The 288,358-nt window shown below is 37.4% G+C and overlaps 1 protein-coding gene across 5 annotated transcripts; it reads right to left on the bottom strand.

Annotated features, from left to right (window-relative positions):
• Positions 1–92,970: 92,970 nt before the first annotated feature.
• GULP1 (GULP PTB domain containing engulfment adaptor 1) lies at positions 92,971–258,405 on the bottom strand. Of its 5 annotated transcripts, none has more exons than XM_074872678.1 (13): positions 258,292–258,405; positions 197,695–197,808; positions 176,406–176,513; positions 163,585–163,646; positions 138,274–138,345; positions 128,522–128,620; positions 125,715–125,852; positions 123,138–123,254; positions 122,677–122,769; positions 112,829–113,053; positions 109,862–110,000; positions 102,882–102,987; positions 92,971–95,061 (listed from the first exon to the last, which is right to left on the bottom strand). In XM_074872678.1, the coding sequence occupies exons 3-13, from the start codon at positions 176,431–176,433 to the stop codon at positions 95,040–95,042; spliced, it is 1,101 nt and encodes a 366-aa protein (XP_074728779.1). In that variant the 5' UTR covers positions 176,434–176,513; positions 197,695–197,808; positions 258,292–258,405; the 3' UTR covers positions 92,971–95,039. The 5 variants fall into 5 exon arrangements, with proteins under 5 accessions (XP_074728779.1, XP_074728776.1, XP_074728780.1 ...); XM_074872675.1 differs by having other exon boundaries at positions 102,893–102,987; XM_074872679.1 differs by lacking the exon at positions 112,829–113,053 and having other exon boundaries at positions 102,893–102,987.
• Positions 258,406–288,358: the final 29,953 nt, after the last annotated feature.

Below are 288,358 nucleotides of genomic sequence, written 5' to 3'. Positions count from 1 at the left end.
TATCAGCAACCAAAAATCATACCCATCTACCCTAAACATCACCCTTCCAACAAGTGAACTACAAGAGGATAACTATGTTGTTTACTTTTTGAACCTTACCTTTTGAAGAAATGAAAACTGCATACCAGAGCTTTGCCACAGATTATCTTTGTAAATTTACAGCAACATCACTTTCAGGCATATTAAAACAGAATTGGCATTTTTTTACTCTAGTTTTTCCGAGTAATATATGCAATCTGTGACTTAATTATGGCATTCTTCTCTTTTTCATGCAACTAACTTGGCCAGAATGTGAACACAGTATTTTAAATTTAATTTCTCTTAACTAAAGAAACTATGTCTTTTTCTGCAAGTTCCTTCTTTTTTGGCTGCATTATTCACCTTATACCTAAGAATACTTCATTACTTGGATTGCCTACATATAACCTTCTGTCCCTTGGCTATTTTCCTTACTTGGAAATACCCTGCTAAGACATCTGGGCTCATGGCAGTTGCTTTCACCATCCAATCCATAAGGATAAGTTAAGATTTTGTAACTTCATAATGGCTGAGGATAACAGCCTTATCTTTTATTTCTTTATTGCAGCAGACAATTAAAAGTATTATTGTTTTAGCATTGCAGCCAGCAGATAGAAGAAATGCAGCTCCTGAAGATGTGAATGCAGAATTGTTTCAAATGGAAAATAAGTCTATTTTTCATTCTTTGGTATTTTTCTTTGCTATATTTCTGCAGTGTGGAAACTGGAAATCTTTCTTTGTAAAGGAGAACAGAGTAACGTTTATAAAACTTGCTTGCCAACAAGACAGCTGTCAATGTGATGTTTAACTGATGACTAAACACCAACAGCTGAAAACAGTTTTTGCAACAGAGTTTACCATGAGCTACATATAACATATACCCTACAGTGATTTTTTCCCTGGCTGAAGAAACAAAAACAGGCAGAGCTAGAGTCACAGTATTGCTACACAGAGCATGTCACCACCTTTCTTGAGCACAAATACATGTCTGGAATAAAATTTTGCTGAAAGTCACCTAAAAAAATCATGTCATGTCCCCCTCCCATACTTTTTTTTTTTTTTTTTTTTTAAGTGTTGCATGAAATAAATGCAAATGGATAGAGTATGCTTTTAATTAATAGTATTTCACTGCCAGTTTCTCAACTGACAAAATAAGTGTTTTTCACTAAAAGGTGAACAGCAAATGACAGTGCATGTAAGGATGTTTATTAAATATGACCAATTTGTAAAGAATTATGTAAGACAGACTTAGCATGATACAGAAGAAAAAATGAAGTGTATCTTTATATCACTCATTATTGTATATGATAAAGAAGAGGGAGATTTTATTTAAAAATACAGATTATACCAGTGAACATTACTTAATACTATGAAACTGTCAAATGAATGATTTACAGAAAATGGAAGTCTAATTAATTTGGTAATTTGTTAATAGAATATTGCAGGAAAATAAGTTCAGTGTCATCTACAGATACCAAATTACCCAAACTCCTCGAGTATTTAATGCAAGAGAAGATAATTCATGCATTTGGACATATTCATACATTAATCTACTCTCATCTGGCCTGGAACTTGAATTACCTCACTTCTCAGAGATCCACAACATTCTTGAGGTCAAGGACAGTACATCAGTTTTGACCTGGTTTGTTGCAAGGTTATGTAAAAGATTGACATTAGGTTTAGACTCAGCTGAAAAATATATTTACCCAGGAAATTTTAAGTATTGGAAGGGACCCCAAAATACAGAACTACAAAGCAGCAAGCTTTAGGCACTAAAGAGGACCACCTAAACACTGCCTTAAATCTACAATAAAATTTCTTTTTCAGAATACTGTTGCTTAAAATGCAACATTAATTTTATTTAACATAGCTTAACAGACAAAACCAGCTGGGAGTTAGCCTCACGCTCTGTTTCCTAACTGTGCTGGGAAACAGATACTTAAACTGATAAATGCAGTAGTGCCATTTGCATTATGGGTTAAACAACAACTTGAGTTACTGGTAAACTGGTCATTGTTACTGCAGGTTTATCCTCCTGCTAGTGAAGGATGCAGCAAGAAAAGGGGAATTTCATCAGAACGAATTACCAGGTAAAGGTCTTCCAAACTGCAATGGTAACTTGGCTGACTCGTAAAAAGTTAGCCACAGAAATCTCAAGCAACAAGATTTTGCTTTGAAACTCCCTAAGGAATTTGTCTTTTGAACTCCACATACAACTCCATTAAAAACATCTTTGAAATGCTTCTTTCATGGGCTTCTCGTTTTCAGATTAGATTGACTGAATTTATCTGATATTTGTTATATCTAAAAACCAAACAGACTAAACTTCTGCTGTCTGTTTGGGAGGGAGCTGCTGCAGCAGAGTGGTTTGTACATAAAATAGAACAAATCTCACTGTATGGTCAAATTCTGCTGTAACGAGGACACAAACTAAAACTCTGGATTCCAATAGTGGGTATAATGTGCAGCGTGTCCATAATATTAACAAGTCAGCGCCACACCAGACCTGGGTGGGAAGCACATTCCTCTTGAAAGGCCTGTTGACAGCCACATGGGTTTGTATGCAGGATGTCTCCCTTTGAATGAGAGAGCAAAGCACCCTGTTCAAAGAACAAACTATGTAACAAAGAAGAGTGGCGAGTCAGATAAGCCAGAACCAAATCATTCATGGCTGAAACATGAAAAATAAATTTAATTCCTCTTTGCAAATACAGCAGACCATAATGCAAAGGCACTCAATTCTCCCAAAGAACCCAAATGACTCCAGAAACTCACGCTGAAGATGCAAATAAGATTATTTCCAGCACACCACACAAGCCCAACGGCTGACATGAGGAAAGAGAAAGCCACTGAACAAGAATTTCTAGGAATGTCCCATCTGTGTCTTCTCTGGTTTACAGGATAATACTTTTCTAACACTCGGCTATGCCAGTTTATTCTCTCCAAGGATTTTCAAAATAGATAATGTATTTCTTTGAATCTGTGCTTCAAAGCATACTGATTTGTTGCCTTCATTTGTAAGCCAGTGTGAATAACCAGAAGAAGGTAAGCTCTGGAGGAATATAGAGAAGCTTAAAGAAATATTTGCAAAGACTTGAAGCATAAGTGTTAACATGAATATAGATTACACAGACAGTATTCCCATGAAAACACACAGTTCAAGTGATGCTCACAGTTTGGGCTCACAGATTAAAAGCAGGGTGTGAACCACTTTATGTTCCTGGACTTCCAAACTCTGTCCTTCCCTCCCCACCCAAGCCTTTCAAATTTATCTGAAAAGCAGATATTTTTCAACAGTTAGTGTCCTGTGAAGAAAAAGGGATCTTGAGGCTGGAGAAAATACATATACCATAAAGAGAATTTAGCAATTCCTCTACTGACTGGGTCTTGTTAAACTCCCACTGACACTCATGCTTGCATTGTACAATGGAACAGAAACACTCAGGTGCATTCTTAAGCAAAAGCAACACCAAAGTTTCTTTTAGATATATTTATGGCCAACAGTTTACGCATATAATTAATATGTTGAGCTTTTCCTCAGAATTGTTGGAATTAGATGTCAGTTATATAAATTATGCAAAAAACCCCTATGTTCTGCCTCTTCCGTTCAGACCTTGCCTAAACAGGAGCACTTGCAAACTAAGTGAACTGCCAAGTGGTCAAAGTTAAACAAGTGTGGTTTAAGTCAGTTCAGCACTACTGTGGAGACACTTGTTCAGAAGGTGAGCAGCCCTTAGTTAACTGAAGGATGTTAAGCTACAGCAAATTTAAGTCAGCATGTACTTTTGGTCATGGCCCATGTGTTTAAAAGTAAAGGGAAAAAAATAAAAAGTACTATTTAAAATAAAAATAAAAATAATCCATCTCTTGGGGTGTCTGCTTAGCTCTAACTTAGAACAGACTTTTGATTCAAGTGATTACCCTAAACAGCCTTGTAAGACATTTGCTTCTCAAAAATAAAAATGTGTCAAATCTGTTTGTGTGAAGAACAAGATTTGACATTTTTTTCCTTCCAGAAGTGAGATGTTTTCAACCAACAGCTTTTCAGAACTGATATGCCATCAGACAATATGGATCTCTAAAGAATTTTATTCCAAAATATTTCCTTTTGATATAACTAAAACCACGATAAAATGTTGAATGAAAAAAAGATACCTAAAATTCAAAACATAACATTTTGGTGGGAAATTTCTCAAATTTTGTTACAAATTTTGTCTAACATGTTTATGAATAAAAGCTTCTCTTTTATTGTGTATGTCAGGGCTTTTCTGTATTTGGCAAAACTGTTTAGTTAGAATTTTGTTGATGTTCTGACTCTGAAGCCAAAAGCAGAATTAAGCAGGATTCAAACATTTTTCTGCTTCCCAAACTAGTACAAAAGTCAAAAAGCCCTCAAGAGTTTGAACCTATTTTTTCTCTGCAAATTCATGCCTCCCATTTCAAGTCTTGGACAGAAGAGCATGTCACAGTAGTTTTTTGGACATTTACCTGGTGGAAAGCCAAGGACAATAAAAGTTTGTGAAACTTGAGTTGCAACAGAGGGCAGGGGTGTAGGACTCCACATGAGCAGAAAAACCTGACAATAGTGTCTTCCATTGAATAGAATTGTTTCCAAGGATGTATTTAAGAATAATACTTCCTGTTTGGATGCTTCACTGTTCTCCAAAGGAGGGAGGCTCATTAAGAAGCCCGCTGCAGTTCTAATTTGTAGCATATTCATATCTCTGATATTTAATTTCAAGTACAGAGCTTGTTCAAAGAGACAATAAATGAAAAAGCAGTCTTTTTGTATGCTACAAAACCAGATGGCATCTTGGGTGATAATGGTCACAAGTTGCAAAGTTCAAAAAGGGAAAAGGACAAAGAGAAGCACCAAAACAAGTATCATGGATCTCTAGGAGGCAGGCTTCAATAAGCCCAGAGAATTGGCATGTGAGCTGTCATAGCAAGTAAATACAAAAACAGAAAAAAAACAGAACTGGATATTTCTCAGTGGCAAGGCAGATAAGAAAATAGAAGGTTGAGATAACTGAGAAGCCATGTAACAAACTGGGGTAAAACCTCCCAGGAGTCAGGTACAGAAAGACCATTTGAGCCTGGTCCGATGTTTCACCTCCCTCTGTTAATATTCTCTTAAAAAAAAAAAAAAAAAAAAAAAAAAAAAAAGGCAAAAGCAAGCAGGTAGCTCAAAATAAGTCCTGGTAGTGAGGAGGTACTATATTGAGCTAAGTAGGGAAATAACAGTTTAAAGAATACTTAGCTACAAGAGGTATTTTCAAAATGGAAGTCTCATGTATTTAGAAAATTGGCTGTTATTGCAAAGCCATTAACAGTTATCTTTGAGAACTGGTAGAAATTATTGAAGACTGGAAAAGGGAAATATAGTGCCAAGCATTTAACAGGATGCATGAGAGAACTCAGTTCCAGGAAAAACGGGGGAGTCTTTTAAACCTATAAGGACAAAAGGATCTGAGTAATATCCAATCCGAATTTGCTGAGAACAAATGGGATATAGCCAATCTAGTATCTTTTCTGGACAGTGTTATAAGCCGTGTGGATGATGGAGAAATCTTGATTTTTAATAAGGCTTGTCTTTATTTCACATGACAGTCTGATCAACAGGGGAAAAAAGTATTTAACAAAACTAGTAAATGGTAGGTGGAAAACTCAAGAGTTTTTATTACTGATCCTCTGTCAAGACAAAAACAAGGCTGTGTGTAGGACACCAGGTTCTTCTGTCTGCTCTGGAGCCAGCACTTCTTTTCATTTCAGTTAGAGATCTAGATAACAGAACTGAGACTGTACTTATCAGATTTTCAGGATTCTACTGTGTTGGAGAACAAGGTAAGAATTAAAAATTATCAGAGAATTTGGAGGTAAGGACTGGAAACCAGAATCCCATTCAACAGGAAGAAATGCAAAGTACTACACCTAGGAAGTCACACTTGTTCCAGTCATGTATGAGCTCTGTCCTCTGAAGAAGGGATGCATGGCTGTTTGCATCATAATCAGTGTGACTCATTGATGCCATACTACTAGGAAAAGACTAGTACTATGCTTGTAGAGAAACAAAAGGCTAGCTTATAAAACACAGTGGAAGAATTATTTTACCAAAGACTGAGAGCATTATTTGAATTTTTAGCACTGTACTTTAAGAAATTTGTAGATTGTTTGGCAAAAAAATTCAAGGGGAAGCAGTATAAATTATTTGAGATGAAGTACAAGTAGATTTTTTTAATCAATAGCTTAAGAGCATCAGGACAGGATCTACACTTCGCACAGTACTCCACAACTTAGAAAATAAAGCTGAAAGAAATTGAGACGTTTAAAGGAGAGAAAATTTGTTTGAAGGGCAGAACATATAAAAAGGGTCTTCAAATAGATGAAGACAAAGTAGAATCACACACTCTCCATGTTCGCTGTGGACAGAGCAAGAAATGGCAGGCCTAAAGTAGAAAAAGGTGGGGAAAACTTGGACTAAGACAACATTTCCTTATAATAAAGAAACCAAGTCATGGAAGAGTTTGCTTGGAAAGATGGTATAGTCTTCAACACCAGAAGTCTTTGCAAAGAAGCAGGGAAAAAAGAAAGCCAAAACCAAACCTTTCCAGAATGATATAGATATGCTTTGGCTTAGGAAAGTTAAGTGATCTATAAAGTGTCTTTCATTTCTTTTTCTAGGATTCTGAGAAAGGTGTGCTAGAGACTAGCTAATCACACTTTATAAGGTAATTAAGCTGGATGAGAACATAAACCTATAATACTGAAAGTGCTTCAGAATGAAAAGTAATTTTCCTATTGGATTTATTTAGCCACTAAAACAGAGCCAACAGAAATATTGCAGCAACAACAAAATATAACAGAACCTCGGTGTACTAAAAGAATATACATGCCAACAAACGTGCAAGGGTTTTCTTTTTCCCCTTTAAATGTGTTGAAAAATATGTCAAATGCTAGCAAACTGTAAGCAGATTCTAGAAGCACACCACTAAGTAATTTACAATAAATTGTATTCACTCAACGTATAGAAAAACTTCTACTCTCCTTAGAGCTAGAGTCTTCCAACCATAAATTCATTGAGCCTGTAGGATATCAAGAGCTAAATATTTTCTGTAGTCTCTTCAACACTGTTTGGAACTAGCCCCATTTTGGAGAAAGGCACTGGAAAAAAATCTTTTTTAGTGAGGTCCTGGGAACCTCCTTCTTACTCTTGGACTCTTCGTCTAGCCAGTTCTAAATGTGCTGAAAGCTAAAAATATCGCACTGACAACAGTGAATGTCAAAATGGAATTAGGTGGTGGGATTTGGCTGCACCCAGAAAGAGAATTACCTATCACCAAATGACTTTAAGGGGATTACAGAAAAGCAGGAAAATCTCACAGCACTCCTGCAAAACAGGCACTGTTTTTAAGTGTTGTGCAAGAAAAATACTGCTTTGAGATTAGGAGAGGCTACAAGCAATTCCATGTGTTTTTAAGAATGAAATCTAGAAGAAAAATCATGCTGAATTTTAAATTTGAAAGTCATTAGGCCTTTTGAAAAATCATTAAATTATGGCTTCTAAACAAGCTATACAGACTGTTTAGAAACAGCAGTTTTGGTCTGATACCAGATTAGGATTTCTTTGGTATATTTTTAGGATAACTCATATTGATTGGGTTTAGTTCTCTTATAAATATGTCAAGATTTAATTTTACTGTAGATATCTGTGATGAGGACATAGGATTGCAAACACTGTGTCCAAGAAAATAAAATATTGAACTTCTAGCCAGCAAGTCAGATATCAATCTGGAGCTACACATCATATGAGTAGCAAAGACATTGACCTTAAGATGTTGTTTTTTCTTGAACCAGAGATGTTCTTTGTCCTCTAAGTCCCAAAAGGGGGTAAAGCACAAAATTCACCCCACACACCATTGGGAAAAATGGAAAACATAGGTAAAAGAAATGCATTTTGACCTAAAAGTCCTAATATTTAATGTAAGCAGGGCATAGTGTCTAGAAATTTTTAGTGCAAACCTATGTCTGATAAAGCTATTTATCTGTATTTCCCTCTGTCCTATTACAGTCTATCAGTCATTTTTACCCTGATGATAGGGTTGAGAAAGAACTATTAGATTTTACAATGCAAGTTACACAAAAGCAACCCAATGCAGGTGCAAAGGTATGGGAGAGAGGTAAGAAAAGTCAATACCTCAAGACTGCAACCATTTTAAACTGATGACTCAAACACCATTCTGGTATTTTATCTCCCTGCAACAGAAAGTACTTTAACATTAGCCTGTAATATTAACCTCCCAGTGCTGCAACTGGTCCAAATCCTTAAGCTGGCATCATAGAAAAACAAAAGGTCTCAGGCTATTTCAATGTCAGCATTATGCAATGCTATTCTTTCATTATCTTAGAAGAGCAAAATTGTTGATTTTTATACCCATTTCAAACTCCATTATGTGTACTTTGGCTGCAGTAATAAACATATTAAGAAGCATTCAATTTTCTATTGTTTTCAGAAAGAGAAATTATTTGTTCTTAACAGAGAACCCCAAGATCACAACGAGAATGAAAGAAAATGTTGCGTTACTTTTATAGTTGGCATACAATGACACAAAAATTTTTTGTTTCCCCAGTTCATTTTTTTAATGGTGAATTGTTATGTAGACTACATCATCTATCACTCTATCCCCTCCGAAATCTATCAAAGGATTTCTATCTTTGATCAAATTAAGGAAGTAGTTTTTGAATCATATGACTGAACAAATAAATAAAGTATGATTTTCCCCTTTGAGGAAACCTCCTTAGCTACTAAGGCTGACTTCACTTTAGAAATCTCCCAGATCTGTAAAAAAATACATTCCAGATTACTTTAGTCCTTTCCTCATATTTTGATGTCCGATCCTCTATTGATGAGAAAAATGTCAGTTCACAGTTGACTCTACACCAGGATGAGCTAGTGCCAACTGTACATTTTGAATATGGTATATTCTTGAACTTGATAGTTGCTGCAGAGTCGAAGTCAACATCAGCTGCAGTTTTCATGTATTCTCAAATATTTATGATAAATAAGTCTCTGACTCTAGACAAGGCATTAACCTCCTCCATACTCATTAATGAAGCAAATTTCTTTTCCCCCCACCCCTCCCCATCGGGTCTTTAAACAGATTGGGTTTGCAATGTGGGCTCAGTCCTCTATTTCCAGTCTCAGATGACAATTTTACAGACACTACTGGGTGTACAGAGAGAATGGTTGGGATAAAACCAGAAAATATTTCTTCCACTGACATAAAAATACATTCATTTTTAATTGACTGAGAAATCCAATAATTTTTAAAGCTCTTGTTGTGCTTAAAGTCCTTCTTAATTTTGTGTGCAAGGGTCTCATACATCAATTTCTTCACCACTGTATGAAGGGTTGAAAGCTGTCAACAAGCAGTACAATAAGCATCATATTCACTGGTTTTGGCTTAAAGCCTTATCTGACTTGATATCAAGAAAAAGAAAAAAAAGAAAAAACAATGCTGCTTTTCTTTTTTATATAGTAAGATAATTCAGAAAATATTAGAAAATTAATAACTCAAGGGAAAAAGTTATACATGATTGATCCCATTGTATTCTTATTTCTGAAGAAACAGAAAGCCTGTTACTTTCCAGAGCTCAGAGCCTTAAGTGCAAAGTTCATCATTTTGCTTTTGACTTCATTCCCTCAACACTGATTCTCACTAATGACTGTCCCAGTGTTATGCTCAACAGATGAATAGTCATCCCTGTGCCAAGATATTCCACTGGGGATTGTGGTATATGCTACAACACGAACTTCTGCACTAACTTTCATGCATACAGCCTCCCAGAACGCCTCCATCTCGCATGTAGCATTCCTGTGTTCTAGTTCAAACTACATCCTTCTGAGCACCAACATAGATAGAAAAATCTATAGAGACATCAGTAATTATTACAGGATTGCTGTGGGAATCATAAATATGATTTAACAGATACAGTTACCTTTTTTCTACACAGGAGAACATTGCATAACCTGATACAATGCAAAGACTTGGCTGTGCGTGGGGAAAGCTTCCTAATTCCAGAGTATGAAGTTTTTGATGGAAGACTCTTAGAGACCTGAGCAGCTTATGAATCCAGGCTAGGCCAGAAACATCATGCTAGTGGCTGGTGTATGTACATAGAAAAGTTGTAGGAAAGAATCTAAATTCCATCTCTATCAAGCAGCAATGAAGCAGAAGCCTGAAGAGAGAAGTGCTGGAGGAAGAAATCACTTGTGCTTTTTAATCTCTGTGAAAGCTGTAATGCAGAATAGGGTTAATTCAAGGCAAAGGTCAAGATACTGTCTTATTTTATCTCACCAGAACATATACTGCTCTTCAGGGGAAAAGTCTTATTCCAGAATACATTAACAGCAATAACACTTCCGTACATGAATGAATTTGATAATTTTGTTTTCACATGAAGATATTAAAAAGGAAGGAAAACTATGAAAAAGTGAATACCCTGTTACAAGAATCTGATAGTTCCAGGAGTTACAGGACTGTAAATTCTATCTCATATTTACCCTGATAGAGCAAACTCTTCTCTGCAGCTCCATTGGTGCAAATATCTACACTGTTGTCAGGATAATTACACCTCCATTTCATTGAACAATATTCCTTAGTTTTCTTTTGGATAACTTGAGGAGTAAAAAAAAATACAATCCATTAGAAAAACTGAGTGAAACATGGGATCAAGACAGGCTAGAAATACAGACTCTAGAGATAAAGTAAATGAAAAATAGATGGCTTTGATTTACTTGTGAGGGAAAAAAGTAACATAAGCAATTTACTTATTTTAATTAGATTAAAAGCTAAAGAATAAACTTGCATTAATAACTATTCGATACATTTAAACAGAGATAAAAGAAATATTAAAACTGCATAATATTTGGGGATGTTCCTTCAAAAGTAAAACCCACCTTTAATAAGGTGAAAGACAGCAAATAAAAAACATACAGTGTTTACCATCTGAGTTTATCATATTGTCAAGGTAGACCCCTTCACTAAAAATTGCAACATGGTTGGATCTTCTGCCCTACAGCCCAACTGCTTCTTACATTATTAAGGACTGGGTTCCCATACCATGAGCACAAATAAATTACACACAGCCTATAAGGAAAAGCTTTAAATTACAGCTGTTCATGAGAGCTATTGCTCAGATTTCATTCAGCACCTAGAACTTCATGCAGCTGTGGAATAACCAAGATGTAAGAGTAACACCAAGGAGCCAGAATCCTACACAGGTATAAAAATACTGTACCCTGCCTACTGGAGCTTTGACTACTTAAAATACATCAAGTACCATATATTGAACCCAGAGTTACATCGCTGGATGCAACTGATGCTGATGTCTCACCCATTAAGTAGCTTGCCATAAAGAAAACCCCAACCATGCTATCCTAGAACAAACCTGAAAACAAAAAAAACCAAACCAAACCAAAACAGGAAAAACTTCTGCTAGCTAAACTACCTTGCTTGCTCACATACAAAGGCAGAAAATCACCCCATTGTGAGAGTTTAATGATGGTAGATTGAAGCTACAAGGATTTAAACTTACAGAAACCAAAGGAAAGCATTAATTTTTAGGTGCTCATCTTTACTGAGGGTTAACTGGTGACATTTTAAACATCTTGCAGCCCACACTGACATCCTTAACTCCTGACTTTTAACTCAAACAGGCCAAGCTCTCATTGACATAGACCAGCACTCAGACCAGCACAAGCATACACTCCAGGTAACATCACTCTGTGTAGCTCAGACATCAGTTGGCACCACAGCGTCTCTTAGCCATTTTCATGTTTGTTGTCACACAGGTAAGTTTGACTCAAGACCACAACAAAAACATATTGCAAATTATAAAATCAATTAAAAGTAAAACATTACCTCTAAGGGTGAGGAGCCCACTCAAAACCAGGGCCAAAGTAAACAAATTTAGCCTTACTTCATGCTTCCTGACCCACAGCCCTCTCTTCCTGGGATCAAAGCCATTGTCTTAGCCCCAATTCCTTCTCTTCCCTTGGCAGTGGGCCCTGATTGCTTGATAGATCCCAGCTGCTTTGATCTCCTCTTCTCTTAACTCATTCCTCCCCAGTACTGCAGCAGTAACAACACAAATGGGGAGGGTTTGTTATTCATACATCTGACAAAACTGGTTCCAAGTATCCTTTCAATAGCAGACAATAAATAAATGTCATGGCAAAAGACTGCAGGAAAACTTTCAGAATATTTTAGTGTAATTAGACCACTCTAAATTCTGAGAGGTCAAAATCTCTGAGAGGCAGTGTTTTACATAAATCTGGATAGAAGGAGCACACATTGGTTTAATCCAGCAGTCAAAAGTTTCTAGAGCAGCTATTTCCCCTTCTTTTTCCCCAGCCAACCCTCCCAGCATTATTATTAATAGCAGAGATTGCTTGTCTAGCCCACTCCTTACTTCACTGTCCTTCCTCTAGCAATGGTGAGAGAGACACAGAGAAAGGTAAAAAGCAGGGGGAGGATTTTCCTGTTTCTGTTTTCATGACGGGTAGTTTGAGATTCAGAGAAACATAAACAGGCAAAAATCAAGAACAAATTACACACATCAACTAACTTAAATTCTGGAATTACGACAAGAGTTGCCACAGTATGTGTCATGCAGAGAGACTGAATATGATGCAAGTTATCTTCTAGCTGATTTGGATACACCAGTGGATTATTGTCCTCAGGATAAGTCTGTAACACAGTCAACATTTCCTATTTACTGCAGAACTATGTGCTATACAGTCCTACTGACTACAGTGGGGTTATACAGAGTTGAAAGACAGCAATTTGGGCACAAGAATGGTATTAATTACACCAGCTTTTGGCAGCTCTAGTTCTGCTGCTGCCTGAGAAGAATGATTTAAAGCCTCATTATTACGTAAATCACTGAGTAGGTGTTCGGTGCTGGACAATCCATGCAGAAATACATGCTGACTTTTTTTGTCTCTCTAATTTTTCTTCTATGCTATATTTTTCCTTTGAAATCTGGAAGAATAGAAACTATTTTTGCAAATTCCTTTCCAAGATGAAAGATTCAAGAGCTCCATTTTTTTCTTTTTACCATGAGATTTAATTTTCTTCTGAAAAACCTGGATTGAAAGTGACAAGTATACCGAATTCCTAGAAATCATACCCTGTTGTGGAGTTATTAAAAAGCATGTGTCATATTACCTCTTAAATCCAGAACTCAAGTCATGGGAACCAGATCCTCAGTAAGATTTGAAACGCATATGACACGTGTAATGCCCACCAGTAACAAATACTTCCTGTGGTCTCTTATTAGACTGGTATTACACTAGTCTCTTACTGTGAGCTCTGAAGTGGACCCTTCAGGGCAGTGGAAGAATTAGACCTGCCTGTGCTCAAAAGCTACAACATTTCTCCAAGATTTCTTCAGTTATTTAAAGAGACCTTGAAATATCATGGGAAAGAGTTCTTGAAAGGACTAGAGGCCTGCTTAGAAGTATAGAAATGGAGACAAAGGTGCAGCTGGTGAAAACTGAACTCACCTTGCCCTTTGACTCTGTCATCAGTTCTGTCATAAGAAACAGTGAATTCCAGAAACACTGATGTTATCAGAGTCTGTAAATACACAAAAGATCATCAACAGCATCACCAGAAATCTCAATAGGACTAGACACAATGCAGCAGTACATGCACTTCCATTTATACCAAGTGTTCATTTCTGGAGGTAACTCCAGAGATGTGAATATTATCACTGTGACGGATAGTTACCATGAAACTACAAGATTTTTAAAGATGATAAATTTTGCATTTAAATGATCATGACATCTCAAAGATCAGATGCTTAGTAGCATAATTCTAATGTTCCCTCAATATATGACATATAAGCATTTGCGCTTACAAATAAGGAATCTGGTAGATAATTCTTCCCTCTAAAGTAGTGTAATGTAGTTATGGGTGGTTACATATTTTGTAATAGAACAGGCTTAGAAGTTCAACTGTCTCCTACAAAACTACAAATTTAATTATCTTTGGATTCTACTGGTTTTCATTTGTGGGTTTTTTTTGCTTTACTATTACTATGTCCTATTATTATGCTATCTATGATTACAGAGGTTGGATTAAAATTATGCGCTTTTTTCCCTTTTGTTCTGTTAGCAAGTTATACAGATATATGGAGACAAAATGTCTAGTTTCACCCTTACCCAAGGCCAATAGACTTTTTGTTTCAATAGGGATTGCAAATACATTAACTGACATTTTAGCTTACATACTGTAGGTCAAGGAAGTTTCAGAGTAGTCAGATTTATTGGAGGAGCTCTTATAACATATAGTAACTTCTTGTTATACAGCTTACTAATATAAGCATTGGTGTAAACTGAAAAGTGGCTGTAAGATTTCATTTGAAAGTAAGGAAATTTACATTACAATAAAGTGTTTCCTGCAGTAGGAATTCTCAGGGAAAAAAAAAAAAAATCAGCTATCACCACAGAATATAAATATGAACAAACAAGTGGAAAAAAAGACAGCCAGCTTACTGTACATGAAATAAGCTAAAATGACCTTTGTCCTTTGCCAGTATATAAGTCTGCTGTTTAGAGACTGTTTAACTCTTCCCCAGCCAAAGTTGAGTAATGACTGCTGTAAGAGCCTGATCCCCCTGCTGCTTGAGGGTCCTGCACACTTTGGTATTTTCTCTTCCACTCCACAGTAACTCCACAGAATTCAGAAATACAAACTGAGATGAAACGCACCTAAGAATAGGACTCACATCAGTATCCTGAGTAGGGAGTTACATAAAATTAAGCACGGGAAATAATAAATGTCTTAAATCCTATTCTTTTCGAAGTTCCTCCTCTCACTAAAGATTCACAGATGAGAGGTCTCTCAAGGGTGACTTCTAACATGAGATTAAGTATTTCTGTACAAAATGCAAATTTGATTCTGTATTTTCTCCTTACTGAATTAAATACAACAGCAAACAACTCATAGGCATATAACATTTCAATGATGTATGGCACTGGCTGGTGCTGAGTCTTTGGGAGAAAACATTGGAATGAGTGTGGGGGAGGTAAGGGCAAATCAGTTTTATGAAATACACAAAATTGACTTCTTTTTGTTTTAAAACCTGAAGATTGACATGAATATGAAATAACATTATAGTAGTTAAAATTTATATAGTCACATTGTAGTTGCAATTGGAGTTTTCATTAAAAATGATAAACAAAATTATATAGCCATACTAGGAATTAATTTATAATTTACCATAAAACCACAACTGACAACTCCCAGCACAGAATGTTCAGTACATAAAGACAGTGCCGGATCACAGTTTACAGCCTAAAGCAAGAAAAGTTGCTACTGATACATAAACAAGTATGACTGACTTCATATGGACTAACTGCTATATTATTACAAAATCACTGGATATAACTTTTTAAGCCAAATGAAAGGATTACAGATACTTCATAGAGTGTAGGGACATGGCTATTATACTCATTTCTTTTATATAAGACAATAGAGAGCCTATCCAAATATCGTGTTTCTGGAAAAGTGCACCAGGGCAAACCCTAGAGATGAAGTAATAGGGTAAGCGAGCCAAGGTTTCTCTTTCCTTGCCTGCTTTAAGTGATGTTTTTGTCACAGATGTAACTAATGACACACACTGTTGGAGTGAATGTGGAAAAAACTTCGCACAAGAAATGTTATACTTTTATTTTCCTTGCCAGGCATAAATTGATTCCATATACTGTTACCACAAATCCTGTGAATACTCTGTTCTGTGCAGAAACATACTTTGCTGGCACAGATATTCTGTGTTCTAGTTTTGCTGGTTCTACTCAATATTAAAACTACTCTTGATCTGAATTAAAACTGCTTGAACTTTTATTAGAAGCATAGGGTTTGTATGACTAAGATGAAGGCTTAGCTTGTACCCCTATAAAAGCTTGAGAAAATCACTGCAGCTCCCTTGTCATTTTTGTCTGCCCAGTTTTTCTTTAATTTGAAAAAGAAATGTAAACTCAGCTTTCTGAACTGACCGCCACTTTTCAAGAAACTCTCTCTAAGATACTGGTCATTTGAGGGTGTATCCATTAATTTGGAAGATATTTGAGGAATAATGAGTAGAAAGGGAAAAATGCAACAAAATAACCACTTCTTTTCCCCTTTCAGCAAAGCTCTTATTGTTCAAAGCAGAGTTCAGGATAAGAGCATGTCAGTGTTCTGTTTTAATACAAAGGGATTAATGAAATCAGGGTCAAAATTTTTACCTTGTTTTTTGTTTGTTTGTTTGTTTGTAACACTCAACTGAGCTAAAATGCTTCCTTGGCTTCCATGTGTGCTCAAAGGGCACTGCAAAGCTTTGCTTTTCCCTTTCCCTTTGCCTCCAGGTCCCATATAATTGATTCTGACCAAGTGTTAGCAGTTACATCCAACTCCCAGAAGTTTTTCCTGAACTATGGTTATTCCTGGTGATTCATATGTCTGAGAATCTTACTGAAAAATAAACTATTGGAACCTTTAAAATAATTAACTTGGCTCTTATAATGCACAGGATCTTTTGAAGAGATTGCAAGGAAGGGAGAAATGTAAGAGAAGAGGAGAGCTGGACCATGTGCTTGTGGAATCCTGGCATTGGGAAAGCATTTGTCTTTATCTACTTACACTGGGGCCAGATGCAGAAAGCCAAGGGCAACTTACCTCCCAGATGCAATGACTAATGATGTGTCAACATATCAAAGAGATCTCCTCTTTTCCAATAAAACTGAGTCCAACATCATTTTTGCTTCAAGAGTGTGAAGGGGAAATTAAAAAAAATATCATACAGAAGGCTGGCACTCTTATCTAAACTGGTCAGTACCTTTCCAGTAAATCTTTTTATGTAACTTTCCTTTGCCCCATTTCATGTGAACATAGGTATTCAGTCTTGTCCACACAGAATGAGGTTTTAAGCAGGGTAATAATCAGAAAAGATTCAAAAGACCTCCTGCTAAGCTTCCTGCTGACTCACTCAGGGAGGTTAGCAAGCTGCTTAATCTATTCCTAGTTCTGTTTATTCACCTGGAAAATTAAGGAGCAAGTAATAATTAGTGTTTATAAAGCACTCTGAAAAAAGAATATAATTACTTCCTCATAAAAAATCTGTATGATTAGTTTGACTCTGTACACCACCAGTACCCTTGTGCATCCTCCTAACTCAAGGATTTACCTGTTATCATTTCTGGAAGACTTACATTGTTGTTTTACGGAACACTTTTAGTCCTCTGCTTTCTCTGAGGTTTGATATTCTCCATGCTATATTGTATACTGGCCTGTAAAAAGTGAAAACAAAGGTGAGAACCTGCTTTATCCCTTCAAATGCTGAAGTCTATATATTGGGCTGTTCAGAGGGGAAAAAAAAAAAATAATCTGTACTTGAGTCATTTGCACAACAGACATTTATCGAGGAGAAAAGAAACTTGGATTGAGCGATTTGAAGTGCAAATGCTGATAGCATGAGGTTTTTGACTCTCTGAGAACTGGCTTGCATTACTGCAGGAAGGAACTGGCAACTGATTTAGAGATTATTGAGTTGAATCAATAGCCCTCAAGTTTCAGAAGAAGTCAGGTTTGGTAATAACAAGAAAAGCTGAGTTGCAGTTCTTTACAGAGAATAACTCCTTTTCTTATCTCCTAATAGAAATGCTGTTCTCTTTCACAACCTCAGTAGACTTCCCACTGGCTGGACATGCGAGTCTGTTATGTATAGAAGCCAGTACAACAGCCAAGTGCTGTCTTAATAATAGCTTCCAGCTCCTGCGTTTCCTGTAGCATGCACTGAGGGGAACAAGTTCCCTGTTTGTTATAGTCACTGGAATTGCATCCCCTGTTCTAGATTTCCATTACCCATGCTGGTTCTCCCCATTCCCCAGAATCTTGAGCAAATCTCCACTCAGATATCATTAGCTGCAGTATTTATAGGAGTACACATTATTTGAACCTGAAAGGAAATTAGATTAATGAGTTTTGTCTTTCATTAGTTACATGGAGAATATCTGTGTGTGTGTGTGTGTGTGTGTGTGTGTGTGTGTGTGTGTGTGTATTCAGATAGAGAAATGTATAAAAACCAGACTAAGATCTACTTCTCGGCTTCCTTTGCCTCAATACTCCTGAGTCTTCTTTTGGCTGTAGTTGGGTACTTGAACTTTTTGCACATACTCTGAACTGAGTTTCTTTTTCTCTCTATCTTTCTGACCTTTGGGGTCAGTGCTCTTCCGCACTCCTGGCCACTGTGCACTCTCCCTCTGAGTCTTTATGTCCTAGCAATTAGACATTATGTCTTTGTTTCCCCACTAGGGAAATTCCATCGCTCCAGTTCCTGGCTCTGAGGAGCATGGGGGAAGACTAAGACTTCCTCTTTTTTCTTCTTTTTTCCCTTTGTCTTGTCTTAGGCACATTTATTCACTATTAAGAATGGACTGGTTCAGTGATGTGCCTGTAAGAACGCTCCCCTGCTCCTTAACTCAAAGGGCATGTGAACACCAAAGGGCAGCAGGAATGTTCACATATGCTCAGAGAATCTTCCATATTGTTTCTGTTTTGTTTCCATCTTAACAGAAAACTCGATTACAAACAGTAACAACTAAACTAAACCATCTCCTCTCGCCAATGCAGTGAGTCACCAGGACTTTCCATAATAATATGAATAAGCGTAGTTTTTAGGCTTTTATAGTTGACTATACTTACAAAAAAGGGAGCTTTGACACTACTTCTGGACCTAGCAAAACATAGTTTTACATCAGCTTTTTGCCCTGTGAATGATAAAGGAGTTATGCACTTTTAAATCAAAACTGAATATTGTACATCTTGGTCTTGTGAGTCAACACAGCTTTTTAACTAAGCTGCCCCGTAAGCAAGATAGCATCTGCAAGAAGAAAATGAGAAACAGCTGTATCACAGGGCTTTGCAAAATAAAATCTTGTTTACACACTGTATGGATATGCACATGGTGGTCCAGGGATATTCCAAAAACTACATTAGCCTTCTGAAAATTAAAGGCTACCATCTCTTTCATTAATTTTTATGTTTGTTTGAAACAAAATGCAGTACATGGTCCAATTGATCTGTCAATGGCATAGACACAGCATGCAATGAAAGCCCACAGCACTGCAGAAATCCAGAAGTTCTCTCTCTGGCAGGACTTTACAGGGATTTCAGTGTACTATTTGATATCACTGGAAAAAATGACAAGTGGAAATGTTAAGTTTTCTTAAAGAAGGTTTTCTCAGTGTAACTGCAGAACTTAATATATCTCTGGTTTTCATAATATAGTATTTCCCACAAATTGTGAGATGATCATGTTTAAGCACTTCAGACAATTGTAGTTTCTATAACAATCTGATGAAAGGAAGGGAATCCATCAATTGAAGGACTTAAATCATATATAACAAGTTTTTTTAAACTTTATATCAATATTCTGTAAATTAACAAGGAATCAGTGAAATTAAAGTCCCAGCACAACACACTCTTCACTACCAAGAGCAATGAGTGAAGTACTCTTTGTACATGTGGTCATTAAGAGTACTGCAGTCAGGAGGGGAAACACCATGTCACTGGGATACAGGAACTGATATCTTCTATGGATTTGAGAGCTAGGCTTGCTTTCAAACCTTTTCAAATTTGAAATCCAGCTTGAGAAATTACCAAAGTCCATGGGAGGGAGGCAGACCCCCTGCTAGGACTAATCAGTGATGCTGCCTGATTTCTAAGGGATCAAATGATAACTAGACACCCTAAAATACCTTATGACTGGTCATTTCATTACATGCCACATTCAGAATGTGGTCATTTAAAAATGTATGTACCAGTATGCCACATTGGAGCTATCATAAACTACCTGTTATTTTGTGCTCATATTCCTGTTTTACATTTACAGTGTGTATTGTCTGGGGCACACCAAATTTTAGAAGTCAGTATCATTTTTGCACATCATCATTAAGATGCTGTTTACTTCCAGTTTATGATAATGTATGAAGTTGCTAATGGAGGCATAATATTAACTGCTTTTGTTTCTGAATATTCACTCTATTAACTCCCCACACAAATTCTGGTTTAGTCCTATTTATTATTATGCCTTGTCCTTGTGATTTTTATAATCCAGACAGTTTAGACTGGGAGTAGAATTTAAAATGGTACAGTATCAAATAGATTGCAAAATAATGAACTCTGTAATGTATTCCATAGAGCTATACTGTGCTTATAATAAGCATACATAAATTCATTTTGATGTATCATACTTAGCGCAGAGGTAAGTGGCCATGTAATTAGCTCATTTCTTTCATGTTTCTTCATCTAGTAATACTGTAATATTTTTTTTAAAAGCAATCAAGTTATTCTAGCACAATTTAATTTAAACCTAGTGTATGATTTACTGCACCAGATCTTGGGATTCTGTGAATGCATAGAAATTCCTCCTACTCTGGTGGCTCAGCCCTCCTCTCATCTGCCCCATTCCAGCAGGTGAAAAGAAGATACATGACATGCTACTTTCAAAGTCAGACTGAGCAAAGCCCTGGAATGTACAGATGCATGATTAACCCTTTGTTGTGGAGAGGGTGTATTAGTTGATTTAAAGGAGTCACTGGGCTTCCCTTTGGAAATCTCTGTTTAAACAGAGAAAGAAACAGGAGCCTTCCACTAACTTCATTGGATTTTGGCTTAAATCTTGCAATGACAACAAAATACATATTCATTTGTAAGCTATCATGCAGATTTGTTTTTCTAGGATGACCTATTCTCTTCTTTTACAAGGATTTGTTTCTTCACCTGTTCCTATTTCCTTTTACTCTGCCATGCTATAGAACATCACTGTCCTGTGAGCAACAGGGAATTATTTTCTCATTCAGTACTGAGAAATGAACCAATGGTCCAGATATGGCGAAGGGAAGGGGGAAAGACAAACCATTTCTGAGCCATTTGAACATATGAAATCTGTATTTTAAAAAAAAATATAACAAAAATTTCCTTTTGCTCCATACCAAATCTGCTCCTGAGAGTTCATATTTTCATACATAGGTTTGATATTTTGGCCAAACACATCTCAGATATGTGTTGGATATTAAAATGGAACATAAATCCAAACTCCTGAAGCTTGTTGTGCTCCCAGTAGATGTTTTAGCTGGATAGCTGTGTAGGTCTTATGAAATGCAGAATGACCAGTCTGCCTTGAAGACCAGGGATCCTTCAGGGTCATCTTGGCTGGCTGCTTTTCTGTGTGCAAGGAACTTGGCAGGTTGCAGAAAATCCTGTCACATGTGATTCTCAGCATATGAACCTGAGTATTTGCACTTTAGAAATACATTTAAGCCATTGTGCCTGTGCAGTTCAGGAAACTAGTGTGTCCCCAGGAGTATGAAGTTGCATGGAGGCACTATTCCCTTACTGTGTGGCAGAGACATTAGCTACATATTCCAGGGGAGCTCAGCAGGAATGTTTAAGAGAAAAGGACCAGTCAACATTAATCAGCTGGCAGAACTGAACTCTCATGAACACTTAAAATACAAAGAGTAAAAACATTGCTGCATACATTTGCATTCTTTGAGAAAATGCTGCAAATGCTGTCTATCTGCCTTAGACAGAAATGTCAATGTTATTTTAGTTGCCGCCTGCAGAAATCAGCTTAATCCACAGTGTAGTTGAAGACAGGGCATCAAAACTGGTCTGTGTAACCAAGGATGTAATTTTCTCCTGTGTCTTTACAAAAATTAATGCAAAACCCCCCTAAAACACCCACTTTGTTGTATGTAAAAAATATGTTGGTGTTTTATATTGTATTCTGTTCCTGTAACAGACAGCTGCTCAAGAATCCTTTCTTTTCCAGTGAGAGGTACAAAGGTTTTCTGTCTTATTACAGTTTCAGAATCAAACTTCAAGAGGTTAGAAATCTCATATTTTATTCTGTTGGTGCTAGCCTACTTTTCATTCCTATATTGCAATACAAAACTTTTATTCACATGTCACACTTCCCCCTCTCACCCCTGCAGAGGTCTCTTACATCATTCTGTGTTCTGTGAAATCCATAAGGAAAATGTGATTTGTTTGTTTGCACTTGCCTCACCCCTGGCAGAAGCCGTGTGGTATCTAGTGAATGAAGCACAAGATTACCTATATCCTGGATAAAAACCAGAAAGGTTGGTGTCATTTAAGGTGTACAATGCTGGCCTGAAAAATAACATAAAACTCACTGTCACCGCATGTATAGCATCTGCGGCTGACCCTCTAGTCATCTTATCCCAAGTGTCCAATTAGGGCATGAGCATACCATAGAATCATTTAGGTTGGAAAAGACCTCACAGATCACTGAGTCCAAAATCAACTGTGCAGAACTGCAGACAAGCCACAGCTGAACCTAGTCTTGCTGAAAGCCGGACTTTGAAAATGCATATCTATGCTTTGAAAAAAACCTGCACCATCTGAGACAATCAGGTGCTCTTATGTTAAATTGTTTAGTTCATTTGTGGAAGTATGACTGACACTTCTGCATTCCATCGGCTTCACAGGAGGCAGTCCACAAATAACAGAATAATTCCATATTTTAGGTAGCATCTGACAAGATCACAGTAAATGAAGTGCAGGTCACACATGGGAAATTGTTTTTTAATGAGCAAGCTCAATCCCCGAAACATAATGAAAAATCAAGCATATGATGTTGTAATCAGAGACTATACAAAAATGTATATGCAAAAAGAACTAAATGAGTGTTGGAAAGGCAGCTACTTCCCCTGTAATTTAAAACTATGACTTTGCCACCTCATAGCCTCTTTCCAATATACTTTTAACATACAGTGTATAATTTTAAAATTACTTCTTTGTTATCTGATACATCATTAGTCTCTTCTAAATAACACGTGTAGGTGCAAAGGTAGATGATAAAAACCACAGAAACATCATGAACATGATGCTTCTTCGCTATTTAAAAAACTAAAAAATTGTTATTTGTAATTAATCCATTAGTTTATTAGGGAGAAATTACTGTACTTTTTTTCTTTTAAATGTGATAGCCTCCACGTGTCTGCTAAATGCATGGAAATGTATATAATAATGCTGCCCATTTGGACAATATTCAATACAGATGTATAGCAGTTTAAAATGATTCAGCAAATGAAATCTGACAAAGATCACGTTTCAGAAGCTGAAATCACTGGCAATAGGAACAGAAATTCAGTCACAACCTGGAGGATAGCTCTTCTCCCACTTGAAGCAAAGGGATGAGCACTGTATCTGGCAGCTACATAGAACCTTTCCTCTTTTCAAATATCATTTTATAGTTACAAAAGTGATTTCTCTTTTAAATTAGGGAAGAAAGATGGCAGTGTAGTTGCCCAAATCACAGCATTTAAAGACATGGAAAGACACCAATGCATTTTGTTAGAAAGGCATTGTGAAGGTTTGATTATTTCTTCAAGTCACACACACCCATGCAATAAAGCAGCAGGAAATATGGTCCATTTTGCTGGCCCCCCTGGGGTGTGACTACAGGCACAGTAGTAGAGAGAACACACCACACGCTCCATATACCTGCATAAAAGAAGCTGCATTTTTCAGGTTGGCACCAAGTCCCTGTGTGTCAGCCAACAGATGTGGCCAGATTTATGATGGAGAGTGTGCTAAACTTACAAGAGAGCTGGAATAAATTACTCTGTTTTTCCAACAACTGAGAAACAGCAAAAGAGTTGTGCTCAAGTCACATTTTTCTCCTGGTTCTTCTCCTGAAATGATACAAGTTGTAAACTCTCCATTACTATGTTACTGAGCTTATCATTAATTCCACTGAAGCTCAAAGATACAAGCTCAGTCTATGAATATTAATCTTTTCTGTGTGAGAACCATGTACTTATATATTTTTTCTCTTCCATAAACCAGAACATCTTCTTATGTCAGGAACTTTACTTTACACCAAAACTGTTCTGATTCCTCTCTGTATCTGCTAGATTTCAGATTAAAATAATACAGAGTTTCAGTGATGCAAGAGTTAAACAGTGTCTTCCCAATAAAAAGGAGCATTGCATAAACCCTTTCCTTTTCCTAAAACTACCATAAGTAATTAACAATATTTAATATTTGACATAAAGGTTTTATTTTCTAGTGACTGGGATTAGTCAAGATTTATTAGGATAACTCAGCCTAGAATACTACATACAGATTTTAGCTTTATCAAGCAGCAACAGTTAATGAGAACTTTAAGCAGATCCCATGTCTCTTCTTCCTCTGAGAACACAAAAATTAAAGCTGAATCTTTCTCTATGGATCTCTTCACTTCAGACTGTTGACTTCTGGCATGTCTCCCTGCTTCAAGGGACTATGGGCTTTTGGAAAGGGAAAGAAGGTTTTCCTTGTGGAAAGCTTGATGTCGCTATTACTAGTCTTTGGAGTTGAGTGGACGGATTTCCAAACAATTAAACACTTCTGCATCCAGTAATGAAAAAGACTCTTACTTCCAAAATGTGCTCACAGTTTCAGGAGTACTGTACTCACAGTTTCACAGAAGGAAAGCGTAACGTACATTATAGCACTCTTTTCATAGAGTATTTTTGGCTTTTGTGACATAAACCCTATATGTTCAGCAGTCACACATATTAGAACCTGGCTAGGCCTCAGTTGTTCAAGAATTATACCCGTTTTGTTCTTAGGTATTTACTCAAGCAACACCAGTGTGCTTGGCTGGCTGAGCACAGGTTTCTGAGAAATTCTCTGTGTGTCTAATTCATTGGATGTCATGTATTTTCTTCTGGGAGGAAAAAAACAGTGTTCAGGCATAAAGATTATATTCTATAGGATATGACATGCACAGATATATTTAGGACAAAGGCAATTTAATATCTTTGAATATGAAGGCTTGGTCATTTTTCAGCCACAAACTTAATCTTGTTTTCTAATTTTTCCTCTAAGTGAACATTACATTTTTGCTGGTTCTTTTAAGCTTGAATTCTACTTTGAAATAGCCTGGCTGGTTTTCACTCTTTCACTGTGTCTGAGTCAAGACTCGGTTTTCTCATCAGAGGACAAAAGAAGCTGATTAATTCCCAAGTGAGTAGTCACAAAATGAGGAGTCCAAGGACTGTTTTTATTGAGTGTCAAAAATTAGTATCTTCAGAAGGGCAACACTGTTGTCATCTACCTCTGCTACCAAACTACTTGCCTGATCGAGGACAACTTTTCACTTTAGCCACAAGTTTGCAACAAAACCTTATCACTAGAGCAGGATCTAATCTGGTCTGATTATTCTATATAGAGTCTCTAATTCTAGAATAGATCTCTTAAAGCTGTTTTTCCAGCTTTTCCAGTATTTTTTCCACATTTTGCAAATAAGTTGTAAAGCTTTGCAATCTTTACTCTTATATCAACTGAACACTCCAGCTGACTCCATGTTTTCTTTGAAATTGAGTAAATTTGTTGATTAAATTTCTATCTTTTCCATTAGATGTAAAGTTTACAGCAAACAAATTATTTTATGAGTTAATTAGAGAGATAGCAGTCACATGCTGAACACTGATGTCTTCCTCAAAGTAAATAAAATATAAAATAAAATTTCTTTGGAGCAACTCACATTGGACATTCGCTTGCTTCTCTGAATTTAAGCTCCAAACTGTAGAATATCTCTTAATCTCCAAGCTACCCAAAATGTAATTTCTATTCCTTCTTTCATGCTTCCCCTTCATTCAATACCCGCATCCGGATTCAGTGGATTCCCCAAAACTCATTTACAGTAAACAACTCATTCAGAAAGCTCAAAGCTACAATTAACTTCCTATAGCTCTCCCCTCTTTACCTTCTTGATGTACACAATTGTCAGCTGTAGGCAACAGAATGATCAAATTTATGAATAATTTCATAGTAAGCAACTAGAACGAATAATTCCTCCACATGCCTAATGGGCACATCCACAATTCTCTCCCCTTTCCTTTTGTACCTGATTGTGAGCTGTTCAAACCCTAATCTGGAGCTGCCCACTCTCCAACTCAGTTTAACAGAAATTATGAAAATGCCTGTGGAAATGATGCAGAATTATTCCATTTTCCCTGCTATGTATTTGAATATGCATTTAATGAGCATATTCAAATAAAATGGTACTATTGCTGTCTGTCCAAATATGTGTGACAAACTTACTATTTTAAAATGACTTCATGTTATTTGTCATAAATCAGGTTTTGCCTCATTTTAGGTGAACCAAGAAGTCTGCACTTCAGCAGCTGAGAACAAAGTTTTCAAGGACATGCCAAAGAACTGCTTCTGATTTATAAAAGCCATGAGGTCTTTATGAAAATTAGCTTTGAGATATACTTCATAATGTATAAAATCCACCAGTTTTAATTGGTGTCAGCAATTTTTGACTGATACTTCAGAGCAGTTATTTTGACATTTTTATGACATATTAACTCAGCACATTCTGATGCATCCTGAAAAAAGAACATTTTCATTTGGGTCTTTTAGGAAGCCTGAGCAAGAATAATAAAAAAGTGAATATGATTTTTTTTTTTTCAGTTGCTGAATGGAAAATGATAGAAAGTAAAACTTTCCATAGACATTCTTTGAAATGTTTATACTTTTATGTTTGTGTTCTCAATAACTGAAAAGCTAACAGTTTAGTTAAAAAACATAAAAAGATTAACTCTAAATTTTAACTATAAGAAAGTCTGAATTTAGGATTAGATATGGAAATTGCTCTTAAACCAGTAATTATATATATACACCATGTCTTAAATATGAAAAAGCAAATAAAACCTGATTGGCTCATTGTAGGCCAATGTTATATAAGTTCCAGTCATATTTTACAAACCTCTTCAGCTTAACAGGTTTTTAAACTGATACTTTAAATACCATTAATTTTCATTCATCAGGATTTTCTTCATATCTGAAGACTTTATACTAGTTTAACTATAAAGATGCAGCTTAAAGTAATAAAAATTAGTCTGCACTTAAATTGAACATTAACATGCACAGAAGTTTTTTGATGCCTAAATTGATATCTAGGCTTACCTCATCATTCTGTTTAGCAAATTGTACTATGAATCAAGCTGCTAAAACTGCTGTCCTTGATTTGATTTTCTTAAAGTCTAGACCTGGGAATTTCTGGTCTATACAAAAACTGCAATCTGTTCTGTAATAAAAAAAAAAAAAAAGAAAAAAAGAAAAAAAGATAAGGAGTGAACACGGAACTGGCTGTTGATTTCCTATCACCCTGAGCACAAAACTATGGTAGCATCAGAAACAGTTCAGGGGAAGGAAGAGAATAGATACCAGTATTCTGTAAGAAAAAGGAACAGATTTTCTTTCCTTAGACTAAAGACAAGTACCATCTGCACATTTCTTTTGAAGAATCTCACCTGTATATCTGTCTCATACCCAGAGGTATCTGTGTCAGGGTAGTAGTGTCAAGGCAAAAAAAAAGAGCAGGAAATAAACCCAGAAATTTAAATATGAAGGGAGGCTTGAACTTACAATTAAGATGGTTACACTACAGAAACAGAAAATTGACTGAGCAAAGAAAACATTAGTTCTACATAGAGTGCTACCTTTCTAAAATCCATAAAAATCTGGCTTAATATTGTAAGTGTTATTTATGAGGGAAATAGCTAGCTGAAAAATCTTACCATGAAAAAAATTAGCTGCTGTAGCAACAGGACTAAAATTAAATACACATTCATTTTAGTGATGGTGACAGAAATCCTTTAATGATCCATCAGTGATAATTAATCTATGCTTGATTTTCCTGTTATTCATCAATTAAAAAAATTTCCTTTCCAGTCTGCCTGTAGTCATGTACATTATAGTGGTTTGCCTTTCTGGAAACACTGTGATGTTGTTACAGAGAACTTTTTTAAACTTCATTTATCCATGACCCTTCTGCTTACCTTAAGAATCACACACAAACTATATCTTTTTCCCCTCAAGCACTTCAGAGGTATCCAGGGTCTGTCCAATTTTCGAGACAACAGATCAGAAGTCTGCACATGCCTGTTCAAATCTCTATTGAATTGGTGGTAACTTTCAGGATCATGATGCTCTGGTGCAATTCAATGTCTGATGCTGGACAGCATATGAATCATGAAGGGTTAGGCACAGAAGATTAAGCATAAGAATTGGAAATATTGTCTTAGAATTGGAGACCTACTGAGAGAATTCTTAGGTCTTTAAACTAACACCAACCAAAACTAGATAGTATCAACAATGCAGCACAGCATGAATGCTGAGGTACTCATGTAGGTTCCCAAACATGGCTTCTTTCAAGAAGGGTGACGTCAAAACTGAAAATAGATGCTTTTCAGCATAGCTAAAGAACTTGCAAGCAGCATCACAGCCATGCATCTTGACCATTTTTAGTCATCTTCAGCTTGGAGATCTCTGCCCAGCTTTCTCTTGTGAAGAATGACCATGAATACACAGCACACAGATTCAACATGGAGCCCATGGAGTCAGGGTGTCAGGGGAGGGGAAACAAAAAAACAGTAGCTAAAGCTAATATTAAAATGTTTTCATGTTCACCTGACTATGTCTGACAACTGTGATGTAATTTAGACAGTTCAAAAGCCAGGACCACATTTCAGCCTGTGCAAGCAGGTTATAGTGCCACTCCAAACATCTGCACTGCAGTAATCCAAAAGCTGTGCTCTTAGCATGTTCCTCCAGCCTCCATCCTTGGCTCCATTCTCTGTTGGTGTGCTGGAGCCTAGAAGGGGCTCTCTGGGGAGAATTCTGCAGCTGTTTTGCAGAGATCCTATGCCAAGGCAATTTTCTTTCAACAGAAAGCAGACTTTGAGAATACCTTATGCATCTTCAACTTTCTACTTGGTAGAAAGATACTGGAACAGACTTGGGGATATTACTCAGCCACTCTAATAGCACTGTTTCCCTTAATACTATACTAAAGGGTAACACTTTAGCACCGCCTTGGAAAGGTGATTGATATTTATTGAACTGCCAATGTTATTTCCTCTGCAGTTTTCTCTCTAAATGTCCTTTCCAGGCATGGACTTTTGCTATAGGTTGACAGATTGGAAGAGATTATAGCGTTGAGTATAGAGACCAAAGAATATCCTGTATGGATGACATCCTAGATGCAGTATAACCATATATAACTATTAAATTAATTACTGGAAAGAGGGTGTTTTTTCTTTATTTCTGCTGCAACAATGGTTATATACAGAGTAATAATCAAGAAAGGACATAGCATAAATCACAGTTTACTTGAACAGCTTCCCTAATATTTTTCTATTTTCTCTTCATGTTAAGACAAAATACTCTAGAGTAAATCAGTTATCAAGAGGCTTAAAAACTATCAGTGAAGTGACTAGAATGCAAAGTAATGGGTGTATCCATACCACACAATGGAACATTATACAGAGACCCCTGAGTAGGGACAACCAAGCTAATGTGACATTTTGTTACTATATTAATAATCTTGCCTAATAGAATATCTTTACAGATACATCTTTCTTTTAAAGATAGACTGATTATCATTCTTGGTTTTATAGAAAAAGTATGAAGTGATTGGCTTGGCCTTTCCCTCTCCTCCTCCACAACTTTAATTCCTCTGTTTTTCCTGTTGCAGTGCCCAAGACCATTCCCTAGCTTCTTAAACTCCTATGGTTGCTAAACTCAAGAGATTACAAGAAAGCATACATCATTTGCACACACTTAAATGGATATATTTCCTGTTAGTTAGGAAGCAACAAAAGCATGGGCACCTTTTTATAAAACAACAAAAAAAATCAAAGTGCTTCTTTCTAGAGTGACTTACACTGACCTACCCATTATAAATTCCTATGAAAGAAGTCTTGGAGATTGGACTTCAGCATGTTTTACTACAGTAATATATCCTCCTTTTCACAGTGTTACTCAAAGACTCTTGTTCAGGTGTACTTTTACTAAAAACAGAGGAAAATATTTCCTCCGAATTCCAGACTTCCCAATTATGTTTCTCCAGGGCCTTAAACCTCCTTTAGAATATGAGGCATGCACATACTTCCATCAAGCAGCAGTGGCAGGGCACAGAAGAAATGTCCATCTTCCAGCAGAGCAGCAAGTTGCCTGCATATCCCCCTGCTCCTGAAGCTAGGTGTTTTCACTGATATCTGAGGCATTTAATACAAAATCCACTAATTAATCTGATAAAATAGTAATGATCTTGTTCCCTTTTAATCTAATGCTTGTGAAAAACCCTGCCTTGTTCTAGTTTAGTATTAGTATTAGTTTCAAGGAAAGGTAGTTTACTAGCTATTCACTGTCTTTAAATGATACACTTGTGATGGATTCTTCTGCATATTCCATGAATGAGGGCTGAGAGCACCAGAAGCATTTCAGTTCATACACTTTTGAAAGTAGTTCTCCATATTTTTCATGCTGATAATCCAAGCCAAATATCATATGACTGTTAGGACTCATTTATTTTTTCCCTCCTTGCCACCATTGTGGGTATTATTCAAGAAAGTAAAAGCAAAATTCTGCTATGTAGTTTGTCTAGCGCCTGTCCCCTTTCTATAGTGTTTCCTTCTGAAAGAGGAAACATTACGAGCGCATGGCTTTTGTTTTGAGTCCAGGAGGAAACGCCATGATGCAGCTTTTCTGGAAATCTATTCAGGGCAGACTGAACACGCTGAGCTAAAAAAATGTTAGGAAATATGCTTTTCCTGTCTTGAGAAAATGAACCAACAGCTTCCTCACAAATATTACATTTGGAGGCTGGAACTAGAAGTATTGTTGAATGGGATGCACTGTGAGTAGCAATATTTAGGCCTTCAGTCTATTTTTGGATATTGGTCACTGATAACAATAGACTGAGAGCTCAAATTGATGCTGCAGGTTGCCAAGTAGTACTCTGTAATGCCACTAGGCTGTGATGGTTTTTACATTACTCTTAAAAGCACTGCTGGGAGAGACACCACACTGCTGGCTAGTAGTGTGATTTCTGCAAATACTGGTTCAGAAATGAAGCAAGCTACAAAATGCCTCCAAGCATGCCAGCACTATAAAGTATATGATTTCCCTGCCTTTTTGGCTCTCCCATTCCTCCCTGAAATCCTATTTCACCTCTAATAACAGGAGTATACACACTTCGTGTATCTGAATTTCCAGTTGCTCTTAGCATGTACTTTCTGTGCAACACTCCTGGATGCCAAGAGATTCTGGGGGCAGAGACATAATGCTACTCCTAGCCATTCCCAGATCTCTTCCCGATTTTCCTCCCCACAAACAAGTTAGCTGCCCATTTTCGGGGAAGATGGCCTCTGCACCTTTTGCAGAAAGCACTAAAGATAAAAATGTTTTGGCCAAGGCAGCGAGAGAAGAGTGCAGGAGCCAGTGATGTGCTCCTGCACCATGGAGTGCTGTGGCTACCTTGATTTCTGCCTGTCCTATTTCACCTTCTCTTACTCAGAACTTGTACTGGAATATCTCCGATTAGCACAGCACTCTCAGCACAGTCTGTGGAGAATAAATGTTTGACTTTTTTTGACTATTCTAAGAATAAATGTTTGTCAAAAAGTCTTGACTCCCTTGTTTTGAAGTGAGCCTCCAGCTAGCAGGACTTCTCACCAGCTTACCCAGGTAGGAAAACTGTTACTTATCCCCAGCATGCCAAGCTGCTTCTCGTAGGTTTATTCAACCTGTACCCTCTGACAGAGCAGTCTCTTTGATGCTGCGTAGCCTCAGAGCTAGGCAGGGGTTTCCAGCCTTCTGGGGCAGCTCTGTTTTTTGGTGGAAGAGCCAGGAAAAGCTGCGGAGCAGCAGTGCAGCCAGCAGTGGTACCCCCCACCCAGGCCAGACGCTGGATACAAGGCAGCAGCCTCCATGCACAGGGGCGACTTCCCGCTCCACAGTGGGCAGTATAAGGCAGCATGTTGTTTTAGGACACCAGATGCTCATTTTTTAAGACTTACTATCTGACCACCACTCTCATCTACTGTTTGGTTTTTTCCTTCATCTGTTTTGGCCATGTAATGACTCTAAGCAGATTTAAAACCAAACTCAGTTGTCTTCAGTTATTCAGGCAATGAAACAATGAGATTAATTCACAAGAAAAAAAGACGATCCTGTTCACCTCCTGTGGGCTGTGAGCAACCCTTGCACCTGGCAACAACAACCACAGAGCTCAAATCTAGAGGGGTCATTAACAAAACAACAGCATGAACACAGCACTCAGAGGCTTGGGATGTCTCACCTCCTTCCAGTGTCAGTGATGCACACCCGGGAGGGCAGCTCGCCTGCAGCAGGGACCACACTGCCTCCGGCCGGAGCCATCGCTGCTGCTCCATGCCCCAGCTCCCCTGCTGCCAGCTCCCAGCTGAGCCCTCGGCCATAATTTGTACTGAAATCCCTGAAGATTTAGGCTTTATACCCTGTTGCAGAGGAGAAGCCGATGCGGGTGGTAGCATTTGCTTTCCAAGAACAGAAAAAAACTTCAAAGGCCCTGGGAACATCCCGTGTAAAATTGTGGTAAATAGTTGTTGGTTTGGGACTTCTTTCATGACATACCATAAAAGAAAATAGCATCAGTGAGAGATGCTGCAATTTGATATGATGCAATGAAGAGCAATTTATTAGTTTGTGAAACATAACATTACCTTTTTATCTGACACTGTGTTCATCACATTAATGGTGGATTATGTTATAGAGCATTTTATGCTGACTGTAGAGCTCATGTTGCTTAGGACAGACGCCATTCCTGCCCTGTTGTTGCCTCTCTAGTTTTTCCAACCCTTTTATGGAGGAAGATAAAGGTATATTTCTGCCCATCCTGTCAATTCAAGACATGCCATTTTCAAAATCTCAATATTTCCACTGTGCTAAAACTGCTTTTCCTTTTCCTTTTTTTCCTGTTACAGTTTTATCTTCATAAATTCAGAGATATTTTTAATCTCTGTAATTGTTTACATGTTTGCCACCCGTGCAGTTCTGCATAGTTGAAATACATAAAAGCTTCAAGCATAGCTTTGTGTGACAATTATTCCTCACCTGTGTCTTAATTTCTGAGGAATTTGAGATTCTTCTCCCAATAGTTATTGACATCAAATCCAAACAGTAAATGCAGCTTGAAACCACCTCATCCAAGCAATCACAAGGGTCTAGACATGTTATAAATGGTAGAGAAAATAGAAATTATACAAACAAAAGGAGTGTTAACCTCAATCATGTCTTCATTTTAGCCTGACTTGAGGGAATTGCATACAGTCCAAACCCAAACAAAATCTTGCATTTGTTTTCTATTCCAGGCTTAATATTCTGTCTTAAAAAGCTGGACAAAGTAAATTTATTCTAATCATTGATCTTACATACAGTAGAAGGGTGTACATTGATTAATAAAACCCGTCACAAATATAAACCCATTTAAAAATTTTAATCAGGGATTAAATCTTATAACAGGTTTTCTAGCTGGGAATCTTAGAGCTCCTGGTTATACTGAGATAATGGCCTGGAATAAAGGTACATGGCATTCAATCCTTGTGGTAAGCTCAGCACTACAAAAGGCTGACAGCCCATTTTGGAAATGATCTGGCAAATCCATTCTTCTCTTCTGGATTTAGAACAATTTGCTCCTTTTTTTTTTTTTTTTTTTATTTATTTTTTTATTTTATTGTTGAATGTATGAATGCCAGATATGAATGTGTCTGAAAGGTTAATCTAACCTTACTTGATCCATGTTTTTCTTAAAGTTGCCTTCCTTTCCGACTGTTTTGGACAGCTAGCAGACATGAGTAAGCAAATACTTCTGCTTACAGAAAAGTTACTTTTATGGCTACTTATAACTTACAGTCTCTGATACAGTGAGTCAAGTATTCAAGACCTGGTAGCACAATACAACCGATCCAGTGCATGCTGTTCCGGGATGAGCATTCCTTGTTTTCCCAGTGTGCTGTAGCGAAGAAGTCATTAAGATGGACTGATAATGACTGAATACAGTGGTGGGCTACATTCTGCATTTAAGAATTGAGTCCCATTGCATTCTTGTCCTTTTGATTATGAAATTTTTATTTATAAACACAAGTACAGTATCAAAAGAAAGAAGAAAGAATCTCCCTAACCACTCCCCAGGCTCAAGGCCTCACATTAAGCCTCCCTGCTAGGTAATAAGAAACGTCATTTCAAATTCCCATATCAGGCGGAGAATTTATGAATAGCTTCATAAGATAGTTTCAAGATGAGAGAAAAACTTTTAGTTATTTAAACCAGATGAAATTAAAAAAATTTCTCAACTGTAGCTGCACACTGTTATGCCAGTTTTTCTTACCCATGTGGAGTAGGAAGCAGAAAATAAATGCCAGTTGTTATTCATCATATACCTTGGATAGTTTAGCACTAGTTTACTTGTAACTTTAGAGCTGATCAAGATGCATGTTTGCTCTGACAAGCATGCTGCTTGCTCTTTTTGTCAGCAGAGCTACTAGAAATATCTTTTTCATTTTACCACCTGTGCAAACCTTACCACAGATGTAAAGCAAAACTTATGTAAGAACATTTTTAGTACTTTATTAGGCCTACTGAGCCAAAAGGCTGTTCTTGGTGTGAAACATGGGAAAAGTTCAACAAGAGAAGCCCCCTTGGAGCCTAGAAGCATGAATAAAGAGAACAGAGGAGAACTGATGTGTGGGGTCAGGGCCCGAGTCTGCAGTGGCACACTGTATTTCATTTCAGTAATTGCTGAAAGCAGGACAACATGAACCGAGTGAATATCTACAGGACAAGTTAACTCACTTTTGAACTCTATGAAAAACCTTAACTTGGCTTGCATTCATTACTTGCTTAATTTTGGAATATTGGGCCAAATCCAACTGAGATCTTGGCACATCACATCATCCTGCCGGGATGTAATAAATAACGAGGATGCAAGTCCTGAGGAAAAACATTTCTCATCACGCTCTGTATATGCAAAAAAGCAGAGCTGGGGGCTAAGCTTTGGAAAAAATGCATCTATCTTTTGCTTCCAAACACTTGCTTCCTTCTTCCACCCTTACTGATAGCTCAAACTTTCAACTTCAGAGACCTCTGCTAATCTATTAAACCTTTCTGTCAGGTCTTTCCTATTTTCTAGGCATTCTTGAAGTTTTCTTTCTACATTTGCTCAAATTCACAATGCCATGGGGGGAAGGGATGTTCAAAACAAAGCTCAAGAAAGCAGAGCCCATATTATGAGAAGCGCTGGCTGTCAAAGAACTATATGACTTAAAACAAGTGGAAAGATCCTGAGCAGAATATGATCCCAGTATGCGTACAAGAAAATGGATCATTTGACATCGATAACCTGTGACTTTGCAAGTTCTAAGCATAAATCAGGCCATTAAACAGTGCCATAAAATGGTTAAATGTGAAGATTGCTGTGAGTAATATAGTATTACAGAGTAGAGTATTAAAAAAAAGTTTTCCAGACCAAAAAGGAATAGCATGAAAAGTGGCATGTTGGCCATAAAGTAGACAGTTGGCCATAAAGCTCTCGGAAGTAGCTGCATAAAGCAAATAGGAATGCAAAGAGAGTCAAATAGGAAATATTCTTCCTTTGTGGAGGAGACGGTGTTAGCTAGCCACATATATTTTAACACTGAACACTTCAGTCAGCTCCAAAACACTGTCTGCACTACAAAATAACAAGCTAGAGGGAAAGCATCATGGCAAATTTAGCATGTTAGAACATATGCTTAGGAACTTTGTAATACAAACCTGCTGGCAAATCCTTAAAAATATCAGCCACTTTGTCTTTTTTTTTTTTTTTTTAAAAAAAAAGGTGTAAAGTCTCATCAATGACTTGCAACATTGGGCCTGATAAGAAAGCATTGCATTCGTAAAGGTATATGAGTCTTTGGAGAGATGCCTCGGAAGTGTTTCCACATCATGCAGCAAACTAACCTCCCTTAATTTTAGGACAAATAGGCATTTACTATTTCTAGATTCCTTTATGGGATTTTGATTGTCTCCACAGCTCATAGCAATACTAATTCCATCCAAACCAAAATAATGTCATTTCCATTTCCCTCAAGGCCCTTGGGTCCTTTCTAGAGGAAACATCTTTTTCTGTTTTGGCTTGTCTATAGATATTTATTTATTATTTTAGGGCAGAGATTTTATTGGAGGCATTGTAGATGGAAAGGACTTAGTCATTTAGGACTGACTTAGTCACAGGCATGGTCTTGCAGTCCAGCCCATTATCAAGTGACCCCAGTTCTTGTTGTATTTCCCCATGTTGCTGTCTCTTGGCACTTATGATAGCTGCCTGAGACCCTATTATGCAATGAGGATTCCTATGTCTTACAGGGAGTAGGGAAGACTGAGGCCTTCAGTATTGTATATGAGAAGATTTTACATAAAAGGGTAAATTCAGAGGGAATCATTCTGAGATGTCAGTGGTTTTTCTCTTTAAGGAATGCAAAATGCCATCAAGTCCTTAAAATTTGGGTATTAAATCCTTGCAATTATATAACAGTCTGGAATTAGTGGTATGGAAAGAGACTCATTAACGGACAGTTTGCAAGTTATTGCTGACTGGTGCATGTTTTCCAAAATGTGGGCTACAAGTGGAGCTTGACCCTGACTGAGTCATCAGGATAGCACTGACACGCTAGTGCTAAAAAGCAGTATAATGTACCAGTGAGCAGCAGTACAAAATCTGTCTCCAGGGTGATGTTTAAAGACTTAAGAAGTTTTAAAGATAACTACTTACTGTGAACAGCACATGAGCCTTTCAGTCTGTCTCTTTTGCCTCTTGGTTGCATATTTTGGCAACTCTCAAAGCCTTTATTGATAGATCTGAGAATGAAAGTCCAAAATTAATTCATTCAGAATTGAAATCACAGTGAACAGTAACTTATTGGTCCGGTCAAGCAAACTTTGTCTTTTATTGTCTATTGTTTTAGAAAAAAGTTATAGCTCTTTAAAATGCAATTTGATTTTACCATGGCAGGCTTTGATGATTTTAAAATGTATTTCCAACACTGAATAAATGGTCTATGCTAATAGTTTAATTTATTAGCTAACTTTCTTTTCAATGCTCTACCTTTTTAACTAATTCCTAGTTTGTAACATGTTTATCAATACAACCCTCCTTATTCCTTGAGCAGAAATTAAAATTTTTGGTATCCAAACCAAAGACAGTAGTTCCTATCTTTCACGTCATTAGTGACCCTGCATAGGATATAATTTGGATTTCAGACAGAAGTGAGGGTAAGATTACAGTTTTAGTTTTGTGTTTATCAATTAATCCCTTTCCATTAAGTTTTCAAGTATGGTATGAGTTCAATTTGTTCTTCCTTTTGCACATATGTTTTAAAAATCCCTGCTATATTTTCCTTCCAAATGACATAATTACTTCAGGATGTCTTTACTTCTCTCTTGTTATTTTTGCTGGAAACAGTGAAAATATACTGAAACAGCTCCTTGGCAGCCATATATATCATACTGACCCAATTTATAGCATCTGCCTTGCAACAGTGTGTACCATCATTTGCCAAACATTCTGTAACTGCAAAATAATAAGAAAATAATATTGAAGTGTTCCTACCCTTTCATACTCTCTATTCTGTATCCCACATGTCCCACAGAGCCTACATAATGAAATGTTTTGTTTGATAGGTTGTTGAGTCAGCACGGAGAAACAGAGTCAAACCCATGCTGGAAGTACTCATTGAGCAATGCTCACGGCTCCCCAGGCCAAGGTTCCTGCATCAGCTGTTAAACATACAGTGCTGTATCTGTTATTAAAGAAAGCTGTTGAAGAGTAGTGATTAACTAACAAAGTTTAATGGCAGAACAGAATATCCTTCTGCAGACATGAAAAACAAAAGAGCAATAGAAAACAAATATATAAAATGGTACCTAAGTCCTTTGAATTATGTCTTGCTTTGAGGTATGTATATGTTGCTTTCCTTTGATTTTTAGCATACAGCAATTAACACTGTTTTTTTTTTTTTTTTGACTTATAAACCTGTATTTGTGAACAGCAAGGGTCCAATTCAATTCACTACACTCAATTTACTATATAGATGGCACTTACACAGCCTTCTAAAACCTTACTGTGCAATTTGTAACATTAAAGTAATAAATGGGTGAAGTATTCACTGAACTATAAAATTACCCTTTTGTCTTCTTTTTAGCTCCAGTTTTGGAAGATTAATGTAAAATGAATTAGTACATTTTTTTCTGACAGCTGTAGATAGTATACTTCCTTTTCTTCCTCCTCTGTTCCTCTTATACCTTCCCAGAGAGAGATTGACAAGATTTTATTCTGAGATCTGCAGAACAGAATTGAAGAATTACACTATTGGTTTCTGAAAGCTGACTCCTTCATCTTCTCAGCTGTTAGATTTGTTTTGTGTTTTTTTTTTTGTTTTTTTTTTTTTTTCTAGTATAGCGTCCTCCTCAATAAGTTTCTGTGATTTTTCCAGTACAAAATGTGTTAGCCAGATTCTCAAGATTTTCTTAATTTCCCTAGACATTCTGCAGCATGGCTATTTTTGCCGGGGCATGTTAAAAATAATGTTCTGTATGGCCTCAAACAGGAATGATCTAGTTGAAGCCTTAAATTAATTCTTTGGAGGATATTACTTGTCCTTATTTTGGGTGATACTCTCATTGCATAATTTATGAGAACCAGCTATCTGGATGAAAGAGTGAAATGTAAAAACTTTAATAGATAGGAAAAATTCAATAGCAGAAAAAGTCTTCTGAAAAGGGCAACCTGAGGGGTAGGCAAGCATAATGATACCCTAACTTTCTTGTTCACTATATATCTATGTTTTAAAGAGAGATGAGTTGCAAGAGGTGAAGGAGAGCATGACAGAACCCCTATAATGAGTCTGCTAGTAGGAAAATTCTTCATTTCCAGTGCCAATCCCTTGCACATGTCCCACTAATAGTCAAATCATTGAAGAAGATGCAGAAAACATCCTTGAGGCTGAAGCCAGCCCAAGGCTGCCCCTCTCACTACAATGGTGAGTGCCACCACTTGTGGTCTGTAGAAGCATGGTTAGCCAACCTTGCTCTTTGCTTGCCCAGATATTGCATTCCTTCTTGAAGTGGTGTCACTGTGAAACAAGAGGGATAAAAGAGCTTTACCTCTCTGGCTTAGGAGGTTATTCAACTGGTGTCTCCTACATCCTGCATCTGATTCCTTGGGCACCTTGCTAAAGGCACATTGCTCCCTCACCACTGCTGATCAAGCTGCTCATACCAGGAGGAATGGCTTCAGGCACAGTGTTCAGTTTCCCAGGTGGCTTGTGTCTGCCTGCCATTTGTATATGCCCTAAATAAAATCTGTTTTCTTTTCAAGGGGGTCTATGTACACCATAGCTTATGCAATATAAGCTTGAATGTTAGACCTACAATTTTTAAAAGGATATATCAGATTCCTTACTATTTTAATAGAAAATATTTTGCCATCCAAATTGTATCAAAGCTTCACAGCACATGTTTAGCAACTTAAACAGTCAAATAGGACATAAAATGCTTGTATAATCTTAATGGTTTTGGTATCCTAAGTTAGCTGAGTCATAACAGGTGTGGAGAGGTCAGACCAGTAGGGCCACTAAATCAAAGTTAAATCATCACGTTTCCCTGAATACACAGAAAACAACATAACATTTTAAGTCATGGACCTGGGCCTAAATAAATGTACTTTTCTTTTTCTACATGAGTTGGATCTGCAGCTGACTTGCTTGCCACAGAAGCCAAGATAGGGTGGGAGAAGTTGGCGTCTTGTAGCTCTCCCACCCACACTTCATCTCATCTCTGCTCTAAAATTGTCCTCAGAATAGTCTGGCACCTCATATAATCAGGAATTGTGAAGTGAAGAAGGACATATATAACACATTTTATTATCAGCATGTTTTTTTATCTGTTCTTCACATTCTGTTTCCATGCACAGCTGTGTCTTAGAAGTCCCGGATCAACTGCTTTTATGGGTGTTGCTTTGTGTATCCTCAGTCTTTGGAGGAATGTAAATAGATCAGTGAAGAATAAATGAAAGGAGGTAAATAGTAAGAGTTTCCCCATTCAAAGATGCACCATCTGATAAATACTGAGGAAATGGATCCATCATTATATGACAGTCAGAACAGGGAAACTGATTTCTGCAGTGCTAAGCTGCTGAAGTAGTTTGAAATCAGTTTTGTTCCATTAAAGCGATCAAATATTTGAAGGTACAACAGATGATTGAAACCACCCTTTAAAATTATGGCTTTAAAATCACTGCTTACTAAGTGGAACATCATATAACTACATGGTGAGGATGGATAAAGCATGCAGAATGTGTTTACATGCATTCTCAAAAATAAAACCAGTTAAAACCCCCCACTTTCCATAATGTAATTCTTAAAATTTCAGTTAATAAGAAAAATACCATTTTTGTACTTAAAGAAAAACTTTCTAATTAGTTAACTCATGGAAATGCTCAACACTGAGACTACAGAATTAATATAACACTTCTTAAAATGAACAGAACACACAAATTGACATGAATATATCCTTCAGCATACAGTATTATAAAAAAAACTAGTGAAAACTATCACGAACATTAGTCATGTTCTGCTATAGTTTTACTTTGGAATAATGAGCACCCATAGCTATTGGTGCCTTTGCCTTTAAAGCTGAAGACTCTCTACTCTCACATTACAATTACTTCTGCTGTATACCTGTGAGGTTTGAGAGACTTGAAGAAACCATTGGCTAACATGTGTGCTTTCATTCTACAGTGTCATGCAGTTGCATTTGGATTCGGTATCAGTCATCAAGTATTTAGACTCTATACAAACAAAAAGCACATTTTTGGATGTATTTCTGTCAATACCTCACTGAGCTGTGAGAGTTTGTTTACAGAGTTGCTCAGCAGCTTCTCTTTCCATTGACTTCAGTTGCTGGCTCTTCAGGTCCTTAGTTTACAAAGGGAGGAGTGATGGAAAAGAGAGTATGTACTCTATTTCAAGAGCTATACTGCTAGATTTTCATAACATTTAGATCCATTCAGAACAGGTGTTTCAGTTCATTTCTAAACATTTCACTTAAAAAAACTACTATATTTACTTAGTAAAAACAAAGAAAATATAAGCCTTTTAGGATTTTTGAAAGCAGATGAGCCAGTTCTGTGTCCAGTATCCACTGAAATTTATTGGGATTTGACTAATTCCCCTAAACTTTACCAAAAATACCAGCTTTGTGTGCAGCTATGGGAAAACTGAAGTCATTACTATTAGCTATGCCATCATCTTAACACACAATTAAAATAAAAAAGGCAGGCCAAATGCCACAAAATTGCTCAGAAAAGAAGGGAGCTCTGCATGAAGGGAGCTTACATGGCTGGGAGTAAGATAAGGAAAAAATAAGTCAGGTCCTAAGGCAGACAAGAGTATTTTAGCATCATATGAACCATTTGGCACGAGAATGAAATACAGAAAATTCTAAAGAGTTTGATTTTGAGGAACTAGTCTGTAGTATGACCTATTTTGTAATGTTCATCTACATGAACTTCTGCAACATTACAATTAATTATCAGCCACACTAATACTTTATGACCAAATTCTTCTATACATGAATAGTTTCACTATTGTTAACAGGAGTATTATTCATGCAGGTATCTAAAAAATCTTATAATTTACTTCTGCATTTCACTCTCAACTTTCATTTTTACCATAATGTCATCAAAATGTTAAAAGATTTTATCCCAAATCAAACAGAATAGAATTATTATAGATGTGGTAAAAAGTTCTTTTTCACATCCTTCAAATTTTTCTAAACTCTGAGGCTACAGATACTTAGGAGTATTCTGGACATCCTTAGGTTTAGAAACTTCATATTAGAAGTGAACCTTAGAGAGTGACATGTTATTTTTTTTCTGAAATAAAAAGCCAGAGTTAGTCAATGTTCAGTGAATGTTTTGAGAACATATAAGAGTGAACACAATCAGAAATGCCACAGTGGAAATAGAAAACATGAAATACATAAGAGTTTACAGGAGCTGAAGTTAATTTTTTTTTTTTTTTTAGGTAGAGAAATTGTACCCAAAAACCTGGGTCAAACTAGAATACTTCAGATTCCACTCTCTGTTTCATGAATTGACATTGCCTAGTTAATATCAACTTCAGGCTTCTTGGATAAACATGAAGATCTACCGCAGCCCCAGCACTAGACCTATCAGGAACATGTGTTACGAGTGAGAAAGAGGCCCCAAGTTATGTTGCTACTAATTTAAAGACATTCATGTATTCTTTTAAACTGTATGTCATAGTAGGGAATCTTTTGCTGCTATCAAAATTAAGCGTGTGATAATGCAATATTTTACTGTCAGATGTGAAGATTAAATAAAATGGATACAGTAAGGCAATGGTGAGCTGCTTGGCAATATTTATGAACCCCAAACTGTAGAGCCCTTATCTCTCAGACCTTAATCAGCAGAACTTGTGCTTTTTGTCATGCGCTTCATAAGAATAATAGGTTTTGCACATGAAGTCACTTAGAGATTTATTTACCTACAAGAAAGCCTCCTACTTCCCAGACTCATGTTGAATCATCTAGAATCTAAGCGATCTCCAAAATTACTCCTCATCTGGTACTTTAAAACAAGGCATACAAATTTATAGATTTATGGGTTTCCCGGGGTACATAAGCACAGGGAAGCAATAGTCCAACCCTTCCATAAAAGACTTATAGGACCAGTTACAAACATGTCTCAGGGTAGTTTGGATGACCTATTGCTCTCTGAAGTCCCTTGAGTCCATTCAATCCAGAACATGATTGATTCGGAGTCTTAAATGCCTGCTACTTCTGTGTATTTGGACATAATACATATTTTAAGGAAGAGCAAAGACAGAAAAAAAAATGAGCCATTTATTTACAAAACATTCATGAATTTGCTTTCACCATCACTTAAGAGTACCTACAGCGTTGATCTGAAGTTAACCACTCTTCACAGGGCCAGTTGCAGAATTATGTGAAAATTTTCTGTGGTATGAGAATTATTATGAGTTATAGTTTTATTCATTTGGGATGGGAACAAAGATTGAGGTTAAAGAGAGTTGGAAACATATCATAGAAGAGAAGAACACCATTTTTATGGGGTACCATAAAGATTGCTTTTGATTTGACATCTTCTGCTTGTATTCATTCTTATTGAACCATGAAAATTTTACACCTGCCTGTTATTCAGTAACAAAAGTGAGGCTTTCTGTAGGGATGGGACACTCAGGTACCTTTTTTGAAAGTTCTGTTTCAAAATTGTGTTCCAAACGTGACACACAACAGATGAAATACTGTAGCTGTGATTTAACCAGGATGCATAACATAACAACATAACAGACAGCAGGCATTTATTAAGAAATAGAGATCATGTGCTGGTTACTGCTTTAACTTGAAGTAAGTGCAGGCTGGTGTTTGTAGCAACAGGAAAAGCAGATCTTTTTTGGGCTAATCTCATCCCATTCATTTAAAAAAAGATAGAAAATATTCTGAATGCTAGGGCAGATTTCAAGGCAGACAGCAAACTGCATTTATTTTCACTAGTGGATTAGAAAGACTTGATCCTTACCTAGTTTCAATGCAACCTACCATCAATACTTCCATTAACACACTTCAAGAAAGAGCTAGCATTAAATAAAACATCTTTATCTCCTCTTCCCCCTGAAAGGTCTTGTACTGATTAGAACGGAGCAGTATCTGGGCTACTCTACTCCTGGATGCCTAAATGCTTCAGGGTCTCTTTTGATAAAGACAATTTGGGCATACTATGTTTTTTTTCCAAAAGGAATTTAGGCTGTAGGACAAGTACAAAGAGCTCAGAGGTCACTACTGCAGGTCTGATAATTCCTGTACTCTGGGCATTTTTCAGATAATTTTTAGGATCATTTTTAGACTGTGGAGGACTGCCTTGGGCATGTTCTTGTGGGAACTCATAGTCTGTTTATTGGTGCAAATTTAACTCATGAAACAAGATAATTTTGTTTATTGTGAGAAGGGATTATGGTGAGAACTCTGCTGCTTCTGCTTTTTAAATTATGTTGTTTCTCTCTATTCCAGGAATAGGAAGAGGGTATACATCCAAACATCTTTCTCAAAATTGGTTCCTGAGCCCATGATTCTTCTCATCTGTAGGCAAGACAGTGCTCCACCTCACCCTTCTGACACAATAACTCTAACACATCCACAGAGAGAAACACAGTACCCACGCAGAGAATCTAGAAAAGAAAAAGAGAAACTTTTGTCTCAGGTTAACACTACACAGTATAAACCTGCCCCTAATGCTCTGTGTTAATAGCTAGTATCTACTCTTATAACACAAATTAACTCTGTAAAAACTGTAATACTAGAAGTCATAAATAATTATTTAATACCACAGATATTTTTCACGTAATTCTGCAACCAACCCTGTGAAGACTGGTTACATTTAGATAAAAACTAAAATCTCTGTTTTGTGAAGGGAAAACCACATATCCAAACCAGCAATATTTCTAGTGAAAACACTAGGCACTTTCTTCTAGATTCACTGGAGAAATTGTAAAAGTTGGCTACATGCATAAAATGGCAACTTTTGCTAGCCCAGTCTGACACAAATATGCTTGGCCCTTCTCAGCACCACTCCTAAATCTTCATTTTCACTAGGACAACATAAGCCCATTGCCTAACATTAGCCCACATCATCCCCTTTACTCCAGTTGAGATATCTCTCTAGATATCTGAGACCAGTGTGAATCACAGAAACTCCTTCCTGCATGAAATCCCCAGTGCTAGCTGCATAGTTTGCAATGCTGATTCATAAGCCCTTCTAGGCTACATGCCATCATTACCTCTAGCCTTGATCTTAAGATTTCTGGTCAGCCAGAAATGACCAAAAAGTAAAGCCAAGGAGCTATGACTAAGCCTGCATTAGGAACATCTTTTTCACCCATGCCTAGCTCCATAGCATCAGCCCTTACTGACACTGTGTGTCAGCCCACATCCTTCACCACTTTAAAACTCATTAGTTACAACACAATGTTGCGAATTCAAAATTTAATTCTTAGTTCCCTTACCCAGTGAAATTCTGACCCATAGATGTTATCCTGTATTTATGCATAAACCAGTTACTCTGTCTGTCATGAGACCCCGTTTCAGCACTAGCTCAAATCCACCTCCAGTGGCTCCCCGAGTCTTTTGCAATACTAGCTAGGTCATTGCTGTCTTGAGTCTTTCACTGTCGCATTAAGCATAAATTAGAGAGACTGGATCCAGTCAAAGAGTTCCTTGCCTGATTTATCTATGTGGAAAGCTTTTCTCTTTCATGGAGTTATAGTTCTGCAACACTCAACACATCTGAACCCTAATTTCAACCCAGCTATAAACTGATTTTTCTCTAATCTGAAATTCTTGGCAACTAAAGGAACCTGACTAGGGTGTTTCTGTTGGCACTAGTTCTTTTTCTGTGAGGGTGAAACATATTTCAATTGTATGTAGTTCAAGCGCCTTAAACACCGCCAGATAAAACACAAATTTGAACCTAATTGAGCATCCTCTCTGGGCAATGGAACTAATTTTAAGTCCAACATTTTGACACTGTTAAAACTAGGCGAGCAGCTTCATATGGAGCTGCTTATTGGCTCTTTGCATTAAACTTATCCCTAACGCTAATCTTAGCCTTAACCTTAACCACAGGCCAGCAACTGCTACCACTTCAGACAGAATAAATTCATTGGGTCCTAAATGAAAGCTCTAATCCCATTCTGAAAAAAAAAAAAAAAAAATCTAGCTTTGAGGACCCTGTCAGTTCAAGCACTGACTCTGATCTGATCACTAACCCTTTTTTTCACTAGTCTACAGGACATAAGCTAGAACCAGCCCTACAACAATAACCTTTGTTTATAATCTCCTGTCATCTGAATCCAAAACCTCAGCAAAATTTCACCTGCATTCATTGAACAATGTGTGTTAAACATCTTTACTTTTGGCGCCTCATTAGAGCAGCTGAATATATTGACTCAAATCAAAAGAATTGTTTTGAAGAATCTGCCTCTCAGACTCAAAATCATAAACAACCTAAGCAGAGGGAGCCACAGTAAATTTGCATTTATCTTATGAGTTCCCCTTATCCCAGCAGGTTTCCACCTCTGACTTAAAGACAGGGGTTGTCCAGCTGGAACAAAGCTCTGCCTGCACATCTCAGCCTGCTGATACTTCACCTTCAGTCAGCTGACAACATGCTCATTGTTGCTGCTGACTAAGCCAGCACTGGGCAGCATTCAGATTTGCCTTTGAGCCTTCAGCAGTGCAGCCTTATAAAGAATAAACAATAACAGCTGGCCAGGGTCAAATAGGTAATTACTTGGCAATTTTGCTTGCTATGGTGACTTTCTGACTTTAGGTGATTTCTCACTGGAATTTCTTCTCCCACTCCTGGCGATTTGGCTGGTGCCAAACAGACCAGCTGAGAGACATGTGGCTGTATTTTTTTTTAAATATAAATACAACTTCTTCGTTCTTCATACAAAGTAAAAATCCAAGTTAAAAAAGGCCAAGCGAATCATTAAACAAGAGAACCACAAAATATAATTATTACTGCTAAAAGTACATATCCTAGCATATGCAGTGTCATTTTGTATGTTTACCAGGAAGCTTTTAGGTATAAAATCTTCCAGACAGCTGCACTCACTAAAGTAGAATCAACTTCAGGCAAGTATACAATCGTTTTGAAGTGTAAGATCACCTGAGTTCAAGAAAGAAAAAATAATTTAAATAGTAACAGTCAAGCCAAGTCTATTTGAAACATGGAGACTGGAAGAAGCAAAACTGTATAGGTTGGACAACTGTATTTGCCAGGGAGGCATAATACAGGGCCTGGCCGAAACTACAATAGCATTTAGGTGTTCCTAACTAATGCCCAGCTCCCCATAATCCTAAGGATCCATTTGGACATCTCAAGGTACAGATACATTTTGCTCTTTCTGTATGAACATTTCTGGTGATTGACTATCTCCTGGATAGTTTCAGTCATGGGAAACACCAGAACTGAGGGCATTACAGGTTTTAGTGATACCAGAACAGAGATGTCTAGACAGGGAAGGTATCAGTACCCTATTTGGTCAGTACATGGGACCTATGGCCTTTTCATAGGTGGGACTGTTGCTCTCTGCATCTGATGCCCAGCTGTTTTTTGAGGTGTACCTTGTGGTAAGGTAAGAGTTGGGCATTTGTGCCATATTTCTTTTGCTGTAGTTCCTTTTCTTTCATTTGTAACTACTCCAGCCATTGACTCAAAAAATAATAACTATTGTACAGAGACAGTCTAACACACACCAGGTTCAGAGTGTTCTAATAAAACATGGTGAAATGGTTTATTATGATAGCAATGCTAAGTTTACTTTGACCTAGCATCACTACTGAGAAATGCATAAAGACAAATTTCAGTACTATTTATGACCATCCAACAGAAAGGTGGTAGGGAGCACAAACCTGAAAGTTAAGTAAAACTTGGTAGAAGTGGAACTTGGTAGAACTTGGTCATTATGGACAGCCAATCTATTTAATGGGGAGTGTTCTTTTTGGTATCTCTTTCATCGGGGAAGTGGGAACACTTCCCTTTGGGATAGAAAGGGAAATGTTAACTGGCATTCACTATATGTACCTAACATCAGCAGAACTTCAGGATTTAATTAGAGGAAGAATTTTGTCCACGTGAAAAGCCAGTAGTCATCCAAACTATGGTGTGTGTCACTCTCTCAACAGTTTCCCAGATATTGCTGAGATCAGTAGCCAAAGCCAAATGCTTAGATAAATACCAGATGCCAGGTGCTTGATGTCCCTGGACTTAATACAGTCCAACAATATTCTCTCATACAGGGCTACTTTTCAGTTTGTGGTTTCTACTCAAATAGGGTCACGGTTTAGCTCGCATTAGGCAATACATATGTGAGCAGCTCTTAATAAATAACTCCCATTTGAAAAACTGCTACCATAAATCTCAGTTACCTCAGTTTCTCCTTTCTATGGAAAACAAAACCTATAGGATAGGAAAGTACCTATAGAATGCCTATTAAGCCAAACCCCAAGCAACAATTTTTCTTGTGCAACAGTCAGTTCACAGTAATTGTTGTGATAGACCCTTTAGACAAATGAAAGATCATCTCTCTGTTGCACTGGAGCAAGCTATGTACCATGAATGCCACACTCCAATTTTAAGAGGCAACAGATATTTTAGGTCATATTACATGCCCAAGAACACATTCATAACATTGCTCCTTTTCAAAACTCACGGAGTGACTTCTGGCTTATTCCAACACGTTATTTATTGCCATTCTATTAGTGAAGACCTCGAAAGAGATCTTGCGTATAATGATACAACGAAGAGTGTGTGTGTGAGGGAAGAGGTAACATGGAAGACAGTAGAACAAACAATTTACAAAATATTAGAACAAATTGTTTTAAATTTTTTCATTTCTTTTACTTCTGGGAAAGGAAACCTGGATAAAGAGCTCTATGAGGAAAAGCAGATGTGACAGGCACATATTAGAAGGAAGGGAACGAGTTATGGAAGAGCAATCAGGAAGGGAGGAAATCATTCTCCTGGGAGATGAAAGAGTGAGTTACAATTAACAGGAGTAATAAAAGACATGAAGGAGAGAAAACAGTGAAAAGCAATCCTGACATATCCTGAAAATAAGACATGGCACATTGACAGAAAGCTGTCCAAAGTGAAAAAAATACGGATCGAATACAACTCTGCTGAGAAGACCCAAAAAGACCTTTATGCTGTTAACACTGTTATTGTCCCCAGAGGTTCTGACTGCTGCTAGCACCAAGTGAAGGAGTGGGAGGGAAAGGCATCTGACTGCCCCTTGGTCTGAAAGACAGCCACCAGCACTGCAGAACTTCTACTCTTTTTTTTAAAAATTTTTACTACTGATTAAAAACCTTTCTCGTTTTGTCTTTTCTAGGAGGAAGCCTGACGTGAACAACCCACTCCATTTTTGCTCCATAAAATCTTCCTCTTACACTGCTTATGTTTTGGCTTTTCCACTATCAAAAATGCCTTTGTTAATTGCATCAATCTCTGAGGCACAAATTATTTCACATCACTACACTGGATTTTAGTTAGGAATTTCATATACAACAAACATTTTAAATTATTAATGTATATTAATGTAATCATCATATTATACCTCCACTTTCCTTTGTTATATCAAAGACTAGCTTCTTTGTTGATTTCTGAGAGCATTTTTTCTTGCTTGTTTATGACATAAATTTGTGACAAGTCTGTTTCTTCAACTATTTTTTTATAGGAGTAGAAGATGTCCTAAACTGATTAACTATCTGTGAACATTTTCCTTCTTCTTGAGTATTTCTAATAATTCTGTCAACTTCCAAAATTCTGCTAAAAACTTTATGTGATTTTTATGCTTTCCAGCACTCTGTAAACTACCCCTTTGAGGTCCCATGTGCAGCCAGAGTAATGAGTTTCTTTTTCGAACACATCTTGCCCTGAAACTTCAAGATAATTGTAGTTTTTCCAATTACTCATTTGCAACAACAAAGCAGCTCAGCAGGTCTGTGAGAAACTGAAACAAACTGGGACAGAGGCCGAGATAGGAATATTTCAACTGAAAATCTGCTCTCAGAAAAGAAGGATTGGTTGTAACCAAGTTAGAGATCTATCAGTTCATTAGTTCAGTATGATACCTGATCACAAATGAGCAGATGTTCCTTATCTGAGAGACTAGGGTTTTGTTCCAAAATATCCTGCCATGACAACACAGGTCCAGGGAAATATCAGTTTCTATTGGTTCTTATAGTAGTCCTTCTAGATACACCTGCTCCAAACAAACTTTGCCTCAGAACGTGTTTGTGCCCTGAGGCCAAGCAGACTGGCATGGCTGACTTCAATGCTAGAGAGAACTTTCAGTTTCCAAAAGGAGAGGTGTCAGGAGGTCTGCCTACAGGGAACAGACACCATGATTATTTAACTGCCAAAATATCAAAATATGTCCAGGAATTGTTTGTGTACAGCACTGGTTGGAAAAGGATGAATTCATGTCAGGTAAAGTTCTGTTTACTAGCACAGACATTCAGAGCCCAGCACTTGGAAATGTTCCCAGAAATGCTTGGATTTACTCATATAGACACAGCTCATAGATATAACAGCATTTCAAGGGGGCCCATGCATTAGAGACGTGTTTTATGACCCATATTTAATGTAGATGATTTCTTACTGGTGTCCTAGAATCTCCATGGGAGTAATTAAAAATATAATGGCACTGTTCTGTCTTTGTCTAACATGGAAAGGAGGGAAGAGATGTGGGGTGTTTGGGCTTTTTAATAAATCACTAGTTTGTATGTTCTAGCTAAGCTACACAGTGGGGACATCAGAGATTTGCAAAGAAAAAACCAACGATAGTGGATATTAAACAGGTCTTTTCACTCATTCAAGTAATAAGATTGTTCATGCTCACCTTCAAAGCATTTTTAAAATTTGTCATATGTACAAAAGTTTCCTTTTCTGGATCAAGAAGCCACTCATGCCACACATACACTCACAGACACAGAGACCAGACTCCATAAATTTTGGAAAGCACAAGTTCAGATCCATTCCAATTGCCAGAAAAAGACACCAAGAGAGCAGCAAATATAAACCAGAACAAAAATCTAAATAAAATACTTCAAACGGTTCCCTTATCCCGTTGTATTCCAGTAAATTATGCATGCTTTCCTGTGTGTTTTGGCACTAGAAAAAATACAAAGCTGCCTCTTATTTCGGCAAACACGAGGAATATACATGTCCTTTACAAGTTACTTCAGCTCTGCTATAAGACCTTTTAAGTAATTCATGTTATTCTGACATCCTGTCACTGCAAAGCAAGAATGTAACATTCCATCACAGGAATTTTGTAGTGTGAACAAAGACGTGTGTGTATATATATATATGGTTTGTGCCTGAACGTGGGACCTATGGGAAATGGCTGAGGAAGAAACAGGATTTGCTTAGTGGGTCATCATACCTAAGCTCACCACCAACAAAAAATAATTTTCTACCTGTGGTCTGGTCGATTTGAATGTTCTACTAAATGCAATCATCAGGACAGTTGGCTAATTTTTGAAAAACAGGCTGTAATCGGTTTGGCTGCCATTCAAATGTATATAATTGTTTCAGAATGAGCAAATAGCATGATGAGGCCATGTGAGGCCAGCAAGAGGAGAGGAGGGAAAGTTTGGATTAGAGGCTTCCTGTATGGAAAACATCTGCACTGGAGCCGGAGATAATGTGCTTTCACTGTAGTGTGGCTTAGATATTTACAGAATTACACAGCCAGTGCAGCACCCAGTGCTCACCCAGCCTGCCTAGGTACGCTGCTTTGGGTGGTCCAGGGATACAAGAGCATGTTCAGAAACATGTCCCCTTTTCCAAAGGCAGCTACCCTATTTAGTGGTGGCTACTCAAAACAAACTTTTAAAACAACTGTATTTTGTCATTGGCTTGAATGTCAGCTTCCCCCTGAAAATAAAATCTTGTAAATTATTCACTCTGCATTTTATTCAGAATAGTTGGATGCTTGAGCCATGAAGTTCTGTGTTTTCACAAAATGAAATCATAAACTGGAAAGGAATTTTTGTGACTACAAATTGTACCCTGTCAGTTCTAGTCACCTTCTATGGAGAATGGTGTAATTAAGTTAACATTTTTAAGAACTTGTTGCATATAGGTCTCACACCCGAAATGGATCAGCAAAAGTCAACTCACCTAACTAAAAAGAAACAACAGTAATAGAGACCATAAGAATGGAAGAGAGAGACATACAAATCCATCAATTTTCCAAATTTCTCTTAAGAAAGTGTTAACTTATTTTAAAAGATGACAGTGCTTATGTTTTCCATTTCATAGACAACAGATTTCTTTAGTGGTATAAACACTACTTAGTGAGCATGCTTGGGAGGAACATCTTGAAAACCAAAGTGATTATACATCATACCTCATCCTGTTGACATCCTGCATGAATATGTCCTCCTAAAGATCATTTTAGTGTATATCTCTCTACAAAAGCACTTCTCACTCATGCGTTCTCCCTCTTTCACCCCTGCACCTCCTCTATACACCAGCCACCCCAGCACCACCCTCTAGACACAGGTTACCAAAGTAACAGGAACAGAAGGCAACTTGTTCAAAGTTATGCAGCACATAATTTCCAGAAGACTATCCTCCAATTACATGATTAACTATCAACAGAATAGGCAAGACACTCCTATGGTTTAGTAATTACATTAGGAAAAACATGACTCAGAAAGGCTTATGGTAATAAAGTTAACAGGAACAGAGGCATAGAAGGAAATACAGAATATTAGGAGAAGCTCTTTATGTGGCTGGATATGATAGTTTACCACTGTGATATTACCACTCTACATGCAGTTCTGGTGTTTATCCTAACAAAAGGATCCATAAGAGAATTACGACAACATTACAAGAACTGTACAACAGAATAGTAATGGAGATCCAGTGAGTTGGCATACCAAAAATATGCTTAGCAAGGAGATTGATCATGGTTTGTGAGAAAGAAAGTAGCAAAGCATTCCTAACTTATCAGACAAATGCAAAATAAGATCTAATAAGTGACTGTTAAAGCATAAAAACCCAAAATAGAACAAAAATTAGTAATAAGAATTAGCTGTTAAAACTGTTTTTCATTTTATGAGATATGTTCAGGTTCTTGGAGACTTTCCAACAAGGCTCAATAGCTCTTAGAGTTGATAAAGCTCTAGCACAAATCATGGACTTGCTACTAAGCTCACTCAGAACAGATTGCAAGCCAGAATTATCCCACTATTTGCTTCTGACCTTGCTGTATGCATAGACAGTGAATCCCACATAAATAGCAAGATGCAGTCTGTCCAACACATGGACCATAGGAGCCACAAGGAACACTACACACGTATGAAAGGACAAGGTCACACCATAAAGAACAACATTAAGAGGGAGCAGGACAGATATGGCCATTCCTGCCCTGTTCTATCTTCCTGAGATCTATCTCTTAATAAAGAGATGTGGTAAAGAACAGATGTCCATTGCCAGAGGGGATAACCAAATGGTGAGAGGAAGCTAAAGAAAGGATGTGAACAAGACATTTCCCTCAGATCCACAAGGTCACAGTGGAAGGATAGCTGGTTTCTCCTATGCAAGCAAGGTACCGGAGGGCCTCTCCAGTCTTTTTCCTGTTGCAGTCAAGTGAGGCAGAAGCCTGTTCTGAGCCAGCTTCTTCTGGCCTCGTGTGACCCTGGTAGGAGAAGACGCTGAGAAGAGCCTAGCTAGACACAGCTTGCCAGTGGGTGCAGTCACTGAGAAATTCCATGTCAGACTCAGTACCTTGACTGCCTGCCAGTGATCCAGCATGCCTGAACACTGCTTCAGACACGCATATTACTGAGTGACTTCAGTGTGTTAAGAAATAAGATTGATGTAGCAAGCGATGCTATAGTTCTCTATATCCAATTTAATTTGCATAGAACAAATATTCTTCTAACACCACTGAATTCTTTCTAGCTTAGACAAACTATTTATATAAGTTGTATTGTTCTGGCATAATGGAGCTACTAAAACCTATTATATTCTATTTTGTTATGTATGACACTTACATACTATACAATTTCTGATTAGTAACATGAAAATAAAATCTAAGATTAATTTCCACTATAAATCTTTATTTCCATTTGCCATTTTGGGATCATGATTCTACAAAACTGATACACATGCTCTCAGGCTGGAAGCAATTTTGTTTATATGGCATGAATTGTTGTTCTGAATCATAAAATCCTATGAGGAAACCTCAATTTCTGCTATAATTGTTTCCACTTTAAAAAACAGGTCATTTCCAATACATAAACATTGACTCTGACTTTAGTATTGCCTGTAGAATGAAATAATTCCTTGTGTGTTTGGTAAGAAAAACACTTCAATTTCAAATAAAGGACAGAGCATCATGTTCCTCAAACACTGGATTACTGGAGACCAAACTGAAATCCCCACTTAAATTATCTTTCCATTTGAATTAAAATTTATCTCCTTAGGAAGACACAGTAACAAAGAATGGAAACACAGCCCTGCATTCAATTTTTGCTTTATTAAGAATCTATACACATTCATTTGTATCTGGGATCTTAAGACCTTTCTTCATGTGTCTTAGCACATTACTTCTACAAATCTTTTATTGCTTTCCTTGTGCATAAATTATAACTCTTGTCTTGAAAAAAAACGACAGGAGCAGAAATAACAGCATTAGAGAACTGCCTGATGATTTGGTAAAACTTTTATTTGCTCTACAGCTCCTCCATATTCAGCAAGTGTAACTGTATGATTAGATTTCCTCTTCTGGCAGACTCAGAAATTGCAACCAAAAAGGAACAGAAAGTTCTTTGCTACCTGTACTCTGCAACATATTATCTACACTACACAGATTTGGTTTGCTCTGACTCCTCTTAATCATATCTGTCCATCTTCTCTGGGGTGAAAAACATGATCTTGGGAGAAAACAGATTGGTAAAACTGGAGGAGAATATCACATATAACATACAACTGTTTCTGAGTTTAATCATGGTGGGATGAGAGTTGAAACTTCTGGACACTACGAAAGGACATTATTTCCTTGATCAGAAAGAGAAAGACTGAAGAAATAAAACTGGATAAGTTTTTATAAAAGCATATTCTTTAAATTACCTTAACTATAGAGAGATGCAAATATTCTTCGTTTCTTTCTCTGACAAAAGCTTCTTTTTTGAAGTTTCTTTATTTACTATCATCTCTTGTTTTCCATGACAGATGTTTCCCTGTCTATTTCTCATGGAAACAATTATTTTCTGCAGCTCAGTCTGTTTTGAAAGGAAGGCTGAAGTGGAATTGTCAGTGACCAGCAGACAGCAGCAGGAGGAAGACCTCTACTTGCTCATTATCCATCTGTAAATCAGACCTATTCATTACAGTTGCAGCCTGGGAGTGAGGAGAATGGGACTGAAGAAAATATGGATTCAGAGTTAAAACAAAATATTGTACAATCTCGTCTCAGTTCTTAAAGAAGCAAAGTCCTTAAAAACTGACAATTGTGATGATAAAATTCTTGCAGAGATTATTTCTTAGAATTTATCCTACCAAATCATTCATTAAAATGCATTGTTATCTTGGTGAACCTTTGCTACCTGAAACAAATGCCATTTGTTAAATAGGGCATACACAGTAATGAATAGTTGGGTAAATGAAAAAGGTTTTGCAGTAGAAGTGTTCTAACCTAATCATTAGGAAGAGGCTATAGGGCTAATAATTAGTCCATATATGACTACATTTCTTAAAGTTGCCCTTAAATAAAAGCAGAGAATGCATACTGGGACACAAAACACACAGCCAGTGCTTTCCACCTAATGCAGCTTGAGAAAATTATTTCAGCCTTCTTACAGTTAATGTTTTAATGAAGCAAAGCAATGGGCTCTCCCTGTGCTAAGAAGAGCAGACATTGTGAGTAAGGGAAAGCAAATGCAACAAATCAGCAAGATGTCGAAATAACCCTTCCAATGAGGAAAGAATGTGACATAGAACAAGTTAATCTGAGTGAAGATATCTGTTGCATTTTCATTCTTGGCAGTGGGCAGTTCAAGCTAAAAGTATCCTTGACTCAACAGTAACTCTGATCGGCAGCGAGCATAAAAGTGCAAAAAAGTTGCAGAGCCCAGACAAAGCCAAACCATGTGTTCCACCTGAAGCCCATCACAAGGTGTGAGGCTCACAGCTGCTTTGGATTGAAGCTAGCACATCTGATGCTATTGCATGACAACTGTCCCAGCTTGGCTCAGAAGCTGTACTGCTTAATTCATGCAGTGCTGTGCCCAAACTCTGCCTTTTGGCTGCCTGAGGACAAAGCTGTACTTTGTCCTCCTGCACTTCATCTGCTTGTCTGGAACCACCACACGGATCACTGCATTCTCACTGAAGCTGCATCCTAAGTCTCTGAATACCTCTGAAAACCCCTCTCTATGCAAACACACTAGATATTTAAGGGATCGGGAGAGGTGTCTGTCGCATGACAATTATGCTCAGAGCACTTAGAAATGTTCTTCAGCTTTCATATGGGTTGAGGTGGAAGCTTCTAAACCCTATTACCACAGGAAGGCTTGGGAGGCAGGGCAACTCTTACTACAGAACTGGGCTCCTCTGCCCTTCACTGCCTCACTTTCCTGTTTTACAGGCAGAGCACACCTTACCTACCAAAAATCTATTAAATTTCTTTCATATAGAAAAGAGATAGGAATAAGCATATCCATTACACTGTCATCGGGCACTGAGTGGATAGAAAAGCCTCAAACTGAAAGAAGAACATTTACATTAACTGTGTGTTTCACTTTTTTCAGAAAACAAGGGCTATCAGACTTGACATCCTCCATAGGCTGTTGCAGAGAAAGATACTATTAAACACAACATAAAGTCCTATTTGCAGTACAAAGAGATTTTTTTGCTTGTGTTCAGCACTTTTTGTGCTGATATGAATGGTTGGATCATATTAGTTATTTAATAAGATGAAGCTGAGTTGGGATTTAATGTGTCTGGAGGGATTTCTGGTTTCCAGGAAGCGTCAACCCTATTCACTCTTCAAAACTGAAAAAAATAAGAATGACATTAATGATCCTAATAGGATCTGCCTTGTTCAACACAAATCAGTATTTTTCTAATAGCACTCCACCTCTTCATCTTGAATTAGTTTATTCTCTACAGTGGTGCTTCATGCTCACTTGTCACTTTAAGGAGTCTAAGCCATGTTTTAAGGTTAGAGAGAAGACAGGTGTATTGCTTGGGTTTGGGAGATATTCCAGACTGCAGAAGGTAACCATGCATGCTGAGAGAGCAGTTGCTTGATCTGTTGAACAACATAATGTGACCTCTCTTCACTGGAAGTGTAGAAGCACATTATGGCTGTCCATGCACGAGGGTGTAATCCATCCAGACACCCATGCTGTGCGGGTGCAAAATGCTTTTCCTGGGATCCAGCCACCTTACAGCTACCACCTCTGCAGCAATACTACGGAGAAGATGCTGTCTATACTCTGTGACCATCCTCTACTGATTTGCTATTGTTAACAAAGTATGAGCTGTAGATAGTACAGAAAAACACAAGCCCACCTTCATGAAGTTTCAAGTAAATGTGTAATCAGACCAGGGGAAACACGAAGGCACAGTAAAGGCCCAAATGGCTGGAAACTTAATTTAGCAAATTAACTGATTATCAGCCCTGTGACTATCATTGATGGTTTCTAACAAATGCACGCCTGCTTTCTTATTCAGTGAGGTACTATGATTAATTATAAAAAGACTAATAAAACTGGTATCATGATTGAACATCTTTCAAAATAGCATGTGATTGTTCAGTCACACATTATTCCAATAAATGCAAAAAAAAAAGTTAATAAAGTCTATAGCATTTGTTCTGTAAATTACATTAGACTATTTTAATGCTATCTTAAAGACCTGTGACATAACCTATAAATCATGGTATATATGTGTAGGTTGCACTGGTTTTTCATTCATAGCCCACATGAAACAGTATTAGAGAAAATAGGATAGCAGAGTACAATTTTAAAAAGTATATTCCTGGAACATGATCCTGTTCCCCTTTTTCCTAATTCCACCTCAACCAGTCATCTCTACTCAATCTGTCCTTTTCATGAAAATCTTGGTAATCTGTGGGAAGGATTTATGTTTTTCAAAACTGGGGCATATGCTAGAGCATATTCTAAAGAAAAGGTGCTCCATAATTTTCTGTGTCACTACTCCCTGACAAATACACATAATGTATATATCTGAATGTATATAATCAGATTTCTGACATTGCCATGAGTTACATTTTTTTCTCTTTTAAAGGACATTTCAGCTAACAAATTGATGTGTTAGATAAGTATTTAGTGCTATCTTGTAAATACAAGACTACCAAATAAGGGATAAATAACACCTAACAATACAGTTTTTATCTAAAGATCACATATATTTTTCTGAAATAAAGCAGATTTCATTTAACTAGATTTTCCATTTGAGAAAATTGCAGCACAAGGACGTTTCTGATTTCTGAATGTTGAAAATAGACACAGATGTGAATGTGGATGGTTCCCACCTTCACACTCGACTTACTCTGTTTTGCACATCCAATGGCTATATCTAATTTCATCTGATGGTCTTCTTTCTTCTGCTCTCAGAAATTGAGGTGGTGCTGCTGACTTTTTGATAAAGGGGTTGGAAGGAACTAGCTATCATCCTTTTTATCAATAAGTTTTGTAATTTTCAAGATAGATTATCCAGTCTTTTTGCTGTAGCTGCCTACAAATGGCAAAATATGCTCAATGTGCAATTTCATGTAAATAAGTGAGAAAAGAAAAATACTTCTTCCTTGTTTCCATGATTTTTGGGGCCAAATATGCAGTGGCATTCCTAATATGCATTCACAACATGATAATATTATCAATTAGGTATGGAATTTCTTCATTACCGTAACCAGTTACTTGATTCTGTAAATGCATTTTGGAAAGGCATTGGAAGCTTTATGAACTATCATTCAACCAGGAAACTAATCTCTAGTTCCACAATACAAACAGGTAATGAATGTTACTCTTTTGTGCACAGGCGTTCAGTATCCACTCTTGCTTCCATTTGGCCACCTATTGTACATAGTATACTCATGCCATCCACATTAATGTATTAACTTTTCATACTAATAGCACATTCTGTATATCTGTAATGACAGAAAAATTGGGTTTACTTTTATGTCTGTCTGTGTGCACAAGGACTAACATTAATAGGTGAATAGTTTTGTTCTCTCAGACATGCTTGTACTCAACCTATTGTCTAAGATGAGTCAGAATTAATGAGGGGCACTTTTACGCTAGAGTGCAGAGAGCATTTTCTCTTTTAAAAGCTGTAAGAACACTAAGCAATTAAAGATACTACTGTAGTGTTTTAAATATGGTAACACAGACCTGAAATAGTTGAATAGTGCTGACACATAATAATGAGCAGTTTTATGCTTATTATGTTGGCACATTCCCCACATTTCTTTTGTATTTTTATTTTGTTAGCCTGATGCTTTGTCCCTGGGAAAGCCTGTTTTATTATATTAATCAGGGAACGATTGCCTTAGTCAAATACAGATGCATGGAATGAGTCTCTCATATTTCTCTTTTTGTAGGGAGGAAAGAAACCAAGCAGACACAAGGATGAAGTATGTTTTCATTTTTTCTGACCCTCTTTCTGGTAGTTAACAGGTTTTGTTTGTATGTATGCGTAAAGCAAGAGATAAGACAATTAAAGTCCTGGACCTTGCAGCTCTTGACTACACAGAGTTGATGGAAAATATATTAAAGAAAAAAAGCTGGAAGCTGTAGGATAACTCAAATCCTTTATAAGAAATTTTAGAATGGGGAAATAAATGAAGGACTAGGGAAAAAGAATAAGGCATACTTGATAACGAAAAATGAATATTTGAATTCATGATCTTTCAACACATCATTCAAAAATTCTATACCAGGAATGACAAAATCTGTGCCACGTCATTCACGAAATGCTCAGAGTTAGTAATTAATTCATCTAAAAATAAGTGCTCTTTGACTTTACTTTTAAAGAGTGCTGGGAAATGCACTTCAGCCATGGACCACTTTACTGGATTAAATTAATTTACAATGTATATCTTCAAGGATTTTTTTCTTCATTCAGAAGGGGAAGTGATTTATGCAGTATTTATATGTTTTTATGCAACTAACTGAGGTAGTTCTCACTAAAAGGTTCATGCAAGGATTCCTTGTGGATGCGTAATTTTACCTGATTGTGCTTTAATGGAGGCAGCCTGGTTAATATGCAGAGACATTTTCAGTAAAGCTGAAACACAAGGGGAGCAGTAAATGTCCAGACCTGAAATATGTTTTATATACCATATATAGTGTAGGTGCAATATATATGGTGTATATATTTTTTAACTTCTTATATATATTTTTATATATAACTTCTTATATATATTACTTATATATAACTTCTTATACATATATTTTAACTTATTTTGAAAATTACTTTTCAATTTTTTAAGCATGTACTTCTGTTTTGACTTAGTGTGAAAAGCCTGATTTACCCTTATAACTCCCTTTTTACTCTTTAACTTTTTTATTCTAGTATGTCTTAAAACATAGAGCTAAGGATACCCTCCCAAGCTTTTTCTTCATCACTTTCTTATATTAGGATTCATCCTCCTCAAAAGCATATACTCTGAGATCTCACTTATCTGCACCTCAGAATATAGCTCCAATGCCCCTCCAGCAACCCCATACAGGTTATCTGTGTTGGAGCCATATGAATGTAGGTTCACACCTCTACCAGTCTACCAGCTGACAGCTCTGAGGTTGTTGAGGCTTAAGTAATTGTGTCTCGTAAGAGTAATTTGCTTGCTAAAAGACATCCAGACTGAAAAGTATTTTTTCCCTTCTTTGCATGACTAACGTGAGTTGGAAGCTCCTGTGCTAAATATAGCCTGTGAAGGTACTTAAACCACGTGCAAGGTCTTGCATCAAAAAAGCCCCCAAAAAATGAACCCCCCTGAAAAAGATCATAACTATCTTGCCTATATATTAATCTTGGATGGTTTTCATACCATCCAAGATTGTGTCTTGGCTTCCTGGCTATGTTCATACTACTAAGAGCTGTGTCATAAGTGTTTATGGGAAGTCACATAGGTACACGGGGAAAGGATTCATGTCTTTTAGCATTTATATTCAGATCACATTTTTCTAATTCAAAATATAGTGTATATCAACACATGAGGCAGAGTTAAGTGTTTCTTTGCCAAATCCCTGCTTTATGAAGCTTGCCAGACAATCAAGTAAATGAGAACAGTCACACTGAAACAAATTACATTTTTCTTTTCCTGTGTAGAGGGTTATTGTACCATCAGAAGCTCAGCTCAACACAAGCCCAGAGGTGCTTGTCCTAGCCAGAAAGATCCCCAGGGCTTGAAAGCACGTGCAGGGATGTTAAGGCTAAAGGGAAGCTTCTCTGATGAACTGTTCTGATTGTCTAAGAATTATTGTTCATTTCATAAAGTGCAAGATCAATAAAATTGTCCATCAAATGTAAAAATGAAGACTAGCTTTAACTGGGATGGCTGAACAGAAGAAATGATGTAAGCCAAGTGCCATGAATTCTGTTTTAGTACCATAATTGCTTCAAACAGTTGAACAACATGATTAAAAGAAATTCATAGGATAATTTTTTATAGATATAATTTATCTCTGAGATTAATCTCTGATCTCTAAAATATCTGTTCATTTTAAGAGGAAATTATAGACTGGAGAATCCCATTAACTACTGCTAAAGAGCTTTGTGAAACAATTTTCTACTGTGGTGGCAGAACAAAAGACAGAGCAAGTGCTCCCCTAACTGAAAAGTTCACAGGGGACAAAGAGATCTCATAATCCACAGTTCATAGACTGAAATTTTTTATTCTTTAATGAGTACACAGTTTGCAGGATTAACACTAGTACAGAACTGTCAACAAATAGTATCCCTGGCATTATTAGATAATGAATGTGACTGTCTCGCTCTTATTAGGAAAGAATTGGTTTTTAATTAAATTAGGGCTTACTAGCAACTGGAGAATGTCTGGAGAAACTAAAATTGCAATGAAATGTTATTTAGAGAGGAAACTGCGACAGTGATCTAACCAACTGCACATAAAAATGTAACATTTTGGCCCTTCAAATGCTCTGGAAATAGGCAGATATGTTTTGTGCTGATTACAGCACGATACTGATAAAACTATCACAGATTTACACCAGGGAGTGGAATGAAGCAATTTTGCTCATCTAATTAGGCAAGCAAATAGCAAATGTACTCAGTAAAATGACTGTGGGTGGTTGTGATGGGTGCTCCCACAGACCATGACCATATTCCTGGGACAAACAGTTCACCAACAAAAGCCACCTTGTGTTTTACCTCTAGCATTGCCAAGAGGATGCTGCATTAGATGTACAGGGCAGTAGGCACCACGTTTCTGTCCCAAATAGAAAATCCAAGAACAATCAGCAACTGGTACAACCCCCCGCTACCTATTATGTTGCATGAGTGCCCTGCAGATGAACAGAGAAGGTTCCCACCCTAAGCACTTCTCTGCCATCTGTCCGTAGCTCCTGCTCCTGTATCCAGTGAATAACTTAGCCATTGCTCCCAGCAGTCTGGCACACAACTGTTTGCCAGATGTTTTCACACCTACCTGCGTAAGGCTTTGTTGGCTGATTTAAATCAAGACATTCAGGATGATGAAACTGCCTTCCAGGTAATCATCTTGGTTTAGGGAAAGCAAGAAACTCCCAACATCAGGACCTATTTAGTTATATGAGGCAACAGCATGTGCTGATTCACGGTCATCTTCTCGGCCTCCAGACACCCAATAGAAACACAACTGCTGTGAAAAACTCAAGGATCATACAGAATTTAGTTGTCCTATGAACATCTTTGAGCAAAATATCACCCAAATGAATAATGGATTACCTTTTCAACTAGCAGCCTTGTTGTGAAAGATGTTGAAGACCTCAGATGAAACACTGCTTTACCAAGGAGGCTCTGGAATAGGATTTGTAACAGCTTAATGTTGAAAAATGTTGCTGGCAGCAATTCAGTGTGCAGTGGCCATAATGGAAAAGTAGCATACAGAACAAACTCAGGATCATTGCAGTGATCAGTCCCTCCCGTGGGACCTCAGAGGTGGCAGAGATGATACCTGAGGCTAAATGGGCCATTTTAAAGCATCAGTTCAAGCAGAAAAACATGCACGAGTTTCATAGGTGAAAGCGTGACATCTGACCGCTAAACAGGGGACCTACAAACACAAGGAATTGAAATGTGTCCTCAGACAAGCAGTGACTCTGCTACAAACCAGAAAATTCAAGTGCCCCATTGAGTGACTAGGTGAATAAACCCAAACCATCTCTGTGGGGACCAGGAGCAGACATCTAGCACTGGGGCACTGACAGCTCTGCTAGTCTGTGCTCCATCTCTCATGCTGGCCAAAGCCAGCATCTGCATGGGGTTTCCAATGTGCACCTGTAAGGGCATTGCACTTTTAAGCCTTATTTTTGTACCCACAAAATGCAAAATCTCTGTCACACACAACAGAGAGTTAGAGAAGCAATAAGTCAAATTTCCTATAAATATGCCAACTATTGTTCTTTTCTTACACTATTATTCATTTGGGTTGGTACAGATTATCTGAGGAACCAGATGACTTCATCACACATTATTTGTAACATATTCAGCACTCGGCAATCTGCTCAGTGGTGCCGTCAGTCAATCCCATGTTCACCAATTCCAGGAAAGAAAAATCCCTTGGGTCAGCTTGTAATTCTGGCTATAAAAACTTCGCCTTTCCAGATACCCTTCTCTCCTAAAAGCTTTGGACTAGATATAAGCTATGGATGATTTCCTGAAAGGTGGGCCATCACAGGCCACAGATGGGTCCACAGATCCATCTTACATAATATCTCTTACCCTCTTAAACTTTTCAGATTTTGCTGCTGCATGTCACAGATCTGTGACAGGATTCAGTCTGAAATGGGAAAATGTGGAAAAAATGACCTTTTCTCTCACTGTAGTGCTTGAGCAGGTCCCACAAGGGCCCTCGATGTTCCAGTTAGCATTTGCTGTGTGTAATGCTTCTTAGTCTCTTCTCTGAGCGGAAAAGTGTGTGTGGGGAGGCCACTGAGTGTATTTGTATGCATCAGTGTTTTGCAGTGTAATTTAATCACAAGTAATGCATGGGATTAATGAAATGTTATTTTTCATGACCAAAAGCAAACATCCTGATGTCCTGCTCTACCACACGATGGAAGCAATGGCTAGAATACCCATTTTACATCTTTATAGTTTGTAATTCACATTTCTTTGTGCTTCTAATAAAACAATGAACAGGAGATGAACATGTGGATTTTATCATGAACGGAACACAAACATCTAGATTTTTTCATCACTAGTGAAATCCCTTATACATAAGTGAAGTTAAGTAAAGGAGATTCTGATTTAGAGGTTTTAGTGTGTAGCCAAGACTTCTCTCAGCTCTAGGACAGGACTTAAACAAAAGAAGAATCTAATTGACTCTTACTGCAATAAACTACTTAGATTTTATAAACAATAATAATCATGTCCCAGATGGCAGGTTTGTTTTTTGCTTTTTAAATTAAAGAATAAAGCTGAAGTATTCAGTTTATTAGGAAAATACAGTTCAAGGAGAGTATTTTTATATCTATTCAATTCAATGCCTTCACTTAAAATGTGAATTACGTAAAGCATAAAAATGAGCATAGATGAAAAAGAAAGATACAGGATTCACTGCTTCAGGATGTTTTGTTAAAATGGATCTATATATATCCTGAGCTTTCAATAGGAATGTTTTCTAGAAGTCTGTCTGCAGTGAACTGTGACCCTTAGAGTAATTTTAGTGATAGCTGCAATATATGCAGGGTTCTGGTGACGAAGAGGATTTTCTGCTTATCAGGAGATGTTGCATTTGGTGTCAGCAACCCCAGTTGGCACTAAGTAACTTGTCTTTCCCATTGCCAGGTCTGGCCTCCTACGCATTGAGGAGAATTATGGGTTTATTTCTTCAAATTCTTGCCTATTTTCCATAGGACCTGACCCTCTTCCACAAGGCTGGAATGTTTAGGGAGGAACTCCATCAAGAGAAACTTCTTGGATGTTTATGTATGTCTACTCATAACAAGGTTTAGTTGCCAAAAAAGTGTTTTATATTTACTCCATTTGCCAGTTTTCTATAAAAAACAAAAGGATCTGGAATTAAATTGTCTGCCTTCAGTACAGGCCATTAACATATCCAAGCACTGCTGGATGTTGAAGCAGAAAATAATAGCTTTGATAATTATGTCTTTCACAAAATAGGCATCATATTTTACTTAGCTGTGGTTTACAGAAATAATTGCTATTGTGAATATATTCAACCTCTCATAAAAACATTTCCTTTTATCAGCCTTTTTGCTTTTATCACACTTTAAGGAAAAGGTTTTCCTGACCAACCTCTAAGTCTTCATGTAGCTTAATAAAGTTAATTAAAGGTTTTAATAAAGTTTAATTAAAGCTACAGACTTAAGATCATGGAATCACTATGTTCAGCACAAGGATAAAATCCACAGTCACTTTTTGGTCACATAATTCTGATTTACAAAAGAGAAATATACCTTTTAAAATCCTTTACCCACATGAGCTGCACACATGCAAGTGAAAAGTCCTTTTACTTATTCTAGTCTTCAATGGAAAACCCTCAAAACTTGGAGAATGTGTTTCCAAACTGACCCCTAAGCCAAAAACATTTGCCTTAATCCTCCAAATGGTGTTGATGCGAGTTGTGCCAGTAATAAAGGTTTGGACTAAGCAGGAGACAAAGATGTAAGTGGCTACAGTTCACAACATATGATATACATACTATAACTGAAGACAATAAACACTAGTCTATTTTACAAATAGGAACATATATGTTTAAAAACTTTTCTGTTCCATTATCAAAGAAGAGAAATGGGCTGAAGAACTACTTTGGCTTATGAAATGAGAAAAACAAAATATAGGAAAGAAAATCAGTCTTCAAACAAAACACAGTTAAAGAATAAGACACCAAACCATGCTGTCAGAAAAGCACTTCATAGCATGAAAAGCTTTTTGAATTACTGTCTGAAAGTGTTATATGTGTCATTCAAAGCATGTGCACTATAAACTTGCAAGTATGCATGTGCCCTCGAGACGGCCATGTCAGCTAAGGTTAAACAAAAGCATTCAAAATGTACATCTCGAGTATTTTCCAGAAGTTAGTATAGCTGAGGGGGAAATGAAATTAAAAAACAAAAAACAAAAAACAAACAAAAACCCCCAAAATCTAAACAAAACCCAACTGAGAAACAAAATGAAGAGGCTCATTACAGATTCTTCTTGATTTTTTCCTTAAAAAATTATATAGATACAAAGCCACAAATTATAAACATGCAATTTCTAATAATTTTATCAATTTTTGGTAAACAATAGACTAAATACCAATGAAATAACTGAATACATTTGTGGCTAGCATTCTTTGGACACATTAGAAATTGTCTACAGACAATTTCTACATCTGCACTTGTGTCCAGAGTAGAACCAAGATCCTATTTCGGCTTTCCATCAGCAAACACAGAGATACTGTAACAAGCAACCTGTAGTATAAATACTCAGATTATTTGAATATTATGAATTTGAAATTTTTTTCCCCTTAATTTTTGCCTAACTAAAGCTGCTGATCCTCCCCTCAAAGCTGCCTGATCCCCATTTGAAACATAACCAGAAACAGAACCAGGTAGCATTTAACTTTGTAGTTAAAGATAAGGGTGTTTTATTTGTGGTGTTCAAGTGTAAAAATAGGACAACAACTGGCTTACCAATAAATACGGCAAATTTCCAAGTGCTTTACTCCTCCTGCCTTCTCTCTGAACCCGGGACAAATGCAAACCTCATCCCACCTGCTGAGACATTTACCCCCTTGGCTACCACGTGTACTGAGGCTCATTCCCCATTTACACACTGAGGAGGCAAGGTGTTTAGTGAATACTCTGTTTCACTGGCCTCCATGATTTTCTCTACTGAGTATTTCTTGGTACCTTTTGTTGCTTTCCAAATGGTGCATGTCCAGAACGATAATAATTCAGGCTGGGAGATCCCCTGGAGGCCATATGGCCCTGTGAGGTGCTCAGGGCACAGCTAACTTTTAAGTTAGGTCAGGACCTTGTCTAAATGCAGCACCAAATGCCTACAAGGATGGAGAGTCCACAAACTGTCTGGGCTATCTGCTACAGTGCTTAATCACTTCAGCTGCAAGTTCGTAAACAGCAGGGTTTCCCTAGCTGAAATTTGTGAATTTTATGTCTTATTCTTTTGCTTTGCACCTCTGAGAAAATTCTGGCTCTGTCCTCCCTGTAACATTCTTCCCAAGGGAGCTGAAGGCAGCAGTGAGATGCTGTCTGACTTCTGCTCTCTGTGCTGAACAAACCCAACTCCCTCAGCCCCTCTGTACGTGACATGGTCCAATCCCAACCATCTTGGTGAACCTCTGTTTGACCCCCACCATTTATCAGCATCCCTCTTGTCCTGGGGTGCCCAAAATGGGACACACTACTCCATATGTGGTTCCACAAGTGCCACACAGAAAGGAATAATCACTTCCCTTGACCTGTTGGCTATGTCTATGCTCCAAAAGTTGCCTGTTTATTTTAGGGCCCCTTGAGGATCTGGGAGTCAGCCTGGGCCACTGTCCAGCTTCTGTGCTCTCAGCCTTTCTTTCAGATTGTCTTCCAGCATTTTGAAAGAAAGAAGATTCTCCCTGTCTGTCTCCTGCCTTAAGGTTCCTGCAGACTTTTCTTCTTCTTCCAGCCTGACCTCTACCTGTCCATTCTGGAGTCACTCCCCAACTACACTCATTTTTAGCTTTCATCTGTCAGGGTCCCAGCTCCATTACATACTTCACAGTCATGCTGTGTAGCCCAGAAACTATAAATTACTGATGTGCTTGCTTTATGGCCACACGGCACATCTTTGTGCTAAAGCGTGAAAGAACTTAGTTCAAAATCCAGACATAATACAGAGATTTCCAGTGCAAAAAGACTGTTTGTCAACAGCTACCACACAGTCCCCCTGTGTTAAGAACTGGAATGCTGTGATATCTCAAATATTACCATACAAAAGACTTTGCTAAGATCTTAATACACTTGGACAGTCACCAAGCTGCTATATTCATCCTGGCAGCAAACCACAGAAATTCCCTTAGTCTGGCACATCTGTTTTCTTGTCAATATGGAGGACCATAGGAAAGATTGACTGAAAATATGTACTGTGCTCATACGTGGTGATGTTGCTTCAGAAACGTCTTGCAAAAGAAACAGATTAAATGTATTCATAAATTACAATGCACAAAGTACATCTCAGTTGTGTAGTAACTGCAGAGACACACAACCTTTTCGTAATGCATCCTTGTTAGTGATACTGAGATCTGAACAAAAACCTCCCCTGCTCCACCAGAAAGGCATGTTTCTTTATCAGCTAAAATATGCTGCTTCTAAATGCAGAAGCACAGCTATGCAAGATAATTGTAGTTTTCTTGTTAACATTAATGTAACAAAAGCAATGTCTATATATTTACCCCTGGGCTATGAACAGAAAGGCTAGCCCAGTACTTGGTGAAGCTTCATTTTGTTCTGCATGGGACGGACATGTTAATCATGGTTATATGTCTTTCCCTTACCACGGTTTGCAGTTATTTTGATACAATGCTGTCACTGTAAAGTGTTGCTGATGGTATCTTAAGCCACTAAAATCTTGGTTTATTTAGAAAACAGGCATGTTTATTTACAACTATGCTGTTGCAGTAAACTCTTGTGCAGACAATCATGCTGGCTTCCTCCACCAGATTTGATGTAATAAAGCTACTTTTGTCTGTCAACTATATCTGATACCTATGCTCAAATTTGTGAACAGTGAATATTCTCCTTTGTACTACCTGCTTTCATGTTGTGTAGAAACATAGACATTCAAATTTTTTTTAAAATACTCTTTGTTCACAGACATAGGTGTGCCATCATATGGGTCCATACAAATTAGAGATGCACACGCTTGAAGCAGAAGCTGCCTGTTCATATTTGGGTATTTGAGAACTGCCTCCTTTGTACATGTTTCGCCTGTTGTTTTCCAAAAGCAGCCGGTGAGCGAGAGGGACCCAGGCAATTTACTTCTCAGTAATTAAGCCCCAAGAGGTCACATGACTCACGCCCTCCGCTTTCCCGCAGATGATTTCCATCAGCGGTCGGCAGGGATCTGCCTTTAGGAAGGCTCCCAAACAGATGCTCCGCACAGACGGTTTCTGCTTCTCTGTCACATCTTTGCCTGGAAGGGTGCTTTGGGCTACGCACGCCTAAAAGGAAAAAAAGGGGGCAGGGGAGAGAGAGCTAGGAGAATATATCAAAGCCTCAGTAAACTACTTCTTTAAATTAACAGTTAGCAGATCTTAGTGGAAGGAAGAGGAAATCACAGGTTGGCTTGGAGGGACTGTTGGGCTGCTGGTTAGAATCAAAACTCCAGGGATATGAAGACTGTCATGAGAAAACTGGAGAATAATGAAAGATTTCTTCATTGCATTAGTCAGAGTCAGAATGCCTGTACTGCAAATTTTACTGTCGTTAATGCCAGGTTTGGTTTTGGCTCAGTTAGAAACAATCTCCACTCATTACATATTTGAGGCATGATTATATATATCTATAAAAAAATCTTTAAAAAATGTTTTTTGTTTGACCTTTGCTATGAAATGAAACTATAAGATGTCAGAACTGTACCTCAAGCTGCATGATTTGGAACAACCTGAACAATACAAAAGCAGAGACTAGTGCAATCTGCAGTGCCTCCTAGAAAACCTTATATTTTTGTTTTTTAAAAGTTAGATTTCTTGCTTTGTTTAACTTGCAACATTTACAAGTTTTTGTATTAAGACCGTTTCACTCAGGTTTTTTTTACCCTCTAATGAGTTTCACTAGATTATGTTTTTATGTTATAATTGATTGCTTTAGCTTTAACCATCAGAAAGCAAAAACTGCTGCAGCTAAATATAAGGCCATAAAAAGTTAATAGAAAAAGTGTCATGGAATGATTTAGGATCAGCGCCATTCCTACCTTCTTGTAGACATTTGAAAGCCTTAAATTTCATTGATCTTGAGTAAGACTGCTTACAAGATTTGTTATCTATATGTTTTTTTTTTTTTCAGGGAGTCAAGAACTGATTTAAGCCTCAACTATTTGAAGGCATTTCTTTACTGCGTTCGATTTTGACCTCAGTTCCCCTATCTGCCTCACAGAGAAAATTAGTAACTTTCTCATGTCTAATGACCTCACGGAAGGCCAGTTTACAGTGAGTTGCTATCTGCATGACAGCACTGTCATAATTCAGTTTATTTGGCAACACTGGTTTGGACAAGCCCCAGATGAACTCGATCTTTTTATGTAAAGCAACTACTTTCTTGTAAGAGTTAAAGTTGAAAGATAGGCCAGTGTGGTCCAGACAATCTCTGTGCTATCATGCATGTCATTAATTATGCTTCATCCTTTATCTCATATGTAATACGTTCATTAGGATGAAGCATGTATTGCTTAATGAGCCATTTGACTTTATTATTGTTTCCCAACTGTTCAGGGAAATTTATATTTGTATGTTTAAAGCACAGCCAAATTGACAGTGATAGACGGTTTGACATTAGCCACTTTTTTCCGAGATTTAGTCCAACAGTGTCTTATTGAATACAGCTGCAAAATTTAGATCTTACAGATGGTCACCACAATTCTCAAAGACTAAAAAGCCAAGACATTAGTGCCAGCTTATGTAATGACCCTTAAAGTACTGACATGTACAAGAAAATCCACGTGTCTTTACTGTGACTTTGTTCATAAGTAGGCATGGTTGGAAGGAGGACCTTAACTGTATGTTGTTCACTAAGAGGTCGGTATTATCAGAGATGAACCTGAGGTTATATGCTTTGATTCCCTGATTGGAAAGTAACAAAACCAGATTGTTAATGATGGCTTTCCCATGGTGGTTGGAAAGAAGGACGGCAGAAAATCTTTGCTAGTTTAGTTTCCCTCCAGGGCATATTGACTTTCTCATGGCAAATAATGATCTTTTTTTTTCATCCAAACAGATAAACACTGCTTTTATTTTGTGTGGGTTGTTCTGCAGAAAGAAAAAAAAAATATTAAAAAAAAAAAAACCAAAACAACAACCCACAACAAGCTGCCGTCAGTAAACCAGGAATTTTCCCTCCTCTTTCTGCATGCCTAGCTCCTATGGCTATGAAACGTGCTCATATTTCATGGAAGACATAACTTACCCTGTAACAACAAGTTAGAGGGGAGGGTGTTTCAAGTCTTCTCGGTTTTGTTCACTACAGTTTGGAATCCATCTTCTCAGTTTTAAAGAATTGTCTAAAGCTAATAACAAGTTTTAAAACATTACATAAAGAGAGTTATGATCCCGTTATTTAAATACTTGCCTTCCAGTCCTTGTGGTCTCACTTCTTACTCAGCAACTGACATCTTAACATGCAGTTGCTTGTTGATTTTGGAGACACAAAGGGACAGATATGGACTGAAATAGAAAATAAGAATTGAAAATGCATAAACTTCAGTTACCAAAAGGAGATCCTATTCTTAAAAAAAAATAAGGGTTGCTGAGTGTTTGAAAGGGACGGAACTGCCTCCTGACAAAACATAATGATATAATTTTGTCTGATACTTCTTTAAAGCATCACCACCTCCCTGAGAAGGAGGAGGAAACTGCATGATATTTTGAAGTTTAGCAGCAGTTACACCAATGGCACAACCCTCTCCTACAACCCTGTATAACATTTTGTCTAGGTTTTGGCTAAGCAAATTGTACGAGTGTAGAATTTATTTCAACATGATAAAATTATATTCCTTTTTTTTGCCCAGCTGCAAAGTTCACTTGTTACAAAACTCTGACAACTTAATTTCTTGAAGTATTTTGCATTAATTAATTATATGTGCTTTAATTATGATTATGAAATAAAATTTGAACTATTCCTAAAAGTCATATTCTATTTTAATATCTAACAATAAAAATAAACACTAAAAATGACAGACATAAAAATTACATGGTCTCTTTCATCTTGATCTTTTTTGGTCTATTAATTGGAAAATATACAATTACATATATCTATATTTTTACAGTTTAATGTTTTGATAGCAGGAAGCAGGATGTAGAGTTCTAGACACAGTTTAAAACTGAGTTCAAAACTCAATTTAAAATAAAACCATGCCAATTCAGCTGCAAATCTGGCCTGTGACTATGTTGTTTTCCATTTGGACAGAGGGATGTGCAATGCATCAACTGGTCATATCCAAGAAAAATGATCCAAGAGTTATTCAGCCAGAGAAGTCATTAAGCTGTTTGATTTTGCACTGTGTCCATGAACTTTACGCACAATTGTGGGTGAACATACAACTTTTCTTCCCAGAAAGAAGAAAACTGGCCAAAGTGCTATATCCTTCTCCTCTGCCCTATGTAAAAGAGGTTAGTAGTATTAAAAGGTCACCATTGAACTAAGAGTCACTACACCATGGTGCAAAGCTGAAGGTTTTGAGGAAATGACCAATGCCTGGAGAAGTGGAGATAGTTTGGGAGGGGAGAAGAAAGGGAAGTGGGACCCTGACCATTCAGGACAAGGGTAACCCAGGCAAGTGAAAGGGACATGAAAGCACTGAGACACATGAAGAAAAGGAATGAGGGTAGATGCAGAAGCAACACACTTTATAGATAACAAAAATTAGACCTTAGAAGAATGTGCATTCAAGAAATGTTATACACATTCATATACTGACTATGTTTGGGTTTTGTTTTGTCTTTTGTTTGTTTGGTTTTGGGTTTGCTTCTTTGTCTGGAGGAAGTTTTCCAGTACTTGAGTGCTTTCTGTTCACCTTGCTCTTCCACTCTCTTCCCCACTCCATCACCTCTAAGCTCTCTAGTTCCACCGCGAGCCACCTGCACAGGGAAGCCTGCAGCACTTTGTCACGCATCCAGTCACCCTGCGCCACCTCACAGAAGATGCTGAAAAATAGGAGATGCTTCCACGTGGTTCCTTCCAGTGCCATTCAAAAGGCCCAGATCCCACACATCCTGGTCGTTGCCAAACATCACCATAAATATTTGGGTTACCAGTGCACCATAGTTACCACAGTAAACAACTTAAATACTCGTACACAGTCTATTAATTATGAATACTCCATAGCATGAAGTACTACCTGATGCACTTCCTACAAGACCTCCAAACGTCATTGTTGACAGACAGCAAGGAGACCCTTAGCTCCCTGAGGGCCACATGCTGTGGTCCCACCATGTCACAGCAGCTGGTGCCTCTGGCTTGGCTCCAGGCAGCCTCTGCAGGGCACCTCTGACTCCCAGCCCCAGGACCCCTTCACGTGCATCACCGTTTCAGGGGCCCATTCCAGGTGGGAGCTTCACAGCTGGCAGCTTCACAGCTGGCAGGCTAGCCCCTGGGACAAAGCACAACCGCATCCCACTAGACTAATGCAGACTACAACTTCCATAAAACAGAAGAAGCTCCTGGACCTCACTCTCTTGTATTTTCTTCTGCCTGATCTGTCTCTTGCTGCTGCACTCCCTGGGGACTGTACAGAATTTTTTAATAGTGCTGGCACTGTGACACCGTGACCAAAATATTCACATTGCTGTGTCATCTTTTTTTTGGTAAACAATTATTTCAACACCTTTTTCTTACCAACCTGCTAGACTGAAGATAAAAATACTTAGAATTTACCCCATAGTACACAGAAAACTGTTGAGGTGTTCACTAAACTATTGCCATCTGCCAGACACTCATTTAGAGCACATCACATCTAGCAAAAGTGGATTTGATTAAATGAGATCTCACAAATGTATTCTTACTGTCTGAGATTAAGCCAAATACCCTTTTTTTTTTTTTTTTTCCCCTTCCCCCCCTCGCCCCAGCCTAAGTTTTTCTGTACTTATTCCAAGGAGCTGATTTTTTAATTTTACTTCCATGGTCCCCTTTGAGATGTTTTTTATAATCTTTGGCATAAGCAAAAGCCTTAACAATTTCCTTGATATCTGCTGTTTATTTAGGGCAATGTAAACTATATATCCCAATCCTTAAATGACCTTTAAATGTCAATTTAAACACATTTTTTCCCAGAATTAATACTGTTGATAGCAAAAAATCCATCTAGGATTTCTAAGGACTAATATTGTGCTGTAATGACCACACTAATAAACTCAATCCATTTTACTGGATCTTATCCTTTACAGGAGTTCCAGAAATTGCAGATCATACACTTTTGGAGTGTGGACAGGTTTATATATTTTGTATAAAGTTGAAATATACAGTTTCTCGCTCTTCACATCAATGCATTTTTGCCATACACCTAGAACAGTGTTTCTTTAGGCATCAGATATCTCATGTGTTTGTATTCAACTTGAAATTGTCACAACTGTCGCTAGAAAGCAATCTTTTTAAGAGTTGTTTGCCAGGTGCCCATTGCTCACCAGGTCCTGTTTAAAGTCCCTAGTCCTGTTCCACTGCTGCAAAACCCTGCTGTATCTGATAATTTTCTGATTGTTGTTGTCCTCTTGCCTCTCATTGTTCCCTGCATCACTGACACCACCTTGGGTTGCAAGCCTCTATTCAGTTTAACATAAAGAATCTTCCCATTTTCTTCTGGAATTATAATTCCACCGTGCTCTAGAACTCTTGTATCCATTGATCCCTGCAGATACTCCTGTTCCAGTGATCCTGGTCCCTCCAGAGGTGTGGAGGTGGGTGCAGCCTGCCCACTGCTTGCCATCAGTCACGGGAAACCCCAAGAGCCATGGGGAAGTCTCTGAGCATAGGCTGGACAAAGAGGGAGCCCACAGCTGGGGCAAGTCAGAAGACACGTGGCAAAGGCAGGATGCTAATCCATGGCAAGGCCTCCATGGGGATAAGAAGAAGCTTTTTCCCCTGGGAGACTATGTAAAATTTGCTGCAAAGTAGAAAGCAATATAAAGTTTCTTGACTGAGAGCAAGAAAAGGGAACACATACTCTCTTTCAAAGATAAAGAGGACTGGCCAAGGTTTTGTTCAGATCCTTTTATTTTCATCTGCTTTCTTTTCAGTTTTCTCTGCTTCATAAGTTACTTTCCTCAGATATTATGCAAACAGATCTGATTTTTTTTTTTTTTCCCCTGTATGTTTTCTTTGAACAAGGGCGCAGACAGATCTCAAAATCTTGGCTGACTTGGGATCCTGTCATCCTTCCTAAACTAATAGTGCTCTTGTCACCCTATCTGCCAATGCACTGATCACTCTTCTGGCACTTTCAAACCAGTGAATGCTTCCCACAGAGGCTGACAGTTGTTCTGGTTTGTATATGCTGTGACAAACACATGACAACATGATATGCTTTTTGTTGTGTACTCAAGTTTCTTCGATGGAACTGTTTTAGATTCTCTATCATCTTCTGGATGTGAGAAGATAATTCCATCTGAATTGTACTGAGTGGCCAACCTCTAATTATTTTATCAAGGTTTTGTTCTGGTCCTGCAGTTGTCTCCAACAAAATTTTGTCCTGGATCCCAGTTCCTGCCTTTTATTACATTTTCAGCACCCACTTTTCACATGACATTCAGAAATCTCTGACTGTATTTCATAACTTCCCTCTTCTTCTTTCCCTGCCCTGATCAACATCACTTAATTCTTGCACAACACACAAAAACCCAATATCAACATACTTAGAAGATACACTCTAAAAGTACAGTTATTCAAGAAGAAAAATGGGCCAGATTTCTTTGTTAAGTAAGGAAGTCCCACTTCTGGAAGCTAATGGCTTTCATAAGGAATTAGCCTGATGACTTTCATGAACATAATTTTTTAAGAGACAAGAGAAAACTGGAAAAGAAATTATTTAAATTGAACCATGAGAACCAGAAGAGAGAAACCATGATCCAGAAACTGCTGATTTTCTTTATAGCTGTATAAAACATTCCCAAATATTCAGTCTCTACATAGAGATCTGAATAATGATGCAGGATTACATAGGATGGCTGTTATTATCTGTGGATATCTACAGTAATCTATACAATGCTATGGAGTTTTTCTAGAATTGATCCCCTATGGCATCTCTCTGCAGTTTTATTAAAAAAGTTTAACAGAAATGTTATAAGAGACTACAGAATTTAATTTAGATGATTTCATTCTTGCATCTTTTTACTGATATATTTGAATACAAAATTATGCAGAGTTCCTGTTTTAGTTATACTACCCCATAAAATAGATATAGCTTAACAAGTACAGAATAGTTTTCTAGAAGCATGGAAATGCAGAGGTCCTGGGAATAACTGTATTTATTCTGATTTGCAATATTATTTATTACTCTACTTACAGTACTTACGGTAACATCTGCTTTCAACTTAAGACCGCAATCATTATATTTACTTATCTATTTTTACATCATCTATTTTTTTGTACTTTCTAGATATTACTCATCATTGCACATGTTTTCTGTTCACGTTTCTCCCCGTACATATACTCTGCCCATCACAGAGTCACTCACGATATTGCAGTCACAGGAATTTTAAAGTGAATTAATGGGACATCAAGTCACATTACTTACGGTTTTCACTGTTTTTCAGACTGTAAAACAAAGTATGGGCATGCAGCAGAGAGCTTTTAAACATAATGGTTCATGAGAATGGACTGGGTTAGCAAAGTGACTGGTAGATGGAAATGGAAAAGAAGAGTCAAAGTCCACACACAACCTGATCCTTTAAAAAGAAACATCAGCAGAACTGCCTCAGCCTCTGCCTCATCTCTACCTTTATTCTTGCAATGGCTTTTATGTAGGTACACCCTCACAACTAATGAAGCAAGCTTTACATTTGAACTCAGTCAGGCTTACAGTACAGACTAAGCCCAGAGTGGGGAGTGAGCCCAGTGTTACATATAACCAGTAGTGTTTGGCATGAAGTCTAAGAGGCTGGGAAGTAAAAAGGATATTCATAAGAGATTCAAAGGAGGTTCAGAGAAAAATTAAGATGAAGAGCTGGACACTTCAGGTGATGCATACTGAATTCAAGCTATATGGGAAACAAGATACGCAGAAAATAACAAGACAACCTTGAAATTATTTAATGGCTACACCAAGTACAGCTAGAATCATGCAAGTGATTGATATATTGATGTAAAATGGTACAAGCAGCTCATTAAGACAACAGTTTACACTGTGAGATTCACAATATATAGGGAAGACAGAACTGCCTGAAGCCTCTGAATAATGATTAATTAAGAAAAGAAATTGGGAATTATTGTGGTGGATTCTTCTTCTACAGACCTCCAAACCAAAAAAATCACTGGTTAAGTCTCTCTCAGCATAAGGATTCTATGATTACAATTTTATTTTTTTTCTTTCATTCCTTTTTTTTTTTTTTCCATTAACTGTTGCCTTTAAAGAAGATTTTAAAATCTCTTGATTAATAGCAAGGTGGTTTAAATTACCTTGTTTACAGTTCTAGTTAGATGTATAGATGAGTGGCAATGCTGTTTTTTCAATTACACTTCAGTAATTTGATTTGTGGCATAATATTCCATCTCTGACTCATGACAAAGGGAAAATCAACTATTTACCACAATAGATGTAAAAAGACCCTTTTCTCCCTTTTGCTTAAAAGCAAATAAATAAATAAATAATCCCTCTTTTGGTACAATCAGGAAAATTCAACACTTGACACCATGATACCCAGTAAGGCTGCCCACAAAGGTGTCTCAGAAGACTCCTTATTGCAGATGCCTGTATTTTCTGAAGTTTTCACTCAAAATCAAAAATCTAAGTGTCCAGTTTTATCTACTCTCAGTTGTATTCTTCACATGGAAACTAATTTTTTTTTTCCAGTGAGAAAGCATGCATCTGATACAGGAGAGTTTACTTCACCTCCAGCAGCTTTAGGCGAGCCTACAGATCCTCAATCTTATTAAGCAACCCCCAAAGTGTTCTTCCAAATCAAAGGACCATTCCCTCTGTTCAGGCATGGAGTGAGATGGCCAAAAAGCTTATTTGCAAGCATTTCATCAAAAGGCCTGGCATGGGGTGTGCGACTGGAGAAGAGGATGGTGGTTAAATCCCCAGCACAGAGCACCAAGGGAAAAGACTGAGAATGATGGGAGGTTGTGCAAGGGGATTATTGAGTCGGTCAAATTAAATCCAGGGATCAAACAAGGGCTAATAGTGTTCAAGTGGCTCACCAAGTGGTTCAAGTACCCAGAAGTACCCAATTCCTTCTTGGCAGACCTCTGAATTGCACCTCTGCCTCTCCACTGCTGCTATCTAAACTTAGTGAGTTGCATCAGCTGCTATTTTCCACTGAATTTCTGTGGAATTTGGATACTGAATTCCTCCCGGGTCCTGAGAAAACCACTTTAAGAATGTTGGCAAATCAATCTGCATCTAAGTGAGGATATCTAAACGAGTTTATACCTACACAGGTATCTTGTAATGTAGTTTTGATGATGTTCAATTTTCAAATGTCTCAGGTTTGTAATGCAAGGACTCTTGCAAATAGAAAATTTTCAAACTAAACCACATAACGTGGTTTTTCACATCAAGAAGAAAAGTGTGTCATTGCACCTTCTCTTAACAGATGGAAACAGCAGATGAGCTCAGATAACTTAATAATCTCTAGCAATATTAGTTTTAGATCCAAAACACTTTGAGAAAAAAAAAATGTTGGATTTTCTCCAAGGACTTCAATAAATCCAAAATCAACTAACTCCCAAATAAAACAGTCTAATAAGCACATCACTAAGTTTTTTGCTAATTCTTGCTGTAATTTGGTACCGTGTCACCTTGACACACTGTTGCAGCAAAATAAACTACACAAAGAGAGCCATCTGCATGTTACAGAAATTAAATCAGCTACGCTGTGGTCAGCATTTCATCAGGCAATCATTTAGAAAGGCTGTTAGGAAACATTGCCGGCTCCTGCTGGGGTTGGGTTTCTATAAATACATGGCTCATGTAATTGTTTAAAATCATAGCTAGCTGTGTGATATGCTTTATTGAAGCACAGCAATGGAATTAAATGGGCAATACATGCAAAGCAATAAACAGAACCAAAATGAAGATCCTTGTTCTGTTTAGGATTTAGCAAGCAATACTGTCAGCAGTCTGACAGCTACTCCTTCCTCTTCTTTCCCTGCTATCACTCACCACTGTACAGACTGTTACTGAGCCTGCAATAGAGTTTCAGTGCGAAAACAAGCTGCACTCAGCTCACATATTACATGGACTTTATAACCACAGTTTAAAGTGGTAGGACAAAGTGGCCTATATATATTTCAGTGTCTTGAAAGAACCACAAAAATATGCTGGACTCTTCTTATAGGAGATATTTCTTACTAATTCCTGTTCTGTCTGCAGTAAGATAATGACAGGAAGTACAAGTATTCTAAAACTGCATAAAATAATAAAATATTTCATTATTGCACTTTTTTTCTTTCTTTTTAAAAATTTAACTCCACTAGCTGTTGTCTTTAAAAGGATTTAGTCTCTTGTTTAATAGCAAGGTGGTTTAAATTATCTTATTTACAGTTCTAGTGAGAGGTATAGATGAGTGCCAATGATGTTTTTTTCCAGAGCTTTCTCCTAGCTATCTTCTCCAACTCTCATCTTTAATCATTTCTGTCCTCCCTCCCTGTAAAGGAAACATTCCTGCCCGACCATTCTCCCTTCAGACTGCTTCACTCCTAATTCTGTGGCAACTGCTTCTTCCTCATCTGTTAAAACAAAACAAACAAAAAAACCCCCAAACTCCAAACCAACCAAGCAAACAAAAAACCCCGGCAGCATTAGCAGACCCGAATGACACACAGACAGCATCACTGCTTCCCAAGATACCCTGAGGCGCTCACAGTCATACTGAGCCACCGACGTCACAGCCACTTCCCAGGTGACACACTCAATACTAGCGTGCAAAGGTTGGGAGCCACTAAAGCTAACATCTTTACTCATCTCCCTTCACTTCCCCTAAATTCCCCTGTGCTTTTGACCACTGTTGCTGTGCTCTGGACTAACACAAAGCTGCCCAGGTTTCACATACTTGCCTGGGAGGTCTTCTGTCCTGGATGAGCCTGGGAATGCCACACGGAGGTGAGATGAAACACTTCTTGCTTGGCTCAGGCAAGGTTATTTCTGTCTTGCAGACATTTGAAGGCACAGACGCTGTGGCACCTATGTGGTTTGGAAGGGTTTCTGCTCTCTCGGACGTAGGTATCTCAGCCCTCTTTAGACTCTCACTGTATGCATAGATAGGGTGGGACATCCCAAACAGTAACGAATCACTGCTGTTATGGTATGGCAGTAAAGTACATGATTACCAATTCAATATGAGCTTCTCTCTCTGCCAAGCTGCTACGAGGACAAAAGTTGGACAGGCCTGATTCAACTTCCCTGTTGTGCCAACAACAGTGAAGTCAGGCCAATGACTAAAATTAATCTAAGATTTTTGTTAATAAAATGAAGCAGATGATTGTCAAGGTTTTCCTAGCAGAGCAGCCTGTATGTTTAGACCTAGATCAAAACCACAGAGCATGTTGGAGCTCAGCTTGGATTTGAGTTTTTCCAGAAACTATGGAAATGTGATATTGCTTCAGATCAGGGACAAAACTAAAGAAGTAAAATCTTCATTGCAGAGTTCAGCTTGCGGTCACATCATGTGAAAGAAGGTCAGGTTACTAGTGACCATGCTAAAAGCTTTACTCATAAATGAGTTAAGATATCATGAGAAGTAAAAAACAGCACACTAGTATTTGAGCTAAAAACATTGCAGCTTAGTAGTATTAGTGAAATTAACTTTAGTTAAAATTTGCTAAATAGATAGCTAAAGATAGCTAAAACATCAACTCAGAGAACAAAGTAATTCAGCTCAACAGAATAACCAAGAAACTCCTTCATTGCTTTTAATGGTTTTAATAGCTTAGGCTTTTTTTTTTTTTTTGACTTGGAAATGCTGGCTGCATATTCATCTACATAATTTCATTATATTGTTCTAAGTGAGATATTTCTTGGATTAAAAACCACAATATTTGTGAAGAATAATAATTTATTAATAAATATTTTTACTTATTTTTCCTTATGAAATAAACAGGACTTTCTATTTCCACTTTAATGTTGCCACCATGGCATGTGCTAAGCACATAAAAATTTTCTTTATAATCTGTTGATTTTGATAATAAACTGCAGGCCAGAAAATTGGCTAAAGGCTGCATCAAGGATTATGGAATTTTTGTCCTCGGAAGTGTGGGTCATTTCTTTGAAAGGCTGCAGCCATTCCTGTGAAATTTGATTGAGAAACTAAGATAAAATCTGACTGAGCCATTATGGCCTAACCTCTCAGCTAGTGACAGTTTTATCTGGTGAAGAATGGACAACCACAGACCTGTTCAAAACTTCACATATATAAGAAATGTATTAATATCAGAATGTCTCTTACTATACGTTATCCTTCTTTCTTGTTAGGAGAAAAGCCCTGGGCTTTGTGGATAGATCAAAAGTATTGGAAAGCACAAAAACAATAAAATAAAAATTATGTTAATGCCCTTGGATTTGAAGCACAAATAATCTTCTGAACAATTTTTAACCCTTTTCATGGTGGTTTTGGATGATGTTGTTCTATATATGTTTGAAGAAAGAATAACATATTAATCATGTTATTTCCCAGTTTTCATCCCATTTCCCAGGAACACTCATTCCTTCCTTTTCCACCTCTAAGTTTGCTCCATAATCCTGTCTTTTCAGTGGCAGCCCTGTGTGAATGAGAAAGAACAACCTTAGTTAAGGAGATCTACTGCTGACAACACGGTACCTTTAGAAAACGGTTCTGGCAAATTTAAAAGCCATGCTGGGTAATAGTCTTCCACAGAGAAGATGGTCTTGAACTATGGAGGACTGGCAGCTGTGGAGAAGGGATAAGTCTGGACTCCAGAGGAGTGTACTCGCTTCTCTGCTGCAGCCCATTGCTTTACTGCAATGTAGGGTAGTTGGAACATTCTCACCCAAATCATCCTGTGGGTTGGGAGAATGCATCCCACACGTAATTATAGTTATCATTGCTTAAGTTCTGAAATGAGCTGATTTTTCTTCTAGCAAAACCTCCTCAAAATGTGGTGTTTATTTTGACAAAACTGCCCTTTGACTTTTAACTCTATGACATGTTGTAGTATTGTTTTGTTTCTACATAAGACTGCCTTAGCCATTTTAGAACAACAGCATGTCACACATATCCAGTATCATGAGACATCTAACTGTAGTAAGTCAACACCTTTTTAGTTTAGCAAGAACTTTACATTCTTGATCACTTTCTTTGAAATTCCCCTTTATGCTTCACTGAAAATGCTAAATAAAAATATTCTAATTTTCTCCTACTCTTTTCAGATCCCCAAAGCAAAGTTGGCATAAACTATATAGAAATTGAGAGTCTTTAGAGTATGTAAACATGTAGATTGCAGTAGAAGTCTGGGTGAACAATAGCATTTCACAAGATTCATAGCAGCATTAATCTAGCAGTGATGAAGACCACAGCTCTTACACCTAATTCATCTGGTTACTTACTGTGCTATTGGGGACACTTCTAGAATATCTTCGGAGATTTTGTTTGAAGATATATATATATATACACGCCTATATATAAGCATTTGCATTTAGACACACGAATATATATATATATTTGCATGGTTAAAGCCCAGAGCTGGAATTTAATGTATTTGTTGACAAGCCATTCTTGCCATATTCTTAAAAAGGCAAAAGGTTCATATACTTTTCCAAACTGCAGGTTGACTTCATATAGATGTAGATAATTATATTATTATGAATTCTATACTTAAACATTTTTCCTTATTCCAGAGGGGGAAAACAAGAATTAGCTAGATTCCCTAGAGACAGGATTATAAATACTAATTATTATAGGGGAGGAAAAATGTCTGACAACCCTGGGGGAGATAAGTGCCTATGTTACCTGGCAAGTATCTAAGGGTACCTACAGGACAATCACAGGGAGAACCACTGTCAGATTGAAATAATTTATTATACTCTGTCAATAAATGCTATTATGAAACAATACCAAGTAAATTAAAAGCATAATAATCCATGAAAGGATCACATAAAAATGTGCTCCCATGCACCAATATAAATATATACCACTCTGACCAAGTTATTCCTTGCTGTTAGCAGTTAATAAGTTCCATGAGTTTGAAACACATTGACTGGAGAAGGATTGCTTTCCCCATGCATTATCATGGGCTCCACGCACATTGATCACTGGATAGGAAGTCAGGCAGCAAGTACTTGGGAAGCCAAAAAGGATGCCCTGAGTGTCAGAGAAGGTCTAACATAAGTGCGCTGTGCACATACATATTGACGCAAAATGTGGTTCACTGCTTCTCAGGCAGCTGCTAAAAATGCTGACACAAGATAGAGTGATTGAACAACTGAATTACGCAGCTTTCTCTCTTGCCTTTCCCTGCACTGTCCTCAATTGCAGGTCCTTCCCATGCCTCTCCCTTTTAATTACACGAACAGGCTGCTAATGTGAAAGCTTGTAATTTTTGTCTCCAACCCAAACCGTCTCTGCCACCAACCTTGTGCTTATGCTTGTTTGCCCAGCCAGTCTGTCCAGACACCAGCTTCAGCCGCAGATTCCAAAGGAAACTGATAAGCCTGTCATGGCCTGGCCTGGCCCAGCAGAGGCTTGGCAGCCTGGGCATGGACAGACTGCTTCCAACAGCTCCCACTGGCTGGGCTGCAGCACACACTGCCCTTTTCTCCACCAGAACTATCTCTGACTAAAGAGTATTTTACCCGCAGCAGAAGCCAGGAAAGCCCCTAGCCACACTGGCAAAAACTCAGAAGAAAAGCTACTTATATCGAATGCAGTTGAAGAGAAAAGAAGTTTGTGGGAAGATTTTGACCACAAGAACCTTCCAAGAGCCTGCCTTTTCATTGCCACTTGACATGTTTCCTCAAATCGTCAAGGAAATCCCTTGCACGGGATCCTGACTGTGCCCTGGAGTTCCCAGGATGTGAGATGGCTAACTATGACAGTCAGAGGCTGTGGCACATTTGGGAATTAACCCACCAATCAGTGGTGGAGATGAAACTGGAAGCTTTACAGTCTACTTGGATGTGTGGTCCTATCCTGAGTTTATGCACAAACTTGGAGGATGCACTGCCTGTGGTCCCTTTTTTGGAATTCCTAACAAATAGCACATGGGCTGTAAGCAATACACAGTAGGATGAAAATATTAAAAGGAATATTGGTCACAGAGAATTGTGTGGGTGGCAGAGTTTGGATAGTCAAGGCAGCCAAGCCTGTGGGGCAGCAATTCTGTTTTCTGTGTGCATTTACCCTGCCATAGCCACAGACCAGTCCACTGTGGAAATCAAGAGTACACTTGGCTTGGCCTCAACCAGCATCTCCTCACCAAATGAACTGCTGAGGACCATGAAGGCAGCCACACAAAGCAAGTCATTCCAGACAGACTTTTAACAGGAAGCTGGGACTGATTCATAAGAAGTATCTAGTCTGCCTTTCATGAGGTTTATTTTAAATACTTATGCTTCAAACGAGTCCTATAGCAGTGGTGCTTGGAAGCCTGGTTTCTCTGTCGGCAGACGCTCCACAGGAAGCAATTAAAGCCTGTGGAGAAAAAACACTTAAGGCCTATCAAGTGAGGTTCAATACAGGCTTTCTTTTCAAGAGTAGAAAGGAAAGTCCTGTGTAAACTAGTCAAGAGACCAGACTAACAAATGTGGCTGTAACTATGCAAGCACAATTGTGGTGCCTGCACAGAGACTGCGGGGGTGAGGAAGACGGGAGCTGGGAGAGTAAGGAGGAATCCAGAGCTGAAACATGAAAGGCTCATTTAAGTTCAGAGTGGGGTACAGATGCCCATCAGTGTATGCAAGACACCCTAGCTCATAAGGTATTTTTGAGTCAACAAGGGCAGCCAGGGCTGGGATTTCTGGGCTGCCTTGTCCTGTTCCCACACTGACTGGAACGGCTCCTCACTGTCCTCAACAGCTTCAACTATGGCAGTCGCCAGCTCTGTGGAGCTAGTGCAAGAAGGGCCTGCTGGGCCACACAACCCCTCCTGCACATTCGGGTCTGATCAACCTCTATAGCAACAGTGATCTCTACCTCACACCACCTCGCAGGAGGTGACCTTCTCCACCCACCTCACTTGCTTAAGGTCAGCAGGGGACAGATGGCTTTGCAAAACAGCACAGAGCTGATGGCTGCAACAGACTTGTTTGTCCCATTGCATATCTGCACCTCTCTGAGTATCGGGACTGGAAGCAGGAGAGTGTTGCTATACTGATGGTTGTAAAAGCACACGCAGCTTGGCTTGCCTGCTGCAGGACACCAACATGCGGAGCACCACAGGGGCACCTGAACAGACAAGTCCTGAGGTCATACCCCATAGTTGCCCTCAAGGTGTACAGAGACAATCATGGTGCCAGAAGACCAGGGTGAATCTCCTTGATGGTGTGGCCTCCTGAAATCTGGCTCCACTGCAGTAGGCCTTTGATGCCCTTATCCTGAACTTCTGATGTTCTTTTAATTTAAAGGAATAAGGATCACAGTGGTGGAACAATATAAAAAGACACAGTTTATACTTATTTATGTCTACATCTCAATATGCAGATACATATGAAGACACAGGAAAGGCCTGCCATCCAGTGACACCAAGAGTCAGAAAAAGAGGCAGGAGCATTTTTGTGACTTTATCCCACCACACCAACAACTGTCAAGAAACTGGGAAATGTCCAATACAGCAGTGCAACTTCAAGGTAAACACACACTTGTCCTAACACATCAGCTTTGAAAAGCTAGTATGTCAAAGACAATCTCACAGCAGCACGTGACAATTTTGGTCAGAAACTATTTTTATAGAACAAAGGTATGACACTGTTCTCTTTTCATGCTTTATAAATTTGGCAATGTTTTTCTAGCATATATTCATTATGCATTGTGAGGACATAAACTATAACACCAGAATAAAACTGTCAACAGCTGGCTGGATAAAAAAGATAGACTACAAGGTGGTAGCAACGTTGCCGTAAGAAGCTGCTCTAAGAATAGAGACAGTACTTGGACTACAAAAAAGAGGGGGGGGGGGGGGAACCAAACCCAAAATAAACAGAGGTCTTAGCATGTTGTGCAGAGTTCAAAACATACTATACAAATAGTTTTAGAGGAGGCTGCATCAAGTTGTGGGTTTGCAGTGACATAATTTGCCAGTGTTTACTGTCCTGTCCCAGTCTCCCAACTGGAAACACAGGCGTAGTCAACCTGCACAGGTGGTCTCGGCACTGGAAGTTCTGGTATCTTGGCTTAGAAAGAGTAGAGCCAGGCTCTTCAAGCAGATTGCAAAACTTCAAAAACCTAGAACGAACTCTCCCTTTCCGCAGGTCTCAGTACGCACAGACCTTGCTTCTCTTTATGCTCACACCTAAATAGGTACAAAGTCCTCATTAGCTTGTGCTTAAACCAGCATTCTGGCAAGCAGCCAAAAATGCTGCTTTCCAAGCATGTAACACTGGATTATTTTCAGTCAATGCTCAAGCCATGTGATGCTGTTGCATAAGGTGTGGAAAAAAAAAAAAAGCACAACCATAAGGAGACACAGCGCTGTAGATTACAAACTAATTCAGCATTCCTGGAAGACAGCGTGCTTCTCGGGGCCAACACAGTATTTTTTCCAACTTTTCTTGCTAGGCTTGCTTACCCTTTGAAACATCAGCATGCAATTTGTGATTCCTAAGGAAAAGACTGGATTTTAGGTTTGAAGAAAGAAAGCTATCTTGCCATTATTTCTAGGCAGAAATGTCTGAATATTGAAATATACATAGCCTGCATACTTTACACTTTTCCAGAAAGTTCTCTAGGAAAATTAAAGTCATGAAAAAATAAAAATGAATGCATAAAATCTAAGCAATTGTAAGAAAAATTAGTATTCAAGCAAACAGAAGCTAGAATGCTCTATGTACAAGTAGCTACTCCAAGTTTCAAAAGCTTGCATTTATAAAACATAGGGGTAATGCATTTTTCATATATACCATTAAACTCTCTCTTGCTTACTGTCTTTTTGCTTTTTAATACGGGGAGTCAGAATGTGCTCCTATTTAACCTAAATTCTGCTGGAATGTATCTGAAGGTACCTTTTCCCATGGGCTTACTCTCAGGCTGAGAACAAGAAAGTTTTAGATGTTCTCTGCTTTTTAACAGCTGAGAGGGGCCGGTGTCTGGAATGCCTTCGCCATCTGTCTGCACTTATTTGCATTGTGCTTGAAATCCTGATAGTGATCGACTTGACATTTCCACAAGCTCTGTCAGCTCTGGCAATCTGTATTCTCATCCAGAAATTGCAGTGTATGAAGCACCTCCCCATTTAAAGACCTCAAACTCCCCTCCTGACTCTAGAGTGACATTTTGAAGCATCAGTCTCTGTAGGAAAAGCATTCAGCATACTCATTTGCACATTACTGTCTGCATACCACACAATGCCACATGTACAGCAATAGGTATCAGCTTTCCCCTTCTAATGCAAATAGATCAATAAGCAAATGTCACTTTAAATATTGTAAACGGTTTGTCCACTTTTTTTCCTGAAAGATGAAAATTATCGGTCACAGTGATACACTAGTGCTTAGAGACTTAATAGATACTGCTCAGTAGCATTTTCTGAATTAGTTAAAAGTTCACAGATGCTCAAAAATCTATCTTTTCAGAGCAGTTAAACCATGTGAGTGTTTTCTGTGGTCTGTGTTGCCATGTAAATTCAGGTTTTTCCTGTTGATAATCCCACTTGCACTAGCTTTCCCATTTCACACCGCCTTGCTCATTGCTTCCCAGTACCCTTTGCGACTATAAGGTTTGCTTATGAACACACCAAGAATCAGGATGATCCCTCCATGCACATTTTAAAATAAGACTGCTAAAGTCATAATAATCATCTCTTACACTTTTTCAGTGGCAAATGCCTTTTATAAGCAATGCTATTATTTCTAAATGGTTGAACTCTCACAATACGCAGTCTGCATTACTGCTTGGGATGATAATGTTTCGAGTTCAATCTCAATATAGTAATCTACAGCAATACATGGGTTCAGTCACATATTGTTTAGAATATCATGTGGGATTTTTTTTTCCCTTTGGCATTCTACTTTTTAATCATGGAGGTCTGTGAGAGACTAAATCTGTGGTTCTGAGAAAACAAATCCCTGTTTTCCCAAGTTTCAAGTAAATTTCATTATAGCTATATGACTCACGTGGCTTTAGTGGCCTTACTGGTTTATTTATTAGAGTGCCAAGAAGCAATTTGTCTTGTTTACTTAGGTCTCTAGTCACACTTCTGACTTCTAAATAACACTTGGTTCTTTTGAAATACCTACATTTTTAAAGGACTATTAAATAATGAAACATTCTATGACATTATGTTACTTCAGTTTCATACATCAATCCATTGCCATGTTACGACAGCATCCAATTGTGATGACACAGATCACAGCCTTGTCTAATCATTTTATAACGTACATTAAATATTATGGCAATCTACAGGTACTATCAAAATACACACAATGAATGCTAACAATCCTTAAACACCCTGAGGGACAGATTTTAGTGTAGACTCACAACCTTAAAGATGAGAAAACAGCCATGCAACTTGTAAAGTCAAGATTAAAACTTTTGATCATTAGACACTTCTATTGATACTGTGGAAACAGCATCAAGCATTTTAATTATTTTTTTTGCTTCTCAGAAGCAGTATGTCAGATCATCAGTTAAAACTACATCAATATTGCCTCACTTGGGAATAGAGCATGGCCAAACCCAGTCAGACAAGCAATCCCATAGAGCATTTTCATTCTCATGTAAAATTTCTCACTAAACTCTCATTTATCTCGAAAACTCTCTTACCTTTCTTTCCAAATTTAGTTGCTTGCTTTGCATCCCGGGTTCATCTGTCACAAATTACACATGATCTGTCATTACTTTATAGGGTTGAAGTATCTCAGAAATTCAGATCTATTCTGGGCTTCTTCATAGTATTCTAATACATATAAGGTTGTAAAAGCATGGGAAACCCATTCCTGCATTGTTTAAACTGTAGGTGACTTTGATCTGCCATTATAGTAGCTCTCTTCCACCACAAAAAAAAAATAGCAAAGTATGTATGTGAACGGTGATATTGTTCTAACATATCCCAAAAATTAACGATGAGCATGAAAAAACCAGATTTTTACAGTCTGTCAAGACCCTTCAAATTGGTTTTGTTGTTGGGTTACCCGCCCTCCCCCAAGAACCATATCTTCTTCAGAATCTTATCCCAACACAGCACACAGGCTACGTATTTTCTCAGTCTTTCCACAGTGTCAAGGATCACTTTATTTGAAAACAATGAAGTTCCTTTAAAAAAACAACCCAAGAAGACCAAAATATTTAAAAAGCACAAGTTTTCAAAAGCAAACCAGTACAGATTCCTAGAGATCATTTAGTTATTTTCAGTGAAACATGCACAAAATATTCCAATCCTAATTTTTGTGCAAAAGCTTCAAAAAGCATCATTTTTACTGAATAAAATGCTTGCAGAATACAATCATACAAAAAATAAAACTTGCAACAATTTAAATGCCACACATGGTAGAGCCCCAAGTAGCTTTTACAAATGCTCTGTTGAATAGATTTTCTGAGTTGCTTTTTAGTCAGAAAAGCTTGTGTGTAGGATGAAGGTGCAAAGGAAAGGGAATTGAAAATTCTTAAGGGTCTATTCCAAGACTCATTTTGGGAAAGCTCTTATCATAAGGAGATTAATTTATATAAACGATTTATTAATAGGCATTTAGAAAACATGGATGATCATTATTCCTATTGTCATGCCTTCCAATCAATATCGGAATAAGGACAATTAGCTAAAGCACTTTTGTAATGGCTTAGTATAGAACACAGTTCTTCTGTAAGCCTTCATCAGATACACAGCTAGGTCTTTAATATGGTACAAACTACTAGAAATTAGGATGAATGGATGGAAACTGAAGCTTGGAGCAAGAAGGCATTTTGGAAGAGGCTCAGTGTGAGTTGCCTACTCTGTGTGATAAGGCTACAGGGGGTAAGAAAACCATTCCTTGTTTCTGGCTAGCTCAAATAGCTCCAACAGCAGCTCTTGTGGACTGCAAACATGGCCAATCTACTTCTCAGAATCCCTTGCACAGTCCTGAGATAGGTATAAAAAGTGATGGGGCAGAACAAGAGAAGTTATCACAATCAGTTAAGTTTCACAAAAAAAAGGCAATGTTATCAAATTGCATGATGTTGGCACAAGATGTCATTTTTTCACCTTTAATTTTCTTTTATACTTCCTTCCTAATCTATTTCCGCTCCGTCTTAACTCTTTATTGCAAGGCATAAGCTTTGCTGAAATAAATAGTAGAAAAATGTGAAGGGGAAAAAAAAAAGTCCAAAGGCTCAAATATTCTGATTTAGGTTTCTGTCATTCATATGAGCCTTAAAATTGGTTCAATCCATTCCAGAATTCACTACAGGAGACTAAACTTGCAGGGTTTATTATCCCAAATTATATATAAATTAGACTCTCAAGAAATTTCTTAAACACAAAAGGTACATTGCATATTCATACGTTTGGAAACCTTTACTCCATCACACACAAATATTATATATGCAATCCATGAAATCCACTGGGAGAGTCTTGTAGTTGCAGTAAGTGTTTTGGTCTGATGAATAAGTGTTCAGTTTCTTTAATCTATGCACCAATAGAACTGAATGTTGACACAACTCAAGAAGGCTGCATATATTACAAAAGTTAGACTTTCATTTTGACAAAATGTTGCCTACCGTTCTGAAATAACTGAACAAAATGATATATTTGAAATCCTGGTCACTATTTCATTGATGAGAACTGCCGTGTGCTTTTCACCAGCTGACAATGTAATGCAACACGTTTCAGTCTCTCATACATCTTGAAAGGGGAAAAAAAAAAAATACAGGCTAATTATGTACCAAAGCTTAATTGCTGTCTTTTAGCTGAAGCTTACAGAACACCTACTAGCAGGCAGTCTTGGTTGCATTTTAAAACATATGGCTAGTTATTCAGATTTTTTTTTAAGTGTGAATTCTGCATCCTCTGATTTTAAAAGCAGCAACAAAACCCCAAAGTGTCATATTAAGAAAGCTGAGAACTTGCTTGCAATTATTAACACATTTCTTGACTTAAGAGGGTGCCCAAGAGGGTGACAATCTCTAGTGACGGATGGGGTATAATAAAATAGGAGCTCTGGATGTTTGACTAGAGATTGCTCAGGCAGTGAGACTCCTTTGAGAAGAGACTCTTTTTGTGAAGCAGAATTGCTCAGTGAGAATGAGACTCAAATTGAAAAATAATCATCATAATGAAGTCTCAGAGCCAGCCCCGTTCCTTGGCAAGTGGAATCACCTCTGGGATTACACAACCACGCTTACTTCTGCAAGTGTGAGAATTTTCTTTTTCCTTTCTTCCTTTCCATGAGTGAAGCCAAAACGAAATGCAGTAACTTTTGCCACATGAAGGATTTGATCTTTGCCAATTTGAATGATTTGATCAATTATTTCTTTAGCACAAATCACATCTGTCACACAAAGGACAAAAGACAGCCACCTACACACCCATCTGAAGTAAAGACAATGGGTTAAGCCAAGAACATCCTGCAATGATGCTCAGTAATTTATCAAAGGTTAAAAAGAGAAAACATACAAACTCACCATGTATCAGCTTATTTGACTTAAGGAGAGTTCTAACCTAAGCACCTCAGTTACTCAGGCATGGTGTAATAATCAGGTAGGAAGAGAAAAGTAGTCCATATCATACAAAAAAAGGGAAGAGAAAGCGAGGAATCTTGCTTCTAGGTGTTAATATAGCTTGGTATGACATGCCAGCACAGTAGTTAGGCAGTTGACAATTGGAACCAAAAAGTAGTGTTACATGTCCACAAAGTGATATTGTCACAGTTAGCTCAATCAGCAATGTGATCGCAGTTTAAAGAAGTTTAAGGAAAAAAATGGGAAAGAAAAGATATCCAAAAGAAAGAAAAAAAAGTGTGGACACATCCGGTAGCACCCAGTTGCACTGGTATTTTCTTTTATTTTTGTTGGAGAGCAAATTTAAAAGTCAAAAAAAAAAAAAAAAAGTCTTGTTCACAGCTCATTTAGCACAGTATGTCTAACCTAGCAGATGATGTTACTCTCTTTTTACAGGCTTCTGTCAAGTGAAATGCCTATGGTCACACAATTAGCAGAATCATTTCACATTTTCAATCCAAACCAACTACCAACTTTTTTTTTTTTTTTTTTTTTGCTTAGAGACTATGCTTTTAATAGATAATTGAAAAAGTAGGAATTTGTAACAAGACAGCTTCTGCAGACAAAATTTTGTACTGCTGAACAGGAGCACTCCTGTTTACTCTAAACAGAGCAAGACCCCTTGTACTGCTCTCAGATATGTATTTTTAAAGTAATAGTCTGAAGATTTAGCAGACAATGTTATTGCACTATCTGTAAAAGAACAGTGATACTAGTGGGAACATGGAGACATGTTTGAAGAAAGAACAGGTCATGTTTATGACTCACAGATTAGACACAGCCCTTACCCTGCTAGCCCTGACAGCGTCCATTCCCATAAACTGTCCAAGCCCCATTTTCACAAATGGCAGAGGTTAGATGGGTTTGGTATTAGCTTGAAGAGAAATTTTGCAACAGAAGTAATTACCAGGTGGTTTAAGATTAGTTTTCTCTTCTCAAAAGCATCAACACCATATGCAGTGACCTGTCACATTAACACACCTGGTTTACAGACGTTGCTTTCTAGGATTCAGAAGACTTCAATTACATCCTTTACTCCTTAAATAACCATTAGGGTCATTTGGTAGCCAAGTATTTTGAGCAGCTAAGTGTTAAAAAATAAAAGCAATAAAAAGAGTCAATGAAATCCATGAAGCACTGGGGAGAGTGTTACTCCCTAACTATTAGTATTAGGCAGCTGCATGTGGAACAGGATTTTTTCTCTGCTGATTACGGATTAGACCAAACTTGATAATAAAGGTCAAACAGTGGAGTTATTCTACACCGGCTGAGATCAGATTCTTTCCAGCATATAAGGGGACTTTAACACAACTTCAGTACTAAACCATTCTTTGTGGCAGGGCCTGCCAACATTTAAGCACATCCCCGCCCTCCCTTCCACTGGGTGTTTTACTGAATGAATGTTGTTTTCTAGGACGCAATTTATTTAAAAACATTTATTTTAGGCAAAATTAAACAGACATTTGAGATTACATAGAAATACAGTTTCCAACTGGATCACATAACCTTTTCATTAAAAATGCACTGTTTTGTTGATTTAAGTATTTTTGTATGGATTGACCAGGTATGTAATATTTAACCATGCCATTTGCAGTCAACTATCATAAAAATCAGAAACAAAAAAGGTTTCTTAAAATGTGCAAACATTATCTTAGTGTTACCATTGATAATAAATGACCACTAAATAGATGCTTATTATGTAAAGCTTTTTAAAGTACAATAAAAATACAAATTCTATTTGTTAAAAAAGGCCATTGCTATGGCTACTAAACATCCTCATTATACAAATTCCAAAATACTATATGACAAACAAAATTATAAAGACTTTTCTTTATGAAACATATACTATTCTATTTGTTAGTGATTTTATATATTTTTTATATATATATTTATATATAATACTCTATATGAATGTTGAACACAGAATAAGAGAGAGGAAGACTAATGTAATGCAGGACATCAAGGCCCCCATTCAGCAAGGTACCTGAGCATACGTCAAACTTCGCAAAGGAATAATCCCATTCATTTCACCGGACTTCAAAAGTACATGCAGAAGTACTTTGTTGAACAAGGCATAAAGATATACACGTGATCATGAATTTGCAAAATGCATTTTTGGTGTAAACTGTCACTGTTAAGGACAAAACCTCTCATCACAAAAAACCTCTCATGAAAAAGGAAAGAAAATATTAAAAAAAAAATCTGGAATTTTGTTTTTTTCCACATCTGTATGTTTTGAGGGGAAAATATTAGAGTTTTTAAAGTTTTTAATTGAACTAATGTGGGGTTTGGGCATTAAAACACTAACAATAATAATTTTCTGAGATAGGTTTAAGATGGTATTTTATTGCTTATGCTAAAGATTAATGAAGAGTATGCATAGACAGGTCAGCGTTCAACTCACTAACTGCTGAAAATTTTGGTGTGCAGTTATTTCTGTAACATGAACAACCAGTGGGTATGAAGGACTTACTAACTTATATTGAACTCTCGTAGCAAGCTTCAAAATTATAGTAAGACATGTAACATTAAAGCAGACAGTGAAAAAAATACTCAACAGAGCCTGACTGTAAACAGCGTGTTGAACATAACTTACAGAATTGAGCCCAGTAAATGGAGTGCCTGCTTATACACAAAATTACGTAAATTCCTAAGTAAATGCAAGACCGTAACCTTCTTTCTAAGTTATGGTTATCATAGAACGAACTCCAAATGACATGCTTTATAGTTCAGCTATAAAATACCAAAACAAAGGGCAGTCACTTTGTCCATTCTGCAATTTAGCAGTTCTTCTACGCTCATTAAACACTAATTAAAATACTAATAATTTGTTAGTTTCTAAAACATGAATTAAGGACCTAAAAATCTCTGGATTTTATAAGCTAGTAACAACATCTGTACAGCATAGTAACCATGCACAGTAATGGAAATCAATTACGCAGCATCCAGATTTACCTTTTAAGCATATATTAATGGTTAGTATATTCTGCTTTTTCACTGCAATTTGAACTTTTTGTACTAGATATAAACCATTTTACTGCTTGAATATTAAATAATGGCTTAAAAGCATAATTTCAAAATGCTGCTAGGTAAAGTATTATGTAAAAATCATGCTTGCACATCTGCAAACAGAGAGGTATGTGTGAGCTTTCTGAAGAACTCCTGCAGGCTAATAGTCATAAAGCGTAGTAAACTCGGGCCAAAATGTGAGAGAAAGAAACACAACAGCGTAATTTAATTAATATTTCATAAACAAATACAACTTTTTACATTTGTACAGGGAAAGACTGGAACTAAGTTGGATTTTTACAGAAGCAAATCTCACAAGAGTTTACATGTTGAAAAAAGCAATTTTTGGCACATGGATAATATCTGTGAATACGTGTTCAGAATTAATAAAAAAACCACTGCGTAGGAATTTCACATTTAGTTTCTTGGCATCAGCACCTGCTGTCTAGTGGATCAAGACAAAATACTGTGCCTTCAAGAGTTAATCCCATTTTGAACCCCTCCTGCAACGAAACAAGACATAGTTAATAAAAAAGAAAGTGATTTCTGGAGAATCAAGCTCTCTTTCTAAATTTGAGCTTATCTTTAGGCAGATAAACCATAAGGATACTTCAGAGTGAATTCACAGACATTTACATTATTTGGTCAGTTGATTTTTAATAAGTGGTTGACTTACAAAATGATGTATCTTGTACAACAAAAGAAATGCAGTAGAAATATTCTAGAATAAAAATATTGAATATTCATATATGTAGGTTGATAGAAAAACAAACAAGCTGTTCCTGAGTAAAATTCAACATGATTTATAAGCAGGAAAGAATTAGGGCTCTATGACAAAGAGTTTATTATATTTACACTTTAAAGATTCAGATAAGTCACAAATATTGTTACTACTACCAGGTGTCTCCTACATTCAGTAATCCCTTATCTTAGTAGCACTCCAACAAAAAGTATAGTACTCAACCACATCTCAGAGGTTTGTTCTGAATCACTCCCCGGGCAGTTAAATTGACAGGTGTACGCTTTACAGCCTACTGCCATCGGAGCTTCACTAAAAAGGCAAATAAAATCATACTTGATCTACTGCAAATGAACGGTGCATTTCAAAGGCATGTAACTTGGTGAAATAAAATACAATGGTCTTAAAGTGCAAAGAATTTCTTTAAGAGTTTGGACCAAAATTCCTCTTTTTACTCGCATGAGTTTGATTAGAAACACAAAAATGATTATAAGATAGATGCTGCCATGCCCCTCTACTGAAAAGAAATTAATTCTACAAATACCTACACTTGCTTTACAAAATGTACTTAGCTTGCACCAGTTCTGAAATAAGAACAGTACTTGTAATACAGGGACAGTACTCTTGTTACCATTTTCCTTTTTGCTTTAAAAGCTGAATAACTGTGGCTTGACCTTCAAGAGAAACGTCACCTTTGATTCATGAAAATTTCAATCTGTTAGGTGAAAGTCCTGTAAAGCTAGAATTAATTGGAATCAAGCGCTCTGAATAGAAATGCCATGAGGACATCAACCCCAGTGGCAGCTGTCACAATGTTCAGTGTTGTCTTAACATACAGTTCACTTAGAGACTGCTGATCATATGCTATGAAATCAATATGTGCTTTCATGAAGCAAACATCTTGTAAACAAAATAAATCTTTTTGTAAAGCAATCCATATTGAGATTAGGCATAAACTCAAGCCTCTTCTCATAATGCACAGCAGTACCTCAAGAGCACACTTTTTGGTTTTGAAAGATAAATCCCAAGTCAAACCAGCTTAATTTCAAACAAATTTAAACCACAGGCTAGAATTTTAAAAGCATATGAATATTTAATAACGCCAACAGCTACTTCCATCAGAAGAGTAATGCTGAGAAATATAATAAACTTCTTGGCAATAGTTACTAAATGATCTGAGATTTTCCAAGTAAAATTTTAATTTTCCTAAAGGCAAATCCATACTATGAGATGATGAGCCAGTAGCAGTACTATGATGTAAGCCAGAAGGCTTACACCAACTGTGCTACCCAGTTTGCCCTACCTGCGTGACATGGTGCTGCCAAAGCTCACTAGTGTATTTGACCTTTTTTTTCCCTCTGTATTTTTCAAGGGGTTAACAGGAAGAACTTTCAATGCAAAAGATGCTTCAAGCAAACAGTATCTGAAGTTCCAAGTCAAACACATCCTGTTATAAACAGACGTTCATTTACCCAATGGATACTATTAATTGATGTAACTGCAGTCAAAGGAGGACTGTTTACACAGAAGATTCAGAGAATTAGCCCTACACTCTAGCCTGTTAAATTGTAAACCCCACAGTTACTGTGTCTGAAGTGCTAATCTTTCAAAGCATTTAAAGGCTGCTTCCAGTTTTGAAGTTGTAAAAGGGACAGTTTGTGCTTCAACCCGAGGATGCATGATACAGCTGCAATAGAACAGCTACAGCAATTGGTTTAACAAGGACGACCAGCTTCATTCCTAGCCATCCAGAGAGCCCTTCAACCAACACGCATCCCATTCACATCCTGCATGCTTTTACTTTTCTTCTATACATTTAAGTTCTGTTTGTTGGTGTCTTACACAGCTGCACTTCCAATGCCCTTTTTCTGTCTAGCTAAAAGCAAACTGGATTATGCATTTAGGAAGTGCATATATCGCGCTGCTCTTATGTTGATCATGTGGATTTTTTAAATTTTTGTTTTATTCCATACATACTGATATTTTGTCACTTATCACTTGACTTGTGTTTGCCATGACTTGACTTTGAACTATTTCTACTTTCTTGAAGAACAGTGGTCTCCTTGACCCTTCCTTCTGCAATTTCACTACAGACCACTCTTCCCCCCTCCCCTTCAGTTCTCCTCCTCTTTTAAGCTGTGGTATTTAGCATTTAAAACAATCACATTTTCACGTATTTGCAATGTGATCGATGTTATTCCATTAAGACATCACTGCACTATATGTATCATAATTATTGAAAAAGCCTTCTAACTTTATTACCATAATGAACTATTGTCTGTTCTAAAAGAACACAGTGATGTGGTTGCCAGGTGCTGTTATCAGTTGCATACTCGAGAACCCAGCTTCTATTACAGGCAGAATTGATAAGGAAGTAAAACCTACTACTACAGCGCCAGGAACTGCAGTGTTAACACACGCATACTTAAAAATGGCTCATGCACATAGCTGTCTGTAACAATGTGACATTTCAATGTTCACCTGTTGAACCACGCAAAAACCACTATCAAGTGTCAGATACTACGGCTACTTGTATGCTCAAACTTCCACACCAACCACAGGGTCAAAAAAGCCCAACAACGTAAAGAGGACATCAAGACAACCTAAAGGGCCATCTGGGCTTTTTCAGAGTTTAGAAAGAATGTAAAATTCAGATTTTTACTTTATTTAAGTGGAGGACAACAAGTGTGTAGGAGTATAAACCAAAGAAAGCTCTATTGTCTTGACCAATATTCCCATTAAATTAAATGCAGCCCTCAAAAGGGAAAAAAACGAGAACAGTCCAGCAGCCTCTTTGGCAAAGTGTTTGCAATCAAATTTCCAAAGATCAGTAAAGCGCGGCCTTCAGATCTCCCACAGCCATCTCCATTCCTAATCTCTGAAGTTTTGCAAAATAACTCCAAATTCTTATATAATTCTTGGATTCGCCAAAACTATAGTTTGGCAAATATACGACATAATTAAAAAAAAATTCCAATCAGCTGTAGCCAAGCAAGCTGTGGGAAGACAAGGTTTTAAGAAAAGGTTCTCCTTTAAGTCCAGACATAGTTGAACTGCAATTAATGCAGATAATAAAGGAAGTATCCTATGCTGTAGTTCTCACAGCAGTGCAGAACACTTTGAACTTTATGTCCGCTTTCAGGAATACAGTTTATATATACACCTGAACTGCATATATCTCTCAAGACTTATAGCTCCTACTTGAAGCTGCTGTATGATTATTATAGTATCCATCATGCATCATATGGTTACTTTCGACTCTCCAAAACCCAGCATTCGCAGCTGCAATAATAATGATGTCAGTTGAAATGACTGAGGAGATTATAAATTATGATTTTTTAAATCTTTTTCTAATATGCTAAATTAATGTTAGGCAGAATATTTTTTATTTAAAAATGATATATATAGTCAGCACTTGGTACATATTACATATTATATATGTAAAAAAATGCATCATTAATTTTAATACACAGTGTTTAAATTATTTTGCCTTGAGAAATTCAGACATTTCAGCTTCTAATAAACATGTGTTCTTAGCATAACACACTGCCTGTTCATTAAAAAACATGTGTGCTATGGCTTCCTGTACTTTAAAGGTTCAGGAAACAGTAACTCCTCATGTGGTCAGAAAATCTCTCAAATCTGCTGATTTTCAGGGAATGCAGAAAAAGACCATCCTCTGATACTGGATAGAAGGGGGAATAGGAAGGACTATGAAGTGTACATCTATATTGTGCCTTGCTTCTGTGTTCATATCCCCATGATGACAGTGTCAAGTAACTTTTTTACTTCCAAGGTGATTCAACTCAAGAACAGAACATCTTAGTTACCCAGAAAAATGATGGTCTTGTAGGATATGATTGGTCTCTTAAAGAGAGGAGCAAAGTGTGTTTTCACTAGAAAAAGTAACCTGAAAACAACCCCTCTTCCAAAACTCCTACTTTTTTTCTGTATATGATAGTAAGACCTGAGCTATTCTGGTTATAAATGGTAAAAGACAAAAGAACTTCCATTTTATTTTATAAATTTGTCAAAGTCAACCTTATGGCTCTGAGGTTAACTCACTTATCACTTCACAGTGACTTCACCCAATGAGCTTAAGTCAATGAATCAATGATTAATTTACATGTCTCTTGAGATAATAATTTAGAGGGCTGAGCATAACTTATTTCAGATGGAAAAACGTCAAGCCTACTGACTGCTTCGGGGAGAATGGCTTGCAGCTCCTGGAAACTTTATGATATTAACTACCTTGAGATTTTAATAAATTATAGCAGCTGTTGCTGGTATGATTCATGATCCAGGGAAACTTCCCCTCACTGCAAGATTTCTGGGAAAATAGATTCCTTTTATTAATGTCTGGATATAGTCAAAATAGAGGAGATGAAAATATGTTTCAGCATAAGGGTGGGGGGAAACAGGAGGTTGGATAGTCATCAGAGTGAGGCCTGAGCTGTAAAAGTCACATCTCAGCACATGTTTGAGTTTTGAGCTCTCCAAAAAGATCAACAGAAACTGGACCGAGAAATGGAACAGAAAGAGTTTAAGTGTGAAATCTGGATCCTCACTAAAGTTTAAATATAAAAGTGTTCTCCCCAGAGGTCAGGAAACTTTATCTGATCTCATTATATTCAGAATATCGGATGCAAAGGAAAAGCACCCACTACTTAAGAGTTTGTTCTCCAACACCCCTTCCACTGTGCTGTGCTTTCCTCTCCCACTTTGCTTACACATCACCTTCCAACGCACGCATATGCCGAGACAGCTTTTCTGCAGACTGGGGCATGTTTCCTGAGGCATCTGACATAGCTCTACATGAGAAACAGAGTAAGAGAGCCTCGACTGAGCTGCTCCAACCGGGCTGTCAGTGCCTGGCGCCGAAGACACTGCTTGCCACTCTGAATGTGGAATAAGCTGTATTTAATACCCTCTCAGAATAAGTTTGTACTTTGAACTATTAGATGTATTCATAAACAACTTACCTTTGTATATTTAATGGAATACATATTTACTGAAACTCAGGCTGTACTTTCATAATGTGACAGATTCCTTCACTTTGCATTTCAGAGAAGGAAAAAAGCCTATATTTTTCTTTCATGTTTCTTAACTTTAGATTTCCCAGAGCACATTACACGTTGTGTGCTTTTACCTTTTGTAGTGTTCATTTCACCTTCCTTCCTATAGGCTGTATATCTAACAACTGTTGACTTCTAGCACAGCTATCTTCTGCACATTGCAAGTTTCTAAGTAATTATTTCCACATAAAAACACATTCACAAATGTGATTGTACTAACACAAAAATTCTATGCATCAAAGGTTTTTTTAAACCATTTCACTAATGACAATCCAATAATGAAAACTGGAGATTTCACTAGTACACATGGAAAAACAGCAATGAAATGAAAGCTTAGTAGTAGCAGCTGATAAGACAGACTGAAGAAAACTAAAATCAGCTCTGTCTACTTTAAAAATTGTAGGCCCCTAAAAATTAAAACGGCCCCGACTTAGAGTTGCATATATAAAAAAAAATCTTGTAAGTTTATATATGTACACACATATACATAAAAACACCAGACATGAACACATGCACACTACAATTGTAAATGCTTCAAATACCATTATTAAAATATGATATACCAACCATCGCTGACGCTAGGCACCCAGGAAAGCACAAGAAGATAAAAGAGATATTAGGAAAAACATGTTTCAATTTGTATTTTGCATCAACCGCCTAGTAAAACAACTGCACATAGCTTTTGCTTTGACCAAAGTTAGAGTATTTTTTTTTTTTTTTCACATCCTGGCAGCTTTACACTTGTTCTCAACTGGATTATACATGAACAATTTTTGTGCCTACATAAAGACCCACTAATTAATTTTCCGTGGAAATGTCAGGGTATGCTAAGACTGATACTGCTTTATAAACTAGTCTCTAATTATCAGACTAGTTGATAAAGCACACAAAAAGGTTGGAAAAAACAAAACCTATATGTGCAGGGGGGAATACCCGACCAATGCAATATTCTTTGCAATAGGCCACAGTAACACCCTAAGGTTTTGGGGTTTTGTTATTGGTGGTTTGTCTGCTTTTTTACGTCAAGAGAGTACAAACAATGATATGAGTTTTTCATTTTACAACTTCAAAAATCTTTGATAAAGATTTCTACTGTTCTGTTCACTGATGTTTTATGAGGTGGTAACACTTTGCAGCCTTATAAGCTAACAATTAAAAAATTTGTCAAAAAATTACCTGTAATAAGAACTCTTAGCATGTGACATTTAGGTATTTTTCATAGGATTCTTCCTATTAGCCACAGATGCTACAGTATACTTTTTCCTAAAATGGGGCTACAGACAATGGAAACATTGACATATATCAATGTGAGGTGCTAAAAGATTTGCTTTTTGTCCTAAAGGGCTTGCTAATATCATTACAGCATTCACGAAACGCAAGCATTTTTACCGGAACTGCAAAGAAGTCAGTTTTAGCATTTAACTGCTGTCTGAAATCATATGGGCTGGAGTACAGGTGAGCAAGAATCTAAATTTCTTACTTCACAGTGAGTGGAGTTTGCCAGAGACACCACCGTAAACTGACATGCAAAATAAAATTTCACAATGAACAGGAATGAAAAAAATTTACTCGGGAAAATTAAATGGTATTTAAATCTTAGTTTAGCCATTTTGAAATGTTTCTGCTGCTCTCCAGGCAGAAGAGTGGAACTGGAGGAGCCCGAGAGCTAGATCTCTTGGACTTTGTGGGCTCTTGTGATACAAGAGGGCTGGAAGCTCTGGGAACACTTTCTGCTGAGGAGCCAGGATCCTCGAAATTCAAGTTCCCAGTATTTTCAAGCCTTCCGTTTTGCTGGCAGGCTGCTGAAAACAAAACAGATAAGCAAGCTGGCTAGGAACTAGCAGTTTGGAAAGTCTGACTGAAGAGAGCAGTTTATTCCAAAACTTTAAGGCTTTCTCCTGGTGTTGCTTCAAAATTGTGTCAATAACAGAACAGATACTGTTGAGTGGTTCAGAATCAACAAACGTTTTCTCATAAAAACACATCAGTTCAGAATTCTTGAATCAATTCTTAACAGTTTAATTGTCCCCGAGTGTCACAGTCAAATACAGCTGTTTTTAAAGGCAGCAGAAAATTGCCATGGCCCCTTAAGCATGTACTGTGTCTATGCCAATGTTATGAAAAACCAGACTGATGGCACTGAGGGAAAGATGAGGGTATACTGGGATGGTGGTAATTACTGGAACTGCAGAGTAACAAGATCTGTAGGGCTCTCGCCTCAGCTCTCTTTCAGTTTGCTCAGTCCCTTCCCAGGCAGGAGCAGCAGTATCCATTTTGATTACACTGATGAGAAACCCTAAATTAATGCAGGTGTCCGTATTAATACCATGTAAGGATCTTCAGAAAAATTCAAACTCCAGCTCAAAGACCATCACTTACAATGGGAACAGTCAGAAACAGTTTTTCTCCTACATATTTGTGTGTGCAGTCTGGAATACATTATCAGAATACTGTAAACATGTATTTCAAGAATAGTTGTACAGCCACAGAAAACTGCGTAACTGATAACTCAGTAGTTACCTGCATCTCATCTAGTTTGGACTGAATGTCTGGAGGGAAATCTCCTGCTCCGCAGCTAAAAGGGTCAAAAGGTTCTGCTCCAAAAAGGTCTCTCTCTGGAACAACAGAAAAGTTAGTCACTGAGAGAAAAGGTATGGACTACAACAATAGCACTTTGAAAAAGTCAGCTTACATCTCCTTACAAGCTGAATACTATGCAGATATGCAACTGCTTAACCACAGCTTTTAACATTGAAATTTGAAAGCCAGGTCTTGATTAGTTTTCCCAAGTTTAACACTTGAAGTATTTTTCCAAGAACACCACTAACTTCTGTTCAAGCCTCTATTTAGCTTTCATTAATGCTTGTGCCTTCTAGAGGAATTTTAGGGATCCAACGAGAAAAAGCTCCAATTTGAAGAGGGCATCTCCTACCGAAGTGTGCCCTGGAATTGATGGGTATAAGGACTTTCATAAACGAGGAGGGAACAACTGGACATCCATTGTCAAATTTCATCTTAACATTATGTCCAAAACGTTCTTGCAAACAAACTAGCCTTCATGTCCCTTGTCTGCCACTTCTCACTTTCAGGTTAAGGACATCTTTGTAAGGACAAGCAACTATTCTTACTCACGGAAGGTAAGACTTTCATTTGATAAGAGTGCCTCGGTGCACAGCTGGTAGTAACTAAAACTAATTGTCAGGGTTTTAAAATCTTGGATAGGATCAAGTCAAGAAAGAAAGAAAGAAAAACGCATATGACCATGAAAGGTCACTTACCCTCAAATTCCACTAAATCTGGATCCATAATAGAATGACTGCAAATTTCTCTTTCAATACCATACAGTTTCTTACTTTTTCTTAAGTGTAGTATGCTTTCTGAGGTCAGGGGGTTTTTGTGTTTCTTTTTTTGTCCAGACAAGAAGAAACACCTCCAATACATTGATTTCTTTTATTAGAACACTGTAATGCTAGTTCTTCACATCTGACAGACCAAATATTTTGGGTTGTGCTTTTTGGTGGTTTTGTTTTGTTTTTTCCTTCTCAGTAATGGGATTTTCTTCTCTACATGTAATGGACTTTTTCTATCCCACATTGGGTTGAACTAAGTAAGAAAGTAATTTTGCTAACCCAACCCAACATTGATTGCAAAATTTACAGAATAAAGTTAATACAGTCTTATCACTGGTGGAAAGAAAATTAAAATCATATCCTAACTCCTAACTTTCATGGTTGCCCACCAAGAAACCTGTTAAGCATATTATCTACCTTAAAACAATGTTAGCTTAAGAGCATGAGAGTAAAAGGGGCCATTACTATCTCCGAAATGACTAGCTATTTTTCTGGTTAAGCCCAGAATTTTACACTTAGCATCCAAGATATGGAAGCTGACAACTGACTGCTTGACACAAAATCCATGTTGCAGTGTTACCAGTCATGTTATAAATGCTGAAGCACATGCATATAGCTAAATAGATGTCTTTATTTTGGCATCCCTGGAGCCAGAATTTTAGACCTGTATTTGTCTAGGCTCTTAAACATTTATTGTGCATGTCAGTCTCCATGGGTTTTGACCTGATCAATTAGGTGGTATCAGGCTGCACAACAGGCATTTTAAATAATTAGCAGCTACCAGCATTCACTCCCATAATCAAGTACAGAAACAAGCAGGAACTTGATTAATTACATAGTTCAAAAACTGGCTAAACAGCTACAAACTGTCACATGGGACCAGGAGATGGCCTGGATTGGAAAGCCTTATTCCAAAAGCCCACTTGAGCCAAAAAAAATAAAAATATCTAGTCTTTCCTGGCAGAAGCAGACCACCTGCATGCAAAAGAGACTTTAATCTAATGTAAAAATTAGGGTCTCCATCGTTCCTTGCCTCTTTCACAGCCAAGATGGGTCTGGTCTAGTATAACCGATGTCCTTATATGCTCCGATGTTCCTAACAAGTAACCTTCAGATGTGTAGCAGCTTTGACTTTCAATCTAACCTCTACTGGGCAAAAATTCATTATGCTTTATGCTCCTCATAACTCTATTTGTTCATGATGTAAGTCGATTTTCTTTATTTATTTCTCCCTCTTCCATAGGCTCTTTTTACCCTTAAAAGGAGCTGACAGCTTTCTGTGTGGTTAGACAGCTAAAAGCAGCCAGTTTCAACACCAAACCTTAGCAAGCATTCAAGGAATGTATTTAGGAAAAAACAGTAAAGAACACAAGTCTTGCATTTCTTAGTACTGAAATATGACATCACTATTCTTGAAAGCAAGTATTTTGTACAATATTATGGATATGATCATTCATGCCTTATTCTTGGGCTTTTATTAATGACAGCACTTCTGAGCTCATTAGCAGGAGAATGGCAGAAGCTTTCACTCTTTTCATGTCACCTGCCTTCAGGTGAAGGATTACTTCATTTATATTGTTATTCAAGGCAGACTTTAAAATTAACCAGAGTGTAACTTATTCTAAGTGACAGAGCCTAATAAACACTGTACAGGATCAAATTCAAAATAGAGAAGTATTCCTAGCTGAGTTTCTATGAGAAATTATTACTTTGGGAAGTATCACTAATATAACTTACTAACCATTTCAGTAAGCCAGCTGAAAAAGGCCATAATACAACTGCTTTTCTGCACTTCAAATTTGTGTGTTATATGAGAGATTGCACTGCTAGGAGTCAGGGAGGGATACAGTTCCATGAAATATTTTCAATATCATCATCAGTATTTCTGTTTTGAACAGAATCTGACAACATGTGGAAACTGGACAAATACTAAAATTTAGTCACTGCAGAGCTGCACTACAGCCTGGGATCTCCATAAGCTTATCTACTAGTGTTCACTCCACTGTTCACAGGGGGGCTCCTTTTTAGCAGAGAAATCAGTAATTTTTTTATTTCAGACTAGAGTTATTTTCATGAAGATTAACTATAGCAAAAATATCTTGCCTGGCACACTTTCCAGAATAATTATAGCATGGACAGGCATTTCTTTCTCCAATACACAGCAACCAGTAAGTAAGCCTTTGAAAACAATCCTTTCAAACAGCACATATAATTTCCTTCCACTTTCCCATTCCTTTCTGGATGGAAATAAATTCACATCTTGGGAAATCGATCAACAAACTCAAAACCATGAAATGCTGATGTTTTAAATCTGCAACTCAAACCACAGAAAGACATGAACAGGTAGTAAATTCTTGTTTCTGTGACCTATCTGACATTCAGTACAAGAAACACGTAATACTGGAGAGTAGAAACCTGCACTATGTAACAAACTCAAAACCAACAATTACTAAACAAAAATGCAAATATTTAGCTTTTCTGCTGCATTTTGCATCCCAATCTTCTTTGCCTTAGCTATCATCCAGGCACAGAGTTATGCTGATATATGCTTTCCCCATCACAAATAAAAAATAATCACACTGAAGACAGGCACCCAAGAAAATATTTGGAATAAGCTGAGGTAGTGAAGTCCAGGAAGCCTCTCCCTTAGCTGCAGGCTACTCCAGATTTTTTTCTTTTGGAATTATTACAGCATAAAAAAAATGGTTCCACCATTGTTCTGACAACATACTCTTAAATATCTCTGGAAAGATAGCATCTTGGAGCAGGTTTCTGCATCAGCCAGTTGTGACCTTGGATTGTTCAAGATGCATCTGAGTGAAAAAAAAGCTGAACAATTTGACACAGAATGTTCCTCACCCATTCTTTTCTGAGATATGGCAATAACACTGTGCCAACAAACACATAAATTATTTCCTCTTTTAATTAATCAGAATTAATAAATTAATTATGTCCTTTAAGGTAACTTACAAGAACAGTTGCAATCCCTTACTCCATGTGGAAGTAGCAGCATGATCTCTAACATTGCATTTTTGTTTGCACTGACTATGCATTGGTCAATTGTTCGATTAAGCAATTACTATACTGGGCTGCAATGTTTCTGTTTAGCCTGCAAGCGGCTTACTACAAGCTTAGTGTTAAATATTTCTCAGCAACATTTTGAGTAGAAACACAATTCTGGAAAGGGCTTTTGTCTTTGAAAGACTCACTTCTTTGCAATTATTACCTAAAGAGACACCACGTACTTGTCCAATTTGCAACTCCCTCTCCAAAAATCATGTAATTTTCTCCTTTCAAGTAGGTAAAAACAATCTACTTGCTATCACTGATATACCCAGCAGTGAGTAGACATTTACTGAGAAGCCATACTGTTATACTGCTGAAGAAGAACTCAAAATTTCAACAATTTTCTCCCTTATTTAAAGCTTAAACACTATGGAGATAACCACCTTTTCGAGAAAAGGTCAGTGTTGCACTCTCCCAGTATTAGAATGCTGGATTTCTTCAACTATGTGCTGTGAGTCAGTCAAAGCAAAAGATATAATTTATAACCCCTGGAAATTTTTGCTGGTGAAACTACCGAAAGGAGGGCTGGCGAGCAAAATTCTAACTCTAGGCATTTGTCTTTTATGAAAAGCCGAACTGTCATCCTGGTGCTAATTATCACCTATGAAGCTCTTGGTCTTGGAGGAATCCAAAGTGCTTGGTATTGTTACTGGTTCCTGTCTTTCCTGTGCAGTGTTATCCTTGGGTGATTTGTCAAACTGGCCAGCTGATGAGTAAGATGAACTCTGGCTTTTAAAAGCAAGTTTTGCTTGAGCAGCACAAGCGCCATCCCTATGTGACAGGCAGATGAACCTCACTTAGACAAATGGAGCAACTGAGATTGACACTAGCAAATAGATGGCACACCTTTATCTTTCTCCTTGTTTACTACTGCATGTGATGAAGGTGAAAGTTATAAAAATTACAAAATCCAACAAAAACACCCTGTAATTTTATCAGAAGTGATGGAAAAAAACCCACTCAAGTGCAGTGACAAAGAAAGTAGAGAAAAGAACATGAAAAGATGACCTCAGAAAATGGGAGACTCCAAGTATTGGCTCCTCTTGGTTGCCACCTATCTGACTTGTACTGGAGAAAGAAATGGCAGCTTGCTTGTACTGGCAGCAATAACGCCATATAAAACAATGTATTATTGTACATTATTACAGTAATGTAACATTACACAGCTTGAATGAGGTTCTTATGGGATCTGAACTTTCTCATTTCAGACAATAAGCCCCTGTTTGATTATAAAATACTCCTCTGCTGTTCCAAATTACACTTCTGAAATATGCCAAAGTATGTTAATAGCTGATGAATGCAACAATTTTCAACATATAAAGTACCATGATGTAGACTGAAAGAGCAGGGGTCAAAAATATAAAGATTACGATGTACTTCTGTAATCTCTCTCTGAAGCATGGCACACTGAGGAGCACAGAGAATTAACAGACACTGACTGTCACATCCCTGAACTACACATCTTAATGCAAATGAATGAAGTGCAGAAGAAACAACTATTTTAAACAGTACATATCACTAAATAAGCAACTTATTTATAGTATTTTCTATATTACAAAACCCACTGATTAAACAATTACAAAGCCTACATAGCTGGAACTCTCCAGACCACTTAGCATTGAGTGCTGACTCCCACGAGATTTTTAGCCACAATTTCAACAGATCCCAGGTAGGACAATAGCTTAAAAAAAAAATTCTCATCCTGTAATTCAACCCAAGTTATTAGTTTTGAAGCTGGATATGCACATTGAGATTGATTTTATGGCACTGTCTGTAGTTTCAAGAGGAACAAATTTGTAAACACAAAAGGAGTTCTTGGAAGGGGTATCTGATTTATTTTTTTGTAGTTCTTCACAAAGCCATCTTAATAGAACAGTTCTAATATTGTATTAGAATATTCTAATATTCAAGTTATTTAAGAATAGTTAATATTAACTATTCTTAATAGAATTGTTTTGAATTATGTTAATATACCCTTTGAGAAACGCATGGAAATTAATCTAAATTAATTTAAAATCTTCTCCTAAAAAAGAACAGATATTTTTATTGAATTAATAGCCTCAACTTTTTCTTGTAGAAGGTGACAGTAATTCTGAGCAATGGAGCCAAAAGGTGCACAGGATGTGGTATTGGGGAGGACATTCACTGACTTAAGTTTCACAATGTACTTTTATAATTGTGCACAGCTCTCATTTATACCTGAAAATTCTACATACTACCAGCATTCCCCAAAACAGGCAGAAATTCTTCAAATCTGGTTTTATATGGTGGCAGGCAGCAACATTAATGTTCCTTATCCATACTAAAATAGGCATGATAAATAGAAGATACTACACACAGACTGATATTTCAACAACCTCTAACATTGCTTGTGTATGCTCTGCTCTCCTCTCCCCCAAGGGATTTCCAAAGCTTGTAAAAATACTTTGTGGTCTCCTAAAAGATTTCCAGTGAAGCCAAGAACCTTACCCTAGCTGCTTTCAAGCCTTTGGAAAATAAAATTGCTACTGCTAAGCATCTTTTGAAGATCTTTTAGGAGTGGTTCACAGATCTGGAGAAGTTCAGCAACTATAACTGAAAAACAAATCTGTAGATGGTATGAAAAGTAGTATTAAAAATAGCATTCCACAACAGTCTAACATCTTGAGGGTTTCTTCCGCTCTCCCGCATCACCATCCCCATACTTACTCCACCTTCTGTCTTCCCCAGAAATGTAGGCTTTAGATGCTATAACTGTGACTAGACAAGGAAAGAACTAACAGGAAGTAAAAGTATTTCTTGAAATAAGTATGAAAAAGATACTGCAAAAGAAAAGCCAAGTTAAAATCCCCAACCAACTCCTTCAAACTGTTTATATAATAGTTTCAGCAAGTAAATAAATTTGTTTATAATGTAACTTGGCAGCAACATCAATGACTTTGGGAAGATGGTATAAAAATGAAATGGCATTATTGAATGTGATTTAGAAAAACTGTATTTGGCTTTTCATGCAAAATGTATGTAAATTTTTAAAGATGCTTTATTAAAAAAATATAATGTAAGTAAAAATTAGGTCAGTTGTTACAAAACTTACTGATCTCTGTAGATCTACTGGGTACTGGAGGAGGCTGTGTACCATTGCGAGTAGGTGTTGATGACTGAGGGGATATGGGAGAAAAGGGAACCATATCAAAGATGTCAGTGGAGGGTGATTTAGGTGTCACACTGCCTGCCTACAATAAGGACAATATATATTAGGGCAATATTTCACATGAAAAAGATCACAATACTGAATTCTTCAGCATGCAGATAAGAGCCACATTTTCAGAAAAGTTAAAAATAACCATCAGCATGCAAAAAACAGCTCCTGACACCAAGCAAATGGCATTTGCAGTTCAGAGTCTGAGACATGCTAAAACTCTCCAATACATAAGCAGCATTGTAATTTTTCCATTTTAAGTCCATCTGGTACAGCCAGAAATGTATCACAGTTAAACCTGGAAAAGCTGGTGACAAGCAGTTCTCTATTGCAAACGTATAAATACAGACATGTTCACAAGACCTACTGAAGGTAATACCGCAACAACAATATGCTATGCTCTGAAGCGCACAGAAACAAGGAGCTGCAATTAAAAGACAATCTCAGTATTTCTTGTTTACTAATTCTTCCTTACATGATGAGTTATCTGACAACCTAAAAAACCTGGTGTGATCAAAGCTTCAAATGTATTTTTTCATAAATAACAACCTAGACATGCAACACACTGAATATTAATATACAAAATAAAATTCTCATCCTTGAATGTGAAACAGAATACATTTCATTAGGAAGGCCCAGGAATTTGGAAGGGTTCAAAAATATACTGCATAAGCATAGAAACCCCAAACCCAACAATCACTATGGTTCTACAGCCATATTTATTTGTGAATGATGCATTCCTCCTGCCATCAGTCCACTACTTTGGGACACAAACGAGGCACAGTCAAGTCAGAATAAACTGAACTAAAGACGGATGATGAAATAGATTAAAACTGAGATTGACAAGCCAAAGGCAAAATACATATGCAAAACTAGTTTGCATGTTAATGTTATTACTTAGACAATACCAAAAAACCTATATTCTGTATATTAGAAAGACTATACAGCCAGGCAAAGGGAAAGCCTGCTGCTTTTGAATAAGATTCAATTTGACCAAAATATGCACATGAAAATTTTAAAGTGCAAGAAATTAGCGACATGGATCCTTTCATTCAGAATACATGAATATGACAACCTGGCAAGCACATAGTCTTTAGCACTGCCAGTTCATGAGAGTTTCATGGACCTAAACCTTACTTTGGAATGCTACTTTCTTTAGTGTCTCTGCTGCAGCAACTGAAGCTGTACTCTGACAGCACACGCCATAGATTTCTAAGCTAAGTCTATAGGCAGCCCTGAACTACCTCTATTTCTCTCTGGAGACTGCAGTGGCTGCTGAGAAGGAAAGGATATTGATCCACAGTCTTCCACTGAGTACACTGCTTAAAGAGAAAACTAGATTCTGAAGGCCTACATTTCCTATTTCTTAGGAGTTTGGAATTCGTATTTTAAATTTGGATTAAGAGAGATCTAGAACTGTTCTAAAAAACCTGGGGTATTTCTGCCTAGGTATAGTGAAGTATAGGAAGCAATATTAAAAAAAAATAAAAATTCTCTTGGTCATGTTATTCCCTGGCAAGATCACAGCTGAATTAACTTCACAAAATAATTCATTCATCAAATAATATTTAAGACCTTTACACACACAGAACTCTTACTGACCTCAACATGAGTTAGCATTGCCATTTCAAAGATCATTTGTTGTGAAAGGATTTCAGTGCATAGTGTTTAGACACAATAGGCTCTTATTGTTATGTTCATGGACACTGCATTAACCTCCTGGCACCTTTGTGCATAGTCAGAGAACCAGTATTATTTAAGTCAGGGAGATCGCTGGATGTCATCTGCTCCCACTCAAAGCAGAGCAACAGATGTGCTTCATCCAAAGTAAACACAAATTATCTCATATCCCTTTCTTCATACAAATAAAACTCTCTCTGATTGTAGATAGGTTTTTGTCTGCATCAGAAAGGTGGCATTCAGGTTTAATGTGTAAGTATATGCCATATATGAACCAACATTTCCCATCAATATTGATGGATAATCCTAGAATGTCTTGGAGAAAGTATATGCTAATGTGGACTTTCCTTATTTGCTAAGAGTTTATGGCTACCTAGAAGCTAGATAAACAAACAAACAGTATTTATGTTTAGTTGTAAATGAGAGTCTTTTAGGCAAAAAAAGCAAACCCAAACTTTACACTGTCATTTCCTGTCTACATGCCATTTTGTTGAAGTTACTGGCCATTTTGATACTGATACAGCTAGTTTAAATAAAACTGTAATTTAGTTATTTTAAGAAATGTATATTTTGAATACATATGAGCACAAGAAGCATTTTATTTAGTGAACACATGCAGAAAGCCAGGATGTTTGCCAAATACAGCCAAATGTTACTTGCAAATGGAAGAAAAATTGAGAGTATAAGCATATTGCTATGAGAAAGCAGGCAATATGCCCATTTCATATTTAAGAATAATTTTTGATCTTCATTTTGCACAGAGTTTTTATAAAGTACGCTAAAAGGTATTTAATGGCCGATTGCTTTTCTATTAATTCATGGGGAGGGGAAAGCCCTTGTAGTTGGACCTTGAGAATTGTTTGCTTTGAGTAACTATTCTTAATATAAAGAATTTTAACAAAAGGTTGACTGAGAACATGGAGGTAATGAATTAATGGATTAATTTAAACATGTTGGGAAGATAACATGTTGTTTTGGGGGTGGGAGAGAAAAAGCTATGTAGAAATAAGAGTAAATCTTCACAAATCCTGTATTTTTAGAGTATCTCTAGAGAATCTAAGATACATCTGCTCTGTCCTTTAACCACTGTACAAAATGCACATTTTTAATACAAGTTAACACACAACAGAGAACAAAGGAAAGCCAAAAAAAACTGAAAAAGCTTTTGCACAGCAGGATTACACGAGGTCTTGGGCAGCTGTATTCACTGGTTGGCTTTGGAAGGCCACTTTTTGAAGGTGGTGGTATTAACAATCCAGATGGTAGTCTAGAGTCAGGAGAACTCCTAGGAGTAAGCGTAATGGAAGAGATATCTAAACAAGGAGGTGAATCCTCATTGTTACACCAGAAAAAAGTAGAGGGTCTTTGAAACATATGTTCATCATTATCACACTTTATGTGCAGCAGCTGAAAAGGAATCACAGAAAGAGAAAACATTCTGAGGAACAGAACGTGGTAACGTCAGGGAAAGAAGAAAAAACACCACATTTCATACTTCAAAAAAGTTTTGTCAGCAACTTGCTGTTTAGTGCTATAGTTACAAGATACAGAACTTGCAAAATATTCTAAAACAAAATCTAAAAATGTACCATAATATGAGGTAACCCAGTATTAACTGGAATGAAGACAACTTGCTCCTTGATAATTACACCAAATGAAATGAAAACAGGCATCTTTCCAAAAGTGGGTGTGTCAGATGCACTGACAACTGTCAAAATCCACCAACATATCAGCAATACCTCAAATCTGCACATGTAAATAAGCAGGTAAGCACGTATCTGGGGAGAAGAGTTACCCCAGTGGTTAAAGCACAGGTCAGAATTTTCTTTCTCTGAACCAGGAAACACCTACCATTTATATACCACTGATATTTAAAAACATTTAACTAAGATGTTCTTACAGTAGAAGCTCACAGTGTACAGATTTTAACGTTTACATTAACACTAGACTTTGTTTCATTTCCCTATCTACAGAATATCAGAACCTAAACATTCATGGACACTAATGTCCTTCTGCCATCTTTTCTGCATGGATGAAAAACTAATCAAAGTTGGTATTTTCAGTAGGTATCTCAAAAGTTGAGACTCGTTGCAAAGCAAAGGAGTCTTCATGTCCCAACAACAGCAGCGCAGGATGCAGGACAGAATAAAACTTTGCTGCTAGGGAAATCAAAATGTTGTGGATTGTAAGATTCTCTGGATCTCTTAGCAGATCCACAGAACAGCTTCAAACAGAGGCAAATGAGTAATACCCACTCCAGACTACTACAGAGGATAAGAGCGTTCACCTAATACGACAAAGTGGTAACTGCAAGGTTCTGGTCTGAATTAGGCGGACAAGAACCTGCAGCAGGCTGCCTCATATGACTGGGCAGCATTTAACTGTATATTGCAGCAAGATTCACTGTGTATCGAGAACGAAACTGAGGGCTTTGTCCACTTTGATAAAAAACAAAACCCCTTTTTTGCCTGAATGGGAAATATCTGCAATCCTGAAAGTTTTCAAAAGAAACGGATCTTGTCTAGGTGAAATTAAATAAAAAGAGCCTGTAGGACTGATCCCGGAAAGAAAAGCATAAAAGGAAATCTATTAAAATATTTAAGAAACATGCCCAAACAATCTTTCTGTTGGGGCCAAGTTGTAATTCCTACCTCAAAATCTGAGGGAAAAAGGCTTCAGACAACACAAGGCTTTAGGGGACAGATTTAACTTTGAATCTTAACAGAAGGGATTAAACACTTGTGCAGACAGTTCTTGGCTAGACAAAAAAGCTTCTACACTGAGAAGGCAGGAAATGGATCTGAGCTCTACATATCTCACCTAAAAAACCCTCAACTTGCCCAGGCTGAAGCAGTGGTAGATATGTGCAGCAAAAATTTTGAAATTGGCTTTTACTCTCCTCATAGTGTTACACAATTGATGTGACATGCTTATTTCATTAGAAGTCTGCAAAACTCCAGTAGAGCAGGATTTAATCAATTATTTTAAAGCATTTTTTCAGAGTTACGTAGAAAACAAAACATTTCAAATCCTTTTAAACGGAGTCTTAGTTCCTTTCTTCACTTTCTTTACAGATAAGCCAGGTAAGGGCACAGGTATCCAAATTTAGTAACAATGCCATACTTGTGAGAACACCAGCAAACACCACAAAACTCTCTATTCAAAATTTGTAATTCATAAGAAAAAAAAAAGTTTTAATCACAATTGCAAAGAACTTATCTGTTGCCAAGCTGAAATTGTGAAACAGAGGGTTTGAAATGGTAATAAAAATGAAAGCAAAAAAACTACAAGACGCAGCATTTTCATTATTATTTCGTAAGTATCACTAGACTACAGGTAGAAGACTTGCAATGCTACCATGTAATACTTGCTGCTATACATATATATGGAAATAATAAATCTCATAATAGTAAACACTGGAAGATACTAAATACAAACAGACAAATTAAGAAAGCAAAGTATTTCCCTGAAATGCAAAACAGCAAAGGATGAGTAGTTTCCATAAGAATGCATGTATATCACATGAAAAATCATACCAAAACCAGCAAAACACACATAGGATGCAAAGCAGCAAAACTATAAGGATGATAAACTTACATCAAATCCAGGCAATGACAGGTGTCAATACAAAACCAGAATATACACTATTTGTATCATTTGAGCCCTGAACGTTGAGCAGTCACATTTCCTCCTATTTATCTGATAAGAGATAATCTTAGGACATTTCACACCGTATAAGATGTCGAGCTTCATATGACAGTTTAGGGAATGTGTCTTATCAATAATTAATTTTCACTAGTAATCTTTCCTTGTACTAGTAATCCTCCTGTACTACAGGGCAGTACAGAAGCCCACCACCGGGCACGGGGACTTGTGTTGTGAGTGCTGTTCTGTGGGCTTCATCTCACGACCAGAAAGACCTGTGAGGCTGCCAGTGGCTTTCTGCTTACAGCCCTGTGTATCCAAGCAGCCACAGACAGGACAGGTACAGCAAGAAAGTGTATTCAACAATGAAAAATAATAATTGGAAGGTGACAAAGAGAAGAATTGCACAGAAGGCTTTTAAAATATAGGAAACATCACCAGATTCAAAAACTGCAGAAGGGAATAGATCCTCACTCTTAAGTATACAACCTAAAAAGGGTATAACTTCTGAAACTTAATACTCTTACACCAGATTATAAAGGAAGAAAATACAGTAAAAATATATTAAATTGCCACTTTGTATGGCAAATGTATTTTGTCTGAGCTTCCCACTGCGTAACACTGAACATGTAGTATGGGTCAGGTTGATATATTACTTTCCAATTTGGGCCCCATTTCATCAACACAGGAAAACAACATGGAATAGTTCTTAATGAAATTAGCATACTAGTTCAGTGGACCTGGTCTCTATTATGATTAGATGTTATTATGTGCCTGTCAAAGGATTTATTTTTGACTCAGTCTACTTAGCCTGATGCTGAAGATGCACTGTTTGGCTGCATCATACTAGAAAATGTAGTATGATTGAGTTTTTGTTAATCAAGAAATCATTTCAAAATTGTTTTTACCAGGTGTCTCAAGATATTGATTGCAATCTCTGTGTCATACCCCCATAGGAATCATATAAGTATATTAATGAATTAGAAAATGTTTTTCTTCCTTAGAACATTCAGGTTGGTAATATACAGAGCAGTCACGGTGGATAACTGCAGTGAATGTTACAGGGAACTGTGCATGACCTTGAATTGGAAATTATGGTTAGTTACAAAACCACTGATTACAAGCTACCTGAGATTTGGGACTACTAAGGATATATTAATTTACTAATTCATAAAATACTGTATAAGCATTAGCAGTTTCATTAATTAACTGCTACATCTTAATACTTTTTCAGTATAATGAAATCTGACATAGACAATTTCAAATTTATTATTTTTAACACCACAAACAGAATTTTAAACCCTCATGAAGAAGTGCTCACTGAACTGAATACAGAATATTATAAAATTCAAAGAGCAGAAGATAGGCAAAGAAAAAACATTTTCTCACTTGGCAGTCTTAATGGAAACATGAATCAAGTGACATGCCTAAACACATTCCAAAACCATTTCCTGAAATATGCATACAGTTCCAACGTCTGTCTTGGAGTTTTCTCATGAGCATGTTAAAGCTTCTTAATGAGGATAATAGGTGCAGGTGGCCTATGCTTCTAAGTCACAATTAAAGAACTTTCAAGAAGGGTCTAATCAATCAGTACCTTTAATGCTCCATTTAAAAAAGGAGGGTTTTTGCAACACTGCCATGACAGGAATACATATTACATACTACTTCTTTGATAATACTTATGGTGAATGGAAGAACACAACTCCTTTTGGGGCTGTTTCTCCCAATACCTTTCCCTGCTGCCTTTCAATTCTGCTTCTCTCATATTTCATCGTTCTCTCTCAAGTTATTTTCCTGAATATTCCTGTTTTCTTCTAGCTAACTTGAGAGTCATGCAGTTGTCACAATCTTCTTCTCTGCCTTAAACATGTTGCTCAAAGAGAAAACCTTAAAGGCATGCCTGATAAACTTCAGCCAAGCCCAAAAAAGATTAAAAATCTCTCATCTCATCAGAGGTTCCTTGGTGACCTACAGTGGTTTACTGTTCAGTCGGCTATAAAAACTGAGGGTGCTAACCCACACAAAGGCTGTGTGGACAGCTAACCAAGGCCACTTTAGGCAACACTAGCAATATAAATAGCAAAAAAAGACGTCATGTGAAACAGTGCTCCCAGGGATGCACTGATCTTTGGAGGCTGGATTTACACATAGAGCGCAGCATCCAAAGCCTTAGTGTGATACAAACTTGAGCAGCGTCATCGTAAGCAAACAACAAAACGAAAATCAGATTGTCCTCATATAATCAAGACCAAATGCAAAAAAGACCAGTGACTAATGTATTGCCAAGCCACTAAACCAGATGAAAAGTAAACAGCACAAGATATAAAAGTAATGGAAACTTTAGCTGTACATGCAACGGAATGAGAGACAAAAGAAACATCCCATGCCAACATTTCCCATGGCACATGTAAGCGCAGCTATAAAGGCAAACTTCTCCAAGGAAACTCCTAGTTTGGTATAGTATGTCCTTGACAGATCCTTTCAGGAAATGAAAAAAAGTGAGCATTTTTATTGCATAACGCTTCTGCATTGGCAAATACAGATATTTTAGGGACTAACTTTCTAAAGTTTTAGCAAGACTAGCACACTTAAAAACATAACCCAAAAGCAGAAAAAAAGATCACCAAGTAGTTTATTATTTACTGATATGCTGAATAAACTTAAATCTAAATAGTTACAATACCCTGAAAGAAAAAGCATGCAGAATATTGATAATTTGATGTTCAACTTTCACAGTATATTTTATGTGAAAGTATTTGATTATACAACCTAGTTTCCTTTTTTTCATTTCCAACTATGAACTCATTGCTTTTAATGGCTTCTTTTATAGGTTCAAAAAGAAATTTTTCCCCATACAGTTTATGAATGGATAGAAAAAGTACCTAAATTAGATTGATGTTGATTTGGCCATATGGCTAGATTTAGAACAACCACAGAAAAATTTTCATAGTGATACTAATAATCAAGCAACAAGACAATTTTGACACCAAATGTATCCCTCAAAAGCAGAAGCATACTGCTGTCAATACTTTGCACCTGCTTACACATTGAAAAAATGTAAATGGTACGTAATTGCATTATTCATGCATATAGTTTGCACCAATTTCAGTCTCCAGTATTTTAAAACAAGTCCTCAAGTGAACCCTTACATGGCCTGCAAAAAATCTGCAATACAAGCAATAAGAATCAGGAAAGCAGTTTTAGATTAGATTTCCCTTTGTATTTCCCAAACAAGCCTGTAACTTGCACTCCTTTGAACTGGAGAGAGAAAAGTCATCCCTCATTTTTTAATTATTACTATTTTCAATTTTCATATGAGTGGATTTTTTTTTTAATGGTAGAAATGGCTTTTTTAAAAAAGAAAAAAAAAACAACCGTGTCAAGGGTCAGTGAAATAATACAAAAAGAGCTGAACTTCAAATTTATGAAGGTATTTTCTACCTACTTCATTTCATTAAAAATTAATGGAAGACTAATGTGTCTAGAATAATTAAAGACATAAAAATCAATCAGCTTCATAAGGAAGAAGCAGGAGTAAAGAAATGATAGACTGGCATTGCATACAAATGATACTATGGTTTCTCAATTACTGACAAGCAGGAAAGACATTCTGTCCTAGATCAGTATTTTAACAAATAAAGCATAACAGTGACGTCACTTGGCGTCTGTAACAGCACTGTTTCACACTACAGGTGCAATAAATACTAAAACCCCTAAGTCTTCTCTCATGGGGAAGGAACATACACACTCATTGTTAGCCTGAAATTATGCCTGCTTAATACTGATGCCTGCACATGGCTTGCAGTTCCCCTTCCACAGGGATGGGGATTGAAGGAGAAGACGACATAGCCCACAATGTGATTTCAGTGTTTATATTTGTCATGTTCTGTGAACTGTCATCACAGGCACTTGCAATATCTTCCGTTTCTTTAAGTATATACTTGTTTAATCAAGTTGCTAGTGTTGACTTCTGAAGTGCTAAATCAATTGCTGATTATAAAGTGTTTCTGTGTCTGTGCATTAATCACTAAAGGAAGAGCACAGTCAACTACCTATAAAACAGGAAAGCCATTGCAGCACATCTGGCAAATGCTGAGAAAGCACAAACAGCATGCAAACAAACAAATACAAAAAGGAAAGCATAAGATACAAAAATCCAAGGTACTATTTAAGCATGACAGAAGCAACTTTATAACCATCTGTAGTTGGCTCCTGAAACTGAACATTTCTTTACAAATTTCTGTGATGCCAGTTAATAACACATGTACTTTTATCATATTAGGTATCAAGTATTAGGGCTTAAACTTTCCATTGATCATTAAACAATCCCTCCCTAGACTTCAGCATACAGAGTGACATCAAACTGGACTGATAGATAAGGAGTTATAGCTATATCAAATTAACTAAATATAAATAAATCCCTTATTATGTCTAAAAAAGCTTCAGAAATCTCTCGTATGGCACTGGCATCTCTCTATAATTTATTAGCATGGATATGAGAGTTATGAGAAAGCCTGAAATCTATAGTTTAATGAATCTGTTTTAAATCACAAGAATGATTATGTTCTGTTCATAGCATGCAAAACAATATCTGCAGGGAAGCAAGTTTTCCCCCATCTAACCAAAAGTGCTTAGGAAATTACTCAGATGAGATATTATTCCCCATGTTGGATATTCTGCTTCATTATGTAAGTTATTTTATTTCAGTATTTGACGAAATACTACCAATTTTACTCTGACAAAATGATCACAAGAGAGGACTGCTATTTTTCTTTTCTAATTTTGAAGACATAGAGCAGCAGTAGTACAGATATTTTCGACAATATGGTACTTAAAAGTTTTAGATTTAAATTCAGCCAAATAAAAATCTCTAATAATTTTAAAACTGAAGTGATCTTTTTCATCACTGAAATTATGTGGAAATAGAGGAAAATACTATTTGCACCACTTCTGCTTTTTTCTAATAGGAGCTGAGACTGCAATGTCATGCTTGAAATGATAGTTGATTTGAATTAAAACTGTATAAAATTAATTGCAAACTATAATAAGCAATCAATTGTCTTATGAATTGTAACTTCCTTCTTTCATACATATTTGTTGCTCACAGAGTGAAAGGAGAGATAGCAGTGGATGTGATTTGATGATACCTATTTCAGGCACTTTGACTTATGATCCCTTTATCAGACTCAAACTATCTTAAAAATATTTATGCTTCCTTTTCCCTGAAGTCACTTTATAACCTCACTATTCCTTTCCTTCATTTATTTTCAACCTAATTGTTGCATTTATATGTGCTTACTCTTATGCTAGCCCAATTAACAGCTCTGACTTACAATGTACACAATCCAGTTTAAAACAGACCTACTTGAATGATGTCTCTTTGTAAGGTACAAAAGATGATAGTGTTTGGGGGATGCAGTTATGTTCCTAGATTTGAGATAGATATTTGCCTGAAAATGTGCTTGTTGGTTTTTTTTTTCCCCCCTATTGTTGGCTACGTGAAGAATCAGATAAGACAAAAGTAGCTTAATCCAAACTCCTGCTTGAAGCAGGATCCAATTAGCTGAAGCTGCTGAAGACTATGTCCAGGAATTTTTGAATATCTCCAAGAGTACAGATAGCTCCAACCCCTCTGGGCAACCTGTTCCAATCCAATATTTATTCATTTATATACATCTATTTTGTGGTAGAATTGATTTAGATATTAAATAGGCTGTTAGATTGCTCTTACTGCAATTCTAATCATGAGGAAACTCAAGAAATTTGTGACAGGAAATGTTTGTGGTTTTCTTTTTAAAGATTAAGGAGTAAATAAAGCAATAAAATTGTATGTGAAAACTAATAGGTGGTAGAGATTTATTAAAATGAATTAATATTTTAATATAATTATCAATATTATATAATTTTGTTGCAGCATAAGTGCTATTTAAGCAATATGTATATTCCTTGTACCAATAGTAATTAACAATAAAACACCACATAGGGAGTGAATTTACAAATGGCTGGCAAATTTACAAATATAGATCTTAACTCTTTGATAAGGAATGAGACAGCGTTGTCTTAGACAAAGCACAAACTACAGGATATTTTTTGGTCATTATCAATAATTTTCTTTAAGTTTTTTGCTAAATGCAATTATCAAGTTCTTCATTAATTTAAATGAAAAAGAAATGCATCTATCACACAAGACTTAAGAGCCTGTTTAACTGAATTTAAAGATACATTTAGTTATCATAGTCATTAAAAAAAACAAACTAGCTGCCATCCCAACTGAGGAAAATAAAAAATTAAAGAACTGACTAAATTGATTTTAAATCTAGCATTAAAGTTGATTACCTATCACTGAATACTTCATAAGTGAGAAGACATTCATAATTTACAGTTTTCACTGTGGCAGTTACACAGTATTTATAATTTATGGTGTTCTCTCTTCTAAATAGATTTTGGTAAAATGAAATGACAATTACTCATGGGTACAACCATCTAATCAATATCAAGGGAGGGTACAGACAGGACTGAAAAATTGTCATCACCATTATAAACATACTTTTTACATTGCCCAAATTTCTAAACAGCCATTTAAAGTGAAATGGTGCACATCCAGGGCAGGGACAAGGTGGCCCGAAACACACAGCTCAAAAGCAATCCATCTTTTTCTAAGATTTTTGCTATACACACATTGAGAAATTTTGTTTATTTTCACAGTTACCTAATACTGTATAGATAGAATATACCTGTAAGAAGACGGGAGTCATTAGGGTCAGTTTGCAATGCAACCTGCATTTTTAGAGGTCCTGCCTAGCTATAAGTAACTGTGATTCAGTCATTTAAAAATACTTCTGTTGTGATCATCTATTGGAACTGCAGAAAGTGTTAGAAATTTCCAATGGTGAGGAACCCCCACTTGCTCCTTTTTACCTATCCACCCAACGTTAGTTCCTGAGACCTAATGACTCCTTTGAAAGACACAAGATTTTTTTAAAGTCATTTAGAAAATGTCAGTAGTAAGTGACAATATGCTTGTGACAGAAAGTTCCTAGAAAAATCCCAAGTAGCATTCTTGAACCAGATACTTTAAGTACTTCATTCTTAGCTGGCATGCTTAGATGTCTACTAGAATGAGTATTTACTGTCTTTAGGCAGGAACAAATAGATATGATGAGGGGGTTAAAGAACCACAATTTGGTAGACTGCAATTTGCACTTCTGTTGGCTTGTCACAATCTTACTGTTACTTCAATACTGATTTCAACAGATATGTCACATGATCACTGTATGTTAATCACAATCACTGGAAACAACATGGATACTAATAATTATCGTAAGATAATGATTACAAATATAGAGTAACTTCAGATATAAGAGTTATGATCATGTACTTACTGGAGATGCATGTACTTGTGTTATTCTTAACTGATTTTCCAAATCTTGAACTTTATTTTTCAGTTCTGTGTTTTCAGTTTCTAGTTCTTGAATCTACAAAGCAAGTGGTTATTGCAACAGCTATTGGGATATTCATTCATTTCAACAGCGTCCATTGAGTGTAAGTTTTAGCTGAGATCTGGCGATTTAGAAGCAGTGTTTAACTAGTTATCTGATCACAAAAATTAATCAAATTTCTGTATCTTCCACATTTCAACCTTGCTATTCTCTTTAATGACCTTGCAAGATGGCAAAAGATAAACTACTGTTTCACAGTTATCAGCTCTTTTTTCAGTTCTCTTTTTTTAGTATCTCTTGCAATTCTTAGCAATCTGAGAATAATGCTGAAAACTATGCTGTCATAGAAAGCAGGTAACTCAAAAGTTCTTTTATCTCTTTAAAAAACATAGTTCAGAACTTACTCTTTTCTGTAAACCTGCAATTTGTTTCCTTGTTTCAACATCTTTTCCTCCAGATTCCAGAAATTTCCTGTAAGCTAAGTCAAATGCTTGACCAATTGTTAAAGTTATCTCTTCCGCCTTTACATAAAACATAAGAATGAAATTAGTATATTAAGAATATTTGATATAATGACTTTAATTTCTGATGACCACAAAATACTTTACATCGTGTATCATGTTCAAAGGGTTTGCTTCATCCATCACGAAGGCAACACTACAGAGGAGCATGGCAAACACTCTTCAGCAAAACACCTTGACAGAAAATGCTATGAAAGCAACTTAAAAACTCTTCAGATAGAAGAAAGTCCGAAGAGGCAGAATGCAATTAGCTAATTTTTAGTATAAATTATGCCTCCAATTTCTGTAAATACAGATAGCATGCTGCAGCATGTCTTTTTCTGATGATTTCTGAAGCAAATACAAGCTTTTCAACCATTAAACAAATTGTTTTGGTTTTAATGGCTTCATGTTTTCATGTTAATGGATGTTTTGACCCCTATTGCTTTTAAATTTGGATTTCAACACTTATTTTTACAAATCCTATAATGGTCTATCAGCATAGTGTAGATAAATGTATTTATCTGTACAAGTATTTCTGATTACAAAAATCCAACCAAACAGAATTTGCATTTGTATGTGCAAAACATAATAATTTAGTAGTTTTATGCTGATTAGTATCATATGTTGTGTATACACAGTCTGTGCAGAAAATCTACTTTAAAAATAACTGGTAACAATAAGTGCATAAGAACTTGATTGAGCACACCAAGGTTCCAGAAAAAAAATGGTGACTTACAAGAAGCACCAATAAAAGGTGAACATAGGGATACTCCATTTGCCTTAGAACTTCAGTAGAGAAAGTAAACACAGTAGGTAATCACTTTTTTTTTTTTTTTAAACAATTTGACCAGGGAACAAAAAAAAAAAAAAAAAAGAAAAAGAAAAAAAATTAATCTGGCTAAAGTTAAACTAGAATTTTCTTGTCTTTATTGAAATGAAAATCTGAAATTGTTCTTTTCTCATGAAAGCAGAGCATTCTGCCCAATGCTGAGAACACTCTTCCTTCACTAACTGTAAGAACATGAAGGGCTGGATGCAAAAAAAATGGTACAGAATGTGATGCTCCCAGCCTTTTATCCATCAGCGTGCAACATTAAGTCATGCAGTAGAGGTGCATGAAGACCAGAGTTCTACAGGAATGGGGAATTAACTCCTCTATCTTTTTACTCTGAAAAAAACCCATACAGCCACCTTTATTAAAGAAACCCCAAAACATCACAAGCAATTATCTTAACCAAATCAAGACTGAATTAGACAAAAAAAGCTGAACTAGGACTGCTTTAGAGAATAACTGTTTATGTTAGTAAAAGAAAAGTGTAATGCACACTGGGAGCATACAGTCCTATCTTCTTGGAAGGATGAAGGTTGGCTGAAATGAAAAGTACGAAATGAGATGGGATCCTTTGAAATCTGAGAGTACTAATGAACAAAGAGTGAAACAGAGGAAAAAAGTACAGTAAGTGAAATATCAGGTTAGAGAAACAGTGCATTAGTCTGGAATAAAAATGGTACTAGTGTGCAGAGACTTCCAGAGCAATTTAAAATCACGGGAATATGTGAAAAAGAGGTGCAGGATAGAAATTTGAAGAGAATTGAACAGATGTGTATAACAATTCTGAACAGTATCTACTGAAGGCACTGGAGCAATGCAGGTGAACAACAAAATAATCAGAAATACTGGGAGGTAACACATAATGCTACAAAATTGCACATATATAGAAGTGAATATGCATCTTTTTCTTAAAAAAAGTTTCCTTAGTATGATTATCTCAAGATACTTCAGAATAATACAAAAAGAGAGACTTCAGGTTATAAAAAAACCTAATCATCCATTTTTGGTGTTGATTGCAATGTTTTTATTTGTTAATCACTTTCTGCCAGAGTAAACACATGACCCTGTTTCAGCTAGACACCATTTTCTTAATTTCCTGTCCTAAAGTATTTTTTTTCTCCTACTGAACAGTTTTGAACAGTTGCCCTGCTCTCTCAGACATGAGAGAATGTCAGTGGTTGGTGCAATGAATTCTCTGTTAGTGCATCATGGCATTAACAAACTTGAAAGACGTGGCGGGGGGCAGGCAGAGAAGGGGGAACCTTGCTGTAAAAAAAAAAAAAAAAAAAATCTGAGGCAGACACATCAGCAGAAGAGTCTGAGGGTATCTCAGCCACAGGGTTGCAGAAATCTCTGCAAAACAGCTGTGCAAACATTTCAAGCTTGGTGGGACGCAGTCTGTTCTCAGAGTATTGCAGATGCTTGGCCTAGGATATCGAGCTGGGTAGTAAGAATTGTCCCAGAAAACTACCTTAGATCAATGAAGAAAAAGGCTCTCCTTTCAATTAATGCATCTATATTACCATGAAAGATAATACGTAAAAGGCAGGCTATCTGCCTTTATTAACTGTCCTGTTTTATTTCAAAGCAGACCAATCAAAGCCCATAACAGTCACACAAATTCTTTCACTGTCTTGCATACTTACACACTTTTCACTGTCAAATACATAGCACAGATGCTTGTTTGATTCTGAGTCTTTGCATATGAAAGTAAATATTCTCTTGTCTGTTTTATCATCAGCACAAAATGATATCCTATGGAGTTGACAATTGTGTTGGACTTCCTGCAAATAAGAAGAAAGATTATTTTAAAAAAGCTACTATACTCGCTTAGGATAAAGATGCGCAAAATAAATCTCTGGATTTCCCAACGTACATAAGAGCAGGCAAGTTGCATTAACATTTTTTTAATGTCTCTCATTGTACATGAGAATGCCCAAAAATGGACTGAATGTAAGCAGGAAGTTTTTATTTGGACAGCATTTATCTGGAAGTGTTTATTTCAACAGTAATTTCTGTTCTAGAAAATTGGTTTTACTGTTGCTTTGCATCCCTGTGCAATTTATTTAGGGATTGATTATGTAAAATACTCTGTTCTTTTTCCAGGTGCACACCATCTTTCAGATTTCATCATCTCCCAGGGTTTGTTAAAATGGTTTTACTGAAATGAGTCCTTATATTTTTATCTTAAATATAGCAAGCAGAAATAAAATGACTTTGTTATCCAAACACAGGGGCACAGAGAACCAAATTAGACATCTAAATAACTGCTTACTTAAGGGGCAACATAAACAGCTTTTAAACATTATTATTTGCATATTTTCAATACTGTATTTCACTTTCCATTAAAAAGCATGTTCCAGCTCTTTAAAAAGTTGCAGTGGTAATGCTCTTCAGCTGAGAGAGCTTGACAAGACTGAAATAAACTATCTCAACTATTTTTTTTTTGTTTTTCTTTAACAAGTCTCTTCTTGGTATTTTATTTTATTTGGCTTATTACATGGGAAAGCAGTATTTGCTTTAAAGGAAAATATGCAGTTTAGCTGTGAACTATTATCTATTTAAAAAAAAGAAAGTTTCTGTGTAGCACCAGGGTTCCCAGATTGCCATAAGCTCATAAACAAGGGCATGCCCTCTCTGCACACAATCACTTATAAAAAAAAAAATGTACCATATGGGCAATCTTTTCCCCTTGCCCCAACTGGGTTCCTCTTCTCAGTCTTTACAGCCGTTCTGTGTATCCTATTTCTCCCATTGCCCCAGGTCTCTCTCGCATTCGATGTCTTTCTGTTGTAGCTCTTTAGCGGTTACATATAACAACACATGCTTGTTCTGGCTCTTTCAGGGTTTACAGATCCATGGAACTACTTTATATCATTTAAGGACAGAACCACTTTTCCATAACCCTCCTTTTTTGAGTGCCAAGTATAGAATCGAGGCCTGATACACGAGCAGGCCTCCTGTTTCTACCACAATTAATAGTGATTATGAAGCAATACTCCTCTGTAACAATACTGAAGTGATTTGTTTCAAAAACACACTGAAAATATTACTGTAATCAGAGATGATAACACGGAATTTAAGTAATTTCCTAACACATCTACAAATTGTGCAAAAATAAGGAAAACTTGATTCAAATTTACATTTACATATAGCTTTAAGAAAGGAACTGGGGGAGATAAAAAGCCTACTCGTTTTTGATTACCATTCGAGTTGTAATAGCAACATTGCTAAGAGACTAGAATTCTCCTATTTCCCCAGGAACTTTGGTCCCACAGCTTTCTGTTAATCTCTGCAGGAAGATTTAGGAAGGCTAACATATTTTGGCATCTAAAACTATTACTTTAAAACAGTTTTTGTCAGGATACAGTACCTCTTTCTGCCCTATGACATACGAAAGATGCAAAAACTGCAGTTCAAGTTGACGAGGATATTTCTTTTCCCCTCTGCTTATGAACTGTTGAACTGTGGTTGTATCAATAGTCTGAAGCGAAAATGGATTGCAAAGAGATATAGCCTTGCACTAAAGCTACCTTTTCTCAAAAGGCAGTATCACTGTCTCAGTGGTAGCAATTACTCCAGAATTAGGAAGCAGTAACAAACAGTTCATTCAAATCCAACATTCAACATATGTATAAAAGATTTAAGAGCACTCAGATGTTAAGAATTGCTGACTATTGAATAAATACTTTTTAGCTTGATTATATCTCATTATTCCTCTTTGAAGTCTGTGAGGAGGAAGTTTTGATTACTATATAACTCCTTCCAAAATACCAGAGCAAACAAAGGAACAGAAAAACCATCCACTGGATGGCTCAATGCACTTAACTGTTGAAAAAGCGGAACTGTCATTCTGTGCCAGATGAAAAGCATACCAGAGTGCTTATGGGCTGCTACATGTAGTTTACAGAGAAATGAGTAACACACCTGAGAAATATAAGCATTCTAAGGAGGCAGGATACAATTAAAAAAATAAAAACATGAGAAATGGAGGAAAAAATGAACAGGTTAAGGAAATAGAGATGCAATTCCAAAGCAGCAGCATGAAGAATGAGTCACTGCAAACAAATTGTCTCCTCATTCACCTCCAAACACCTACATGTGGGCACCTACACAATGGTGACTATTTGGAAAGATGTTTATCATACGCTGTGTTAACACTTATTTACCACAGTGTTTTCAACTTCCTCAGAGTTTAAAAGTTCTGGTGTGAAAGGATTAAAAAAATTACATCCCACATTAGCTACGGTCTGTATTTTGGAATATTACGTAGCTTCCCGGGAAGTTGTCACCCGTGTGCTATAACAAGAAATGATATTGTAGAAGAATTTTCCATCAACAGAATGGCTTTCGTTATAATACTTTTTAAAAATATGAAACAATAAAAACATTAAAACCAGTAAAAACAGTATTTAATTACTAGTGTAGCACCATAAACATATATGTCTCTTACCTTTGTTTTTGGATCTAGAATTTTTACACCATAGATTGAGATTTGTAATTCAACTTTGGGAGTTTTCTGGCCTTCAGATTTCTTGATATGTCTTGCAAACTGTAAGATGAAAAATACAATAGCAATCACATTAACAATAAGTTTTCTGAATTTTTTTTTTTATTACTTCTCATTTCCTCTCAACTCCTTCCACCTGAATTTGTTTCCTTCCTTCTTCAAAAAGCTCTTATAAAAAATGCCAACCACTCCCAAAGTCTCAGCTGGGCACAGAACAAGCATTTCAGACTGCACACTATAGAATATTCTTATAATTCAAGAAAATATATTTTAAAATTACTTAGCTGGTTCTCTTGAAACTTTTATCTGCTGTTTATGTACTTAATTTACGCTTTTGCATGAGAACAGTAGAAACACGAACACTTTCAGACAGTTTGTCAACCACTTGGTTGTTGAGCAGTGAACATCATTATGTTTTCCATGTCGCACTATTTCTACACCCACTTCTGTACACGTGAACGGACGGTACTTTCCGTATGTTCCTCTAAGGAAATCAGTTATTTTAAACAGGTTCAGTGTGAAAGCACGAACAGCTGTCAACACCTAAAAAAATACTTCATCTCTTCTATCATATTCTCAGGATTTATTTGCTAACAGTTCACTAGATGACGGCTAGACAATATTTTGTATGACTGCGTAAGGTAATGTGTCCTATTCAATACATTTTCCATCCTTTTATATCTCCTTTTCTAGCTGCTAGATCTGACTTGTCTTTCTGTCACGAACACTGCATATAAAATAAGCAGAGTATCTAAAATTTGCTATTGCATGGCAGTTATGAAGTGTCATGAATTTGGGTAACTTTCTTCGCAAAGTTACAGAATTGCTCTATATTTTGCTCTGTTACCAGCCCTTTTCCTCTCAAGCATTTGACAACCTGGAATGATATTTCCAAATGCATAAATAAGGATGATGACTCACTGAAGGCTAGAGGAGTTGGAGTCTGCTTCACAGCTATATGTTTGAACACATCATCCTCAGACTTGCTCCCACTCAAGTATAATTGAGCACATAATTCACCATCAGTACAAATAAACTATATAAAAAGTCAGTGAGGACAATGACTTTTAGTGGCATAAAGAGTCTAGGATGTCAACAAGGGTGCTAATGTATCTTAAGAAGGGTTAGACCTGGAAGACAGAAGCCTGAATTACCTTGTCGTTGTGAAGTACTTGGCTGTAGCCAACTGATACCTCCCCTACAAACACCTAATCCCCTGATTTTTATTTAAGTGATAGTTGAGGGTTTGGGTTTTTGCTCTGTCCCTGCTCCTATGCCAACTAGTACTTGAGAAATCTATCCATGAAATCAACTGCTATACAAAATATGACTCCATCTATTTTATTTCATTTTGCTTGTAGGCAGCTCTGTTCATGGCAAATTATTAGCTAGTTTTAAGTACCACCCTAAAAGCACATAATTAACCTGTTTTTCCCTCCCAATTTTATTCCTCATTTTGAAAGCACACTTGTAGGAAATTTAATAACTAAACATTAATTTATAATTAATCCTATTGACTTTGTACAGTAACATGACCTATCCAGTTTATTACTAGTGTATCTCATGAGCTGGTAGGTATCACACACTTCACAAATTACTTAAAAAAACCCCTAACACCACTCAGCAACACACACACACACACACACCCCCAACTACTCCATGTCATTCTCAAAACCAACTCTTAAATCTAAATACCCATTTTACATTTCAGCTAGGACTGCTACAGTCATTGCCCAAATATTTTATGATGACTTCCTAGTGAAAACCAACTAGTCAAAAGTCTGGCAAATCGTAACTTCTAGTTCCGCCTCTCTTCAGTATCACGTATACAGCTCTTGCAATATACACACCCTTTTCCTGTCCTATTTATTGTCAAGCCCATTTCTCACATATTTAGAGTATACTTTTAATAAAGTTTAATGACTATACCCATCCCTTTATTTTAATTAAGGTGGGTCATCTTATACACATCTTGCTATTAAAAAAAAATAATTTTATAGAAAATGAAATTTAAAAAAACCCTAATCACTGGTTTACAGGCATTTTGGCCGAAAACATTTCTTGACTTTCTAGGACAATTCAAATTTGTTACAGGAAAAAAAGTATTTTTTCTTTAATAAAAATCACTAATTAAAAAACCCCAAAAATCTGACTCAAATTTTATACTACTATAGTTTAACCTGTTTGATTCTTAAGTCTCTGCTTTAAAAAACAGGAAAATGATAGGCCAATCAATGTTTTATTATCGCAGAATTTTTTCTCCAAGATGAACATAAAACAAAGTGTCTTTCTGATCAGTCTTGTACATTTACTTAATACCCTCACTCCAACAGCTTTCCTTTCTGATTTGTAATTTAATTATGTCCTTTTATTAGTTGAAACTCTGAGGACATATGTGGTCCCTTTTCACAGTACCACAGGGCTCTGCACTTGGCTCAGTTTAGTACGCATTAAAGGGAATCACCACAAAAACCACAGGCCAACTGGACAGTTTGGGCATCAGTTTCCAGTGTACTTCACAGTGCACAGAAACATACCTATGCAATACATAATCCTGGGGCACACCTCGATTTGGAACAGCCTTGAACTTGAGTGAACCCTGGCTTTTTGGAAATGTCCCTGTATAATCAAGATGCAAATGAGTGTTTCTGTGCAGTAATGAAAAAGAGGCATAACTAATATTTGATTTTACTGAGTTAAAGCCATTGTGTATGTTGCGAATGATGATGAAATGCTTGGTTTTCCAACTGCAATCACCCCAGAGTCCCAAAAAACAGCTACAACATGAAAACTTTTTAAAATAAGTAGGTCTGAATAACTTGCACGAGTTTTAGAACAGCTGGCCAAAGCTTGCTCCAAGTAGTCAAGAAGTCTTACAACACTGAGGAAGTTCCAGAAGATAATTCTGCGCCAGTACTAAAAAAAGGGTAAACAAAATGACCCTACCACGTCTCCACTCTCAAAAGGCATAAATCAAGTTCAAGAACTAGAGAATTCAAGTGAGATGAAATTAATGATGATCAGTATGAATTTTACAAAAAATACAGGTCAAAATACACAAAGCATTTGACTGAGTTTTGCATGCTGTTACATTTAGGAAATGAAGCAATACAACAAAACTATTAGTTAAGTTAGTTACATTAGTGTCCAGATGCAGCTATAAACAGGAAATTGTCATTGGGAAGATATGTTTCTAATGTATTCCAGCAGGGTTTATTTCTTAAGCATGACATTATTGAACAATGACCAGGAGGAAAATAATTACTGATAAAATCTGCAGGCAGACAAAATAAGAGGGAAACATAGGGAGAAAAGTAACTAATGATCTGCAATCTAAAATCATTACAGAGCAAGTCTGCATATCATGAAGGCTGATAGAGGGGCAAATAACACAGAATACCTCAACCAGAACACCACAGATTGCCTTTATGCAAACCCATTTCTGTTGCAAATCATACATGTGGGTATAAATTTTCTTTCTTGGGAGAACCCCCTGTGAAGATGGAATTAAGAAAGTCTTGATATCATGGTAGGCTCTCTTAACTGTGGACCTTCTCAAGGAACTACAACTGGGAAGATTAATGCAATCCTTGGATATTTCAAAAAGATCTTAAGACTACAATGGCTGCACTGCATCAGCTGCTTGTGAGAAACTACTCAAATTTTATGTTCTGAGGTTTTCAAATGCAGAAGGATGCTGACAAAATGGAGAAAGATCACAGGATATATGCAAAAGTTAGCGGAAGACTAGAAACTCACTTTATAAGAAATTCCATCAAATCAAAAACAAGATAATGGTGAAAGAAAAACACAAAAGAATCTCTTCAACACAGACATCCAGAGAGACAAGTCAGCTTTTTATCAAATGTTTACTGGGATACAGTGTCTGAAAAGTGCACGTAAAGAAATTTAGAAAATCTGGTGCAGTTACTTTCTTAACGCTTTTCCTGCCCACTCCCTGTTCTGTGTAATAACAGATAACAGAGATACTGATCAGTAATTTCTTTCGTATCTGACCTTCTCCAGAATGCCAAGTTCAGCCGCCTCCCAGACTTGTGCAGGGTTTGAACAGCAGATCCTAACACTTACTCAGGTATCAGCCAATTTGCTTTTTTTCTTCTATTTTTTCTACTCACTCTTTCTACCTAAAGAGGAAAAGCTAGATGATCTTTAAGGTTGCTTCCAACCCAAAACATTCAATGATTCCATGACCCTGAGGGACCTCTGGACAGGAGAGATTTATAAACATTATTTTCTCCTTTCAGCTCACATTTGAAACAAAGTAATATTTGTAGCTCACACAGTAACAAGATTATTTAAGAGGGTAAAAATCTGTAGCCTCCCATTGGCATCAAAATGGACAATGATATAAAATCACAATGAATCACAGCATGGCTTGGGAAGAGATATGATGGGCCAAGTTCTAAAGCTGTTAGTTTATACATATATTGTTCTCAGGCAAGACACCCAGATTTGGACCAATAATAATATGAGCAGCTCAGTGCGATGGGATAGTTTATATTTAACTGGTTTGGAATTAACATCATATTTTTCTTGAATCTTTTAGGGAAAGCAACAGATAAATCAATTTTCTATGGTATAATTTAGCTTTAAAAAGAAAAAAGAAAAAAATTCCATATATCTTGTCTTTTAGTACAGTAGCAGGGAAAATTGCATACTTTGAGACTCTTACTAAAATTGCATTTCAAATCCTTATACATCAAGTCTTAACAAACCACAATCAGAGGACTAATCATCAAAAATAACATGAGGAAAAAAAAAAAATCACATTTTAAAAACAGCCATGAGCTTTAGTGAAAGAAATAATGGTTAAAACAACTTCTATCAAAATCAATTCAAGCTATGCAAATCAAAACTATGTGCTTTTATTTAATATTTACATCTCATTGAACAATTCAAGTTTTTTAAAAAAACCTCAAAACAAAGGTAGACATTTCTGTGCTTTGGGTGCTAATCTTCAGGCCAGGGAATAGAGGTTCAACTCCTTCAATTTACACAGGCTTCCAGTGAGACACCAGACATTGTACTTCATCTGGATACCTTAAAAGATGTCTGTTTGAGGGCAACATAGTTGTCTAAGCTGAGAAACAGCTTTATACCTGGCTTTGACAAGATGGTTTTACTCTTTTTTCATAACAACATTCATTATAAGGAAAGATGCCAGGAGGGAAAAAAAGCCCTATTTCTTCTGCACTGACTACTTATCTTTTTGGACATATTATGGTCCAAACTCTCATGCATGTTTTATGTAGGTATAATGAAATTATGAAATCTAAAAAATAGCTGTCAAGAAGAACATAAAGGATGAAAAAGCCACAGACATGTGAACCTGAAACTCTTGATAGTGAGCTGGGTAGGGAAAAGGCTCTCTCAGAAATCCACTTTTAAGGAGTATGTTACATTTTATTTTCCAAGCACACACTGGACTGAGGGGAAGGCTATTGATCTATTAACCACGGTGTATAAGACAATGCAGTAGAGTCTTTTTTCCATCTCTCTCTCCCTGAAGGTTTTTTTGGGAGGTGGGGTAGGGGGTGTGGTGTTGAGTGGTTTTTTTGTGGTTTTTGTTTGTTATTTTGTTTGGGCGGGGAGGGTAGTTTTAGGGGTTTGTTGTTTTTTTAGGTTGGGTGGTTTTGTTTGGGGTTTTTGCCTTGTGTTGTGTTTGGTTTGTTTTTGGTTTTTTTGGGTTTTTTGTTTTTTTTTTTTTTTTTTCCTCGGAGAGATGGTAAACAGGTGTTCTCTTCAACTCTTCTCATCTGATCTGCTTTGGTCTTCAGGCAGTCCCTGGCTGGTTCTAAACCACACATTTTGCTTTCTCCAGTACTTCAAAGAGAACAGTCATGGCTGTAAGGCTTGACTGGAAACCTCTTTATTCCAATATTAAAAGATTTTCTGTACTCCACCCTCCTTCGTCCTTTCAACAACAAATGAAACCCAGCTTTAACACAAAAAGGAGCTCAGAACAATATCCACTGATGGTCCATTAAGGACAGCATCAGGACTGAGTTGGAAGTTGGGTAAAAGAACAGCCTTAAGTTTGGCCCTCACAAAAACATCCCTTTGAAGACTGTAAAAGGAAGAGTCCAAAACTCAGGTGTTTAATTCTGGTTTCTCCCTAATACCCCTCCATGCTGTTTTCTTGTGGTCTAGTTATGCTTGTTATGCTGATTGTTCCACCTGTTCTCACCTCTGGCAACCCTTCAAGCACTTTTTGAGAATGACCAAATTCATTCCTGCAGTCTGATTTAGAAGTCATATCCTTCATTAATCAAGGAAAGTAATCATTTCACTTCATAAAGTATGATTTGACAACATTTACACATTTGAATAACGTAGGCATGTTCTGATACAACATCTTGGTACCATTTTTCTTAGTTTTTATTTAATTCTAGAAATTGGTCTGACTAGAAAACTGGAAGGAAAAAATGGTTTGTAATAAATTATGAGAACAGTTCACCTTACCTTAGAAATAAAAATATGTATTTTATTTCTAAAAAGGGAAATTCCAACTAGATAAAATCGCTGGACAACCCTCTAGAAAAATTAAATGTAGATGCTTGAAAAAACTGTATATTCAAATTGCAACTGATCCAGCAAAACTGTCAAGTGTTTAGAAAATGTAGTAGTAGTTTTTGGGATAAAACAAGTAAAATGAATCATGAGGAAAAGTTTCCTCCAAGTCATTGTATTTTACTGTAGAACATCAGCTCCACCTGCTGGTAAAAGTAAGTTCATGGAATGGTGTGCTACAGTCTTTGTGCTGTATGAGTTAAGAGCTTTTGATTTCAATAAGAGATGTATATCAAATGTCAATGCTGACACAGTTTGATGACATGATAGCTTAAGAAAAATAGTTTACAGCGACAGTATTTCATGGTCTTTATATCACTGTAAGCACATGACTTCAAAAGGTAATTAGTGTGATGCATGTCAGTTGCAAAAATCGCTCCAAATATTAAGTCAGCTGTTGTTCTGATACCTATTAATTTTCAATAAAAACAAATTATCATTAACACTGTGATTAAAACCAAATCCATATAATAAAAAAATATAAATATAGCATCACAAGTTACACACCTTTTAAAAACTCTCCTACTCTAAAACCACTACATTTTCTTTCCATATCAGACATTAGTTTTCAAGCTGTTTTCACTAGTTTAAAATTTTTGATTAGCATTTTCTAAAAACAAGCTAGAGTTATGTTGTTAATAATAAAATCCAGTACCTCCAGGCTTCTCTTCAAAGAATTCAGATGCACAACATAAATCAATGTTGAAATGAGTATCCAGTTGAGGATTGTTTCCAACATAAAACCTCTTTATTGCTCTCTGAATTCTATTCCAAGATTTTTCAAGTCTTTCCAAAGGTTGTCTTTAATTACTTTGTGAGTTTTCTAATAAACTTGTGACTAAGATCCCATGTAATACTTGACATCTAAGCTTCAAACTTCCAGGCTTGAAGAAAATAGCATCATTCGGGCAGCAATGATTCAGACACATATCTCTGAGGTGGCTTATTTAGGGAATGTGTAAAAAGTTAGAACAGATATCAACATGCTGCAGTGACACCACAAGTATATACAAAAAATTTCTGCTTTTAAATTATAGTGCTAGGCTGACAGATGTTTTTTCACAAGAAAGGAGAAGAGTTCTGGCTCTTCCTACAATTCAGAGAACAGTTATTTGAAATTCTTTTTGGAGCTGCTTTCAGAGCAAACTATTTCAAGGTACCAGATCATACAGTCCAATCCACCAAAAGCCTCCAGTGACCAGGGAGAGCCCAGCTTTGCCTGGAGTTCCAACAGTGAGACAGACACTTAACAGCTGCTTTACTTAGGGGTCAATAATGATAAAACATCATTAAAATAGAATCAAAACTTCTCCATAGCAGGATACTACCTTGACAGATTTCTGCACAGAATTAACTTTGCTCAGGGTAATGGAATTTTATAAACACCAAACATAAAACACGACAGGCTTCACTCCTCCAGTATTAGCTGTAAACTGTACGAGGTGCATACAAAACCATACATTTTGTTTCCACTGGTGGCATGTTGCAATGGTTAAAAATGAGTCATACATACATTAGCCTAAAACACTTGAAAACAACTAGGCAATAATGACTCTGATGAACTGCAGCAGAGTAAATCTTTTTTGGCATAAAACATTCTAAGAATTGACTAAATGAATCTTTAGAGCAGCTGTACTATTTTGGTAGAGCAAAAATAATGGCAAAGAACTTCTGTTTCAATACCTTAATACAATTACTAATCAATCTTGTAAAGATGGCTTTTTCAAGGGAACTCTCAGTCTTAGAAGCTGAGCTACATGAATAATGTTTCATGCCTTTCTTTCTTTCTATATAGTAATAACACAGAGTCAAATTTTTCAATATTAATTCCCAAAATTTTCTGTCCATTTTGAGGAACATCTGTTTAAATGAATAATTCAAACCCTACAAAACATTAAGAAAAGTACAATAGTAAGCAGAACAATTGTTACATCCAAATAAACTAATGCTTCAATAGCTCTAAGCATGTAAGCATGAAACTGTGCAATTCCATAGCAATGTGAGTTAGGAGACAAATCAAATCAGCACTCCCTACCACAACTCATGGAATCTGAAGAGCTTTAAGCATATTAGCTGTCACTCAGTCAAGTCAAAGCCTCAGCTAGCAACCCTAAACAAGTCATTTCATTAGGATACTTTCTAATTGTCTACTGAGTCCCTCAGTGCCCAAGGACATATAACCAAGAAGAAATTGTAAACGTCTGACTTTCTCACCCATCTACGTGCACCAGCACATAGATGGTGTTTGTGTGTACAGACCTTTTCCAATGAAAAATGAAGACCTGGAGGACAAGGCAGTAATGCCTCTTGTCATAAACAGGCTTGGTTTGCAAACCGCATTCTCTCACTACAGCTCTATTTCCAGATATATCACCAACTACCGGAGCTGGAGGGTGAACGACATTCATGTCAGTGTCACAAACCTTCACCTCCAGTCTAACAGTCAGTTACGTGGATCAGACATGTTAGCTTTAGATGAAGAGCAGTTAGGGACAGCCAGTACACTCAGAGCTATCACAGCCCACTTAGGGCATGGTTTGACATTCTTACTCCCGTTCTTTGGCACCAACACCTTCCCTTAAGTGGGTGGGTACTCTGTTTTGCAACAAGAGGCAACTCACCTAACTGGGGCTCTTATGAAGCAACGCACAGCCCAGAGAAATGCAGAACAGACATTATTGAAGTCACAAGTTTTTTGTTCAAGGAAAAGTTCGTTTTCTTAAATGCTCTGGCAACACATTCGGAGCGCCATAATTAGAGGCATTCAATAGCCATGAAGTAAGGATAGCAGCTAAACCAAATTGTTGCTACTGAAGTTTGTATCAACAAAGCCCCTAAATTTCCAAAGAACAAGCACTACACGTTAAGGGACATAATCTTTATACTATAAATAATTATATAATCTAGAAAACAACTAAATATTTGCACAGCAGAACATCTGATAATACGGACATAATAAGGAAGGGCCTACACACCAGTGAAAAGATTAGCAAAAGCAACTGCTTCTAGAACCAAGGAATTTACCTAGAAACACAAAGTGTCTTATCTGTAAAAACAGGTTAAGAATACATTCCATTTTTATTTCATTAAAAGTTCTTTCTTACCTTTAATTTTCTAACAGCATCTCTTACAACTTCTGTGCCTTTGGGCTGCTCCACTTCCGTACTGCCAAGAAACTGAGAAGATTGTAATTTGTGAGAAATAAGTTATGCATTGAAAGGCTTAATTAACTCAAGTAATCTTATTTTCCAATTATTTCTAAATAACATTTGGAAAGACAATTGTTTCAATAGTTGAGAAATAATAAATCTTCATACAGCTAGTTTCAATCAAGAGAATATGAAGAATTAGACTCTAATTAGGCAAATAAAAGAGTTATCAAAAGCAGCTTTTAAAAAACATTTTATTTATCTCAATCTTATAAAACTGCAAATTAGAGGTTAAGTACCTTTTTCTACTGGAAAACTGTAATTTTGTTAATATAATCTCTTTTGGAAATTAATGAAGGGATGTAAAAAAAAAAAAAATTACTGATCTACGATACTTCCCCTGAATCAACACAAGCCAATGGTTTGGACTATGTTACTAAAACTTTCATAGAGTGATGCAAGATCAGTTAAGAAGGCCTGATTTTGCTGTCAGAGCTGCTTGGTATAGTAATTTCACAGATATAAAGGAGCTAGTCTCCAACTTACATAAAGACAAGGCTCATATTCAAAGAATTTCTACTAGAGATCGCATTGTTACCAAATAAGGTTTTAACGAAAACCAAACATACACCTGTTAATATACAAAGCACAATACTTCAAAGGGAACTTACCATTTCTTTATTTGTACATGGAAATACCTTTAGATTCTTCTGTAAAGTTTTGCTTACCTTCTACTATACTGTTATGTAAGGTACGAAAATCCTGCCCGAACCACATCTGTGTAACAATTTAATTAATTTTGAATTGCTTGATTTTCACATTGAGGTACAGTTGATTTAAGTCACATCATGTACCTGTATATACCAAAATAATGCTAGCAAGAAAGAACAAACCCTCTTTTTTCTCTAAAGTACACAAGTTTCTGTGTAACATGATGCACAGCGGTATGTATAATTTTTAAGTCTTATCAGTTTCAAAAGGACTTAAATTTGCCAAGCCACAGATGCTTTCAACATAATAACTCTGAAGTTTTAAATTTTATTAAAACTTCGAAATGTGTAGTCAATGTTCTCAAGCTGTACTCCTGCAAAGAAACTTTGCAGGTCTACCAATAATTCTCATTAGAAATTTGCTACTCACTCTGAAATATGATGTGCCTCTTGAATACAACAGTGTGTAAATCAAAACACCTTGCACACCTGCTATCAATATTCTCTACTACTACAATTCTCCAGCAAGATTTGTAATAACAAAGCAGAAACCTCTATTATTGATTTGAGGTCTTTCATGCAACATCTCCAATGACTTTAAATAGAGGTTGTGTTCTTCCCTGGAAAAGTGACAGTTGCAGAAAATGCATATAGAGAAAGAAGAATGATTCTTGGACATTATGGATACTACATGTGACAGAGACAGACAGGGAAAGATTGAGTGAATATTTATGAGCGAATGTATACGAGTAAAAAAAAAAAGGTAACCACACGCTTAAATGGACAAGGAAGAAAGTAGTAAGCTCAGATGAGAATCAATGAGGAAGGCTGGTAATACCAGATATCTGCACACAAGCATATTTATATACCACACACTTGGCACAACACGAGAGACAGAAGTATATTTGCTGTAAAGTTTGTGAGCATTATATACAGTACAGGAATCCTGCATAACCACAGGAAATAACAGATTCAAGTGTGGACAAGGCTCAAAGAACAGAGAACGCAGGTCACTGCTGCCCACGGTGAAGTGGAAGACAGCTGAGCGTACTTCATGTTTCTGTAGTTTTGAAAGTGGCAGCTCCAGAGGCATTATCAGTGTACACAGCTTGGTACTTCCTCATACAGATTTAGGGCCAGGCCTTAGGTGGAATTGTGTCACAATACACTTCTAGATGTCTCAGGGTACGCTGCCTCGCTTGCAGCCACTTCTCCAGAAGGGCACAGGGTGCTTATTTGCTTACTTCCATCCAAATGACTGAGATTTGAGATAGCAAAAGATATCTCAAAAGCAACAGAGTCATTTCCCCTCCCCTTCTCTCTCAGCTATCTTGCTCTGATTCAGAGTCCAAGAAAGACGAAGGTATCCTCGCTGTATTCAATAAATCCCAGCAGCAGACCAATCTTTCCATGAACAATAACTTCCATAAATACTGTTTTCCCAGAGGCTTGTACCTCATACTAATTCACATTACTGCCTTAGAAAGTGTAAGCACCAAATTAAGCTTCTGCCACAGCTGGGGAATCTGTTAAATGTCACTGAATTTCTAAGGCCATAGTAATGTTCCCAAAGTCAGAAATCACCATTTCTGATCATGGAGGGGAGGGAGAAGTAAACATCTAAATAGAACAATAAACTGCTGAAAGCACAGGTTTAAATGACTGACAGAACTTGGAGAAAAACATACTAATTGGGTTGGCTCAACAAGTTACAAAAGAAACAAACAACGAAAACCCCAAGTATATGGAAACATCATGAGCATTATATCAATATTTATGGAACATAACCAACCAGAATTTCACCAGTCATTCACAACATGCTGTCATCCAGATGAGTATCAGTTTTGACATTAAGCATCACTACTGAAATTTTTATTGCTCTCAGCAGTTTTGAACTGGATGTGGAATTAGAGTTTATGCTTAATAAACTGTTCAGCATAGGAAAATACAATAAAATGCATTTAATCCAGAAATACAAAGAAGATTTGTAGGTTAAGTGTTATTACCAATCAGAGATGATGAGACAGTGCCATGGGTTGCACTGCTTGTATCTGATACATATTTGTATCTCTGTTAACTGCAGTTCTTTTTTTTTTTTTTTATTCAGGTAAATTCAAATTTTAGTTATAACTGCCTACACATTCCATGCCTGACCTTCAAAAACTTTCTCACTTTATTTATTTATGTATTTTTGGTAAGAACGTGATAAAGAGAAAAACAGCAATAAAGAGCAAATATTCTGAATATTTGTATGAATTTCATGGACCTATTTTGGGGCAAAATATTAACAGAACTTCAAACCAACACAAGTTATTTTCTAATTATAACAAAAGAATGACTATGCAATATAGGTTTAATGTATAGCTGACATATTAACTGGAGGCTTTTTATTGCTTGCTTTTTCATCTGCTCTCTACCTTTTGTCTGTGATCCGCGCTGTCATAATATTTTGTTTAATATTAGGTACCAATTACTATGGCATTACTTGTAACGTTAAGCTAAGCAAACATACATATTTGCAAAGTGGTGACTTAGATGACAAGCTCAATGTGACTAAATCCTATGTGTTTGAATAATCCTTAATAAAATGGATGTGCTGCCACCACTGGGATTTCTGAAATAAATAACTAACAACTAATTCACCATCCTCATGAAATGGGGAGATGGTCATTTCATTATGTTCTTTTTGGCAGATTTTTGTCACCAAAACTCACAGAAACACAGAGAACAAATATTTTGTATCAGGAATTCGGTACAGCTGTGGCATGAATAATATAAATATTCATTGTGGGAGAGTTTCTGCAACAAAAATTTCAAAGCAAAATTGGTAAATATGAACCTTCCCTTTCCAAGATCAGCCTCCTTTAGAAAGCAATACTAACGCAGAATCTAGATGAGAACTTTAAAAGTCAGCGATTGCTTTCATCACTTCAGGTTCCCTCTAGCAGCTACGGCCCTTTTGCAGACCCGTCTGATAAGGAATGAGAACATGAAATGTAATTGTTCCTGAGAGTCAAACTAATACAACTACACTTCATTGCAGAAGAGAGAAACAGAAATAAGGTAGCAGTTCCCCTTCAGATCATTCAGTATTAATTCTATATGCAAATTAATAAATGCATTCTATTAAGTGTTCATTAACATCAAATACATAATACAGATGAAAAATGTTTCCATATGATTGTTACATGTATCTACTGTTTGCAACTAGTTAAAGGGTAATTCTTAAAGTTGGTGTACTTCATGCATAAGCCAATTCAAACAAAAATGATCAGTAAGTTGGGCATGCCACCAGACTCATCTTTTTAAATATTTATGTATTGTTAAGTTTAGTGTTAATGAGAAGTTCACCATAATCATACTGAGTTTCAGTCGGATATTTTAAGAAGTTTGAAGAGGATGACATTTAATATTTTATATAACAAAGAAAGCTAAGGCAATGTTTTTCCCATAGAAATTACTACACATTTTTCATTGCAGTCTGCCATTCTTCCAAACACGTCCCCTACAAAACTGATGAAAGGTTATTTTTCTAATATTACTTATTCTGACCTCACTTGCAGCTGTCTATAATCAGAAATAACTTTTATAAGGTCAATAGATCTTACCAGTTAAAACAGTTTAACTGTTCCTTTGAAGTATATTAAGGCTTGTTCTTCCCTCACTGATGTTTGCCATTAAGAGAGCTGTTGTCCAGCCATATACAAGACAAACACCTCAGATCAAACTGTCTATAATCTAGCATTAGAAGACAAACAGATGTGCTTGCTCCATGTGCAAAGATTTGCAAGATAGTGCAGCTGCAGAGAATTAACAGACACTGTTTCACCATATTAGAATCAGCAGAAGTTTTATCATTGACAGCAACTGGGAGAATAATTCAGCCCTGTAATGGCCAGGAGGGCTGTCTTAGATGACAAACTAGGAAACAGACCCTTTGTGGGGAATATTTCTTCCTTCAGAATGTAGCTGAAATGAAAACTGTCCTATGGATTTAACTTGAGCAAGACACGTTTTGGTCCAATTCCACAGTGAAATTATTAAAAATGCTTTTATAGTTGTACTTTGGCTGAAGAAACTATTAAAATAAAAGAGAAGGTAATTCTCTTATTTTGCTGGCTCAATTAAAAGTCAATTCAAACATAGGGCAACTTCAGGAATTCAGAATTCTTTACAGTTCTGACAAGTCAATTTTGCTGTTATCACATGCTCAATAGCAGTAAGGTCAAGGTGAATTGTTAAAGTTAACAGTTCACTTATTTTCCTTGCCATTAACAAGACACAGTCCAGTAATTCTTCTCCCTGTCAGCTTACATTTTGACCCTCAACATTCTACTTTTTTCACATGCAAAGTATATCCAGGTGTTTTTCTTCAAAACTTAGGGAGAATAAAAAAAACCCTATCCATCCTTCATAAGAGTTAGTTTTACCAGGGTAAAATAACTCATTAAATCTAAAACTTGACTAAGAAATGGTTTTAGGTGCACTTTTGAGTATTTAATGTAGACTTCCACTCTTCCAGTAGAGAGCAGTGTAGGATATTTTAATAATAAAACAACATCTGTTTTCTTTTGTCATCCCATTTCAATCTTTAAAAAACCCCAGTCTTCCACAATGCCACATTTCTTTATTACTCTGAAATCCCTGAACATTAAGAGTTCTCTTTTATCCAGATTTAAATGCAATTATATGAAGAAAGTACTTACCGAACTCATACAATAAAGAAAGAAAAAAAGCAATGCAAAATTACTGGATACCTGCTGCCAAAATTTGACAGATTAGCTCCTTCTACAGCAGAAGTTGAAGGGATGTCGATTTACTGATGAAAGGAAAACAAATGCATCCATATTCGGATAACATGAGAATGACAGTAGATAATATAAAACAACAATGAAAAAGAAGTGGGACCAGTTTTGAAGCTATGCAGAAAACAGACGAACAAAAGTCTAAGCTGTTAATCGCTTCCTAAGACACGAACAGTGTTTGCTCAGCCTTGCATACGTGAGCCTTCTCTGTCAATTAACCAGCAGAAGTACAATATGGACTATGAAGTACACACCTCTTCCTACTCTTAAGTCCCTTCTCTTTCCCCACCCTACAGTCCAGTTCCCCACCTGTAACAGCTTCCTTGGTTCTCTACCAATACATGTTTTTGCCAGCGTACATCAGTGTTCGGATTTTTCCCGTTTGGGAAGCACTTCTCTAGTGACACCTTAAAAACAACTGCCTCTCCCAGGCATGATTGCTGCTCAAATTAGAGCACAAATCAAACCCACCACATGAGAGCATGAGAGAGAAAAGTGCCACAGACATCAGCACATTCCCTGAATTTCCCCTTGTCTGACATGTAATGTTCTGCACAAATGGTGACTCGACACTGGAAAAAAATTCACCACATTCTTCTGAGGGAGTGTTTGAGTACTATTTGCAAAAAAGGAAGGAAAGCTTGATTAAAAACATAAATAAAGAAGGGTCTTCTAATAGAAATCTTCTAATGGAAATCAAATATTACCAGGCATTTCATCCATCAGTAGAATTAAGCCAAATGAATGTGAGAAAACACAGAGGTGAAAATATTTACAGTAATTAAGATATAAAGAAAGAAAAAACTATTTGATAAGCTGTTGAAGCATTGGGGGGGGGAGGGGGGAAAGCATTAGAGGAAGGACTGTAAAATAATTAGGAAATGGTTAACAGAAGAATCTTCCAGATGCAGTAATGTAAAAAACATATTGTGCGTAATCTTAAGCAACCTCTCAACAAGCCACGCTGGTTTAATTTGTACTTTCTTCTGTTCTCTAGAAGTGCAGCAATGAAGGACTCTTCGCTATCAAATCTGTAAGCAATCAGTCTTTAAATCTGGTGCTATGACTAAATAATGAAGAACATAATTTGATAACTAAAGCTTAACATATATTTGAACAGTTGATGGACACAGACAGTATAAACATTTCCTTGGAGCAGTACACTTCACCAGGCTCTGGATGTGGTTCTTGCCAGCAACCCGAGTGTCTGGAAGCAGGAATATCTAGAAATATTCTGGTAAAGATGCCTGCAAAACTGAGGCCATATGGCAGTCCTAATCGTGTCTGCACCTGTCTTCTAATCCATGTTTAGATTTGATAAGAAGAAAAATTATATAGCTGCTCACTGGGAAGAAACCTGAAGCGTGGCCCAAGTAAGCTCAACCTAGCGTGGTGTAATTTTAAAGGCAAAAGAACGAGAATAATTACACAAGGTCATATTCTTCCTCAAGTCCCACCGCATTTTAATCCACAGACAGATGGGAAAAACTAAAGGGCACAGAAAAAAGAAAAGACAATAAGAATATGTATTTATATTAACAGAACCCGTTGGTCTGTAAGCAGAACTTCAGAAAAATTTAGAACACACTTTGTAAATGATCGAAACTGAGACCTTCTCCAGAAAGATCAGTGTGGTCATATGCTAAGGGGCTATCAAGAAGGATATATTTAAAACCAAATCAGATTGCAATACAGCTATCAAAGTGTTCTCTGCATAAAAGCATCTAATCCTAAAGGTAAAATAACGTTAAGAAATACAGCTAGTACCTGACAAGGAAGATAATAGCAGGCTGAAATACAGAAAGCAAGCAGAAAATGTAAAAAGCTTATCTTGTCAAGATTGTCAGTATAGAAAATACCAGTTGTATGAGAAAAAACATTCAGTATTTCTTCATCAATCTACACAGCACTTCAGAAGCACATCTCCAACTGTATCATGCCCTGAAGAACTGTCAGGCTGAATCTAAAGATTATAATGGAGCTGGGGTGGTGGGGGGCATACACTGTTCTCCCACAGCTGATAAATAAAGTAAAAAAAATCAGCGATAATATTTGGCATGAAAGAAATAAGGGCAGGGGAAGATGGTAGTGAGAGCAAATTTATCACTGGAGAAAAATAATTTCTTATCATAAATTCCCTGGTTGTGACTGGGACACACGCATTCTTTTGACAGCAATCTTTCTTCACGTGTGCTGCCGTGGTCATTAGCCTTCACATGCAAGAATCCTGTGCTCAAAGATTGGATAAAATGAAGGAGTAAATTAAAGAACAACACGTTTCCAAACTTCACCCTCTGGGTTTCAATTTGCACATACTCAGTGCTTCCAGCTTTGGCTTTTACACACGGGAACAGATTTAGTATTTTTGTTTGGGTTTTTTTTTTTGGTGGTTTTTTTTTTTTTTTTTCAGAAGCATTTGTAAGCTCCTTTTACTGCAACAGATGTCTGTGGGTAATCCATAGGCATCTTCAAGTTATTATAGCTCCTCTGCTTCAATTCAGAAACTATAAACACTTAACACAGAGATTCATCTAACATCAAATGATGGCATCAAATTACTATCTTCTCTTTCTCTACTGCCATTCATCAACTCTGCAGAGCCTCCTGTAGCGTATCATTGCTACTGCCTGGAAGTTTTAGGGTACCTAACAAGAGGTAACTCATTAAATGAGGATACTGTTGACTAATGTGATCTAGGCCTGACCTCATTCATGGTCTTTCAGAGTTGCTTCCGACTTGCCTAGAAGATGACTGAGCCATCCAACTACAGATGCTGAATAACATCCTTGCCAGCTCCTGCAATCCTCTATCATGACTCTTATATTAGTTTAATTTTATTTAGTCTCTGATCTCCAAGAACTAAGAACTGGCAACTCTAAATTCAGTGTTGACTCTTAAAATATAATACACCTTTATTTCTGTAAGAGTTAACATTACTGAACCACCATTCAGTGAAGGTGATTATTCAAATCGATTATACTTCCGGTGATGTGGGTGCACAGGGAAGGGCATCTGTACATTCACAAGAACCGTTCTCTGTATTCAGCCATGGAAAACAGAACTAATTATCAAACTTGGCACTTCCTTTAGAAAGGTATATTCCAAACATGAAGCACCTCTGATACTCATTCAGTGAAGACATACCATATTGCTTGAATGCCTCAGTTAAGAAAATTTGTATTCCTGACTGGATTGTTCCCAGTGAAACAATATTTACTTTACCTTAACTGAAGAGAGTCCACCTAACAATAATTCATATTCACTATTTTAAACATCAACTTTTCAGCTTTAGAAGTGCATAGTAAGAGTGGACAGATTTTTCAGCTTTTCAAGTCCATAATTAGAGAGAGACTTAGTTCTGCACCACAGGCATTGGATTCAACTCAAGCATCATTTCTTTATGGTAATAAAGTCAGACTAAGCCAGCAAATTTACTGAAATACTATTTTTCATCAAGTCCTAGATATTTTCAAATACCTTAATGTAAGAAAGTTGACATCTTGTTTGCTTTTTATTTCATAAACCAGATGCCAATACGGTGATTTAATTTATATTAACCATCAGACACAACTTCAACAATTCCTATATTCCACTCAAATGTACTGAAGTAGTACAGCTCTACACCTCCAGACTCTTTTGCAAAGATGTCAAATGTACTTTTCGAAACATTAGAACACAGACATCGCCTTTGCTTTCCTACTTAATCTCTGCAGATGCTAGCTAGCAACACTGGCAAGTCTAGAGGGAACTTCACTGCACTGCAGTGTGAAAAAATGTCTTCATTGTTACTACTTGTATAAACCCACTAGTCTAGCCAAATTGAGGTTACAGTTCATTTTTTTTATGCATTCCCATAAAGCTGAAGGATAGACCCCCTTCTCACCCCCTTCAAAAACCCCCAATCTAGTATAATGCTACAATCAAAGGAACAAGTGAGATCAAGATCCCAAATGCTTGTATTCTCACAACAACTTTCTTAAGATTTACCACTGTAACACCCTGCATAAGACATACAAACTGTTGTCTTAGTTTTTGGCTCTGTTTTGTCCTGCTGTATCAACTCACTGGTTTTCATAATGCCACTGTTCCTTTAACTGTAGCATGTACTGATCTGCTCTGTATTAGCATTCTGCAGGCTATCTAGCTTTTTTCACAAAATACAGCAAGTTAAAGCTTGAGCTCTGTGTTCTCAAGCTCCATCTGTCCTGCTGACTTTTTCTTCCTTCTATTGCAAATATTCAGCCTATCGAATGAAACCTCCCCAAGAACAATGAAAACTGAACTGAGATGACAGAAAACCCTTAGGAAGAAACAAGCTATGTTGTCAAGTACTCGACAGCAAAACCAATCTCTGTTCATGAAACTGGCAAAAACATTCTGCTTTACCAATAAGACGAAGCTTTTGAACCTTTGGAGCATTTTGATTAATTCAGAACTTCTTTAATGGAGTGGGGCAGATGAATTAGGGGTGCACCTCTCAGCCACATGAGTAGACAGGCCATGTCACTCAGAAAGCGGCTGTTCCTTCACAGAGATATTTCCCAGATGACTTCATTGTTAGGCGTGAATCTGAGTGCAGGCTTCAGATTCGTTCTTTTGTAACAACATGTACAAGAACAGCCACGAGTTTCCATGTGCCATTTCAAGGTGGGATTGTGCAATTCTGAGCATTAAGCTTGCAATAACTTCTTCGGACTGAAGCTGGACACAAAAATCATTAGAGCCTTCCTCTGTTCAATGTAAATAAACTCTACAAGTTGTGGAAGAATTTGTGATGGATTTTTATATATATAGTATATATATTAATAAAGAGAAACGGAAAAGTATTGAAGTTACTCTTTTGTACTGAAAAATATTAACAATGTCTTAAAAAAGCAGAGATACAATTCCACAGACACTTTCAATTTTATGAATAGAGTTTATTTTGCTCTAAACTAATTTCTACCTCCTTTGTCCTTGACTAACATGATAATGCTGAACTTGTACTATCACACTCTCTTGCCATAGCAACACGCAATGACATTATAAACACAGAAACAGGAATTCCCTGTGGGACAAAAACCAGAAGTCACAGTTAGGAACAAAATTCTCATTCAGACACAAATAGCCTTAGTAATAGGAACAACTAACTATTGTCCATTACTCTCAGTTTATTAAAGACCTTTGCCAGCTCAATGTGAAATATGAAATTGCCTATTTTAAGGACACTGCTCTCTTCTGAATCAGGATTTTTAATACTGTAAGTCTTACTGCACCATAGATTAGAATAAATGACTCCTGTTTTAATTCTTGATTCATAGAAACACTTCGCTGTCAAACAGAGGACAAGCAGTGCACCAGAAAATAGTTACTGTGGAGAAAGAATCATGAATGTCTGGAGCTAGTGCTTTAGCTTTAGTAGCCTGGAAATTTAATACCACTTTTGCTAATTTTTTCATGCAACATGAATTTTGAACATTTTCTTTTAAACTATCACTACCACAGAAGAGAATCTGCTCTTTACATTCTAGTACTGTAACTATTTTTGTGTGTATCAAATAATTTATACATACATTTTGTGGGGGAGATAATAGACACCACAGGACAGATATATGTACTGAGGGGTATTAACAGACAGGAACGTGAAGTGTGAACAACCTTTGCTGGCTTTTTTGGTTTTGTTTTTTGTTTCCTAAATGGTAGAGTTCCTATACTGAGAACCACTACATTTGTAAAAAAAGAATGAGCCTAATATTTTCTTACTAAAACAACTTCAGTGGGGAAATATGCTGAATCAGTACGTAAAGTGTAATCCGTAACCACATTGGTAATCTACAAGAATGTGCTAAAATAAATGCCATATTCACATAAATGAATAGCAGTATTTTGATATAAGTGGCCAAGAAAACGTTTGTGTTTTCTAAACTAGAAATGACATTTTTTCCTTTGCTCCTAAAAACTACTTCCTAAACTCCAGCTACCACTGTAAATGTATTGTTGATTTTACACAAATTACACCTGTAGACATCATTCTGAGCTACTGCGTCCACAGAATATCCTCAGAAATTTTCAGAGAATATTTGACTGGGGTAGCCAAGTGAAAATCAGATTAACTGTCTCTCTGCGGAAGTTAAAGAGAGCTCAGATCCATGCTTCTCTCAAAAAAACACAGGGAACAAAGAGTAGTAACTGTGACCCCAAAACTGCACCATGTTTAAAGTTTTGTGAAAATATCTTAAAGTGGATATCTTGAGGGAAAGGAAGGAGGACGGGGAAACAAGCACTGGTTCTGGATGCTTTGATTATTTGAACTGAAAAGGGCTAATAGCATAAAGAAAGCACACCTAGGAGGCAAACTGAAAGAGTAAATGAAGAAGGGAGGCTGGAGTGTACTGGAACATATGGAAGCTTAAGACTAAATGGGTGGCACTTAAACACAGAAATTAGATAACATTTTCATTTAGTACAGGTTCATGAACACAGTACAAGATAACCTGTTAAAGAATCTTCAGGACTGACATTTAAGATTTTTATGGAATAACAAAAATATTGAAAAATCTTTCTTTTGAAGACTGGGAAAATACCCTTAACATACCTCTGCCTTATGATCTGTGAATGTCCTGCGTGCACAGAAGTCAAATCCTACTCTGAATCCCTCTTCTCCTATTCCATCACAGATCCCAGAAGCAAGTACTGCAGAGGCAATGAACCTTAACAAGAAAAGCCCTTCCTACAGTTCAGCTGTACTGGATCTTTCTTTTCCTACATGCAACAACTGGAAGTGTCTTCTCTGTGATGATTGTTTTATGAACCTATTTATATTCTCTCTTGTTAATCTGTTTTTTAGAAGAAACTGCCTTTTCTTCACATAATCTCACATGAAAAACAGTTATAAAACATACATGATCACCATAATTCAACACTCGGCCTTCAGACACTTCAAAAATACCACAGTAACAGAGCTTTTCCAAAAGTTAGCTAGGATGAGAGTCATTTGTTTTAAAATAATATTTGGAACAGAAAGAACTGCCTCTTTAAGCTACCATTCTGTAGATATTCAAAACAAATTTGCAGAGCACTACCTAAACACAGGAAATATTTTTCCCTCTAAACAATACAAATTAGGGAACTGGATTTTTTATTAGATTATTTTAGCAAACTGCAAAAATGCTTAATAGAGACTACTTCAACCTGAGAACATCAGATATGAAAGTAAACCACTATTATGGTGACCTTCAGATCTATCAGCAGATGAGATGGACATCTCAGATGAACTGAATTGGAAAGTAATTTATAAATTATTTTACAATGGCAATTAATCCAACACTAACGTTGGCTGTCACTCTTTAAAAAATACTATGCTTTTCAATTAAAAAATATATTTTGGTGTTAAAGCAGTCAAATTATTCGCCTAGATCATTATAGTGATACTCGCATGATTAGGTGAAAATAAAATAAGAAAACAGTGCATTTTAAAATCCTTCATAGAAGAATTTAGAGCGTTCTCTAAATAACAACATAATCCTTTTTACTAAGAGAGCAGGTATTGAGAACGCATTTAGTCTTGAGCTCCAGGTACTGAAGTAGAACTCAAAATCTGGAATCTGATTTGAGAAAAGATATTTGGTGCAGATTTGCGGGAAACTTCCAGTATTACCCCAGTTCCATATCTTTAAACTGAGGATAACAATTCACCCAGTTCTTGTCTGCATTATCATTCAATTATTCCAGCTGAGAAGAAAGCTCATGAGAGTTAAGTCCAACATCTTCTATTACTAACTTATTCTGACCTTTGATCTATGGATAGCACCTAGAACCTCTGTCTCGTTCTAGAGGCTGTACAAACATTGAAAAGATAGCCCTTAGCTTCAAAGAATTTATGATCTAATGAATCGTGATAAATTACACTAACCTCTTGGAAATGCACAGCACAATTTCAGTTAGTACCTCTGAGTGTTATTCATAAAAATCAATACAAAACATTGAACCCCATTCTTCCTTGTCCACAACATTCTAACAGCAAAATCTAATACAAGTAAAAAGCTACAACTAGTTCACAATGAACAGAGTGCTCTCTGATTTTGAAAACAAAACACAGATGAAGAGATCCAACTTTTCCCACCTCTGCCTCTTCTGGTTACCCGAAGGCAAGAGGGGGAAGATGGCAAGTCACAGAAATACATCACTAAAAGGAGTAAGGCAGATTCACTTGACCACTTGTACCACACCAAGACATTTTTTAAGAAAAAAACAAACCAAAACTCAAACCCCAAACCTGTACCTAGTTTTAAAGCTTTTTAAATTGATTTGAACATTAAGTATGCATCTGCAATTTTGGTGAACGCTTTTTCATTTTAAGAATAGGTTGGCTTTGAATAGTTGCAGTTCCTTGAAGCCTCATAAACGCAAGTTGGGATATGGCTTCTAAATTCTGATTTAGGAAGACCTACACATTCCTGACTTCAACGGATTTTCAGCAATAATTCTATATTCATGAGTAGACAAGAATTCCCTCCCATCTAATCTTACAGAACGCTCTAATTGATGTGATTTGCTTAGTTACTTATCTCTGTCTCCCTAGTATCTCCCATTTCAGAAGCACATAAGTGAATTGACTATATTTGATTTCCCTTAAGGACTCAGAATGAAGAAAATACTATTTATGCAAAAGTATACAGTAGGAAAAAAGAATTAAAATTTAGACCAGTGTAACCCATGACACTCTCCCTTTTAGTGGCCAATAACAATTTCTAGTGAAAATGCAAAACATTTTAACAAAGCTTTATAAGTTCAGGCTAATATTTTTCCTTTGCTATGTCCCAAACCAGAAATGATTAGTTCCTCTAGTAAGTTGCACCTAAAATTCTCAGGTTCACTGTTCAGAATGCTTTTTAAAATAGGCCAAGGTTGGCTTTAGACTTTCTGAATCAGAGTAATCTGGAGAAAGCATTTCTGAGAGAAATATTCATTACAGTTCAGGATCCACAACTGACTAGTGTATATTATTATTTTATTAAAATTAATAAAGTCAGAGACTGCAGCTGGTGACTTGTCCAATGGTTTCTTGAGGGCAAATTCTCATGGAGAAGAGTATACGTAAAACGTCTTTTCTGAATGGTGAAGAGCCTGGCTGTTGGACAGATTCCTGTAGTCTTTTTTTGTTGGTAAAATTGTATGTCCTTGTAGAAGTTTCTGTTCAAAAAGTTCAGCCGTTCTCTTATTTTCTATGATCCACTTCTATTTATTTTTTCTAGTTTAATTTGGGAGAGTTTCCCAATTATTTTTGGTGGATAGTAGATGTAAGAAGAAGGCAGTAGCTCCATAAACATAGCAAAGGCTGAGCAAACAGAAACACTCAGCTTTGTTGAAAGTTAAAATGGGAGATGAGAAGTAGTTAATTCATCTGCAGGCCTGATTCTAATTTAAAGCATGAGCAATCTATAAACCACTGTGGGCCACCTAGCCCATGAGTACAATAATCCAGATGTTTGAACTCTACAGCCTATTAGTTCAACTGTCAGACATGCAACTCACTTGACAGTCCAGAGCCTAAAAAGAAACCTCACATTCTCACCTTAAAGAAACCTCACTTTCTCACAGCTGACAGCGCGCATGGAAATATAACTGTGCAGAAAGAATCCTTGGCAGGCATGTTAATGAGGCTAATTGGTAGTTTCAAGCAGATTTAAGGAGAGGCAAGGGAATAAATAGCAGCAACAGAAAAGGAACAGAAAGGGACGCGGGAGAGTTGAGTAAATCTTTGCTGACCCTAAGGTCTTTGGAAATTCAATCCTTTTTCTTTGCACCCTTTTTTTGTTTTGTTAATTCTGTTTGGACAAACCTTTTGAGTTTTGTTCACTTGTCTTGAACCGACATGCTTATCGCTCACTGCCTGTTAGTCAATTGGTGCCTCCTCTTGCCTGGTGCTGAGGAACTCAAGACTCCAAGCACCTTTCACAGTAAAATGAAGATTTATACTCAAATACTAATTTATTATTTGTCTAAAGGATAAGAAAATGACATTATAAAAGTTACAAAACTTCTAAGAATCCCGAGTCTTTTGTTTCAACAGTCTTATCGCTTAGACCTTTTGAGACAGATATTGAGGAAGGGCAGCGATGTGTCTGTTTAAAACTTATTTTAAAACTTTTAGTTACCACAGTATTTTTAGAAATGCACTTTAGATACTGTGTTCAATATTAAATGCCATGTTATGCAGAATTGCTGTTGAAAGAGAGTTGCTATTAGTACTACAGAAAAACTTCTACTTGCCTTTTCTGTATATCATACATATATACAAATATATTCTTGCACTTCCAGAACTTGTTGGATTATCACTTCAACATATGGCTGTCCTACATTCCAACAAACAGCTCTTCTACACCAAGACTACTGGAAAGAATCACAATTTATGTAATAAAAATAATCTAAAGAATGTACCTGGCACAGGTGGGTTTCAGATACCATGTTGTTAATCAGTGTACTCTCTTAATCATGACATCAACATAAGTCTTCCTAACTGCAGACCATGACAGATAAATGAATGCTACGGAATCCCATGCTGCAGATTTTCAAACTTAACGAAACAATGCACATACCTAGGAGATCACGTCTTACAGTAAAAGGCTGGTAAAAGCCTTGCACCAGAAAGAAGTTTCCCATATATATAAACTATGTACCTCATATTCCAGAAATCATATGAACTCCAGAAGTTTCACATTTCAGCCCTTCTGCACCTCCAATTCCATGATGAAATAGAGCAACAATAGCCCACTGTTAGAGTAAAACAAAACATTGGGCTTAAAATTACATCTAGGCCTGATTCCTCCCCGTATCTAAGGTAACTGAGAAATCCAGCAACAACCTGTGCTTCAGGAACTTTAGAATCCCAGCTCCTAACATCAACCAGAGCCCTCCAGAACCAAGAGACCAGCTCTGTAGTAAGACGCAACATACAGCATTGTCCTGTATGGGCACAACAACAAGGCCCTGCAGAACAAATTAGGCCCTTGTAGTTTTATTGTTTCCCTTAAACTGCATTCACACTTTGAAGCTTAAATTAAACCTACCTCGAATGTGAAAGATAGCTAGATCAACGTCTAGACCAACTTTCCTCTTCAGGCCATAGGCCATGCAGCAAGTACGGGAACAGGCTCCCAAGAAGCTGTGTATCCCTGCCATTGCAGGTATTTAAAGCTTGATTGTAGGAGACTCTGTTGTGTCTTGCCTTATTTTGAAGTCAGCCCCATTTTCAGATGGGAATTAATGGGATCATCTCCAGAGGTCCCTCCCAATCTAAATTATTCTAGATTCTTACCTTTCAATTCCCAAAGCAAATCCCAATACAAATGCAAGGTAGCCAAAGGACAACTTTAACATTCAAGGAATCATAAGGCATTCCATCTTTCCAAAATTGGGGGTGTTTTGAACTCTGACAATGAGAGAAATCTCTTGCAGTTTTGTATTTTCAATCCAGATTAGAGTTGTTAGGTATTATATCTACAGTGTCAAATAACTGATTCTAGAACTTTCTACCAAAACATGTCTCTAAAGCTGTTAATTGTTCAAAAATAAATTTTTCCCTGATGAGAGAACTGAAACTTAGACTGCTCCAAGTCAGAGATGAGAAAAAAGACTGTAATTAAGCAGCCAGGGTACTAAAGAGAATGAATGTGAAAGCAATCTATGCAAGAGAAACAAACTGCTTGGATTCAAAGGAAACTTAAAACTTGCTCAGAATAAAAAATACTTCAGGGCTGTGGTAGGTTACAGATCAGCTTCAATGCAGACTAGGGGTTCTGTCCCAATCCTGCTTCACTACACAGTTTTAACGTATTACTTAATACATTACTGAGAAAGGATCTTAAAATACTTCTCAGATCCTGTGCTGCATATACTACCATTAATTGGTGCAATCCATTTTTATTTCTTGCCATGAAATTATAGTTTCCATCTCTTATTTGCATTGCAAATCTGTTTCATACTTGTAACTGAAGTATGTCATACAGTACTTGCACATTTCAAGCAAAATGGAGCTTATCTAGAGACCAAGGGATCGATCATAAGCAGAACCTGAGAGAAGATGAGAACTCTGGGGAATAGATCAAAAGCTACTGCTTTGTCTTTCAGTTGCAGCTTATAATGTATTGAAAAACATGACTAATATTTTTTATCTCACTCCCCCAATTATTTTTTTTAACTAGAATCTACAAAAAGTATTTCACTAAAACACATGTGCTCTATTGATTGTTTTTCCTGAGAGAGGAAAAGAAATGAAACATTACACGTTATATTAAACTGTCTTGCATTACTTCAGAAGTTTTGAAACCCTTTTTGGTTTTTATTAGCCCTGAGTGTTCAAATGATGATGCCATGCCAGGTGCAGATGCAGAATGGGTGCAGCAAATAGGCTGGTTTTTGTGGTAGCAACTACGCAATTGCAGTCTCCCCATGCACCTGGGGAGGACTTTGCAATAGTACACTGCAATTGTGCTGGGTGGACAAAATCAAAAAGGGTATCAGTCCTTACAACGACTGTAGTCCACATTTGCCTAAAATTAGCTGTAATATTTGTAAACTAAAAATCAGACATTAGGTGAAGTACCTTTATGAATCCTCTCTCTGCTTTCAGCACATACATCTATTCATCTTCATACTCATTACACTGCAGAATTGGCAGTAATATACCTGTAGCATGCAGATATAAACCTCTTTCCACTCCTACCTCTCTGCTCTGCAAGTGTTTATGATCTTGCCAAATTTTAATTACTTGGATCTAAGCATTCTGTCCCATGTATATGCCTCAAAAAGACAGACCTTTTTGCATATATGTATGACACTGGGAGCCTCAGCCAAACTTAAAGCTCTCTGTGCAAGCTACACACAGATGGACCTTAAGAAAGAAAAACTGCAATTGCTCCTAAACTTCATTCCTTTCTTGAAGCAGATCATCTTGTGGAGAGTAACTGTGATCTGTAGAACCTGAAGTTGTGCAGCTGGGTATTTTACATTTTAACTGACAGTGGGCTACAGACACCTGGAAAGAGACCGTACATGTGTCAAAAATATGCTGTTGCTATTCCGCAAATTTTTTTAAACTTCTCAGCCAGTGTACGGTCATAAAAGATTCCAGTACTTCAATTACAAACAAGTCACATTTTTCAAAACTTTCAGATAAGCAATAGGAAATGGACATGAAAGACAAAAGTCTAGGTGCAGATACACACAGACACCCCAAGTCACGTGCCTGCTAATTCTTGCAAAACGATCTTGACGTGCTGACATGTAGAGGGCATTGTGGGCTACTCAAGCATATGCAACATGTATTCATCCAGTCTTTGAACTTGTGTGCATTCATATGCAGATGAGATATACAATTGTCTGCAAATACTATTCAACTTCCATTACTGTACAGTGATACACTATTGACTGAACGGGAGGGGTGAGTTTGTGCTCAAAAGACTGGACCAAGACTCAGGAGGTGCACACTTAATTCTTGCCCCTTTACAAACTGGCTGTGCAGCCTCAGGCAGGACAGACCCACAGCTTTTCAAAAGCACTCGGTACCCCACAGAGCTTTCTGAGGAACTACCAAATGTTTCAGATTAAACTGAAATATTCACCAGTTTTCACAGAGACAAATGATAACAACTGCAACTACTTGATGCTGAACAGTTAAAATGTAGCTCCCCTCTTTCAGGTACTTATATGAGATGATGTTTGTTGCTGTTGAAAGTTTAGATACAATCCTTCTGCATCACAGTCATTTATTTTGTAGGATATTTATGGATATAATGCTATCCTCTCCTACCTTCTATCATTTTAAGTATGTAATCTTGTAAGCAAGATGTAATAGGTAGGTTCATTTCCCTGAAGCAAAGAAGTCTGCTGACAGTACCCCTTGCAGACTCTAAATATTTTATGTTTTATTTACATGATCATTCATCTTTGGTAGAATAAGTCCCAAGTTTAATGACTGTAATGTATCAGAAATAGCTAAGAAGTTCATATTTGCATTTCCTTGTAAAATTATAATTTTCTGCTTTCATATTTCATTTGGATATTTTCATAATACTCACTTTTCTTGTGCTTAAACACAAAATTAATTAGGATTACATCCAAGACATTTTGATACTGTAATGAAAGTTAATTGGAATTAAGTTATTAATTCTAATTATAATAAATTAAATGTAGTAAAATGATTTATTTCTTGTAATGCCCTTTTATTTCATTAGTTTCTAATTTTCAACATTTTTGTACTCTGTTTGGAATATCTTGCTGTATCTAACTTCACCACATAAATTTAAGTATACTTTTTAATAGCGTGCCTTGGATCTCTACTAACTTGGAAAAATCTATATACAATTTTCCCTTTGACATTCTTTCATCAATTATTTTTACTGACATGAAACCATGATCGTTCTTTAGCATGCTGACTGGATGGAAAAGAGAAACAGAAATTTGTAGTAGAAGTGCAGTTTATTTCATAAAAATGTAGCTTTGATAATACTGTACACTAATGATAGTGATATGCAGATATTCAAAGGACACAATTACACCTAGAACCCTGCTATGGTAGTTACATCAATTCGAAGCAGCATGGTATTTTTGACCTAAAATTATTGTCCAAAATGCCTGCTCCAGAAAAATATTATCTGCCATTCCTCAATGATAAAAAAGTTAAAGGAATAAGAAATTGCATCAAGTTGGAAAACTAACTAAACTCTGTTTATTGTACTACAGTGAAGATTAATACTACTAGGTATTCCCAAGCAAGATCTTTTTGCAGGGCATTTATTACTAACGCCTTTGGGGTATTTTTTGCCTTTCCTACAGTTGTAATACAGGTCCAATATATATATATATAATAATTGAGAAGAAAGATAATGCATTAAACTGCACAACAATTCACAATTAATTGTCATCAAAATCTCAGAATAATATGAAGTAAGAGGTGTTTAACAGTCTTTTTTTCGGAAAGCTTTGCTCATTTATCTTCAAAGTTTCAAATTTAAACTTAATCAAGAATCACAAATATGTGCACGACAATATACAAAGTTTTAAAATAAGCCTGAAGTAAACATTAGGACAGTAGCTGTCTCAGCACTAGGAAGCCATCACATCTCTTGGCAAAATAAACTCCCAAAGGTTTAACATGCCATCATGTTACTACGTACAATAGCACCTCTTCAGCCTAGAGTAAGGTCAAAGCTACTGACTCCATAGTATACTAGTAGCCAGCGAACCACAGGCTTGCAAAGCAGAACCTCTAATCTGCAAAATGGAAAGATTTGCATGCCAAAATTTGATAATTTATAAGCCAAAAAATAGCCAAGTGACTATATAGGGAAATATATATACAACTTAATACAGAGAGACATTGTCAACATTGCTGTTTTGGTCAGCAGCAAAGTTTTAGTTGCAGAAAGACACCCCTCAGGGTAGTATCAGTTATATGATGACAACAATCAGTCCATTTTTAAGGTTGCAGTCAGATTCCATTATAAAGTTACACTTTGATTATGTCTGTTTTGGAGAAAGGAATCTGGCCTAGAATCAACTTAAAAGAGAACTTTTTTCCCTACAGTATGGAAAATAACACAAACATCTGTTCTTAGTTATGGAACGTTAAAGAAAAAAGGTAACACAAAAAAGAAATTTTGGGTTGCTTTAGCATTTTATACCCCAGTAACACAAAAATTGCCATGCTACTACGTCTAAATGAGTCTTGTATCCCTGTATTTGATAATATACTATCAAGATTCTAACTGATCTTTTTTGGGAAAAAAAAAAAAAAAAAAAAAAGACCAATATGCTTTCATCTGGAGGGATATATTCAAGAAAAATATAGGATCACAAACTGATGGCAAAATTTCACCTCAAGAGCATATTGAAATGTGTGGAGTCTTATTATCAGTGCTTTCAGCAAGACCAAGACTGGGGACATCAGCAAGATCAGACAAAAAAAAACAAAAACAAAAAACCAAACCAAAACTCACAGCAAAACCCAAAACAATGACATTAAGAAAAAAACAACAACAAAAAAAAACCCCAAACCCCAGACATCTTATGGCATACACCAAACCATGCCAAAACCCAGCAAACTTCAAAATAGCAAGTACCATGAGGGCTGGGTATGGTGGAAAGGAGAGAGAGGATCAAGATGCTTTTATAGTTAAGGGCATTCGTATGATACTCATGGCTCCTGGATTTTACTTCTAGAAGAAACAACTCTGCTTGCACTTTCTTGCAAAGAGGATTATTGCCATAAATAATAATTCTGTTTAACATCTTTATTGATGATCTAGATGAGGGGATCGAGTGCACCCTCAGTAAGTTTGCAGATGACACCAAGTTGGGTGGGAGTGTTGATCTGCTTGAGGGTAGGGAGGCTCTGCAGAGAGACCCGGACAGGCTGGAGCGATGGGCTAAGGCCAGCTGTAGGAGTTTCAATAAGGCCAAATGCCGGGTGCTGCACTTGGGCCACAACAACCCCCAGCAGCGCTACAGGCTTGGGGAGGAGTGGCTGGAGAGCTGCCAGTCAGAGAGGGACCTGGGGGTGTTGATTGACAGCTGGCTGAACATGAGCCAGCAGTGTGCCCAGGTGGCCAAGAAGGCCAATGGCATCCTGGCTTGTATCAGCAATAGCATGGCCAGCAGGGAAAGGGAAGGGATCTTACCCCTGTACTCGGCACTGGTGAGGCCGCACCTCGATGACTGTGTTCAGTTTTGGGCCCCTCACTACAAAAAGGACATTGAATGACTCGAGCGTGTCCAGAGAAGGGCAACGAAGCTGGTGAAGGGTCTGGAGCACATGTCGTACGAGAAGCGGCTGAGGGAACTGGGGTTGTTTAGTCTGGAGAAGAGGAGGCTGAGGGGAGACCTCATCGCCCTCTATAGCTACCTGAAAGGAGGTTGCAGAGAGCTGGGGATGAGTCTCTTTAACCAAGTAATAAGCAATAGGACAAGAGGCCGGGGAAGGTTTAGACTAGATATTAGGAAGCATTTCTTTACAGAACGGGTTGTTTGGCGTTGGAATGGGCTGCCCAGGGAGGTGGTGGAGTCCCCATCCCTGGAGGTGTTTAAGAGTAGAGTCGACATAGCGCTGAGGGATATGGTGTAGTTGGGAACTGTCAATGTTGAGTTAATGGTTGGACTGGATGATCTTCAAGGTCTTTTCCAACTGAGATGATTCTGTGATTCTGTGAAATCATCCTGAGGGTGTATGCCCTAAGAGATGCAAGACATTACTAATTCTCTATTAAAAAGTCCTCTCCAATTTGTAGAAAAAAGGCCAGTTGTCTATATCGCAGCGTTCTTTTAATTTCCAGTTAACTTTGCTAGGATTTTTTTTAATAAGGTAACAGTCATCTCACGAACTGCATTTTATCAACAAGCTTTAATTCTTAAAGATGTCTTAAGAATCAAGTAAACAAACAAAACCCCATCTTTTCCAGTTGTTCTTAGTAAGCTCTCCTTTTTCTGATCATCTCAGAAGATTAGTGTCAGACAAACACTTTTTGTGTCTTACAAACAAGAGAAAACACTATGTTTCATCTATGATAATTTGTGTTCAAAAAACTATGTGAAGAATACAGCTCAGTTGCCCATGGAAAAAGAACATCTCTGGTATTGCTTTCCATCAAATTGACTTGATTTTCTGAACACGTCATTCTTCACTCACATAATTACCTTCTGAAATAAATCAGATAAAGTGTTGTCTTTTCCTCCCAACAAATATAAAAGTTATATGAATAGAATCTTATAGAACTGGAAGGGGCACAATATGAACATTTTTAAAAAGAATAACAAATAAGTCTTTTTCAATACTTGCTTTATGAATGCTTTCTGAGCTTTTAATCATTATTTCACAGTGTACTTACAAGATATGAAATCAATGGGATATTTTAGTTTAAAATCAAAACATTACAAAACCCAAATGAGGTACTAGCAGATATATGCTTCCCTCTTAAAAAATATTGCAAAACTTAATGAAAATGGTACTTGAGAATTGAGGTGGAAACATCATCTAGATTTAATAATGTTATGTCTGCATATGCCAGCTAACCTCATAAAAGCTGTGCAATTTTATGCCAGGTCTCAATAAAACAGTGATGTGAAAATCCCATACCCTTTACACTCCATTTACAGAGCAGAGCAATTTTTTACTTGCTTTGGAATAATGAATCAAATAACTGACAGTTCTAAATAGTAATTTTATACTGTGATTCAAATGAAAACATGAGTAACTTCTTTTTTTAAACACATATGCTGCAGTACATTGCAGCTTCCTGCAAGTATTCTGACAGACCTTAGGGGCAACAGCACGGAGGTTGAGGAGGCCCTCTGAGGTCAGCACCCACATTAAACAGGAACAGAGCTGGAGAGGACGCTTGGACATATATTAACCTAAATAAAAGGAAAGACTTGTTTGAACTAAGAGTCTTTCTAATAAGACTGAGAAGACTTCCTTTGGACAGGAATTCCCTATCCCTTTTTTCTCCCCCAGAAGCTGTTGATGTTGTTTCTATGATTATCACCATCTCACCACAGTGGTCTTTATTCTAAAAATTTTTTCTGCATAGCTGTCCTGACACCTATTCATGAGATATGCTCTTAAGAAAGACATTGAGACATGAAAGATGAGGGAGGTTTCCTTGTAAAGACCACAAACAAATGGACATTGTTCAGTGCACTAATAGAATTCAAAGCTTCAGCTTGCTCTTTAAACAGATGGCACAGTCACCCCAGCAAGCATTCCTTCCTCTCAAAAACTGTAATATAAAAGACAAGGTGTCTGGCAAGACTATACAGTTAAATGGTAATACACCCTTTGGCTGAAAATTCAGTTTGAGAGCACAAGAATAAAAACACGTTCATCTGGCAACTAGCAGAACGAGACTCAAATTTCCACTACAAACACTTGCTCAGTATATGTGGCAATACTAGGCAAAAGAAAGTTGTGAACCCAACAGCAGGGAATACCAGTATAGGAAACTGAGTCCTGGCCTGTGAAATAATTTTCATTTTTATATTAAAAAACACCAATCACACAAGAACTTTATCCATAACAGACCACAGTGGAATCTTACTGAATTATCCTCCCAGTTTATGCAATTAATAGCCAATTATTCATTTTACTTTGGGTTATGCTGATTAGTACATATTCCCTTCTTTTAGCAAAACATTTTGTAAGTTGTTATTTTGGGAAGGTGCATTTTCTGTGAGCAGATGTCACTAGACTAATTGAAATACTACTGCAGAGCTACATTGTAACTGTGATAAGAAAGTATAAGAACCTTGACTTCTGCTTTTACTGTGCAAAAATTCCATTATTATTCTACCACATTTCCAGAGTATTTGACATTTCAATATATCCAGCAGATAGGATCACTACTCATTGCCTTTGCTATTGTTCAAAAGTTTGTGCTATTAATTTTAATTTTTATAGTACTGTAAGCATGCAGCCTGACGTTAAATTCCTTTGCACTCAAATTTTCCATCCATTTAGCATCCATTAAAAGGAAACAGAGCATCAAGCAGAAGAGGAACACTGGTGTGCTTTCTAGAAAAGCATCAAATAATTCAGAACAAGAATCAGTTGGCCATTATTTAAAGAAATAGAAACTGTTCATCTGCAAAAGATATTTACTAAGTTTTTCTTCACTACTTCATTTGGTTAATTCATGTCTCTGCAGTTTTCAAATTAAAAGCAAGATAGAACGCACCAAGTTCTAAAGGTAAGAGGACAAAATAACTTCGTATTTTCTTACCTTTGCATTATAGGGAATATAATGCTTTGATAAGGCTTCAGGAGTGTGCATCCATGTTTTGTCTACAGAAAAGCAAAATAAAAGAAGCACTGAATAGGTTATTCAACTGTTAATTTAACTATTATAGTATCTATCTGGGAAACATCAACAATCCTCCTTTTACGCAGATAGACATCTGTCTGAAGTAGTTATTGGGGCTGGAGGTAAATGCAGTGTATTTCAACTTCCCAAACATTTACATGAAAGAACCGGTTACTTCTCTTGGGCACACCTCCCATTTTAACCGACTTGATTTACCATAAGAATTCAAACACCTCCCCCAAACATATTTATTGGTCTAAGGCTGTTTGCTGTTTCTGCCTTAGATCAATATTTTCTGCATCCTGCTGTTGTTGTTTAAAGCACTGACCACATATTGTGCTTCTCATGATGTTTTTTGATGAATTATGTGCTTTTTTTAAAACGAATTATCAAGACATTAAAGAGACAAAGGCAATTATTTTAGAAAAATTATCAGAGCTGTAACTGAAAAAAAGCCCTAGTCCTTCTACAACACGACAGAAGCAAGTCAGATTGTGGTAACTGATTCAGAAGTTTAGATCTTCTTTAATCTTTCCTTACATATCTGAAATGAATTTGCATATTTTCCTTTAATGATTTTCACATCACAAGACAGTGCTATTGTCTTATTTTTCCTGATGCAGGTTTCGTATGGTGACATGATGAGTTAATTATTTGTGAAATACATCTTCCCTCCCACTTTTTAATGGTCATTTCGAAAGTTCTACATAATTCAAGGTGGAGTTCCAAACATTAGAAAAAACTGCCCTTTATTTGAAGTTTAGAAACCATTTTTTAGAAGTTTTCTTACTTGAAAGCATTTAAGAAAAAAATCTAAATGTTTCAAAGCACTAAATTGTACTACCAATGGCACAAGAGATTCTGTTACAGAGTGCTATTTCATACTGCACACATTCAATATTTAGTAGTATTTTCTAATATGAGACTACTCGTGTTTTAATTATCATGAATTAAAGTCACATATCTGGACCTTTATTGAATTAAGTAACAGAATAATAGGTTAAAACAAAATTCTATCCTTGGATATTCACAGACAATTCCCTTTGCCTTTAATGGGAGTTGCAGTTATACCAATTACTAAGTTTTTTGTTAGTTACACATAAGAACAATAAAATCCTGTTCACTTCAAAGTGTTCAAGAGCAAAAGCTATGACATTTATTGACACTAAACCAATAAATAAATATTTTTGAATATACGGAAGCAAGAAAACTGTTAAAGATATTCACCATAGTCACCACAGTAACAGGATCAAAACTGCAAAGCTGGAAGAAATGTTTTTTCTTTAAGCAAATTTCATTCTATATGACAGTAATGTTCAGCTCAATTACTGAAGAGTGATATTATCACTCCTTAATTAAGGAAGCATGATTTGTCCATTCAGCAGCACCCAGGAGTACAATTATGCACTGAAGTGGCTCTTCCTTTCAATTGTGGCTTGTGATTGGAATACCAGAAGCAAGAACCCCACTCATTTCCCAGAATATTTTGACCTGAAACCTGATCTCTATTTTGAGTATAATATCAAAAGCTGATGTTATCCACAAGTAAAAATCAGTGTGAATTAGGAATGTTAGAATAAAGCCTGATAACCCAAAAGATAACCATAAGCATTCTATTTGGAGTCAGTGCACTGCCGAAGGTCAGATGAGCAGACTGGCCGTGGGGCTTGACTGCAAGTCCCAGACACAGAGGAAGGTGGCACGTAAGGCAGGACTGCTCCCTGTCCCATCGTGCTGACTGCAGCAGTGAACAGCTGTACAGTGCAAATTTCAACTCCAAAATAAGCATTCACATTGCTAACGTCAGTGTTTTATTTTCCCATTTCCTACACATTAACTAGCTTCAGCAAGGATACCAGCATATTGATAAATTCATAAAGGAAAAATCTAGTAAAAATAAAACATTGAATCTCTTAAAAAAAGATAACAGCAACAACAAAAACAGTCCTCCATTCATTTTATTCCTAGTACTAGCACAAACAAGCAACAAGGCTGTAGCTTCTAGAGCAATTTTACAGGCAGACAATAGACTACACAAGCACCAGTAAAACTAACTATTCTTTGCAAATGTTTCCTCCTCCCTTCTTCCCATCCCCAAGCAGGGCAAGTTCAAATCTGAAAAAGTTATTTAACTTGGGAGCCAAGTTAGAAATGCTGGTCTTAATTAAGCAGCTAATAATCTTTCCAATGCTATAATTAGGTACAAAGCTTTACCTTAAGAGTTTTTTGTGAAGTCATCCACTTGCCTACCAGCCTCAAAAAATGTAATGCTATACAGGGTTCCAGCATGGAAAAACACTGCTAGGAAAGTGTTTCCATAACTGTTGGTACCCCTAGTTAGGGAAAGATAAGGAAATATGGACTGGTGCTCTCAGCTCAAAAGGAAATCACTAACTTAGCAGGGTACCCAAAAGGTGCCTGAATTCTACGAGTCTTGAGCCATTAATTAAAACAGTGAGTCAGCAAGCAGCATTTCCAACATTCGGATGTAGATCTGCAAACACTGTGACACTGGTATTAAAGTTTTCCATTGACATTGGAAGCCTTTTTCCTAAAGGCAGGTAATAATTACAGAGTGGTGGCACTTTTGAAAGAACTCTTAACACCAAACAAAATCAATACGAGGCAAAATTCACACTGATAGCAAGGACATGCAAAAAATCATGCAAGCTATTACAGGGAAGTTTGTTACCAGCATTCCCTTCTGAACCGTAAGCTCTGATTTTGGACTTCTGCCACTCTCAGCAGATGTTTGATTTCACAGCAGTTGAGAAATACCAGGTTTCAGACATTTTGCACCCAATAAACTAGAAAAATATGAAAAAAGAAAACCTATAAAATAGGTATTCATTTAAATACCTGATGTAGATGTGGCTAGTGGTTTGCATGATCCTTCACTTTTAAAATTAAATGGTTTTTCACAGTGTAATACTTAATTATTCATTCTGAAGCAACAAAGAAAATATGAAACTCTACAATGAAAATCAGAGTTCATATTATTTTACTAGTCATATAGCAGCAAGAGTTCTAGACGCTTTATAGATAAATAAAACAGCAAGTCCTAAAGAAGGGACCAAAAGCCTAGATAAAACCAACACTAACAACCGCATGCATCTAATATAACTAGTAAAAAGTGAAGAGAGATTCATGCTATCACACCAGGTGAAAACTACAGTTATTTTAGATCTGTCTGAAGTTCTTAATCTAGGTTGCCTTAGCATTTACGTGAAAGTTTAAGTAAGTGCCCAGTTATTTTTTGAGAATTATGAGTTTGAGCCATCCAGAGTCCATTAAAACCTAAGTAGTTTAGCTTGAATGAGGTATGACATTCTAAGAGGTAAAAGCCTAAGTATGTGGTGGTTTTGCCAAACATTCTGGCACTGCGTGGGAGAAAAGATGGGAAAAAGGATCACTGCTCCGAATTCAAAGGCACATGGAAAGCCACAGCCCTCCTTAAAGACAGGAATCCTGCAGCCTCTACACACACCTCTTGACGTGCATGGCATGCTAACTGTGCTGCAAGGCTTTTAGGGAGCCCCTGCAGCAGCAGCACAGCGTCCCATCTAGTTTTTAAGAGAATTTGACTTGGGTGAGAGCTTCTCAGGTTTTGCTCCCGGGCAGCATACACTAGTCTGCTAAGGGCAGTGGGAAAACTACATGAAAATCACATTTGGAAGACTCAGGGTTTGACAGACAAAATTGAAAGGGTGGAGGCAGGGGTTGGGCACTTTCACTGCAAGAGGATTAACTGTGCTGAGAATTGAGACTTCACTCCTTTCTAGTCCCCCTTGAATCACACCAGTCCCTCTCCATTATAGAGGAGAGATTCCTTTAAAATCTGCATTTCACATCAAATGCTTGGTCATCACACAATCTGGAAGCACTGGTGCAAGCCATTTCAGAGAACTCAGTGGCGTTGGGAGAGCTGGGGAAGAGGAATGTGCTGACAAATCACATGCTGAAGTCAATAGACTCGGGGACTTCATAAAGCAGCCAGAACAACTGTGCTGCACTTAGCAGAGGATCACACTAGGTTAGATAACAGCAGAGCTGACCATTTATCTACCAAAAAGGAAAGCAGTAACAGTGCCAAGAAACTGTTCTCCCTTTGAAATTAATTTCTCCACACATTACTGCCCACCGATATTATAGAATGGATTTAGGAGAGAGGCACTGATGAACTATTTTCTAAATGGCAAAACAATGCTCAACAGTGCAAGTTTAGTTAACTGCTTCCCTAAACCCCACTCTCATTATTAATTCATGCATGCTAGAAGTGGCTCTACTGAACTATGTTTCCAAAGCATTTATCAAAGCATGAGAGACCTAGTGGCCATTCTATTTAATATGATGAACAGAGAAAGACTGATTTTAACTTTGTTTTTTTAGTGCCACATTGAAAATACAGTTATTTCTAGAATGTAAAAATGAAAGCTTTTGTTCCTTACTGAATCAAAACCTCTTTGACATCAACGGATGTTTTCCTTGCTAAGAGAAGAGATCTTGGAACTGTCCTTCCTGCTTTACAAAACTTGCTATGGAAAGAAAGATCTTATGCGACAATCAGCCTAGTAACAGTCTCCTGAAGAAGAAAGCATCCCATAAGATCAGTGCTACATCTAGGTATTAATGCCTTGGGGAACAAATAGCTTATTTGCTTCACTGTGGGTATATATCTATCTATATCTTTCATTTTTCCTAGATTATTTTTGTGTAAAGAAAACCTTCACAATAGGACATACAAGAATTGTCACCCTTTGTTTCCTTTATCCTGCACTGTAACAGAAACAGGCGGGTTCTCACAAACCTCACTTATACTAGTCAGACAACAAGGTAGAATCTGTCTTCTTGACTACTGCAGGCAATGAATGAACTGACACGCTGAGCCATGAGACCTAATGCTTGTTACCAGATTTTTCATCTGAACACAATACCTAAATACTATTAACAAACATAAATCTGCCCATATCCCTCTGTAATTCAGCTACAGTATTTGTCCCAACCACCTTCCAGAGAAATGACTCAGTACAATCCGTGTGTCTAATAGCAGTAATTTATTACGGTTATTACCAGGTTACTATGATTAAGCAATTGAAATTATGAATCCAATTCCACCCTAAGCACGTATAGGCAAATACCCATCGATATACATAATTCAAAAATAATTACTTTTGCTACTTCTTTTTCTTTTTTTTGCAAACACAAAATGTTCTTTGGAGGCATATTTATTCTTTTCCAAGACAATGGAGCTGTATTTCCCTAGAAGAGAGTGAGCTTTGCAGATTGCTTTGCCTTTCTGTGTCCTTCTCTCATAATATTTAGGACCTTAAGAATGGTTTTAAACAGCTGATTACTAAAATAGCAAAATGATACCACAGAATGCTGGGTTAGCACAGTTACAAAATGAAAAAGAGTCTAGTATTTGAATTTTCTCCAACAGTGACACTGCCAACCCATGCATTTTACAGCATATATTTTTAAGATATGGATGACAGTATATAGGTTTTGATAAGAAAATAAAATAGGATCAAAACAATATATTAGTGCAACTAAGCAGTGACTAGCAAATCTTTGCTTTTGCCCTTCTGATTTGTTGATGTTAAGAACTTTTAACAAGTTCAGCTTCTGAAATCAAAGGGAAAAACAAGAAAAAAATTTATGAGCTATTTAGCCTGTACCTCTTATATCTTCTTGCCACAAGAGCAGCTATACTGTGTCTTCGATAAAAGCTTCTAGTTGAAGTTGAAAAAGAGATTATTGGTATAGCATAATTTATTTTAAGGCATCATATTTTCACAAGTTTTCACTAAGAAGTATATACAGATTAAAACTCCAACTCCACCTTTCACTTTTGGAGTCAGAGTTCCGTCACTGAGAAAGTATCAATTAAGCTTCTCAGAAATTGTTAAAAAGGCAAGTTCTTGAAGAATTCCAAACTGTTAAAGACCATTACATATTGCACTTTGGTAGGGGAAACAATGGAAAAGGAAAGAAATGTGAATCTCAACACAGGTTAAAATAGAATTTTAATTTTCTAATTCAGGAAGATTAAAATAATGTAATAGAAAAGTTTAACTGGAACTTTTTTAAAAAATACCAATAAACTGGAAAGAGTATTTTTAAGACTAAAAGAAAGGAGTGGCAGCAACCATTCAAAACAAATCTAATATGCATACCTGTAGCTTCCTCTTGCTTATGTACCTAAAGTACATCCTTTTACGTACCTAAAGGATTTGATTTCACACAACAGTATTTTCCTGAGTTCTCTGCAATTTTCCAACAGCTTTATAAGACAAAATCCTACAAAATGAAGTAGTCATTGTGATTCTTATCAAGGTATGGTTCATACACATCAAAATTTATTTCACACAGAATAATACATCTTGTCTTTAATTACACATTCATCCAGCTAACTAGCAATATCCCTATATAACTCAAGCATTTAGATTGTAGCTTGGGTAAGTTACTTGGACAAGAACTCTACATCATACACTAACTTACATCAAGAATTTATCAGCTTGTAGATCTCAAAACATATGCCTGCCAAACTGCCGTGTGAATCCTTTAACATTCTGTAAATTAGGCTGTACAAATTTTAATAGGGTAGAAACCAAAAAGCTTAGGACTCCTTCAATACTATTCCCATTCTAAAGTCAGTATTTAGTGCTTTATGGTTAAGCAGTGGGCATACGTTCTTCAAAGGAGCTCCTTAGGTTTTGCAGAAGCAACAAATATTTATTGTGGTAAAATATCACTGTTAACTTGCCCAGAATATTTCTTAAAGCAGGCAAAAGATAAGATTATTTCTGCAATACCTTTCTGAAGATAATGCAGATAAAATAGCTAACAGGAAATTATCCTCCTATTCTCATGTTAACAGAAAGAAAAGAAAAACTAGGCTTATCTGCGCAGACCCAACATGAATCCTACAGAGGAAGTTTCCAAAGCGTACTCCTCATTTGTAGCTATGCATCCTCTAAAGACATACTGTAATAATTTATTTCCTAAAAAATTAGATCTGTTCCTTCTGCTTTCAGAATATAAATAAATACATACAAATGCATGCAAACACACACATGCTGCAGGGCTGGCCACTTCCTTGTTCCACCAACAGAAGACGATTTGGTCCTTGCCAAATTAAGGTAGTAACCCTTCAACTCTCCTCCTTGGCATACTTAAAAGGGTGCCCCCATAGCCTAATGAGAACAAGATAATAGTACAAACGATAGTTAAAAAAACCATGTTCAGTTACCAATCCAAAGAAAGGACTTGGTCACTGAATATTGGTTTTCCACATGACCCCATATTTCAAAACCCAAACAGCAGTATTTGGAACACACAAAAACTCTTTGTGAAGGTATTACGAAAGTATTAAGATAACTGATTTTTGTGTCAAGTGAGACTAACTGAAAACAGAAATCTACAAAAAAAGCACTCTTTTTCCACCCAAATTTTGCTCTTGAAAAAATTCTTATTTAAAAAAACCCTACAAACATCAAGCAGCAGCTTTTTTGGGGTGGAGGCAGAGGAGGTAATTTAGACCTAGTTTTGGTTATTTCCTGGAAGGCGATGAGTGCTTTTATGAAAGGACAAAGTGCAATCACAAGAATATCTGAAAACCACAATGAGGAAGACTGTGATTACTTATATGTCTTTAGAGTATATGAGTATCTACTCTTTATGTTTTTTATCATTATTGTTAATGTGGAAGTCCAGCACACAATAGCCCATTTTTTTTTAAAAGCACTGACATGAAATATACTCTCTCATAGAATGAAAGTATTTGCTTTTGGACTATACTTATCCCCTTCACCCTTCTGGGGCTTCACCTGTCATTCAGAAGAAGAAATATAAAACAAAACATTTGTCGTCTCTGGGATGCAGCGTAAGTTTACAATAGAAATAAAGATCATATTATAGCCAGTCCATTCACATAAAAGAGCAACCTTTGATTGCATTTTTTATATGTCAGATCCTACCCGTTAAATGCATCTGTCTACACTTTCATATATGAGACTCATAAAAAGCCATTGCCAGAAATGTTATTGCTGAAACTTATGATTTATGACGGGCTATTACGTCAACATATTCCATTTAGCATTATGAATACCATTTACATCGCATGAGTTGATAATGTGGCACCAATTACCAACATTATGAATTGCTATCACATGAAAAAAAAAATTAGAAAATTCAGATTCCTGCATGCAACAGCAGCTTTGGCATTGAACTCTGTGACATTTATTCTGGGATGAAGGAGAACCATTGGGGTGTAATAAAGAATGAACTACATTCAGCTGTGATTTACACCCTCCACGGCCTCACTGAAGTCCACTGAATTTCACACGTTGTAATTCAGTGCTAAATTTAGCCCAAAGTAGACATACATACCTACAGTTTTAGAACTATTTTGAGACACTCAAAAGTTTCACTCTTTTACTCCCAGAAGGTTTGGATTACAGTCATTCCATATTTAGAAATGCCTCTGTCTAGGAGAACAGTAGTTTTCTTTCACATTTCTGATGAGGCAAAAGCCAACAAATACTAATTTTTGTTTACTTATGTGCACCAGTTCTTATGCTAATAGCTTTGAATAGAAGGCCCCGGAATCAGTAAAATGTGCCAAACTCATCTGGGAAAGGCATCTCCATTCACTAAAAAAATAACCAAAACAAACCCCCCCTAGTTAATGCTGTTTTGTGTATGCACATTACCTGTACACCCCACCACATATAAATTAAGGACAAATAGGTAATTCGGTTTAGATACCAATACACTTATAATGAGAAAAATTTACATGAAAAGACAGCACTTAAAGATCTCTTATAGGACAATTACATGACTATCCCTACACTACTTAAGAGAGACTGAAATTTATCAAGATGCAAACATATTTCAAGATGAACAGACTTAGATCTGCACTACACTTTTTGCATTAGAACGTTTCCAAGTAAGCATGCTACTACACCTGACTTAAAAGGAAAAATAAAAAATTAAGAGGACTCTTCAGAAACCATAACCAAAACATGGATCACATACAAAAGCAAGCCCCTGATACTGTGATAGACACATAAATGTTTTCACAAGCTTTGTCATGACAGTTTGTACAGTCATATAATACTCCTTCAACAGAGAATTTTCTCTGTAACACGTTTAACTGGCAGTCCAACCAACCTGTACTGAAGTCAAGAGAAAGGCTATTTTGCTTTGAACAGGTACTAAGTTATTTCATATTAAAACATGCAACTTCAGAAAGTGCTGATATCAGCTTCAAACCAGAAATTAACTTTTTTGGTCAATATTGGTTCATAAAATTTGTTTCCCTGTTATATGAGTTCATGGCTGACTGATAAAAACAGATATTACAACTTAGACTACTAAAAGAGTCCATTTACTTATGATTACTTGTGCAAGTACTTCCTGAAACAAATTGAATTTGTTTAAACTTCACATTTTTTTGTATTTCTCACTGTCATTATTAGGATGAAAGATGAACAGCTTGATTTTATTCAATTTGAGATTTAGGCATATCAGTTAAGCTTTCATCTAAGATGACTAACAGACAAATAAAAATAATTACAACTAAAATACAAACATAAACTGTCCAGGTTAGAAGTTCTGGTTTGTGCTAAATCTCAGGGAGTCAGACAGGCAGTGACTGTCCAGCTGTTTTTAAGGTCAGAGCACTCAGCACACCTTGTCAGTTGAAGTGGCTGTTTCATGCCCAAACCATGGCCTTCAAAAATAAACTTACACTGAGTACTGCTCCAAATACGATACCTGTACTACAAAATTCTGCTGCAAAATGAAGTACTGGTAATGTTGAAAATGGGGTCCGTGCTCTGAAGAGCACTGCTCTGATGTAGTACAAACCTGCTGTTCCCGTAACATAGACTCTCTCAATACACATAAGCACTCATGTCACACATTATATCTGTGGGAAAATTTTTTCTTCAACGAATCATGGTTAATTTAAAAAATAAAAAAAGAGTCCTTTCTCTCCTAGTGACTCCTATTTCCTTTGCAACTCCTGTGAAAGCACAGGTTGCTATCCAGCCTCCAACAGTTTGGGGGTGGGGAGTGGGAAATAAATCACAAAAGCTTGATTTTAGTGCTTCTCTTCTTGCTTTGTCTACCAATGTCTGTCAATGATGAAATCATTTCCTGAACACTCAGAAGGAAAATTTTGTTGCTTGAATCAGGTGATGGCACGAGAACAGAGCTCTTCAGCGAGCACAGCACAGTCCCCATCATTCTAGTCACCAGCTTACCCAGTTCAAGAAGATAAAGAGCTGTGGCACTAGCTATTATCTTCTCTATATGCATCATATAAAAAGGCTAGTATGGACTGATCATGATAATGAGGATTAGGGGATACTTATTCTATAAACCTGCACAATTCAGATAATCTTTGGCTATTACAAAAGTACCACTTACATCTGTTAAAATTCCCCTCACAATCCTATATATTTGAGACTGTGGTTTATGTAGCTCCAAGGTAACAGACTGGTATAAACTTGTAATTATTGCAAACCCTACCAGCACAGCCACCAGGAAACTCATTTGGATTTAGAGAGAATTGCTAGGGAAGTCACAGCACTCATGCAGTTAACTCCTAAAAATATCCAGTGTGAATGGAAGAAACCCACAAACAGCCCCACCAAACACAAAAATGGAAATTGTGTCGGAGGTCTGAGAGTAAAATCTAGGAAATACAATAAAGGAAGTTCAGCAACTGAACCTGTTCGAACTTGTTCTTAAATGCAGTTATTAAGACACAAACGCTGATACAGCCAAGCTTTTCTGAACTTCAATTGGCATGAAAAATATCTAATTTTCCCTTATTCTTGACAATTGCTTAACTGAAATTTGTTTTTTTCCTAGGATACGAGAATGGAAATGTCATGTGCATTACTATGAATAAAATAAATGGATGACAGTATTTAATTCTTCTGGTTGATCAAGTTCTGAATAATTTTTAAGAATCCACAATAATTGCATTTCATTGTGCCTGACAGCTTCTTTCATGACACTTTTTTCTTCTTGAGTTAAAGAGAACAGCACACAATCAACTGAAGAGCAAAGCAAATGTCCTTGAATATAGTGAAATTCCAAGAATTAGGTGAGGTCAGTAAGAATTTTCTTATGAAGAAGTGAAAACAGAAACGAATGAATCCAGACTCCTCAAGTGATCCCAGATATCTGAGAATACAACTTCACAATTTGAACATAAAGGCAAGATGCAGACACTGGCAATGGCAAAAAATATCAGTGAAAGAGTGTTTAAGCACTCTGGGTCCAAGCTGAAACACCGAGGATATATCCCACAAAACACAATTGGTCTGTTTCTAAAACATGGCAGGTTGAGTTTCAAACATTATCAGAAGTCATTAGAAAAAAATGGAAAAAAAATTATATGGTCACCTAGACATAACAAAATCTACAAAACCCAAACTTCCTTCCCAGTTGTGATAAATCAATCCACAATCAAAGAATATTGTAATGGTCTCTCAAATTATTTGGAAGAAGCTAGGCAAACTATTAAGCAGCTGGTACGTACAGATCTCTTGATAGACATCTTACAAGTATCTACACAAGAAAATACACCAGTGCTTAAAGAGGAGCACAGGCTATGGATTTTAGCTTATCTCCTCAGCATCCATCATGCTACTGGGGTATCAAATGACCTTTCATCCGGTTTTGTAGCCTTTGTGAGTAAGTGTATCTTCCTTTTGCGATCAAGCTACATCTGCTGATATTCTGGACTACTTACGTTATCTCAATTCATCTGGCTTTAACAAATAAATGTACTAGACATGCAAGGATACAGTGATGCTATCATTTTGTGTTGGTATAAGGTATGGCAGATTCATTTTAGTTCCAGCTTTGATATTGATACCAAAGCAAACATTCTTGTTACACAAACAAAACATTTACACTTACTCCAATTGAGTTTACACCTAGTTATTAAAACAAGCTCAGTGTGCATCACACTTAAGGATCTTTAGAAGAAAACATGAAAAAATAATTAGACCTCCTAAATATTTTCTACATTACAAACAAACGGGGAAAAATAGCAACAAAGCTGTCAGTAAAAAATGCTGCATCTAAAAACTGCTCCATCTAAAAACTTATGTTAATCATAAACAGACCATGAAAAGAGAATAAGCAAGCCAGAAGAGCAACATACATAACTCTGATTATTTAGAGGTTTGATATTCTTTTGGAAAGCATACCATTGCAGATTGCTACAAATTCAGAATAGCTTCTTGAAGCTAAGAGATAATTCTGCTGCATGAGATATTTCAAGTATATTAAACATGGTTTTCTAAAATAGCTTCTCCAAGAATAAGAACCCAATGAATATATACAATAAATACAGAAGTCACTAACTCTTTAGAAGTTCTAAAACCCTCCAGCATATCCTTTGGTGTGTGCAGGAAGAAAAAAAAAAAAAGCGTGTGCATTTCATATATATATGTATTTTGTATTTATATACACACACACACCCCCAAATAAAGAAAATACTATGAAATTCAACATAAGCCTTACAGTCCAGAAAGCTCTGTAACTACCTATCGAGAATGCTTTGCTTTGTACATCTTATAGAAGGCTGCCCATTTCTACCTAGTTAATGAGGTACAATTATTCATAAGTACTTCCTTGTATAATTCTTGATATTCTAAAGAATTTATACAAGATATTTATGTCCCCCATGGAACATAAGCTACATTACTTACCTTTCTTCCTGCTAAAAGCACGATTCATGTTGGGGAAAAAAAAAAAAAATCTATCCAATCTATCCAGTCAACGATGTTTCTGGGTTTGGTTTTTTCCCCCACTTTAACCTGCAGAACAATACACATAAGAAAATAGAAAAGTCCATTATTATATTTGAAGTTAGCTCATTATCTTGATATTAAAGACAATGCAAATGATTTCAAGAATTTTTAAATAATTCAGAGAAATACAAGGGATATGTGCTTTGCTGAGGAAGAAACTGCAGAACTGAGAAGACTGATGTTTGGATGCCCAGTGGTACTTAATAGAGAAAGATATTTGAAAGCGTTCTGTGAAGCTCTTCTCACCGAGATTTCAGAGACCCAGAGCATATCGTATTATACATATACATGAAGACAAATACTACATATAAATAGCTTGGAAAGAAAACTTTAAAATGAATGTTTACTAGAAGACTCCACAAAAACATTCAGTTCACATTTGCGCTGCCCTGTTTTGTGTCATTTAGGCTGTCAGATTATTTCAAGATATGCTTTCATCTTCACATGGGCTTCACATGGAGGGGAGGCAGGTAGATGGGATGCAACCCAGACGGACACAGAATAAAAAAATCACAATATAAAGACTCCTCTTCATCCTGGGATTCAATACTGAAAAAATTGCCTTCTATCAGTGCAACTACCTCCGTGCTCTGATTACATCAGACTGTACAGCAATTTCTGTATTTTCTTCACTTAAAAACACTGATACACTCTTAAATTATTGCCTTTATTTTTGATTCACGGTATTATTTGAGAACTTAATTCTTTACCAACATTTTTCAGGGAAAAAATATAAAATCTAACACATCCAACGCTGTTCAAAACCATCCCATTTTGTAGTAGAGATTTTCTCTTTTCAACCACATGTAAAGATATTCCCACCACTCCCTTCCATTCTGTTCAGATCTTCCAGCCAAAAGCGGCACCAGTGCCCTTTTGCTTTATCTGTTTTCAAAGCAGTCCAGTTAAAGTGGAAAAAAAAAGGGGAACAAATTTTTAAAAAAGGAAATCAAAGCACTTGGTATCAGATTATCTTTGAAATCAGTTAGAATTTTTCCTTTGGTTTGAATAAAAACAGAAGTTAAGCCAGTATTTCAAATGTCAGCATCAAGATGACTGACAAATTAATTTAAGATACTTTATGCAGCTCATGAACACGTTTTTGTGGTGCTTGCCCCTCTTTTTAAAATAATTAAGTTCAATATCAATTAAAGCAATTATATACCAATTTCCATGTAAATAGTTGATTTTTTCAGATTAGAACATGTGGGCAATTACAGCTAAAAAACACCTCCATTTTATTGTCAAATAATCACTGATGTGGTAGGACTACTTTTCCATACAATCCTGTGAGAATGAAGGAATAATTCCTGCTTGCTTAAACCAGTGTAGTACCCTAGATAGGCAACCAACCAACATTTGCTCTTTAAAGTACGTGTACCGGATCATTTTTGTTTTACAGATTTTACTGAGTGTTTAAGAAGGGAGGATGCGATGAAGTAAGCAAAAGTAGTGGATATACCATCCCACTAGTTACTCTGACACAAAGTCAAGAAACAATGCATTTGGTACACTACACAGTGGTTCTTGCAGCAAAACTGCAGAAGCCTTACACACACCCACAGCCATTCCCGCTGGCCGCCTTCCCTACCGTCCGGACTACACAGAAAGCTGTGGATACACCGAGATCAGTGAAACCAGGACACAGCCATGAGGGCTCTGAAGCTCTAGGAATGATTTCAGCAGCATCCCCAGAACAGGCAGTGGCGTTACTGGGGTAACTGGTGTTCCAGTAAGTAAGAGCTCTCCCGTGAGGGAGTTTCACCAAAAGCTGCCAACACCTCTTCTTGCAGGGAAGGCAGAGTAGGACTTTCAACAGTGTAATGATGACAATCAATCCAGTTTAAATGAAGTAACAAGCAGTGAAGAACATCAGAATTTCAGCTTTTCAAAGAACTGACAAGTGTGTATAGCTTAGAGGTTTACTTTCACAGGGAACACACGCAGCCTACTATATATGCTTAAGGATATATAAGCAATGGCAGAACTTTGTTCAGGATGTTCTCACTAGTCAGTGAAGAAAACAGCTTTGAGTAAAAAGAGCGTTATGATTTCCCTCTCATATACTTCTGGCAGTTGTATTGCACAGCACTAGACCAATCACTTGAGTTGTCCTCCACAACGGGATCATAGCATGTCCTTTTTCGGTACCCTTTTTTAAAATTGTGTATTCCTGTCCTCATCCAAGAGATTACTAAGTAACATATTTGAGATGGCTTACTGAGTAGAGGATATCCTAAATAGAGACTATGCACGCACATCGTGAGGCTGTTGGCTAGCCACATTTCCAGAGATCACCACTGAAGTATTTTGTTTAAAACACAGTGTAACTATGTATGTGTTTTTTCCTCCTGGATAAGGATACATTACCATTAAAGTAATCTACACTAATAAAAGCCAAAATGTATTGATTACTTACCTAAAAATGGACAGTATTTGACAAAAGTGTGTTCATAATTTCAAAACATCAATAGAACAAAATACAGAAATGGCCTAGGCCACAACTAGTATTAAAACACTTAACCAGTGTACTTCCACTTATCACAGAAAATGTTATTAAACAGGGAAAGAAACACAATTAGCTACATGCAACTGCTTTTTAAATTTCCTCAAACTAATATGAACAACTTCATCAACCTCTCAGATGCAGAAAAAGCAGATGGTTAAATGCCCCATAAAATTTTGCTATTTGAAAAAACCAACCCAAATACCACAAGGCCAATTTCAAATTCCTCGGTTGGGTTTGGGGCAAGAGGGTGATATCTGACTGTCGTAAGCAGCAAAGTTACGGTTAGACATATCTGTGATATATTTGCTCACAATTTTCCAACAGACAAACAAACAAAACTATTAGGAGCAAGCAAGCTGTTCTGTGATCATGGATGCTAGACAGGTTTTCTGGTAGAATATGGGTTTGTTTCTGACAATGCTCAACACACAAAGCTGCTGGAAGAAACAGAGTTGCAAAACAGTCTGTTAAAAGCTTGTAATGAAGTCAAAAGGAAGGTAAGTCAGAAAATCCCGTTATGGTGCAGGGGGTCCTGTGCAGAAGGGGGGAGTCCTTCCTATGAAACCACTTGTTTAGAAAGGGTAAAGCAGTTTTAACAGTCAGACGCATTAGGGAATAGAAATGTGGACCAAACCATTTCATTATTCATCACTTAGGAAGACACACCTATGTAAAGAATGTTTCTCCACCTTAGTCTTAGGAATTTTCTTCAGCTTTGTCCAGAAACCAAACCCTACCAGGAAATACAAACCTGCATGTGATTTAACAAAATGGTTAATTGACAAAATATGAAAAGTTCTGACAGGTATAAACTAGGGAAATTTGGGGTTATATCAGGTTATTTCTTTTGAGGCAGAGAGAAAAGAGAGACAGAAAGAAAAGTCAAGGACGAGGCTTAGAAAATAATTTTATTAAACTAATAATAAAAATATAAATATCAGCCAGACATGCTGGGCAAGGGGGACACACGCCACTGTCAGTCTGAACAGCAACATGGGCATGTGGCATGGGAAGTTGAGTATTTAAGTGCCATATCAAACTTTAAACAGTAACAGGGAAAAGCAAACACCATCTCCTTTTCCCTCTGTCTTCACTGCCATTAACACCTTACATTTCATGGTGAGGTGCTTCTTACAGTGAGGAGGAAACCGCAAAATAGGGACTGCAAGGAAACTAGTGGATTTGGTGACTGGTGTTTGCAGGCATTCGGAGTGGTGACCTCGAGAGAAGTAAGATTTGAAAATGAAATCACCACCTTCGTAATTACTTTTTAACACTAACGATCACGTTGGTGGCTGCCTTCTATGCTTTATGCAGCAAAGGAAGCTGAACAAAGGAAGCAGAGTGGCAGTCTTCCAGCTTCCAGCACAAGCAACTGCAGTCCTTCCCGGCTGCTGAAACAACACCAAAGCTTCCACACAGACATCTTTAAATGCCTGCGGGCTCCTTCAGAAATGCTGTGTTTTGAAATGCTTTCTAAATTTAGAGATGTCTCAGACAAGTCAAGAGAGGGGGTACTTAGGAAGGGGATGAAACCAACCACCAGTGTAACCGATCTCATTTCTCTATTATTTCCTCTTAAAAATTAGGTATTCCTCAGGATTTATTTGGGGTTCCACCCCCCCCCGGGCCAGTCCCTTCGAATGGCATGGGCTATAACAATTACCTGGGCTGAACTATTTTTTTTTGTGTACCTCTTTTTCATTCCACAAATAATTCTTCCAACAAAACGTCTATAAAGCCCTCAACTTGCAACCATCCATACCCTTTAACATTTTTTTTTTTAAAGTCCAATCTGTCCCTTCCCTGTCAAACACACACGTACAGAGTTTCCATACAATGCCAAATTCAGCTTGAGAAGACCTGAAGATTCACTCTTTCCCCTCTCAGACCCCACCCTTTCAACCATACTGGATAACATTTCTTCAAGAATGAAGCACAAAATGTCTTAAACCCTGTTTTCTAAAGGGCCGCAGCACACAGGAATGTGTGATTCATTGACTTGTAATGAAACTTAGGCTTATAAAGTTACTTCTGAAGGTAAAATGAGAAACTTCAGATTATGGTAACAGCTTTAAAATTCTTTTTCTGAGTTAGGCCAAAACACCATGACTATCACATGCACTGGTTTTTTTTTCCCCTTCTCTCAAACAGTATAAACCTAATACTATTGTGACAAGTGTTTTTTTCCTCCCACAGCAAGAAGTCTTTCAGACCACAGGTAAAGCATTTCTCATACAGTAAATATGCCAAAGCTAGAGGAGTATTCACAGAAACTCCCAAGGACAAGCAGACTGCAGTGTTTTGCTATAAATATCAACATCAAACAGAGGCCAGGAACCACAAAATCTATATGAAACTCATGCATTTCATACCAGTTTCCAAAAAGTTCAGGTAAGTGGCTTTTCACTCTCCCATTTCCTAAAAATAACTTGCTCCTTTCAACAGGAAAAAAACAAAAATACAGATGACTAAGAGGTGACATGTGGTTATCATTGAGACATCTGACAGCAAAAACAACTCCTTAGTTAAGGCTACCACTAACTTTTGTTTCACAGCAAGAAGAAATATCAACATCAAGAAATAGAACAAGATTAAATTTCACTACTGAAGTATAACTCTGAAGAAAATGTTTTAAAACTGCTGTAAGCACCAATAAATCCTCAGACAAGTTGCTAGTGACACAATCTTAAGAAAAAACAGAGAAATACATAATTCACTTGTTTCACAAAAACAGTTCTCTAGCTCTGGCTTTTAAAGCATTAGGAAAGATATTTAATTTTAAAAATACTGCATTTTTCAGCATGTTTATTTGTAAACAATTATTTTGTATTATGCTTGTCAATGATTATGCTGACATGTATTAGTGGATTACACTATTCACAGAATAAACTGAAGTTTATACTGTACCAACAAAAGGGGTAATTTTAAAAACAGGAATATTCCCTTCTTCTCAAACTTGTTATATTTTCCAAGAAAAATCAATACTCTTATTTTTTCACTACGATAGAATAACCATAACAGGATACAAGAGCAGCTTCCTTTTTCCTCAAATCCACAAGCGCCAGTGTCTAGTGAAACGTGGTGAAGGATTTCAGTCGTGTCAGCCTAATTTTTACTTTGCTGTACAAGAACTTACAGATGTTGGATGCTTAGAGCCAGCAGAAAGGCTTTATACACATTCTCTCTCAAAGAACTCAGGCTCTTTCATCTGCTTCCAAAAGACAGACAGATGGCAAACATCTTGCTCACTTGTAGACAACAGGGTCTGTATTTGACATCCCATTAGCCATTTAATCATCTATATGGAATCTGAACAAGATTTTTGCCTGTCCCACTACTTTCAGATGGATGATGGACAGCCTAGGGAGCTTTGTTAGTGTTTGGTTTTTAACAGCAATGGAGTAAGATTCAGTGATGGGACCTACCATGAACAGGTGAACAGAGAACAGCTCTTAAAAATGAAATGGTTCTGGTAGAAAGGATACTGGACTCTTGAGCTTTTTGACTTGCAGCATGAATAATTCTCTGAAATTTTACACACAGTCCCTGCTTGGGTGGATATATACAGTTAAAAGGAAATATGTGTCCTGACACTGAATATGGTTACTTTTATGTCAGCATCTCCTCTTCTGGAAGAGCTGATTGTTCCATACACAGTCTAGAGAAGCTATTTATTTAATCACTGGCAGATTATTTTCAAACACTCCACTGAATGGGGAAGTCTTTGAAAGACTCATTATGTATTCTAAAGGTAATCTACAAATAAAGCACAACAATTTTAGAAATAACTTAGTTAAGTTCCACTTACATGCAAAAGCTCATCATATTTAGCAGATCCATTGTAGAGGTACAACACTTTAACAAAATGTGCCATTTTACTACTCTACCAAAGTATATTTGGCCAAATAAACTTGGGAAGTGCATTAGACATACCATTGGGCACACATGCTCACAGGTCCCATTAAAAGCACTCTATGTGCGCTTCCCTCAACGTGTGCTAAATTTAATTGAAGTTCAAAAGCTGATTACTGATGTTCAGAACATGATTAAGAGGAAGTGAAAAACCCACGTTTGTTTAGATGAAGAAAACAGAAAATTTCTGGGTAGGTACCAGAGAACAACCAGCAAGAGAAGGATGAGGAGAAATGTGCCTAGATGTTTTCTCTGCTGCACTCCCCTCTCCAGGACCTCAGCAAGCTTGCTCCAACTTATTATAAATGCAAAATGAAAGAAATAATCACCCTTTCCCCAAGAGCTCTGAACTATGACACTACAAATGGTTTTGTAACTCTTTGAAGTTACAGTTTGGGGTTTTTTTATTTGCAAAAGCTTTTTTGTTTTGGTTTGTTTGTTTTGGGTTTGTTGGTTGGTTTTTTTTTTAGTGTACACAATCAATACAAAATTAACAGAGATCGTCCTCTTATGGAAATGAAAAGTGCATGTTAAGAAGTTATAATCATGGCAAAGGCTGGCGGGGGGGAGGGGGGTGGTGTGTTACATCATTATTTAAACCTATTTATCTGCAGGACTTCAAGTCCATACTTTTATTTCTTTTTTTAATTTGCTTTTAATTCATTTGGTGACCCTTGTTCAACAACTCGTCCTCAAAGAAGAACAAGAACCCCGTATAAACTCAAAGCGTACCAACTGTTATGCAGAGTGTAGATATACTTGCTTTCTTATCTTTTACAGTTCAATTCCTATGATCATTTCCCTCCTGGTGCTAAAAGTCACAAGTTGAAAAAAAATCACTGCCATACAAATTTCTAGCAACCGATTTTCTAACAATCGATTTATTAACATATTACATACTTCTGAAACAATGACATACAAAAGTAAATTCATTTAACGGAAGTTTAAAAAGTGTCATTTTCTTCAGAAAAATTTTTAAAATCCATGATACTGAACACAATCCCTTACTATTAAAATCAGTAGATTTCTCATTAATATTAGGAATCTTAGCTTTAGTTGGTTAGCCTTAAGGACAGCATTAAGTTGTATTTATACAGATGAAACGGGACAGTTTTCAAAATTTAGAAAACTTGGCAATATCCATTTTGTCACTACCACTAAATCAATCTCAGATTATGTTGAAAACTAGGTTACACTGTTTTTTAGGCTTTATCACATTACATTCCTATAGCTTGTCTTCTTCAGTCCTTCTGAATACATTCTGACTCATCCCAACACTTCGACAAGGACATGGTATGAAGTTAAAAGCACAGATATGAACCTGACAAAATGGTATTTATGACAAATTAATCTCCTCATCTCTGTCTTGTAGATCAAGTACGTGTTCAAATAGTTCATTATAATGTGTACTAAGGAGAAGCATTCAGGTTTTGCACACTATTACAGTTATTATTAATCTTATTTCAAAATTTTGGTAAGTGACCCATCCTACAGTTGTTTGGTGGAAATTACTGAGATACAGACTGCTACATAATAGAACTTCCAAGTTAGCAAGACAAATTTCTTCAGTTTTCCTGGATATGAGTGTACTGTATCTTTTAATACAGTTGGGACTAAGGAGAATGTGTAAGTTTTCTAAAGCATGATAGATCAACAAGTTTAGACTCAAACATTCATCGTTATCACACATAGAATAGTACTGGCTACTTGGGACTGGGAAGATGTGATTCCAGTCCCTGCTGCAGTTAACTTCCATGTGGTTGAAATATGCTGCAAGTCTAACATCATGTTCACAATTTGTTCACCTCTCCATGGAAAAATCCTCAGTGAGGCATCTCCAACATTTGGGCACGAAAGAGTATCTTCTGTCCTTTACAAGCATAGGGTACTTTGTCAATGATGCATAGCAGCTCACTCCCCAGGTAGGCACCATTCTGTGCTGAACCCTCAAAACCAGAGGAGAGAAATAAATACAAGTAATCCTCCTAACGATACGAAGAAAATTCAGACAATTGCTAACAGCAGATTCGGTGACTGATCCCGTAACTGAAGTACTGGATGTAAAAGGAGAGGGATGTGAAAAGTAGGTACCAACACCTGCCATCTTTTCAATTAAAGTAGTTTTTAGGCTTTTCTCTTGGAAACTGAGAGGGGGGAGAGAAAAAAAAAAAAAAAAGAGAAGAAAAAAACCCCAAACTTCAGAAGAACAGTGCTTAAAAACTAGAAATGGACCCTTGCCTGACAGTTTCCTGCTGAATGGCGTAAATGCCTACGTGAGGCATTTGTTTTCCCCTTCTTTCTACGCAGATCTGAGCTACCAACTCTGTTCTATGGCTTTAGGTACACTGACTAGATTCGTAAACACTGAAGCAAAAACCTGACAGTGTCACAGCACTTCAGTCCTTTCAGAAATTTAAGCTTTGCTACCAAGGTTTCAAGCACTCTGTATATGGATTCACAGGGTATCAAATATGACTCCATTTAGACCAGATTTTCAAATGTATTTGTGCAGGTGACAACTGCATGTTAACTGCACTTGACCTATATTCACACACCTTTAACATCTGTCCCTACCAGTCAGCACCAATATCCAGACTTCCTTGGAAAGCACACCTTGCAGGGGCTAACAGCTGTCCTCCTATCTGAAGAGTAAAACTCCATCAGCATGCATATACTCTTTCATGAGATCCTTGCAACGCATGGCCATAGAGACTCTTCTCCCAGTCAGCTATCACCACACACTCTATTTCAAGAGAAGAAACTGCAGGAAAACCACAGAACATAAAATGACTCTCTACTGCACTCATGCACTTGAGAAAACACTGCTTTCAAAAAACAAACCTAGGAGTCAGCTGGTGAAACAGAATCAGAACCATCAGCATAAAACTGTACCCTATATGCAACCGTTACACCAAACTACATGCTAGTCTCTCCTCTTCTCCTTCCCCTAACAACATACACTGATGTTGCCAATTTTATGAATCACACATAACTATGCAGATTACTTAAATTACTTCCAGGACAATCACATACAAATAATACTGGTAGTGGCTAATGAAAATTAAATTACTTGATGTTTTGGATTCATATACAAACACAATTTCACAAACACTCCTTGAATGTGCTTTTCCAAAACACTTTATTGTTGCTATACAATGAAAGAATCAACCATACAAGAGACAGATGAGCATCTCTACTGATATTTAAGTATTTCACAGAAGTTCAACAGCTAGGAATACTGAAAAAGAACAAGCTTGTGTTAAATTACTATCTTTAACAGTCTTGCTCCTACTGCAGTTTTAAATTTGTGTAAAAAAATTGAGCACAAAGGTAATAATTGAGAAATACAGCAACATATGAGAATTTCTGTAATAGGGAATAGTCATTATGTTCCAGTGCTATAAAAATCCTGCTCAAACACACCACATCTTTAGCTACAGTTTTCTGTGCTTTTCCAAAACCCATTCTGTTGTAATGGAAAACTTATGCAAGACGACTCAAGCAAAGCTCATTCTTTGCAAATTGGTTGAATATATATGCACATGCATAGATGTGCACTCTCAACTGGTTCACTGATACCATGCAGACAAAAAGGACTGTTACTGAATTCTTACAAACATCTTTGACTCTGCCATTATAAACAAAATTTTAAGTAGCTGTTGCAGAACAGCAGCATCTACGTCACTTGACAAGAACTGTACTTCTCAAAGAAGGAAATCAGTATCTCACCAATACTGATGTAAACCACATCAGTACATAAAATTTTCTACATATAAAGAAAAAAATACGAAGAAAAGTAGTTCTGGTATGGTTGGTGGGGACAAAGTTTAAAATCAAAATCACTAATTAGAAGTTGCCTTGAAAACTGAAAGCATAAAGCAATATGTGAAATTACTTACATGCCTTGATAAGCTGGAAAGGAACTGAAAAGAAAATATTGTTGCAAGCTGGGAGTAATGGAGACATTAAGTAGTATTTGTGTATAGAAGGTTCCCCATGACTCTGCCAAACCTCTATGCTCCTTTTTCTTCACTGTGTTTATGAATGTGAGCATGCAAGCTCTAATTTGTTTCTTGAACTACCTATATTTAAATCTTTTGGGAATTCCACTGCACAAATGATTGCACAAAATTAATCTCACCTTTCTATTTCATCCAAGAATATGTGTCTCTGCTAACTGGATTTTCCAAAGTATACCCTGCTGGTCACAGCTCAGTGACATTTTTCAAAACAGGTTTAGCTTTGTGTGTTTAACCTTTCAGAAATTATCCTTTATTATAACCGGACTCTGACTTCTTAAAGAAAGCACAAGAACTATTAATACCACCAATGTTTTTAAACTCCATTAAAATCAGAAGCAAGAAGATTAGAGCATAATTACTATAGGAGCCAAACTAAAATATTCTTCTCACTTTGTGGCTCCTTCAAAATGAAAATACTGCCGAAGCTGCTAGTATAATAATTCTTTTCAAGCAGTAAAACCTCAACATGCTGCCCCTGAAACCCAAATAGCTTTAACACTCAGACTGGAGTCTACACCGGTTAGTAGGTATTAACTTTTCAAATGTCATTAGAATCGAGCCAGTACTTGCAGTCTTTTAATTTACACTATATATACACAACCAAACACCAGCACTTAACAAAGCAGCCAAAAGGAAAAATGTGATTTGAAAGCAACCTTAAGTTAAAACAAATTAACCAACCCCTGAATTTCCTTCAAATTCTCTGGAGTTTCATACATCCCCCATGCCCTCTTCCCCAGGGGAAGAAACATAAAGGAGTCAGAACTAATAAGCCAAATTATTCTTTTTTTTTTTTTTTTTCCAAACTAATGCTGGAGATAAAATTGGTATAACAAAGGAAGGTAGTTGCTTATTAATACTGTGGAAGCTGCTTCCTCTCCCATAATGCACTTAGCATTTATGAAATCTTTCAACAAAGGATGTAGAAGCATTCACTGACGTTAGGTAAAGTTTATAAGTACTCCTATGAGATTATTATCATTCTGTCTTGTAGATGAATAAATCAAGACAGAGACACAATACATGGCCTCCCAATGTCACTGGAAGAACTGACAGACGCAGTAAAACTTCCAAACTTCACATTCCTGTTTAAGGATTTCTCTCAACTGAAAATATTTTCTAGCAGTTGTTCAAGACATTAAAATGGAGATATTTTCTTGACAAATTCTTTACAGAAAGCTTAGAGTTCTTCTTTGATTTATAGTTAGCATAACATTACTACAGAACCAGAATATAACTTTTCAAACAGAAGATCTCACTACTATTTCAGTAACTGAAAGCTAAATGGAGGTTTCAAAGTAGAAAGGGAGAAAAGTGGAACTACAAACAGGACAGTACCAACTTCCACTAATTTTATGGACCCATTCCTCATGTTATGACCAATAACACAGCTAGGATCAACAAAAGGGGATGGATGACACCCCTACCTGTTCCTCCTCTGCCCATGGTAATACTGTGAATCACTGAATTTGTACATATTCGAGGCATTCACCATGGATTCCAGTGAAGCTTGACAGTAAGCTCACTCTCCTCACTCTGATTTTGGGATCCTCACAGCAGTAGGTATTCTGTCTTTCAAATGGTCCTAGCTGGCCATCCGAGCTTAATGAATCCTTTTGATATTGACAGCATCTCATATTCCTTGCTGTTGCTCTATGAACATAGGATAGTTCACTTGAGCAAGTTCTTTGCCAAATCATGTGCTTACTTTTCATTTAAGAAATTGAAGAAATTTATATCCAAGGAGTTTCTCCTCCAATGACCTGGAATAAAAGGAGGAGCGATTCACCACCATACCTTGAATTCTGCTCAATTATCTGATTTTGGAAATAATCATACATTTACCATGCAATTTTATTCAGCGATTTGTTGCTTTGGGTTAATTGTGGTTTTGTTACTATTTCATGGCACTAAGGGGATATCTTGTCTTCAAATACTTTGCAACTGTATTATTTAAAATGTTAGCAGTCTTCAGATTTTGCAGGACTAGTCTAATGGAGTGGTACAAATATAGGTCTGCACTGTTGCAGAGCTTCCTGTCAAAAGGATGTTATTTACATTTCAGGGTTTTCTTTTCCCCTTTTTTGGTTAAAGCAAGAGGGAGAAAATGCACGCACAAAACCCAGTAAAACTTTCCTGTGCATCCTCCCTAGGTGGCTTTGCATGAGACACACATTTGTGCCCTGAATTGTCATCCACATATCACCTTCAACTCTATCCTACAACTCACATTAAAAAGAGTTAGGTTTTTTCGGTTTGTTTTTTGTTTTTCCAGTTTTGGGTTGTTTTGTTTTTGTTTTTTTAGACACCTGCATTCTGGCACTTTTTCCAAGTTCTCCAGCACTGAAGAGATTCATTCACGTGAAACCAAACCTTTGCTTAGCTCTGGGTGATGAACCACTTCACTTGTAACATTTACTTCTATTGATTTGCCTGATTTGTAAATACTCCATTACAATATGTTGACCAAAATTATATAAATTGATGTTTTGCTGCATTAGATCAGCATTTTTCATTCCAAAGTCAAAATTATTTTTTTTTTACCCATACAAAGAATCATTCTTTGATACCTCTTTTTACTTATCCGTATTGTACCAGTTTGAAATTGGTACTTTTTCCGCACTCAGTCAGTACCAAATTGTATAGAACTTCATCAGTGATGAATGGAATGCTAGCAGACACTGCTTTTTCCCCCCTGTTGAAAAAGTTAATTTTGAGAACTATCTTTATTCAGTAGGCTGCTAGCCATCAGAGATCTGTCAATCTTCCTCTTCAGCAAGTTAGTATGCTGCATTTCTGCTGTTGAAAAGATACCTACCCAGTGGCATCAAAATTTGAGCACAAAATATCATTGTAAAGGCCAAGAACATAGTTCAAATTCTCTGTGATATCCACCACTAAACTCTATGCTAGATTTTAGTGCAGTCCAAGATGTATAACAATACAATCTTGTGATATTTCCAAGTACAAAGTCAGTTTTATCATGTTATCAATTGGGGCTAATTTTAGAGCAGCAAGGTCTACAACTCTTCAAATGAAAGAATTAAAGAAAAATAAACTTGCCTTCAAATTTGTAACAAATTGCCACTTTCACTCAAAGTTAAAATACTGTGCTTTATCTTGCACTTGTCATGAAGCCTTATCTGTGCAATTAACACAGCTTATCTGATTAACAGAAATTCACTAAACTTCAGTAAATCATTTCTCTAAGCTTAGTGGCAATTGAGTTACTAGGAAATCACCTGGCTTAATTATGTTGTTCTTAAATACCCATGTAGCTGTCACTATCATAGTATTTGACACTTTTTTTAATCACACAATAAGGGCTTGCAACTTCATAGGTCAGAGCTGCATTCTATAGATGGAAGAGCAGAAACATAGAGGCTGATGTTCAGGACAACATACTTCTCTCACCACTGAGCAGTAAAGGACAGAACCCACTGGAGAGACCATATTTAAAAGCATATAGAAAAAACACACAGAATCAGGTGGTGGGAACCAAACACCTGGAAACATGCCCTGTATTTTGAGAGAACACCCACAAAGTAAAACAATCAGAGGTGTATAATAATATTCAGATGCAAGTTTTAATTTTGAACAACTCAGTGGAGGGGGGAATAAACCAAGAGTCTTGAGACTGGCAGTTTTAGATGAACACTGTTGTTCAGGAATCTGTTGAAACATTGTGTGAATGACAATTCACAAAATATACAGTGCCTTAGTGATAAAAAAATTGCAAAGCACTGAGCCATGTCATTTATTCAAAGGTAAGAGAGTACTCTTCATAGATCATCATAACACAGCACCCACCCCTTAGGGCTGTCACCTCAGCCCCAGGCTGCTGCCAAAGGCAGAGGGGCAGTCAAGCATATATGCTTTTTAAGAGTCTTACATATTAATGTCCCAGTATGGCAGAGTAAATACATGATAATGGTCATGCCTGAGAGTTACTTTCAGGGCCATAAGTCTGCAAAAAGGATTAAATTCATCCAGGAAAATAAAACATTCTTGAAGAGGAAAGAATGAAGGCAGCATGTAGAAGAGGACCTGTGAGAGAATCCCTACTTAACACCACACAACCACGAACCCCAGATCAGCATTAAAAAATTAATTTAAAATATGGTAAATTAATCTTCATGTTTCTGATTTTTTGAAGTTTCTTTAAAAATGCTTTCATTTTAGGTGCTATGAACTTCACAGGACTTCAAATTTATTTTTTTTTAAATGCCCTGGTGTTAAAAACAGTAATACAGAGGGCCTTTATTTTCTGTTATTCTTGCATCACTGAAACATGACCTATTTGGCTTTCCAGGTCTGTTGTTTTGGGGTTTTTTTTAAATAACCAAAATCTAAATGTTCCTGTCAAAGTAGATTCTGGTTTAAATCTAGCAAGATTCAATTACATTTATTCAGAAATCTTCTTTGTTTGGATTTTGTTCTCTCCCTCTCAAATTCCAGTCACTTAAAAAATGCAAAAATGAGGTGTTTTAAATAGTATACATGTCTAGTGAGCCAATTAGGCAAGTTTTTATTAACAGCTAGATCACGTATGGAGTTTTTGAGCTGTCAAGGTAGAGACTTATATAAAACCCCTCAAAATGTTATGAACAAGGATATCATTTACAGTCTAGACAATATTTAGGCAAAGCAACAGATCTTCACTTGCATTGTTTTTCAAACATTTGAAAGCCTAGTTGGTCTTTCTATTTCCATTCCAGGAGTAAGTGAAAGTGTCCCAATTACAAAAAAGTTAATAAAATCACGAAATAGGGTTACAGAACTGTGGAAACATCACTTCTAATACACGTAGGACTTTGAATACACTTTAGATAGCTCCAGTCTTCCCACTTCTGTGGTACAACACAGTTCAAGGCAAGGATGAAAAGGAAGAAGCAACTTATTACAAGAAGGAAGTAATCCAAATGGGAGAAGGAGGCGGCGGCACTTTATTACTTTTATATTTATGTTATTATTAACCTTTTTAAATTTAGTTATGGTACCTCTGTCTAAAAAACGCCATAATCAGCCTTGTAACTTAGATTAACATAACAAGTTGGTAAATGTTCCAGTTCTGGAACCAAATTACAGGCAGTGATTTATAAATATAAAACCAAATATATAAACAATGAGAAAATAAAATGAAACTGAATTACAATACAGTATCTTGATTCTTAGCAAGAATATTACATGTTTTCATGCTAAATCCATAACCATTGAGACATGAAATGTGATTCTTTCCCCAACTCAAAAGCATTGAAAAAAATACTATAGTTATCTTTTAACTTCAGGAGAACATAAAAAATACAAACCTCTTCATACTTGTTAGGAATGTTAACTTTAGGGACAGAGTTCTTAAAAATAAAGTAATTGATAAATGAAAGTAAGAATTAGCAACAGATTGCATTTGCAAGTTTAGAACAAGGTTTTTTTTAATTTCACATATCATGTAACAGGTGCCAGATTTAAAAAAAAAAAAAGTTACCTAATAAATAAATATCTGCTATGCAAAGCCACTGAGCTGCTTACCACAGATGGATTGACTGGTTTTTGATTTAATGCTTTACCACAACTCAGAAGTATGAAAAGAACAGACTTACATTTAAAAACAGGATTGAGAGTTAGATAAAGGAGGGCTGTGTAACTTCTCTGTCTACATCTCTACTATAAAGAATAAAATATACTATAGAGTTGTCTCACAAAACCGTATGAGTTGAGCTCTGACACTTCGATTCATCTGTTTACTCATAGTGAAAGGTATACCTCTATAAATAGTGATAGCCATTATGTATTACTAGTAAGGCCGGATGTCGTATTTTTTGTAGCTAAGTAAAGAAACGAAGAAAGTTTTGAGGAGGAAAATCAACAGCAGAACATCATGAACCCAACTAAGCATTTAGATAGCAAACAGGCACACTACAGACTCGGGCATTTCTTCCAAACACAGTTCAAGCAATATTTGTGGTTTGGGAGGGCAACTGGGAAGAGTCACAAAGCAAGAACAAAATCTGTTAAATTTTTGTTTGTTTGCTTTTTTTAAACACAGATTACATGTATTCAGGCTGTTGACAGCTTTTTTGGAAACCACTTAAGACACACTTATCTCCACCTGTCATGCTGGACAGTCACTGGGGTGGGAAACCCATTTCATTCCTTGGGTCATGCATAAAGTCAACCAGCCTATTCTGTTAGATTACAGCTAAGTGTAAAGACTGGAGCACTGATGCAGCAGGACATCCAAGAACTTCATCAGCTGCATCGAGCAGGTTCTCTGGCTACTGACACTTCTGAATGACAGCAGATCATGGTACTGATGAATCCCCTTCTTCTATAGGCGAGTCCTCAGTTCTTATGGTTATTTAACTTAACAGGGATAAGGCAGCTAGAATTGCATGTCTCAAACACACCTTAAACTAAAGGGTAATTAGAGTTTGACCTTACACATTATGCCAAAAGGCACTGCAATGCACCCATTTATTTTAATAACACTGCAAAAAGTTTGAAATAAAAATGTTTTAAAATGATATAGCTGGTTGACTTTCAGAGATGCTAAAGCCTAAGGCTGAACTAAAAATAAAAATAATGCAACCTAGAAGCAGGTTAAAAAAAAAGGATAAGTGCCTATAAAGAACAATTTAATTAGAAATGTGACAGAATCTTCACCACCTGCAAACTTTCAAAAGTTTAATGGCCCTCTAAAAAGGAGTGACTCTCTCCCAAATGGCAGGATGCCTGTAATACAGGTGACTGTAAGAAGCTCAAGGTAATACCTTGAAACAGGCCTGGAAGAAATGTTGCATTTTGAATCATCTGGCTGCAGCCTTGGCTGGCTCCTCGCCAGTATCACAGACAATAAAGAGAACTAAGAAAAAGCAGTGATAAAACCAGTCTAGCTGTTTGGAAGGGGAAGCAGAGATCCAGTGGCAGACAGACAGGAGGTACGGTGGCAGCTTGGCAGAAATAGCAAAGGAGAGAAATGAAGCTTTAAATAAGCAGATCATGGTCAACGATACCTAGCTCACAGATCTTTACTGGTACACTGAAACTTTTTCTGTCCCCTAAAAACAGGATCCACTTCTGAATCAATAAAATGCGCACACACACAGAAAGAACAAACCAACCCAATCAGGCACACACCTTGCAATTAAGACTAGATTTCACTGCTTTTCTTGTAGGCTTAAAGATCTATAGGAAGAATTTTCAAAATTCAGACTGTGGACGTAACAACTCCGCCCTCGTATTTGAACATCATCTTAGTATATTTTGCCACACTCAGAACACCATACAAATACACTATATAAATACAAAAATGGTTTTGGTTTAAGGTAAAAACTCTTTTTAATGTATATATTTATTAGCTATACATGGTTAATATTACTTACTAAAACATACATATCCTAACCAGGTCCCATCAATTTAGTTATCACCCTATGAGATAATGTTTCGTACAGTTTTTACTTAATCATATTGAAGTATAGCTACTTAAAAAACAATCTAGACAGTAGCTTCTGTTTCTTTTAGAAACTTTGCTAATGCACTTTAACTATTCACCATCTGTGTCACTGAAAACCACTTCACAGAAACATAGCCATTCAAACATATTTAGCTCTGATGTTACTCTATCATTAGTCACAAAATTAGTTTCATATATGATTACACACACTCTTGGAGCTGTTGTGCTCCTCACTGCCTTCTGTCCCCAAACACTCCCATTTATGCTTCCCTTCTGCACTGGCACCAGCGGTTCTGCACAGCCAACTTTGTCAGGGAACCGGGCAGGGGAGGGAAAAAAAACAAAACAAAACAAAACAACACAAACCCATCTGTTGAAGTTTTCTTTGTTTCTTACAAAAATGGTTTTAAGTAACTGAACACAGCTCTGCATTAAACTTACAAGAAATGTGAAACATCAGTAAACACAAAAGTCAGAGTTCATTAGCTTGCTCTAACCACATGAAGACATTTTTATTATGCTCATTTATTTGAATAGGCCATTAAAATATAAACCCAAATACAGAGTCTGGGCAAACAAATATTATGGCACCTTTGATGAAACAAAGCTTTCCCAATGAAATGTTATATGGCAATTCTGCATTAAGTGCAACTGCCTTCTTAATCTTGAGTTTTTAACTTCACATACCTATTGAAAAAAAGAACACAAGGGGCATTACATGTCCCACTGGCCCCTCCTGCAGGTCTCTAAAGAGTACTTAACAGAAACACTAACTTCCGCTATCACATTGTTGGACTTCAAAGTATCTCAAATTACACTTCAGGGTATTAGGCCAACTGCTGTTTAAATTATGTGTAAATTAGCTGAGTCATGACCCTCTACTGGAAAAATCTGCCTTACAGATCATGTCCTTAGGGAGTCAAATGCTATAATGACAACTTCCCACTGAGCTAATCAAGAATCAGAAAATTAAGTTAAAATTAACTAAAGCAGAGGCACTGAGAAGAAGATCAATAGTGCTATCCAGCTGAACCAGGTCATGCATGCTAGAACCTCCTACCATTTACTACCGCAGTACATCACTGCTACAGTAAAAATGAATTCTAACCCTCTGCAAAATAACAAAGGGAAGTTGAAACACTTCTTTTAACTTCACTACAGTGAAATTAGAACATGTTCACCATTTTGGAGTTTTTAGATCCTATCACTGGTCAACATCTGATTTTGAAAGTGTCAGTGATTCATTTGGTCCCTAAGATCTCTCTGTGTGTCTATGCATTTTCCATGTAATTTTTGCTGTAACTTTGCAACACTACACTCTCCGTAAGTGATGGACGCTAAAACTACATACACCTTTAAAAGCCCAAGGGTTCAATGTTCTTAAAATAAAGGACTTGGCACATAAAACCAGCTTTGTCTTTAAATTCTAGAATTCCAAATACTACATAAGCCTGCTGCAAATCAGCAAAAGAATTTGTATCTAAGCATCTTAAATAAATCTGTTTTAAGTTTATATCTACAAAATGATTCTGTGTTTTAGACTGGCAATGAGTGCTACCAACAATATTTTTTGCCAGTGGGTCTGGCTTTACCCCACCCTGTGGAAGGAGAGACCCATTAGGTAGTCTTTTTCAAGTGCAGAGATAAAAGGAGAATCCAGTACATAGGAGAGACTTTCAGTGGCTGTTGTCAGAAAGAATCTGTCTCCTCCCATTTGTTCCCAGGCTACAAGATCCTTTTGCAACTGGCAAGCTTTGATTTTTTTTGTTTTTAATTATTTCTCTCCACCTCCCCCCCCCACCTTTTTTTTTGTCTCAGTTCCCATATATCCCATCAGAAAGATCTTTCAACAAGGAACTCTCGCTTAAGTAGTGAAAGAGTCTAAGGAAGAAACCTAAGGACTTGTATACCCGTTGTTTTATTTTAGAAAGAAAGTAATGAATGACAGCCTTTCATCCTAACCATCCAGGAAATGAGAACCATAGGACCTGTCTGAAGCAGAATTGGGAAGTAACAGTATGAAGTCATAAACACACACACTGACTTCCTGAAAATCAGGAGTAACTCAAGTCATCCTTGGTCATCGTACAAGATAATGCTGTAGCAATAATTCAAAATCCAAGGAACTTTTACTTGAAACATAGTATGCGCATACCACCTATGCTGGGAGACATCAATATACACACAGGAGATCAGAAGGGAACTGCACACTAGTGATCTGTTTTTGAGAAGTAATGAAATCATGCGAGTACTTTGAAGAGGCTGTAATATCATTGCAATAGCCATCTTGATGCCAGATTAAAGATAACCTTTGGGAAAGCCAGCAGCATCAACAGACTGACTCAGCCTAATCTGACTTCAGCTCTACACTTTCTCAGAGGTACTTCTACAGATTTGGGGATTTATAATCAAATGAAGAGGTATTCACTTGCTCTAAAGCACACTGCTGCAACTGGAATAAGCAAGCCAAGAGAAAGTTTTTGTTAACCACTAGGCTGCTAAACAAATACTTTCACTTATCCTCACCTCAGAACAATAAAAATTGTTACATAGTTTTAGCTTATCTTTCTTTCACTGAGCTAAACATTCCGTTTTCCAGAAGTTCCTAGTTCCCTACCCACACTTAGAAAACATTTAAATTATTTAATGTTTTTGACAAGTATATCACAACCACTTCCATAAACTCTTATCCATAACATTGCAAGTCCCCAAATATTTCCTTTTTTCCAATAATTCAATGGAAACTCACAGCTGCTGCCTCTCCTTTATCCAGACAAGCCTTTCTCTCTAGACTAAAGAGTAGAGAAGCAAAGAGACTGCAGCTTCAGTGGACTGCAGCAGTGTTATCAATCTAAGCACTGAGTTATCACTTCTGGAGAAGGGAGGGGAATAAAAAAAAGGGGGAAGAAAAAAGAGGGGAAAAGCCAATTTGTAATAGTCATGCCAACAAGCATTATTCTCTCACTCATCAAAAGGGTTACTGAAACACAATTACTTAGACTGTGAGAGCTTTGGGTCAACAACTTGGTCCTGCCATATGCCCAGCAGCTGACTTCATGTCAAGTGTACTGTTTAATAGGGCAAATGGACAGAAGCACCTCTCTAACCCCCAAAACCTATAAACTTAGTCTTTTGGCTTTGTTACAAGCACTTTAAATGGAAAACAAACAAACAAAAAAAATCTAACTTGAATCATTCACTCCAGTGGACTCTACTCAAACAAAAAAAATTCAAATATTTGCATAATCATTTTCTGTAAAGCAGTTCATAGCAACAATTAAAACAGCTTACCCTTCTGCATTCAAATTTCTTGCCAAGGTACAGCGCAGACACTAATTCTCATGTGGAATAGATCACTCATTTATCAACATTTTTGAGCCTTTGATACTGCTGCTTTACAGTGTACTAGAATAAAAAGAAACAATGACAGATATTAGTTTGAACTAGTGTATTATCAAAGCACAGAAATTATTTTCTCATTTTAAGCAGCAATGCAAACAGCTTAATGGAAATGTATTTCACACATTTTAATAAAATGCTGGGAGCAACAGAACTGTATTTTCAAATAGAAATTCTGATTCAAATATGTTCCTATAATTTCCTTATGCACAACTGCCCTACACCAAATAGGGCAAAAATAACCATTTAACAGACAGAAAAGTAGCTTAACCATTTATTAATTTAATGCCACTAAATATGAGATGCGCAAGGCATGCAGCATTAGACCAAAGTCCTGTTCCTTTAAAGAAAAATTGATTGGTAGTCCCATAATAAAATTTAAAAAAAAAAAAAAAAACCACCACACTTCCACAGATGCTAGGAAATGAGGGTAGAAATGGTAACACAACTTGTTTCAACATAAGGCAGTTCAATCCACTTTCCTGCAGAACCAGGAGCCAAAGAAGTCTGCTGCTCTGTTTCTGGTTTTACCAGAGAGCAGCATGTCACCTGGGCCCTCCTGAGTAACCACCCTGGCCTTCACTCCTTGATGTTCACCATTTTGAGGTATTTAGAGGACTTTAAAATACTCTTACCTGAACATACTCTTTACTGAACATTTGGATAAGCCACACAAATTTAAATATTGATATTTTTGATAACTGCCTCTGAGGTGTTTAGTTATACTATTTCCTTCAATCCTCCTTGATCTGTTAACTTTCAGGTATCAAAATATCAAAACCTAGAATTTTACCTGATCAGCAAGGGAATATTACCACTCTTATCCATGAAATGAATAAATGACTCTACATCTTCTACGCATTCACTGGTTTATCCTTGCTGCCTTAGTGTAAAAACTAATCTTTGTGAGGAATATCAATTTATGCTATTTCTTTTCCTTTATTTCTTGTTTCTCTACTTCATTCTTCTTTCCCTGACATGGTTGCTTTTTCCCCCCCCTCCACTTTAAGAAAAAAAAAACAAACTCATTATATTATGCAGGCCTTCCCCACCTTGTATCATTTCCTCTATTAATTATCAGGTTTTTTAATTAGTTCTCTAGCACCTTAGTTGACAACTCCCTCTGATTTGATTACGTTTTTTTTGTTTTTTTTTTTTACAGTCAGTTGTTATCAAGAACCACAAAGCTCTTGCATTCAAGGATTTTAAAATAATTTTTCAATTACAAATTGGAAAAGCACAAATGTCAAAAGCTTTTCAGCTACAATACAGAGCCCACCAAAAAGTAATTACAGCCTGATATTTACTCCACTACAACGAATAAATAGGTGATACAATTTATAAGTATTTCATTCCTTATCAAACATCTAATTCTTACCACTAGATCACTCTTATGTCTTCATAGAAATGCAAGAAGAAACAGTAATAAAACAGAACAGAACCATCTAGGTTGGAAAGGACCTTGAAGATCATCCAGTCCAACCGTTAACCTAGCACTGACAGTTCCCAACTCCACCATATCCCTCAGCACTATGTCAACCTGACTCTTAAACACTTCCAGGGATGGGGACTCCACCACCTCCCTGGGCAGCCCATTCCAACGTCTAACAACCCGTTCTGTAAAGAAATATTTCCTAATATCCAGTCTAAACCTTCCCTGGAGCAACTTGAGGCCATTACCTCTTGTTCTTTTGCTTATTACTTGGTTAAAGAGACTCATCCCCAGCTCTCTGCAACCTCCTTTCAGGTAGTTGTAGAGGGCGATGAGGTCTCCCCTCAGCCTCCTCTTCTCCAGACTAAACAACCCCAGTTCCCTCAGCCGCTCCTCGTACGACATGTGCTCCAGACCCTTCACCAGCTTCGTTGCCCTTCTCTGGACACGCTCGAGTCATTCAATGTCCTTTTTGTAGTGAGGGGCCCAAAACTGAACACAGTCATCGAGGTGCGGCCTCACCAGTGCCGAGTACAGGGGTAAGATCCCTTCCCTTTCCCTGCTGGCCACGCTATTGCTGATACAAGCCAGGATACCATTGGCCTTCTTGGCCACCTGGGCACACTGCTGGGCACAAAGAAAACAACCTTGATACTGAGTGATTGTCTGAACTATTCTTTTTGGTTTTGTCATCTCTAAGACTTTATACCATCACACATGCAGTTGATATTTATGAAAGTGAAATTCTGAAGTTTTCACTGTCATCTCAATTCAGTAAGAAAGTTAAGCTCATACTGAACTTTAATCTCTAAGTGTCTCTACTGAAAGCTAGCCGCATAATCAAATACTACTCAAATCTAGACCTAGATTCTTACCCTCAAGTTTATTTTCGGTAAAGGCACTTTTTGGTGAATTTGTTTTCTTAGTCAAGAAGCAGAAGAGCATTGGAGGCAAAAAGGCTTCAGGATCTTGCACCAGGTGCTTACTTAATTCTATTTATGCTACTAGGGACTAAAGTCAGACCTACCAAACAAAACTTATTATCTTTGAATACTAATATTCCAAGTAATTTCATCTAGCAAGTTGCTGATAGTCTCAGTTATCTATGTACTTTAAAATAATTACCAGTGGTTCAGCAAGTTCATTAACTGAATCCTTTAATACTCAATAGGGTATGTCCTTCAGACATGCCGATTTGTACTGTTGTGTACACCATGCATTCATTACTGGCTTTCTATCAAGTTAATAGAAAAACTCTACAACCTTCTCCCTCAATTTTCCTAGTTAAGGAAATTAGGAAAAACTCCCTAGTTTTTTCTCTAGTTAAGAAACAACTGGTAAGTCATCTAAAAAGCTATCCTTGACAAAAAAGCTTGAAAAGAAAATCTGAAAAGGAAACTTGTTTGCTAGTTTGCCTCTCTTTCTACAGTTCTGAAATTCTACGTTTTTATAATTCCCCTCCCTTCTGAGGGGAACAGAGGGTCCAATATGCCAGACAGATGCTCCTCCTAGGGAAGTCTGCTCCTCCCTGGGGCCCAGGTTAAGGACATGACTAGGAAACCTCCCAGCCTCACACAGGCTTGGGCTACTACCCGTTACTGCTCTTCCTTGTGGGTGGTGATGAAGCTGCAGTGCATAGTCTGACGACAACCAGAAGAGATTTCAGGGCCTTGGGACGGTTCATAAGGGAATCTGGAGCACAGGTTATTTTTTCCTCTCTCCTTCCAGTTGCAGACAGCAACACTGTAAGAAACAGATGGGCTCAGCCTATTAATACATGTCTCCGTGGCCGATGTCACTGCCAGAATTTTAGGTTTTTCAATAGTGGCATAGCCTACACAGCACCAGACTTGCTGGGGTCTGATAGGATTCACATTCTTTAAAGTGGGAAGAGGATCTTTGCTCAAGAGCCAGGGGGGCTGATTGACAGAACTTTAAAGTAGGCTTGAAGAGGGAGGGGGATAATGTCAGGCTTACCTGTGACAACCTGTGGGATGACATGCCAAGGTTAGAGGGTGCTAGCAAGGGCTCTCAGCCTGTTGCTCTGAGACTTGCTGGCTATACTGGCACACACTTGAAGTCTTATGGAGATGAGCCAGGGGCTCCTGAGGTAATAGGAGCCAACAAGGAAGCACCAGTGAAATACCTCAAAGGAACTAATGGGTGTTCCTCTAAGAAGGTGACACAGCTGACAGCCCAGCTGAAGTAGCTCTACACCAATGCACACAGCATGGGCAAACAGGAGAAGTAGGAAGCCACCATGCTGCTAGAAAGCTATGACCTAGTTGTCATTACTGAAACTTGGTGGGGTGAATCCCATGACTGGAGTGCGGCTGTCGATGGCTACAGGCTGTTCAGAAGGGACAGGCAAGGAGGGAGGGGAGGAGGGGTTGCCCTCTACATCAAGAAATGGTTAGAACGTGAAGAGCTGTCTCTGAAAAACACCCATGAGCAGGTTCAAAGCTTACGGGTAAGAATTAGAGACCAAGGCAACAAGGGAACCTTGTGGTTGGTGTTCACCCAATCAAGGGGAGCCTATTAATGAAGCCTTCTCACTCCAGCTACAGGAGGCATTGCGCTTGCAGGCTCTTGTCCTGCTGGGGGACTTCAAGCACCCCAACATCTGCTGGAAAAGTAGCACAGTGAGCTGTAGGCAATTCAGGAGACTGTTTAAGCCAGGTAACAGACAGCCCTGCCAGAGGGGATCTGCTACTGCACCTCATGGCCACCAACACAAGTGAGCTAATCAGTGACACCAAGATTGGAGGTAGCCTGGGCTGCAGTGATCAAGCACTGGTGGAGTTTCAGTCCTGAGGGATACGGGTCGGGCAAAGAGCCAAGTCACGACCCCGAATTTTAGGAAAGCAAAATTCCAGCTGTTCAAGGAGTTAGCCAATAGGATCCCCGGGAAACTGCCTTCAGGGACAAGGGAGCAGAACACAGCTGGCAGAATTTTAAGGATGCTTTCCATAGAGTGCAAGGGCTTTCAACATCCAGATATAAGAAATCAGGTACAGAAGGCAAGAGACTGGCATAGACGAGTTGAGACCTGCTGGTCAACCTAAAGCACAAGAAGGAAATGCATAGGCAGCAGAAGCAGGGACAGGTATTCCTGGGAGAATTATAGGAACGCTGTCTGGTTCTGTAGGGATGGGGTCAGGAAGATCAAGGCACAGCTGAAGCTGAACTTGGCAAGGGATGCAAAGAATAATAAGGGCTTCTTAAGGCATGTCAACCAGAAAAGGAAGGTCAAAGAAAGCATACTGCCCCCTCACTCCTTAATGAGCAAGACTGGCAAACTGGTGACAACAGACGAGGAGAAGGCTGAGGTACTCAACAACTTTTTTGCTTTAGTCTTCACTGGAAACCTCTCTTCCCACACCTCGAGTGGATGGACCACAAGGTGGGGACTGGGGGAGCAAAGTCCCTCCTAGTGTAAGAGAAGGTCAGGTTCATGACCACCTGAGGAACCTGAATGTACATATGTTTATGGGACCTGATGAGATGTATCGCAGAGTCCTGAAGGAACTCGATGATGTAGTTGCCAGATATTTTCATGATATCTGAAAAAGTCATGACAGTCAGGTGAAGTCCCTGGTGACTGGAAAAAAGGAAACATTGCACCCATTTTTAAAGAGGGTAGAAAGGAGGACCCTGGGAACTACCAACCTGTCAGCCTCACCTCTGTGCCAGCAAGATCATGGAACAGATCCTCCTAGAAACTATGCTAATCTCAGGGAGGTGATTCGAGACAGCCAGCACAGCTTCACCAAGGGCAAGTCCTGCCTCACTAACCTAGTGGTCATCTATGATGGAGTGACTACGTCCATGGACAAGGGAAGAGCTGCAGATGTCATCTATCTGGACTTGTGTAAGACCTTTGACATGGTCCCCTAGAACATCCTTCTAAATTGGAGAGATATGGATTTGATGTGTGGACTGTTCAGTGGATGAAGAATTGGTTGTATGGTTGCATCCAGAGCATAGTGGTAAATGACTCAATGCCCAGATGTAAACTGGGAACAAGTGCGTGTCCCTCAGGGGTCTGTACTGGGACCGGTACTGTTTAGCATCTTCATCAATGACATATGCACCCTCAGCAAGTTTGCAGACAACACCAAGCTGTGTGGCGCAGTCGACACACTGGAAGGAAAGTATGCCATCCAGAGGGACCTGGATAAGCTCAGGAAGTGGGCCCATATGAACCTCATGAGGTTCAACAAGGCAAAGTGCAAGGTCCTGCACATGGGTCAGGGCAACACCTGCTATCAATATAGGCTGAGAGATGAAGGTATTGAGAGCAGCCCTTTGGAGAAGGACTTGGGGGTACTGGTGGATGAAAAGCTGGACACGAGCCGATAATGCATGCTCGCAGCCTAGAAGGCCAACTATATCCTGGACTGCATCAAAGAAGCGTGACCAGCATGTTGAGGGAAGTGATTCTCCCCCTCTACTCCACTCTCAGGAGACCCCACCTCCAGTGCTGTGTCCAGCTCTGATGCCCCCAATACAAGAGGGACATGGACCTGCTCGAGCGGGTCCAGAGGAGGCCACGAAGATGATCAGGGGGCTGGAGCGCCTCCCTTATGAGGACAAGCTGAGAGAGTTTGGGGTGTTCAGTCTGGAGAAGAAAAGGCTCCAGGGAGACATTATAGTGGCTTTCCAGTACTGAAAGGGGCTACAGGAAAAATGGGGAGGGACTCTTTATCAGAGTGTAGGGATAGGATGAGGGGTAACAGTTTTAAGCTAAAAGAAGGTAGATTCAGACTAGATCTAAAGATGAAATTCTTTACAATGAGGGTGGTAAAACACCAGAACAGGTTGCCCAGAGAGGTGGTAGACGCCCCATCCCTGGAAATATTCAAGGTCAGGTTGGACAGAGCTCTGAGCAACCTGATCTAGTTGAAGATGTCCCCACTTATTGCAGGGAGGGTTGGACTAGATAGCCTTTAAAGGTCCCAATCCAAACTATTCTATGATTCTATGAATTAGGCCAGAATGCATTCTGCCTTTCATGCTCTTCCTGTAACTTGGTAAGCTAAGTCCACAAAAGACCCCAAAATTATGACTAACAGGATAGTATACTAGTAGAATAAAAGCCAAGTGCCAATACATCAGAAACATTTTCTAACAGGCTGTATACCACACCACAGCATTATAAGTTCACTGTCTTGTTATTCTGCCAAACAAAATGTGTGTCAATTTTAGTAATTATGCAATATATCATGCCTACCCATTTCACTTGCTTCTATCGTGCCTTTATAGGAATATCAACGTAATAAATACTGAAGGTCATTTATATAAAAGAATATGTTCTGGAGTTACAACATATAAAGATTCTTTCCCTTGATCTAATGTGAAATGCATCCTGTACCATTTCATCATCATGACAGTACTGAACTCAACAAGCAAATGCTATACCTACACACTGATAGTCCATTTCTTAAATTTTTCTTCCAAAAAAAAAAAAAAAATGCAAAAGGTAGAGATGTGGTAATTTCAGCTTTTGCAATAACATATTTTTGTTTCTAATCCAAATCTGTACTCTTTAAAGAGTTTGATATTCCAGACAGAAGATAAAATCTTTAACCTACTCCACACGTAACGACTTTGTGGCTCTACTTGAGCCTGTGCAGCCCAGCACCTCCTATCTCCCTGAAGGTAGCAGAAGCTCTAAACTCTCAGCTCCCCCACAGCAAACTCAGGTTTCGAAGACAGCATCCACTCTTTCTTGTCTACTGACACAGGATACAACCCAGAAAACAAGTCTGCAACACATATTTAAGTGTTCTTCACACTTAGATTGACACCTCACTCCTGAAATTCAAACCCTGCTTAACAAAAAAAAAAAAAAAAAGAAAAAAAAAAACCAAAACATAGCATTTTTACTTGCTTCTCCCTATTTTTTCTTGTACCTATATGGTAACAGTATTCCAACTGTATTTTTCACAATAAAAGCAGAACAAGAGAAAAGATCACAGGACACTCTGTAAGGCACCACTCATTAATGCAGTGTTCAAGGTTGGATCAGAAGGAGCAATGGAACCGGGAAGCATTGACCCAACGGCTCTACTCTTTTTTGTTTATTTCCACTTCATCCTACAGTGCCTGAAGCCACTGACATAGCTGCCTCCCAGCAAACTTATTCAGAAACTCATTCATATTGCACTGTTCAGAGTCACTGTAACTAATATTTCAAGAATTACATCTATAGAACAGCTCTCCGTAAAAGGACTCAGATGTGCAGCAGAAACTTAAAGCAATTCACCGATTATATTCAAGGCACAGACATTTCAGAAATCATGTAGAGACATTCTTAAACTTGAATTATCAGGGAAAGACATGGAAGTCCCTTTGCTGTGCTCTGTTCTTATAGAGAAGCCAACAATTTATCTCAAGAGTACAGAAGCCGCTCTTCAGCTTTAAGTAGTTGGTAAAACAGTATTTGTAACATTGAGTAGCACTGCCTCTCCTGAATTACACCTTCTGATTATCACAATAACGATAAAAAATATAAGTACACTATATTTAAAACGGTAAAAAAATTTTTCACTTACACATATCAAAAGATTTGGCAATCATGCACAGGTCACATCATATAACACCACACAGGAAGGGAAGCAGATGTAGGAAACTCAGCTATCAAAATACATTCCAAATTATAAAAGTCCCAGTAGATAGTCTAAATTCTCACTAAATATTCCATTTATACTCCTTCAGGAGATGGAAGATGGCTCTTTATAATCATAGCTTAACAGAAGCTATATCAATTTTAGAAGACACGAAATAGCATTTAGTCAAGGCTATAAAATCTGTGCAAGGTACAGTATGCTTGACATCACCTCAGAGCAAAATGTTCCAACCCATTTAAACTCTGCTCTTTGAAAACTCCTGGATGAATAACCATACTTGTCCTAGTGGGCACATACAGCACATCCGGTGCAAATACACTTAGTCTTTATTATACTATTCTGAAAAAACTTTCCAAACATTAAATCCCCATGAAGGTCTCCACAGTCTCCAACAGTCTCAGCTAAGCAATCAGTCCTCCCAAAACTTCCCTTTCCAACTTTGTTTACACCCATCCCTGTCTACCTATCTTCTTCAGTTTATCACAGATTCATCCCCTATTGCATTCTTACAGAATTTAAATGTGATTTATACTCTCCTCTTTCTTTTGCAAAATATTTGCAGGGTAATGAAAATAATTGTTATAGATATTCTGGTCCAATAGATGTAAAAAAGAACCTGCTAATCTATAGATGAGATTAAAAGTCTTCTAGGTCTCAGCACCTTGGTACCTATGTATTTCATATTACAATTAGCTTTACTTACATACCCATAGGTAATGCTGATAATACAGATTTTTATTTTTTTTTTAAATTTGGATCTGTGGTGTAATGTGAAATAATCCTGACTAAATCATAATACTAACATGTAAAGGCCTAAAGTAAATTCTAAGGTGGGCGATAGAAAAGAGAAAGCAAAGCTGAAGCACTCAAAAGAATTAAAGATACCCTGCAATATGTTACAGTAGTTCCATAAAATAGAGTGCTACAGCAGATTACGGAAGTAGCTACAACATGGATTAGGTAACAGCAACTGGAATATAGTCAAAAAGAAACCTTCTGACAAATCCAACAGTTGTCAAAACAACCCCTTGCCCAACAGTCTTTAAAAAAGGTTGGGGGGGAGCTGTCAAAACTTTGAAGTGCTAGCAAGAGCTTTCACAGAAATAAAAATTAGCAAACCAATTGGTACAAAAATCAAAATCCACTATGCCAACTTCTTCTCTTAAGGTGAATTCAGGGAGCAGGACATGAGGGTGCTTCTCAGGGGAGGAGAGCCCTGACTTTTTACAGTTCAAAAATCACATTGTCCTCTATACGAGGAAAAGACCACAGGAAAAAACTATAAATTATTAAGTATTTGTAAAGATGGAACTAAGATGCAGGCATTCTTAAACATGGAGGAAACATCAAAGTAGATTATCACTTAATTCCTTAATCAGTAGAATATCACTTAATCCACTTAATGTATGAGAGAATTTTATCCCAGGGATATTTTTAAGATCTCTAAGACTAAAGAAATGAGCAAGAGATACAGCCCTATCACAGGATGCAACAACTAATTTATTCCTACCTTTTAAATTTATGCCCAAATAACAGTTAGAATCTCTGACCAGAGCAAGGAAAATCTCCTTACAATTGAAGTCCCAAAATCTGACGGCACCCTAAAGAACCAAAGGCAAACTGAACAAATGCAATCTGTCTAAAAACCTATTTATCCTACAGCTTCCTGATAGGCAGCAGGTCCAGTTAAGGGTACACATGATTTGTTTTAACACATTAATGTGGGATGCTTAAAACTGAATTAGAGCACATCCTCTTCAGGACATACATTTCCATTTGTCTCACCAGGTATTCATGCAGTGCATCACCACTGACAGGTCAACAGCTGCAGGACTCAGCAGAGATCACTCCTTCATACTCCCCTACAGATACTGGGAAGGAGTACAGAGGCATTTTAGTCAGCTAGCAAAAGTTCTGGCTAATCTGAATTACTCTGCTGAGCGCAGACAAACCAGCTATGACTAACTGACTAGCCTTCACTGCTGTAATGACGGTTGATCTAACTGCCAAAACAAACAAAATAGTCAATGAATCCATTTTATCTTCAGACAACACATTTAATATTTTCTTTTCCTTGATAATGTAATGAATTTGTTTTCTGCTTGTTCTATTATTACTCTTACTAAAAATCAATAATGTATAAAACACGACAACAGAAATTTTCATAAAAACACAGAACAATGAAGCATAAAAATCAGACAGGCCAGTGACTTCAGAGTTAAGACACAGTTCTATGCTTATTTCTTATCTGACCATTAAATGTCACCTAACCATGCCTTGATAACTGACCTGGAGAATGGAGATGGTGTGAGTGCACCAAGCTGAATGAGTAAGCAAAACACTCCTGGAAAAATTAGAAAGAGACTCACAGGAGTTTACAGCTATTGGTAGCCAGTATTTATTTTGGAGGGCAAATTAAGTAAGAAAGGCTGACAGAAATTAAAATATGTTTTGCTGTACAATAAGTAAGTACCATGTATGAATACAAGTGTTTTACTAGCACACCTAATTTATTAATTTTAACCTTCTCCAAAAATATTCATAAGAGACTGAATCAAAACAGTTATCAAACAAGAACTCCATGTAGTTCTACCGTGAAAACTAATACACAGCTCCTTGCCTTACAATGGACAACACCAGCCTGGAGTTCATTATCTAAGAAATATTTACACAAGTTTTCTCTCAATAGCCATTCTTTACACATATACTAACCCCTTATTCTCATATAAACGGATTTGCAAATATACATACATACGACAGTTGTTTACAAACATAAACACAAAAGCTTGCCACGATACACTTCAATGTATATTATAAAAGATGCCACAGAAACAAGAAAAATTCACTGACTAGGTAATATTTACATTCTGCTAGAAAAGAGCAGGATGAGAAGTCTTTAAATGTCTACGGTATCAATGAATAAAATCCAAACGAAAATATTTGACTGTCAGAATATTTTAATTCATGTGGAGATTTTAAAAGAGCTTTTCTGGTCTATACCCACATGCGAGGTCCAAAACACCTATGAGATTAAATAGTTTCAAACTGATCATGACAGTCTCATGAGATCGAAAGAACAGTGATAAATCAGCACACTAATACACTAAAAGAAAGAATAAATGCATAAGGCAGCAAATTACTTTTCCTGATGTCTTTGAGGAATGAATATGGGTATGTATACATGCAAGCACATACACTTGTGTGTGTGTATACATGCACAGAGTGCCAATATACAATTTCTCTGCATTTTATACTTCAGTTACTGGTCTTAGCAGTACTGTTCCCAAGAGAGCCTCAAAAGCAGGCAAGCAATCTTTCCTTCAGCTGTTTACTCCTTTCCCCTTTAAGTTAGAGTGGGGATGAGACAGGAAGAACAACGCAAGGCACAGAAGCTGCTGTTTTGCAATCAAGAAGCACAAACTTCCTGATTTAGGAGTTGGGATTTGGATTTCCTCTATACATCTTATAACGTAATTATACTATTGCTTCTAACTCATCATGACTCATGCAAGACCATTTTGTTTTCTGTGGACTCAAGCGTGTGAGGATGCCAAGAGTCAGAGTTCCTCACTCACAGCAAAAATACCTCTGCCTTCAAGAGCAGTTTTGCCCTCCGAAGCTGTTCTGCACTGTGATGAATTTATTCCCACGGGATTCCTATTCACTGTAAAAAAGGTTAATACTGTAACCCTGTGTAGTGCAGGATTTACTGTTTGGTAAGAATGGTTTCCTCATACGGTTGCTACAGCCTGGCAAGTTCAACGTATTGCTTGCATTATCCAGAAATACTGCCCGTGCACATCCACTGCAGAATTAATAGAGGCAGATGAAATCAGCCCAGAACGTATCACACCACTGCAGAATTAATAGAGGCAGATGAAATCAGCCCAGAATGTATCACACCACTGCAGAATTAATAGAGGCAGATGAAATCAGCCCAGAATGTATCACACTCGGCACGCAGCAAAAAGTAGTTGCTACAGCAAGAAACACCAGTGATGTCTTGAGGACATACTGCAAATACATCTCTCTGGCTAGGAAATTTTGTGTAAGATAGGAAAGTCACATGTCACTGTAAAATCATTAGTAAAACATCTAAGATCTGTTAAATATTTAATGAGAAGCCTCATGAAACATCACTAACAAACGGAGATGAAAATAATAACAAAACCAAATAACACTTTACTTGTACTAAGCCAGATTTCAGTGTGTACTCCAGACATTACTTGTTACCACAGTAAGAAAACAAGATAGTGATTATAAACATTGTCTAAAAACAAACATAAAGCTGGGAATAGAGCTAGAGGAGACAGGGAAGGTAGAGAATAGAAACAAGTTAAATTTCCTTGCTGGAAGTGTGTGTGTGTGGAAATCTATAGTAGGTGACTGTACTAAATTGATTCCGCCACTCCACAAAACCTTGGGAAACATTCCTTTTACATTTCAAAAAGGACAATCTTGTGCTTAACATACTAAGTAAACAAAGCAGGGAGATGAATGAAGAATGCCAGAAAAGTTTTCCAGTTTGCTAAGGGGAAACACAAACAGAAATGTAAGGCTGTGGTTAGGTCCAACTACCTATCATACTAACTATTCACTCCTGAAAAAAACTGTTTGCCAGGCTTTACTGAAGTCCACATCACAACACACAAAATAATCTTATTTTGAACTCGCCAACCCGTAAGCCTCATCACGTGTCCTAACTTCCCTTTCTAATGGGACTTCAAAACATCTGCACATCAGAGGCAATGTTCAAGCTTACAGACCTCCTCGGACATAAAAACGTGTTTCATGTTTGAGACACCAAGGCATCATACAGATTAAGCCTGAACTTTTCAGCAAACCCTAAACTTTGTTCTCAGACTTATAACAGTTTCATCATTTAAAACCTGTGACAATCCAGAGAACTGATTGACATCTGCTCCTTACCCCCAGAGGGTTACTTAAACACATTACTGTATTTAAGCAACTGGATACACTGATTTTCTGCACAAGTTCTATATATCTAGTAGTCCTATAAAAACACAACCAAAACTATAATTCAAATCTTCCTCTGTAAGCCTGCAGTCTGCTTGTCTCAAGCTGATTTAAGCACATACTCTGCTTTTCCCTCCTGTCTGCATGGCAATTTTGATTTAAACACTCTGACAAGTCACTCATTTGGGGCCAGTTTTAAAGAAAAGAATTGTTTTTATCCAGTGATAGAAGTTTGATTAGGCTTGTGATTTCTAAGAAATTATTTAAATAAGGCCAGGTTACAGATGACAGCTTGCCTAAATCCATGAAGAAACAATAACTTGAACATCACAGCCCCTGAAAACATGACTTATGATGATTTAATCTTTCCACAAATGGGTACAGAATAAAACCAGAACTGTTAGGCCTGGAAGATAAAATTGCCAACACAAATACTGTAGCCTAAGTAATTTTCTAAATAGCCATATTACTTCCCAATAGTAAAATACATTTGCTCTGTATCCAGAGAGATAGTGAGCAAATGCACTGAACATAAAAATATAATTTAGTTTAACTCTTCAATCCTGGGTTTATTTAGGGGAAGAACCCAAACAATTTGAAGTTTTCCAAATAGTAAATAAAAACAGATTAAGAGCTCCAGATCGTACAATCCTCAATCACAACTAACTGATAGCTCTTTTAGCATAATGTAGTCACATTTGGAGCAACTGACAGTGACATCACTTCATATAAGAAAATGCCCTCAGTACAGAAATTATCCAATGGATACAATTTATATCTTATGATACATTAGATGTAGCTACTTTAATTGCTGCTGTTATCAAAACTCATGAATAAAAGTGATGTCACATCTACTGATTCAGTAACATTAAGGATTGTTGATCAAAAATGCCTTCATTACTAAAGCTAGAGAATTTTGTACATTGACGCTCAACAAACTGTTAGGGATGGCAGGGTTCAGAGATTAGCCCCTGCCTTCTGCACGTGAATGTATCAAGTGTTCATTGGAGTAGTAAAAAAGTAGTGATAACAACTAAAACGAAGACAGCACCATTTTAAGAAAGACTAAGGAAATTACTTCAGCCCATGGGATTTCTGTATCAGATACAATGACACCTTCAGAACATACACTGTCCCTCCAGATATTCTGCAGCACATCACTTCTAATCAGGGCTTCAAACACAAAAATTATCAAATCAGGATGGACCAGTTGAGGCACTAGCATTTGCCAACAAGAAAGACTAATATTAGTGCATCTGAAGGCAAAAAAATCCAGCCAGCTTCCAGGAAAAATTGTAATCTGACCCACTATCTTTGCCTAAAAATCTGAATTTACATGATCCAAACTGCAGAATGATCCCCTCTCTTAGTATTTTGAGATCATACAGTGAACACTGCTGCCCTGTACTCCTCACAGAAAGTCCTTACCTGAGCTCTCAAACTGTCTTACACATTAAATTCCCATGACTAAGTCTCTGCTGGGCTGTAATACTGCATTCCCTTGTACTTTTCTGAAAAGTTTCCTGTTTATTATCATTTCACAGACTTACGCTTGGAAGCACTGCTGATTATATAATTTTTGCCACTCTGTAAAGCACACCCTTGCACAGTCCTTCAGCCCCAGTCTGGATTCACTGATACTTTAGAGTATCTCAGCTGAGATTAGAACCACTTGGAGCACATGGGACCCTCCTCCAACAATCCTGTGGATCAAGGTACAGTGGGCAGCATCTAAATCAAAGCCTTTGCCCCTTGCATGCTACCTCCAGCACTCTTTCCATGTGCAGAACTCAATGGTTTAAAAAAACCAATTTCTCATCGTCTACTATTTTATGTTATGACCGTGTCAAAACACAAACTTGATAGGTAAGAAAAAAAAATATGCCAGTCAACTAAGTGGAATCATGAAGAAAATGAACCTCAAGAAAATGGGGAAAAAAGCGTCAAGTATCTAGTAACTAAAACATTACTTTGCAAATTATAATAGTATTTCTCTACGGTGATCATGACTTTTAAAGATTCCCACTGTTACTCTGCTCTTGGCTACACTTCACACACTGGACACAGTATTATCTACCCTTGGCAGTATCTACCTTGTCCTTAATTACAAGCACAGCACATCCAACCAAGGGCATGACATGAACCACGACTGCCCTTGCGGATGGATGCAATGCAAGGAATGAGGATCATGAGCTTCACTGAAAATCCCAGGGTTATACCAATATTGCAACAGCATCACATAGGGAAATTTACACCCACCTTAAAGAAAATCAGCTTGGTTGATGTAAGATCTTAGAACCATGACCCAGTTTTATCCTGGATATTTCAACCTGTTTCTCAGGAGTATTCCAGGAAAGAAAGAAAGAACAAAAGTGCAAAACTAGAAGTTGCACAGAACAATGCATGGAGCACTGGAGTTGCCACATCTTTAGCATCCATGGCAACTTCCTTGGCATTATCTCAAATTCCCCTGGCCACAGAGACATTCTCTTTCTTCTAAGAAAAATCCTAATTGCCATTAGACCCAGGTGGTGAATAACAGTTGACATGACAAACTATGTAGACAATCTATTGTTTAAACTAAAAAACATTTCAGCATTTATTTATATGAGGTAAGATGGTAGAGAACGTTATATACAGCACATGAATTGAAATTTTGATCTTCAGATATGTTTCAAATGTAAGTAAGTAGACTGTATCCAGGAAAAGGTGAGGAAGGCAATACAAAAAACAAGACTGCCAAACTACAAACCTACATTTAATTATCAATCACTAAAGTAGACTATATGGAAATAATTTGTGATTCACTGTATATTTTAATCTAAAATAGAGATATTGTATAGGTACTTACACAATGGAAAATTCCTTTAGCAAGAAGCAAGTAAAACAATTGCCTTTTTTAAAAAGTATTTTAGTTGGGTTTCTCAACCATATCATCAGATATAGATTTATAAAAAGCCTAATACCTTTAAGATGCTTAAGTTCAATTTTCCTCTGAATTTTTAAGAGCGCTCAGATTTTTATTTGCTAAACACTTTACAGCTAAACAGGCTTTTGTAGTAGAATCAGTGACATAAAGCCAGATATACTCCAACTTTGTTCTGCAAATCACATTATATAAAGGATAAGCCTAAATCATAGTGAAAAAATTTCTCAGATTGATAAAATACTTGGAGATAAGCAGCTCAAAAATTATCCCTGAACCAAAGCTATTAATAGGATTAAATTTAAACATCTCCGACAAACAAAAGTTTCAAGCAAAGTGGATCCTAGATGCTACCTACAAGATACACAATCTTCTGTGTAACATTCTTTCAGTATTGTTTATCTTTCAGTAAGGATCCCATGGTCAATCTGAATGCAGACATTCAGCATCTCAAAGACTAGATTCCATACATCATCACTGTTCCCCAAGGTCTCACCACTAAAGTAAGCAACTCCCATGAGTTCCCGTGAAATAAGAGGCATCCTGTAGTATTTATGTGGATTTGGAAAGCTCTTCTCAGATTTCACTTACACTAGACAAAAATGCTTCCCTCATCTTCAACTCCATTACAATAATGATCTCTAAGAAATCAGAAGCATCACTTCTACCACCACCACAGCTGCATTTTTTGTAGATATTCTCTACAGTTTTAAGGAAACCCACTCACACTGGAATGAAGCACGACATTCCCAGTCAGGCACAGGCATTATACTTTATCTTGCTCTGGTCCCCAATGGCTATCTAACGTCTCCTACTAAAACACAGTATTTGGCTTTGTCATAATCTGGACGCGGTCACCCCTGCCATGGATGAACAGGCCAAGGTCTTGGCGAGGTCGTTTATCATTGTAAATGCATTCAGTCTGGCCTGTCACAGAAGCAGGAAGATAGGCAGTAAGTTAATTAGGAGAGAAGATAAGGTACAGCCCCTTCATTCCACTAAAGCTCGTTTCAATCTTTTAAAATGGGGGGAAATTACAGAAACTCTAAACTAGTTAAGAGTTCTTACTGTTCATATTCTTTGGTAAATTCATCTTTCTGAACCATCATCCCGATTCCAGTGCTCATTTTCCAGTCAGTAACTGGTCTCCTTCCCTCTCCCTATTTCAAACCATTTTTCAGTTCATGTGTATGTCCCATCTTGAATTTTTCCCTCCTTTGCTTTCTTAGTTAAAATCTCTCTCAGTTGAGGTGACAGAAATCACAGCTTATACTGACTGATGATGGGAGATCAATACCTGCAGTAATCCACAATTTCTGGAAGGGACTGCTACAAGGACCTTGCATTTTGTGCTCTGCAACAGAGTGCTATTGTTGGCTTTGGACAGCATACTAGTCCAGTTAAACACAACTACGTTGGAGTTCTGGTGATGTCATCCTTGGCAAACACCTGACTAAATAAGATATTGCTTCTAAAAGGTCTGTAAACACAGTTCTGCTGTAAAAAGGTCAGAATGTAATACTGGCTGTACAAAGGGGCAACCACTATATACTCAAAACGTGCATTGCTACTCCATAGCCTTTGATGCAGTAATTTTTATATTGTAATTTCAGCCCATCAGCATCTTCTGGCCATGTCAGGGTTTGAATCAATCCCTTCTTTCCAAATGAACTGAAAAACCCATCAGGTATTATTTCATTTGGAAATCTTTATGATTATTAAACATTTATACTTAGCAAAAAGAGATAAAGGATATCCCTTCCTATCTGTGTATTACAAGTGTGTCTCCTTCAAACACAGGTTCAAGCCTGTAACCATTCACTTTCCCATCAAGTACCATAGAGGGTAAAAACCTGACTGACTCATTTGGACAGTTCAATTTTGCTTTGCTTAAGATTGTTATCAGACATTCTGTCATATTCTTTAAAATACACATTGCCTTTTCATGCCTACAGGCACATTGTAATACTACCCAAAAAAAAAGGGATTAATAAAATTCAGGTTGTCCTACAGAATTTGTCTTGTTTCCTGAATTTGCTTAAGACAATATTGTATGCACTTTCACAAAGACTAGTATTTCATTATAACAAGATACATCTGGACATTTATGTGCACACATAATAATCCAAAGCATAACTGCCAAGTGGGAAAAAAAAACATCTTCAGTTTTTAGGATTCTATAAAGCATATATATGCAAAGTAAAATACTACAAACAAGTAGTAGATAGAGCTCCTCTATTCAGACAATAATTTTAATCCCCATCTCTACTAACCATGCCAAGTACAATTGCTTCTGAGGGTTTGCACAGAACAAAGCACGAAGGTCAGTGATGTGAGTGTGCTACATCTCCTAGATCTAGACACAGTGAAGCCCCATACAAGCCCAGCTCCAAGGGGTAACAAGGGAACCAACTCCTGACCCAGCTAAAGCTCCCTCCAATGTCTGCAGGAATTCTATCTAATCTGAGTTCTGCCTTCTCTGGCTGTATGCACTTCTCTAGCAAATAATTACGTTTTAAAAACCCACCTATCTCTGCATTTCTCCATTACAGATTAGAAACAACCCAAACTTGCAGTGGAGAAAGCAAATATTTACTTTCTGAAACAGCCAGGTATAAAACCATAATTCATATAGAGAAAAAACATGGATAGCATTTTAAAATATATTATGAGGAGATTATACGTATGTGCATGTCCAACAGTAAACAGACATTTCTTCATAGAGGCCTGTACTACTAGTATACCAAAACCAGTATTTAACTGGAAAAATGCAGCTGACAGTAATGACCATAAAGTCAAAGCCAAGAGAAATGTAGCCCAACTGGAAAAGCATTAAGATACATACACTCCGGAAAATCCAGGATATGACATACTTAGTAGAGACTAGCAAAATACGGAATCACCACTTTATAACAGTGAAGTCTTTGGTCAAGTAACTTCACAGTCTCATAGTAGATTTTGCACTTATTTAACTTACTTTACTGGCTGCTGAGTTAAGTCAAACTTCCCTCAGTAGGGAAGAGGCTAGTCCAGCAGAGAAAGAACTGCAAAAACTGCAAGAGTTGGTATCAAGGCATTAATAATACTAATACAGGATGTTAAATAAAGGAAAGATACCCTACCCTCATTTCACCTGATTATTTTCTATAATAAAAAAACCTAACTGTACCTCTTAAAACTCAAGGGAACAAACACACCCATACCCAAGCCCTTTATTACCAAGATAACAGCGAAGGTTTTTCATCAATTCCTACAGAACTCCTAACAGGGTACTAACCCTAAGCAAGGCCGTTGGGTAGACAAAGAAAAGACTCTTTGATTTATCACAGTAAGGTGGAATGAGACATGAAAACCTCTTGGCAGCTCATATCAAAGGCTCTGCAAGTTATCAGTTTCCCTAAGTGAGAAATGCCCTGAATGTCTGGAAGGCATAAGCAATGCAGGAGGTTCCTGGAATGCATTGATGATAGCTTCCTTCTCCAAGTGACAGAGAAGCCAACAAAGCCAGGTGTTGTGCTGGACTTTGTTCTCGCCAACAAGGAGAGGCTGGTGGGGAATGTGAAGCTTAAGGGCAGCCTTGGCTGTGATGACCATGAAATGGTGGAGTTCAAGATCCTTAGGACAACGAGGAAAGAGCACAGCAAGCTCACTACCCTGGATGTCAGGAGAGGAGACTTTGGCCTCGTCAGGGATCTGCTTGGTAGAGTAGCATGGGATAAAGCCCTGGAGAGAATTGGGGTCCAAGAAAGCTGGCTGATATTCAAGGTTCACCTCCTCCAAGCTCAGGTGCGATGCATCCCAACAAAGAGGAAGTCAGGTAAAAACACCAGGAGGCCTGCAGGGATGAACAAGATGCTCCTGGACAAGCTCAAACAATAAAAGGAAGCCTACAGAGGGTGGAAGCAAGGACAGGTAGCCTGGGAGAAATACAGAAAAACTGTCCAGGTAGCCAGGGATCGGGTTAGGAAGGCTAAAGCCCTGGCTAAATTAAATTTGGACAGGGACATCAAGGGCAACAAGAAAAGCTTTTACAAGTATGTCGGTGATAAAAGGAAGACTAGGGAAAAAGTGCACCCTCTCCAGAAGGACACAGGAGGCTTGGTTACGCAAGATATGTAGAAGGCTGAGGTACTCAACGACTGTTTTGCCTCAGCCTTCACTGGCAAGTGCTCCAGCCACACCAGCTAGGATGTAGAAGGCAAAGGCAGGGACTAGGAGAATGAAGAACTGTAGGAGAAGATCAGGTTCAAGACTGAAGGTGCACATGTCCATGGGACCTGATGAGATTCATCCACGGGTCCTGAGGAAACTGGCAGATGAAATGGCTCAGCCACTATCCATCATATTTGAAAAGTTGTGGCAGACCAGTGAAGTTCCCACTGACTGAAAAAGGGGTAACATAACCCCCATTTTTAAAAAGGGAAATAAAGAAAGAGGACCTGGGGATCTACAGGCCAGTCATTTTCCCCTCTGTGCCCAGCAACATCATGGAGCGGATCCTCCTGGAAACTGTGCTAGGGCACATGGAAAATAAGGAGGTGACTGGTGACAGCCAACATGGCTTCATTAAGGGAAAATCGTGCCTGATGAATTTGGTGGCCTTCTACGATGGGGTTACAGTGTTGGTGGATAAGGGAAGAGTGACTGACCTCATCTACCTGGACTTGTGCAAAGCATCTGACATTGTCCTGTACAACATCCTTGTCTCTAAATTGGAGAGATGTGGATTTGATGGTGGATCGGTGGATAAGGAATTGGCTGGATGGTCACTTTCAAAGAGTTGCAGTCAATGGCTCGATGTCCAAGTGGAGAGAGGTGACGAGTGCCGTTCCTCAGGGGTCAGTGTTGGGACCAGTGCTGTTTAACATCTTTGCTGGTGACATGGTCAGTGGGATCAAGTGCACCCTCAGCAAGTTTGTCAACAACCCCAAGCTCTGTGGTGCGGCCGACACACCGGAGGGAAGGAATGTGCCATCCAGAGGGACCTGGAGAGGCTGGAGAGGTGGACACACGCAAGCCTCATGAAGTTCAACAAGGCCAAGTGCAAGGTTCTGCAGATGGGCCAAGGCAATCCCAAGCACAAATACAGGCTGGGTGATGAGTGAATTGAGACCAGCCCTGCAGAGAAAGACCTGGGGGTACTGGTGGATGGAAAACTGACTATGAGCCAGCAATGTGCTCTCACAGCCCAGAAGGCCAACCGTGTCCTGGGCTGCACCAAGAGAAGAGTGGCCAGCAGGTCAAGGGAGGGGATTCTCCCCCTCTACTCTACTCTCGTGATACCCCACGAGTCCTGTGTCCAGCTCTGGGGCCCCCAACACAAGAAGGACATGGACCTGCTCGAGGGGGTCCAGAGGAGACCATGAAGATAATCAGGGGGCTGGAGCACCTCCCTTATCAGGACAGGCTGAGAGAGTTGGGGTTGTTCAGCCTGGAGAAGTACTTAAAGAGGGCTACAGGAAAGATGGGGAGGAACTCTTCATCAGGGAGTGTAGGGATAGGACAAGGGGTAATGGTTTTAAACTGAAAGAGGGTAGATTTAAATTAGATTTAAGGAAGAAATTCTTCACTGGGAGAGTGGTGAGGCACTGGCACAGATTACCCAGAGAAGCTGTGGCTGCCCCCTCTCTGGAAGTGTTCAAGGCCAGGTTGGACGGGGCTTTGAGCAACCTGGTCTAGTGGAAGGTGTCCCTGCCTGTGGCAGGGGGGTGGGAACTAGATGATCTTTAAGGTCCCTTCCAACCCAAACCATTCTATGATTCTATGTCATCTGAAATCATTAAAACCCTGGTTAATACTTAAGCTCTCCTAAGAAGTAGCTGGGGTGTGGGGGGAAGTTGATGGGAGCCTTTCCCTCTAGCTACATATAATCTGAATCAGACTTCTAATGCACTGAAGCCCAAGTGTTATTTTCTTATTAACTAACAAAATTATTATTAACAAAACTTTAAGTGTTAACATATACATGTTGATAATCACTACAAAGTCATCTTTATTTGAAAGATACTTTTCATTTGCTATATCTGTAGAATGAAATTATCACAGCTTTACTGGCCACATGTCAAAATGGGATTTCTGTATCCAGACTTGTAAACAGACCAGCATCCTGAGGACACCCTTGTGTATCAATTCTATACCACTACCACAAATAATCACATCCACAATTCTTTGTGGATGAAAACATAAACAGAACTGTGAACAACAGATTTATTGCAAGAACCATTGACTTTGTGATCATATAAAAAGACAGATCTCAGAACTGCCACTGTGAAAATTCAACTCACATAAGCGGTAACAAATCAGAGACTTGTATTATGCTGGAAAAACTGGAATTACAGCATAAAAAAAAATCTGCATTGTAAGCTTCTGAAGGCATTCTTCCTGTATTATATACGAAGTTGTCTCTTTCAGTACAAACATTCTGAGTAAGATTTCTAAGATCAAGAGATTTTTATTTAGCTCCTTTCACATACTGCCTATGTTATCCAACCCCCTCTCCCTTCCCACAGCTACTACATCAACTATGAAAGGCGTATCAGTAACACACACTTCCTAAATATTTTTTTGGCTTCTTTCTGGATACCTGCCAGCAGCACAATGTCTAACCTTGGCATTTGTTAGAAATTCTATTCAAACCTTCCTTTTTTGTAAAGTATTTGCTAAGACTTTTAGAGATCTCCGCTCACATATCAAACAACTTACAAAACTATGCCGCAAGGCTGTTTCCCTCCTGCCTCATTTTTGCAAAAATCTACCCATACAAACCAGAAAAGTTTTACATGTTTTACTGGAGCACATATACTCCATCTTTTTACAGTGTTAGAATTTTTGGGGCTTTGTTTTTAGCATAACTAAATTACTGAAAAGAGCAAGCCAAATAATAAATGTTGGATATAAGTCTAATATTCCAAAAGCCAAATACGGTATGACCTTCTTGAGTTTATATAAGTAAATCCTCTGAATTCAGAGAGGTACAGTTCAAACTTATATTTACATAAAATATGAGACACTGATGGGTATCAAAATGATTTCTAGCAATGATTTATTTCAAAACCACACAACAACAAAGTTCATGAGCCAGCTCTATAAGATGTTGCATGCCTGCCCCCGCATTCTCCTATAAAGACATGGCGTATATTTTACAAAATCAAGTACAACTGCTCATTTTTCTTGGTGCACAGAACTGGAAAAAAAAAATATGACTGCTTTGATTTTTAATTAAAAGCTGAACAGCTACTACAATACATCTGTTCTCTCACAATATAGTTATTCACTAGATTTCCTACCCATTGGAATTACATTCAAATTACATTACTGTGCTCAATTTCCTTTTGAGAAGTTCCTTCAAAGGCCTTTCTACAATGGCCTCATTTTTCTGGAAGCAACACACCATTTAACTATGCATGTAACTAGTGAGATTTTGGAGCCTCTTCCACCGCCCCACATTAATGATTTAACAGGAACACAGTTTAGGATAAAATTTAAGCACTACTTTTCAAAGTAAGCTCTAAAGAACATAGAGCTAGGACCATCTATTAACTAATTATTTCAACTGTTATGCTCAAATGTTGAACAGATGTCCACTAATCAGGTAGTTGGCTCCTGAGAAATCACCAAAATTTACTCAAAGCCCCTTAAGCAGTCAATTTAAATCCACATGCTGAAACAAACAGCCCAGTACGGATGTTTGGCAACTGTATCAACACCATTAATAACAAGTTCCCCCTGTGTATTCAGTAGATAAGCACACAGAGTTTCTAACTTGGACACTGACGAAAGCTTAGGCTTTTTGCGCGCTGCAAACTTTCAAGTATTCAAAAAGTGTCTGGACAAACCCACGGGGGTAAAATGCCCATGAAGTTCCCTTAAGCACAAAAGAAATTGTCTTCCAAATTGTCCTTGACTGACAGATCACTAAAAGTAGCTCTGTGTGCTACTTTGTTCTTATACTCTTCCCCAATAAGGGGAATTTCCCCGATAAGGAAAAAAATCAGTACACAAACAGGATAGCACAAAGACATCTGATTCCACACAGCCATTCTTAAAATTTCTTCTAACTCCTGCCATAGGTGTATTCCACAGTGACTACAGCCTTTGTTGTCCAAGTCATCCAATCCTGAAGTCCATTGCTGCTACTTAGCTGCTGTATGATGCTCTCCTAGGACTCCCAACTGGCCTGAGCTAGAACTGAATTTGTCCAGTGAATCTGTCCTACAACAAGCTGTCAAAAACAATCCAGAGGTTTTAAAACTGAAAAGACAAGTTTTATCAAAACATCTATGATATTAAATCAGCTGAGAAAACCCAGTGTGATTGGTCCAAAAAAAGAGAGCCTTTTCCCTAACTTTCTACAGAAAGTTTATATAAGTTACATGAAACTGGTTCCCTGTCAATGAATCCTCCTCCGGGGCTCACCTTGAGCCAAGTCAGAAGGTTTGTCAAGCTTGTAAACTAGCTTAGTTGCTTCTAGTCCTTACAGAGGACTAGTCCATAGTCTCTGGGGCTTTGCTAGCTCCCTCTGCTCCTCACTGCAGCAGATGATTAACCATTCTGTGATTCTATGACTGTCAAAAACACATGCCTCACCTCCAAAGTGAGTTATCCAGCATCTGGTTTAGCGATTGATTTCTGTTCTGTGTCTCCCTCCAAATGAACACATGTATTACTACCTGCTGTTTTCCAATGTAGCAAAGACATTTCTCATTTCTGTTTCTGATAAACATTAAGTCTCTAACTGCCAATCTTTTACTCACTTTTATGGATCTCTTCTACTGTCACTCAGTTTCTCAACAACTTTGTCTGCAAGCAGACATCATGGTGATGGCTGTATTTTAGAATCAAACTTCATTAAGCTATAGACAAAGCAAAAATCACCTACTCCATTTACATTTCACCTCATTCCCCCCTCCAGTGCTCTATCCTTCATCACCTCTCGCTAACATACGAGAATGACAATGCACATGTAATTCAGACTCACAGGTGTCACAGAAGGCAGTGTTCTTGAGATCCATTATTTCAGATATCAGTGATTGGTAAGGCCTCAAAACTGTAATTCAGAAAAACACTAATACAACCAGACATGTCAGAATATCTCACAGTCACCTATATGGGAATGAAGAGGTTCCAGTAGCATCTGGAGGACACTAAAAAAAAAAAACTCTCATAAACATAGTTTAAGAAGTAGTTGGCCCAGCTGAGACTTCTGGAGCAGGAACAGGTATCATCTGAATGTCAGCATAGCCAGGGGTACCATCTGCTGTAGCTCACCTTTCATTTAACACCTCTTACATAATGTTGAGAGAAACAGAAAGTGTATTTTGACAGAAACAAGCAGAGCATTAAATATAATTCCAACTCCCTGGCTTCCAACGTTGTCAAATACGCCATAATATACATGTCTGAAACCAAGTGGCTGCAATACCAGCTCACCAAAAAATTACCATCAAGAAAATCTGCCATTCCATTACACTCTAAAACCACCACCACTTCTTTGCTTAAAAAAAAAAAAGAAAAAAAAAAAAGACAAGATGAACATTTTGGAATATATACTTCACAATTTTTTTTGGCAGAACACAAAGATCGGGCAACTAAACAGCATGAAACACAGACCACCCAGGAGGCTTCTAATAAAAATTCCCTCACAGAAGCATCTGCCAGGATTCATTTCACCTTGATGATACTGGACCCTAACGAACTTCATTCAAGCAACTCACAAAAGATGCATGCATCTTTTACAAAAATGGAAACACACTGTGACGGCAACCTGGCTGCTGCTGCTTACTTTTAACAACAGAGGGATGCTGCTAACCCTAGAGAGGTATGCAAGTTCACTAAGCCTTCATAGCTGTAGCAGCACTCTGCTGCCTCACCTCTCCTCCTGCTAGTCCCTGATCTTTTTCAGAACAGTCTTGTAAGAGATAAAAGCTATTAGGTTTGGAAACAAGATGTTTCTCCGTCTGTAAAAATCTCAGAAGAGTTGTTCCATGGTTGTTATGAAAGTCTTGTATTAACACAGGATAGATTTTCAGCTCCAATTTACCCCCAGGCAACTCTAATCACACAAGCACAGACCTTTTGCCTAAACCTTTAACCTTTAAAGAGATGTCAAACTGGAATGGCAGCCTTTTTTTTTTTTTTTTTTTTTTTGTTACCAACCCTGGAATTTCATGTTTCATAATGCATGGAGCTCTTTTATTATGCAGAGTACGCAGCCTTGAGAAAGAGAGAAACTGTTTTAAATGCATCCTCTTAACTGCAGCTCATAGCTGTATTTCCCGATACGGCAACATGGGGTTTCTAAGAACACTGCACAAGCCCTTTTTGGACACTTAAGTCCCTGACAATCTATGTCTACAAAATTCTGGTAATAAAGTACTCTTGAAACTACAATTCTGTCTTCTCTTTACAAAAATGAAAAGCAAATCCCACCCTTTATTTCCATGAAGGTTAAGTATCTCTAGCAGTGAAACAAACCAATTTTAACTGTGAAAGGGAAGTCAAGAAGTTTGGGAGACTCAGGTGCCAAATTTAAGCAACCTTACCTAGCAAAGTTAGAGTAACGGTTATTTAGTAATTACTCTGTTAAGAGAAGAATAGTTAAACAAACAGATTTTTTTCAGATTCCTGCTACTACATGAGGAGACATCTATGATAAGCAACAGAAATAGAGCACTAAGTGGTGTCTCTTCTAGGTGTGGCCAAAAACTAGACAATATGTCAGTATATACAAAACATAATGTAAATACCAAGTTAGCATGGTTATTTGGAAGACAAGCATAATTTTGCAGCTTCTTCCGATTCTTCTTTATACACTTGGAAAGAAAACCAAACGAGCTACTTCTTTTTCCTCTGTTCTTACCAAAATGGTTTCAGGCATCATTGTGATTTGGTGATCAGACTCAGTGTCACATAGTAGTAGTTTTCTGTATTCTTGTCTTGAAAAAGTCTACACCTTTGCTACCTGGGATACATTTGTCCCATACAGTATTTCAAGCCATCCACCCCTCCTTTGCTGTAGGCCAGTTCAGTAAAGTTGGCCATCGGGGTCTGGCTACATCTTTACCAAGCTCTCCTTGACTTCATGTCCATCCTACCCACTAGTTTTCTCACCAAGCTCTCTGCCAGGCTGAACACTGCATGCAGTCATTTTGTTAAGGAGTCTAGCTAATCTAGAATTAGCACCCCTTATTTCAGGTGGTTGAAAATATCAGCAAAAGGAAATCCCTCCACAGTTAGCAGCTTACGTAGATAGTCTATGGGAATCATATTTAATTTCAGGCTCTTTTTGCCAAAACTATGTGTACCTTCTCTGCCATCTATTAGATTTTCAGCCACCGCTACCACTACAGAGTGCTTTACTGCATCAACACCTATGAAAAGAAAAACTAGCAGGCAGTCTAACAAATGAAATGACTTGTCAATTATATCCACCTACAACTACATCATCATTAGTTAACTGTAGAGACCATAGCACAGATGACACTGAGCTTAAAAAAAATTACTATAATATCAAGCATGTTCTTAGCATTCAATAAAAATAACTCCCAGAACAGCTGTCTTCCAGAAATATAATGAATAATGAGCTACTTCACAGGCATAACCAAGTATACTCATTATGATATTGTCAACTGACTACAGAGTTTCGGGGGAGGGTGGGGTGGGGGGGAGTGAAAGTAAGATCTCCTTCAACTCTAAACAGCTTGTCCCACTGAAAGGTTCTGTGCCACAGAATATTTTGGCTAGTGCCAAATATTTTGATTTGAAGAAATCCAGTGTCTCTTTATGATATAGACAAGTAGTTTGCTCAGTAAAAACTTTATTTTTTTTGCCCCTCCCAAGACAGCTATTAGATTATACTACTCTAAAACAAAGTAACAGTGACAGTCTAGGTTAATATTTTCTTTGTCCTTACTGAGATCTCAGAAAGTAACTTCTTATAACTAACTGTAGGCATACTAAGTTACAGCTTTCCATTCATTTGAACTCTGTTCGAGTTGAACTTTTTCCCATAAAAGTAGATAGAAACAGGCCTGCCTGTTAAGAAAAAGTCTGGATAAGGCACTCTCACCCTCTTCTGCTACTAGTCAGTATGTTTTTTACATACGCTTTACTGCACAGCAGGACAAGTGTCCCTCTTCCACAAGAGGCACGGGGTGACCAATTGCCCATGCCACTGTCTCCAAGTCAGGCAGCTTTTGAAAGTCAGAGAAAATACATTTGTTAAAAGCCATCATATTTCTTCCTCACAACATTCCAGGAAGATTCACAATGAAGGCTGGTGAAAAAAACAGGGGCTTTACCATGAAAAAAATTGTAGAAGTTGCAAGAAAAACGGCTTAGAACTGTCAAATTCAGACTGCAGGCACACACAGCCATATCTAGAAAAAATGCAGCCATACCAAGACACTGCAGAAGAAAAATGAGGACTATTTCCAAACAGTATTCATGCTCATACAGCTTCTTACCTGATTCATATCTAATATCTGGAGCAACATTAAGCATCTGCAAAAAGCATCAGGAACAAACAAATGCGAAATGAAAACAGTTCTTTTCATAATCCTTAGCTACTATTTATCTAAGTCACTACTTGGCAGAATTTGGTAGCCAGCATTCTTTTAATTTATAAAACCAAGGAAGCATTGGTAAGCCAAACCACTAAGCAATTAGTACGTCAATGCCTCGTGTGCTATTGGTAGGAAACTGCATGCCTTATGTCAGTTTATTACTTCCATCAGGTAATAAAATTTTGCATTAACTGACTGGTAAGAAAATGTATCACAATATTATCACAAAGTCAGTCAAAGTCTGAAGCATCAATTTACCAAAAGATATTATTATGAAAACGCAGTAGAAACATTCCATATTTCTTTCTTCTGGTATTGGGTTTGTTATCTGCCTAAAAATCAGAAGAAATTCTAATGAATATTGTAAACTTGAATCAAGCAGAAATTCCATATAGCATCATCCACCTGTTGCTCTAGCTCTTGCTTAAAATTAGGTAGTATCACTATGTCTTTCTTTCACATACAGAAAGAAAGAAAAAAGATTTTGCCAAGGGTCACCCTGAACTGCATGAATACACTTTAGATTAAGGGTCACCCAGTTCAGGGTGACCCTAATCTAAAATTTAAGAGAGCGCACAATATTTTGCGTATAAAACAGGAATATATTCATTATTTCTACATTCTTAAAAAATTAACATTCATGTTGTAAACAACCTACTATCTATTTAACAATTTACTTCCCATAAATCAACAACAAGTTTCCAGAGTAGGTAACCTCCCATCACAGGCATATCAGATCTACACAGAAGGTATTCATACCTACATTTTCTTTCTGTTCTCTCCTATAGAGATCAGTAATTTAGTTATTTGTGAAATGTCTAATATGTCCATATGGTCAACATATTTCTAATAGTAAGAACAACCAAGGCCTCAATAAATAAGGTTGCCAGTCCCCTGGATTTGAGGGGCATAGTTTTAGCATTAATTCAATTAAATCACACCAGCACATTCAATCACTAACTGGATGTTCTGAGTAACTGTGCAGTCAACACCTTACACTATATCTGGCATTACATTAAATTGGCCCTTTGAGGCTAAGTGATGTAATGCACTGTTCTCCAAATTCTGGTGAACTTAAATATTTGAGGGGAAAATTCCTGCTTCTGTATGCAGACACCCTAGTCTTGTCACATGATTTTATAAGATCACAATTACAACAGGATACAAATACCTTGCCACATCTTCTTAGTCATTCTCATAACATCAAGATATAAGAGAAGCAGGAATGCATTTTGGAAATTCAGAATTAAGATCCAGAAAAAGAACTACTTCCCAGGACCACAGTAGTACTTAACTCCTGTTGGGACTTCAGGAACTGCCCATTATCACATAAAAAGTAGAATGAGGAATGTGAAGCACATTCTCGTCCTGTGCTGAACTAATGTGCTAATGAGAAAGCACCATATTCTCTTTTCATTGAATTGAAACTGCAAGGAGAGTTCCTTCTACAATGGATCTTCCTGGCTGGCATGAAACTCTAACAAGTTTAAGTTCCTATTTCACCTGAATGCTTTATTAAGGCCCACTGCCAATCTCAAACATTCTTAAGAAAACTGCATAGAATACACATATGTATTAAGTTACAAACACATGCCTGCATCCTGAAAAATATGTTTTAAAATACTGGATATTAAAACTTTTATTACAATAAAGATTAAAAAGTTGAATTCATAACTGCCATGTCAATACACTCTTGTAAAGCTGAACTCCAGCTTTATGATTAACAAATCAAATTAAGCAGCACAGATTATAATTGGTAAACACAGGGAGTTTCAGACACACTAAAATAAACATATTTGTTGTCAAGATGCTGCTGCTTAAAAAATACAATCTCACAGAACCTATTTGTTCAGTCGGTATGTTTTGAAAAATACATTACGTTGTCTTAGGGAGAAGAGTTCTCAAAACCTAATCCGTTAAACAGAACCAAGTAAACCACTCAACATTATCCCAAGTAGTTTAAACATGAGAATTTCCTGCATTCATGGAGCAGTAGACAACATGTGTGCTAGTGACGGAGTCTCATAGGTTTACCTCCTAGTAGAAAAATCCAGATTTTATAATGGGTTTGGACTTTGTTTATATAGATATTTTATCATTTATCGGACATTCAATAAAAAAATATCTTTGTTCATCTTACTTCTCAAACCTCAACTCCAAATAAAAGCAGCTGTTCAAAGTTTAGATCTCTTCAAGAGACAGCTCTGAAACTCGGGGTGCAAACTCAATATTTAGATATTTACCAGGAAGCCTTTCCTCAAGTAGTAGTACAGACAGTAATCATCTTTTACCAAATCAGAGATAAATATCACAATATAAAGTCTCCAAGAGCTAAGAATGTTGCCTGTCAAATTAAACTATAGGGCCTCTTACAACTGTTACCCTGTATGAATCTAGCTTCACTCCACTATAGATTTTCCTGTCAAATCTTACTGTCACTACTCCATGACCATTTCTTTGAAAGCAACACACAAAGATGCTCTGTCCCAGGTAGCTCCACAGAAAAATGAGGGGCCAATATTTAACACCTGCTCAGCTATGGTAATAAGTGGAAATATGTTTTTTATGCTATATTCTTAACAGCATGTGCAGCAGATAAATATAATCACTCTTTAGATATTAGAGCAACTAACTATATTTAGGAACAAAAATAAATAAGACTCGGTTAATAAGGAAATATAAGATACTTCTGAACTTAGAAACATAACATCATGTAATTAGAAAAATATTATAATTTCTAGATGTTACAATCTGCAAAAAAAACCCACACACGTTCCCAGGAACTAAAATCCTATCACTTGCTGTTTGTCAGGCATAACCTGCCAAGCTATTAGCTTGCACTTAGAAGGCTTGCATTTGCTCAATGGCTGACCTGCACATCGCAGAGTCTTAGCATGAGAAATGGCTTTCAAGCTCAGCTGCCTTCTAAGTGCCATCTATCATCAGAAGAAAGAGATTATTCCCTTTACAGTCAGCTACTTTGCCAAATTCTTCTGGCTCTGTTCCATCAGTCACACCCACGCCACCCCAGGGAAAAGCAAACCCTAGCTCCGTATCTCGCTCTTTCTGAAGTGCGGAATGAAAAGCAATTACCGTTTGATGCCATTTATAAGGAAACTGAGGCGGAAAGACAGCTCTATCATTTACCAGCCTCTTGCTCTCTGCACCAGCCAGTAGTTCACAGGCGGCAGATAAAGGCAGACCGTAAACTTAAAACAGGAGGAGAGTTGAGCTGGGAATATCCCATGTTTTGCATAACACAGAACCACAAACAAACCAACACACAGCAGGCCGCCCTTTGGCAGCCCTTCTAAAAATACATGTACACACACACTTGTCACTGATACAAAACACCATAAGGGTTATTACTTGCTGTCCCAGAACTCAGTCTTACAAGACGGTCTAATACTGCTGTTCTGCTCTCCAATAAGGCTTCCTCCCCACAGTTTGTTTATACTCAAGAATTATAAATAAGATTCTCTTTTCAAATCAAAACATCCGCTCTTTCATTCACAGTACAATGAATAAATTGTGGAGATTTATTTGCAACTAGAAAACAAAACCAAAATGCCTCCGAACATGGCCTTTGTCTACCCATTACTGCCCTGTAGACCCTGCAAAAGGGTCTGTCAGGTCAAGCCTTCATCCACAGTGTCCTGCAAGTGCAGTTCATAATGCTGTAGGACACTGCTACAAAACAAACCACAAATACAGCAGGATTCTGCACCACAACCAACATGCATTAAAACCTAGATGCATCCCAAGGATGTTATTCCTTCCCCTCCTTCTTCCCCTCCAAGGAAAAGGGAGAACAAGAAGAGAGAAGTCATAGGATTATCAGCTCATTGCTCATATCCAGCCCGGGAAATGAGAGACATTTGGAAGAGCCTTTATTGGCTTTTCAACTAGACATTTAAGAGGCTAAGGAGGAAGATAACGGTCAACTCTTCCTGGTTTGTGGTCTGTGTTCCAAACAGTGCAGTCACCTCCCGGGAGAAACACAGGTGGGCAGTTCTTCTCACTCTCCCTTTACATTCAACTTAACTCTTGTAGCCACCAGCATGCAAAGGGTTTCTCTAGTAAGTTAAGGATGACTAGATCTCTTTGGATCCATTTGCTCTTTTGTGAGAATCTGGCTGGCTGAGCGACACATATCATTAACCTGCTTAATGAAAACCCATCAAGAGAAATTTGAAAAGATAATCCATAGACTGAGTAATTTTTTAAATGGTGTATCACTGGAAATACATCCATCTGAAAATGTGTTTCTCCTTTTAAAATATTTGCCCAAACCACATTCCACAGACATATCCGACTACATCTTAATATGTTATTACTCTCTACTGCCAAATGCAAACCTACTGTGCCAGCAGAAAAGAAGTCCCACACATTCAAGGGGTTCTTGAGACCTCGACACAACAATGCACTTTGAAACCTAAAGTAAGCACTGGAGATACAATGCACTTGACAGTCAAATAGCCAAAAGCAACTACAGCAGCACTGGAGTTTTTTCTGAGGGAGAAAGGGGGTACACTTAATCCCCCTCATCTCCAAAACAAGGTGTTTTCAGCATCCAATTTTTTCTCTGGAAGTCAGGCAACGGACAAGGAATCAGCTGGTATACATCCTAATACAGTCCTTCAGCCTTCCCCCCACTCTGTCCACCAGCCCTATACCTACAGAAGCTGCAGCAGCAGCCACTGCCAACATTTTACTTATGCGTGTAGGAGGAGCTTGAGGCACTGAAGAACCCGTGCACCACTGCTCTAGAGAATCTTTCCCCAAATGGCAAGTGCAGACATCACCAAAAAGTTGCAGCCAGAGCAAACAGGCAGCACTGAACTGACCCTTTCTCACTGAAGCCCTCTGCTGAAGACTTGATCCCAATCTTCTCCTTGTCTACAAGAAGCACCACTTTTTGACCAATAGCGTCCTCTCTTTTCCACTGCAGAAAGGATGGTAGTGCCAGACCACTAAGTCTTTGGTTTCCCCATTCCCATCCTTCTTTAAAACAAGAATTCCAGCAGCTCCAACACAGAGTGGACCTCTTCTTGCCAGGTGCCTTCCTGATGCTTCTGTGGCTCCACCAGTAGTGGTCTTGTGTCTTTCCTCCTTGAACCATGGCGGCAGATTGATCGGTATGCCGCAAAGTGCTCCCCCCCCTCCCCCAACAGGTGGATATCATATGCATCTTGTGAATCCCAATTCAAATCAGAGTGGGAAAATAGCTCGATTCCTCCTTTAAACACAAAATTCTTCCCTGGAAACTGTGCAGCAGTATCAGCAATTACTAAGTAGTAAAAGTGGAAGAAAAAAGCTGCAGAGGGGGGGTGGGGAGCACAGGGGTGGAAATCTCAAGTGTCATAAAGCAGGGGATGTTGTCCCATCTGCCTGGCAAATACTGACTAGGAACCAAAGTTCAATCCAACCAGGGTTTTTTTTCTACCAAGAAAGGCTATTTCATCTACAGAGAACTAGTTGTTTTTGAATTGATGACAAATTGCAAGATGAAAGTTATGTTAAATTATAAGATTAAGTCATCCAAAAGCACAGAGTGCATTAACTAGTGGATTTTGACACAAAAACCTATTCTCAACCCTCCCCCAAGCTCAGCATACTCAGTGTATGTTAATTTAATTGCTTCTAAATAAATTCCACTCTAAGTGGCATTAATCTATGCTGCTTCAGACTAATTACTACCTTGGTTCCAAAGGTTCTTTTCTTTTTTCCCCCAAAAAGATTAAAACTAAGAATTTATTCTTTAATAATTTGACTCTCCAGTTGTCTGGCAAGTCTACTGAATGAACCCTTCTATCATGGTAATATGGTCACAGCAGAAAATTCAAGGCTAAGTCAGTCTTGCTTTTCCTGCATTTGTTCTGCACTTTGTATCTTATGCTAATTAAGGCTGTTAGCTGATGACTTCAGTACAGTGGCTAGTAGAGTTAGGTGTGTTTTTCCTTTGTGAAAACTGAACTAAACCTTGTCTAAATCTAAAGGAAGAATATACAGTAACACGGAAAGGCATATTTAGGTTTTAAACACAGGTGTACCAACACTCACATGTGCTTTGTGTCAAGAAATATTGCCTACTCCAGAGTTCTGTATAATAAAAAAAATCATCAGGTGAGAGCATTTATTAAGCTAGTCAGATGTTCATCACCTTGTCCTTAAGCTTGCTATAGTACACACCAAGACATCCCAAAGGATGAACACAACTCATGTAAAACTCTATCTGGTAGAGTGAAGGCTTCACTTGTGGTAAGAGCATCTGGATCTGTAGCAGGAACAGGAAAATTATTTCCTTTTTCATCCAGGCTCCACTATTTTTCCTTCTCATTTCAGACAAATGCCACTGCCAATTTGTAAAAATAAAAATAAAAAACCCTTGGCTTTATTATACCCTTAAGTAACAGGTTTTTTTCCTTTACAATTTGAACATAATAAGCATCCAGTATTACTGTGTAAATTAATACTAAAGGCAGAAGGGAAGAGGAGAAGCAAACAAAATATTGCATTAATCCCACGGGTGGGGTTAAAGATACCAAAACAGAGCTTCAGATTAATGCCACTTATAGTATATGGTTCCATAGTGCTACACATCAGCAGACCAGGCTTTGTTCAATAAATAAATAAATAAATGAACAAACAAACAATTCACAAGGCAGTTTTTCATTAGATATTTGGCATGCTAGCAAGAGTAATCAGGGAATATAGATATAAACAACAGTTTTCTATTCATCCCCTTTCATCTTTCACAATAAACAAGACACTGGAAGAGTGCTCACTGTAACTAAACAAATTAACAATTTTCACAATGCAAGTACGAAAATTTGGGAGTTTATTCTTAGGCAGAAAGGCAAAGGGAAAAAAATGACAAATAAGTGAAGCTCATACAGACTCTTTTACACAAAGGCTGACTGTCCCATGTGACAAGTGCAAGCAGAAAGAGCCCATTTATATTTCTCTGTCACTAACAATCACAGCTGAAACGTATCTTTAGGAGCCTGATCTGAAGTTCAGAAGACTTCCAGTACACTACTCATTCTGCAGAACTCGTATCTCTGGGTTCTTGTTTGTGTCTCCCAATTTATGCAACAGACCAACTTAATGTGATGCTAGAGAACACCAGGGGGAGGGCTGAAGACACACTGAATGCTGCATTGAAACACCGCCTCTTTACAGACAAGAAATAGCTTTATATTAAAAAAAACACAAAACAAAACCACCAAAACAACTCGTACAATCCCAGCAACTCTTGTTTACACAAGACTTCCATTAAGCTAAAAGGCCAAAGATCATGATTTGTGGTATATCAGAGATCTAGATAATTTTGATTTCTCAGAAATATTTTAATCAAGAAACTTCAGCATCAGCTATGATACTTTACATGTGCCAGAGCATCACTTATTACACAGTGTAACTCCCTACACAAACTCTGACAGCAGGGCCCATGCTGTTTAATACGGCTCATGATATAGTAGATGAACACATGACCTCCCACCCCACACTACTTTAATCACAAGCTTCATATCTGAAGTGCAACTATATTCTTACAACATAAACCGTATAGATTAGAATACATTTCATCTTGAGCAAGAATGATTAAAGGGGTTTGTAAGCAAGTCAGCTAATCAAACAAAAATATCACAGTACTTTATTTCATGGCTAACTCTTGCTACGCCTTCATCAGGAGCAAATCCATACTTACCTACTTTCATATCTTTAGCACATAAATTGCTTGTCAAGATCTAAAAGGGATTTCCCCTCCCCAAACCCCCCATATCACAGCCTGAAATTTAAACCAGTAACCTAAATCATACAGCAGATCTTAACCACAGAGCCCTACTAATTTCAAGATCCATCTGACCAGGCCACTGACACTGGCTCCTTATAGCAGTATGCAACAACCTGAATAGACATGAAACAAGCTGAGCAAGTACACTTTTGAACTTCTATTCTAAGCTTTTAAGCACTACACTTTGCTAAGAAACTGCCACAGTAAAATAGCTGTATTTGTGTTCTCTCTCAAAGCACTACTGACAACATCACTCTCAACAGACATATCATCTAAAGCACTGACAACTAAATCTGTACATTCTGTGATCTAACCCAGTTGAGCATTAAAAGTAACTCAACAGATCAAATAAGCAGCATGTGAAAGTGAGATAAAGAACATCCAAGAAGGAAAGTCACATCAAAGAATCATGAATTAGTAATAAAAGTTGGCATAAGTCTGAAGATATGTACTGGTTAGAAAGATCTTAAGCACACTGGTCTAGGATAAAGATTAGTTTCCTCTGTTTCACAATTATTATGGTTCCATCTGCCCTGAAGCGACAGCAAAAAGCATTCAGATGGCAAAAGGACTATGAGCCCTGATAGACTTTCTCCTTTATAAATAGCACACTAAAACCTCATGCCATATTTCTAATCCAGCAACAAATACAAATTAACTCTATCTACATCAGGTAACCAATATAACTGATTACCTGTTAGTGTTAATGAGTGCATTTATATGATCAGGTGTAGATATTCAGTAAACCAAACATAGACAACACCGAAAAAGTGTTATTACCGAACCTGGTCTAATGGTTCCCTCTTCATCTGCCTTAGATCTCACCTCAAAGGTTATCTCTATCAAAAAGCTCAGAAACCACAATCACTGGATCAAACTCCTCATAACTCATAAAATTACTTCAAAAATCTTCAATCCATCTTTGCATATACTACTAATACTTTGGACATCAGATTTATCTAGCCTAATACTTGGTCAAACATGAACCAAGAGATGATACGTAGTACATCTGATCCCTTCCATTTAAAGCTCCAGAGGAAAAAATTGCTGGTGCCAAGTGCTAATTAACTCCCAAGGGTTGAATGCATGTAAGAATTTTGGTGAGGTACACGCTCTCTGGGACACAAATCCACTATAACTCTCCCAAGAATTTAACGGGCTCTTAAGAGCTGTTATTATAAATCACTGAAATGCCTTCTTTGGGCAATTTAAACATGTCTAGTATAGCAGCTTTGCATATGTCTGCCATCTGACCAATGTGTTGAATAATCTCATCAACTGCATTAACCACCTATTTTCCCAAATATTACAAATTTAAAAACTAGGTTTTAATAAGCAGAGGTGTATCCTCTGAAGATATCAAATGTAGAGAAATAACACAGAAAAGTGGTCTGAAGAGATCCATACTGAAAAAATACATCAGCATCCAGAGACATGTGTGAAACTAAATGCTTTCGAATGCAAGATGTGGCTTGTTCACCACAGACCTCAGTGAGCGCAGGACAGCTCAGCAGGCCTTGACCTACAGGCTTACACACCTGGGATAAGGTCCACAGGTTATTTTTCAGACTTGTCACAGGAATTTGTAGACTCTACCACCTGAACTTGACATTCAAAAGAAGCCCTTCATCTTTTTCACCATTGTGAAAAATCAGTATTTCTGGGATCCAGACAGTGAAGTCGTGCAAAGACATAATACTAACAATTAATTATTTGCTAATCATTCCTTGGTTTGAGGATGAATACCACCAAAAATACTTCATTTATTCTTTTAATTCACAGACATTCATTGTTACAATTACAAAAATGTAATGCAGACAATTCCAGAAGATTGTCTCTAACTGGCAAAGCCTTTAAAACAAGCTCCACTTCATACCTGCAACTTAAACAGATCATTCCACAATCACCATGCTATTCAGAGCTGATCTGCAAATGACAAAGAAGTTCTGAATCTGAGAGAAGCCATACGGCAAAAGTTAAATATTTTGTGTCTAAATACCCATCATAGCTTAATTCAAATTTATCACATTCTTCCCATTTTAGAGAAGTTAGATCCAGAGACCATTCACAACCAGAGAATTTTTCCACTGATTTTTATGGACAATAATCAGTGAATGAATTTTCTTGACAGCAGCGTGACATTTCAAAGATGCCTTTCACCACACAGCTGCCTGTATTTTCAGAACAGACAAAGAAACTGTGTATTTCATTTATATATGTACTCAGGCAATCAGAAAACATTCCAAAATATTTCAGAATTAATAAGACAAGTTTTATGTAAGCATCAGCATCGTTTCATTTCCAGGCTTGCTTATGTTTAAAGAGTTCTAAAACTTGAATGTGCTGAATGTAAGAAGTTAAACATTTACATCTCAGCTGACAGTGACCTCGTGTTAAATTATTAAGGAATAATGGAATAGCTGATGTTCTTATCAGCATGAGTTAGGACTGCATATGCTACCAAATACACATAGCTAGTTTTTTACTGGGCCACAACTAATGATCACTGCCGTACACTGTATTTTATGTCTCCATAACACTGGCTGTCATCAACATCTATTAGTAGAAAGCTGCAATATAAACATTTAAAAAGCAGACACAATACACCAGTTTAGCCACTAATGCATGTAATTGCTAATACTGAGCCATATGCTGAAATTTCATCTCTCTTTCCATTTAACTTTTACAACCTAGGCAAATCAGACAATTGTATAGTCCAGTCTTCCAAAATTGCTTACTGAACAGAAAACTGGAATCAGCTGCCAGTTCATTTGTTTTTACAACATTCTAAATAAAACAAAGGAGGTTTATTGCCCTGACTTGTAAAAGAGCTCTAATGAATGCCAATTATATGAACAATTAGGGGATCAAATCTAACATCAGAAGTTTCTCCAAGATATTAGCTCAATGACTTTTTTTTATTAGCTAATTAGTGATGGACATTGAAAAAGAAACAGATGATCCAGAAACAATGATTCTGCAAAAATGCTTGCTGTCAAGTCCCATTAATAATTTAATCCCTATAAACTATTTTTTTAAAAAAATCACAAATAATTTAATCCCTATAAACTATTTAAAAAAAAAAAAAATCACAACTAATATCAATAACCCTAGCTTTCCAAGAACAATTCTGTGACTGTCAAATCCTTCAACTGTATTAGCAGTAACAACTTATGAACAAGAACATATGAAATATTTTAAGTTAGGCTTCCTCACAGTTCTTGCACATCCAGTATTTACCAGTATTGCCTCTGACAGAAGCTATGTTGTTCAATCCCTGCAGATTTATCTTATATTTGATTAACAACAGGAAAACAGGAAGAATTCCTCCATAAAATAGTGAAGTTGCCTCTTCCAAAAAAAGAACAGAAAACATAGCATTCAGAAGTGGATGTGTCAACTGACAACTCCCTTTTCAAACAAGACAAGCCTGGCCAGTAGCACAGCCCAGGAAAAAGAGAAAAGGACTTTCAGTACTTCTGACAATTGTCTTGGAAGTCCTCTGTCACACCAGACCAGATACTCTTTAAAAGTCTGAATGACTGGTTATGCCAGTCTCCCACATTGCAGATAAAGTGCTATATGCAAGATTTGAGCAAGGTAAATAATCACTCCGAAGTTGTAAAATAACAGAATAATGTTGTCTATGTGATCCTAATTGGGATTCCTTACATGTAGGCATAATGACAGTATGTGATTGTGCAATGAAAGCCTTTTTCTATAGGCTATTGCCTCGTTCAGTACACAAAATGGATACTGTTCACCAAATCGGCAACTTGTTTGATGGTCCACTGTAAAGCCTGGTGCATTATTTACTCCAAACTCCTCAAAGCAGAGTCTGAAGACAGAGGATGCTCACAAGAGAAAGCTCTATGGCAGCTCTCACCAGAGTACTTTATGGCCCACAAACTTCAGTATAATTCAAAACTCAATTTCAAAAATAGTGTTGCCCTCATTTTACATTTAGTCACTGTGGCTATTCAATATAATCGAAGAATTGGAGGTCCCAATCTGAAATTATTATCATCATCAAACATTTAGCTACCTACCGTAGTGAGAGGTAGTTTAAACTCAGCTACACTCGAACACTATTTGCTGTGGGTGCAGTAAACCCTGGCAGAAGCTACAGAAACTATCTGCCAAGTAAATGTGTTTCTAAGCCCTCGGGTGTTATTTCCTAAAGAGCTATAAAATGTGGAATACTTTATGTTCAAAGGAAGCTGCCCTTGATTTCAGGTATGAGAGTCAGCATTTCCTCAAATCAGAGCCAAGAGCTAAAGTCAGGTATTCCTAACATCAGCAAACAGCTTACTACAGCATCTTAACCAGTCTGAAGTAGGAAAAATGGGGAGAAAAATCACATTCTCCAGAATAATATTTGATTGGTTAAGTTCCATTCCAAGCTCTGGAAAGGGCGATAAGCTCTCAAGGACAAAGTTCTGTCTTCTCATCATACGCAAAACTAACCCTTTCTGTTCAAATCCCTTCCATCATCTTTAGTGCTTGTCCTCCAGTCTGGGGAGGACTTACTACACCCTCTTACACTCCATGATTATACTGATTCCTACTACCTCCTCACTTAGAGAAAATCCACACATAGGCTCCTTGACCATTTTTAGTATCACCTCAGTTCATGGTCTCTGCCTTTTTAGCCAAGAAGTCTATATTTTTCCTTAACTACCAGCTCCTCACCGGAGATCTACCTCCTCTGAACAGATACTCTGTCTTCCCAACGGACCCTGCTTTTCTGTTCCCCTCAAAATTACTATCTGGTCTAGTACTGGCTCCTAGTTTAAGTTTTCTTTTCCTCCTAACTCCAGGCTCTCTGCCTTAAGATCTTAATCCAAGTTATCATAGAATCATTTAGGTTCGAAAAGGCCTTTAAGATCATAGAGTCCAACCGTTTGATCTCTTTCTGACTACAGGCTCAAAGTGAAATGGAAAAGAGGGGCAAACAGCAGCCTCTTCCAAATGATACTGTATGATTACTCCAGATACAAACATGAACAAAATGTTGGTATATACAGGTGAATTCTGCAAGTTTCCTAAAATCAAAAGCAGTAGAAAGTATATCCCCCATAAAGAACTGCTCAGAGAAAAACAATACTACATGTCACTAATTCATTACAAGTTTTCAGATAAGACATTTCTAAGATTTTACAATTAGGATCAAAACTTTTCAAATTAAAGTTTTAGAGTTCTACTTTTTTTTACTTTCCTGAATAGATTTTTTTTTTTTTCCTTTAGTAATATAACTCAAGAAACAGAAAAGTTAAGAGTTTAGTAAAGGGTCATGTTAAATGTAGCATCCTATACTGGAAAGTGGCAATCTTAATAAGCAAAACTCTATCATCTGCATTGATGATATGCACGTGCATATCACTGCTAGCAGAGAGAATTCATAACTAAAATTATTATCTAGACTCAGTCTGTTTTGTAGACCAGCTATGATTCGATGCTTCTAAAATAACAAGTATATATTCAATCACAAAAAACAGTCATACAGTTCAATGAAAAAGCAGTTTCTGAAAGCTGGAAACAAAGAGAAGGAGAATAAAAATTCATATTTGAGAAGCCATAGCATGAGACAACTAATGTTGTGATTATACATTACTGTTCTATCTGCAATAGATCTAAGAGCTTGCCACTCCTGCTAAGGCACCCTAGTTGCTACAGTCCCTCACTGTAGGTTATTAGTTGACCCTTTAGGTACACCAATTCCAATGTTTTTAAAGCCATATTCTGAACTAGCTTTTTTAAAATATTAAAAATACAGAAGTGTAATGCAATCATTTGACCAATTTCTCAAGGTAACCAAGAGGCCAATGTGCACAGTTTGCAAGTGTTTTTTTCAATATTTAGTTTGAGGTAGTTAAAAAACCAAAAACATTACTTGCTCTCTATGACAAAGTAAGTAATTCAAGTAAATATTTTCTCTTCTGCACTTTTACATATTTCAAGGATCTGGCTATGCAGAAGTATCTATTCTTAAAAATAATACAGCTATGTTTGCAAATCGCAACCCAACTACCTGAAATACACCAATACTCATGGCTAGACCTCCCTCACATCTCAGCTCTCCCATCTCCCAAATCGACATTTTCCTTCCATTTGGCACACACAGCAAGTTCAAACTATGCAGGTCAATTCAACTATTTAATTCAAACACTCTGGGAGTATCTTTACTTACACATGTACACAGACCTTTAAAAAAAAATACCACCCCATAGAGAAGCCACATCAAATCCTTAGGCTACTACTAATACAGAGGGAGTCCAAAGCAACCATCAGACAATACAGATAGAAGTTTTTACATAAACTCACAGCTTTCCTCAGGCTAACACACAAATGTTTTTTCCTCGTTAAAATTACAACCTACTAGCTAATATAAAAAAGAACCCAAGGGCCTCTCTCAACATGTTACTCCAAACAGCTAATGACTAAGTTACTCCAAATACCTTAGGATAAGTAACATATTTTGCAAATATCTTATGACAAGTACTAGAAAATCTAACACAATTCTAACAGTAATACCTGGCAAGAAGCTACAAAAAGATTCTTACCATGGCCATGTACTAAGAATAAGTGATGTAGAGACAACCAGGCATTGCACCAAGAAATACAGAAATATAAACAGAATAAACAGAGGGGCAGTAATAAACAAGCGCAACATGGAAATAAGATTTTCCACGGGCTGCCTTTCAACATCGCATTTGGGGCTGATGTCATGAATACTTGAATCCTAATCAACTCATGGGACCTCTGAAACTTCACACTGTTCATGACCACCTTATGTCAAACACTCTTCTGCTCCCGAACTGTCTCAGAATGTATTAAAGCATGATAACATGACTATGGAATGGAGCTGTCTCCCGTACAGTTTGCTTAAACCAGAAGCTGATGTGCTCAGATTTGACTGCACTCATCAGTGTGTATGATCCATAAGCAAGTTCATAACCTCAAGCATGGGACTGTACAATTTTTCTTAATTTAGAAGACTCTTAATTGAACCACAGAAATTGTCATTATATGTATTTATTTTTTTTTCCTACTTCTTTATTTATATTATGTCCCTGCTATCCACATTATACTGCTGCAATGAGTGTCAGGGTTCAACAAATAGAACTAAAAACAGACACATGAAGCAAAGCACTACAGGCACTATTAAAAACTCTTGCAGAGATTTAAAGATAACAGTTTCAGCAAAAATCTTTTGCATAGTGTAACTATATGTTCTCCAACAAACCTTAGGCCTATGGCTATGAACAAACAATTCAAGAAGTAAAAAAAGACAACAAACCAAAATTATATTGGCCGTGCTACTTTGCAAATCAAAATCTTCATAAGATACACCCCATGCACAGCCACCCACCTTTATGAAACTGCAAACTACTCTGATTTACCTTAACAAAAGCAACTCCTCAAATGAATCACAACCACTGAAGAACTGTTAGCCTGTTCATTACTGTGGACTGCACACAAGAATGCATGTGCTAGCTAGCATGGAAAGATAATTGTTACACCTGGATTATATAGGACTGCAAATTCTGGATTTATAAAAAACAAGCCGTCTTCTTTTTGGGGACTGAATGTTTTTTACGGAAGCTTACAAATATGACAAGCCACTTTGGGTCTGTATCAAAATTAGCATGTCTGATATTCAGTGAGAGGGGTTCTAAGTATTCTTTGGAATCAGGCTCCTTTGGGTTGGTTCAAATTAAGTGACTAAACCAGACTAATTTTCATAGCTAACAAATAATTTTTAAAGGTAGCCAGCATCAAGGTCATCAAGTACTAAGTCAATATCAAGTAGCAATATAGAAATGTAAGTAAGAATAGACACTTTGCATAACTTTAAAAGTATCTACATTTTAATTGAAATGGTTTTGACAGTAATAAACAATTCAGTTACTCATACTGATAGAAGGTATCTAGGATCCTTCATTTGAGCTAGTGAAAGCGAGTGAGAGTCGAAACACCAAGAGAGCAAAAACACATGCCATTATGTTGGGAGGGTGGTGAGATGTTGTGTTAGATAGAATAAAACATGGTAATCCCCTTTCATGGCATGTGTCCCTGAGGTGCTACACAGATTCAGATCCTATGCAGAGAAAGAGGCAATCTGTCTGGTAAACAAAAATAATCCTGGAATGTAAAAAAAGCCCTAGGTATATATTGAAGGTAATCACTAAATTGTGTCATCTGCCCATATAGGCTATAATATGCAGACAGACTTAAAAATATTTTCTGTTTCTGAGCAATAAATATAAACTCAAGCTTTGTCAACAGCTTAACCTATGGACTAAATGGATGCAGAAGCATGAATCTGAAAGGCAAATCCTTTATTTCTCTGCCACCAATTTCCCAGTTTGCCTCACCAAAACATCTAATTTGTTTACTAGTGTAGATTAAGCAAGGGGTTGTTTTTAAATCTTTCTTGCACCACAAGGAGATATTTAATCATGTTCTTTATGTTTTCAATACAGAGCTCTGTACAATCCCATGTATTCTCCTTTCACAAAAATCACCACGCTCAATGTGTATTTTAGGACTGGAAAAGCAGCAGGACACTGCACTGCCAGTTGTGACACTACTAGTATGACAATATTATTTCAAAGTCCACAACATCAGGATTAACATATTGCATTCACTCTACAGAAAAAAATAGGGTTATTGCTATGACAGAAGCCTACACTACAGATTTATTTTTACTTCAATGGTTGTTTTCTCTTTGGACTTGAAAAATGGAAAAAAACATACTTTAAGCATACTGGCCCTCATAGTTACCATATATCTCTAAAAAGGCTTGCTGAAACTTGTGATATTATCACACTTGCATCTTAAAGAGTCCTACTTGTTATTTAGATCAGCAGTGTATTCCAGCTAAAATTATACATAGCATTTTCTGCAGGACATTTGTATTTCTCATCACAGAAGACAGGAGAACAATAATAGGAAAAGCCTCCTTTGTAAAAGATAGTAAGTATTTAAAAAAAAATCACAGGAGGTTAAAAACGTCCTGTTACATGACATCATTGCAATGCAGCAGATGAAGGGAAAACAATTTTGAACAGGATTCATCTTTTGATACAGAGGAGAACACCAGATCATATTTAACCCAAGAGGTTTTGGTACATTTTTATTTTTATCATCTACAATCTGCATCGGATCTTAAAAAACAGTTTAGAAATCTCAGGATGCAGAGAGACAGAGTGGTCACGGGAAAAGAGTATTTATGAAACATGGTAGAGACTGCAATCGCATCCCTGGTTAAAATTGCAGAGTCAGAGCTGCAATGGCAACGCAGTAGCATTTCTATCAAAAAAGCCATAAAAAGAGACATGAAAGCAATCCAGTATTTATGAGTCACACCTATTCCTTGTTTTCTCCTGAGGAATCACAGATAGGGGTCAGGCACAATGACGAAATGTGGCCAATAGTCCTTCAGATTTCAAATTCTTGCTTTCATCCAATTAAGTTATCGCTAACTTCTGTAAATAACTGGCAGATGCAGAAAGACATGTGTAAGTTCCAATTCAAGAAGAAAAACACTGATATTGATATTGAGTGATATCAAGCTGTAGAAATTAGCAAACGTGACTGTAAGAATCAGTGACCAAGTCCTGTATTTGCAAGGTTAACAAAAATGTGGTAGAGAAATAGAGGTATAAAGCAAATAATGGAGAATATTAAAAAAAAATAAAAATCAGTGGTTAAAACGGGCAACTGAAGAAAACACATGAAAACAAAGTTTTATGTTTTAAAATTTTATCCAATTAAAAAGAACCACAGGAAGGAAAACATACACAAAAAAACCCCCAAAACCAAGCAGTAAGCAATAAGCAACAGAAGTAATATACAGAAAAGCTACCAACTGAACAAGCACAGTTGATGAAGCAACCCTGGGAAGTTTCCCAGAAAAAGACAGAAGATCCTAAAATTCTTTCATGTAATATTAACCTTCAAAGTCTCTAGACAGACATTACTACATTGCTGCTTGCAAGGGGAGAACTGACAGCAGAGATGACACACAAGATTTCCAACTCCATTAGTTTTTGTTTTAATTTATAGAGAACACTAATGCATACCAAGCTATTAAAAAAACCCCCACAAAAGTAAATACAAGAAAAAAACCTGGCAAGTCTGAATCTTGTGCACGGAGAGGAAAGGGTCATTTAGAACACTGCAGAACAAAGAATATTGAAATGACATCTGAGAAATAACAAGCCCAACTGGGATCATAAGCTTTCCCTTAAAAAAAAACCCAAACAAACAAAACCCAAAAGACACAGAACACAACCAAACATATTATACAGTTTTAAAGCCATGCAGGCTCCTGAAGGAATTTGCAAGAAAAAAATTAACTGCAAATTCTGGGAGAATATGTAACGCGTAGAAGTTTTTCAAGACAGTAGAAGACATCTACAGCAAACTCGGAATTCCCACAGAAAAATAAGCAAGCCATTTGATTTACACCTCACCCCAAAAAATCTGGAACACTGAAGAGACTTTGGCATAAAAAGGAAATTCATATATAGTGTGCATATATTGGATGTGTCATGCCAATTCTGCTAAAGCACAATTAACTATGAGTAAAAGGTTGCATCTACTGAAAAAGCAGACTAAGACAGCTAAAATGAAAGTTTCACGAAAACAGAATGTGATAAAATGTGATAAAAAAAAAGAAATAATAAATAATAGAAATGACTGAACTGCATCAGCATAATAAAGAATGACATTAAATTTCACAATGTTGTGCACCTGTAAGGCCACTCCAAAATAAACTGCTAGAAGGGTTTCATCTGTTATGACAGGGTTTAATGGATACATTTTTAAGAGAAAGAAAAAAAAACCTTTTTGTCAGGGATTTTATTACAGTAACTGTCACTAAAAATCAGCAGATTTCAGGGGATGAGCAAGAATCCATTGTTTCTACCACATCATTCTCCAGTCAGCTATGCATCTTCTACAGGGACACTGATGTCAGTCTCTCTTTTCTAACTGTTCACTATATTTTGTGAAACATGTAAAAATTTTATCAAACCAGGCCAACAAGTTCCAAAATCATTGCCAGGGAGACAAGAAAAAGGAAAAATGGGATTACTCTGTTGTAGTCCAATTCTACTAGAGACTAGTTTGAAAAAAACCAGTTTAAATGGTCTGCCTTAATTTTCAAGATCAACCAGTTCCTTAAGCACCAGAATCCTTCTCTATTCGAGCAGCAACAACACCATCAACTGTAAAAAAGATCCTCCGAAAGGCAATTAAGTACTGGCATGTTCTGCTCTACTTTATGATAAAACTTACAATACTGGAGATCAAAGTCAAAATTGTATCTTTAGCAATAACGTATTTTAATTGGGGGTGAGTGGGGAAGCCACCACAACAGTCACTAGACAAGCCAGAAGCCCCACATTATTTGTCCTGGCCTAAAAAGCTATGAGCCTATGAATCTAGTCTACAGCCTATACATCTGGTCTACATGGTAACAGTCTACACAATGATACTCACCCTCAACTGACCAATTAAACAGTGATAATAAGAATATTAGCTCGTGTTCTGTAGAGATCAGTATTCACCTAATTCAAATTTAATAGCACAAAATAGTAGTCTTAAATAACAACCTTTCTTAATCTCTTATAAACACATTAAATCTGGGACCAAAATTCTGCAAATTAACTTTGGACACTTCTGAATAGTTCTGATGAAGGACAAGCATAAGCACATAGAAATTAACACTACAGCTGTAATTGGAGTGCCACAGAAATATGCATTTTTTGCTGTGAAATTCAATCTACACAATGGACAGTCAGCCTGATGGTTAACATCATACAATGTGCAACACCATAAAGGTTAGACTGGGACATTACTGGTTATTTGCCACGGAAAGAGTACTGAATATACAATGTTTGTTTTCTCTAAGTGATGAAAGAATATTATGTTAGTAATGAAAATATGGAAAGAAAACCATCAATCTCACTTCTTTAAGTGGTTACCAAGGCCAATCAAAGAAGTCTGCATTTTAAAAAAGAACAAGAAATCAAAACACAAAGGAAACAAGTTAAAAAGATTCACAATTTCTGTTTCTTTTCTATTATGATTTAATGGATAAAATAAGTGTTGTGTTATATTCAGAAGTCAATGCATTTTCCATTTTTAAAGAAAGGTAAGAGCCAAGAAAAAAAGCTTTCATGTTTTTTCTGATAGAGCTCAGCAGGAAAACAAAACAAGTCTCCCTAATACACATGCCTAGGAACCTGAATTTATGACAAAACTAAATAAGCTGGATATAGAAACAACAAGCTTTATGTTTTTCCACAATACAGCACTGTTTATTCTCACTTGTTAAAGTGGTTGTGCATTTAAGAGTATAAAACTACATCAATGAAGGCCAGATAGAGACTACGTTTATATGGACGAATCTGTTCTGGTAGGTCAGTGGAGAACTACACTGCACACAGTGAAAAAACGTGCATATGTTGAACCGAGGCATACAGCTTAGCTTCTATCTACTTCAAAAAGCAACTTTATTGCATCTTGCACTGTTGCTCCACCATCAGACTGAACATGTATAAATGGATCTGTACCTCCCACTTTCCAGTTATTGATCACACTTCATCCAGTTCCCAAAGTTATATCATAAATACCCAAGTCAGTACCCAAAGAAAGGCGCATTGAGCAGGAAAGCGGTGGCAACAGATGAAGGCTCCAACCACCATTTTAGCAGCATCACTGCTGTCTCAAACGACTTAGAGAACTACAGTGTGAATGTCCAAACTAAGCATACTTTGAGAAAGCAGAGACATGAGCAGAATTCATACATCCATAACAAAACAGAACTAGTAATTGGAGAATTGCAGTCATTCACAATGCAGTTTTTTATGTATCAGCTGTTGCACTAGGCAATACTTTGCCACAGATACCTATAGGTTTGCCCAATATCCACACGCCAGGGCAGACTACAATGAATAATTGACCCATTTCCAGATTAAGTGACAAGACAGGACAGAGCAGACAGGGCTCTCTCTACTGTGCACCCCTCCCTCCACAGTGTAAGAGGCTGAGAGTACAGGTAGTAAGTCACCTTCTCCAGACATGTTACAAATATGTCTTTGAGCTACCACATCTCTTTAAAGATATTACCTTGTAAAATGTTCCTAGGTACATAATGAAATGGAAGTTTCAGAAACCTGTCAAGATATGTCAAGATTCAAAAAAAAATTTGCTAGCTAAGAACACACTTCATTCTACCTTACACAAACACTGCCTGTGACTAACATTTGTATCGCATCTTCTAAAAAACAGCTGAACTTAACACACAAATGAATTACCGCTGTCTGGAGGGGGTGGGGGTAGGTGTGTGTGGAAGTATTTAGACCACAAACAGGATCAAATTACCCAGAAGTACACATGCCTTGCAGCAAGCACAAGAAACACCATAGTAAATAACATACACAAATATTCTTCAAGAGCATCTGGCAAAATTCACCATAATGAATTCAAAATATTCAAAGCAATTATTTCCAGTCAACCACTTCTTTCAGAACTGAGATCTTCAGCGTTTTATTATGTTCTTTACTGTCAAGGCATATTTCTTCAGTACTTTGACATTTTTTCCCCCTGCCATTTGGCTAAGCAACTAAGAACTTTATTCAGCAAAAGTAACTTCCAGATGACCTAGCAAATGGAATTGATTTGGATTAAATGGCAACAGATTATTTCAGTGTTTAAGCAGTCATGGGTATGCCAGTAACATAACACATCTCAAATATATTCCACTAATCTTATTAAGTATGCTTTTATTTATCTTTCACTAAACATCTATTTTATGGTCCATTTCTTCATACCTTTTAATCACTGTTCAGTTACAATGTCAAAAAACTTGAAATCCCAAATTGAAAAGCACACAGAGTCACAACATAGATAATTCTCCGAGTAACAAGTACATAAGGGACTGCTGTGGAATCATTAGGGTTTATGACTATATGCACATTTACCGTTTTGCATATTTCACAAAACAGATTTGTTACAGTTGAAAGCTTTCCCTTCAGGCTCTTTTGAAGAAGCACATCTAGACATATCCCACGAAGTTGTCTGAGGAAGGCATAACAGAACTGTCCTCAAATGATTTTTTTGAGAGGGCAAGGGTAAGAGAAGGAAGGAAAGGGACAAGGAAAAAGAAAGTTCATTATGTGCATGCAGGGGAGGGAAACAAAACCTCTAGTTTAGAGCTGAAAGAATTTAAACTACACTTAAACCAAAACCCATTCCTCAGCTTTTGCTTGCTCAGCTTTTGTTTATTTTTCTGACTCACTACTGAAAAAGTTCCTAGATCCTAATCAAGCCTAACAATGCTACAGAGGAAACGCAACTCCAGACTGGGAAGGGGGAGAAAATCTTATTTAGGAATTCTTCATAAGCCATAAAATTACAAAACTCAGGATATCCTCCAAGAATAGTAAGAAAAAAGCTACATAATAAAGTACAATATCCTTAAGTCATCAAAATATGACCTGATTCTGTATTCTGGATGTCAAGAGCTTAGATGATGACTGTTCATTCTGATACGGAACTTCTGTTTGAGGCATCTCAGATTCCTCCAGGAGTGGGGTTTGGAAAGTTAAGGTTCAGGCAACGAGTATCACAGATGAGGAAATTCTTAAAAATATCAGAGAATCAATGACCAGCAAAGATATCTGGATCCACCGAGTGTATGGAACACACAGAGTCTTCCCAAAAAGTGTCTGTTGTCAGAGAACCTCCATAGGAAGAAGCTTTCTACTCCATTTTAAATTACCACCTTGGCCAGCAAAAAGGAGATACACATGTTCCACTTCATGAAGTCTCACCTATTAGCACCTTGATATTATTCACTTTCCCCACACAATACCATCTCTCATCTGTATTAGCTCTCTGTCATTTTTTTCATCTGGCTTTGAATAAAATATGTAAACAAATGACATTGCATCTATTTTTAACAGCTTTTAGTGACTACATTTCTTTCTTTAGAGATCTGAAAGTAAAGACTACATTCCTGCTTCATTTATGAAATTCAGGAATTTAGAAGTAAACAAAACAGACTAATATGGGAATAAAATTCACATAAAGAAAGATATTTTGTAAATGCATTCCAGTTCAAAAAAATAACATTTTCTCTTAGGATATCCTTTATCCTATTAGGTCCAAGCTTGGACAAATAAACCTTTAAGTAAGCTTCTGCAAATTGTTCACTAAAGCACGTCAATCTTTTCTGAATGTGAGGCTGGTTTTTGATTTTATAATGCATATTATTTTACATATTGAAGACAGATAAGATTGAAGGCCATCAGTTATACTGGGAGCAAGCTGAAGTAATGTACATGTTATGTTTTGCCATCAAATACAAAATGCTCATATAGAATAGTCTACATAATATACACTGCCTTATTTCTTAATTATCTATTTTAAATGCATAGTTATATGAAGCATGGTACCATGACATCATATTATTGCTAAGTAGGCACTCCCTCCTCCTTCTTCCCCTCAGAAAACCCAACAACAAAAGAGAAAATTCAAACAGCGTGACTATTTTACATCAACTGCTGTGGATAATGAGCAGCCATTCCCTGCTACATTTGTGCAAGACTGTAAATGTACATAGTACAGAACACTGTGCATTAAAGTAGTTACTCAAAAGTATAGCACACTATCCTTGCCTACTGTGATATAAGTCCTTCCTTGCAGCAGCAATGTCACTTGTGCAGTAGAATAAATTTTGCTATGCCAATCAGTAGGAACGCAAAGCTAATACTAGCGCTTCTCTAAGAGAAACAATCAACAGTGCTGTCAGCTGCACTTCAGTTTCCTGACAGATTACTATCATACCTGTGTAGACTGTGCTTGTTCTGTGAATTTTCCACACCGGCAGATTTGCCATATCTGTAGCCATCAGCTGTCTCATGCCATCCCAGTCAAAACTCATAAAAAAGAGCCACTGACCACAGCCAACCTAACTGTACTGACAGTTGTGGATATTACCAATGCAAGCACATTATTCGGTACTACATGGCTGAAATGCCAGCTAATGATTTGGATTCAAGAGTTACTCTTCATATCGGAGAAAATTACTAATACAAAATCAGTCTAGCAGTTTAATAGCTACATTCAATATCCTCAGACTTAAAACATGGGGAAGGAAACCAAGACCTCTGGGAGAAGTATTTCATTTTGAAAGAGAAAACAATAAACAGCTCATACGCTCTTCTCGTTTACATTTGCTGTTAATGACAGACCACTTGTGACAAAGGCATGACACAGCAAGACAGTATGGCCAGGTTAAAACGCAGCTTGTAGTTTCTGCTGTCTTTCAGTGCAGAAGCAATTGTCTTTGAGAGAACTGAAGCTGGGAACTATAAAGTTCCCAAGTGCCCCCTCCCAGACTGGTTGTTTCTTAAGAAGTACGATTTCAAACCTGTGGGGACTAAGCCAGAAATAGAGCTCCCATCACAGCATGGGAGGCTGTAGAATCATTTTTACAAGTTGCAATGCTTCTAGGTGAGTTCTTTCAGCCTCCAGAAAAAAACCTAATATGGTTTTAAAAAACAAGTAGACACAACTTTGGAGAGCTGCACTAAAGTATAAGGATAGCACGTAATTTAATGAGAATCCTAACGTTTTTAAGTGGCCGTGGAAGAAAATGTTACTTTCTTTACATCCTGCTTTCCCAGCCATAGCGTTTGACCCAGCCCCATTTGTATGTTGCCTTTTAGCTTATGAGTACAACCCACTACACAAAAACATGTGTGAAGACAAAACTAATCTGTTATGAGAAAAAAGAACTACAAACTTTCATTACAAGGTGCTGTATAAAGCACTGCACTGGTAGTTACAAACGAGCTGTTTCATCCAGTTAGGTGAAATCTGGAAATTATCTCTTTCAAGAACATGAGCATGATACACGCTAATGTTGCAGTTTAGCAGTGTTGACATACAGCATTTCACACCACAAAACATAGCAGAAGCAAACAATTAAGTGCAATTACTGTATGGCACAGGAAGATAAGAAAATTAGTAACAGCTTCAGCTGCAAAATTTGTTGGAAAAGTTTCTTCCATCCTAAGCCTGTTTGCACAACAGGATAAACTGAATATTAATACAACATATAACTTACAAAATTAGTAACGCAATTTTTAGGCTGCTTCAATCAAGAAAGATTGTACTAATCTCAGATGTTAAAGACCTTTGTGTTTACAAATCCACAGCACTCTCTGCTTTAAAGCTTACACATGTGAAACAGATTAAGGGGCACAATGGTGGGGGTTAGTCTCTCAAACTACTTTCTGCTGGCTACATAGTCCCCTGCTACTATTTTCTGTCACAAGTAAAGATTCAGCATCATATTATCACTTCAGCTCCCACTGTTACTTATTACTTTGTTTTACCAAGTTTTCTCACATTATTTTAACTACAGATACTCTAAAATAGGTATGACTTGTGCATACCATACCCCACAATATGAAACCACCATTTAGCTGTAACCCCAAGTGTCCACTGCTTTGGTAGTGATGGTTCTGTCACCTTATCAGTTGGGAAGCAGAAGAAAAAGATACACTATCAGCTGGTATTTTCAGCTCTAGCATTGAATCCCCTTTGACTTCAGCACATGAACAAGCAGAACCATCACCAGAGGCCTCTTTGTTATATCTGAATATGAACACAGATGAAAATGAAATCTTTTGACTAATATTTTCCTCATTTAAGACTGAAGCTTGTATTAACAGCTCAGACAGTGGTGCCATCATTCATTGTTTTAGGGCAAGTCTTACAAGATCTGTTTTTCTTGAAGACCCAAGTCCTGAAACTTTGAGCTTGTGTTAAAAAAAAAAAAAAATCTATTTTCAATATAAAATAAGTTTCAGATCTATGTAGCTGCAAAACAAAAAGCTTTAAAGAAAGAAATCAATACTAAATGTTTAAAAAAAAAAAGACAATCCTATATTATTTTTATTCTCATTATTTTATGACTTTTTTGCTAGGGAACCTGACTCATGATCTTTGAATGCATACGGCTGCCAACGCAGCATGTAGGAAGAAAGTATTAGAGACAGCACATATCTGCACAGCAAGGCATTTGGAAAGATGGTCTGGACAAACATTAAGAAAATAGGTCTGAGGACATACCAAACTTTTTTAAACAACTCCTAATGTAATTGGCATGCAAAGATGACCGCTGTTCCAAATAACATTTTGAGATGTGATTGCAGGAAAAATAATTTTTTATTGGGAACGCAGTCCTTTGTCTAGGCTCATTACCTCACTTGTTACACATTCCAGAAGATTTCACAACAGATTAAGAAAAAAATGCTGTTGTTTCAAGAGATACCTTCTTTAAAAGATGTACACACACAAAAAAAATAAAAGCTCTCAACCTGACAAAAGAGAAAATATATTGATTAATATTGGGAGTACATTTATTGCATAGGAAAACCAACAGCTACACAGGGCAGCAGATAGAAATTGCCAGCACTAGCAAAAGAGTTACTTGCCAAAGCCCAGATGGCACCGAGTGCAGCTGTGAAGAAACCAGCTCCCTGCCACAAGGACAGTTGCAAGACTGAGGTGAGAATGGACCACCACCTCCTTCCCAGCCGCCTTTCCCCACTGCAGCAGCAGCCTTATCCCAGACTTTCATCTAGTGGAAACAAAGTTTGATTTTACATAGGCTGCTGAGACCTCTGAAAAACGTTTAAGGGCTACACGGATTTAGAGTGTCCTAGATCACTTGGAAAGTTTGAGCACAAAGTTTAAGTTCCTAATGGCCCATCCTGCCTAGAAGGGATCTAACATATGTGTTTAAAGTGACAAAAATGAAAACAGAGTAGACTATTAAATGTCACAGCAGGTAGCACTCAGGATTCTGTTTTGCACACCATGTTACTGCTGTATTTTACCTTTGTCCAAGATTGCTCCCATTAAAACTAGGAGGATGGAGAGAGCAGAGAAAGAATTTTTTTTAAAAAAAACCCCTCACATTAAAGGTCTTGACTCATTTCAGAGAATCCACAGTCCTCAAAAAGAGATTTCATTTTATCTAAAAATAATAAGTAGGAATCTGAATGCAGTTTTAAAGTTTTCATGTTATTTTAGGGATTATGAGATCGAAGCACCTTGGAGATTAGGCTCCTCTGTCCGTATCCCGTAATACTGAAGTACCCACATACCCTGCTCCACCAAAGCAATACAGCATGCTAGAAAATGCCATCAGACACTGCTGAATGTCAAAAGATTTGCCTTAAAAGTCATACATTTTTCAAAATAAAAGTATTATTTACTTGCTGTGGTCAGGATCTCTCTACAGCACAGGAATAACCAGAACATCTAAAGAATTTCCAGAGATTATGGTTCTTTCTGCTAACATAAGAACAAATTTTAGCAACTTCTTAGTTCCACAGAGCTAAAAAAAAGTAAGATTTAGCCAGTTGCAGTCTCTGCTTTAACCAGTGCATTGCAAGAGCATTGTTTACCAAGTTACACTTGTGCAAACTCACATGCAACGCAATGGTGTTGATCAGGTACTGCTGACAGAATAAACTGAAAACCATTTGGCTGCACAGATGTTTCTGAATCTTTATAACTGCAAGTGAGATAGAAAATGGAGAAAACCCGGCTCAATTCTCAGAATAAAACCTGAATATGCAAGCTCAGAGTTAGATGCAAAATATATGTGGTACTAACAGAGTGACAATATACAGCATATACTCAAACTGAGTAGGTCAGACTCTGGAGTTAAAATAATAAACACAGTTTCTCAGTGCCTGCTCTTCAAAATAGTAAATAATTTTGCAGAAGTGAAAGAAACCCAGTATCTTAATCTAAGAGGCTTTCTGGTACTTCTTTGCCACATTATGAAGTAGTCTCTGTGAAACCATAGGCTTTACGAAGCCCAAGTTCTGCTTCTGGCTCCAGTGAAAGCTTACTACTTACATGGCTGTTGGAAACTCAGGTCTTGGCTCTTCTACAGAAATGTTTTTCATTAAGCTACAAAATTCTACATTCTCTTTTCCTTTGCCTAATATGTAATTACACCCAAAAAAGAGTAAGTAATTTCAACCTGAGAAAATTATAATATTTTAATCCAGAGCACTCTCTTAGCTTGGTGATTAGAACATCTGCTCGAACTGGCAGAGGGGAGGAGGCATGAAAGTAAATTCTTTCCTGGGAATTCACGATGATTTTCCAGCTGGATAAATTCTCTAGTGAAATCCCGGATAAAATCTATGAGGCAACATCACTTCCTTCTCTTCATGTTCAGTTTAGTGTAACAAACATGTTTTGAAACCATACAGCAAGAGAAGGCATTTCAGATGCCCTTCTGCTTACTAAGCTGCAGCCTAGGTAGAAAAGCATTTTTAAGACTTAAAAGCTACTACTGACCATTCCCAGAGTTCTTTCAGTGCCCCTGGGCAAGTGAAATGGCACAGACAAGGTCTACACTTGCACTTCTAAGACTAAAAGGATGGGCAATAACTCACTGTAATGCTGCTACTGCATTCTGCCATTCCTGCTAGGTCACAGGTACATGCCTTGAGGATAGGCCACAAAGTGACAAGTAATTGAGCAAATTGAGCAAAATACCTCCACCACCACAGGCCCTGAGTGAGTGTAAACCCAGATTAAGGCTATGTATGAAATGGTAATAGTTGGCTATTCCACAACAGCAAATCCACAAAACAGTTTGACGTAGCATTTAAGTCATGGTGCATCTTCAGCAAAGCACTGACAGTGGGTAGTGACACTAACTGCATGAGAAATGCCAGGGTTCTGATCTCAGGCACTCAGGAGACACTAGGAAGGAAGTGCGTTCCTTTGGGAACAAGGATATTAACAAATGTATCGATACAAAAAGTTACATATTGCAGGTAAGAGAACACCCTTAGGTAGCTCTGCTGAGGCACTATGTGTTCTGGGATACAAACTGATTCTCTAAAGGTGCTTATCCCTTCAAAAATGAGATTACAGTAAGGGAAAAAGGGGGTGGGGAAAATATTTGCGCCCAATTAGTGTATTCTTATGTAACAAATCTATTAAGTCTTTTATTCAGGATTTTTTGTCTTGAGAGCCAATTTACTTGAAACACAGCCTCAACCTCTGCCACGCATTCCAACGCTGACAATAACTAAAAATTCTAAGGGAGCATGGACTTTTGTGAAGTGAACCTGGTGGACTTTTCAGCTCTCAGTGTGCTACTCCCTCTCTTGAAAAAACTGACAGAATTAGAATCCTGCCGCAAGTCGTATTAGATACGTCAACAATTCAAGGCTAAGGTAGTTCATTTTTTTGTTCTCTTTCAAGCTATGTTAGTCCCCCAGTTCAAGCTGAGGTTAGCCTTTAATTATCTCGTGGTAGTTCTAATTATTTTCTTATGACACGTTCAAGCAATACACTCTTGAGGGATTATCTCAAAAGAAAAACTAATTCTATAATCAAAATACAAATGCCAGTTTATTGCAACTGACCTCTCAAGTTTGTCACGTAAGTCTTCTGATTATGTTTTTTAGAGGATCCAGTAATATTTACAAACGTTGTACGAACACACCCATGCAGACACACTGATATTGAACCATGAGATGTAACCTTACCTACAGGCAAGAGACTAACAAACTACTTTAATGATCTTGTAAAGGAAATTCTGAAATGTCACATCAGGTGAATACTTTGCAGAGCAGGAGACGCACAATCTTTGAACTCTACAAAGACCTCGAAAAGACTGCGGACTTGTCACCAAAGACTAAGGAGGCATTACCAACCGTTACTTTGTGTAATAACCACCCTCCTTCTCCACTCTTGTTAACTACACCTTCCTCCTTTCTGGACCTCTAGTATCAAGTTTTGTATTTTCACACATGATTTAAAATGCTTTACACAGCACATTAGTAGCATAGCTCACTGCTGCAATCTACCATTTTCCTCTTCTTTTTCTGGCATCAAAACCATTTTAATTTCTATACTCATCACTCGCAAGACACGCCCAACACTAGCTGGATCACATTTAAGACTCTCATCTTTACTTTTCTAAGGCAACCCAATTTGTACTTGCTTCTGCTTATTTCCGGTCTCTTTTCACTGATATCCCTGCCACTATAGCCCTATTAAAAACACAAATCAAACTGCCTGCTTGCATCCTTCAACACTGTGCCATAATTCCTAGGTTTTTAATCCATAAATCACTCACTCTATTCAACCTCTTCACGTAAATATATGCCTTTAAGGAGGCCTATAATCACCAACACATGCATACACTTAAAAATAAAACACGTACCAAAAAGCGTAAGGCTAATAACCATGAAATGATTGCCCTTTTTCCCTCCACTATTTTGTTGTTCATCTCCCTGAGTGTACGTGGATAATGTCCAAATATCAGAGGTTGTCCCTGACATACTACTACACAACAAACTGATCAAGCACATCTACAATTATGAGGCAAACTTTTCTGTTCATTTTGAAATGGCCGTAAAAAATAGAAGCTTGACCTTCAAAGAGATACTTATTTTTCCCCTTGGCTGAATTATTTTGTCTTATTTTGATTATCATCATAAGTGGCAGAGGTCTGAAGCTATGAAGTATTGTTTATCACTACAACAATTGAAATGCATGGCTAAAGTTATGTTAGTCTAACATGCAGGGGAAGATGATCACAGAAAAGTTATTTCTAAATGGACAGGTTCATAGTTACATAAAATGTAAAAATGTATGCTTATTTACATTTATACTGAGCAGACCAAATGTATTGCTAAAACTTTTTATATGTACCTACACACATTCAAAGCACCATCACAATCACCTTCATGTATGGCATGCTTTCCAGTTTATTAGGTTTTTTAATATCTTTTTAGTTACATCTACATAAAGATGACTTAAAAACTTGCAACTGCAACACAACTGAAAATTTAAAAAGCGAGAGTTGCATGGTATTTAAATTAGAAATGTGATGACAGTCTTAAATTCAAAAAAGACCCCAGAAATCTATCTAGTCCTTTGGAAGGGGGCAAATTCCTTTGTATGAAGAATACAATTAACCTTTATGGGCCTTTGATCTACTCTCGGTGCCTTTCAATAGATGACAAGGGTGGTGGTATTAAGCGAGCAACATACTTTTCCATATTCCTCCAAAGAACTGTCACACAACTTGCAGACCCCCTCGAACTGATAATTTCTCCTTGAATCTCCCTTGCCCGACTTCAAACCAGCGGCTGCAGTCCTTGCTCAGATTTCAGTTTTCTATTCACATGATGATCCGACAAACTACTCCAGTACTCCACCCTCCCAACACCCGGGTGCTCCACGGAGTTAAAATTAACTTGGTGGTTGGGGTTTGTCTACGAGTCGAAGATCCTCCCTTGTGAAACAATTGTGCGTTCATCAGCCTCAGCGGCGAGCTCGGCTCGCCTCCCAACACCGCCGAGTGCCACGGCTCAGCCCTCAGAGGAAAAACAAAACCTTGTCTCAGATAATGGCTTTACTGTACTAAGAAAGAAAAAAAAAAAAAAAAAAAAAAAAAAAAAAGAAAAAGCAGAATGAAAGGCATTTGATGATTTTCAGCTACTTGAAACTCAAAAAGCCCCTAAAGCACGGCACACCGCCTGCCTAAAATCCCCGAGTCCTTGCTCTTTCCAAGTTGGAGGAGAGCACCGCTGCGAGCGGCGCCCACCGCAAGTTTCGCACCGCGCCGCTCCTCTCCCGAGCGCCGGCACCGCGGCGAGGCCCCGCTGCGCCCCACCACCCGCCCCCCCGCCCGCCGGCGGGCGCTGCCGCTGCCCGCAAGTGAGACCCGCGCACCGGACAAGCCTCGACAGGCGGGCGAGGCCGCCCCGCCGCCAGCCCCGCTCCGCTCGCCGCCGGGAACAAGCCCCGTTACTCACGCCGCCCCCCACCCACCCCGCGCCGCGGTGCCGGCCCCGGCCCGCCCGCCTCGCCCGCCAAGTTTCCAGCCCAGGGCAGGCTCGGCCCGGGGCAGCGCTGCCGCCGCGGCGATCAACAGGCGCCCGGAGCTGCCTCCCCGCCGCCGCTCGCCAGGCGCACCTCGGGCTGCCCTCGCCCCCGGGAGGGACGGCGGGCAGCCCGCGCCACCACCTCCGGACCCGGCCGCGCAGACGAGCCGCCCCTCAGAGCGGAGCGCCGCGTACCTGGCGAGGTGATGGAGCCGTCCCGCTGCCCCGCCGCGCCGGCACACGGCGCCCGCTCCGGCCCGCTCCCGCCTCAGTCGCGCAGAAAGTTTCCTGACGTCAGCGCGGGCGGGCGGGGGACCCCGCCTGCCTGCCGGGCTGGCTGCCCGCCGGGCCGGGCCGGGCCGGGCCGGGCGGCCGCTGCTCCCGGGCTCCCCCTGCCTCCCGCCGCCGGCCAACGGCGAGGGAGGCGGCGGCAGGGGCGCGCCCCGCGGCGCTCGCCAGGGGGCGCCGCCGCGGCGGCGCGCGAGGGGCGGCTGGCGGGCAGCGGCTGCGCGCGCCCCCGCCGCGCGGGGCTCTGGCCCGAGGCGGCCGGTGCCACCGACCGCTGGGGAGGGCGCGGCCGTGAGGTGACGGAGCGGCCCCGGCCGGCGCCATCGCCCCAGCAGGGGCTGCCCCGACCCGGCTCCCGGCCGCAGCCCCCCGCCCTGCGCCCCGGAGCTGGGGCCCGGCGAGCGGCCGGGAGCTGAAGGGGCGGGAGGCGCCGGGACCCCAGCGCGGGGCCTGGGATGTGCCCCTGCCCCGGGGCCGCTCCAGGGCAGGAGAGCGCCGGTTCCTCCTCCCTTTCCCTCCGGGATGGGGGATAGGGAGTAAGGGGGAGGCTGGAGCGTGGGTGCCCCTCGGCTAGAGGCCCGCGGCGAGTGGGCTCTGCCAGCCCAGAGGCGGGCTCACGGCCGGTGAGAGCAGTCTCCGAGCAGAGCTGAACGGGCCCCTCAGGGCAATACGAAATTTAAGGATGTGCGCATCTCACCTGGCATCGTAGCTTGTTTTAATTAAGCTCTGCCTTGAGGAAAGTCTGATGAAGCGAAGAAATGGGACCAAAAAAAATCGTGAAGAGTAGGCAGTAGTTGAGAAAGTGGGGAATGCGAGTTAGTAACTCTGCATTCCTCTAGGAAACATCTTTTGAGGGAAAAACATGTTGATAGAGACACTTCCACAGGCCTTGCTTAAATCTATAATGAAGAATAGAAGTATTTTGGTGGGGTACAGATATGTAACATCATTCTGACTTCGACAATACTCTCTGTGGCATACAATCCCAATTAAATGTGTTTTAGAAATGCTAGATCAGTGTAGATCAATATATTTTTTGACAGTCACGGGAAATGCAAGTTAGGGACAACATATTTCCTTCAGAAAGGCAAGGAATTCATGTTTGCCATATTTCTTTTATTCCTGGTGGCCTTCTGCCATGATACTGCCAGTAAGGGGGCATGTGGTGTCTGGAAAGACAGGAAACTCATTTGTCATTCCTCTGGCTGATTTTTTTTCACAGCACAGTGAAAGATGCCTTTCATTTTCCATTAACCAATAGACAAACCTCAAGAATGGCCATTTAGAAAGCAGAACAAAACATGTCACTGAAATCAAAGCAAAGGTGTTTTGTCTGCAGTAGGCATTTTCTTTTTTTAAAGGCAGGATAGAAAACAGTTCAGGGTAGTGATTTGCAGTTAGGAGTGGAAAGATCATAACAGAAAAAAACATGAAGGGTAGAAGTCAAGAGCAGGCAGCTTTTCAAGTCAGTAAGCCCTAGATAAATACATGCATAGATGCAAATTATGTAAAAAGTTAATGTGGCAGCCTTTTCCATTCACTACTAAACAAAAAACCCCCTCCAAAATACATACACAAAACCAAAGCAAATTAGTAGTAAATTTGTTTGTGCTAGAGATTATTATAAAGCTTCTGAAATTTTCCATCAGTTCATTCTCTCTGCAAAGGAAACAAATGCCAATTTCTTACATGGTTTCAGAGTTATTTGTAAACTTTATGAGCAAACTAACGGGCTATGAAGCAGTTGCAAAGGATCATTGTGTGGAAGGTTGTGACTGTGGTGGAATCATACCAGCTGGATTCCAAAAGATAACTAGACAGAAGTGAAATTCTGAGAATGAAGAAAAATGGAAAACACTTTTGGGAAGTTGTATGGGAATTGTATTCTAAGTAACAACACAGCCAGGAGTTGTTTTCAGCATCCAGATAGTAAATCTTAAACATGTTTCTGAAAAAAACCAAAACAAAACCAAAAACTACCCTCATAATCCTGGCTTTACTGTAATATTAAGACAATTGAAGGAATACCTAATGAATTTGAGAAAAACACTCGTTTCATTCACAGCTGATCCATGGTCAATACACAACTAAACTTTTTTTTTTTCCCCCTGTTGTTGTTACTGACAGCTATTCCTGTACACACTTCCACAGCATCTTGTTGGAGCTGACAACTGCATTGCATGCATCTCCTTAGCCATTTGTGCCTGTCAAAAACAGTGACAGGAAGGATGGGAAGAGGGATAATCTATAAATTCTATGCAATTGTGGGAGAAAAGTAAAAGTACAGCTACCTTGTTTTTTAGTAGTTTCTCAGAAGTAAAAACACAGACTAGTATATCGCAAGTTTGAATTGTTAATTGTGTTAAACATTTAGACTTTGGTTGCTTATTTTTCATGTTTGTGTGATTGGTGTTTCAAGCAACAAGGCAGTTCGTGTACTGCTTTCTTAGGCAAAACTACAGTCCATGTTGATGTCGGGAAGCATCTTTATGTATTTGGCATTTCACAACATACATCCAAAGTTGGCCTTTGTTGTATGTCATAAACAAGTACTCAAACTTGTTCGGTAAGTGTAATGTTTTTATTTTGATTAGATAAATATAGCTGTACTCTGGTTAATAGATGGAGTCTCGAAGTTTTGATATACTTATTAAAAATATATATGTATTTATTTGTAAAGTTATGGACTCCCTTACATGTTTTATCTTTCCCCTAAACTAAACCTCAGTAGAATTTTACTAAAACTCTAATAAAAATTAGTAGCTCAGTCACTGCAGCAAAGTAGAGCACACACTAGACAAAGAGAAAACATTCTGGCTATTGAAATATGTGTTGTCTTCAGTTTTTCAAAGATGATTCAGAAAGCAAGTAAAATTAAGGGCACATTAAAAATTTTTTATGATACGATAGCAGATTCTTCATCAGAGAATTAAAATATGTTACAGGGGTCGTTTTTTAGTTACCAGGTTTTTCTGAAGTCAAGTATGTTTGATGAAGTCACGGTAGATTTTGACGAAAATCAAGGTATACCATTTTAAATGCAATAAAAATATTGTTAGAATATGGTTAGAATATATTACTCAGGAAGGGACATTTTTCAAAATCCCTTCTGCATGCAAATTTTTTTCTTAAAAAAAGACATTTTATAATACAAGAAAAAATTCTACATAGGAAGCTTCATATTTCTTAGATATATTTTTGACATAATCTATATTGCAATGCTTAAATAGAAGGAATGTAGAGCAAACCTACTTTCAACTTAAATTTGATGCATATTATTTGAAGGGAATAGAAGAAAATGTGAGTTCTTTCTTCTACTGTCATTTTTTTTCCATCAACAGTGGCAACCTAGGGATGAAATGAGAACAATATTGGAGAGGAAAAGTAGAGCACAAATATATTAGTACCTCTTCATCTTAATTGTTAATTGGTGTGATCCAGGAGCAAAAGGCTAGGAGCAAAAAGAATAAAACAGTGACTTGCTCTGTAGTCTAGGTCCCCCAAAATCTGAAGTGGACAAAGTCTGGTCATTACTGGGGCTATCATTCTTGAGTGTTGCGGAGAAGTGGAGCAAAGAATTGGACACACAAAAAATGGAGGGTATACTCAAGAGAGAACAAAACCACATTTGTAAACACATGCTTCCACCTTGACTCCTTACCGCAACGAATTGGTTTTACTATTCTCATGAGGTTGTAAATGTCAGTCATGTAAATAGATGGTGAAGACTGAGCGGAGATAATAGAGGATGAGCAAAAGCAATGGAATCAGTATTCATTTAGATCTGGAGTCATGCCACGATCAAAGAGTAAATATTAATCACATGGACTGATTTACCAGAAAATAGTTACTAGAAGGAACAAAGATTAAAGGATTGCACCAATTACAAAACCTGAGAAGTTTCACCTCCCTACTGAGCGCTGTCTCACCTCTCACACAGACCAAAAGCTACCGAGCATTACTCTGCGAGGATGTTAAATAGGAGAGAAACCAAAGCAACCCCCATTCAGTCTTTCTTGTGAAGAAACACTGGCAGGGAAAATTTCACTCCCAATTACATATTTAACTTCTAAGCCTCTTAATCTTGTCATGGTGGTATAATGTACATCCCCACTTTAAATTTTCCTTACTCTGCCAGAGAACTGTAAATTGCCACATTGTAAGCAAAAATCACATCCCCACGTTGATCTTACTGGTCTTAGGAAGATGTAAAAAAAGCTCTGTATTTCAGTCAAGGGAAGCAGATCATTAGCAGTGTGATCAGCTTCCATATCAGAGATGGCGAAGGCCAAGAGGGCCTGGGTACCCCGACAACTAGTTCCCTTACCTTCTATAAACTTAAGCAGCCCGGTAACAGGGTAACTTGGTCAGGTCATCAGAGCAGATGTTCGTCGCTTGACGACAACTATATAACATCATGTTACCTGAAATTTCACTTTTGTTTGACAGTTGACAAAAAACTCTTCTGAGAAGGGATTTACTGAGAACACATGACAGAAGCTTATATACATTAGAAGATCTGATATGGAGTGGATTGGGAGAGAGAGAAAAAGATGAGAAAAAGGTATCTTTTCTAGCTTCCTTAACTGAGAATGCAGTCCTGTTTCAAAGATGTGAAGAGCTACTGACTCAAAATCATAATACTTGTATTCCTCTTATGTTCCCATTTATGAAAGGATTCTTGCTGGATATTTGATACTGATTTTCCTCATTATGTTGCTATTGAGGTTTTTTTCATCATTGTAAAAATTTAAGTGGAGAAAGAACCATTACGTTGATTCGGTAGGTGTCACAGGGTACTCAATTTTATCCAGGTACCTTAATTACTGAGTTGTTAAACTCCATTCAGAGCCTGGGGGAAATAGTGTCAGACAGATGAGAAAAACAATGCTCAGGTGTGGGTGGTGGTGGAGGTGACTGATCATCGTAAACCTGATCGTAAACCTTGATTGGTATCAACCAGCGATATATCTAAAGAGGAAGGTCCTCTGTGCCATACCTCATAGAATTTCCATCCTGAAGCAGGTCACAGTATCTTTGAAGCTTTTTTGTGGAAGTATGGAACATTAAAAGTACTGTAGCCACCATTACAAAATATTTCCAAACTAGAAAAGCAATTTTTCATGCAGACCTCCTCACAGAATAATACCTCGCATCTACAAAACCAAGAGAAAGAAACAGACTTTGGGCATTTCATTCTAAAGTTTTGAGAAAAGGAAGAGGCAATAGAGAATTTTCATTAAAAACTAAAGGCTAATATGTAGTATTCTTTGCAGAGGACAAGAATGCAAAATGCTTACTATCATTGCTTTTTTTTTTTTCTGAGCCAGTTATCCTTTGAAATTTAGCAGAATGTCTACTTATTAAATTATTTTAAATGGTCATGCCTACTCCATGACAAAAACCTAGAACAATAAGACAGCCTAAAAACTAACCATGCTACTAGCTTAAGACAGAACGAATAAAAGGAATCATTACTCTATTATTTACATGACACATGGACATCAGTTTTTAAAACAGTCAAGTATTTGAAAACAAGGCAACAAAAATGTACTCCAGGGTGCTGTCCTGGGTTTGGCTGGGATAGAGTTAATTTTCACAAGAAACTGGGAGGGGGCACAGCCGGGACAGCTGACCCGAACTAGCCAAGGGGATATTCCATACCATAGGACATCATGCTCAGTATATAACTGGGGGGGCTGGCTGGGGGAGGGAGGAGGGGTCACAGCTCAGAAAGGGGCTCAGCATCAGGTTCCGGGTGGTGAGCAACTGTGTTGTATGTCACTCGCTTTACACATTGTTTTATTAGTAGTATTGTTATTATTACTGCTTCTCTCCTCGTATTGTCCTATTAAACTGTCCTTATCTTAACCCATGAGGTTTTACCTTTTCCTTCTGATTCTGCTCCCCATCCCACTGGGGGGGGGGGAGGAGTGAGCGAGTTGCCAGCGGGGCCTAAACTATGACAGGTGCCTAAACCAAAGTAAAATTTCAAGTCGGCTCTCATTGAACTCACAAGAATTTTTCCAATGGATTTCAGAGAGAGTAATATTATAATATATTAATAAAATATTTATACAAGAATAAAATCTCTAAATAGAAAAAAAATGTGTTAAAGCCATTGCTTTTAGGGCTTTCTTAGGTGAAATATTAGAAAGGAGATTGAGCTCTGGAAGAATCTCTAGTCCCTTGACATAAACACTACAGCATCCATCAACAGGTAAATTGGAAACTAAAATCTTCAAAGCTATTTAGACAAGGCCTCACAAAAGCCAAGAATTATTTCAGGCCTTTAATCAAGGCCAAATCAATATTTTATATATATGTGTCATAACCCAGACTTTCCTCTACTTTGCTTCTTTTCGCTATGTAATACTTCAGTCTGCATTATGCAAGATTGGATGTAGATGCATGTGCAGTTAAGAACGAGATTTACTTATTCACATTAGATACATCTCACCAATACTGTGATTTATATCTCTAAGACAATATAAGTGATGCATGCATTTAATATGCATGTTAAAAACCCTTGAGTTATATTCCACATATAATGTAAAACTGAAAAGTTACAAAAGAGAAGCAATTTGGTAATACTGGTAGAAGACTAGAGGAAGGGTATGAAAGCTGAAGACAACATAGGGTTAATATTGAAACAAAGAACCTAATACTGGAAAAGAAATAAAGCCATGTTACACAATATGTATTTGTGATCTGTAGGAGAGGGAATAAACACCCAATAGGAACTACACTGTAGTTGAAAGTCTGGAGTGTAATTAATTATCTACAGTATTTGTGTTCTGCAGAAATGAACTCTCTTCTTCTGTAGTTAGCTGTACCATCATTTTTAAAACCACTTGTCTCCATCATGGGTCGTTAATACTGACAAAATCATGACACATTTCTTGCTTACTCATTTTTCATAGAAAAAAACATGTTTTTTTACAGAAGTTCAACACTAAATGTTTTTATATATGCCCTCTGTCTGAATATACATGTCTGGAAAGCATAAAGTGCCATTAATCTCTTCCAGTGGCTGTTCCATCAAAGACTAATAACTCTTATTGCCATTCCAGGTAATGAATTTATCTTTTTAGGTAAAACAATAGGAGTAAGCATCACTTTGGAGTTTGGGATTGATAGTTGCCAGATTCTGGTGCAGACTTCTGCAGAGCTGACATAAACGGGTACCTTCAAGCAAGGAGAAGAGAACACCACCTTTTAATTGAAAACGAACCCCTGAATTAGCATCTGCAAATAGAGACTTTGTATAGACTTGTTCAGATATTTGAATTAAATTCCATGTTTTCCTCTAAGCTTCTTAGGGACTCTTCTTAAATTACAGGAGTGAGAAATGAACTATAGAGTTATTTCTTAGTTGACAATTGATATATGTGATTTATGAACACATTCATAAGCCTTAAGTGCTTTCACTGGACACAAGTTCACACATTTCCATAGCTACCAGACCATGAGACTTTTCTGTTATTCTCTGCCAAACATTTCAAACTCAGACTTTTTTCCATTTTCTTTGTAGGTATCTCACATCATTATTACTGTGTTTGTTCTTTCATAGTAATCCTTCTTTTTTATGCTTTAGGATGAAAAACAGCTCAGCCTGTAAATGGACTTTGAGGTTGCAGGTAAAATTCAGCTCTTGTCTAAAGGGTAGTAGTACATTATATAAAAGAAATTAATAGGTGCAAGGAACTTGTACAGTCTTGGAGAACACTAAAACATGTCTGAAAATCCACCTGTGACTGATACCATACTGCACTCTCTCAAGTAAATACATTGTCTCTCTTGGCCAAGAGAGACAATGTATTTACAAAGCTAAACTGTGTTCTTCCATGCCCATGCCTTCAGCAGTCCCATAGATCTGCCTTCACTTATGGACAAGGCAATTCCTTGGTCAGTGCTGTCCATCTGCCACAGGTTGAGGTTAAAAACTGGCTTCCCCTGACTGGATGCAGTTAGCATTGCTGTTAAAGTTCTGTTTGTGACACTGATCTTCAGATGCTATTCATGAAAACAAAGAACGGTAAGTTAAAGGAGTAAACATATCCCAGAATTTGGACCATATGCGGGACTCTCTCTGAAATAACTCCTGCTTAAAACTAACCTGAAACCGGTCAGGCAAAAAAGCCCAGCTGAGTTTTTAAAAGAAATGTCATAGAGTGTGTGTTTTAAGGTTATATGTAATTACATGGAGTATATTTTACCTGAAAGTTCAAAAATTGCTATTGATGAAGCAGCATTTTAATACTGTGATATAAACTCATTCAAGTTGAACCCTAACTCTATGCAGAACTCCTACATCCCCCTAGTGACTATTTAACATTCAGCACATCTCCAAATGGAGCCTAAGCATCCCTTCGAAAGTAATAACTGTTCTAATTTGTGATAATTGATGTTGTTATTATATTACTCTAAAAAAAGTCGTGGTTGCTTATCCATTGAATAAAGAGCAAACAGTTCACAGAACTATGCTAATGCAACACATTGCTGGGGAAAACACAGCACTATATTATAGCCATGCCAAATAAAACAGGTATTTGTTTTTCTAGGTGCTGAACCTTGTAGCCTCCCATCATATAAGGACATGAAGGGAGAAAATTTGACTTTGTTTAACATGGATTTTGATAATGGCATTAGTAGTGACTAATCAGTCATTAGCCTTCTGTAATGCTAAGGTATTTCCTTATCCTTCCAACCACCTGTTTCTTGCCAATTAATACCTAGCAAGTATATTTATTTTTGCATGCTAATACTTCCTGATATCAGCTCACAAACTGATCCTTACAGTTGCATAACACACACTTTCACACTCCCACACATGTGGGTGGAGTGAATTTCTGGTATTCATTGCTTATTTGGATACCTCCCCCTGGGTAGCCCATCCTGTCCATGTCAATAAACAAGAAAGAAAACATCATATTTGTTCTACCAAACAAAAGATAGTCTCAATTACAAAATTGGGAATAAAGTTACTAAAGAAAACATCACAATAATAAAATGCTATCAGTCTCCTTTCCTGGCTGTCACTTAAAATTTCTAAGGCATTGTCTCAGTTGTGAAAACAAAATGAACAATTCAGCACTATGTTTCCTTTTGTTCCCCACCTAATAATCAGGATCATCTTCAAAATTAGTGTGAGAAAAGGGGAGACTACAACTAACGTTAAGATGGTGACAGAACTCTCTGAATACATACATTTGACAACTGAAATTTGGCATTTTAAATGTTTCTAAATTGCTTTTTTCTACTTAAATACTGTCTTCCCATTTCTCAAAAGACATGCCAAATTGTTTTCTGTATTTAATATATTTGTCCTTTCCTTGGATTTTATTGTACTGACTTTTCATTCCCTTTTTCTGGAGAAGAGCTGTCCCACTCTCTACTTCGCACGCACTGCTGTGTGTTTTCTCCCCTAATTTTTAGCTGGGATGTAGCAGTTGCATGGGTTCAGGTGAGTCTCTGCTTTCCTCCCCACTCTGATGGTTCTGGTTTTAGTAAGCGAAGGGAACACCCCAGGGGCATCCCCACCAATTGAGATGGATGCAACATGAGACTGCAGTCCTAAAGACATAATATTTTTTGTTTACTGCTGAATCTTTCCTAATTTTTATCTCTACTCTTTAAAAAATGTCAGTTCTGAAGCTAGTCTTACTATTAAAGGAAAGTGTTCGCAAATACGTTCTCATATTTCCAACAGTCTACAAATAAACTTACATGTTGCTAGTGTGGCATCTTGCATGAACCAGCAACTCCTTATGTCATAACCCAGCCATGCTTTATTCATACCAGTCCTTTTGAAGCCAAACATGTTGCTACATGAGCTTTTTGCTCCATTTGCCCATTTTACTCTAAATTTTCTTACGTATTCCCTGCAGGTGAAGAACTTCCTGCTCTTCTTCCCACCTTCTTACTCCTTCCATGAATCATTTAGAACCTCCTACTCCACTTACCATAAGATCTCTAGTCCGTCTAAATCTTTCCACTTCCTAGTAAGTGAAAAGACAAATCCTTCCCTACTTAAAAAATATTCTTCCAAAAGTCATTTTTCATGTTGTGCCTAAGAGAACATGAGGAACCTTCACTAATCTTCCTAATATTCCTGTTGTATCGTATGCTCCTTAGTTCACCCTGAAGGAAGACATCCCTTCAGAGCCATTCAGCTTTTTACATTTAGAATGTCAAAGCTTTTGATATTCAAGAAGAGCTAATGTACCAATATGGCAAGTAATTTTACATTAGTATATGGCCAATATTAACAATACAAAGCAATAATGCCCCTGGAGAAACCTCCTACCATCCCACTGCAATCTCTCTTCTCTAGCTTAATGAAGCTAAAGGATGTCTGCTAGGGCAATACAATCACATTCACCAATTTCAGCAGATAAAACTAACTTCCCTAAAAGTGTATTTTCTTAATATTTGCTCCTAGAGTATTTTTCTTTAATCATTTCCCTCTCTGCTTCTATCTCTAACTTAAAATGATTCTGAATCATTCCTTTTGTGTCAATGACTTCTATAAAAATTGTTTTTCTTTTGTTCATTTAATATCTTAGTTTTGCTAATTGTTCGTCTGAGAACAGTTCTGTATCTTTTCCCTTTAGTTTGTTGCTACTCACTTTTTTAAATGATCACAAATTATTTTATTCTTAGTTATTTTACTCCCTATTCTTCTATTAGATATCATTAAATATTGACCCTTCCTTTGTTAGTCCTTTCTGATCTCTTGTTTGTTTGGGGTTCCCCCCCATATTGTGCTTACACAACACAACATGATCCAACTTCTAATTGTCCAACATTGCACAGAGCTAATCTCTGGGTGAAGATCATAGCACCAAACCATCTCATGCATGGTCAGATGACAAGAAGTAGTAGAGACAAAGAGATAACTGTCATTCAGTACCTATTGAATCCAAGCAGAGATGCATACACCCACTTCTCAATTTGCTGTTGAAGACAAGCACATGCTCAACACCATGCCTGAGTTAAAATAGTAGAGAGATGGGTTGGAACCTTTGCTGTGCAAGTGTTGCGGTGGAAGAGCTCAACTGGTTCTGAGGTTAAACTTGTAAAACTGGGGAAGTGAACTGACAAGTATGGTTTTATCCAAAATCAAATTCTTTTTCATTTGCAGCCTCAGGTAGCTTCTGGACAACCAGACCTCCTTGTATTCTCTGCTCATGCAGGAAACACTGATGAACACTACCAGTTTCCATTTTCTATATGTCTGAAGGGCACAAGATGGAGGCCTCTTTTTTATTTAAACCACAACAGAAGAGAACTACAACTACTTGACAACCAACATACCAAGAAGTAAAAATACAGCACAGATTAAACATGTTGCTATGAGATGAATGCCAACTTCATGGTTACAGCAAACATCTGCCTTTAATCTATATTGCTCATTAGCTGGAAATATTGCACACTTGGGATTAGTTATAGTAAATAATGCTGAAATGGATACCACATGTATACATTTTCCCCGTATTAATGTGAGAACTGAAAGGAAGCAAAACCTAGTGAAACTTCCCCAGTAAAGGCTGCTTGGCTGTAATTTAAATGATGCACAAAGGGTCAAAGAAAATTACGTGATTCCTATAATAATTTCTGATTGCAAAAACATTTTAAAGGATTACTGCCCTACTTCACCCTTAAACACTTGCTCCCTCACCTTTAATTACAATGAGATGTTTGTGTGGTTTCTTTACAAGTATATATACAGATTTTCTGTGTTGAAGAAAAAAACCTAGAAATACAGGGTTCATTTTTTCTTTTTCACTTACCTATTTGAGAGCAGGGTCTTAAAAATGACTGATTAAGACAACTAAAGAGAGCAAACTGCAACTGGGAGAGACCGAAGGAGAGGCAAGAAATCAGCAGTAGGTTGACAGAAATCATAGGGTGGAATCACATTGTGCAGTGGGATATTTATTTATCTCTTTCACAAAGCGGAAATGATTCCAGTTTGGGCATTATCCTTGGTCTAGCCGATACCACCCATTGGTCAGCAGATGCCTAAGGAATGCAGGGTTGGCTTCTCTACATGAAATGCAAATGAAGAGTTTTCTTAGTATTAGCTTCAATGTCAATTATGTAAGTTGTTCTATTCAAATGAGTGGGGCTCAGAAAATTATTTTTAGGTTTAGAATTAAGGTACGAGGAGCTTGCTTTGTAACAACTTCTGCCTTTGTTCTTTTCAGCTAAAAATCTCTTCTAATCATTAACATGAGATTTTTGAGGATTCATTTAGTTCCTGGCTCCTTAGAATTACTGTTTCTCAGTGTATGCCCCAGTTAATTATGTTTATTTTAGAAAACTCATGGCATATAAATTTTACTTTTCTTCATAAACTTCTAACAGATCAGCAAGCACATACTGTTACTTCAAAAGAACTATTCATTATCTCCAAAGAGATAAATTTCCAAATAAGTTTGGGACTTAAGTCTTTAACTCTTTTCTCAGACCAAATGCACATCAGCTGAATAATTGCAAACATTTTTGTACATAATTTTATAGTTCTGTATAAATACAGCAAGAGTTAGCTAACAAGATTAACTCAAGAATTAACTTATGTAGGTATTTGAAAATTAATTGAGTTTAAAAACCCCAAAGACATAAAGAAGATAACTCTGCAAAATACATCAAGATCTGGGGAATCAATAAGCAAAAAGTAAACAAAAATGAAAATCCTTGCTCTGAGTGAAATAGGAGCAGAAAGTAAATCAACAGCCTTTTCTTTCAGCCACTTGTTGCTGTGTTTGGTTGCATTCATGTAGTCTGAAATCTGTTTATGTGGTATATCAGCAAATCGGATAAAGGAAACCTCTTGCTTTTATTCACAGGTGATGAGGATAAAAATGAAAGCAAAAGACTAAAACAATGCAGCCAGCGATAAATGGAGTCTAGCCGCTCCACATATCCACAAGCTTAGGCTGGATAGAGAGGAATTCTTATGAAAGTATGTATATAAAAAAACCAGAGAGGACTCTGGAAAAAAAGATATGTAGGAAAGGGAAAAGAAAATAATGACAACTGGGGTAACATATGATGCAAAGAAGGGAGGAGACAATAAAACCAATTGGATTTACAAGCTGTGGAACATACTTATGGTTTATGCATTGACTGTTTACTGTCAGAGCTTACTAGAGGAAGATCTTAACTTCAGCAGCAAAATGATTTGATGTTTCCCTCCCTGACAATCATTAATCCACCTCAACTTAAAAAAAAAAAAAATATTTGAAGTGAGAACATCAACTTACCTTGATAGTTTTCCTTGTACTAACCTTAGGTTTTATGCTGTACCCCGACATGGTTTATTATTGTAAGCTAGGTTCTGGAATCAGATACTGAAAAGACCCAAAAGATCACTTAGCATATATGTACCCTGCTATTTCACTATCATTTCCCCAAAGTTGTTTCTGATACTTTTATCTAGTCTGAGTTTCATGAAATTGTGACCTCACAAAATAATATAGGACAGCAAAAGAGAAGAAACATTATAGTTTAGTATGGTTTTCATAAGAAAAAAATTATGCTAGTGTATGTGAAGCTAAATCTGTGTAGTTTTATGAGAGCTTTTTTTAGTGTGCACCACATATCACTGCATCTGTTTCTTCATCATGAGTCTTGCTATGCTACACAATGCCAAAGAACATCCAATTGTTAAAAGTTTATGCATTTAAAAAATGCATTCATAAAGGCAAAGCTATTTTTGCCATCTTATTACAGTTTCATTGTTTTGGAGATATCTTCAGTGTCAATACAATTGGGAGTGTTCTTTTGCAATTTTAATAAAGAGGAAGGATGGTTGATTAATGTCTCCTTATTGAAATCAACACCAGCTGGATTTTATGTCCCAATCGTAGTGCATAAAGACTGTATGTGTTCAGCATATGAGCAGCAGAACAGAGAGATTCTGTTGCCTGTTTATTTTTCTTATACAGCAAAGAGAAAAAAGCATTATAAAAATAATAATAGGGGAAAAGGGAACATGAGAAACAGAGTGGCTTTAAAGATTCAAGTTTGAAGAAAGTTAACATCAATAGCAGTCAAAAATACTGCTTAGATCTGTGTATTCATTTCCAAAAGAAACTTTAGAAACTTTTAACACTGAACCAAAGTATAGAAAAACAGACACAAAGCGCACAGAATCACAAGTTTAAACAGCTGGTTTCAGAAAGAGGAGATTTACTTTGCTGCAAAAATATTTTTGTTAGAAAAAAACTGAAAATTCCAGAATAAAGACAACCACAGTTCCAAGTCAGCAGTTTAAATTAGAGGTACTTTGATGTCCTTGGTTAGGAAACATTAATAAAAACGTCTAGAAAGAAATAAGTAGCCTGTTTTGATCCCCATGGATGGATAAGACCTTTTCAAACGAGCTTGTTGTATGAACCAAAAATAGTCTTCCAGCTAGCTCTGTTGAAGCAACATCTGATATGAACAGAAGCATGAGCATTCTGTTAAAAAAAAAAAAAAAAAAAACACGAAAAAGTTAGTCTTCTGTTAGAAATATGAGTCTGAAAAAATATGTATTACCTCCTTGTACATTTAGAAAAGGAAGTAAGATAGAATTCTCTTATTTTATCAAAGTAGATTATAATTGTTTTATTTTTTCCCTATATAACTTGGCTTGCATTAAAACAACAGAAATATCAAGGTGTGTGTTCTTCTGTGCAAGGATACTCCTGATCAGAAGAAAAAAAAAAATGGCAAGAGGGCATAATTTTCCTCTTTTTTTAATTCATGGCGCATAAAAATTTTTAGGAAAGGAAGTTAATAACAGAGCTGTTTGGTAGAAAAGAAATCCACCTTGCATATATTTCAAATAATTTGAAGTGTTTGAAAGTTGATAGTTGCAGTGAGTTTTTAATTGAACTTGCTGTGTAATACTGATTGCTTGTAAGAGTTAGGAAAGTTAACTACCATAGGAAGGTGGCCTTTAAGACAAAATCTGATTTAAGAGTACAGGTAACAGTGAGTTGACTAGAAACATTCTATCACATTATCCTAGCATTTGTTACTAACTAGGACGAAATGTATTGCTGGACATGTATTCCCATTATAACTGAGTTTGATTTTGTGTCTACAACAAACTTTAGATAATGAAGCTGTCATTCAGAGCAGTGTTCGACTGTGGGGCAACAGAGCAAGCAAGAGAAGAATCCTTAGGACAATAAAGTGTGAACACACTGAGGAGTAAAGGTCTTTGAATCTTCAGTTGAATGTATTGAAAGCACTACAGATTAGATAAGGGTATGCTAGAAACATCTGGCAATTGCCCAAATGCAAATTGCTCTCTACCTTTTTGCATCTGATGTAGGACTAGAACTAAAAAAAGTCCAGTGAAATTTCTATTAATTTAAAAAATGGGGCATTGGTGGAATAAAATTATAAATTTTATGTTTTTATAAAACCTGGTGATCAATATATGATGATAGAAAAGTTTTTCTTGGCAGTTAAAAAATAATCAAGTAAACAGCATTCAGAAAGATCCGTGCATTATTCACAGTTCAAATACTGGAAGATTAGGTTAATGCAAAAGAATTTTGGCCTTTAATTTTGTTGGCAGCAGCACTGAACCCTAAAATTAATATTTTGTAGAAGGATACTGATTAGACTGTATTCCTCATTCCAGATGTGTTTGCAGACTGAAAACAAAACAATCCTCCCCTTCCCAGTCCTATGAGAGGTAAAGGATATAAACCACACTATTTAAAATCCTTTAAGAACTGATTAAAAATAAACTTGAATAAATAAGAAAATCAGAAAGTTTAGTGTGGGGACCGTTTGCATAGGGGTTCAACCATTTTCTAGTAAAGCAAATTCTTTGTAAGAAAATAATCTAATTATAAAGGAACACTGATACATTTTTTGTACAACTCAGCCAACCATTTGGTTATATTATATAACTAAAGATTATATAACTTTAAAATGCACCTTTTCTTTTTATATGATTATATTTGAGTGTCCTGACTATCAAACAGATACCATAGCTTGTTTTTCCTGTGTTACAAAATGGAAACCAGGTAAAAACTTGCCTTAAAGCAGGCCCTAGGGAAATAATGCCTGCGGAAAAAAGTCTCTCTCCTCTCCAGCTTAGCAACAGGAGAAAGTCAGTGCATTTAATGGTATTAGAACCTACTACTTCACCTCGGAGTTCACAACATCTTAAAATACCTCAGAAGGTCCAAGGCACGGATGAGGTCATGGCACTTTTCATTACATGATTGCAGAATAGACTGGATATTCCTTGAAAGCCAACTGCACCGTGTATAAACTCTAATTTGAATGATACTTCCACCACTGTGAAACTGATTAAAGCCACGCTTAACTTCAACAGAGATGTGCTGTAAATTTGCATCCAAAAGGCATTCATTATGATGCATTTCTTAAAGTATATTTTCCTATTTTCCCTAAATTTCATGCAAATAGAAGGCTATGTGTTAATTTTGGATCATTGTTGCACAAGCTGCAAAATATATCTCTTAATATTTTATCATCTGAATGATTCACTTCCTAGTGTCCTAGTCTTAAAATAGATTTTCTTTTTTCCTGCTGCTCAAATTATGTTCACCAGTTGCAGTATTAGCACAGCTTCCAGAGATCAAGAAATAAGGATTAAGGGAGAAAGTTTGCTCATTCCGATATACACTGTTAAAAGATCAAATATATTTCTGAAATGCAGAATTGCAGACCATTTTTGCAATGCAAAAATATGTCCCATGTTAATCTTACTCTGATGATGCCCAGCTAGTGTGATCATTTCTTGTAATTTCTTAGACCTGTAACTGTCTATCAAACAAGTGAACTCCAAAAAGTCAAAGTCCTATTGCAAGTCACTTCCAAAATGCACACTGCAAATGTTATTGGGAATTAAAATATTGTCTTCTCTCTTATCTGAGCTCCTTTTCAAGCCATGTAGCTTATTTTTAAGTCATTGGTAGTTGTTACAGCACTTCTGCTTCCACTGCAGGAAGTCCTCAGAGAAACTTACCTACAGTGAAGTACAGATGAATTCTCAAGAAGTTGTTCAGCAGGATGATGGGATGGTACAAAGAGAGCAGAAGATAAACAAATTGGGGTATCTGCTCAGTGAACCTGCCTGGAGATATACTTCACAGTCTTTTCCAACTTGTTTGATGAGCCTTTAACAGGAGAGGTTCATATTCCATATCATGTTGGTAACCTACTGAAAGCCTGAAGAACGACAGTTGCTCTGGACAGTTGCTTGCTTTCTCTCTAGGCGAGAGAACTGAAGCAAGCAGTCTACAGTGTCAAAATGAAAATCCTGAATGCAAAATTACTGTCATTAACTTGATTAGTACATGGAAACAAAAGTCATCCATCTGTTTATTCTAGGAGGTACCATTTCCCAACTGCTAATCAATTTGTATACAAGTTGTTTACCTGTCTCTGGGAGTTGGCAGAATACTTTCATTACAAATTCACAGCAAAGTAGCAGCAAGCCTGTTTTAAGATAATTACTAAGCTACCGTTTCTCCTTGCTGTGAATTAACCTCATTAGTCTCTCAAGGGTAGTCTTAGTAGGCACATAACACCAAAACAAGAGTTCCTATGCCTCTCACATTTATCTCACCTTACATCTAATCTGATGATAGTAAAATAAAACCCATCAATCAGGCATGATACAACAACTAACTGGTGTCTGGATAATGTGATTTTTTACATTACTAAGTTCTCAATGGGAAAAAAAATAAATATTCTTCTGCATACTTACACATTGGAGAAAGTACTGGATATGGTAGTTCAACATACGGACTGATTCTACCCATTTAGCAAATTGTTAAACAGACAATTTATCTATTGATGCATATTGTGCTGTCATGCAGTAATCTAAATTATGTTTGATATTTATGGCTGGAACTGTTTGTAATACTGCATCCTGTTGCTGCAAACAAGATTAGGAGTGAGTAAAATGCTTCTTTCCTCAGATATTATGGACCTGTCCCTTTTGGAACAAGCATTAGACTTGTTCAAATCTCTCTGTCCCAGTAGAAGGAGAAAGCCTATGGCCAATAGCAGAGGAAAAGAAAGCAAACAAGAAACAACCTCTGCTTTAAAGGACATTGCTGGAAAAGACAACACAACAATGTGTTGACTTTTCTTAATAAATTGCAAGGAAAATATTCATGCCTCTGTACCCTATCTAATATTCCCTGACATATCAAGTTGTGCTTTGGATTTTTTTTCCCCATTGTTTGGCATATGTTATAGCAGACTCTGAAAAGTAAAGGTTACTGTAGAGCAAAGATGGAATACCTCTGTTTCAGTGCAAAGCTGAACTAAATATAGACAATTCTTTCTGGGTATGGGCATCATCCCTGGTCAGATTTCTGAAGCTGAGTCTATATAACTTAAAACAGATAGAGATGGGATTATTTTTTTATGTTTTTAAATGAGTGATATGAACTAGCTGGGAGAGATGCCAAGATATTTTTTCTTTAAACCTGAAACAAACAAACCCCATACTCCTCCCTGCTCTCCAGGTTATTTTCTTGACTGCTATAATCCCACACAAGAGCACAGGGGAAAAATACTAGGGGAATTTGAGATGATTGATCAAACTGGCATTGTGTTGTAGTTCCAAAGGGAATCCTGAGATTTTTTCAGAGTATCAGAGTACCTCAAGAGACCATGTAAACAACACCCAGATCAGGAGTAATGTAGTAAAGGGAATGAAAAAAGGTACAACTATAGAGAAATAAGTATCTTTCCTAAGGCAGATTTTTCTTACAGAAATAGTCATTTTTCCTTTTGTCTCTTGAAAAAATTCATACATATGATTTTCAAAAATAAAGGGCAGCTGTCTTTGATAATTCTTCTGTGGAAGGAAATGGTAGAATTTCAATAAAACAAATTGGTTAGCTACATTATAATGGCTTCAGAAATGTCTAAATTCACTTTGCTCAAATTTTTTCAGCCAATGAAATACGCTAGCTAATCTAGTCAAAATACAGATACCGTTCAGTTGCATATAGCCCTCCCAGGGCATTTTACTGCATGTGTTTTGGTTGTATTTGAAGTAGAAGAGAAAGGGGTGAAGGTTTTTTTTACAATTGGTATTGTCCTTCCTGAAGCAAGGCTTCTCCCTGAAGAGCTTATAAAAACCACATGGTCAAGGAAGATAGGCAGGAGGATGGTATTTCTCATTTGTCATCTTTGGTAGACTCTAGCAAGGAGATCTTGATACCTACTATAGTCAGCCTTGAAAAGAAGGAAGAAAACACTTACTGAAAAGCAGAATTGCTTGCATGAATGTGAGCAGACACTCATATTGAGACACAGTTACTGTGTCCTGTAAGCAAGATAGCTCTTTTTCAAAATATAGTATTTTGCTGAAGGAAAAGTATTCATCACTGCCCACATGCCTCATTTACTGTTTATGCTAGAGGAGCCTGATCCTCTCTTTCCTTTTGTACATTACCAGCCACTCACATTTCTGCTTTGGTCTAAATTACAAGTAGTTTAGAAAAAATACTATGTGAGCAGTGTAAGTCTTGAAACCTGACATACCATATGGATATCATATGCCATCTCCTCAATGAATTTTCTTGCATTGTGGTTAAACTCACAGCTTTTACTGCATCTGAGGTTTCTCCCATCTGTCATCTCAGAGATTTGTTTTAGTGAAGTTTATAACAGCTAAAAAGTATTTTCAATTCTTGTCAAATTTGGTTAGAACTGGCCCAAGGTTCAAGTAAGAAGGAAAGAAGAAGGTGGGAAAACTGGAAAAGGTCAACAGATGGATTCCTTAAATAACTAGGCTAAAATATTTAATCCAAATGAAACTACAAACATCTTAACTTGATTCAGATTGTAAATCATTTCACTTGCTTGTGAGAAATCATTCTTTTCAAAACAATATGAAAAATAAGTTAGTAGTTGTTTACCTTTTTCCTAGAATGACTAAAACTTTCCTTGGGTCAAATCCTGACCACAGCAGGACAAAGCAAACCAAGTACTGAGAAGTTAGGTAGGGAATAAATATTGAAGATCCTCCCTTGCTCCATGACAACAGCCATTAATTGTACCAATTCAGAGAAAGTTAAATTGTGACTTGGCCCACTCCTGTGACACTTATGGGTTTGCCTTAAAATGATAACTGCCACAGACTCAACTGCTTAAGAACTCTTCCCCAAATCCTTCCTAACCCAATCAGCCTGCCCCAGCTATTATATCTCCCAACATGTGCTGGGTAGTAAACAGTATTTGTGCACTCAGCAGTGCTCCTCTTCCCTGGGAGGCTCTGAACTGCTCCCTCCATTTTATTTTTCCCATTGTGATTGCTGGGAGGTAGGATTTTTCTCTCCCTAATTCATAAGTGTTCTTATAGGGTATCATGCTCTCTGCTTAATAACTTGGCTTTATGGCTCGCTACCTGCTGTCACATTGAAAAGAGCCTCTAGCTGCAGGTTATTCCTTCTCCTTTAAGTATCCAGGTGATAAACATCACATTTATGTTTGCTATTCTGAACTATTCCCTATCACCAGCTCTTTGTTATCATTGGCAAACTTCTCAGACATTTTAACAAATTTTTCATTAAGTCTGTCCATGCAGATATTTTCAAAAAATCTCTAGAAACATGAAGAAATACAGAATGTAGTTCTATAGTAATTTATTTCTAATCCAGTAATTTAAACACTGTGCGGTAGAAAGCAGTGATATTTTACAGTGATAAGTATGATTTCAAGATACAAGGTAAGGCATGTTTATTCACACAGGGAGAAAAGTCATATCCATTCTTTCTTGCCAAATAAATAATTTCCAAATATTTTATATTAATTTGAGTATATTAGCCCCAGAATGAATTCTAGAAACCAAACTTTTAAGCTTCATTTGTCAAGCTGTGATTGCAATTTGTCAGATTGTGTGTCATGGGCCAAGGATTTTATTGCTTTAGAAAACTGAAAAAATCTACAGAGTTCAATTTAGTTACATATATGCTATAATCAGAAAAAGAAAGATTACTTGAAGTAACCAAATGGAAACTTGGAATCATCTGGGGACTTGTTTTATGACAGTACTCTTATTTTGAAAATGAAAATATTGCAGGAGTTTTAGAATATTGTACCCTTCCAAAATGTTGCAGAGATAAAAAGAATCTACTAGAGAAACTTAAAAGACAGATTAACAATAAGTGCTTGCTCTCCTGGCCAGTGTGGATGACAATCCTTTGTCCTTATACACTGTTAAACTACAGAGATTCTGACTGATGCCAGAAGAAAGTGAACCATCTTTCTCCTTCACAATATAACCTTACTATAATGGGCAGTAGGCGTTACAGAGGATATTCACATTAAACTTATTTCTTGCTAGCTCAAAATAGTTTAAAAGAATTATTCATCACTAACAATCAATAAGACAAATACTACACAAATCAAGGAAGTTGAAGTGGAAAGTTTCAGTCCTAAAGGTCCAGAGACCTTGAGTTCAGACAGCAGGGTGATGTATGAAAACTCAGTATAAACATCTAGGGACTAGAATAATTTGGAAACTAGGTAAACTTGCTGACTTTTTCACCTTTCTTTATAGAAATCTTGTTCTCTAGAATTACAACAGAATCTGCAAAAATGTTTTCCTCAACTGAAGTTCAATTAATGGACATACTAGCTTGAATAGGAATGAGCACCATTGGGAGGAAGACAAAACACGAGAAACAGAGCACAGTGTTTTTCGAGAATGCAGTGTGAAATGAACTATTTTTCCACACACGAGAAGTACATGAAATTCAACACATTAAGTACTATGCCCTCTGCTCCGTTATTTTTCATCTGTGTATACAGCTCTTACATGAAAGTAAAAATACAAAGCTCTTTCCTACATTTGTTTTGTTCCTATGAACGTGAAAATCCCTCCTTTTCCTTCCTACAATGTTACCATATTGTGTTTCAGGGTAAAAGTACAGATTTTCAACTTGATCTCATTAACAGACCATAGAATTCCCCCAAAACTGAGGAAAAAATTAGTATGCATTTTAATACTTCCATATAATGTTTAAATCTATATAATTTTAAGTGCAAAATATTAACTGCATAACAGCTTTGCTAGACCAGGTTTTTAAGTGGGTTTTTTTTTTTTTTTTTTTAATAGCTTACTGCTAGGTTGCATTACAAGTATGTTACAAAAGTCCAATCCTTTTCTGCTTCAGTTTGCTTTGTTGACTGCTACAGGTCATTTCAAGGAAGCCAAACAATGCAAAGTTTAATTTTTCTGTTTAAAATAGCTTAAGAAAACAGTTTTGAATGTAATTACCTTGTTCTTTTGCCTTCATTTTGTAAGACATGCAAAAGGACATAGTCTTTGAAAGAAGGAAAATACTGCAAACAAAAGTGTTTGACTAGCATTCTGAATGACACATATATCACAAAGTCAAGGAAATTCAAATGGAAAGCTTCAGATTCTTAAACCATGGCCTATGAACATCCAATACAAATATTTCAGTAAACTTTATACAAGGACAATGATCATCTCCAGAGATCCCCAAGCGACAATTTAGCATTGCTAAATGTAAAATGTTTCACTATGCAGAGATAATTGGGAAGACACATCTGTCCCATGTAAATGATTTCTTGCCCTTTGAGTTCACTATAACATTCATGGCATTTTGTCTTATAACTTTTGATCATGCTGGATGAAATGGCCATCAGAACAACAAATATTCATAACATACAACTGAAGTAGACTGATGTAACATTTCTTTCACACCACAGTCTCAGACATTGTGAAGGCCAGGCTTCAGATACCTACTCTCCTCTTCTTCCGAAATAAAAGCTTTATTGGTTTTAGAATATATGGGAAGGTACACATGCTTCTTTCTTAGTGAGAGTATTACTTTGCTTTTATCCCTTGTATTTGGTAAATTTTACATAGCAGAGATTGTCAACAATCAGCAAATACATCTGATTAGCTTAAAAGAATAATCAGAGATAAACAGGTAATTCAGTATTTAGAACCTCTCTTGACAGGGAATCAAAATGCAGTCCCCTCATATATTTCTTACACACAGTTGCTGCTCCTATACCTGTCTTTGTGGTTGATAATATCTTATTAAGTTGACTACCTTATTTAAAGGTATCAGGTTTTGGTCAGTTTAACTACACCTGTTGTTGGTACATGGGCAACATGCTATGCTGGTCCAGAGCATACACTCCAGTGACAACCTGGCTATGGGAAAGGTATGCTTAGCGCTGCACCTCACAGTTCAAGGCCTTGGATCATCCAGAGAAGAGACCCCGCTGGCACAGACCACAGTCTTCTCCCTGCCTGCACATGGGGCATTTGTCAGAAGGATGCCTAACTCTTGCATTGGGGCACAGGTGGGGCAGGATGTAAGGTTTGTGATAGCAGCAGCTATAGTTGAATCAATTTGACCAGCTCTCTGAAATGGATCTGCCAAGATGGTCTGCTATAACAACCTAACCAAGATCAAAAGGCTTTATCTAAAAGGCTGGACTACATTTCTGTGTAGTCTAGGATAATTATTGAATAGAAAAACATTTAATGAAGATAGCATGGAAATAAAAGTGTTGACAAGGAGGTCTTTTCCAGTCGTTGTCTTTACAATACAGCTCCTTGCTTCCAGCCTTTGTTTCAATTAACTGAGCTGCAGCAAACTCCAGCTAAGTGCCCTTCGAAGTGGTTCCTTCTGTTCTTTAGAGTCCTGCCCAGCTGCTTAGTCTCTTCATGAGATGCAACTCCTAGCTGCAGCTCACCAGCCTAACCCCCCTTTCAGCCTCTGCACCCTTCTTCTTCAAACCTGCCTCAGGGCCTCTCCCCTACACACTGCACCCTTCCTGCCCCAGGGGATATACCTGGCAGATAACTGAGAGCACACAAAGCGATTTCCATCTATCACAACAGTGTAAAAACAACTGTTGGAGATGTCAAGTTCTTGGGGGGGGGGGGGGGGGGGGGAGGGTGCTAGGGGGATTGTTGCTGCTGTCAGCACTGCAGAAGTTATCAAGCATAACCATAACTTCTTGCTGCTACAAGCTTTGAAAAGGAAATATGTGAGGTGTCATTTGGCAAAGAAATAGCAACAAAATCTTTATCTATATACATATTGTGATGCCTGACTAAAGTGAAAATGGGGCAGTAGTGTTGTCCCACAAACAGGGGTTCTTCACCTGCTGTGCAAAGAGCCAGTTAACACACAGTCAAGATATCTGTATTTACTATGTGGATGGGCATGCATGGGTGCCTGTCCCAAGACAGCACACCGTGATTCAAAAAACTACAATTATTTATACACACAATTTATACATACACAATACACTGATACATATCTACTATGTAATTGTTTATAATCTCTACACTTCGCATGTAAATTAGCACACATGCCTAGTTTGCCTTCTCCACCTTCCTTTGAGCCTGGAGTATAATCAGAGTTGATGGTCAATGGTCATGGTCTACCCCTGTCTGAATTAACTTTCACCTTGTTTCCTCATAATTTGGCAGACGTAGGCAGTTCCTCACAGTTTGCTGTCTCTACTTCCCATTTATCCTACCTAGGCTTCTACTTTTTGTCAGGTATACACAATAACGGATTGTTTCAAGGTTAATCATCTGTTTCTACCATTGTTCTAACTGCTAATCATTTGGTTACATAGTGTCATCCTGGTTACAAAAGAAAACTTAGATTCTGAGCTGCAGATTGTATGAGAAACATTATTTTTTTGTTATTTGGTAAATTTTTGCTCTTTTATCATTTTATGACAGTAGAATCCAGACAGGGATATGTCTGATAGAGACTATGCAATTCCTGAACTCCCTGGTATAGGCAGTTTGCAGGGGAACCTGAGAGGTGCTGCAGGATCAAGGTAGAAAGATACAGGGCTTTCAGAATTAATCACCCCACAAAATGTCACATCAACAAAGCAGACTTTTTGTCTGCTATCTGTCTACCAAGATACTTAATTTGTCACAGTACCTTTACGGTGTCTTTAACCAGGCCTTTTGATATCCTTTAAATTTTTGCATTTCTGAAAAGAGAAGGGTCCTATTAAGGCCTTAAAGTCAGAAACAAAAAAGCTTACTAGACCAAATTTGCCAAACAAAAACCAGAATTAAAACAAAAGAAAACCTGCTTAAAAGTTGATGTTGTTTTACTTTAACAAACACTTTGAAAAAACACCATTTCTTATAACATGGCAACTTTCATATGAAATCAACATTTGAAAGCAGAGGTATGAACATTAAAGCATCAGTTATTGTCTAATGCTCTGTTTGACCAAAATGATCCATTCCACATATTTCCAATCTAGAAAGCTGCCTTTAATTAAAGGCATCTTTAATCTGAGGCTTAGATTTCACAGTCAATAACCAACAGCTTGTTTCAGTCTGTCCAAGTCTGTTTATACACAAAAAAGCAGTTTCTCTGCTCTGCCTGTGAGGGAATGCACATGACATTCTTTAATAAACAGAGGAGTAAAAGAAATAGTCTGATGCACACAGATGTATCTCAGAATACAAAGCTTCTGGGCAAAATTACCCATAGCCATCTTCATGTTACCATTTAACACTCAAGAACACTTGAAGTTTCTAGAACAGCATACCTTTTTCAGAGAAGTTGGCTTGATCACGTAGCTGTGGAAATCGAGGTAGCAGTCACATATTTGAGATGTGAGCTGGGGCACTGAAATAAGCTTTCAGTTTTTTCTTCTTTTTCCCAGGAGGCTATTAGATAAGAATTACATTTTTTAAAGTTACCTTTATTGTAACCTATCCTTCAATGAATGTAAGTTTTAATACATGTCAGATAAGACTATTTTCATTTCAACACTGTAAATAGCATAAGAAAACCTTTTAACATCTTCTAAAGGAAATATACATACTATTCAGTCACTGTCTCACATCATCCCAAAATTTACTCCTTAGAAGCAGGGCAAAAAGCTGCCTTAATCTGCTCATTTGCATACTTTTGTGCCAAATAGCCCACAATGAGCAACTGTAAAACTTCTTCTGCATAAGTTACATTAAACTTTATAGCAACAATTGTTATCTTTTCTGATCCATGCTAAATTATTTTCCACTCTGTCCAGAAGTAAAGGCTCCCCTTTTATAGGCCTGACTTCCTGATGGAAAGCTGTTATTGCGTCTGTTACCTCTGCATTTCATGTAGGGAAAGTAACCTACTAAAGATAGGCAACCATTACTTTTACTATATGGCTTCCTAAATCTTTAGGCATTGGGTCTATTCACACTCTACAAGTACTGTACCCCATATACATCTTAAAAAAACAAACCAAAACCAAGGCTAAAGTACTGTTTATACACACAGGAGCAGCAAGAGCAGGGCTATTGCCTCAGAGAAAGCCAGCTGGGAGCTGAGGGGAACTGCAACACAGGCCAGGAGCCTCACCAACATGGATGCCATCCCACAGCACCAGCAAACACAACAGGCAGGTGAGAGCAGCAGGGATTACAGGCAACCTAGCAACCAGCAGCCATACCAGGATCACAGCCCAACCACACCAGGACCACACAGCCTCTCAAAAGCAAAGCTAAATCAGACCCCATCTACACTGAGTTAATATGGAGTCCCTGTTCAGAGGGGTCCCAGGTGAGGCAGTTCAGGGCAGTTAAGGCCTATTAGTGCACTCAGGGCTTTCACATTATTTATCAAAAAACTTTTTTCTTTAAGGTGCTCTATTTTTGTTACATTGCAATGTGCTGCTCCACATGCAAGTATTTTGCCATAAATGAAGCAGGTGGCCGTTGTACCCATTTGGTATGTAACACACTGGATCTTTGCAGAGTCACTTGTGGCTCTTCAGAGGTGATTTGCATTAACTCAGCTATCTTTTACTGAAAGCTGCTTTATCATGCAATCATTCCTTAAGTATGTTTTTGGGACATTTCTGAGATTCTTTATCATTATGACTATCACAGTATTTTCAGCATAATGCATATCTCTGTGGGTGAGTCAGAAAAGTACTTGTAAAAGTATAATTTTAAATTTACTTCTGCAGTGGCTTAAACTCTGGTGACTTCTTCCACACAAGGCGCTACATTAATTCTTACAAGAAAGGTCCTGTCACTGACATTGTGCAAACATTGTAGCAGTTGAAATACGCAGACTTTGCAGTTTTCCTGCATTTTGAAGAACTTATGGTTGATGTTTTGGGTTTGAGTTTATTTTAAACAAAAGTTTAGCAATGTTCCTATTTGAAAATCAGAGGGGTTTTTTTGAAGACTGTTCCTTTCCCCACACTTTCTCCAGGGGAATTTGATCTATTGGAACATACTGTTTCACTTCCAATGAGATCACTGCTATTATTGGAAAGTTGGCCGTTGATTTTAAATTTTAAAAAAATCTCTTTCCAGTACATACAATACTCTCAAAAAGTCACCAGCAGATTATATATAATACCATATATACAATCTTCCAAATATGATACCTATATTGTTTCTGTAGCTAGAAAATCTCATTAGAACGTGTCTGGTTTTACTTAATAAATATACTCAACAGCTCTAGTAGACAAATAGTACATGCTTTCCTCCCAGTAGCTTTGAAATCCCAGTTTAACACTGAATTAACAAAAATGTTGAAACAGCAATGACAGAGACTTTTATGCTTTTGTGCCTCCAGAAGGAAAGTCACATGGAGATCCCAGCAGCTCTAAGGGACCCCAGATTTAACTCCCAATTAAGGTTCAGAAACAGATTGGAGACATGCTAAAAAGCTTTGAACACATTAATCAGAGACAAGCACAGGCAGAAAGTGTTTAGGCTATATCTAAGTAACAACATGATGGTTTATCATATGGTTTATGGTCTGGTATGTTTGTGTTGCCAGCTGTCAACTGGCCAGCATCTATAACCACAGCTTTGCCTACAGAGCTTGAGCTGGAGTAGCAGCTAAAATACTTACCACGTGATTTACTGGATCCTCAGCAGAGCTATCACAGAGGTGATGCTCCATGCAGAAGGCCTTCCTGCAATATCTGGGTTTTTACTGCTAGATTGGTGCAAATGTGCTTGCATGTGCTACAGTCACACTTCATTTGGCTGTTCAGAGACATTCCTTCAGAGGGACGTGTTACTCTCAGAGGGGGAAGGAAAGACAGAGATGTTCCTGTTGTGTTGATCAGAGATGGAGCATTGTTAAAAACACCGAACCTGCCTGAAAGAGCTGCTGCTTTTGATTTTGTCAGATCAGCTTTACATCAAATTAAGGTCTCATGAACACAGTCCTATTTGGAAAGAATGATGCTTGTGTCTAAACATAGTCCACACCTCTCTGTCACAAGCCCTGCAAACTCATGCCTAAGGTGATTTACACAGGCCTAAATCTAAGCTTGTTCTGAATAGACACAAAGACAGCCTGGCTCCTCTCAGAATCTCAGCTTAAGCTACATAGTGCTTGCTTTGAGCAGCTCTCTGATTTCTCTGAAGAAAACTGAATTTATCAAATCCAGTGGGAAATATCAGTGCAGAAGGCATAAAATATGTCACTAGCCTTGACAAATCTCTCCCAGTTTATTCACAGAACAGTTTGTTGAAATCCCTTGGAGAAAGCCTTGCAAAATGTACCTATGTTCCTACCAGCTGGGGAAAGTCTAGTAATAGCTGTGATAACCCAAGTATAGTAAGAGTAATTAGTGCCTTTGTCAGGGAAGACATTATCCAGCTGTGTCAAAACATGAAGGTTAGCTAATTATTCTCAGCTTCAAGGTATAGTGTCAACTTCAACTAACTGGTTTTCAGGGCCCTGAGTGTGCCAATAGGCCTTAATTGCCCAGATCAGCTTCTCCTGGTGTCTCTACTCACACTCCCTCTGCATAAAGCTATTTAAGATCCATCTTTGAAAGGAGTGCTGTGTCCTGTGCCTTTTTTTCTGCTGGTGGTATTTTTTTCTAGTGTGATCTCAGACCTGACCTAGCACTTACAGTTGCTGTTCTAGTGATGTTATAATGAATGCTACTGCTCTGGTTTAGGAGACTGCCTTTTTGTTGGTGAGGACACTGTTCCTGTCTGTATTGTGCTTGGTTTTGTTTCCTTATTTGTTTTCCCTGTGGATTGGCTTTGATTTTGTTTCTTTCTGATACTTGTCTATCTGTATATTCTCTGAACTCACTGCATGGAAATAAATTACTCCAGGCTTAATTTAATGTTTTGTATTGGTCTTTGTTTCTCTGCTGATCCTAAAGGAAAGCTGCTGAGAAGCTGTTATGCTCAAATCTGAGGATTGTTTCCTGTCATTGGTGTTCTGGTTCTTTGTCCCTTGGTTCATAACCAAATTTCACTTAGGAAGGGCACTTTTTACTAGTCTACTTCACTTTAGAAGGCCTACCAGACTGTACATTCTCACTTTTTTAGTTTTATTGGAAATCTTGGAGAAATGAACGTGCTCAGTAAAATAACACTAATATTTGCTTCATTTGTTGTAACAGAAAGAAATTGTTAAGTTAAGCACACTGGAAGGTGAATGAAGATGGTTATGCAATAATCCAGGAATGTCTGAGGTGATGCTGTTATAAGCATGCAAAAGACAAGGAAAGAGGAGGTAGAGTTTGCACTCTTCAAAAATGGTGAGTACATTCTTTTGCCTGTCCTGTCTAGTTTTCCTGTTAACGTAACATCTTGATTATAAATACTGATGTAATTCCTTCTTGTTTAAACAAAGAGGAAAATAAAATGTTTCTTACAATTAAAGACTTAGTTGGGGAAAAACACATTCCTTAGTGTTATATGACCTAATAAACTCCCTGAGGGTGAGGTTGTAACTGTAAGCAGCTCCCTTCCAAGGAGATAAAGGGGGGGGGGGGAATATGAGACTAATAGTATTAATTTCATTACTGGATTTATGACAAATTTTTAGACTTCTCAAGCCTTAAATTTGTGCTACCTAAATTATCCTCCCTGTCTAAATATCATAAAGGTATATAGTGCAGGAAGGGTTCTATCTAGGGTAGTAACTCTTCAACCTATTTAATC

The sequence above is a fragment of the Strix uralensis genome, chromosome 6 (assembly GCF_047716275.1).
Source record: "Strix uralensis isolate ZFMK-TIS-50842 chromosome 6, bStrUra1, whole genome shotgun sequence".
NCBI lineage: Eukaryota > Metazoa > Chordata > Aves > Strigiformes > Strigidae > Strix > Strix uralensis.
Note: the sequence above shows the minus strand (reverse complement) of the source record. Positions and strands in the feature narration are given on the sequence as shown.

What these genes read in the sequence shown, in the direction of transcription:
- GULP1 (XM_074872675.1), bottom strand. Translation starts at nt 176,433, where the DNA reads ATGAATCGTGCTTTTAGCAGGAAGAAAG. An exon ending in ATGCTGTTAGAAAATTAAAG is followed by an intron (nt 128,621 to 138,273) that starts GTAAGAAAGAAC and finishes TTCATCTTACAG; the next exon opens with TTTGCAAGACATATCAAGAA. An exon ending in CAGTAGATCTACAGAGATCA is followed by an intron (nt 102,988 to 109,861) that starts GTAAGTTTTGTA and finishes CTGTTGTTCCAG; the next exon opens with AGAGAGACCTTTTTGGAGCA.